Here is a 287,231-nt window from a genome sequence, read left to right as displayed (position 1 = left end):
GTTTACTGTCAAACTACCCATAAAACAAATGGAATTACACAGGTATTTAAAACAATACCTGACATGAAATCAGACTAAACTTTTCCTGTTTTAGGTTAATGAGGATTACCAAAATTATTTCTATTTGCAAAAGGGCAGATTATGTTTTGAGGCAATTTTTCATTACATTCTTAAACGTTACATTTATGGTACATATAGTAAGTTACAAGTATGCCTTTAAATAATTGAGGAAAACGTAGATATTTATTAGGAAGCTTCTGATAGGTTTATTGACAACATTTGAGTTAATTGAAGACACACCTGAACTACAGTACGCACACAAAAAAACACTGCTTCTTTTTGTAACATCATGGGAAAGTCCGGTTCATCCTTGGATTAAATTTCCAGATGCCTGAATGTGCCACATTTTACATGCAAGATGGGTTCTATGTCCTAGAGATAAACACTTTGGTCCGAAAATGTGCATATCAACCCAAGTACAAAAGAAAAAGACCTTAAAACAATACTAGCTGAAGCTAATCAGAGTGTGTCATTATCCACAGTGAAATGAGTACTGTACTGACATGGGCTGATGTTTATACAATTCCAATGAAGTTGGGACCTTGTGTTAAAGATAAATAAAAACAGAATACAATGATTTGCAAATTATGTTAAACCTATATTTAATCGAATACGCTACAAAGACAAGATACTTAATGTTCAAACTGATCAACTTTATTGTTTTTAGCAAATAATCATTAACTTAGAATTTTATGGCTGCAATACGTTACAAAAAAGCTGGGACAGGGTTATGTTTAGCACTGTGTTACATCACCTTTTCTTTTAACAACATTCAATAAACGTTTTGGAACTGAGGACACTAATTGTTAACGCTATGTAGGTGGAATTGTTTCCATTCTTGCTTGATGTACAGCTACAGCTGTTCAACAGTCTGGGGTCACCGTTGTCGTATTTTACGCTTCATAATGCACCAAACATTTTCAATAGGAGACACGTCTGGACTGCAGGCAGCCCAGTCTAGTACCCGCACTCGTTTACTACGAAGCCACGCTGTTGTAACACGTGCAGAATGTGGTTTGGCATCGTCTTGCTGAAATAAGCAGGGGCATCCATGAAAAAGACGTTGCTTGGATGGCAGCATATGTTTCTTCAAAACCTGTATGTACCTTCACAGATGTGTAAGTTACCCATGCCATTGGCACTAACACAGCCCCATACCATCACAGATGCTGGCTTTTGAACTTTACGTCCATAACAGTCCGGATGGTTCTTTTCCTCTTTGGCACGGAGGACACGACGTTTCCAAAAACAATTTGAAATGTGGACTCGTCGGACCACAGAACACTTTTCCACTTTTCATCAGTCCATCTTAGATGAGCTCGGGCCCAGAGAAGCCGGCGGCGTTTCTGGGTGTCGTTGATAAATGGCTTTTGCTTTGCATAGTAGAGTAAGTTGCACTTACGGATGTCACGCTGAACTGTATTTACTGACATTGTTTTTCTGAAGTGTTCCTGAGCCCATCTGGCGATATCCTTTACACATTGATGTCGGTTTTTGATGCAGTGCTGCCTGAAGGATCGAAGGTCACGGGCATTCAACGTTGGTTTTCGGCCTTGCCGCTTACATGCAGTGATTTCTCCAGATTCTCAGAACCTTTTAATAATATTATGGACCGTAGATGAAATCCCTAAATTCCTTGCAATTGTATGTTGAGGAACATTGTCCTTAAACTGTTGACTATTTTCTCACGCACTTGTTCATAAAGAGGTGAACCTCGCCCCATCTTTGCTTGTGAATGACTGAGCAATTCAGTGTAGCTCCTTTTATACCCAATCATGACACCCACCTGTTCACACCTGTGGGATTTTCCAAACAGGTGTTTGATGAGCATTCCTCAACTTTCTCAGTCTTTTTTGCCACCTGTCCCAGCTTTTTTGGAACGTGTTCCAGCCATAAAATTCTAACGATTATTTGCTAAAAACAATAAAGTTTTATATGTTTGAACATTAAATATCTTGTCTTTGTATTGTCCATCCATCCATTTTCTGAGCCGCTTCTCCTCACTAGGGTCGCGGCCCTGCTAGAGCTTATCCCAGCTGTCATCGGGCAGGAGGCGGGGTACACCCTGAACTGGTGGCCAGCCAATCGCAGGGCACATACAAACAAACAACCATTCGAACACACATTCACACCTACGGGCAATTTAGAGTTGTCGATTAACCTATTATAGAGTGCTATTATTAACCTATTATAGAGTGCTATTATATTATGCTACTAATTAAAACTTGTTCCAAAACTATTTTAGGAGGAGAGGATGGAACAGATTAATGGTATTTGATATTTCAAGGGGGGAAATTAAGATTAATTAAGAAGAGTGTTTTGAGTTACAAGCGTGGTCACGGAACAAACTCATCTCAAAGCACCACTAAGCGCTTCCTCTTGGGAAAAGAAAAAAGTCCTGATAAACTCATATTCATCTATGAATATCAATAAATCCTCCCAGCCTTATTTGAAATCTGGATAAAAAAATAAAATAAAAAAAAAAAAAAACGTGTAAAGGCCATAATTGAAGTCACATTCTTAATAGCCATAATAGCGTAAAAAGAAGTTAACCAAAGACATTTAATGAACAGTCATCTCGTTTTAATATTCTTACTGTGAAAACATAAGTTAATCACTATAAATAAGAACAACCAAACACTACCTTAACATTGATAAGTGACGACATGCTTTGAACAGGTGTCTGTTTAGTTCATCTAACTTTCAGTGCCCTCAAAAATAAAAAAAACAACAAAAAAAGGCATTTAAGTATTGTGGTACTCTGCCTTTAGAAGCATCCACCCAAATTAAGAATAAATTATTTTTAATCATGTTTGCAAAACAAACATTTCCAAGCAAAGTCAGAAAAAATTTGACCTTCTCTAAACTTTTGAACGCTTGTCCAACTGTTCAATGTTTCAGTAGTTTTAGCACAATTTGAAAAGAAGCTAAACGGAAGAATTCACAGTTTTTTGTTGTTTTTTAAGGATGCCCATTTGTATGCCTTTCAGTGACTCTTCCAGTCTCTCTGTTGCAACCTACTGATTGTGACACTTAGCTCAGTGGCTACTTCCCTCTGAGAGCATCCTATTTGAAACCTCCCAATGGCGAGGTACTGTTGATCGAATGTTAGGTGTTATGGTCTCATGATCTCAGAATGTGAACAGCATGATGAAGAGGACTGTTTACCAATTATAATTGAAACAGGAAATGTATTGCTCCATTCATGTTGTGATGTTTGCTGTTCAGGTCCTTGTTAGAGAACAACAAGTCGTGCAAAAAGGACTGGAACATTAACCAGTTGGGCAGGTGTTGAGAAAGACAAATTAAGTTCACCTGTAAAAATTATTGTATTTTAGATTGATGCGGAAATTTAACTTGAAAGCCCAACATCCCGAACTTTTTGTGGCCTGTAAATTAACCTCAAAGCACACATATTAAGTTCCAAATAACGGGGGGAAAAAAGGAAATTAATTTCACTTGGCTTGCTTTGGTTTCTGCTTTCTTTTTTTCTTTGCCGGGTTCGAAACAATTTTTTTCACTTTGAGAGGTTGCAGCGTGCAGGATGCGGAAGACTCTGGGACTTGATCATCTGGCTCCAGTTTTCTTTTCTTGCCCGTCCTCTGTCCGCCCTCCTCCTCTTTAGTGCCAACGTTGTGTTGCAATTCGACACCAGGTGTTGCACCTTGTATCCAAGCAACGTCCAGCGAGGGCACCCTCGGTATGATGGCTTCCACTGCGTCAGTGAACGCCTCGCCGTTGTCGTCGTCGCTGCCACCTTGGCGACCGCTGTGCCTGAACCCAAGAGCCAGGACGCTCTTGAGGCCCAGCGGCTGGGCTACGGTGACGCTCAGCCGGGGCACCTGGCAGGCGGGCACACCTCTGCTGGCACTCAGCGCTATTAGGTGGTTGGTCATGTGCTTGGGTTTGACCGACTTACAAACCAGCACCAGCTTGAGTTGGTTCCTCTCCAGACCTTTTGTGACCTCGTTGATGCCCAAGGCGAGTTGTCGCCTCGCGGCCACATCCGTCCAACCACCTTTGGTCAAATCATTGACCTCATTCACGTCCGACAAAGACGAGGGAACTGGACCTCTTTTTTTCTTCCACGGCCGAAACACTTTCACCTCTTTCTTCTCAAGCCCCATTGAAATTAGTTTCTCATTTAAGGTTGTCAGGATAAAATTCATGTCTTTTTGAGGAAGCGGGCTCCAGTTCAGCGTGAACGGGGATGTAAACAAGGTCTTGACCCGAATGGGCTTTTTGACAGCCTTTTTGCTGACACTCTTCCTTGGGGTGTCCATCTGCTCCACTGGGGGAAAAAAAATCTCAATGGAATTAAAACAACAATGATGACACCTCAGGAAATAAGTCAAATGAACAACTGACTGACAGCAAAGAGCAAGTGTCCAATACAAAAATAATGTTATGAGTAACTCGATTCAGAAGTATAATTTACATAATATGTAACATACATGGTAGGCCAAAGGCAGTATATAGAATAATGGCAAATAATCTGAGTCAAGAACAAAGTAAGTGCTAACTATATAAATACTGGAGTTTTGAGCGAAGGAAGGAAGGATGCAAAATAAAAAGAGAGTCTGTTATAAGAAAAGAAGTGGGAAGGAAGGGAGGAGGAAAGGAAAGAACATAATGATGCATTAATTTAGAAAATAAAAACTGGTGTGATGGACGAAAGGTCAAAAGTAGGGAACTATGCCGGGAAAAACTGTAAATGTAATATTGTATTGACAAATTTACCGTACTGTTTGGCCGAACCTGTACAAAGTGTACAAGTGTTCTATCGTATCGTCACTATCGACTTAGCGAAAACCAAAAGCTCAACAGACAAAAATATTTTTAAATAACTTTACCTGAATGTCACCGCGCAAGTGTGTTCAATTTTTCTCTATATTTCCAATTTAGATAAACGTGAAATATATTTTCTTTCAAAACACACGCGCTTAACGCAGGACGTCGCCATTTTGTTCTTATTGGAAGAGCTTTATTTAAAAGGAAGTGGTAAACAGCGCCGACGTTCGTTAAGGGGACAGTACCGTACCGTATGGGCAATTTTATAAAATGAAATAATTATATTTTACTGAACATTTTCACAAACATTTTCTTTTTACGTGGGAAATTTTATTTTGTGACATGATATACATACGTCTATTAGTTTTGGAAACACTCCTACTTCCACTATATTCACCGTTATTACTTTATATTTGAAACTTTTTCCTGATACGATTAAAAAAAAAAACACAAAAAAAACTCTATTCTTCACCCCTAGAGAGTCGGGTGGTGTCTTACACGTTTTGTGTGGACTTTGGCCCAGACGTGACATGTTCTTAGTGTACCGTTCTCTGGTGTGCGCGTGCGCACAGGCCAGGACACCAATCAGCTTCTCTGTAGCAGACTAGTCCCGCCTCTTCGTTCAGGCCTTGTCGGAGCGACAGTGTGCGGTTGAACCGTTGTTTTTGCAATTACGGGCGCACCCACACGAGCGATACGCACATTTAAAAGAGGCACATCGGAGCCGCGGCCTTTTCTCCATCAAAATGACTTCTGTGGTAATACCTCACCGCATTTTCGTGTGCTTTCAACCAGTGTGCGATCATCAATGTTGACTGTGATCACGCGATCTCGCTCTGTCCGTCTTTCACTGACATGCTGTAATATTACTTCGCTTCACATTGGAAGAGAGGACTGGATGCTACAGCGATTCTCCTTTTGCTTTTACCTGTCCGTTTCGACCAATACCTATGGTGCAAGGTTGTTGAATCAGCGCTAAATTTGGGGAGAGAGTAGAAGAGGGTTCCCAACTTCGGACGGGGACCAAAAGAAAGGTTTCTTATTGATCATAGCAGTGAGCGAGGGGCTTTTTGATTTATTTTTATTGCAGTTCATCATGCACTTTGTGGGCTTAACGATTAGATCATGTGCAGTATACCGCAATACAGGGTGGGCCAAAAGTAGGCACAGTCTACACTTTTTTTATTTTTTTTTTCGATTTAATGCCATGACAAATAGGCAAATAATTGAGTCAAGAATAAAGAGTGGATTCTAAAGCAGTATTAGAGGGGCAGAAACTTAGTTTTAACAAAGGATGATAGGATGCAAAATATCAGAGAGGAATAAAAAGCGAGACTAAAGAGCGTATGGAATGAAGGAAGGAAAGCAGAAAGAAAGGAAGTTCAGGGGAAAGAAAGAAGAAGTCAAAAGCAGGTCTTAGGTGGAAGGAAGCCAGAAGGGAGGACAGGACAAAAGTAAGGAGGTCAGCTAGGAAAGAAGAAAAAAGAAGGTCTGAGGTGGAAGGAAGGGAGGAGATAAGGAAGGAATGAAGACAAAAAAAGGTATAAGATGGAAGGAGGTAAGTAAGGTAGGCGGTAAAGAAGGAAAGAAAATCCTGTGTAAGATAGAAGTAAAGAAGATCAACCAGGTTTAAACAATGGAAGGAAGGATGTATGGCTGTGTGAATAAAAAAAAAACAAGTGCGATGGAAGGAAGGTATGAAGAAGGGAAGGCAGAAGAGTAGATTTCTGCATCGGAAGGAAGGATGTAAGGATGCTTAAAAGTCTGAGGGAGGAAGACTCAATGGGGGAAAGCAGATGCACTGCTGAGATAGATAGGTCTGTTTATTTTCTACGTTTTGAGAAAATAAAAGAAGGAAGGAAGGAAAGGGGTCAAGAAGTAACTGTAAATGTAATAAAATCGGGGGGGGTGGGGGGGTAAACTGTATACCTTTTTGTCCCACCTTGTCCCAAATTTCTAATTTGAGGTGACAAAGTTTGGGAAACCCTTCTTTAGACATTTGTAATTATCCGTCCTGCCGTGTCCTAGTTGCTTTGTGGAGTAGAAGTAGGAACAAAAGCACCAGTCATGCATAAAAGCCGATTGTTTAGCCCATTGTGGTGTTCTAATAGGTTACTAAGTTCACAACACGTACGGTACTTTAAGTGCCTGTTACTTTGCCACTTTTCTTCGTGGTTAATAATCAATAATGATCTGTTGCTGTCATCACCTGCAGGCAGAGTTTGAGAAGGCGGCGGAAGATGTGAAGAACTTGAAGACGAGGCCGTCGGACCAGGAGTTGCTGGACCTCTACGGCCTATACAAGCAGGCAATTGTCGGAGATGTCGACACAGGTGCGACAAGTGACAATAACGGCGTCCGTAATTTCAAATTTCTCAGTTAAGGTGGTGCGATTTCACGTTTCCCAGATAGGCCGGGGTTGTTCGACATGAAGGGGAAAGCCAAGTGGGACGCGTGGAGCTCCAGGAAAGGTAGCACGAGAAGAAATCCAAATATTTCGAGGTCATAGACCACAACTTGATGTTTTTTCATGTGTCGTTTGTATTCCCGTGTTCTTTCAGGAATGTCGAAGGACGACGCCATGTCCGCCTACATCGCGCTTGCTAAGGAGCTCATCAGCAAACTAGGTTAATGGCGGGAATGCTAACATGCTGTACTAAATAAAGGACTAAAGTGAGGCTGCTATCATGAACAATAACCCGTTGTAATGATGCAAATGTTTAGCTTCTCTACATTCAAAAATCTTTGTGAATGTGAAGCATATGCAAGTTACTAGTCCACGTTTGCTTATGTGTAAATTTTAACCCGCTTAATGTGCAGTAATCTTCATGTCAACGGTTAATTGAATCCAAATTTTAATCCTTATTAGAACAGATAAAAACTGAAATACTACGAATTATATTAATTTTCATGCTTTGAAATAAAACTTCTGCACTGTATTATACTTTTTTGTGGGTCATTTTTAGCTGCATTTGTGATACACATCATTTTGACTCGTGATGTGACATGCTTTGAATCATAAGGTTTTCCTTTCCATAGCTAGCTATAGCGATAGGTGAGACATGATGTGGTGGTGTGCTTTGGATGAGATGTTTCTTTCCATAGATGACGCTGTATGATTTGGATTGTGTGTTTTTTTTGTTTTTTTTTACATAGACGATGTGATACAGGGTACAGAAAGTATTCAGACCCCCTTAAATTTCTTACTCTTTTTTATATTGTAGCCATTTGCTAAAATCATTTGTTCTTTTTTCCCCTCAAATGTACACACAGCACCCCATATTGACAGAAAAAAATGGAACTGATGACATTTTTGGAGATTTATTAAAAAAAAAAAAAGAAATATCACAGACAGAAGTATTCAAACCCTTTTCTCAGTATTTAGTAGAAGCACCCTTTTGAGCTAATACAGCCATGAGTCTTCTTTTTTTCACACCTGGATTTGGGTGATTTGACTTCTCCAGAGTGCTCAGGAATTCAGACTGGGCCAAAGGTTCACCTTCCAACAAGGCAATGACCCTAAGCACACAACTAAAATAACGAAGAGTGGCTTCAGAACAACTCCGTGACTGTTCTTGAATGACCCAGCCAGAGCCCTGACTTAAACCCAATTGAGCATCACTGGAGAGACCTGAAGATGGCTGTCCACCGTTCACATCCAACCTAACAGAACTGGAGAGGATCTGCAAGGAGGAATGGCAGATGATCCCCAAATCCATCCATCCATCCATTTTCTGAGCCGCTTCTCCTCACTAAGGTCGCGGGCGTGCCGGAGCCTATCCCAGCTATCATCCGGCACCTGATCCAGGTGTGAAAAATGTGTTGGATCATTCCCAAAAAGACTCATGGCTCTATTAGCTCAAAAGGGTGCTTCTACTAAATACTGAGCAAAGGGTCTGAATACTTCTTGCTGTGTGATATTTCAGTTTTTCTTTTTTAATAAATCTGCAAAAATGTCAACAATTCAATTTTTTCTGTCAATATGGGGTGCTGTGTGTACATTATGAGGGGGACAAAAAGAAAAATATTTTTGGGCAAATGAATGCAATATAAAAAAAGAGTGAAACATGTAAGGGGGTCTGAATACTTAGCGTACCCACTGTATGTTTTGGATGAGATGATTGTTTCTTTTGATAGGTAGATGATGTGGTGTGCTTTGGATGATGATGTCCAGAGCAGCCAGTCCAGAGCATATTTAAGATTTTAGCTTATTGTAGTTTGGGATTTTCCATTAAAGGTTTTTGTTTTAGTTTAGTGTTAGTTTTAATTTCGTTTTGAGTTTTCTTTATTAAGAGCAGGTTTGTTAGTTTTTATTTTCTCAAAAACACCATTTTAGTTTATTAGTTTCAGTATTAGTTTTATTTTTTTTATTTGGTGTATTTGTCAAGTGTGAGATTGTGATTTAAAAAAAGTATTGTGTAATAAAAACTCAAGAAAATACCATTTAAAAATATGTACGCTAAAAAGAATAAAGTTTTGAGTTTGAACATTAAATATCTTGTCTCTGTAGTGTATTCAATTAAATATAGGTTGAACATGATTTGCAAATCATTGTATTCTGTTTAACACAACGTCCCAACTTCATTGGAATTGGGGTTGTAGTAGCATACATGCATTATTTTTAGTATGCCAATCTTGTTCAAAATGTACTCTTAGCTTTGTTCTGCTTTTACACCTCCACTGTCGGACTAACGTATTACTGTAATTATCTTATGATTGTAGATAATATTGGTCACATCTTAACTCTATGTAAGTCCGAGAGAATTGGATTGATTTGATAAGAAAATGTGACCATAGTTTTTGAATGTGTCTTCAACTCTTCTTCCCCCACATGCCTAGTAAATGATTAATAGTTAATTGTATTAAAAGAATAACCGGAACACGCAATATTGCCCCATGTGACCGGTGGGGACTGTCCTCACTCTGCGAATGTAGGGCGAATGCCACTGAGCTGCGCATGCGCGGTGGCCTCTTCTCTTCCGGGCTGCTCGAGGGGCACTGGGTTAAAGGTGAACAGCGGGAGTACAAAAAACACTCATCCAAACGTTTGAGTTTTGTCTTACGAGGAGCCTGTCGACAAACGTTCTGAAGGTGAGCTGACCTTTACGTCCTACATACGAACCAACGTGGGAGATACATTTGCAAATCATGTGAACAAGTTAAGTCGAAGTCAAACAGAGTAAGCTATCGAGATAGACCTCAACTACTACACTTTGAATATAATGCAAATGCACTGTTAATGTCTACATGTCGTTTTTTTGTTTTTGTTTTTTTTTAAATTCGTAAGTGATTAAACAATTGACGCAGGTTTAAAACATTGCTGGTCCCTAACATGGTTAATAACACAATTCATTGTGTTGTTTTTGTATCCACTATCTTTCCATAAATCTTAATTTTAAAAGGAGTGTGTGTATATATATATATATATATATATATATGGCATGTTGTTGGTACGTATAAGTGATTTACCTACCTACCTGTCTGTCTGTCTTTTCTTTCAGTGTGACTCACTGAGCTAAAGTACTGTGTGTGTGTGTGTGTGTGTGTGTGTGTGTGTGTGTGTGTGTGTGTGTGTGTGTGTGTGTGTGTGTGTGTGTGTGTGTGTGTGTGTGTGTGTGTGTGTGTGTGTGTGTGTGTGTGTGTGTGTGTGTGTGTGTGTGTGTGTGTGTGTGTGTGTGTGTGTGTGTGTGTGTGTGTGTGTGTGTGTGTGTTACAGACACAATAGGAAAAAATGGCAAGCCATTTGCTAGAGCCACAGCATGAGAGGACCTTTCAGTACCAACGCAGCCTGCCTGCTCTGCCTGTCCCCACACTAGAGGGCAGCCTCTCCAAATACCTGGATGCAGGTGATGCTCTGCTTTAACTCAAGGACAAAGAAATCACATTTCTTACAATGTCTTGCTTGTGTTTCTGTGTCCTCCATCACTACAAGGCAATCTAATGAGTTCCATTACAAAAAGAAACTGCATTTACAAGGATAATCTAATATTTGGGTCCTCTCTTGTAGCACAAAAAGCAAACAAATATTGCATGCTGCAGTGCAGTTATACAACACTGAAAACTACAATCACAACTTAATATTGTTAGTTTTTGTTAGTTATTTATTTTAAAAAAATTACAAACCCGACATTTGACATTTCGAGGTTACGAACGGTGGGTGTAGTAAGACTATGTCGTGGCATGAACACGCAGCTTGCTTAGTCACTGTTATGCTTAATGTTTTTCATTTGATTGTTTTATACAGGGTGTTGCAAAAAGTGGGAATCTAATAATCTCAAATTTGATCAAGAATTATAAAAACTAACACAGTTTAATGGTAAACATAGATTCATGTGACTTCAATGTTTTACCTATTCTTTTTAAATTTTAAGGGAAGAAAGACAATTAAAAAGTCATTTTGTCTGTTAGAATATGACAAGTGGTCGCGAAACACGAAAAATAGGTGATTTAGTGATACAGTACACTTGTCACAGGTCTGGCTCGAACCACGTTACAGCAGTGAGTAACCAACTTTGAACAGCAAAATTGCAGGCCAGTTAATAAGTTTCTGGAGAGAAAATAAGACACGGCAACACAATACACCGTCTTAAACTGGAAATGAATTTGTACGTCACCGCTTACGTCACCTGAGAACGGGCCTATAACGTTAAAAGTATATTCATTCATTCATTTTCTGAGCCGCTTCTCCTCACTAGGGTCGCGGGCGTGCTGGAGCCTATCCCAGCTGTCATCGGGCAGGAGGCGGGGTACACCCTGAACTGGTTGCCAGCCAATCGCAGGGCACATAGAAACAAACAACCATTCGCACTCACAGTCATGCCTACGGGCAATTTAGAGTCTCCAATTCATGCATGTTTTTGGGATGTGGGAGGAAACCGGAGTGCCCGGAGAAAACCCACACAGGCACGGGGAGAACATGCAAACTCCACACAGGCGGGGGCCGGGGATTGAACCCGGGTCCTCAGAACTGTGAGGCTGACGCTCTAACCAGTCGTCCACCGTGCCGCTAAAAGTATATAGACTAATAAGATAACCTTTATTAGTCCCACAATAAGGACATTTACATTGTTTCAGCAGCAATAGTGGATACAGGAAATACAAAAAAGGCATGCAAGAGAAGAAATTTATTTTACATCAACGTCTACATGCATTTTTTTTCATACAAATATAAACTGTAATTTAGACTTTACTGCTGCATTAGTTTAGATTGGTGATAAGACTACGGTGCAGTCTGACTTTCAGATTGTCATAGTAGGAGTGGAACTGACGAAGAACCCCTGTAGATTGTGCAGTTCTGACTATTTAGTGTTTAGAATAATTTAAACATAGTTTTGGTGAGGATGTATGTTAATATTATGTGTTAATGTAAGCTTTATGTCAAATCTACATGCGCTTTCTCGCTCTGAATTTGCCTTTGTTTGCCATCAGTTCGTCCATTTTCAACTGACGAGGAGTTTCAAACGACGGTGGATATTGTGCGGATGTTTCAAGAGGGTCTTGGCAAAGAGCTGCACCAGAAACTACTCCAGAGAGCCAAGACCAGGAGGAACTGGGTTTGTTTTAGTTTCATTGATGATTTATTCATGCTGTGAAACTAACTGGTTACTGGTGAACTTAAAATAATTTGAATAACCCTAGCTGGAAGAATGGTGGTTAGACACTGCGTACCTGGAGGTGCGCATCCCCTCTCAGCTTCACGTGAACTTTGTTGGCCCGGCTCCCTATTTGGAGCACTGCTGGCCCCCAGGAGAAGGAACTCAACTGGAGAGGGCCAGCGTTAACATCTGGCACACGCTACAGTATTGGAACCTCATTTACAAGTAGGATAAAAGTACACATGCAAACAAGTCAATTTACAACATTATGCTACATGTTGTTGTTGGGGCTGTGTGTGGTTTTAGGGAGAAGATGGTCCCTCAGAAAGCTGGTAAGATGGTGTTGGATATGGACCAGTTTAGAAGGCTCTTCTGCACTTGCAAAGTACCCGGAGTTAAGAAGGACACCATCTACAACTATTTCAAGACCGGTACAGTACATCTCAAAATATATCTGTTAACCTAAGGTAACTTAAGTTCTAAGCTAAAGCACGATGAGGTAGAGGTTAGCACATCTGCGTAACAATTCTGAGGTTAGAGTTTCAAATCTGGGCCTACCTATGTTGAGTTTGCACGTTCTCCTTTTGTTTGTTCAGGTTTGCCTCAGGTTCCGTTTTTTGGTCTATTAGTTTCTTCAACTGGCTGGTGACCAGTCCAGGGTGTATCCCGTCTCTGGCCTAAATTCAGCTGGGATAGGCTCCAGTTCACCCACGTCCCTAACAAAGATAAACTGATATAGAAAATGGATGAATGGAAATGATCAGGGGCGGCACGGTGGATGACGACTGGTTAGCACATCTGCCTCACAGTTCTGAGGACTGGGGTTCAAATCGCGGCCTGAACCTGTGTGGAGTTTGCATGTTCTGCCCGTGCCCGTTTTCTTCGGGTGCTTCGGTTTCCTCCCACATCCCAAAAACATGCGTGGTAGTTTGATTGAAGGCTCTAAGTTGCCCGTAGGTGCGAATGTGAGTGCGAATGGTTGTTTGTTTGTGTGCCCTGCGATTGGCTGGCGACCAGTTCAGGGTGTACCCCGCCTTTCGCCCGAAGATCGCTAGGATAGGCTCCAGCATGCCCGCGACCCTAGTGAAGAAAAGCGGTACAGAAAATGGATGGAAAGGATCAGGTTTGATGATGTTTGTTTCACAGAGCGAGAGGGCCGCTGCCCGTCACACCTGGTGGTGATGTGTCACGGACGGATCTTCACGTTTGATGCGCTTTGTGACGGGGAAATCCTCACACCACCGGAACTCCTCAGGTAATAGGTACTCTCACTAAGAGTTTACACTTTAAATGGCATTACAGCATAAATGCCAAGTTTAAGCACAATCTCTTGTAATCTATTTTAATTCAGTAATCAGAATATAATGGATTTTGCATTATTAGACACAACAACCTGCATGTGAGCTGCAGGGGTGGGCGTCTTCACATTCTACTGTGACTTGTTGTAGTGTACATGGCTTTAAAAGGTGGGGCCTGGCCTGATGAGTAGAGTTGGCTGGCTGTTAACTATGCGTGTTGAGTCGCTAAGCGTGAGTTGTGCCCATCGATACCTTTTTGAAACACAGAGCTACTTCTTGAGTACTGATAAATGCAAAGCGCTATGATGTAAAGCAATACCATGACATGATTGCTTAGCTGTCCTTTATCTTGCCTGTGAACGTCTCTCATAAAATGCATTGAGCATGCATGCTGCTATTATGTGTGATATAAAGAAGCAGTGGAATATAATTTAAAATAATACTTCAGATGCACAATAGCAGATGTCAAAATGTTTGCTCGTTTGGGTTCACCTGTGCAGGCAGCTGAGCTATGTGAAAGAGCGCTGTGAGAGACAGCCAGCTGGCGATGGAGTTGCTGCTCTTACCTCTGATGAAAGGACTCGATGGGCAAAGGTTTGGAGACTTAAACATTAGGTACATCTGTTTTGATATACTGGGATCCAGAGTTTTAGCAAAGACCCTGCCTTAAAAAAGAGTGCTCAGTTTTGATTAACACTGTTCCAACATTTTCAGACCTCATTAAACTAGCTGATAGGGGCAAATATCAGAAACAGACAAACTACACCCACAATAATAAACTTATTTTTTAAAATTAATACCTCTCTGACAGTGTTTTACATTGACATTATTATATATGTCAAGTGCAAAAAGCAAGAGACAATTGGTTATAGTTTGATCACCATTTAGAGGTTGGTTACTTCATGCAGGATTACACAAAAACCCACCTAACCCAGTTAATTTAGGTGCAGAACTAAACCAAGGAATTGATAATCAGCTTTCAGTTCTACAGTCCACTTGCATTGGGGCCTAGTGGGCCTGTGACACATCAGGTCCAGGACATGGAGAAGTTCACACCCATATTGTGATTTGTGTTACCTGTGCGTTTTTATGAATCCCGCTTGAGTTTTGGCAGGAGACGCCCCACTGCAATATGATTGGCTGCTGCATCTGCCCCTGCTGCAATATGACTGGTTACTGTAGTTAGGTGGGAAACTCTCTATTGCGTCCAGGCGGGAAGGACAGTGTCTGACTTGAGTGATTTCAGTGTGCTGGAATTATGAGTTCCACTAACCCGAATCCGAATCTTAACCCTAAAATGCATTGCACGAAGCTTACACGAATGAGGACCCACGAGAGAGGTGAGCTACTTTTCGAGCGTCGGCCCTCGCCCTGCCTTTGGTTCCCCATTTCAACTGCCCAGTTGTCAGATGAAGCGTGAGGAATCATTTAGATAACTCAACCTAACTTACCCTAACCAACTAACCAGTTTGATTGTTTTTACAAATGTGATACATATCATCTCATTTCATCTGCGTAGCCAAAGATGTGTCCTGCCTGGATGCAGCAGCCTATCTTATTGCAGCTGCCCTTGTCCTGCCTAAAAGTCAAGTGGTATTCATAATAACGTTTCTTAACGCCACCTACAGTATAGGACTGGAATGGCACGACATGATTTTTACAGCCGCATAAACTGAAGATGTTACCCAACTGTATTGTATCCAAATGGTTGTGTAGGCCAGGGATCATCTCATTCGCATTGATCCCCACAATGAAAGCATCCTTGAGACCATCCAGAGCAGCCTCTTCCTTATATCTCTGGATGATGCCAAACCCTACTCATCTGCAGAGAATTACACAAATGTAAAGAACCCTATTTCTAAAACATGTCTTATTTGATTTAATGAGTTGAGTCTTGAAAAATAAATTGTGAATGCAGCTTGCAGTGGAAGCGCTTACTGGAGACCCCACCATTCGCTGGGGAGACAAATCCTACAACTCACTCGTGTTCGCCGACGGTACTTTTGGAGCCAATTGTGATGTGAGTTAAGTTTAAGAAGCTTATATGGGAAGATTAAAAAAAACAATGTAAACATTTGACGCGGTTTTGCAGCATGCACCATATGACGCGATGGTCCTGGTGTCCATGTGTTGGTATGTTGACCAGCAACTCAAAGCTACAGAGGGCAAGTGGAAGGTAGACGTGGAATTTTTCTTGATTTGCAAATACACCAAACACAAGATAACAATTTTCCGTTTCTTTTTAAATGTCCATTCAGGGCTCGGACAGAGTAAGACCCATGCCTTTACCTGAAGAGCTTGTTTTTACCGTGGACCAAAAGGTCCTCAGTGACATCAGCCACGCCAAACTCCAATATATAGAGACGGTGAGTCGGTATCAAATGAAGATAATATCTATCCATTGTCTGTACCTTTTATCCTCACAAGGTTTGTGGGTGAAGATAATATTAAAGTTGTAAATTATATGACATGGTAGTTAGAGTTGGGAATTGGAGAGTAACTTGTACAAAAACCTTATTTATTTTATCAGCAGTAGTATGTCAATAGTCAGCCAATACATGATGATAACCATGCAGTTGAAGAATGGGGAATTTCCTGATATATTAGAGAATACATGATCAAATTGAAATAAATAAATGTAAATCTGCACTTTTTCAGTCTAATGACAATTTGTCCATTATACATAAAGCGAACAACTTAACAGAAATAATGTAAATCACAATAATTAATATATGCTGCATGTAGGGTAAGTCAAATGTTTGTGGACTTCAGAACGTGTAACATAAGAGCAGGGTTTTCCAAACTTACGATTTAAGACTCTAATAATAAAAGTTGTTTTTCCTGGGACCCAAACTTTTGATTCCCTCTTGGTTTTATAAGCAGTGGCGTCCCTTGCTTGAGGGGCACCCTGGGTGACAATCTCACACATCCTTTTTTCGCTTACCTGATGGGGTGTGAGGGCGAGCCCCGAGCTGGTTCTTGGTTCTGGTTCCTAGTGCCCTGGCCTGGCGCGACCAGTACCGGGAACAGTGGCAGGCGACGCGTTTGACTTGTCAACAGTAACGCAGGTGTCCGAAGGCGAGCTCAGGGGGGAGCAGTCACCTCCCGTAGATTAGAAGGTCAAAAGCTCGCATGATATTTATTTTCAGTATGAGTACAGACCAGGAAAGGGGGGGCCTCACAACTTCTCTAACATTCAGCCCAGTTTTATCTTGATGTATTGTCAATTTATTAGAACTGAAATAAGTAGAAAACATCACAATTTGCAATGATCAATAACATCTCACTCAACGTTAATTAGGAACATTCTTGAAGACCCCTTAATGTCTCCACAAGGGGTTGCAAATTCGCCATACACCCAACGATTTATAGATCGCGATGCCAATAGAAAACCATTTGCATCTTTTTTTTTTTTTGTGTGTGTGGGGGGGTTATGTTGCTGAGGCATCGTTGCCATTTCCGGCCACACATAATTGCACATACCAGAAACTGTCACTGGCTGTAAGTCAGAATATCAAGGTTCATATTTAAATCAAACATGACAGAAGTCATTGTATGTGCAACTTGGACGTCAGGTCGGATGTTGGCGTATCCTATAGTACTGTCATTTCATGATGATATTTTGTCACACCTCTCATGTTAATATTTGCACCTTTGTGACTGTGCTGTCTCTGGCTTTCCAGGCACAGGACCTCCAGATTGTGTGTCACGCCTTCACAGGGTTTGGAAAATCAGAAATCAAAAAGAAGAATCTACACCCTGATACCTTTGTTCAGCTGGCCATGCAACTGAGCTACTGCCGCATGCACAAAAAGTAACCATCAACTAAAAATGTGCCTTTATCAGGGGTGGGCAAAGTATGGCTCGGTTCTTTAATCCAGCCCACCGGTTTTTCCTAAATTGGTCGGTTAAAATGTATTCATTTTTAGCCAATGTTTATTCATTTATATCATCAAATAGTTAATTGACTTGTATGAAATAAAATACAACACTATGAGTGGAATAAACATTAAGATAAATAATTGGTAGATTACTTCATTATATTTAGAAAATATTTGATTCTAATTACATTTATTTGCTCTCACCTCTCAGAGCAGGGAGTTGCTATGAAACAGCAATGACCCGCAGGTTCTACCACGGCAGGACCGAGACAATGCGGCCTTGCACGAGTGAGGCAGTCAGCTGGTGTAAAGCCATGATGGACCCCACCCGCGAGGTGAGGCTGTGTAGCTTGACACAGAAGCATTGTGACTGGTGAGGTTGGCCTGCTAAATCAATATTTTCTCATCAGATTCATGACAAGAGGAAAGCTATGCTTCAAGCCTTCAATAAACACAATAAGCTGATGACAGAAGGCCAAGAGGGCAATGGTTGGTGTGTAACTCATCGGCTTGAACTGTATAGTCCTCTCTCAGCGATTAACTATAACTGTGATGTTGTCACCAGGTTTTGACAGGCATCTTCTTGGACTCTATCTCCTTGCCAAGGAGGCGGGACATCCCACTCCAGCTCTTTACACCGATCCCCTCTACGCAAAGAGGTAAGGTTAAATATGATGCAGGTTCTGGTTTTAATTGAACACATTTGAAGAAATAAGTGATTTGTTTGTACTCGCAGTGGAGGTGGCGGGAACTTTGTGCTATCATCCAGTATGGTGGGATACACTTCAGTCATGGGGGCTGCTGCTCCTATGGTTCATCATGGCTATGGCTTCTTCTACCGCATCAACGATGACAGGTATCCTTACTGAACTAGCCACCAAACAGAACGAATCTCATCCACCCCCAGGGCCTTGCAACTGAGGAGCTTTTTAACCACCTCGGTGATCTCAACCCCAGAGATAGGAGAGCCCGCCTCAGAGACTCTGCTTCCTCATGGGAAGGCGTGTCGGTGGAATTGAAGAGGTCTTCGAAGTATTCTCCCCACCGACTCACAATATCCCGAGTCGAGATCAGCAGCGCCCCATCCCCACTATACACAGTGTTGATGGTGCACTGCTCCCCCATCCTGAGACGCCAGATGGTGGACCAGAATTTCCTCGAAGCCGTCCAAAATTCTTTTTCCATGGCCTCACCGAAATCCTCCCACGCCCGAGTTTTTGCTTCAGCGACCACCAAAGCTGCATTCCGCTTGGCCAGCGATAGGACTCCTTCTTCAGCTTGACGGCATCCCTCACCGTTGGTGTCCACCAACGGGTTCGGGGATTGCCGCCACCTCATGTATTCAATGCTTTTTCCATGTCATTTTTCCACACAACTTAATTGATGAGCTTATTTGTTCTACTTTCTTTGTATGTATGGATTACTTGCATTGTTCCCAACATCTGGTGAAATTTTCAAGTCAATAGCACCTTTGGAAGTATATTTAGTGAGGAAAAATGGTGGCGTGTTAAATACTTATTTCAGCTGCTGTAGATGGCCACAGTCTGGCACAAGTCTGTGTTGGGGGTCCAGTGTGCATTAAACAGTGAAAAAGTCTGCATGCATGCAGGAATTCATGCTACAAAGGAAAACTCATCAATTATTCAAATTCTTATCATGTACAACCAATGTACATGCTCCAATTAATCAAATCAATTATTGTACCAGTTAATTGTAAATACAGTACATACGCTGTATTATCAGCACCTGTGGATAAAGCCAATCTTTTTTTCCCTTGCAGGATCGTGATCGCCATCACAGCATGGAAATCTTACCGTCAGACAGATGCTGCAACGTTGTTCAACAACTTCTCCAACTCAATGCATGACATGTTTCACCTGGCGACCACATCTCAACTTTAAAAATTCACACCAAGAGACAGAGGAGCTTCCCATTAGGTGCCTCCCATTGATTCATCTGCTCTTTTTCCACAATGTGAATGCACAGTAGAGCGTTTGCTTTCAGCACCAATCAATGCAACTATTGAGAATGATTAATTTTTTTATGTGCAAGTTGTTTTTTTGTGTCAAGTCTCGCTTACCCCAGGCTCCCATGCACCTTTAGGCACGGTGGTAGTCCTGACCAGCTCTCCATTTAAGGGGTAAAAGCTCCCCGTTGTCCCTACGTATTACACAGTGGACCGTAACCGGCGACGGGAGCTTGCTTAAGCCGCTGGCGGCAGAGATTCACCTAGGTTCTCACAGCCATTTGTGAAGCGTCGGTCCCGCTTACGTTAGGCTGCACTTCAACAGAGTAACCTTGGCAGATGTTGGATGAAACTCTAACCACGCTTCTTTAAAGCTGCTCTCCCCCTTTAGACTTGTTACATTTGGAATGACCTAGTATAATTAGATGGTCTTGGTACAACAGTCAGGACCTGTTATTTAAATTCTAGCCGAAAAAAACTTTCAATATTTATAAGCTGTGTCGATAATGTTATGTCTGCTAACATGAATAACACTGCGCTTATTATTCTTAAAATAAAAAGAAGGGACATTTTTCCATAATCAGAAAAAGACACTTTAATGAATCGTATTCGGCAAGGGGAAAAGCATCAAATAATAAAATTCACAAAAAGGAGCTGTATATGAAACATCTACTCACTCATAAATGAGATCAAATATTTCAAGCCGATCCTCTGAGATGAAAACCAAAAGTCCAAAAACATCAGTTCAAGGAAAAAGTTGGTAACATTCTAAGTCTCTTTCAATTGTAAATGAAAACAGTCCAAAATGTGAAATTCCAAAACATTAAAATGAAATGCAAATAAAAATAGTAATATCTAATTCCAAATAGGAATATTCGATTGATCAAGTCGAGCATTCCTCCGACGAGCTTGTTCTTCAAAATTGTATTATTAGATAGGGGTTATGAGGAGAAAGGTCAAGGGCTCTTGTATCTGAGGCTATAGCATAACTGCTCTATTTGTCTTCATCTAATCTTAGCTAGAAAAAAACATTTGGCAATCTTTTTAGAAGCTGTCTCTAATCATCCTGCATCTTACACAAAGATAGATGGGAGAATAAGAACTTCCGTTGTACTTCAGATGCTGGCCGACGGCAAAGAGCGCTAAAAGCAGAGGTTTTTTACTTATAAAGGACTGCTGTCCTTAAGGGTCTGATTCACCCTCTTGGCTTATTTGGCCAAAAGGAGGATGTCAGAACCAGTTCACTCAATTTTAGGTCCTTTGTCAAAAATGTCACTTCTGAACTGCACTTTAACTGTTTATTCCAGTTTTACTTCCCCATTTTAGCGAGAACATTTTACCATCGCTTTACCATCACAGCGTTTCCCGTGTGTTACTATGGAGATAACTTGCAATAACTTATTAGCCAACACACTCTCCTGCTCTGCGGGGTAAAAACTCACATCTGATCAATCTTTTCTAAAATGGTCCATGTATGCATAACGTATTCATATATCGTCACCCATACAACATGACACAAAGTACTCAATATATAGCATTTCATTGTCAATTCCCACTTGTACAACCCCAATTCCAATGAAGTTGGGATGTTGTGTTAAACATGAATAAAAACAGAATACAATGATTTGCAAATCATGTTCGTCCTATATTTAATTGAATACACTACAAAGACAAGATATTTAATGTTCAAACTGATAAACTCTATTGTTTTTAGCAAATAATCATTAACTTATGGCTGCAATACGTTCCAAAAAAAGCTGGGACAGGGTCATGTTTACAACTGTGTTACATCACCTTTTCTTTTAACAACATTCAATAAACGTTTGGGAACTGAGGACACTAATTGTTGAAGCTTTGTAGGTGGAATTCTTTCCCATTCTTGCTTGATGTACAGCTTTAGCTGTTCAACAGTCTGGGGTCTCTGTTGTCTTATTTGAGCTAATTTCCTTGAATAGTGGCCAGAGGCCTTCATTTACTCAACTGCACAGAGTAACGGGCATTTATTAGAGGTAAGGCATTTACTGTATTACAGAATAGGACTTTATTCGTACAAATGCACTTTTATCACAACATGAAATCCAAGTTTAATCATAGTATGTGTAATATCATTTCCCCCCACAAATAATGCTACTTAAAATAGATTGTGTATTACTTGTACTGTATATTAAATATATATGATTGGATATTGTACCGTGGTATATTATTTTACTGATACAATCTGCAAAATTAGTATTATGGAAATGTATTTGTACAAATGGTTATGAATGAACAAATGAATGAAGTGAAACAATGCGACTGTTATGTTATTGTGGTAAACCTTTTACTGTGACACGTCGTGGTAGTAGAAGTCATGCATCCATTTCTTTGGTGGAAAAGAAAAGGTGTTTATTTGCGCTGCGGTGGATGACGCACACAGTGATTCATTTGAGTTGAGGCCATTATTTGAGGACGTTGGCTAAGTTTGATTTAAGTTAAGGAGGTACATAACCTTGAAACAAATAGTTTCCATTAACCCATGTTACTGCACATTAGTTAATGTGCAAAATATTGATCTGTTGGTCATCCTTATTTGGTCCAATCCTTTTCACACTTGGATCCTGTGGCTCCTCATCATGCGTTCATATGTCAATGAAACTTGGACTAAATGTTCATACAGTTTTAACATTAGTACTTTCTATGTCGAGACAATGTATGGATTGCCTCATTACCTATCTTTAACTGATGATTTGTGATGATTGATTTGTGAACAATAATAGAAGTAACCTGTGCACTAATCAAAGCATGAGTTGTCTGAATACCTTGGCTTCGTTCCACTGTCCAAAAACATGCATTTATATCAGTCCTGTGACTGACTTCTGAACAGTCCAATACATCCCCTCTCCGATGTCAGCATATAGTACAGTCACTGAATTACTCTCGATTATTTCCTCCCATAGCCCAACTGTTTAGTGACCAGCATGTGATAGACTCCCTTTTTGGCTAGCAGCTGCTGGTGCGTCCCTTGTTCAACCACCACCCCTCCCTGAAAGACAGCGATGCGGTCTGCGTTTTGGATGGTGGACAGACGGTGGGCTATAACAATACACGTCCTGCCCTGCCTCGCTTTGTCCAACGCCTCTTGCACCACCTGGATCAAGCACAAATTGTGAGGACAAAAGTCAATGTGGATGCACATCAGACAGCCAAATGTGGAGCAATTCCACATGAGAAGAAAAAGCCCACCTTCTCACTCTCAGTGTCGAGTGCAGACGTGGCCTCATCCAGAAGCAACAGTTTGGGGTTACGAAGGATGGCTCGAGCTATTGCTATTCGTTGTTTTTGACCACCAGACAGCTGGGTCCCCTTATCGCCTGCCTGAGTGTCGTACTTCTGCTCGAGTAAACGTCAGTCCGTGGAATATGAAGTAATTATTTTTTTCTGAATCTTTTTACTTGAAAGTTAAAAGATTTGAAAACTTTATCATAGTTCCCTTGATTATTAGAAATCTAATGACACGATTATCTAAACTGGCTAATTAAGGTGAGAATACATTGTGAGCTTTGATTTAAAAAAAAAAAAAGTTGTTTTATACAAAAATGTGATTACCTTTGGCAAGTTTTCTATGAAGCTGTGAATGTTGGCTGCTTCAGCAGCTGCCTTGATCTCCTCTATAGTTACAGTACGACTGTTGTCTCCATAGGCGATGTTTTCAGCCAAGCTGCAGTCAAAGAGCACAGGCTCCTGGGACACAATACCTATCTGAGACCTCAGCCAGTGGATGTTCAGCTCTTTCACGCTTACAGAATCAAACCTCTGGATGACAAAATCATAAAAATGTGACTGAATATATTGAAGCCAATTCTCCCAACCAAGACCGTGGAAAGCCTGAAGTAATTTGTTCCATATGACAAGGTAGGCTAAAATAACCCAGATCAACTGTCAAGTAAAGCTTCAAAGTCCAAACAATGCAGAGGTTATTTGAATGAAGTTTGAATTAAGCATTTGTCATCGGTGCAGCTCAAGAAATGGGTGTACGTAATTGTCTTCTCACCATGTTCCCTTCCTTGGTGTCATAGAACCTCTCCAGGAGCTGGATAGTGGTGCTTTTTCCACAGCCGCTGGTTCCTAATAGGGCCAGTGTCTCCCCTTTGCTCACCTTCAAATTCAGCCCTCTGAGGACGGGTACATCAGGGCGTGTCGGGTAATTAAATGTAACATCCTCCAAGTGCACATTCCCATCAAATTGGTCCTGGAGTTTTAAGGAAGGAGACACCTACTTTATTAATACTGTAGGCCTGTAAATGGCATTGGAGAATACTGGTTGGCAACCTTTTGCTGCTTACCAATGACTGTCCATCATGTGAGAGATTATCAATAGCAGGCTGTGTGTTCAGAAGCATCATGATGTGAGCAGCTGATATTTTGGCATTTGCATAGTTTGGAGCAAGGGAATGGGCCTCTCCAACAGATATTGAACCATATATAATTGACAGGATCACTCTGAAATATGAGGCCAGTTTACATATGATCAAAATATCAAAGATGAACCCATAAGGATTATGTGTACATGTCATTTTCATTTTCTTGTAATTACAGGAACTATCTAGAAGTACATAAGGAAAAGAGAATTTGATCGTGGTGGGGCACAATATTAATATTACACTGTGTGGTATCGCTATCTTAAGTGTGAATGCATCAGCATTAAATTGTCGCTTTCTGTTGAAAACCAAATACAAAATTCTCAATATCGTCTTCAGGTACATAGATATCGTGATCTGTCGTATGTGGCGTTCTTCCACAATGTTGATTAACTCACAATCATGCCAAGTTTTGGGAAAAGTGGAAATTGACTATAAAGGCAGGGGAAGCCTCCCAGCAGTGAGAGTTTTGGCCTGCAAACACTTTATATAGGTGGAAACAATAAAAATAAAAAGGGTTTATTTCCGCAGGGTTAATTGCTGATTTAAATTGCTAAGCATGCGAAGGTTTGGACTTAACTGATCATTTACTACGACTCCAGACTGTTGAAGTCCATAATTTTACTTACAGAAATAGTGCCTGAACGTCCATCCTGCCGTGCTCAATGAGCCAAGCTCCAAACAAGAAACATCCGGCATAACCAAAACAAAGCAAGGCTTGGGAGAAACCAAAGACAAAACCATGCACATGGGCCATTTCCTCTGAGTTTCTGCAGAGAGAGAGAGATGGGGGGGGTTAGTGAAAAGAACACTTAATAAAGAAGCGTTCTCAATATTTATGGCCAGGTGATTGAAGAGCCCACATACTTGTATAGAACTTCGAGGCTATTCTCATACAAAGATTCAAACTTGGGTTCACTAGTCAGAGATGCAACTGTACGGATATTCTCGATGGCGTCTGTAACAATCTGATGAGACACCATGGAAACATTGCATATTGTATACCACAGGGTCTTTGGCAGAAGGACCTACAACTAGGTCACTAACACATCTGATGGCAAATGCCTACCTTTCCAGCCTTCTCCAGCTCCTTCTTGACCTTTGCTGTTTTACCAGTCAGCATCTGAATCTTTAAAGCTCCAGCCACTGCCAAGATTGGCACTAACACCAGTATAAACAGGGTCAGCTCCCAGCCATACACAAAGGAGATAATTACACTGCTGCCCATATTGGATATAATCTTGACCAATGTGGCCAAACGTAGTCCGGTAACCTGAGCAGAGATGAAAGGTGATTACTAATGTGGTGAAAACATCACAGCGATAGAATGAAAGAGAGAGAGAAGTGAATTACCCCTTTTACTTCAGCAGAGTCTGACGCCAGCCTTGTTGTGAGTGCACCAACACTATTTTTGGGGTCATCAAACCAGCCAAGGTCCTAATAAGATACAATTAATAAAAAGGTAAAATAACTGTAAGTAACTCATTCGCCATAAAAAAAAATGAATGGAATTTAATAAAAAGGTGACGCTTTTGATTTACTGGGCAATCTACGTTCCCAAGCTTTGGGAAGTGACCCAAAAAGGAAATCACTAAGACAAGCAGTGGAAATAAACTTCCTCCATTGGTTCAGCCATTCGAGATAGAGAAAGGAGGCCGTTTGGGAGGAACTCAGAGTAGAGCCGCTGTTCCTCCACAGGAGGTTACATTTGATGCGGTTTGGACCTGTCCGACTGGGAGGAGGCCTCGTGGCAGACCTAGGACAGGCTGGAGGGACATATGTGTCACAGCTCGCCTGAGAATGCCTCAATGTCCTTCCAGCGGAGCGGAAGGAATTGGCCGCTAATAGAGAAGTCTGGCATCCTTGCAGAGACTGCTGCTCCTATGACCCAGATGGGGTTGAGTGTATGAAAATAGATTGATGGGTGGAATTTAATTACATTTAAAGCATCCAACATCCAAATGAAAATATTGTATTGTTTTAGCGACATGTTTGCGTGTGCTCTCATTGAAAGCTGTCACACACAATAGACATTCTGGAAGCGCTGTGGGACGCTTGGTCACTTTTAGGTGTCTCCTTAGTCCTGAGTAATTATTGTTCCACCTACCTGCCTCATCATAGCCTTGAAAGCTGCAAGTCTCAGTTTCATGGTCAGGATCTCTCCAGCTTTACCAAAACAAAAACCCTGAAAAAAGTGAAAGACACAAGAACAATTGGATAGTAACGCAAATACATGTGACTTCACTAAGCTGAATGTTTACACTGTTGTCTCAGAACGTGCCTTGGTGTCAGCAATGTTGAAAAGTGTCATCAGCAAATTGCAACACAGATACAGAGAGATTGGAAGAGTAACAGAAAAGCATAGACGTGGACATCTTTTGATCTGGCTTTACATCTCAGTTTGCACCTTTCCATGTGTAATTGGTACAGGTGCATCTCAATAAATTAGTTTGAAAACTTTAGGGCTCTGAAAAGAAATCGGCTAAGTTGACCACAAAATTTGGTTGATGCAAAAATTTCTGCCTTGAGGCACTTTAAAAAAAACCTAATAAATGCATATTTGCACCGACCGGAACCAATTTGCGCCACCCGGAACAATTTAGCCACTGTCCATGTTTACCACACGGACATTTGTTGCAGACGGACGCACCATTGGACCAGAGAAAAACATTGCCAAAAAAGACAGAGGAGCGTGTGTAAGTGATTTCTAAAAAACTTTTCAATTTATAATGTACATATAACATGATGTATGAGTGAGCTGAATGGCTAGTTAGCTTCTTCTTTTTTTTTTTTATTTACTTAAAATGGTAATTGCTAGTGCGCTAATGCTAATCGCGAATGGTACCCATTTAGCAAAGGCTGATTTTGTAGTCTAAAATTTATATTTATAATATACTTTCAGTACCAGCATATGCAATTTAAGTATAGAAGTCCATCCCTCATAAATTAGAATAAAATGCATATTAGTAGTTTAAAAAAAGTAAAACAAATAATTGGGTTGGCGTCGATTAATCGTGTATGCAACGAAATAACTATAGGATAGTTGATTCTAAAAAGATTCGATAATGACGGCCCGAGAAAACATGTATTTCTTTAGTTCAATTCAAAAACTCATATAGATTAACTACAAAGAGTATTTTTTTATTACGTGTCACAAGTTGATATAGACTGGACCCAAGAGCAGGCGGAGGCTGAGAGTTTGTGATGATAAGTTTATTGAAAAAAGGGGAATGGAGATGGTCCTTGAGATGTGCTGGCGGGTTATTGAGGCAGAGAACGTGTGGATTTTTAGCTTACAGTTTATGAAAACGCACATTTCACCATCTCCAATAAATTAAAAATGTTACATAAGAAACAATCAAAAATATTTTAATATGGATATTAAGTTGCAATTGGCCTTCTGAAAAGTATTTTCATGTGTTGAATGAATCTGTATAATTTACGAGTTTCACTTTTGGAATTGAAATGCTGGAATACAATTAACTCTCCTACACTATTCTAATTTATTGAGACGCACCTGTATGCACCCTTTGCTTATTATGTAGGTAATCTCTGGGTCCCTAAGGCTTGCTTTTCCATGGGAGCCACAATCCAAAAAACACACGTTAGGGTCAACCTTAGTCAGCCAGGGCCTGGAACAGGTTCCATCATTGGATCAAATTTATGATGTCCAGTGTTCTCGTCCTTGTATTGCTTGTTTTACTGAAACTGTAATTCATTTGAAGCTCATTAAGATAGTAAGGCAATTGCGATGGAACTTATTCTTGATTGTCCTAATATTATGCATAAATAGGTGTGAATGTCAAGTATGCCTACCTGTAGAAACACAGTGAAAAACACTACAAATCCAGCAGCAGCAAACATGAGGCAAAGGAATTCTGTTTTTTTTTTTTTCATCTCTTGATCAAGCTCAGTAAACAGCTGAAAGTTAGGAAGAGAGGGTTTGTTTATTCAGAGTTCTTAAAGACTCATTCCTGTTTTTGCATCCAAATACCAAGTACAGTACAGTAATGCTGCTTGACAGTAATTGTAACCTACACTGATGAACTCTGAAATGAGGACTGCGTACACAGGCTGAGATATTCCAGTGATTGCAGCAGAAATGATCCCCAACAAAATGTAAGGCCACTCAGAAAGGTTGAAACGCATCACTTTGAGAAACATAGAAGGTGGACCATTTTCAACCTGCAAACAAGGAAAGAGCGTTGAACCATGCTGCGCTTTCTTCTCTGCTATGTACAGTGGGTACGGAAAGTATTCAGACCCCCTTAAATTTTTCACTCTTTTTTATATTGCAGCCATTTGCTAAAATAATTTAAGTTCATTTTTTCCACATTAATGTACACACACCACCCCATATTGACAGGAAAAAAACAGAATTGTTGAAATTTTTGTAGATTTATTAAAAAAGAAAAATTGAAATATCACACAGCCATAAGTATTCAGACCCTTTGCTCAGTATTTAGTAGAAGCACCCTTTTGAGCTAATAAAGCCATGAGTCTTTTTGGAAATGATGCAACAAGTTTTTCACACCTGGATTTGGGGATCATCTGCCATTCCTCCTTGCAGATCCTCTCCAGTTCTGTCAGGTTGGATGGTGAACGTTGGTGGGCAGCCATTTTCAGGTCTTTCCAGAGATGCTCAATTGGGTTTAAGTCAGGGCTCTGGCTGGGCCATTCAAAAACAGTCACGGAGTTGTTCTGAAGCCACTCCTTTGGTATTTTAGCTGTGTGCTTGGGTCATTGTCTTTTTTGAAGGTGAACCTTCGGCCCAGACTGAGGTTCTGAGCACTTTGGAGAAGATTTTCGTCCAGGATATCCCTGTACTTGGCCGCATTCATCTTTTCTTCGATTGCAACCAGTGTCCCTGTCCCTGCAACTAAAAAATACACCCACAGCATGTTGCTGCCACCACCATGCTTCACTGTTGGGACTGTATTGGACAGGTGATGAGCAGTGCCTGGTTTTCTCTACACATGGCACTTAGAATTAAGGCCAACAATTTATAACTTGGTCTCATCAGACCAGAGAATTTTATGGTTGACTTTCTCCCATCTCCCGACTGTATCGCTGGAGCTCAGCCACAGTGGTCTTTGGATTCTTCTTTACCTCTCTCACCAAGGCTCTTCTCCCCCGATTGCTCAGTTTGGCCGGATGGCCAGCTCTAGGAAGGGATCTGATCGTCCCAAACGTCTTCCATTTCAGGATTATGGAGCCCAATGTGCTCTTAGGAATCTTAAGTACAGCAGATTTTTTTTTTGTAACCTTGGTCAGATCTGTGCCTTGCCACAATTCTGTCTCTGAGCTCTTCGGGCAGTTCCTTTGACCTCATGATTCTCATTTGCTCTGACATGCACTGTGAGCTATAAGGTCTTATATGGACAGGGGTGTGCCTTTCCTAATCAAGTCCAATCAGTATAATCAAACACAGCTGGACTCCAATGAAGGTTTAGAGCCATCTTAAGGATGATCAGAAGAAATGGACAGCACCCGAGTTAAAAATATGAGTGTCACAGCAAAGGGTCTGAATACTTATGGCTGTGTGATATTTCAGTTTTTCTTTTTTTATAAATATGCAAAAATTTCAACAATTCCATTGTTTTTCTGTCAATTGGGTGCTGTGTGTACATTAATGAGGAAAAAAATGAACTTAAGTGATTTTAACAAATGGCTGCAGTATAACAAAGAGTGAAAAATTTAAGGGGGTCTGAAAACTTTCCGTTATCCATTATCACCTCTTCTGTTTGGTCTTTGTCATCCACCAAATTTTCACTCTCTTTGTTTTGCTCTACACCAGCGGAGGAAGAACTTTTTGTAGACTTCCACCTATATGTGGAAGATTCAGAAGAAGTTTTGGCTGGTAAGCGTTTGTCATTATGCTCACAATTCTGCTGATCCTCATCCTTAGCTTTCTGAAACATCTGTATGATGGAGAAAACCACAAGGTTGATCATTCTGATTATAGATGAATGTCCCTCCAAATGTCGAGTCAAAGTTTTTTTCTTTTTTTAAATTCGAGTATTACCTGCATAGTAATGAGAGTATGATAGACACCCTTTTTTCCCATCAGTTGACTATGAGTCCCCAGCTCTACAACCTCTCCATGTTGGAAACCAGCAATCATATCGGCATTTCTGATAGTTGAGAGACGATGGGCCACAATTATGGTGGTACGACCCAGTCTGACCTGCACAAATGATAGAAAATTTTTTTGGGGTGTAAATTCTTCTTCTTTGTGGACATCTTCAATTAAAATTTGGATGGGTCTTGTTGTAAGGGACTTTTCAGGGCAAAGGTCCTGACATCAAAATGTAGTGATTTCCAAAGCTGACCCATCCATCCATTTTCTGTACCGCTTATTCTCACTATGGTGGCGGGTGTGCTGGAGCCTACCCCAGCTGACTTTGGGCGAGAGGCGGGGTACACTCTCTGAACTGGTTGCCAGCCAATTGCAGGTGTACATATACTGTAGACAACAATTCACACTCATATGCATGACAAAGGACAATTTTGTTTTCAATTTAGCTACCATGCATGTTTTTGGAATGTTGGGGGAAACCAGAGTACCCAGACAAAACCCACTCAGGCTTGGGGAGAACATGCAAACTTCGGAGCCTAGTTGTGAACCCGCAACCTCTGAATTGTAAGGCAGATGTGCAAATCAAGTACACCGTTCCGCCACGTAGCTAATCTGTCAAACAATATCAAAATGGCATTGCGCAGATTTCCGTTTTACAATATTTGTGGTTTTGAAAACACAATGTTTTGTTTTCCATGAAAAAATTAATATCTGGCTGTACCACAAATGAATATTTTGATCCTACTGATGGACAACAATGCATGAACATGGATAAATGTATTCCCCAAAACACAGAAATACACATTACTTTTTAAACACACAACTAATTTCTTAAAACATCCATTTTCTTCCGCTTATCCAAGGTCGGGTCGCGGGGGCAGTAGCTTTAGCAAGGAAGCCCAGAATTCCCTCTCCCCAGCCACTTATCCAGCTCCTCTGGGGGGACCCTGAGGTGTTCCCAGGCCAGCTGGGAGACATAGTGTCTCCAGCGTGTCCTGGGTCGTCCCCGGGGACTCCTCCCGGTGGGACATGCCCGGAACACCTCACCAGGGAGGCATCCAAGAGGCATCCTAATCAGATGCCCAAGCCACCTCATCTGGCTCCTCTCAATGTGGAGGAGCAGCAGCTCTACTCTGACCCTCTCCCGGATGACCAAGCTTCTCACCCTATCTCCAAGGGACACCCTGCGGAGGAAACACATTTCGGCCGCTTGTATCCGGGATCTTGGTCTTTCAGTCACGACCCACAGCTAGGGTAGCTATGGGGATATTTGGACTAGACACAGCCTACATCATATCAAAGCGATGGACCGCTATGTTGTATTGCTGAATTCCAGCAGTAAGGGGCGGCAAAAATCGCAGATTATAGCTTTAACAACTCATGTTTTGACAATTTTGGCTGATTCCTGGGCAACAGTGTTAGTCCCACTGCCAGAAACTGGTATATTTTTTCATGTAAAAGTGATTAATATTTGTGTGTTCATACCTTGTCGAGTGCAGCCTGCACAATAGTCTCACTCTCAGAATCAAGAGCAGATGTTGCTTCGTCCAGCAAAAGGATTTTGGGTTGACGGACGAGCGCCCGAGCAATTGCAATTCTCTGCTTCTGACCTCCACTCATCTGAGTCCCTCGGTCCCCAACCAGCGTCTCAAACTTCTGCTCAACAATAACAACCTCAAAATTGGCATGGAAAATGTTGTTCGTAAGTAGAAGTCCTGAATACAGTCATACATCGGGAAGGTTCATGATGAAGTCATAAGCGTTGGCCTCCTTGGCAGCTTGCTCTAATTCATGCTGTGTTACATTGGTTCGTCCACCTCGAATGTTTTCAGCGATGGTAGTAGCAAAAAGGACAGGCTCTTGACTCACCACGCCAATCATCCCTCGCAGGTAGCGGATATTGAGAGAACGGATGTCATGATCATCAATAGATATCTACAAATAGGAAAAGGAAAGGATTCTTTTCAAGTTTTCTTCACTGTTGCAATGGATTGATTTGATTCAACATGTGTCTATCTATTATGACTGAATATTATATTTTGAGTGAAAGGGTTTAGACGTGTACACACAGATCCCTCCTGAGGATCATAGAACCTCTGCAACAGCTGGACGGTGGTGCTTTTACCACAGCCACTGCTTCCCACTAAGGCGATGGTCTGTCCACTCTTCACACTCAGGGACATGTTGTTTAATACCTGCAAAAGATGAAAGTTATGGAAAGGAGTATGAATATGTAGCTGGGTTTATCTGTTAGATTAAGATATACTACTGCATGTCAGTGAGGATCTTACTTTGACTCCTGGCCTTGAGGGGTAGTTGAAGTGAATGTTCTTGAACTCTATGTTTCCATTGACTGAGTCAGGCTTGAAGCCACTTTCCGAAGAGCTGTCGATAGGTGGTTTCTGTAGAGTAAGAGATGGCTTCTCTTGAGCGCAGTTATGGATTGATGTTTGGTTACAGTGGATGAAATGAATTCTCATACAACCCCAATTCCAATGAAGTTGGGATGTTGTATTAAACATAAATAAAAACAGAATACAATGATTTGCAAGTCATGTTCGACCTATATTTAATTGAATACACTACAAAGACAAGATAGTTCATGTTCAAACTGATAAACTTTATTGTTTTTAGCAAATAATCATTAACTTAGAATTTTATGGCTGCAATACGTTACAAAAAAGCTGGGACAGGGTTATGTTTAGCACTGTGTTACATCACCTTTTCTTTTAACAACATTCAATAAACCTTTGGGAACTGAGGACACTAATTGTTGAAGCTTTGTAGGTGGAAATCTTTCGCATTCTTGCTTGATGTACAGCTTCAGTTGTTCAACAGTCCGGGGTCTCCGTTGTCGTATTTTACGCTTCATAATGCGCCACACATTTTCAATGGGAGACAGGTCTGGATTGCAGGAAGGCTAGTCTAGTACCCATACTCTTTTACTATGAAGCCACGCTGTTGTAACACATGCAGAATGTGGTTTGGGATTGTCTTGCTGAAATAAGCAGGGGCCTCAATGAAAAAGACATTGCTTGGATGGCAGCATATGTTTCTCCAAAACCTGTATGTACCTTTCAGCATTAATGGTGCCTTCACAGATGTGTAATTTACCCATACCATTGGCACTAACACAGCCTCATACCATCACAGATGCTGGCTTTTGAACTTTGCGTCCATAACAGTCCGGATGGTTCTTTTCCTCTTTGGCCCGGATGACACGATGTGCACAATTTCCCAAAACAATTTGAAATGCGGACTCGTTGGACCACAGAACACTTTTCCACTTTTCATCAGTCCATCTTAGATGAGCTCGGACCCAGAGAAGCCGGCGGCGTTTCTGGGTGTCGTTGATAAATGGCTTTTGCTTAGCATAGTCGAGTTTCAAGTTGCACTTACGGATGTAGCGTCAAACTGTATTTACTGACATTGGTTTTCTGAAGTGTTCCTGAGCCCATGTGGTGATATCTCCTTTAAACATTGATGTCAGTTTTTGATGCAGTGCCGCCTGAGGGATCGAAGGTCACGGGCATTCAATGTTGGTTTTCGGTCATGCAGTGATTTCTACAGATTCTCTGAAGCTTTTGATGATATTATGGACCGGAGATGATGAAATCCCTAAATTCCTTGCAATTGTATGTTGAGGAACATTGTCCTTAAACTGTACTATTTTCTCACGCACTTGTTCATAAAGAGGTGAACCTCGCCCCCATCTTTGCTTGTGAATGACTGAGCAATTAAATAAGCAGGGGCATCCATGAAAAGGACGTTTCTTGGATGGCAGCATGTTTCTTCAAAACCTGTATGTACCTTCACAGATGTGTAAGTTACCCATGCCATTGGCACTAACACAGCCCCATACCATCACAGATGCTGGCTTTTGAACTTTGCGTCCATAACATTCCGGAGGGTTCTTTGGCTCTTTTCCCCAGAGGACACGACGTACACAATTTCCAAAAACAATTTGAAATGCGGACTCGTCGGACCACAGAACACTTTTCCACTTTTCATCAGTCCATCTTAGATGAGCTCGGGCCCAGAGAAGCTGGTGGCGTTTCTTGGTGTTGTTGATAAATGGCTTTTGCTTTGCATAGTAGAGTTTCAAGTTGGACTTACGGATATAGCGCCGAACTGTATTTACTGACATTGGTTTTCTGAAGTGTTCCTGAGCCCATGTGGTGATATCCTTTACACGTTGATGTCGGTTTTTGATGCAGTGCCACCTGAGGGATCGAAGGTCACGGGCATTCAATGTTGGTTTTCGGTCATGCAGTGATTTCTACAGATTCTCTGAAGCTTTTGATGATATTATGGACCGTAGATGATGAAATCCCTAAATTCCTTGCAATTGTACGTTGAGGAACATTGTCCTGTTCGAATATTTTCTCACGCACTTGTTCACAAAGAGGTGAACCTCGCCCCATCTTTGCTTGTGAATGACTGAGCAATTCAGGGAAGCTCCTTTTATACCCAATCATGGCACCCACCTGTCCCCAATTAGCCTGTTCACCTGTGGGATGTTCCAAACAGGTGTTTGATGAGCATTCCTTAACTTTCTCAGTCTTTTTTGCCACCTGTCCCAGCTTTTTTGGAACGTGTTGCAGCCATAAAATTGAAAGTTAATGATTATTTGCGAAAAACAATAAAGTTGATGAGTTTGAACATTTAATATCTTGTCTTTGTATTGTATTCAATTAAATATAGGTCGAACATAATTTGCAAATCATTGTATTCTGTTTTTATTTATGTTTAACACAACATCCCAACTTCATTGGAATTGGCGTTGTAAAAATATAGAGATATAATATATAGGCAAACCATTTCTTTGTATATCCAGATCCAGGGACAAGTCTTATACTGTTCTTCCCTCCGTTTGTATTTTGATCAATGTATCTTTAGGTGAGTCAATTAATATGGAGGTAGCCGGAGTTTGCCTCCTGAGGGTAGGGAGGGCGCGGGGGGGGGGTTGTCAAGCAAATAGTGACGCTTCTTCCACAAAGTAAAATAAATCTCTCAAAAGTTTATAAACTAATTTCATGCACTAAATCAATGCCCTTACCAATCACTAAATGGGAAGAACACCTTTCCATGTCCGCTGACCGTAACTACTGGATACAGATATGTAACAATACGTTTAGAATGACAAAAGAATAAATACATTTACAGCTTATACAATATATAGTGCTCCATAGAACACGCTTTACTCAGTACACTATGCATAAAATTGGCTTCTCTCCCGCTGATATATGCGCGCAATACACCCCTCCGCCTTGCCTGCCCCCCTGGATTTTAATGCATCACACACACTCATCCCCATGTGTCTTTTAATGCACCACATACATCCATCTCTGGGGGATGGTGTGTCTTGGGTGGAGGGGATTTGGCTGTTAGGATGCAGTGCCTGGCAGCCCCCCCTAACCCCGGCTCAATGGCCTCTCCAGATTTTAATGCACCACACCGCTTGGTGGGGTGGGGGTCACTAATACACAGGGTAGGGCCAATGACTGCCAGTTGGGGACCTGGCAGTCATAGTAACAAGGGGGGAGGTGGGTTCTCACTGAGCTTCATGGCAGTGCTCCTGAGGCCGGGCCCCCTGGGCTGGATGACTGCTTGGCGTTGGGGCTCCCCTCTCATGCCCTGTGGCTGCAAGTGAATTGACCCGCCCTTATCGTGTGCCCCGATCCACCCTCCTTTCCAACAAACAAGGGATACCCTCCCGCCCTCGGACTGGGCGGGGACTGGCTGCATCGTGGGCCCTGCAGGTTGGGGGTGGGTGGCGTCTCGCTCTCCTGAGGGTGGAGGGGGGTGGCTTAGCGTGTGGGTTGGTGTGCGGGGCTTGGCTGGTGGGGTGGCATTGGGTCCCTGCGGCCTCCTCCCGGTGGCCTGTTGTCGGGGTGCCTCGATGGGGCCAGCGGCCCCCCCTGGGTCCCTCGGTGTGGGACGTGTCCCATCTGCTCGGGTAGACTCCTGGGCCCGATCCCACCTCTCGATTGATTGGGTGGGGTCCTCATCCTCTGCGGTGCAGCCACAGCAATTACGGGACACTTCTGTCAGTCATTGTGCATGCGAAACGGTGTCAATTCACTTGCATGCACACACCCCTGGGATTTTTTTGCTGGGTTTGGGGCCACTGACTTATTGCGACAAATAACTCTTGAATATGCGAATTGTTTGGGTATCCCCTCACTCACACTCACCTCCTAGAGACTTTTATAATTTACATAGTCACTCTTCAGTTGTACAGCCGGGTTCACGACCCTTGTCCTGCATGCTTCTTCTCTTGTCCTGTCCTTCCCTCACAGGGTGTAGCACTACTTCCCCATACAACACTCACACTTAATGTTTCATTAATTCATTCATCTTCCGTTATGCTTATCCTCACTAGAGTCGCGGGCGTGCTGGAGCCTATCCCAGCTATCTTCGGGCGAGAAGCAGGGTGCACCCTGAACTGGTCGCCAGCCAATCGCGGGGCACATATAAACAAACAACCATTCACACTCACATTCACACCTAAGGGCAATTTAGAATCTTCAATTAACCTACCATGCATGCTTTTGGGATGTGGGAGGAAACTGGAGTACCCGGAGAAAACCCACAAAGGCACGGGGAGAACATGCAAACTCCACACAGGCGGGGCCGGGATTTGAACCCCGGTCCTCAGAACTGTGAGGCGGATGTACTACCAGTCGTCCACCTTCCCTAATGTTTCATTGTTCTCGATATATAATGATTTACTTTTCTCATCTTGGTTACAATTAGTCCTTTGTCTTATGTCTTTGTTTCTCACTCCCCTCTAGAAACGTTGATCTGTTCGACTGATCAATTCTGATTCTCAATAAATATAAATTATAATACTAAGAAACCACAGCGGCAGCTTAAAAGCTCTAGTGTGACACAGTAAAGCTGTTCCGGCATAAATGGGAAATAGATCCTCCATTCTGCTTGACCTAACAGCCAAACAGGACAAAAAAAAAAAAAGATGAATATGAATATGGAGGGAGAAAATGTATTCTCCTTACTCTGTCAATGATGGTGTACAATTGGTGTGCTGCTCCTTGGGCAATGACAAAGGCCTCGAGGTTAGGTGAAGTTTGCCCCAAGGCGAATGTTCCAGCGAGCAAAGTGAATAAAACCTTAAGACAAAAAACATTGTTAGATTCAAATTTCTATCTCGAATGTTTTGTATAGGGGGAATAAAATTCACATTTTACATTTGAAAAACAACAAAAATCTGAACAATCAAAAAATATTTAGCGGTATTGAAATGCACTTCTGATCCTCAGAATCAGAATCAGAATCATCTTTATTTGCCAAGTATGTCCAAACACACAAGGAATTTGTCTCCGGTAGTTGGAGCCGCTCTAGTACAACAGACAGTCAATTTACAGAACACTTTGGAGACAGAGACATTGACAAAAAACAATTGTGCAAAAAGATGCAGAGTCCTCTAGCACTTAGAGCACTTCGAATGACTAATATTGCAATAGACCGGTGCAATGACCATTGTGCAAGGGGCGCTGAGACTTCAAGGAGTGTATGCGGTTTAAAGTGACGAGTAGTGCGATAATCTGGGACAATGTTGGTTGTGCAAATGTTACAGATACTCCTCAAACAGTGTGCAATGGAGCAGATGCTACTCTGGCAAGAGTGGCAAGTATATGCAAATAGTGCAGCATGGCGAGACAACTACAGTGAGTGCACGAGTAATACATAATTGGCCCCACAGAAATGTGACAACGAAGTCAAAAAATTGCCAGCATGTTGTAATGGAATTGTAGGTCAGGTGTTTAAGAAGTTGATCGCAAGAGGGAAGAAGCTGTTGGAATGTCTACTACTTCTAGTTTGCATTGATCGGTAGCGCCTACCTGAGGGAAGGAGCTGGAAGAGCTGGTGACCTGGGTGCGGAGGGTCCGAGAGGATTTTGCACGCCCTTGTCTTAGTTCTGGCAGCGTGCAAGTCCTCAATTGTGGGTAGGGGGGTACCGACAATCCTTTCAGCAGTTTTGATTGTCCGTTGCAGTCGGAGTTTGTCCTTTTTTGTAGCAGCACCGAACCAGACTGTGATGGAAGAACACAGGACTGATTCGATGACCGCTGTGTAGAACTGTCTCAGCAGCTCCGGTGGCAGGCCGTGCTTTCTCAGAAGCCGCAGGAAGTACATCCTCTGCTGGGCCTTTTTGAGGACGGAGTTGATGTTAGTCGCCCACTTCAGGTCCTGAGAGATTGTAATTCCCAGGAAGGTCTCGACGGTTGACACAAGGCAGCTGGACAACGTGAGGGGCAGCTGTGGCGAAGGATGCCTCCTGAAGTCCACGATCATCTCTACAGTCTTGAGCTCCAGGTTGTGTCGGCCGCACCACAGCTCCAGCCGCTCCACTTCCTGTCGATATGCAGACTCGTCACCGTCCTTGATGAGGCCGATGACAGTGGTGTCATCTGCAAACTTCAGGAGTTTGACAGTCGGGTTCGCTGAGGTGCAGTCGTTCGTGTAGAGAGAGAAGAGCAGCGGAGAGAGGACACAACCTTGGGGCGCCCCAGTGCTGATGCTGCGTGTGGATGAGATGGTCTCCCCCAGCCTCACCTGCTGTGTCCTGCCCGTCAGAAAGCTGTAAATCCACTGGCAGATGGCAGGTGAGACGCTGAGCTGGAGAAGCTTGGATGAAAGGAGTTCAGGGATGATAGTGTTGAACGCTGAGCTGAAGTCCACGAACAGGATCCTCGCGTAGGTCCCTGCACTGTCGAGGTGTTCTAGGATGAAGTGCAGTCCCATGTTGACTGCATCATCCGCAGACCTGTTCGCTTGGTAGGCAAACTGCAGGGGGTCCAGCAGGGGACCTGTGACACTCTTGAGGTGGTCCAGCACGAGACGTTCAAAGGACTTCATGACCACAGATGTCAAAGCAACAGGCCTGTAGTCATTCAGACCCGAGATTGCAGGTTTCTTGGGGACTGGAATGATGGTGGAGCGTTTCAAACAGGATGGAACTTCGCACAGTTCCAGAGATCTATTGAAGATCTGAGTGAAGATTGGAGCGAGCTGGTCCGGGCAGACTTTGAGGCAGGATGGGGACACATGGTCCGGGCCTGCCGCTTTGTTAATCTTTTGTTGGTTGAAGATGCGTCTCACATCCTGTTCATGAATGGTTAACGCAGAAGTCAGAGCTGTGATTGTGGTCGCGGGTGCGGCCGGGTGGGTGTGTGGTGTGAAACTCTCCTTTTCAAATCTGCAGTAGAAGGTATTCAAGTCGTTGGCTAGTGTGCTATTGTTCTCAGCTTGGGGGGATCGTCGCTTGTAATTAGTCAGCGATTAGAATGCATGCCAGACTGATTTAGAGTCGTTTGCGCTAAACTGTTTTTCCAACTTTGCTGCATAGTTTCTTTTTGCAATGTTAATTTCTTTAGTAAGCTGGTTTCTAGCTCGATTATACAGGGCCCTGTCCCCGCTCTGATATGCGTCCTCCTTAGCTTGGCGAAGCTGCTTAAGTTTAGCAGTGAACCACGGCTTGTTGTTGTTGAATGTGCGAAAAGATTTTGTTGGTACACAAACCTCTTCACAGAAACTGATATAGGATGTGACAGTGTCCATATATTCATCCAGGCTGCCAGCTGAATTTTCAAAGGCACTCCAGTCTGTGCAGTCTAAACAGCTTTGAAGTTCCATCTTGGCTTCATTTGTCCACTTTTTCACTGTTTTCACTGTAGGCTTCGCGCATTTAAGTTCTTGCCTGTACGTCGGTATTAAGTGAATTAAGCAGTGATCAGACGAGCCCAGGGGTGCACGAGGAATAGCGCGGTATGCGTTTTTTACCATAGTGTAGCAGTGGTCTAAAGTATTATTTTCCCTGGTAGGACAGTCGATGTGCTGCTTGTATTTAGGGAGTTCGTGGTAGAGTTTAGCTTTGTTAAAGTCCCCGAGAATAATGAGGGGTGAGTCCGGGTGTTTTTTTTCAATTTCGTTGACTTGTTCGGCAAGCGTTAGCAGTGCGGCGTTCGTGTTAGCTTGAGGCGGGATGTACGCGCCAGCCAGTATGAATGATGCGAACTCACGTGGCGAGTAGAATGGTTTACAGTTTAAAAATAGCGACTCCAAATGCGGGCTGCAGTGTGTGCTGAGCACCGTACACCATTTTTATCATTTTTCGTTGATATAGAGGCATATCCCGCCGCCCTTTGTTTTCCCCGATGATTCCATGTCGCGGTCCGCTCGATGAATGTGGAAACCGGGAAGCATAATGGTGCCATCGGGTACAGCGTCCCAAAGGCAGGTCTCCGTGAAGCACATGGCCGCGGAACATCCGAAGTCTTTACTGGTCTTTAACAGAAGATGAAGCTCGTCCATTTTGTTGGGTAGGGAGCGTACATTTGCGAGGTGGATCGACGGGAACGCTAATCTGTGTCCTCTCTTGCGGAGTTTCACCTGAATGCCGGCCCGTTTACCTCTGTGGCGCCGCTTCCGTCTCCATGCGGCGAAAACCGCGGACGCCGCTCCGGTAAGTAACTCGGGGAAAAAACTGAGCGGATTTGCGAACGTTGGTGACAGAAAGTCCGGAGTAGCCTCCTTGATGGTTAGCAGTCTCCCCTTGTGTAAGTGAGTCGTGTAAGGTCTCCAAAGACCTGCTCCATGAATTGCAATTAATTGCCATGAAATTCCCAAAATCTGGAAATCAACTTTTGTACTTGCTCTGCTTAAAGCTGGTGGTCCCTTATAAGTAAAACACTACAGGTCATTGTGTCCTGGCAACATTTCTGGAATAATTAGTGACCAATCTGGCATATGCACAACTGTTTTCTGGATTCGGCAAAACGAGTAAAAGCACTTTCTCCTCACTTGGGTGAATGGCAAAGGGGACAATGCCATAGCACCCACGGGAACATTAAACTTCCACGTCCACGCCATGTCGTCAATCCTAGTTATGCTCGTTAGGGTAGCATAAACATTATGTTAGCTATCCCGTTTTCTGCGTTGGTCACGTGACGTTCAGCATATAGCGGATTAAAAGCGTTCTAAAATAAAAATTTCAGTTGAACAAATTTCAGTCGGATTTTAGAAAGATAGTAGAAAGTTATTTTACTAATTACTTGGTTTTAAAAGTAACTAAGTTAGGTTACAAGTCACTTTATTAGTTACATTCAGCAGCTGCAGACAACACCGTCTCAACATAACAGGACAACCATGTGGTGATATCCTTTACACATTGATGTCGGTTTTTGATGCAGTGCCACCTGAGGGAACGAAGGTCACGGACATTCAATGTTGGTTTTCGGCCTTGTCGCTTACACCTTTTGACGATACTATGGACCGTAGATGATGAAATTCCTAAATTCCTTGCAATTGTACCTTGAGGAACATTGTCCTTAAACTGTTCGACTATTTTCTCACACACCTGTTCACAAAGAGGTGAACCTCGCCCCATCTTTGCTTGTGAATGACTGAGCAATTCAGGGAAGCTCCTTTTATACCCAATCATGGCACCCACCTGTTCCTAATTAGCTTGTTCACCTCTGGGATGTTCCAAACAGGCGTTTGATGAGCATTCTTCAACTTTCTCAGTCTTTTTTGCCACCTGTCCCAGGTTTTTTGGAACGTGTTGCAGCCATAAAATTCTGAATTAATGATTATTTGCTAAAAACAATCAAGTTTTGTCAGTTTGAACATTAAATATCTTGTCTTTGTAGTGTATTCAAATAAATGTAGGTTCAACATGATTTTCAAATCATTGTATTCTGTTTTTATTTGTTTAACACAACGTCCCGACTTCATTGGAATTGGGGTTGTAGTTACGAGAGAGCGATATTACACAAATTTGTAATTTCTATAACGTCAGGTTCTAGCCTTAGATTTACTCATGTTTTCAATTTTCTCCACAGCAAATGAGGTTAACATTAAATAATTCACCTTTTGCTTCCTTCTAACCCTTCTAAGTTCTTCTAGATAAGATTATTATTGTCTAGCTGTGATTATGCATTACTAATAAAAAAAAAAGAAGGGTGTAATCGTTACACATGCCAAAGTAATTACTTGTTCAAATCGGTTACTTAATTACAGCATAAGCAGCGGTAACAACCGCAGCAGGGTTTGGGTGTGGTGTTCGTAGTACTTGGATAATCTCTGACTTGTTTGAAATTTTGGCCGGGCACATTTTTAGGTCTCAAAAAAGAGGACGTCTGCTCACCCGACATCAGCGTGTTAAGCTAATGCTTACTTTATTTCAAGCTAGCTAACTATAACATGTTCTTTACGCAAAACGATATTTAAAAAATATGTTGACATAACGTTAACTTTATATGTTGACTTCTTTTCCTCCTCGGCTTTTCTTCTTTTGCGGAACTGTGCACCCGAGGGCTTAGCTGTCCTTTTCATGATGGAAAAATATTGTAACTAAAATCACCTGTCCTGTTGTGACTGATCGCTTGTTCGCTGACCTGAGATCCGCACCCACGTCATGTGACGTGACTTGCCAAGTGACAAACATAGTTACTTTAGTTTATTTTGTAATTCTATTTGTTATTTTCAAGACAAAAACATAAAGGGGTGCCAGTGGGTGTCACTAATTATTTTATGATTTTATTAAAATATTTTTCCCCGAGGAGGAGGGCGCTGAAGTGCGCCCCTCCAGCAGATAGCGCCCTGCTGTCAATTGAAACTACGGTGTGCCATGGTCATGCTGTATCTCCTCAAAAAATGGTGCGACCAAATCATGTGCTGGTGCGACCAACTGAACAAGTTGATGCAACTGAAAAAGTTGGTCGCACCAGTGCTACTAGTGCAAAACTTAGTGTAGAACCCTGCACACTCCTAAACCTTGTGGAAAGCCTTTTCAGAAGAATTAAACCTGTTATAGTGGTAAAGGGTAGAAGGGTGTCATATTAAATCATATTGATTAAGAAGGGGATGTCACTTCAAGTCATATTTGAGTCAAGGCAGGTGAGCCAATACTTTTGGCAATACAGTGTATATCATGCTTTCAATGTGAAATTATCTTCCGGAATGGATACTGAAGTTAATCGTCGCCAGTGAGACATTGTACCATCTTTTTAGGCCAATGTCACAGTCCTCGACTGCTGCTTTACGGTTGTTACAGAATATTTTTAGCACAGGTCACTGAGACTGGTTTTAAATGCAAATAAAGCTGAACTGTATTTCCACATAAATGTAAAATACCAGGAAATATTCAGCCATTAACAGCCACCCAAGTAATTCTATGGTGTTAGTCCCGAATTATATTTACCTCAGATTTATGTTTTCTTTGGAACTTTGTCTTCAAGCTCACATTGCCTGGTTGTAGTCACCTGACTCATCTTTGTGATTTGTATACCAAGGCTGAGTGGCCTTCTTTGAGTATCCTAAGGTAGACACTTGATGTCACTGATGTGTAAAGCTTTTCTTGGTTTGGTTCTGTCTTCCTTACGCTCTATTCCCTACATACCTAAGAATTGATGGCCTTACATTCTTATCACATTTACCACTTGTTTTTGGATCGAATTGGATAATTGTTGCTACCCCTTTGCTTGAAATACATTACAAACTGAACTGGAACAATCAGAACTCATCTCTCACTTCAAGCCTTTCATTCTACCTTTATCACCAGACATTGAAAATAATTTGAACAGTGCCTTTGTTTTTAATTGTCTCTGATCTCAAGTATTGCACTTACAAAATTGCCACACCGTTTGGGTGTCCTAAATAATTGTTGAATTTATTGTTGAGACGTCATCTGGTTATATAAAGGTTGGATAAAACATATAAATCAAATTAGGTGATAATGTCTCTACTCACTGTGAGTACAGTTCCAAGGGTGTATTCTTTATCTTCACTCAGAATGCGTGTACTCCCATACCAGAAGGCCAGAGCATAAGACAGGTACATCAGCATAAAGGTAAAGCCCATGATCAAGTTTGAACTTATCAACCTCTCTACTCCCATTTTCTTTGCGGCCTCCAAACTCTTACGATATCTGTGAAGTAATGTATACACCAAAGAATTTGCATTGGTTTAATGACAACAAATGTAAAGATCCAGTTCCTGTGGCATAAAATATGTCATTAGGTACACCAGCACAATCTAATGAGCTATAATGCAAGAGATGTACTGTATTAACTATCCAGCCACTACAAAGATTTTAGCATAAAAAATCCTGCACAAACCTCTCGAGCTCTTTTTGCTGACCATTGAAGGCAAACACGGTCCTGATGGCAGAAAGCACCTCCTCTGCCACTGCACCCGCTTTGGCATAAGCAGCCTGTTCTTTAGAAGTGTATGACGTCACTACCTAAGGAGCGAGACATATAAGCTTTGCAATAAGAGGCTTGTTTTCGGCATAAAAGTTGGACTGGGTGGATGAAGTTTACCCTAGTAAAAAGTGCTGCTGAAAGGCCTAGCAAGGGGCAGATGGCCAAGATGACCAGAGCGAGTTTCCATCCTATACTGAAACCGATGATGATGGATAAGATGAACGTGGAAACGGACTGGATTAGCATCCCCATCTTGTCTCCTATACCCTCTTGGATCTTACAGATATCACTGTCCATGCAAATGAAAATGTCCATCAATTGTCTTCACAACACATTTGTGTCAAATGTACTTTGTTAGTTTCTAAAGAAAATGAGACGTTAATGTTACTTCGGTTTCATAAAGGAGAGGAGTGACAGACAACACATTATATGGCAGTGGGTACGGAAAGTATTCACACCCCCGTAAACTTTTCACTCTTTTTTTTATATTGCAGCTATTTGCTAAAATCATTTAAGTTCCTTTTTTCCCCTCATTAATGTACACACAGCAACCCATATTGACAGAAAAAAAACAGAATTGTTGAAATTTTTGCAGATTTATTAAAAAAGAAAAACTGAAATATCACACAGCCATAAGTATTCAGACCCTTTGCTCAGTATTTAGTAGAAGCACCCTTTTGAGCGAATACAGCCATGAGTCTTTTTGGGAATGATGCAACAGGTTTTTCACACCTGAATTTGGGGATCCTCTGCAATTCCTCCTGGCAGATCCTCTCCAGTTCTGTCAGGTTGGATGGTGAACGTTGGTGGACAGCCATTTTCAGGTCTTTCCAGAGATGCTCAATTGGGTTTAAGTCAGGGCTCTGGCTGGGCCATTCAAGAACAGTCACAGAGTTGTTTTGAAGCCACTCCTTCGTTATTTTAACTCTGTGCTTAGGGTCATTGTCTTGTTGGAAGGTGAACCTTTGGCCCAGTCTGAGGTCCTGAGCACTCTGGGGAAGGTTTTCGTCCAGGATATCCCTGTATTTGGCCGCATTCATCTTTCCTTCGATTGCAACCAGTCATCCTGTCCCTGCAGTTGAAAAACACCTCCACAACATGATGCTGCCACCACCATGCTTCACTGTTGGACTGTTTTGGACAGGTGATGAGCAGTGCCTGGTTTTCTCCACACATACCGCTTAGTATTAAGGCCAAACATTTTGTGTCTTAGTCTCATCAGACCAGATAATCTTATATCTCACCATCTTGGAGTCCTTCAGGTGTTTTTTTTTTAGCAAACTCCATGCGGGCTTTCATGTGTCTTGCACTGAGGAGAGGCTTCCGTCTGGCCACTCTGCCATAAAGCCCCGACTGGTGGAGTGCTGCAGTGATGGTTGACTTTCTAGAACTTTCTCCCATCTCCCGACTGTATCTCTGGAGCTCAGTCACGGTGATCTTTGGGTTCTTCTTTATCTCTCTCACCAAGGCTCTTGTCCTCCGATTGCTCAGTTTTGCCGGACAGCCAGCTCAAGGAAGTGTTCTGGTCGTTCCAAACGTCTTCCATTTCAGGATTATGGAGGCCACTGTGCTCTTAGGAACCTTAAGTGCAGCAGAATTTTTTTTGTAACCTTGGCCAGATCTGTGCCTTGCCACAATTCTGTCTCTGAGCTCTTCAGGCAGTTCCTTTGACCTCATGATTCTCATTTGCTCTGACATGCACTGTGAGCTGTAAGGTCTTATCTAGACAGGTGTGTGGCTTTCCTAATCAAGTCCAATGAGTATAATCAAACACAGCTGGACTCCAATGAAGGTGTAGAATCATTTCAAGGATGATCAGAAGAAATGGACAGCACCTGAGTTAAATATATGAGTGTCACAGCAAAGGGTCTGACTACTTATGGCTGTGTGATATTTCAGTTTTTCTTTTTTTATAAATATGCAAAAATTTCAACAATTCCATTGTTTTTCTGTCAATATGGGGTGCTGTGTGTACGTTGAGGACAAAATGAACTTAAATTATTTTAGCAACTGGCTGCAATATAACAAAGAGTGAACATTTTAAGGCGGTCTGAATACTTTCCGTACCCACTGTACACACACACATACACACACACACACACACACATTCGTAATATTTTGTTTCCTTTTAGTCTATGCCCTTGGTACAACACAAGTTGTATGGGACATGTACAGTATAGACACCCTGCAGAGCTGCCATCAAATCAGACGGGAACTTCCAGTGCCTCAGTTGTTAACTGGAGATCCTCTGTGTAGGCAGGGAAGACAGCCTCCACCAGGTAGTGAAAATGCCACTGTTTTGTTGAAATCCTTTACCCAGCTAAAGAGAAACAAACAGCTTGTCACATAGACACACACTTTAAGGGTGGTGTTGCAAGGGTCCTGTTCTGATGGAAATAGAGTAGGAAATAAGCCCCTGGGTTAAAATAAAACATGGAGTCGTAGGGGCAGCACGGTGGACGACTGGTTAGAGCGTCAGCCTCAAAGTTCTGAGGAGCGGGGTTCAATCCCCAGTCCCGCCTGTGTGGAGTTTGCATGTTCTCCCCGTGGCCGGTTTCCTCCCACATCCCAAAAACATGCATTAATTGGGGACTCTAAATTGCCCGTAGGTGTGAATGGGAGTGCGAATGTTGTTTGTTTGTATGTGCCCTGCGATTGGCTGGCAACCAGTTCAGGGTGTACCCCGCCTCCTGCCCGATGATAGATGGGATAGGCTCCAGCACGCCTGCGACCCTAATGAGGAGAAGCGGCTCAGAAAATGGATGGATGGAGCCGTAGGCCAATATATCTTAATACTGTAGATCTGAATGATTTTATCCAGTAGCTCCTGAAGAAATGCTGAAATTTCTCCAGTAGAGCACCAAAAGGTGAAGAATATTGCGGTCTGATCACCATCTTTCAAATGTTTTCCAAGTGTAAAGCTGTTGATTGGTGGATGGATGTTGTAGCCACAATTGTGGCTGAGGGTGACACACCACCCCCCCTTGCCTAGACCCAACTAGAAGACTAGTATGACCACGACTTTGCTAGCTACCGAGGAATTACCAGGATCGAGGTTAGGTCTTGACGGCAAACACTCTTGAAAATGTCTGGTCTAATCTCTAATGTATACTGAAGCACACCTGCATCCATCCCCAAAATTGCATTGTGCTCAGTTATGGAAAGGAACAATCAGAGAAACCCTGCTGAATCAACATACTTGCTCCCCCGGAAAGAAGCTTCCACCTTCCTAGTCTGTATGTCGTCTGAATGGGGGATATTTTGGTCTCAGTTGGAGGTGCTTTGTTTTGAAATGGACGATGTCATTTATGTGCTACTCACTCAACGAGACGAGTGTTGAGTGTTGCTGTCTCGTTGACATCAAACCAGCCGATGTTCTGTCGCATGATACTGTGGAAAAAATGCGTGCGAATGCGTTTGATCTGCCGCCCGGCAGCCAGTGCAAAGAAAGCAGCCTGTATGTAGGCAGCCACCATCAATATCGCACCGATGATGCTGTAGTAGATGGCAAAACTGGTATGGAAGAAACAAAATTGATCAAATGTGTCTCACTGAGTGTAAATTAAGTAACAACTCCGTCTTACCTAGTAATGTTTTCCTGCAAGGTGTTGTTCGGAATTATGGTGGTGGAATCTGAAAATAGGATAAAGTGTTATGTTCTCCATTGTCATGTTAGATACGTAGCTAATTGTTACCGTCTCTATGAACTCACTGGCATGGCTGGTGTTGATTTTAGACATTCTTGAGTACAGTACAAAGGTGTCCGCCACATTCCCAAATATTACACACATAAGGGGGAACGTTAGCCCATGGACCATCGACATCACTGTCCCGAAGACGATCAGTACAACGTCTAAGCCATCTGCAAACCTAAACTGTGCTCATGTAAAAAACAGGAGAAAGAAAATGCTCAATGTTGTTAGAAAGCTGTGGCTTGAGATAGCAGATGGATAGAGACAGAAAACGTACCAGTCCAATGGGGCCAACCTTCGGTATCTTTGCCTTTTTGACTTTATTCTTTTCATTTTTCAGTTCACTGAGTCAAATATGAAAACATCATTGTAACTGCTCTCTTTTTCTTTCCTTGAGTTAGTAGTGTTTCATTATGATAATGTTTGATATGAAAACCCACTAAACCGGTTTGTTGAAGAGTTATAGAATATTACCTTAAATAAAGTTCTGTCGAGTCCTTTTGCAGCGTGTCTGTTTCGTCCATGCCTGGGTCTTGTCAAAGGAAGACGGAGGTCAAAATCCTTTTGTTCCACAACAAGAAATTTTTAATGGTCCTGTATGAAAATCAAACCATATCAGTCAGTTCGATAGAAACATTATAGACTTTAATTACTTGTGCTGGGATCACTTATAACAACACAGGTTATACTAACATATCAACTCACAGGTTCTTACAAGTGTTTAGACACTAAAAAAGAATCCCACCGCACCACTCGACAGTAGCACTGCCTTGCTCATTTTTCCACATCCTGTCCATTTTCTGTCCTCTCGTATCTGGTTCTCTTGGTTAGTTATTGCATGTCCTCACCGGGGTCCCCCCTTCAATCTGCCCACCCCCCAATCTACAAGTAACTGTTGTAATGTTACTTGTGTTTAAATATCTAGACTGTCTCACTATTGTTCTGCTGTGGTTCTCAGCCCTAGTCCCCTTGTCCACACTGTCCCCCTGTCTGTCCCCTAAATCACTTTTCTCTCCAGCTGCATTTTCAATTAACATCCATCCATCCATCCATTTTCTGAGCCGCTTTTCCTCACTAGGGTCGCGGGTGTGCTGGAGCCTACAATTAACATCAGATTAATTAAAAAAATATAATAAAATTAAGCAGAGGGAGTATTTCAAACTCCCCTGTTGCACAAGCAAAACTGTTCCAGCACAAAGGCATACAGATCTACCATTCTGCAAGGCCATGCAGCCGAACAGGACAGGTTTAAAAAAACAAAACAAAACAAAACAAAACAAAAGCATATCAGTCAGTGTAATTACCACTCAGTAATTACGGAGAAGACAAAACAGAATCCTACCTGAGAGCTTCTGAGCTGTCGTCGTTCCACACCCTCATTAGCGCTTCAATGTTTGGCAGTTTGGATCATGTACGCGCGCGCACACACACATCCACACCACCAAATGCCCAAATTGGTGTTCGGATGCAGTTTAATTTTGTACTGTACCTTCTGTCATATAGTAGAAGAGCATTTAATTGTTCTGCCTGTCAATATACGTTGCTGCGATAGATAGCTACATACATTTGTAGTAAAAAAAAAAAAATATATATATATATAATCTTCTCAATTCAACCTAAACTAATCTTATAAAGCACTGAAAAAAAACACAGCTGGGACAAAGTTCTGTACACAGATTTCAATCAAACATAAGATACAAAACAATTTAAACATAAAACAGTCAAAACAATAAAACAGGTGCAGTCTCAATGCAGTTGAATCCCAAAGGATGAAAATGGGTTTTAAGACGAGTTATAATATTAGACAGTGGGGGGGGGGGGCTTGTAGGCAGAGGTGGGTGGAGTAGCCAAATAATTGTACTCAAGTAAGAGTACTGTTACGTTAGAATAATATGACTCAAGTAAAAGTAAAACGTAGTCATCCAAATATTTACTTGAGTAAGAAAGTACTCAATGAAAAAATTACTCAAGTAAAGCGTAACATGTGAGTAGCTTCAGATTATTATTATTTTTTAATCAGAGCATGACCATCAAATAAAATTTTAAAAATAATAATATATGGGAGACGACACACACCTGCCACCATTTAAATTTTTAACTGCCCAAAAACCAACAACACATGCATTGGGCCCTACTGAAACATTATTTTCTTTATTCACTGAAATGACTTGATGAAGAAGCTGTTTGCTAACCAGACTTATGGATTGTGTGTGCATGTGCGACACCATAGGGATAGTGCTAATTTTGCCATATCCACCGCCAAAACAACAATAAAAACAGCTGCAACTTACCGCAAGGTGTTTTCTCAAGTTAGAAGTGGGCAGTCACAATTTAAGAGCTGCATGACAAAGTTGTTGTTTTCTGGAGTCTGTAAAGTAGCTAATAATGAGTCATTTTGGCTATGTGGGTGGTCATGTGACTGCCTTGTGTCGTCTGATTGGTGAATTGGAGTCAAATGACATTAGTGAGCGTGGTGAGCGTGCATACAGGCCATGGAGGCGGAGTAGATTACTCACCTGCTAATTCCAGGTCTTTTTGAAGCTCTCCACAGGTGTTCCTTGGCTCTTGGACAACTCTTCTGATTATTCTTTGGACTCCTCTGTCAGAAATCTTGCATGGATCACTTGATTGAGGCAAATTTATGGTGGTACGATTGGCTTTCCACTTACGTATTATGGCCCCAACTGTACTCACTGGAGCGTTCAGAAGTTTAAATATGCGCCTGTAACCAGTGCCATCGTTATGTTTTGCAGCAATTACTTTCCGATGGTCTTGAGACACCTCTCTGCTATCAGTGGTTAAGTGTTGTGAACATACAAATGTGTTAAAATTTGTCAGGGTTGTCAATAACAACTCCTTGGGGTGTCAAATTTAGAAGACATTTATTTTCCCTTTAGAGGGACTTTTAATCTCTTCCAGGATTGGTCTTTACCTCCCTTCACTGGACTCCCACTAGGGTAACATAGGGGTGAACAAAGTGATAACTCAAGGTAACGTGATATTAATGTTTTATTATGGTATAAGTCACTGATTGTGTAACGGCTCACTGGCTTGACAGGGTTCGATTCATACACAGTGACGGTATGAATGTAAGTGACTCTCCGTCGTGTGTGTTTTTATGTCTCAAAAGTATTTTTTTGTCAAAATGGTTGTCTATTGTCGTACTCGAGCAGCTCCAACTACTAGAGACAAATTCCTTGTGTACTTTTGACATTCATACTATTTGACATAATAAGGATTCTGATTCTGACATGGAGCAAAATTGGCCTTTGTTAATAATGATCTAGCGAGCGGGTAACACACCAGCAAAGAGTCAAATATTCATGTTAACTGGGAGGGCTGGCAGCGAATGAGTTTAACCTTTGGCTGCTCCACTACTTGCCGTTAGGTGTTACTTTGTACTTTGAATAAACCAACAACCTTTGAATAAACCAACAACCTGGAATGAAGTGTTATGAGTTGATGAATAGCAATAAGGGAGTATCTGAACTAAGTCCAATGAATGCACGCTGGTTAAAATCTGGTGACCCTGTTTGCCTTTAAGAAATTATAAATTCTGCCGAACCTGATGTCAAATATTAAGGCAATGGTTTTATAACATCACAAGCTTTGTGTAGACATATACTGTATAGTAGTATTACTTTGCTATCAAACAGTAAAAGTGGAGCGAAATAATAAAGAGGAAACTTGTGGCTAACCTTGCCGTTGCTCCTTGTTTGGGTTCTTAAGTCGACTTCAATACAGTATTTTAAAACATTAAACGTACACCACACAGTGATGACAAAAAATATAAAATTGAAATTCCTGATACTGTATTCATCTAATAACTTTAAAATTATGAGATAAAACTATGTTGTTGTATAAGGAATTAAATTGTATGCTTCAAGGGGATTTTTTAAGAATTTGTTAAAACTGTCAGGATGAACCTGACAATAGTAAAATTCTCCCTCTCTGGCCCCATCATGTACCTCAAATTAGATTTTTAAGATTATTATTTTTTAGTTTAGTTAATTACATATTTGATGTCATGCACCAGAGTTGCCCATTCCACATGTCCGTTTCTACTTTTACTTGAGTATTTATGTGAAGAGGGATCGATGCTTTTACTCCGTTTCAATGACCGACATGCCGTTCGCTACTTTTCATTCTTACGTGTGCGCGTCTGTTTTTAGACTCCATCTTCGACTTCCGCATAGGGCGCCCGTTGCGCCAATGAAACGGGATCACTAATGTCATTTGACTCAAATTCACCAATCAGACGACACAAGGCAGTCACATGACCGCGCACATAGCCTTCGCGAGCCAATTTAAATGACTCATTTTGAAAAAAAGAAGAAAAAAAAACAGCCACACGACTGTTTATTTTACACTCCAAAAAAACAACAGCTTTATCCTGCAGCTCTTAAATTGTGACTGCCCAAACTTGGATGTTTCAGCCCACTTCTAACTTGAGAAAACAACTTGCGATAAGTTGCAAATGTTTCTATTGCTGTTTTGGCAGTGGATATGGAAAAATTAGCTCTATCCCTACGGTGTCGTACATGCACACGCACACGATCAATAAGTCTGTTCAGCAAACAGCTTCTTCAAGTCATTTACGTGAATAAAGCAAATAATGTTTCTGTAGCGCCCAATGTATGTAAGTTAAGAATTGAAATGGTTATAGGTGTGTGTCGTCTCCCATATATTATTTTTTATTTTATTTTATTTGATGTTCATGCTCTGATTAAAAAATAAATAAATAAATCAGGTTACTCACAAGTTACTCTGTACTTGAGTAGTTTTTTCATTGAGTACTTCTTACTCTTATTCAAGTAAATATTTGGATGACTACGTTTTACCTTTACTTGAGTCATATTATTCTAAATTAACAGTACTCTTACTTGAGTACAATATTTGGCTACTCTACCCACCTCTCCAAAGGTTATTCTACCAGCATAACAGCCGTGTCTGCTGATTACATCTGGTTTCAACAGTGTGTCGAGGCTTTAATTGCTGAAAAGGTGGACCACCAAAGAACTGAGCAAAAGCTGTGACACTTGTGTACATAAAATTTCAAACCGAGCTTTTTCGCAGTTATTATGGGGTGTTATGTGTAGAAATTGGTCTACAAAGTAGACCCGAGTGTGTAATTGACATCATGTTACTCACTCTATGAGATGAGTGCTGAGTGTTCCTGTTTCATTGACATCACACCAGCCGAGGTCTTGTCGCATAACACTGTGAAAAAAAAAAAAACTCGTGCGGATGCCTTTGACCTGTTGTCCCACTGACAGCGAAAAGAAAGCAACTTCGAAAAAGGCAGCCATTCATATGATGGAATAGTAGATGGCAAAGCTGAAATGGGGAAAATAATTCAAATGTGTCTGATTGAGTTGAATCGACATCTCGGTCTAACCCGCTCATTTCCTCCTCTAAGGTGATGTTATGAATTATGACAGTGGAATCTGAAAATTAATTACCGGTAGTTTGAAAAAAAATCAAGTACGACAGATGTTGGATTCCAGTGACAACGGCCTTTGTCTCTTGTTCTGTGGACTTTAGGAAGAGACTTTGTAGGTGTAGCCTAGACAGAGAGGATGTCCAGTTGGTAACCTGAGGAACTCTTCTCAGCAATTTAGGTGGGTTGCTGAAGCACCAATCAAAAACTGCTGCCCAGCACACTTTTCACCACACTTCTATTCTAAATGTAATTTTTATTTAATTTACTATGCTTTTTGTGCTCCTGCAAGGGGAAATTCGATTTGCAGTACACTCTGCTGTATATATGTCGGAGCTATTGGGCGCACAGATCGTGAGCTGAGATTTGAGGGGGTGCAGTGCCTTGCACAAGGGCAACCTGACAGCAGTCAAGTTTCAGACTAGCAATACTAACACCAGAAGTACTGTGACACTCGGTTCCAAAGCCCTAGTCTATATGGATTAGCTACTTCCCAAAAATGGGGGTTGAATAATTTTGAGTGCAACAGTACAACTCATCTGAATAATGAAAATCTAGCAATGAATTCTTCCTCGGGACATTCAGCTCAATAAAGTTAAGTAATATCAGAAGATGAATAGTTTTTAAGAATCACCGCTGGGAATATTCAGCTTTTTTCCAAGACCACTGGAACGTCACTGGAACACGTGAAAGGCAGCAGCAATTTGTCAGTTTCCGATAGAAATACATTTCTGCATCCACAATTTATTCAGGTTTGTACCAACATTTAATAAATTATTTGATACATTAACATTGTTTGGCAGAGGTAATTGCATTCCATTCACAATATATTTTTACACAAATACAGTAAGTAGTGCGGCACGGTGACCGACTGGTTCGAGCGTCTGTCCCACAGTTCTGAGGACCGGGGTTCAATCCCCGGCCCCGCCTGTATGGAGTTTGCATGTTCTCCCCGTGCCTGTGTGGGGTTTCCTCCCACATCCCAAAAACATGCATGGTAGGTTAATTGACAACTCTAAATTGCCCGTAGGTGTGAATGTGTGTGCGAATGGTTGTTTGTTTGTATGTGCCCTGCGATTGGTTGGCAACCAGTTCAGGGTGTACCCCGCCTCCTGCCCGATGATAGCTGGGATAGGCTCCACCACGCCCGCGACCCTAGTGAGGAGAAGCGGCTCAGAAAATGGATGGAAGGATGGACAGTAAGTCGCACTTTCTGTGACTATAATCCATGCAATGCAGATTTATTCTGGCCACATTCGAGATGAGCTACATGTGAAAGAGCACTGTGAGGTAGGTTCTGTTAACAAAGGTAAGGCTGGTCTGTCCGCAGATGTAAGGACTTTTGAGGATAATAATGGGTAAATGCCATTTTAATGTATACAATGGTGTAAAATATAAAATAAAATATATTTTTTCCTGCTAGTAATACATTGTTACATATCATATTTGGCTAGTAGGTTTGAATTATGTTAAATCTCTTGAAATTGTCATGCACTGCAGCACTAATCCCCTCAAATGCACCTTACAGACTTCCCTTTCCTCACTTCAGTCAGTCAGTCAGTCAGTAAATCAGCCAAACTTAATCAGATTTCAGTTATTGCTTCCTATTTTTGAGTGTTTTGTGTTTGTTAATCTGTCAGTTATCTATATCCATCCATCCATCCATTTTCCAAACCGCTTGTCCTCAGTTGTCTTTATTTTTTCCCTAATGGAATCACTCCCTGATTCAGTTATACAATATACAGTATTTTGTACCTGAGAAAACATTTGATATCCCACAAAACCCAGCAAAACAGGGAGCGTATGTCACTACAATCTAGATCACTGGTGTGCTGCAGGAAATGATCCAATTTCACTTAATTGGTCTGAAATTATTATTTCCTACAAATAATGTATTTCTGATAATCTAATCTGATAATAACAACCACAGTTCAGCTACATTATAATTCCGTCCATAGCTCAGAAAGAAAGATCAGAAATCTTAAGTGCAGGGTGAGTGCCAGTCATGTGGTTAATACACTATCAAAACATATTTTTATTTTGCTTGTTTGATAGTTAAGGCCATTCTATTTTCTTAGCATGGTATTTTGTAAAAATTATTTATTGAACTTGAAACATTTTCCTAAAAACTAGACTAAACCATTTTTTGAGTTTTCATTGACTAAAACTATTATATATAGAAATGACTAAAATGTGACTAAAACTAATAAGAAATTTTTCACCCTAAGTAAATTTGTGCCTAAATTCAGACAATATTGTCATTATTTCCGTATTTATGCTTTTCTGACAATTTTGTTTGGTGATGGTATCATGTGCCTTGGCTCAATAAAGGTTGGGAAACACTGACCTTATTTAGACAAACTGAACTGAAAATTTCCTACTTGCACATCTGTGTTTGGGTGTCTTCGAGTCAACACACCAACAGTCGCGTGCGTTCAAACAAACAAACAGCCACTCTTCATTGAAAATGGTGACCTGTGAAAATAACTCAATAAAAGAGTCTTCTCATTCACTACCACAGCCCAACTGTTTAGTGACCAGCATGTGATAGACTCCCTTTTTGGCTAGCAGCTGCTGGTGCGTCCCTTGTTCAACCACCACCCCTCCCTGAAAGACAGCAATGCGGTCTGCGTTTTGGATGGTGGACAGACGGTGCGCTACAACGATACACGTCCTGCCCTGCCTAGCTTTGTCCAACGCCTCCTGCACCACCTGGATCAAGCACAAATTGGGAGGACAAATTTCAATGTGGATGCACATCAGACAGCCAAATGTGGAGCAATTCCACATGAGAAGAAAAAAAACTCACCTTCTCACTCTCAGTGTCGAGTGCAGACGTGGCCTCATCCAGAAGCAACAGTTTGGGGTTACGAAGGATGGCTCGGGCTATGGCTATTCGTTGTTTCTGACCACCAGACAGCTGGGTCCCCTTATCGCCTGCCATAGTGTCGTACTTCTGCTCGAATAAACACACGTACAAAGTCAGTACATTGAACATTACACATTGCCACTTTAAGATATTTTCAGTGACTAGGCTGTGTTCACGGAAAATGATGTGATGTTTCTTATAAATTCTTTCCTCATTGGAATTGACAGCAGAAATCTCATGACAGACGTGAGAATGAGCTTTGATCAAAAATAATTATTACCTGATACAAAAATTTGACTACCTTTGGCAAATGTTCTATAAAGCTGTGAATGTTGGCTGCTTCAGCAGCTGCCTTAATCTCCTCTATAGTTACAGTACGACTGTTGTCTCCATAGGCGATGTTTTTGGCCAAGCTGCAGTCAAAGAGCACAGGCTCCTGGGACACAATACCTATCTGAGACCTCAGCCAGCAGATGTTCAGCTCTTTCACATTCTTGGAATCAATCATCTGGAAGACAGATAACAAAAATACAACTCATGTCATCATTGAAGTTAGATGTCAAGAAAGGTTAGTAGTCCAAGTTTTGAGCAAGATGACGAAAACCCAGGCAAATCATTTGGACCAAGTCACTAGATAGGCCAAAGTACATAATCAATCAAATCAAAATAATTTGGTTCAAGTCTAAAGCTCAACCCAAAAAGTTTGGACCAAGTCTCAAGAATGTTTTAGAAAAGAAGCAGGGTATTTTGTTCAAGTTCATGTTGATTTAAACTTAAAACACAAAGACACAAGACACATTTAGCAAATGCTTAGGTCTCATCAGTTCTGTGAAGAGCACATAAATTGGCTAACAAATAAGGTGTAATTCACTGACAATGTAGTGGGACACCCGCCAGGCTTCCGTGCAAGCAGGCTGAGTTCAGTTCCCACTCAGTGACAGTGTGAATGTGATTGTGAGCGGTTGTCCATCTCTATATGAGCCCTGTGATTGACTGGCGACCAGTACAGTCTGCCTTTCGCCTAAAGTCAGCTGGGATACCTGCGACCCTGAACAGGACAAGCGTTATAGAAAATGGATGGATTGATGAACAAATGTGTGATTGTCTTCTCACCAGGTTCCCTTGCGTGGTGTCATAGAACCTCTCCAGAAGCTGGATGGTGGTGCTTTTTCCACAGCCACTGCTTCCTACTAGGGCCAGTGTCTCTCCTTTGCTCACCTTCAGATTCAGCCCTCGGAGGACGGGTACATCAGGGCATGAGGGGTAGTTAAACTCAACTCCCTCAAAGTACACATGACCATCAAATTGGTCCTGGATTTTTTTAGGAAGGAGACAGACAGTACGTCATCAATACTGTAAGCCTGTAAATGACATTGGAGCGTACTGGTTGGCAACTTCTGGGATTACCAATGACTGGCCTTCATGTGAGAGATTGTCAATAGCAGGCTGTGCGTTCAGAAGCATCATGATGTGAGCAGCTGACATTTTCGCGTTTGCATAGTTTGGAGTGAAGGAATTGGCTTCTCCAACAGCCATAGAACCATACAGAATTGCCATAACCACCCTGAGAAAGAAAACCGATTTACATATGACCACTGTTGTACTTGGACGAGTTCAATGAACGAAAGTTCATGAACTACTTCATATTTTGGGCGAACGTAACCTGAATTTAGTTAGTTTCTGCCTGATGAACGTTACTGATAATGTGCTCATTCTGGCGTCTGTGAACTGTTTTTGAACGAAAGTTCATTTTCATTCAAGAGTGGCAGATTTTGCTAGGGACTTCCAGGACAAAACCGGTCTGAACACACTATACGAGCCTTCATATGTCGGGGGTTAAACGCCGTATTTGGCAACCGATTCGGTGCAGCCGCCATACATGTTTACATGAGCGAGGTGCATTCAGGGACACTCCGTAAATGGGAGAGAATGTGTTCTTTGTTAGAAACATTATTTTTTGTATCAGTGTTTTTTTTAGGTAAAACACTTTACGGTCACACTATCACAATATGGAATTTGTTTTGTACTATAAGACTAGATAAAATATTTTATGAATATTGTCAGCCAGAGCTGCAAGGAATGTAAAGTTATCAATGTCCTTTCCCCATTGTTCATGTCATACTGTGTTGCATGTTTTTGTTTGTACATTAAGGGCAAAAGTCCTGTTTTTTGTTTCAATTCCTCATTTAAAAAAAACAAAAAAAAAAACATTCATGCAACATGTTTTTCCTCATGTTTTTGTGATTGTAGGGTAAAAGCTGCAACTGGCTACTAGTGTGGACTGAATGGGTGGCAACAATGAGGAAATGAAATGCCCGCATTTTGAGGGTAATAGTCCATCAGCAACATATTAAAAAAAAAAGAACACTGAACCAATTTGTTTTTGGACCGGTGAACTTTTAGAATTATAAACTACGAACTGAACTAGTTCATTTTGGAAACGGTGAATTGAATTTTGAACTAGCGCACGTAGAAAATGAACTTCCCCAACACTGCATACAGTATGACTGACTACTCCAGAATCCATAAATAATAATAATGTGAAGTTGTAGAGGTTATGTTTAAATGTAATGCTCCATTAAATCTTTATAAAGAAGAAATATTACTTACAGAAATACTCCTTCAACATCCATTCGTCCTTGCTCAACAAGCCAAGCTCCAAACCAGAAACATATGGCATAAGTAAAGTAGATCATGGCTTGGGAGAAAGAGAAGGCAAAACCCTGCACATGGGCCTTTTTCTGGGCATTTCTATAGAGACACACAGAACCATCAAAAGTAGCACGATGAGAAGCATTTCATCCATTTAGGGTAGGATTGAGCATCAAGAATCGAGAACCGATTGGAACCGGGACTAACGTTCCGGTTCTCCTGGAATCGTTCAAATTAAAAAACTTTGGTTCCCAGTTTCGATGCCTAGTCCACAGACCCCGATAATTGCAGCCAGCGCTAATTCCATGGATTCTTGATCCCGTTTATCCTTATCAAGTTTCTTTACAATGTCGGTCTCGCCGTCCTCCCTCTGGACTATATGTCCCTCCGTGACACCGATGTACCGCATACTTATTAATGTAAAAACTTGATAGCATACATTGAATTTAAATGTGTAGAAAGACCGCACAGATAAAATACAAATATAAAATCAGCAGAATTCCGCGTATCTACTGACTTTGCACAGTCCTGCTTCAAAATAAAAGGCTAAAAGCTTAAAACAGGAAGTCAAGTTAACACTTGCACATATAAACCATTTGATGCGATAAAACAGTCCCAAATAACTATTTAAACAATGTTATATTTAACTTTTAGCTGAAACATTAATTAATGATTAAGTCAATTGGGTTAATTCCGCACACATTGTCTTTTAGTTTGCTATTGATACTGGTTATAAAGAACCCCGAGTCAAATGTTCATTTTAGTCTATGCTGCGGGCTGCTAAGAAAATGGATATTCATAATTTGGACACCCTTTATTTAAACAATGCAAACCTTTTTTGACCCAGCCCCCTAAAAGAATCGGAATCGAGAATCATTTGGAACCGGAATCGAAATGAGGGACCGGAATCGCTCAAATTCAAACTATGCCCAACCATAATTTAGGGAGAGGTGATGGAGGCCCTCACATACCTGTAGGGAACTTCCAGGTTATTGTGATACAAAGACTCAAACTTGGGTTCCCTGGTCAGAGATGCAACTGTACGGATATTTTCGATGGCTTCTGTAACAATCTAAAAAGTTGCACCATGAAAACATCACACTGTACTATGGGGTATTTTGGTAGAGTGAGGGCAAAAGTAGTCACATCATATGGCCAATTCCCACCTGTCCAGCCTTCTCCAACTCCTTCTTGTCCTTGGCAGCTTGCCCAGCTAGCAACTCCATCTCCACAGTTCCAGCCACTGCAAGGATTGGTACCAAGACCAGTACGAGCAGGGTCAGCTCCCAGCCATTCACAAAGGCAAGAATCACACCAGTGCCTAAATTGGTAATATTCTGCACCATGGTAGCCAGACGTAGTCCCGTTACCTGAGCAGAGGTGAAACGTTTTGTGGAAAAAGAACATTTTGTGTGTGTGTGTGTGTGTGTGAGCGAGAGACTCAAAGATGCATTACCCCTTGCACTTGAGCAGCATCTGAAGCCAGCCTTGTTGTGAGCATTCCTACGCTGTTTTTATGGTCATCAAACCAGGCGAGATCCTAGAAGAAAACCAATTAATTCCTTTTCCAATGAAGAAATATTGTCCTGACAAGAAATGCCACTCTCAGTAAACTGTTTGCTGTAAAGACTGTCTCCTGAAAAATTGCAATTCCACTTACCTGCCGCATCAAAGCCTTGAAAGCTGCCAGTCTCAGTTTCAACGTCAGGATCTCTCCAGATTTTCCAAAACAGTAACCCTGTAAAAAGTGACAGACACGAAAAAAAAAAATCACAATTTGACATTGACATGAATACTTGTGACTGACTCAGGAGCGTGGTCCTTGGTTTTACAAAGTTCACTAAGACTATATGCCTTCCCTTTGCATCAATTGTCATAGTAATGCTTTAGTGAACTAGGAATGCACCGATACCTTCCGGGCAGGTGGCGTAGGAGCCATGTCAGCCGTGTGGAGATATAGTAATGTCTCCTTTATCGCAGGGGTTACTTTCCAGAACACCCCCGCAATTGTCGAAATCCGCGACGTAGTGGCCAAGTATTGTATTATTCATAAACAAGTTAAGGTTTCATGCATGCAGATATTATTTTTGTCCACCTGGCGTCACTATCCACGCATTCTACATCTTAGTAACTATGAACAAGCGCATGCCTTTAAAAGGCGGGTCTGCTCCATTGAACTTATACGGTTGTGCACAGGCGATTTCCTGTCTATACCATTATCCACTGTGATTTACAGAGACAGTCCCACTAAGGCTACCGGCATGTGTGTTAAGAATATACTTTTGTTTATTGTATTCTGTCACCGTTTGTTTAATAAAGCAATTTTAAGAGCACCAACAGGTGTTTCCATCCCCATTCTAACTATATCACCTGTTATGGATTACAATTAATTTTAACAGCCTGTGTTAGGTGCCACAAAGTATGCTTTCCAGCATCCTTTGCATCTCTCTTTGTAAATACTCTTAGTAAATCAAGCTAAACGTTACTCTTTACTTGCATTTGTTCCTGCCCATATTGTTATGAGTGCGAGCCATTGCTATACGTCGGGCGAGGTTGATGTGTGTGCATTTTATTTCATGAAACCTTGACTATCGGTTGTGTGATAAAGAGTGGCCTTCTGGTCATGTTCGCTGCATTACCAGGTAATTAGTGGCTTACCAACTGTGTAATTTGCTGTTGCTCATTCAAACTTAAAGCCTAAGTTGTCCTTGTGCAACTCAATAACACCACTCTATATTCAATTAGCCATTGATGATTACTTTACTGCAATGTACTGAACCCACAATAAGTGAACTGCTATATAGCAGGGGACGACTCCCTTTAAGGGTGGGGGATCCAATTGTTCATGTTATTCCTTTGTGGCTCTTTAGGAACAACAAGATAAATTTGAGAGTAAAACACACACGGTTGGGGCGCCATCGGGGTGGCCGACTGCCGTGGCCACCCCGAAGCGCTGCTCCTGCTGTGCTTGGAAGCACAAAGTAGAATTGCTTGAGGTGTAGGTGTGGCGAGAGGAGAACATGTCACCATTGTGCTTTGACTGCACAGACTGGTCAGTTTTTCATGAATCATCAAACAGCCTTGACCAACTGGCAGACGAAGTGTAAATCACATCAGGGTGTCACTGTCAATAATAGGTTCTGAGTGTGCTTCGGGACATTGGATGCCGTTAGAGGTTATAAACATCAAGAAAGAAACATGCCTGGAGTGTCATGTCATACCTCGGGTGTGGGCAGTAGTGGCCTTAGGAGAATACAGTAAATGCCTGCTATTTGCATTGGATAAGTAGCCCTGCTGCTGCTACTAAAAAACAAGTAATGGAGCCTCAATTACCCCTGACGTTTTTGTATTTGCCTCCTGGTATATTAATAGGCTAAACTATGGACATAGCACAAAATATGGTCTCAAAACAATTTAATATCATTTTAAACTCCTTTTACACAATTACGCTTACAAATAAATGGCAGATTATTAGATGTAGAAGAAATGTGTCTTAGGTCTGCGTGTACGTACACGTGGTGAAGATGCTCCGTAACTTCCACTAACAACCGAGGCTAAACTTTGCTCCTCCCCAACAATCAAAGCTTGTCTTAGTCGAGATGTACTGTATCACTTCAACCAGCTTCCTTGACATTTTCCTACAGTGTTTAGGCAGGGCTTTGGCAGCATCTTGACCACAGTTGGCATCTATCTGTCAGTTAAGAGTCTTTTGAGAACGTGTACTGAGAATGGTGTGCTTGTTTACGTTTAGGAACTTACTGTATTGTGTTGGCATGTCAAGTCTGCACTAAGTTGCTGACTTAATCTAATATTTAAGTTATTGTTTCATGTTGGTGACATCATTCTGTAACTTGTGTGGCGTGCATGACCACGGTTAAGCTAATGCTTTTTTTATACTGTGGATAAGTGATATTCCTGCCACTTGGCAGCTGCTGAAAGTAACTAAAAAGTGACTAGTTACTTTTCAACTCAAGCAATCAGTAAAGTAACAAAGTTACTTTTTCAAGGTAACTGTGGCGACACTGGTTAGGATATTGGCAGTTGGTACAATGTGAGTGCAAATGGTTGTCCATTTGCCCTGCGGATGACAGGTGTATTGGTCAGGGAGCACCCACATTGTCCTCAACCGAAGTTAGATGGGGATTTGCAGTGTAGAAAACAGGTGGATGGATTGAATTCATGGTAAGCATGTATCACATCCTTGTTTTATTGAATTTGTTCTTACGTCATTCCAGCCCTCTTGCCCACGCCAGTCAAATAAGACTCTTGCGGCTTGTTAATTAGGCTGCTACTAGGGTAATCAAGGCCGCAAGCTCAGTTTCAGAACTATTTACTGAAAGTGAGTGATAAATAACTAATTTATTCTTAACTGTCCTGAACAATTGTAAAATCAATATTTGTGAATGTGGGTATGCATACCTGGAGAAACATGGTGAAAAAGATTACAATTCCAATAGTTGCAAACATCATGCAAAGGAATTCTGTTTCTTTTCTGATAATCTCTTCATCAGCCTCAGCCATCACCTGAAAGTTTGTAAGAGAGCGCTGATTATCTTATTCAGAATTTTGCTTCCAGCAAAACCTGTGGTCCAAGTGGACAATAGTCATGACCTACAGCAATGAACTTTGAGAGGATGACTGCGAACAGGGGATGTAATAATCCATTGATGGCAGCAAAGATGATCCCCGTCAAAATGTAAGGCCACTCAGGAAGGTTGAAATGCATAATTTTGAGTAATGACACAGGGGGAACATTTTCATCCTGCAGAAAGTAGAAGAGAAATTCAGACTCATGCGTTACTTTATTCTTTGCTAAGAATATGAAAAACATTCAAGTAAACAAATTTCACCTCCTCCGTCTTGTCTTTGGCATCAATCAATGTTTCTCTCTCTTTTTGGTTTCCCTCCAAATGAGCAGAGAAAGAACCTTTTGTAGACTTACTCCTTCTGAAGGAAGAATCATTAAATGTTTTGGCTATTCGGCTCTTTTCATTCTGCTCACTATTCCACTGCTCCTCGGCTTTCTGGAAGGTCTACAAGATGGAGATGAGGAAACCACAATATATATTGTTCTGATAAAAGGTGAATGTCCCCCAAATGTTATGTGAAAGTGCTTTTTATGCCCGTGTTACCTGCATGGTGACAAGGGTATGATACACACCCTGTTTTTCCATCAGTTGGCTATGAGTGCCCAACTCTACAACTTCTCCATTTTGGAAGCCAGCGATGATATCAGCGTTTCTGATAGTTGAGAGGCGATGGGCCACAATTACGGTGGTACGACCCAGTCTGACCTGTACAAACGACAAAACAAAACCGTCAATTAAAAGATCAAGAGGACAAAGAACTTTGTAAAAGTAATTTCAGAGAAAGCTCCTGCTGGTACAAATTTACTTCACACTTTTCTCCCATTCGTTCCAAATGAATGAAGGTCTGCGTTTGTACCTCATCAAGTGCAGCCTGCACAAAAGTTTCACTTTCAGCATCAAGCGCAGATGTTGCTTCATCCAGCAGAAGGATTTTGGGGTTACGGACTAGTGCCCGGGCAATTGCAATTCTCTGCTTCTGACCTCCACTCATCTGAGTCCCTCGGTCCCCGACCAGCGTCTCAAACTTCTGTTCAACAACGACGACAATCTCATTATTTGTCGAAATTTGTTTGTGAGTACAGTAGAAGTCCTGAATAGAGTCATACATCAGGAAAGTTCATGATGAAGTCGTAAGCATGGGCCTCCTTGGCAGCTTGCTCTATTTCCTGCTGCGTCACGTCAGTTCGGCCGTATCGGATGTTCTCAGATATGGTGGTGGCAAAAAGGACGGGCTCTTGACTCACCATGCCAATCATCTTTCGCAGGTGGCAGATATTGAGCGAACGGATGTCATGATCATCAATAGATACCTACATATAGGGATACAAAGGTATTCTTTTTGAATGTCCTTGGTTGTTGTGAAAGGATGAACAAGGTTTGGATTATCTTTAACAAGATTCGTCAATCTTATGTTCCTTTGATTGTAACAGAACTGTTCTTTATCTATTCATCCATCCATTTTCTACAGCACTTGTCCTCATTAAAGTCCTGGGTGAGCTGAAGTCTATCCCTGCTGACTTTGAGCAAGACTTGGCATACACCCTGGATAGGTTGCAAGCTAATTCCGGGGCACTCACACCTATGGACAGTTTAGAGTCCTCAATCAAGCCGACATGTATGTTTTTGGAATGTGGGAGGAAGCTGGAGTGCCAGGAGAAAACACACCCACCTCCGTTGAAGGTATTCCCAGCATATCCAACTGGCCCCGGGGTAGACCTAGGACACGCTCTGTGAGCCCCTGGTAGAATTATTCGAGGTGACCAGATCCAGGGAAGTCTGGCCTTCCCTGTTCTGACTGCTGCACCCGCAACACAGATCCGGATAGGCAGAAGAAAAGGGATGGAGTAAACCGTTTTTACAAGTATGCACATACAGATCCCTCCTGAGGATCGTAGAACCTCTGCAAAAGCTGAATGGTGGTGCTTTTACCGCAGCCACTGCTTCCCACTAAAGCGATGGTCTGTCCACTCTTAATGCTTAGGGACATGTTGTTTAATACCTGCAAATGACAATGTGTCAATCATGCAAAGTTTGGATAAGTAGTTTGGTTTATCTGTTAGATGAAGTTAAAGTGCATGTCTTACTTTGACCTCTGGCCTTGAGGGGTACTTAAAGTGGATCTTCTTGAACTCTATGTTTCCTGTGATGACATCAAGCTTGAAGCCGTTCTCTGAGTAGCTGTCGATACTGGGTTTCTGTAAAGTGAAATTTTTCGTTTGAGCTCACTTGTGTTTTAAAATTTGGTCACAGTGGGACAAAGGAAAATATATCATAACATGCTAGACGTTTTTAGTTTTGCCTTTATTGGGCAAGGGCTAAGAAACAAACTATCATTGAGGAGACTGGGACTAGTTGTTAGTTTAAAACCTGAGACAGGAGACCCGAGCAAGGCATCCAAACTACCACCTTCCAGGTGAAATAATTATTTTTTAAAGTACTGTATTCTGATTGGTGCCTTCAGTTTGTCAGTTGTTGCATAGTGGAGCACCAGTACAGAACTGTACACATTCATCAAAACTAGAGTGACAACACATCAGCAGAAAAACAAACAGTTCTCTCTGAATGTAGAAAGAGAAAATATAACTCTCCTTACAGTGTCAATGATGCGGTACACGTGGTGTGCAGCTCCTAGGGCACTGGAAAAGGACTGGATGTTTGGTGAGGTCTGGCCAAGTGCAATTGCTCCAAAAATCAAAGCAAATAAAACCTTAACACAAATACATTGTCGTTAGCGAGCTACTGTATTGTAATAAAATTCATGACTTTTTTTTTTTTTTTTTTAAATGTCTGCTCACTGTGAGTACAGTTCCAGTAGTGTACTCCTTACTCCGAACGAGCGTACTCCCATACCAGAAGGCCAGAGCATAAGACAGGAAGATCATCATGAAGGTGAAACCCATAGCGGTGTTCGAACTTATCGCCTTCTTTATTCCCATGTTCTTAGCCTCCTCCAGGTTCTTATGATACCTGTGAGGCAATGCATAAACCAAAGAATTAAGTAGTGCATCCAGATGGCTAAAGAATCCTTTGACTTGGGCTAATACAATCTCACTGGATATACAGTAGATATGAAAAGTCTAAACACCTAGTAACCAATATATGGTTATAATCTCCCTTATAACCATGACTATAGTTGTAGATGAATGTATATTTCCACCTTCACTAAAGTTGGATACAACATTTTGCACAAACCTTTGGATCTCTCTCTGCTGACCACTGAAGGCAAAAACAGTCCTGATGGCAGAAAGCACCTCCTCTGCCACTGCGCCGGCTTTGGCATAAGCAGCCTGTTCTTTAGCGGTGAATGATGTCACCACCTAGGGAGAGACGCAGAGTATCAGCCAAGTAAGAGGAGGGTTGTTTTCAAGATGAACACAAGGTGGACAAAGAGCAAGTTTACCTTACTGAAAATGGCAGCTGATAGGCCCAGCAAGGGGCAGACGGCCAGGATGACCAGAGCGAGCTTCCATCCTATGCTTAAGCCAACAACCAAAGATGCAATGAAGGTGGAAAGCGACTGGATCAACATCCCCATTTTGTCTCCAATACCCTCTTGTATTTTATAGACATCACTGCTTGGACAAACAAGAATGACCGTCAATTATTGTAAAGTCAATATAACATCTGCCACTATGTAGAACTGCCTTTTTCTATAGGCCCTGTGGAGCAGAGCATGGACTCTGCTTCAACTACATTTGAGTCACAGACTGATAAAATAGCCATGAAACAACACTTTCATACACCAGCATACGTGTTGAAGCTCGAAGTCATCTTACATGGCTTAGGTCACATATGCACATCTGACCAGTTTATATCATCCTACATGGTAACTTTAAAAACTTCAATTAAAAGATACATTTTCTATAGTATGTCCCCTTTAAGCTGAAAGGATTTTGTAAATGTTACTCACTCAACAAGGCGAGTGTTGAGTGTTCCTGTCTCATTGACATCAAACCAGCCGATGTCCTGTCGCATGATACTGTGGAAAAAACACTTGCGGATGCGTGTGACCTGCCGTACAGCAGCCAGTGTAAAAAAAGCAACCTGCATGTAGGCGGCCACCAGCACCAAGACCCCTGTGATGGCGAAGTAAATAGAAAAGCTGGAAAGGAAAAACAAATTGTCAAATGTGTCCCAGTGAATGTAAATTGACTTCTTGGTTTTACCTGGCCATGTCATCCTGTAAGGTGCTGTTGGTGAAAACTGAAAATAGAGACAATAAAGTGTCATATTCTTCATCAGTAAAGTCAGGTTACAATTTGTCATTGTCTCTGTCAACTCACGAAGGTGGCGGGTATTGTTTTTGGACATTGCTGAGTACTGTATAAATCTGTCTGCCATATGACCAAAGACAACACACATGAGGGGGAACACCAGCCCATGGGCCACCGACATCACTGTCCCGAGGAAGATTAGTAAAAGGTCCAAGCCATCTGCAAACCTGAACTGTGCTCATGTCACAAAACAGGAATTGTCATCATACAGTAAGTCTTCAAAGTCATTAGAAAGCACAACACTGTAATGTAGACAACATACCAGCTCAATGGGGCCAACTGTGACATTTTTTCCCTCTGTTTCCTTCTTCTTTGTGCTTCCTGATGTATTGTACTCACTGTGACAAAAATGAAGACGTTTTTGATTAATTCATTGTACGGTGCTTGAATATGAAAATCTACTGAACTAGTTTGTTGAAGAGATGCAGAATATCACCTTAAGTAAATATTTGTGTTGTGATCGGGGAGGTTGTTTTGCAACTTGTCTGTTTCATCCATGTCTGGGGTCTGCCAGAGGGGAGACAGAGGGTGTGGTACTCTGGTTCACAAGATTTCTTTTAAAAAACAAATCAAACAAACAATAGTCCTTTCTGATAATGAAGCCATTCCAAAGGATTCACAGCTGACCACTTAATAATGGTAAAGGTACAAAACAGACCCCTATCTTGTCCCCTCTTTGAAATGTATATTCCAGTCTTTCAGTTATGAGCTTTTACAAAAATGTAATTTACTATTTAGAAATTGAATGATTGAGAGTCATTTGCAGAATCAAATGTATTTATTTATATAGGACTTTTCATACATGCAAATGCAACACAAAGTGCTTTGCAGAAATTGAAACTGACAAGTATACAATAAAAGAAGTATGCCCACCAATCCCACGCCCACATGTAAGCGCAAAATACACCCGCATGAACACGCCAAACCCGTACGCACACAGCACACATTGTTTAATAGCGTGTATACATGGCAAGGCACTGAGGAGCCAGGCGAGGAAAGACAGCTTGTGGGAGCCAGCCACACCGAGAGGTGCCGCCACCCCCATTCACAGAGGATGCCGCTGCAAAGACCATGACCCGGGAAGACTGGAATGGCCTCCCCACATTGTGCGGCGCCCCCATGTCCCCCAGGCCACGGGGAAACTGGAGAATGGCATCCCTGTGGCCAGATAACTCATACAGAAACGAAATAAATACTTAAGAAATCAGTGAAAAGCTCGAGTAAATAAGTGAGTCTTGAGCCTCCTTTTAAAAGCATCAACAGCCGTGACTCTGACTCGAGCAGCAAGTGAAGGTGACTGCAAGAGAAGGTCTGGAAAAAACAGCGCCAGGAAACTACTAATTGCCCGCGACCGTAGTGAGGTGAAGCGGAACGGAAGTTGAATGAATGAATGAACGGAACCCAGTGAAGTACAGTAGTGCACTTAAACATTTCTTCATCTGCCATCCACGTGTTGTTGTCCATTCAGCCAGTAGATGGCAGTGTAAGACATGTATAACGTGTCTTACTGCGCATGCGTCCTCTGACACCAGTCTCATTCAATTCAGATTTTCTTGTATACGTTGATTTGTTTATTTTTAAAACGTTCACCCAACGCACAGCCTTGTCTCTATTACTGTCCTAAACGGCTTCAGGTTTGTAGGTGAATTTTCAACTTTAAGCAAGTTTATCGCGCTTCTGAACTTTCTGCTCGACGCCATACCTGTCCTTATTAATGAAAGGGCTAGGCTCCATATTTGATACTTTCGGTGCTAATGAGGCTCTGAATTTATTCATATCTTTAAAAGCAAGCCCATTTGCTGAGAGCCAACGTCACCAGCGAGCCTTCCTGGGGTTTGAATCACAATGTTACAATTTCGTCTAAATGGAACAAACGGAACGGGTTAATTGTTTTATCCCCGTTTTGTTTCTTGTCAAACTGGATTATTACTCCGATGTGACGTCATGCACTCTTTAGTGGAATTTTGAATGAGGAGGATAAGAAGTGAAGCAAATGCATGGACTTGTTGCTACTATGAGTTCTTACGTGGAGGAGGCAGCGATTCCAAAGCTTGCTGGCACGATAGATACAGTTGCTGCCTTTTTTTTTTTTTTTTTTTTTTTAAAAGGGATGTTAATGTAATTTGGACATCATCTGCTAATCGAGTGGAATGACTGTGGATTTGACTACATTTTATACGTTGGTCGTGTGAAAAAAATGTGACGGCGCTTGAGGCAGGACGATGCATACTTTTTGTTTTTGCAAACACAAGAGCCTTCCTGCCATGCATGCCTTCCTAAATTACTGTTTTCGAACACGACTTCACACCGCCCAACGATCAACAGAACAAACTCCAGTGTTAACCAAGTATTTGATTTATAAAACAAACAAAAACAAACACACAGCCATGCAGGAAGCTGAAAAAAAAAAGCCAGCAACAGTCGCCATTGCATTTAAACTTCCGTTAAACGTGATATAGAAACGAATACATGAGCAAAATTCACTTTTGGCAATACTCCTCAGGCAACACGTCAGACCCTACTGACCCCATTGCACAATTCACCGCACAATAACCAATTTGAACGATCAAAAGTGTCATTTTTCATTGCCATACCTGCATTGCGCAGCAGTGTTCCAACCGGAGCCAGCGCTGCCCTCCGTTATGATGCGCCTCCCACTGGCTGAAAAACATACATTTCATTCTAACTGGTTACACGAGGCGTGTAAAACACATTGGAGTTCAGGGGCCACATAAAGCCTTTCTTACCGTACCAGACATAATAAATTCGTTTTTCCCTTTGTTTGAATGCAAAACAACTTAAATACATTAGGAAAATCTTTTTTTTTTAGTTTTTTTTAATTATTATTTTATAAAATGGTGGTCACTTGTGAGCACAACTGCCTCACAATTCTGAGGACCTGGGTTCAAATCCAGCCTCGCCTCTGTGGAGTTTGCATGTTCTCCCCGTCTTCGGGTTTTCTCCGGTTTCCTCCCAACATCCCAAAAACATGCATGGTAGGTTGATTGAAGACTCTAAATTGCCCATAGGTGTGAACGGTTGCTTGCTGTTATGGGCCCTGCGTTTGGCTGGCAACCAGTTCAGGGTGTACGCCCCAAGTCACCTGGGATAGGCTCCGGCACGCCCGCGACCCTAGTGAGGACAAGCAGTATGGAAAATGGATGGCTGGCATTTTACAAAACAACCTCAGATTCTATTTTGAATATTTTGCTTCAGTTTGTCATGTACAATGTGTGCATAATAACTGATCACAGTGATTGTATTTTTAAGGCACATAACGTTAAATCACAGGATTTTGGAACGGAAAAATATAGTTAGCGATGTCCCGATCCAACTTTTTCACTTCAGAGCCGATATCGACTTTTGGCCGATACCGATATCGGTCCGATAGCGGCAATAATCATACATACTTATTGTAATATGGAATGTAAGAAAAGGCTTGATCAAGTGATAATACTCAAACAGAGAACAATAATTAGCAACAGCAGGTCGGCTGGTGACCAGTTCACGGTGTACCCCGCCTCTTACCCAGAGTCAGCTGGGATAGGCTCCAGCACGCGTGCGACCCTAGTGAGGATAAGCGATATGGGAAATTGAATGAAAGTAGTAGTAGTGCTGGATGAGGCTGTGGTCAACCTAGTCATTAAAGACACACAGCCATTTACAGTTGTGTGGAAAATGTGGGAGCTCATTTGTTGTTCCTTATCTCTCCACTAGAAAGGTGTAAGCGACAACAAGAGCAAGTCTATTCATAAGTAACTGCATTAACTTAATATGTAACTTCTCCTTGTCATGCATTAATGGCGATGGGCAATAAAACAGCCAAGGAAAATACCAAAAAGGAGGTTCAGGAGGGGTTTGCTTTTGGTTGCTTGACTGAAGATGTGATATCATTTTCATTGATGGACATGACAAACTGAGGACAATGTTTTTTGGACTCGAGTATTCCCCCACACACTGTGCGTACTGATAAGGGTGAAATGCCTTGACTGATGCTGTGGCTACATGTGCTAGGGATTTACAGATCAGACACTACCACACTCTAATCGTGGACTTAATTTGCTTGTGCACAAATGAAATAACTTGATGAGGTGCCTGCCTTGTGTGACATGGGCCCATGTACAGAAAATCCGGAAAAACAGTACTGTAACACAATTTCGCACAAGCACTGCAGTTAAAGAGAATGGATGGACCTCAGTTGCAGATGGGAAGACAGGGCCTGAAGCTAACAACTAATGTAATTGGATGACATTGCAACATCACATTCATCATGCTAGAACAGGTCTTTAAGCAGAGAGCCAGTGGCACCAGACTTGGCGAGACTGAGAACAGACATAACTTCATGTAGACCTCTCATGAATATGAGACGATAGAGGAGAATTTGCCAGTATTATGCCCATTTGACCAGGCAATGGTAGTATCCAAAGTCATACACATTATGCATCATGTGCAGTACAGGTGGAGCATCTGACTAATGATGCGGCAAGACGGCACAGATATGGTGAAGAATGAGTCTCTTAATGACAATGGCCTGTTGGGCCCAAGGTTAAAACATGGGTTCTTCACTGTCAGCAAGGCACGGGAGACAGTGTGGCGGTTAAAGACGGCATTCAAGGATCACTGGAGTTGTTTGACTCCTTAGAGACCGATAGTTACCTGCATCTCTGGTAGTTTTTTTTATTATCATTCTGTAATTTGCTGTTGACAGATTACTACTAAAATATTACTGTTACCGGTAAATTTAAATGCTATTCTATTGTGAGAAATTAAAAGTATATTTTGTGATTATTATTATTTTTTTTTCTCTCCTACTGACAGAATGAATCCCCCTCCCCCCACCATCTATGATGCTACTGTTTTTGACCATTTGGCCAGTAGAAGGCAGTCCAAAAATGAATTGTGTGGACATTGTTTTAATGTGCATGCGTTTATGTCCTCCAGCTCGCCAACAATCATTGCTTTCTTCCATTCATTTTATGCAGGTAGTGTAAATGTTTTTGTACTACTGGGTACGACTACTGTATTGCTCATAGGTGTGTGTGTGTATTTATTTGCAACTCAACTTCATTTAAGCTCTTTAAAAACAACCAAAGCTGAAACTAAGTGCTGTACACATAAAAATTAAACAGGTGTAAAACAATTAGAACAAGTTCAAAACAATGAAACACTAAAACAGGTGCAGTCTCATGCAGAGTGGAAAGCCAAAGAGTAAAAATGGGGTTTAAGATTCTAAGTTTAAGTTTGAAAAATTGTCTGTTTAAACTGGGATAGACTCAAGTGCTTTACTCGTAGTTTTTGATAGATCGCAGCAAACAAAAGAATGGTTGACTTCTACTTGCAGTACTGTATGTGCATGTTGTTAATGTTGACTCTGGCGGCTCCTGGCTAGTAGTGACAACCACCACACCGCACAACATCCATCCATGTACTCTCCTACTAATTCTGTGTGAATATTTTAGTTAGGCAAAGTCAACTGTTAGGCAAAGTCAACTGTGAGTTACCAATCAGCAAAGCCAGCATCCCCTACCCTGCGGCTAACCCAGTATGACAGTGTTCGGTTTTCTTTAGCCTTGCTGTGTTTGCATAGACCACCAGTGTGAACTGAATAAAAATCTTTAATCAAATACATTGGAATTACATTTTACTTGTACAAAGAAATGCCCAACTTTATGCATTCATATTCAATAAAACTTCCAATCTATCTTATGAGATACTATGTAAAAAATCAAAATCTTATCAATCTATTGCGTTACTTCAGTAGTATATGTGCAGTGACAGATGCGATACAGCGTGTTGTTAATGTTAGTTCTCTGAAGTACTTTGTGCCCACAACATAAACAAACAAAATACATACAAGGCTGGCAGTACATTATTTAAAACAATGTAAAAGGTAGAAAAAAAACAATTTTAATACATTCTTTGGAGAACTATTTAAACCTACCCACTTTAATTTAATGTTTGAATATTATAAATGAGGCGCAAGGAAACATGTAGGCAACATGTGTGATACTGAGCATAATAAATGTGTGGTGGGCCAAAGGACTCATGGAGATACTGAGGTAGTACATTCAATCACTCACTACTTCACTAAAAGAAGAATACTAAATTTGTATTAGTAGATGTGAAAAAAGTGATTCACTCATTCCCTCCCATGGCCCATCTGAGTGGTGACCAGCATGTGATAGACTCCCTTTTTGGCTAGCAGCTGCTGGTGCGTCCCTTGTTCAACCACCACCCCTCCCTGAAAGACAGCGATGCGGTCTGCGTTTTGGATGGTGGACAGACGGTGGGCTACAATGATACACGTCCTGCCCTGGCTAGCTTTGTCCAACGCCTCTTGCACTACCTGGATCAAGCACAAATTGGGAGGACAAAATTCAATGTGGATGTACATCAGACAGCCAAATGTGGAGCAATTCCCCATGAGAAGAAAAAAAACTCACCTTCTCACTCTCAGTGTCGAGTGCAGACGTGGCCTCATCCAGAAGCAACAGTTTGGGGTTACGAAGGATGGCTCGGGCTATGGCTATTCGTTGTTTCTGACCACCAGACAGCTGGGTCCCCTTATCGCCTGCTTGAGTGTCGTACTTCTGCTCCAGCAAACAAAGTCAAAGTCAGTCCATAGCACACTGCAATTTACCAAAATCATTAGGCTATATGTTTCAAGGCATTGGATACCTTTCTTTTGCCTCATTATTAAAATTTCACACAAATCTAATGACAATATTTTCTAAATGGTTTGATTAAGACAAGATGACAGTGTGAGTTTCGATCAGGAAAACAGCTGCTTGATATGAATGTCTTCACCTTCGGCAACTTTTCTATGAAGCTGTGAATATTGGCTTTCTCCGCAGCAGCCTTAATCTCTTCTATTGTTACAGGACGGCTGTTGTCTCCGTAGGCAATATTTTCGGCCAAGCTGCAGTCAAAGAGCACAGGCTCCTGGGACACAATACCTATCTGAGACCTCAGCCAGTGGATATTCAGCTCTTTCACACTCTTGGAATCAATCACCTGGAAGACAAAAATCACAAAGGTGAGAATCAAGTCATTGAGGTGAAGTCTCGAACAAAACTGAAATGATGTGGTCCAGGTTTGGAGCAAGACAACCAAGACCCGTGCAAGCCTAAAGTAATTTGGAGCTTACTGAAGATTTGATTTGGGAAATTTTGGCCTACCTTGTAATTTGATGAGTAGATATATCGCCTTTAATAAAGCATCTATCAAATTACAAGTTAGGCCAAAACATCCCGATCAAATCTAAAATGTCAAAGTACAAAGTCTTAAGAAAAAGGAGCTGTTATTTGGTCAAAGAAGTGCAATGTCCTAATCATTATTTATTTGCTCTATAGAGGTTATGAGCAAGGCCATCGCAATTTGGTCAGTCTCAATCAAGGCCCAAACAGAACGAAAGGTGAAGTCATAGTTTCTTACCCATCTTAGGCAAACCGAGGCTGTTTGGACCAAGCAAAAAGAAACTAATTTTAACTAAGTCTCACATTAGGCCAGTCGTTTGTTTCAAATGCCAATACATAACTTTCAAGCAAGAAGCACATTATTTGGGCAAAATTTAAACTGCAAAGATTCAAGTCCACAGTTCTGTAAAGTGGTGACATAAATTGGAGCAAGCAAATCTGAGCGCTTCGAAATCTTGTTCCCACAAAGGCCTTGAAATCAGGACTGAGCTTGCAAGTGATATGTACAATGTTTTGTCTCTCCGCAGCAACGGTAATTCTATCAGAATGAACTCAAACAGCCATCGAGTAAATTTTGTGGTCCAAGGTCTTATCAGCGGAGTGCAGTTAAGCAGCTATAAAAACACTAACCCTTAGCTCACAGAGAGTAGGTGAAGAGGCAGGATCGAATTGCGTGTGTGTCTTCTCACCACGTTCCCTTGCGTGGTGTCATAGAACCTCTCCAGAAGCTGGATGGTGGTGCTTTTTCCACAGCCGCTGCTTCCTACTAGGGCCAGTGTCTCTCCTTTGCTCACCTTCAGATTCAGTCCTCGGAGGACGGGTACATCAGGGCGTGAGGGATAGTTAAACTTAACATCCTCGAAGCGCACATTGCCATCAAATTGGTCCTGGAGATTGAAGTACGGAGACAGAGGGGAAGGGAATGGTCAATCAATATGTCTGTGAACAAAAACAGTAAGCATATAGGATTTTGTGTTGCATACCAGTGACTCTCCATCCTCTGACAGATTATCAATAGCAGGCTCTGTGTTCAAAAGCATAATCAGGTGTGCAGCGGAGATTTTGGCCTTTGCATAGTTTGGAGTGAAGGAATTGGCTTCTCCGAGTGCCATAGCGCCATACAGAACTGCCGAAATAACTCTGGGAGAGATAATATTAGATTCAATGTTGATTTATTTTGATTCGTAAGCACCTACACAATCTAAAGAGAGCCGATACAAGAGCAGTATTAAAAAATGTTACAAATATAATAAAGCTGAGTTTTGATCGACACTTTAAACTTTTTACCTTTTTAAAAGCAGAATTTTTCAGACAGCTCTTGTTACATCTCAGACTGTGTAAGTGGTCATACTGTTGAGGCTCGACGGTGTGTGTTTATTTCTAATGATAGAAATATTGTTTAGTTTCTACATAAGATCAATGCGATGAACTTTGAACTCTGTGCAAAAGTTGGAATAAGAAAGGAGGAGCACAGTTCTTGGGTGTGACCATAAAGCCGATGTTTTAGAACCTGATCACGTTCACTTGTGGTAAATGATTAAAATATATAGACCGCTCATAAATATCTTTTGGGATTTTGTCTGCTTTATCGTTAAGCACAAACCACGTGAATGTTGGACTTATCTACGGTGAACCCAGTAAAAGACTCACAGGTATACTCCCTCAACATCCATTCGCCTTTGGTCAATGAGCCAAGCTCCAAAGCGGAAACATCCTGCATAAGCAAAGTAGATCATGGCCTGGGAAAATGCAAAGGTAAAACCATATACATGGGCCTTTTTCTGGGAATTTCTGCAAAGAGAGAAACATAACCGTTAACAAGACCAAGATCTCTGAATTAAAAGTCAATTATTTTTTTAACATTGGATCAAAGGTTTCTTGTACTTGTATGGAACGTTGAGGTTTTCATGATATAGAGACTCAAACTTGGCTTCTCTGGTCAGGGATGCAACAGTGCGAATATTCTCTATGGCTTCTGTAGCAATCTGGGGAGACAACATGAAATACCTCAGGGTCAGGCTTGGAGAGACTAAATGACTATCATATAATACTGAATATACATTTTTGGCAATACATTCTAAATTTTAGTAATGCGCGACTACTAATACCAGGTATCAGTATCGAGTCGATACCGTCCTTATTTCACCCGTGAAGGCAGCTGATACCAGTCAGTAATATTAAAGGCAAAAAATAAAATTAAAAAAATCTGACATTAAGTCCTTTGCACCAGTAGTTGGCGCTACACTTGAGACATCAGCGAATCATCATGTCCATCAGAAAGAAAGGTCTTTGTTCAAATTTATCAGGCATTGTGTAAATTGAAATGTTACCTATCAAAAGTACTGGTGGTATCGGTACTCTGTATCAGTCAGAACTCAAGAGTGAATACTCGTACTGGCCTCGGCACTGAAAAAAACCTGGTATCGAACATCTGTTCTAAATGTATAGGCATGAGTACTGGTTGATCCCCCTTCCAACTTGAACTTCAGCTTCCATTCTTCAGGGAAGACATTTTACAAGATTTTGTAGTGTGGCTTTCGAATTCTGATCGTTTGTCTAGTCAAGACACCAATGTTGTATATTTGACATTGCGCAAAGCCTTCCACATAGGTTGGAGGAACAGAATTGTCTAAAACGCCTTGGTAGGAAAATAATCTACCCAGAAAAAGAACCCTATAACAGCATCCATTCTCCCCTAAAGATGGGCACAATCCAGCCAGCCATTTGATTGATTGGTGTATTTTTTTGACTCTTTAACCACACTGCCAAGTGCCAGATAGATGATTCGTCACTTACTTCCACTTCTTTCTATTCCTGTGGTGATGGGCTTTCCATCACCACATCGAGAAAGTTCTTTAGAGCAACAACTGATTCAGTAATGTGTGGCCCGAAACTTGCATTGATCCAGTGTAAGTCGACAAGCTACTCTGCACCAAATTCCCACCTTTCCAGCCTTCTCGAGCTCCTTCTTGTCCTGAGCAGCTTGCCCACCTAGCAACTGCATTTGCACAGCTCCAGCCACTGCCATGACAGGAACCACCGACAATATGAGCAGGGTCAGCTCCCAGCCGTACACAAAGGAAAGAATCAGACCGGTACCCATGTTGGCCACATTCTGGACCAATGTGGCCAGACGTACTCCCGTAGCCTAAGCAGAGGGGAAAGGTGATTCCCAATATGGTAAAATATGTTTGCATTCCTGAGTGAGAGAATGACTTACTCCTTGTACTTGAGCAGCATCTGTGGCCAGCCTTGTTGTGAGTGCTCCAACACTGTTTTTGTGGTCATCAAACCAGCCGAGGTCCTAAAGTAAGCAAGTTTCTGTTTAGATCCAATGTTATTGTTTTGAGTTTGAGGAAACTGACTACAATCCAGTTTTTTTTTTCTATTTTCCCCTGACATCTCCACTTTTTTGAGCAAAAAAAAAAAAAAAAAGAAAAAATTAGTTTTTTGAAATGCAGGTGGGATTTCATGACTTGTGTGTGCATTTTTCCGCTGTATTTTGACTTGTTCCAGTTTGATGTCACTCAGTATGCCTACATGTAACATCGTAACCTGATCTGCAGCGACCAAATACTGAAGGCACATATTTACTCAGTCAGATTAGTAACAAAACCTTTAGATAAAATTGAACGATAACGAATTGTTCCACTTACTTGTCTCATCATGGCCTTGAAAGCTGCAAGTCTCAGTTTCATAGTCAGGATCTCTCCAGATTTGCCAAAGCAGAAACCCTGTAAAAGGTGACAGACACAAGAACATTGATATCACTGCAGTTAAATATGAACTCTCATTGAGAAACTTTAAGGTGAATGACATTCTGGTCTCTTGACACTATTAATTTTTCTTTACACAATTGGCAAATACTGTCACAATGGAACACGCATGTGTGTGATGCATACCTGTAGAAACATGGTGAAAAAAGATACAGCTCCAATAGCAACAAACATAAGGGAGAAATATAAAGATTTCTGTTGAACAACATTTAAATCAGGCTCAGCAAACACCTGAAAGTTGGAAAGATAAGACCGATTAACTTCCTTAAAAAACTCCCATTTTAAAACATCACTTTCCAACAATTTACCACCAAAATAAAGATTCAAAAAAATAAAAAAAAATCCTACAGTGATGATCTTGGAGAAGATGACAGCAAATAGAGGCTGCATCGCGCCATTAATTGAAGCACAGATGGTTCCAACGAGAATGTAAGGCCACTCAGGAAGGTTGAAATGCATGACTTTGAAAAACGACACCGGGGGAACTTTTTCATCCTGCAGTAAATAAGGAAAAAGAGCTGAATCATGCATCCGCTTTATTCTTTGCCTAGGAGACTCAGATGTATCAAGCACCAGTCTTACCTCCTCCGTTGTATCATTGCCATCACCCAACTTTTCTTTGTCTTCTTTTTTGCCCTCTGAACCAACAAATGAAGAAGGTTTTGTAGACCTCCTCCTAAATAAAGGTGAGTCAGAGATACTTTTGTCTACTGGGCTCATTTCAACCTGCTCGTCATCCTTCTCCTCATCGCTGGTTTTCTGAAATGTCTGCAGAATGGAGATGAGCGTAAACTGATTGTTTTGATCCTAGATTGTCTCCTGTGTGTTTTGTGCTAGTGTTACCTGCATAGTGACTAGTGTATGGTAAACACCCTGTTTTTCCATCAGTTGGCTATGAGTCCCCAGCTCGACAACTGCTCCATTTTGGAAGCCAGCAATGATATCAGCGTTTCTGATAGTTGAAAGACGATGAGCCACAATTAAGGTGGTACGACCCAGTCTGACCTGCATAAATGACAGAAAGGTTTGATGTTAGAAAGAGAAGTTTATGTAAGGTAATGCATCAACTTCAGTCTATCTCCATCCTGGAGTTCTGAGCTTTATTCTGATACTAGCATTGAATCAATCGCAACTCGACTGTTCTGCTTGTCTTACAAGATGTTTCGCCTCTCATCCGAGCAGGCTTCATCATTTCATGTAACAAAGCTTAGTTAGGATGCACTTGCCAGTGTTGTGTAGAAAACACCAATTTTTGCTCCAACTTAGAGGCATACCCCACACCACATATGGAATTATTACTTTGGAATGCAAAAAAAGGGGAGGAAACTCCCTTATTGACATTCCATTCAGTTGTAAAGTGGTCGTGGAGTTACCTAACGGTCAAGGAGGCCGCGCTGTTTGCTGGAGGCAGAATTATTGAGTTTCTTTGGAATGGACGAAAGGACGGCATTGTATGTAGTCCTTTCGTCCAGTTGTGATCGATTCAATGCCATGAGAATGAAATGACCTGAATGAATGAGATTATTCACAGACATTTATGCTGATACGATCATGATAATGCAAACTGGGTCGGAAGGACAACTATGCCAGCGGGTGAAGCCTAGATTTTCTCTACTACTCTGATTCTCTCAGGTTTAGGAGCTCCATTATTCCAATCTCTAAGTGTGAGCTGGGCCACCCTGTTTAAGAAACTCGTATTGGCGTCCTTTGTGTTGTGTGACTGAAAGCCTGTGGCCATAGGCGAGGCTGTGAATGTAGATCAATCAGTGTATTTAGAGCTTCACTGTCTAGGCGCAGCTCTCCTCACTGTGTCAGTCCAGTACCGCATCACTGCAGATGCTGCACATATCCAGTTATCGATATGCGCAGGAATGTTCGCTTGTGAAAAGACCCTGAGATACTTAAACTCTTCCACGGAAAGTCGGACTTCACTACGGGCCCAAAGGGCACAATCAGCCCTGTTCCAACTGAGGACCATGACCTCCTTTGGAGGTGCTGATTGTCATTCCCGCTGCAAACCGGCTGAGTAAATCCTGAAGGTCACAGAGACATCGGCAGAAATGAGTATATTAGAACCAGAACAGCAATTGCACATCACAGGGCTGACTTTGCAACACTTTCCCAGAAAAGGGTAGACATTCTAAACCGACCCATGTGCAGATGAATGGTTTTCAAAAGGAAGTTAGGACCAGCAGTTGTTGCAAATTCTTTTTTAGAAAGGCATCGCCAACTACTTGCATGCATATTAGAGCGTTTTTCAGGTCTTTATAAATGCAGATCATTATAACATTGCTGGCAAGTAATGTACCCTTTATCAACCCTGCTAGTACAAACCCAAGCAATGTTACACTGTGTGAGTTTGTACCTTGTCGAGTGCAGCCTGCACAATAGTCTCACTCTCAGCATCAAGAGCAGACGTTGCTTCATCCAGCAGAAGGATTTTGGGGTTACGGACTAGTGCCCGAGCAATTGCAATTCTCTGCTTCTGACCTCCACTCAACTGAGTCCCTCGGTCCCCGACCAGCGTCTCAAACTTCTGCTCAAAAACAACAATATCATAACTGGCAAGTGGCAGACAAAGTTGTTTGTAATGTAGAAGTTCTGAATAGAGTCATACATCAGGAAGGTTCATGATGAAGTCGTAAGCGTTTGCCTCTTTGGCAGCTTGCTCTATCTCCTGTTGCGTCACATCAGTTCGGCCGTATCGGATGTTCTCCGATATGGTGGTGGCAAAAAGGACGGGCTCTTGACTCACCACGCCAATCATCTTTCGCAAGTAGCAAATGTTGAGAGAACGGATGTCATGACCATCAACAGATACCTACAAAGAGGGAAACAAGAGGATTCTTAAATGTTTTTGACTGTGGTGAAAGAATAAAGGAGGCGTGGATGCTTTTGTGATTCAACACTATTGTATGTGTACTGTATGTCTAAATGACTGAATTTATCTTTTGAGTGAAATGGGTACATACAGATCCTGCCTGAGGATCGTAGAACCTCTGCAACAGCTGGATAGTGGTGCTTTTACCACAGCCACTGCTTCCCACTAAGGCGATGGTCTGTCCACTCTTCACACTCAGGGACATGTGGTTTAATACCTGCAAATGATGGCAATTATGGAAAGGAGTATGAATATGTAGCTGTGTTTATCTGTTAGATTAAGTTAAACTACAGTATGTCAGTCAGGATCTTACTTTGACTTCTGGCCTTGAGGGGTAGTTAAAGTGGATGTTCTTGAACTCCAAGTTCCCAGTAATTGAGTCAGGCTTGAAGCCGCTCTCCGAATAGCTGTCGATCCTTGGTTTCTGTAGAGTAAATTGCTTCATTGACAGTCATGCTCAAAAATATTGTCACACCTGGAGTGCCAATATTTTTAGCTGTGATTGTTTTTTTGTTTTTTTAAACCTGTCCTGTTCAACTGCATGGCCTCGCAGAGTGGTGAATCTGTATGCCTTTGTGCAACAGGGGAATTTCAAATACTCCCTCTGCTCAATTTGTAATATATTTTTTAAATTAATTTGATGTTTATTGGAAATGGCGTCCAGCAGGCGCCCCAACAAACCAGGGGGATGCCACCGACCACCCAGGACCCAGGGAGGTCCCGAGATTGATTGAATAAAAAGACACATGCTTTTTTTTTTTCTTGGCAGTCTGACATGAAATCCGACTAAACCTTTCCTGGGATTACCAAAATTATTTATATTTTCTAAATTCCAGAATCGGGGCAAATTATATATATTTTTTAGACAAATACATAGAATAGACAATACAGTCATGCTCAAAAACAATGGAGTATATGACTGGATGCCTTTTGAGCTCAGTTGTGGTTGGAAGTCTGGTCACAGCGGGTCCAAAGGACTGATGCTTATCAAAGGCTAAACAGACAATGTGAGGAAGACTGTCTGCTCTGCAGGTTGGACAGAGAGTTTTGAACAAAGATCATGTTTATTTATACAGCTAGCCGCTTTGCTTGGAATACGTCCACACAAACAAGCTCATTGTTGTCAGAGGTTGTTTTAAATTTCTTAGCACAGATTAAAGAAGATACCGTACGATTATCAAAATGAATCGTCCACTTTAAGGTGACTTAATTTGTAACTGGTAAGAGTCTGAAGCTAGCAAGTATTTGGCATGTGTTGTAAATTAAGTAGTTTAACCCAAGCAAGTCACATTGCTGAATGCTGATTATGTAAATTTGGGTTAATACTGTATGTTGAAGTCAGATGACACCTCAATTTAGTCATTGTAGATCACACTAATATGCACTCAAACAGTGGGTGCTCCAATTAGAGCAAATTCCAGCCTCTCGTTCAAGGCTCTAGGTTGTAGGCTGTAGCAAAGCTGCAACCTGGAGCGCCAGAATACACTTGATTCACATTCACTAATATAAACTGACAGAAAAAAAAATGTGGTGCCTCTGAATGTGAAAAAAGGAGAAAGTAGATTTCCTTACATTATCAATAATGCTGTACACTTTGTGTGCAGCTCCTCGGGCACTGGAAAAGGACTGGACGTTAGGTGAGGTCTGCCCCAAGGCGAACGCTCCAATGATCACAGCGAAAAAAACCTTAAGACACAAACATTTATTGTTAGCTTGAAACTTCTATTTGGTTTGCGCATGTTTGATAGTTGAGGTCTTCATGCCTCTACTCACCGTAAGTACAATCCCAATGGTGTACTCTCTACTCAAAATGAGCGTGCTTCCGTACCAGAAGGCCAGAGCATAAGATAGGTAGATCAATAAGAAGGTGGAGCCCATTGCAATGTTTGAGCTTATTGCCTTCTTTATTCCCAGATTCTTGGCGTCTTCCAAGTTCTTATGATACCTGCGAGATAGCGCATAGACAAAACAAATGTGGAAATCCAGGTGATTATTGAATCCTATTGCATAGACAAAAACGAGAAAATATCTCGTAAAAAACAAAAAAAATCTGGTTGGTAGGTTTCAGAGGATCCTAATACTCTCCTTTTCCCTGAGTACAGGATTTGCATCAGTGTTTTGCTACAGTATTACAGCCTTCCTTCCACGTTGATTGCATATATTTTGTGAAGCACATTAGACGCCATTCTCCTATATAACATGAACTTGCACAAGTCTACTACACCTGTAACCCATTGTACTAAAACCATAAGCTCCACACCTCTACAAATTTATGACATTATATGAACGTAGATGTTTGCACAAACCTCCCGATTTCTCTCTGTTGACCACTGAATGCAAACACAGTCCTGATGGCAGAAAGCACCTCCTCTGCCACAGCACCTGCTTTGGCATAAGCAGTTTGTTCTCTAGAAGTGAATGAGGCTAGCACCTAAAGAGAGACCTACAGTATGAGCTCAGCGATAAGAGGCTTGCTTTTCAAGTTGAAAGCTGGACAGGGTTGACAAAAGGCAAGCTTACCTTACTGAAAACTCCGGCCATGACAACTAGCAAGGGGCTGATGGCCAGGATGACGAGAGTGAGCTTCCATCCTTTGCTTAAACCAATGACGACGGATGTGATGAAGGTGCTGCAGGACTGGATCAACATAGCCACCTTGTCTCCAATGCCCTCTTGGATTTTATAGACATCACTGTCCATGCAGATACAAATGTCAATCAATTACACTGGGTTATAAAACAAATATTTGCGTATATTGTCTTTTTTTTTCCAACTAAATTTAGGACAATTGCATCACTGAATATGAAAATGACATCCATTTCTCAGGTTTTTATGACAAGTTGTTACCAGTTTATTAAAACTCATTCACTGCCATTGACGGCTGTTGAATTCAAATATCCATGTTGACATGGAGGCCTGGCAGTGAATGCTCATTCACTGTCAGGCCTCCATGTCAACATGGATATTTGAATTCAACAGCCGTCAATGGCAGTGAATGAGTTTTAATCAGTTTACAAACTTTGCTTACTGTCAATTGTATAGTTGACACTGATAAAAGTAAGTCAATGTAAATTTAATGTTATGTCATCATTGTTCAAAATTCAATGCATGAACCTCTGTTTATTCGAACCCCATAAGCGAAAATACCTGCACATGTAAATAAAAACATGTGGCCATAATTCAAAAGGTTGACCTGATTGAGCAAAACCAATGTGATATTTAGATTCAGGAGATCGAAATTGTCCTGAGTCAGCCCCCAAAAATATTTTTTTGTTGACCAGTGTTATCTAACACTGCAAAAATGGCATCAGTGCTATTTCAGAGTTGCTTAGTAAATTAACCTACTAAACTTAAGAGTAAGCAAAATTACAAAATATGTATACTTTTCTGCCATGACATTGCATCATCGACTTAGGACAAATGGACACCTGCCATTTTCCCCTCGAAAGAAACATACAGTACATCCATCCATTTTCTGAGCCGCTTCTCCTCACTAGGGTCGCGGGCGTGCTGGCGCCTATCCCAGCTATCATCGGGCAGGAGGCGGGGTACACCCTGAACTGGTTGCCAGCCAATCACAAGGCACATATAAACAAACAACCATTCGCACTCACATTCACACCTACGGGCAATTTAGAGTCTTCAATTAACCTACCATGCATGTTTTTGGGATGTGGGAGGAAACCGGAGTGCCCGGAGAAAACCCACGCAGGCACGGAGAGAACATGCAAACTCCACACAGGCGGGGCCGGGGATTGAACCCCGGGACCTCAGAACTGTGAGGCAGACGCTCTAACCAGTCGGTCACCGTGCCGCCACATACAGTACATAAGTGGAATTATCTCAGTTCATAGTCAATATTGTTCACAATTGTGCATTAAAGAGTTTAACAGCTGAGCCCATTTGAACTCTGATGATAAGAAATATTGGAACTCATTATTATTGTGAGGGTATACCTAATGAAGAGGCCAGTGAGTGCATGTTACTAACTCTGTAAGACGAGTGTTGAGCTCTCCAGTCTCATTGACATCAAACCAGCCGATGTCCTGTCGCATGATACTGTGGAAGAAACACTTACGGATGCGCTTAACCTGTCGTCCAGCTGACAAGGTAAAGAAAGCAACCTGCATGTAGGCAGCCACCAGCACAATGGCCCCTAGGATGGAGTAGTAGATGGCAAAGCTGGAATGGGATTACTAGGATCAGAAAAGCCTACTTTGCCAGCTGTATCTTATCAGGTTTCATCTTACGCTTACCTGGTCATGTCTGCCTGCATGGTGCTGTTTGGAAAAGTGATGTCTGAAAATATAAAACAAAATGTTGTAATAGTCTATTATTTCAGTCAGGTATCTATGACCGTTTCTGTGAACTCACTAGGGTTGCTGGTGTTGAGGTAACCAAGTGCAGCATTCGATACAAGGCTGTCCGTCATATCCCCAAACACAACTAACATAAGAGGCATTACTACCCCGTGGATCATCGACATCAGGGTCCCGAAGAAGAGCAGCGCAATGTCTTTGGCATCTGCGAACCTGAACTGTGCACACAGGAAAATGAGGAGATTGCTTTAAGAAGGCAGAGCTTGCAATTGTCAAATGACTCGCACCAATCTTTTTCAAACCATTTCAAGACATATGAGGAGCTGTAAAAGAACAATAGAGTGGTGCCTTGAGACAAGAGTGACTGACAGATTTTTTTGAGATACGAGCTGTTGTTGGGCTGATTTTTTTGCTTTGACTTGAAAACGCAAACTTGGGATACAAGTGCTGTGGCAGCGAACTCAACTCACTTCACAATAGTAGCATTTTGCCAAATAATGAACATTCATCCATCTTCTGAACCATTTATCCTCACTCGGGCCGCGGGTATACTGGCGTGTATCTCAGCTGACTTCGGGCGAGAAGCGGGGTACAATTCTTTAAAAGAAGAGGCTTAAAGCTGTTTAGTGCCATTTATGTATTTATTGAAGTTTACTGTAAAACTAAACATTAAACAAAGTGAATTACACATTTTGTATTTAAAGCCATAGCTATGCATAGGTAGATACGACACGCCCCTTTTGAGCTGCATGCTTACGGCGACGCTAAGCTATGAGGGTCAAAGTCGACAGCTCATGTGTGTGGACGGAAAGAAAACAAAAAGACGGTACGTTGTGCTGCATATGGTTGTGTACAACGCAGTTCAATTACGAAAAGAAAACTGGGAGTATGCTTGCACAGGTGAAAATATTTTTGGGGCTTTTTTTCAAAATGTTATGTATTGATAGCACACGCTTTGGTGTTGACAAAAAAGTAAACCTCATGAAAATCGGTTGAGAACTGAGCAAGTTACGACAATTTCAATGTCCATGGACTGACTGTGATGGGAACCTCGACCTCTCCAACATGGCCGCCACGAAGGAAGGCCGGTTAGCCGGACTCGAACAGTGCGCTGGCGTATCTAGTCTTCATATCTATGTTTAAAACTACCACATAGCTTAGACTTTCAGTCCGCTAGCTTAATGCTAACGCTAAATAACATCTATGCTGTGGTGTTATAACCTTTTAAGCAACGGATTGAACACAAACGGTGGAGAAACACATGTAGGCACAGAATATAACAGTATTTATGGTCATACATTTTATTCGTTATCCTCTGCGAAGAGTGACTAATATTAGTGCCGTACTGATGAGGTCAGAGGCGTTAAGGCATCTTAATGAAAAGTATATAGCTGTCTGTCTTATACTGCGCCAAGGTTGGCACACCTTAAAGAGTAGCACAATGGCCATTCAAATGGTGCAGTGTGACAAAAACTGTTTAATTCTTTTAAATTCTAGTTACTTATAGCATTACTGCATGGATTTATAAATTTCAGTAGTGTATTATGGAATGCTATTTTTCAACATTAAAATATACATTACAACAATTGTTGTGTTTGTGGGTAAGTCTGGAACAGATTAACTGCATTTCCATTCACCTCAATGGGACACGATGATTTGAGATACACATGTTTTGAGTTACGAGCATGGTCACGGAATGAATACGACTTGTATCTCAAGGCACCACTGTAATTGTATACAGAGACAGAGAACTTACCAGTTCAATGGCACCAACCATGGGTAACTTTTCTTTTTTTTCTTTCTTCTTTTTACCTTTGCCCCCCTCATCTTTGTGATCACTATCGGTCAAATGGGAAACCATCAGTCTAATTGCTTTCCAGTTGTTTAAAATGTAAACTAATTTAACTGTTTTTATTCGAACAAAGAGTATTACTTCAAATAAATATCTTTTAGGTTCTTCTCCAAGTTGTCCTTCTCATCCATGTCTGGCTCCTGTCAGAGGAAGACAGTGAACAATTTGCTCGTCGCACACGAAATTAGTCCGTTGGGGAAATTAACCCATAACCATGACAAAAGTGTTAAACACTGTCATACCTCGCTGTTCTTTCCAAGCTCCATTGTTTGACAGGGTTGATGGTCGCACAGAGAAACCCACTCCTTCTCCGCTGTTGTTCTCCTCTCACACCCTTGATAAGCACTCTAATGTTTGACAGTGATGACAGTCTCACACACGCACAGACACAGACCTCGGCCAACAGATGACCACCCCTTCCACGCCCCTTTTTCCTTCCTCTTTCCAGCCCTCTCACGTGGCTGTAATGGTTGTGCATGAGAATAACCACATTGCTCGGCTGCTCTCTGGAAATTAAAAATATCCCAGCAGATTTCACAGATCATCATTGTTGTTTTTAATGCAATGTCAAATGGTAACAGCTGTGTTTATTTGGCATCATGATTAAAAAAAGATATCACCTTTTTACACAATGACCACATTTTCTCTAAAGTCCCTGTAAATTGAAAATGTCTTCTAAATTTGACATACCACAGAGATAAGTGTTGTTAATAACCCTGCCAAATTTGAATAATAATAATAATAATAAAAATAAAGTCTACAAAATGAGGCTTCAAAATGGAGAAAAATCAAGCCATTCTCTCCACTCTCAAACGTTGCAAATTAGCTTAAACTATGTCCCGCTCAGCGGCACGGTGGCCGACTGGTTAGAGCCTCAGCCTCACAGTTCTGAGGACCTGGGTTCAATCCCCGGCCCCGCCTGTGTGGAGTTTGCATGTTCTCCCCGTGCCTGCGTGGGTTTTCTCCGGGTACTCCGGTTTCTTCCCACACCCCAAAAACATGCATGAATTGGAGACTCTAAATTGCCCGTAGGCATGACTGTGAGTGCGAATGGTTGTTTGTTCCTATGTGCCCTGCGATTGGCTGGCAACCAGTTCAGGGTGTACCCCGCCTCCTGCCCGATGACAGCTGGGATAGGCTCCAGCACGCCCGCGACCCTAGTGAGGAGAAGCGGCTCAGAAAATGGATGGATGGATGTCCCGCTCAACTGTCAATCAAATACCAGTACAACGACCTAGAAAAATGGATGCTACTTCTTCTAGCAACTTTCCCATGCCTAAACATAGCTACATGTTGGAGCCACGAAAATATATCCGCCTAAAGCTTCTGGTGGCTAGAATATATCCCTCCGGGTCATCACTGGTCTTTTCCACACCGTGACAACGATGCGCTCTAAAGCAGCCACACCAGCCCAAAAGCCAGGTCCACACTCTGGCTGTTAAGTTGGACTTTCTTCCCTCCTTCTTTTCCCCTTGTGGTGCTTCTGCCTTTCTCGACGTGACATGTATGCACTCGCGGCCGAAAACGAGGCGCGCTAAAGTGGCCACACCAGTGCAGAGACCTGGTTGACGCGCTGGCTGTTTAGTCTGACATTTTTCCCTCACCCACATCTTTTGCCCTCCGGGTAATGCCACCTTTCTCATCGTGACAGAACGAGGTGCTGTGAAGCGGCCACGCCAGTGGACTATCTGAAGGGAAGATGCATTTTCAGGTGAAGAGTAGCGCTTTCCCGATTCAACGTTTGTACTTCCGATCCGGTACCGATATTGCAGCCTTGAGTTTTAGCTGATACCGATATTGGTCCAATCCGATATCAGCAATAATCATACATACTTTACTTATTTTGTACAACCCCAATTCCAATGAAGTTGGGACGTTGTGTTAAACATAAATAAAAACAGAATACAATGATTTGCAAATCATGCTCAACCTATATTTAATTGGATACACTACAAAGACAAGATATTTAATGTTCAAACTGACAAACTTTATTTTTTTTGGCACATAATCATTAACTTAGAATTTTATGGCTGCAAAATGTTCCAAAAGCTGGGACAGATGGCAAAAAAGAGTGTGAAAGTTGAGGAATGCTCATCAAACACCTGTTTAGAACATCCCACAGGTGAACGGGCTAATTGGGAACAGGTGGGTGCCATGATTGGGTATAAAAGGAGCTTCCCTGAATTACTCAGTCATTCACAAGCAAAGAAGGGGCGACGTTCACCTCTTTGTGAACAAGTGCGTGATAAAATAGTCGAACAGTTTAAGGACAATATTCCTCAACGTACAATTGCAAGGAATTTAGGGATTTCCTTCTCTCCGGTCCATAATATCATCAAAAGGTTCAGAGAATCTGGAGAAATCAGTGCATGTAAGCGGCAAGGCCGAAAACCAACATTGAATGCCCGTGACCTTCGATCCCTCAGGTGGCACTGCATCAAAAACCGACATCAATGTGTAAAGGATATCACCACGTGGGCTCAGGAACACTTCAGAAAACCAATGTCAGTAAATACAGTTCGGCGCTACATCCGTAAGTGCAACTTGAAACTCTACTATGCAAAGCAAAAGCCATTTATCAACAACGCCCAGAAACGCCACCGGCTTCTCTGGGCCCGAGCTCAACTAAGATGGACTGATGCAAAGTGGAAAAGTGTTCTGTGGTCCGACGAGTCCACATTTCAAATTGTTTTTGGAAATTGTAGACGTCATGTCCTCCGGGCCAAAGAGGAAAAGAACTGTTATGGACGCAAAGTTCAAAAGCCAGCATCTGTGATGGTATGGGGCTGTGTTAGTGCCAATGGCATTGGTAAATTACACATCTGTGAAGGCACCATTAATACTGAAAGGTACATACAGGTTTTGGAGAAACATATGTTGCCATCCAAGCAACGTCTTTTTCATGGACGCCCCTGCTTATTTCAGCAAGACAATGCCAAACCACATTCTGCATGTGTTACAACAGCGTGGCTTCGTAGTAAAAGAGTGCGAGTACTAGACTGGCCTGCCTGCAGTCCAGACCTGTCTCCCATTAAAAAAGTGTGGCGCATTATGGAGCGTAAAATACGACAACGGAGACCCCGGACTGAAGCTGTACATCAACCAAGTATGGGAAAGAATTCCACCTACAAAGCTTCAACAATTAGTGTCCTCAGTTCCCAAACGTTTATTGAATGTTGTTAAAAGAAAAGGTGATGTAACACAGTGGTAAACATGAACCTGTCCCAGCTTTTTGGAACGTGTTGCAGCCATAAAATTCTAAAACAATAAAGTTTATCAGTTTTAACATTCAATATCTTGTCTTTGTAGTGTATCCAATTAAATATAGGTTGAGCATGATTTGCAAATCATTGTATTCTGTTTTTATTTGTTTAACACAATGTCCCAACTTCATTTGAATAGGTTCAGGGTGTACACCGCCTCTTGCCCGATGATAGCTGGGATAGGTTCCAGCACGCCCGCGATCCTTGTGAGGAGAAGCGGCTCAGAAAATGGATGGATTGATGAATGGGAGGAAACCGTAGTGCCCGGGGAAAACCCAACCAGGCACGGGGAGAACATGCAAACTCCACCCAGGAGGGGCCAGGGATTGAACCTCGGTCCTCAGAACTGTGAGGCAGACGCTCTAACCAGTCGTCCACCGTGCCGCCCGGTTTCCTCCCACATCCCAACAACATGCGCGGTAGGTTGATTGAGGACTAAATTGCCCGTATGAATGTGTGAATGTGAGTGTGAATGGTTGTTTGTTTCTATGTGCCCTGCGATTGGCTGGCGACCGGTTCAGGGTGTACCCCCCTTCCACCCGAAGATAGCTGGGATAGGCTCCAGCAGCCCGCGACCCTAGTGAGGATAAGCGGTAAAGAAAATGGATGGATATTTCATTCCTACATCCATGTCCTGTCCTGGTGGCTATTTTAATGGCTCAGTGTTACATCAGCAGAAACAATAAAGCCCAAATGATTACACATCATAAAGTCCAGAGGTAGATATGGAACAATAGATATACAATGGAGGGGCGTGTGGTGTCTCACAAGGGATGTGTGTGCCTCTCAATTTGTTATATCATACTATAAAAGTTTAGAATCTCCACATGATCAGTTTGCACGTATTTAAACCTTTGACATCTCAACTCCTTACCAGCAAGAGTGATGGAGAGGGAGATACTTGTTTTGTTTTGTAAAATACCATTAAGTGTGAATGTTTTTTTGTGTGTGTCTAAAACAGTATGTGCCCTGCAAATCGCCAAGCATTCACTCCAGGGTGTACCACGCCTCTCACCCAAAGTCAGCTGGGATAGGCTGCAGCACAACGTATACTGTCGAAAACAGTACAGTAATCCCTCGTTTATCGCGGGGGTTAGGTTCTGGTCTTTCAAATAAAAATGTGAGATGCGAGTAAGGAAGCTGAAGCTTCTGCCCCACCCTTTGCTTGTGTTCATTCTTTTTAACTTGTGGAGAGTGACCAATAAACATGTTCATTCATTCAAAGAGTAAAATAACTAAATTGCAGGCTACATCAGTAGAACGCCATTAACCGTAGGTTTGTTGAAAAAAAATAAAAAATAATAATTCTGTGTTAGTAGCACATGTTTTGACATTGACAATAAAGTAAATCTCATGACAATTGGTTAATAAATGGCCAAGTTAAGATTTATTTTAGTTTTAAAATCTGAAGTCAAGGGTAACAGTTTGTTTAACTATTATTCAAGTTACCGGTTAAAGGTGTTTGTTATCAAACATGGTTGCAAGATTTCAACATTATTATTTATTAAATATTTTAATTTTAAACTTTGGCACAGATTTGAGCAAGACTCAGGGAAGTTGATGCACATGATTTGCTTTTTCATAAAATGATGTGGCGGGCCGCATTTGGCCCGCGGGCCATGAGTTCGACACCTGTGCCTTAAATGAAGCGGTCATTTGTACGCTTGACTTCCTCAGTCATTATTTCTGAAGATATCAGAAATCACTTCAGACGGATGAAGTGAAGAAGCTACTCTTCCAACAGGTGGCGCAATACTTACACGTGCAGCTCAATACATCAGCAGCTCCGGAGTCATTTGAGGACACGAGCCACAATAATAACAAAAAACCACTCAAGACTAGGCCCGGAATAGACCGTAGATACAAGGGTGCCAATTGCAATGGTAAAAAAAAAAAAAAAAGGCGCATATGTATCTCATTTTGGAGGCCAAGTATTTATGTCCTTAGGTTTTCCGTGAACGATTTTCTCTTCACAAAAATGTGACGAGGAAAAATCTGCAATCATTGAAATTGCATCCACAAACGCGGAAGACATGATAGTTACACACTCATTGTGTTTACTGGGTAAAATCTCAGTTTACCCTACGGAACTTTGATGTTGCAAGTCCTAACCGGAAATGGCGTCGTTCCACCAAGAGTGTATCTTGATACTACTTCCGGGCCGAGCCCCCTTCCATCCATGCCGTGTGACGTAGGGGAACAAGAGACCACTAGCACAGTGACTCTCACCGGGAGAGAAGCAGACGGCTCGGCGTTGTGCGCACGGCCTCCGGCAGGCAGGCTGGCCTCGAGCCGGAGATGGCGTCCCTCGGCGCGGGGCTGCACTTCAGCCGCAAGCGGGCAATGGGGAGGAGCACGGCGGTGGAGAGGAGGAACCTGCTCACCGTGTGCCGGTAGGTAGCCAACATGACCATCCTCCTCCTCCTCATCATCACCGCCGCCACCACATCATCATCATCATGCTAAAATCAAAACAGCACACGAGCTTGACACACACCTGCATCTACCATCATCACACCTAATGTGATTTTTTTTGTGGCAGATGTCTCATTCAATGCGTTGTTTTGAAATAAAGTGACCTCTTCTGTTGTGAAGGCACAGTGTCCTAGTGATTAGCATGTCTTGCCTGACAGTTCAGAGGGTCAGCGTTTTCTTCCGATGTTTGTGTTGTGTTTCTCGGGATACTTTTGGCATTTTTTTCCCCCATAGGTGTGAATGGTTGTCTGTATGTGTCCTGGCATTGACTGGTGACCAGTCCCACGTCACACAAAGTCAGCTGGGATATGGAATGGAAATATTTCAGCCACATTGTAACATTCTTGACTGTAAGTATAAAGAGAGATTAAAAAAAAAAAAAAAAAAAAAAGTTAAAACAAAAATAAAGCAAAACTGCTCACCCTTTTACCCTTTTGAAGATGCATAACAGTCACCTAATGGAAAGTTTCTAAAGGAAACGACATATTACATGCAAGTAGGCGCTTAAGGTTTTGACTCATGTATCGGTCGGTGGTCTCAATGGAAACTAGATGACATTTGTGAGTGTGTTTTTGTGCATTGCAAACTCTGCTGCTAGGCAGCGGAAGCGAGAGAGAGGGAAGAGATCATCTAGTTGATGTAAAAGGTCTACAAACAACTTGTGCACACACACACACACACATATGCAACACTGCGTAGTCCATTGACCCTCACTCTTACCTAATTAGGTGCAATCTGATTAGACAGAGCCAGCTTATTGCAACTGGGAAGGAAAGACAACAGCTGTGTTATTGAGACAAAAGCCACCTTTTATCCATTTTCTATAGCGCTGTTCCTCATTAGCACCGCAGGTGAGCTGGAGCTTATCCCGGCTGACTTTGGGGGAGAGGCGGGGTACAACCTGGGCTGTTCGCCAGCAAATCACTGAACACATGTAGACAAACAAACTTTTACATTCACACCTCCTGTATGGACAATAATAGTCTTCAATGAACCTAACATGCATGTTTTTGGAATGGAAGCTGGAGTGAAAGCCAACATTTCCAAGTCTAAATCTCCATTCACATGTTTTGTGTGTGACCAGATAAAATCTCTGATTACTGATGTCTTGTTAATGCTCCACTCACTTTGCCTCCAGGTTTTCAGTGAAGACTCTCCTGGACCGCTCCTGTTTCGAGAGCATGGACGACTCATCTGCAGAGTTGGTCAACTTTGTGTCTATCTTGGAGCATATCCTCAACCATCGACTGAAAGGTTTAAAAAAATAACAACACACCAAAAAAAAACATAAGGTGAAAAGCAGGATCACATTTTTACAAACATCCACTCCTGTGTGTTTGTTTCTCTCTCAGGTCAGACAATGTGGTTTGGCTACGAGAGTCCTCGGAGTTTCTGGGATTTCATCAAAGCCGCCTGTGGTAAAGTCCCTCATAATTGCATCCGAAGCATCGAGTGTATGGAGAATGTGCGGTCATCCAAAGCTAAGGTGAGACTCAACTTCGAGCCAAAAGGGCCCATAATGAGGCATTTTTAGCCTACTTTGCATTATCCTCTTAGAAGCAAATAAAGAGAGGTCAGCCAGGAAAGATTGGCTAAGGACACAACCCAGTTTTACCCGATAGGACAAAAACAAACAATAGATGCAACACTATGGTGTTAGACCTCGTGCGTGTGGTCTCTTAGGACTTAAGGTTGGAAATGATTGTTAAAAAAATGTTCTTATTTATGATACCATTTTATGTACTTAGAAGCGTGAAACCCAACCTTTTCAATGTGTACCTCGAGTAACACAATACAAATTAGTTTATTAATCCCGTGGCTTTGCTATCAGCCCATATAGCAGATGATTGAGTATTTGGGATGTCAGCAGATTCTTCACTTATCAACATTTGTTGTCATCCTTCCATCCATTTTCTGAGCCGCTTCTCCTCACTAGGGTCGCGGGCGTGCTGGAGCCTATCCCAGCTGTCATCGGGCAGGAGGCGGGGTACACCCTGAACTGGTTGCCAGCCAATCGCAGGGCACATACAAACAAACAAACAAACAACCATTCGCACTCACATTCACACCTACGGGCAATTGAGAGTCTCCAATTAATGCATCTTTCTGGGATGTGGGAGGAAACCGGAGTGTCCGGAGAAAACCCACGCAGGCACGGGGAAAACATGCAAACTCCACACAGGCGGGGCCGGGGATTGAACCCGGGTCCTCAGAACTGTGAGGCTGACGCTCTAACCAGTCGCCCACCGTGCCGCCATTTGTTGTCATATTAGGGATATAAAAGTGGAAATGAGAGGGGAAGTATTAAAAACAAAGAAGGGAGATATGATATATAAAGTCTTGTGACTGACAACTGTCTTTTGAACACAATGGTCATCACATGAGAAGTAAAACTGTGAGTCAAGTATGACATTTCCAAGGAGTATTAGGGCCACACTGAGAAAACAAAATAAAGCAACAAAATGTTTTTTAACAGTCATCCCCCTTCATACATGCTGTTTATTGTTTGTGAATTCACCTATTCGCAGTGTTAACTTTAACTTGGGTTTTTAATGGAAATTATGGATAGTCTGCTGCATTTGCATATACCCTTTTTTTTTTTCTAAATCAAATAATCTGTAAACCATTTTGCCAAAGGACACACCCTCATTGCGTCAGTATGCCCATCTTGACGCAGGTCGGTCTGCCAAATTCGCAAACACGCCAGCGAGCCTTTCACTTGCACGAAAACCAACATATGCCACCATTTTCAACAGAGCATTGTGCAGTTTATGAAAATAGAGCCCTTAGACTTTTTTTCTTGTTAATCATGTAACATTGTTTTTTCTTGTAACATTATAACTTTATTCTCGTAATGTTTATGGCTTTATTCTTTTAACATTACAAATTGCTTGTAACGTTACAATTTGTTCTCATTTTATTACTAGTTTTGTGACATTACATATTTAATACTTTTTTTGTAATATTACAACTTTATTCTCATAACATTGACTTTTCTCCTAATATTACAACTTTATTAATCACCGCTTCCTTAGATTCATATAATTCCTTTCAAGAAACCCAAAGACTCTTATTCTGGAAACATCTTCTTTTCTCGCAGTATAATATAACGCTCCTCACATTAACATAACTTTTCTTCTCATTTTTTTAAGTCACTAGTTCTAATATTCCTTCATATAAATGAAATTATGTAAGTGATCGGATTCTGTTCCGATATGCAATAAATAGAGAGTAATGTGATTCATGGGGCCTGGAAATTATACCGACAAAAAGTTACCTTTGCTGTTCTAACCTAATTTTTGAGCTCTTCGGCAAAAGATTTTGAGAAGCAATTGCCAGGAATAAAATAATCATCTGCCACAATCTTTTTTTCTTGCCTCACCAGGGTCGAGCTTGGATCAGAGTGGTTCTCATGGAGAAGAGATTGTCTGAATACATCTCGTCCGCTCTCAGGGACCTTAGAACTACCAGGTTTGAGTGTGTAACTTGCGCACTCACAGCCCACAATTATACACGCTTCAAGCCTTATAAAAAAATCAGCCTGAACCAATATTGACACTGTCAGAAAGGTGTTCATTTAACAATATGTTTTTAGATTTTGTCTATAGTTTGCAGGAGGGTGGAACTAAGCCTCTAAGTATTATTGTTTTTATAGCAACATCATTTTTTGTTCAGCTCTTGTATTGGATCTCATTTAATTGTGCAAGTCCTAATGTTGCGAGCAGTAGGTGTTGCACATACAGTGAGTACGGAAAGTTTTTAGACCCCCTAAAAACTTTCACTCTTTGTTATATTGCAGCCATTTGTTAAAATCATTTAAGTTCATTTTTTCCCTCATTAATGTAAACACAGCACCCCATATTGACAGAAAAAAACCTAATTGTTGAAATTATTGGTGATTTATTAAAAAAGAAAAACTGACATATCACACAGCCATAGGTATTCAGACCCTTTGCTGTGACACTCATATTTAACTCGGGTGTTGTCCATCCTTAAAATGGTTCTACACCTTCATTGGAGTCCAGCTGTGTTTTATTATACTAATTGGACTTGATTAGGAAAGCCACACCCCTGTCTATATAAAACCTTACAGCTCACAGTGCTTGTCAGAGCGAATGAGAATCATGAGGTCAAAGCTCAGAGACAGAATTGTGGCAAGGCACAGATCTGGCCAAGGTTACAAAAAAAATTATGCTGCACTTAAGGTTCCTAAGAGCACAGTGGCCTCCATAATCCTGAAATGGAAGACGTTTGGGATGATCAGAACCCTTCCTAGAGCTGGCCGTCCGGCCAAACTGAGCAATTGGGGGCAATGAGCCTTGGTGAGAGAGGTAAAGAAGAACCCAAACATCACTGTGGCTGAGCTCCAGAGATGCAGTCGGGAGATGGGAAAAAGTTCTAGAAAGTCAACCATCACTGCAGACCACCAGTCGGAGCTTTATGGCAGAGTGGCCTGACGGAAGCCTCTCCTCAGTGCAAGCAAGACGCATGAAAGCCCGCATGGATTTTGCTAAACAAATACCTGAAGGACTCCAAGATGGTGAGAAATAAGATTCTCTGGTCTGATGAGACCAAGATAGAAATTGTTGGCCTTAATTCTAAGTGGCATTTGTGGAGAAAACCAGGCATTGCTCATCACCTGTCCAATACAGTCCCAACAGTGAAGCATGGTGGTGGCAGCATCATGCTGTGGGTGTGTTTTTCAGCTGCAGGGACAGGGAGACTGCTTGCAATCAAAGAAAAGATGAATGCGGCCAAGTACAGGGATATCCTAGACGAAAACCTTCTCCAGAGTGCTCAGAACCTCAGACGGGGCTGAAGGTTCACCTTCAAAAAAGACAATGACCCTCAGCACACAGCTAAAATACCGAAGGAGTGGCTTCAGAACAACTCTGTGACTGTTTTTGAATGGCCCAGACAGAGCCCTGACTAAAACCCAATTCAACATCTCTGGAAGACCTGAAATTGGCTTCCTACCAACATTCACCATCCAACCTGACAGAATTGGGGAGGAATTGCAAGGAGGAATGACAGAGGATCCCCAAATCAAGGTGTGAAAAACTTGTTGCATCATTCCAAAAAAGACTCATGGCTGTATTAGCTCAAATGGGTGCTTCTACTAAATACTGAGCTAAGGGTCTGAATACTTATGGCTGTGTGATATTTCAGTTTTTCTTTTTTAATAAATCTGTAAAAATTCTGTTTTTTTTCTGTCAATATGGGGTGCTGTGTGTACATTAATGTGGAAAAAATGAACTTAAATTATTTTAGCAAATGGCTGCAATATAAAAAAGAGTGAACATTTTAAGGGGGTCTGAATACTTTCCGTACCCACTGTAGTTCAAAAAGGTCTTAGCAATCACCCAAGTTTGTGCTGTTAGAAATGAGCAGCGATAATGTGTGATTGCAGGAAGTTTTATGAGGATGGGGCGATCATGCTGGGAGAGGAGGCGGGGCTTCTGTCCGACACACTCATTGGACTCAACACCATTGACTTCAGGTACTGATGCTGTTCTGCTTTGTTTCTTGAGACCCACTGTCAAATAGATTAGGTTAGAGGCACAGGAGTCAGGTGTAATGTTGCGCAACCAGTGTTGGGTGAACACACCTCCCGATTTAAAACATCTTGACCAATTTTGAAAATGTGAGATACCCTTCACATGATGAGGGGAAAAAATCGTTGTGTGCTTACTTCTCTTGCAGTGTGTGGTGTATTGAGATGACTAACCACGTCCAGTCAAGTGAAATTTATTAACATAGCCCTTAGTCACAAAAGAGTGGTAAGAGAAGTGGCAATAAAACAGGCCAGGGAGGTGCACTAGATCATCATTATGGGTTATGACGTAACCCACACTCATCCTGTCTTGTCTCTGTATAGCTTCTGTCTGAAAGGCGAGGGTCTAGATGTCGGCGGCCCCTCGGTCATCGACTATACGCCTTACTTGAAGTTCACTCAGAGGTACGTGAGATGGCCGCTGCGCGCAGTGTTGCCGCATGTGTGCTGACCCCGCAGCGGACATCACTCCCCCATTGCAGCGCAGACAGCATCAGCAGCGATGAGGAGGAATTGCGCACCCTGGGTAGCAGCGGAAGCGAAAGCAGCACCCCAGACAAGATGGCCACGGCCGCCTCCATCTTCACCGAGCAGAGCAACTTGGTCAGCAAGTGCAAGCGCTTTGAGCAGAAATATCGCATGGCGCTGGAGCAGAAGGTGTGTTCGAGCATAGATAAGAGTAACACATGAAAGGTGTATCCAGCGTGATATTTTATTACGAGGGGTAACAATAGGAACAACGACACTTTTTCAAAATGTTGTTTTTTCAAGGTTTCGAGTGCAGTGTTCTTCACCAAAAATCTGCTAATAATGAACACTTCCACAAAAGGTTTCATAATTGCTGGCAAAGCACTACTTTTGTGTAAATGAAGCTGCGTAATTTACTTCAACATAGTTCCTTGACAAGAGATCACCTGATCTTGCGTTGGCCTACGCACAAAAACTGCAATTAATGGAGGATAGAAAAAAGCAGGAAATAGGCAAATTCCGAAAAGCACAACACTCGTCACATATTACGAGACCAACTGAAACCTACATGAGCATATGAGGGAAGCAAGGAAATAACTCGAACAATTTATTTTTGCAAAAAAAAAAACTTCTCAGTTATGACCCTATTCTTGTAAATATTTTTGTCAAATCCTCTTATTACAAATTTTTGTTAGTATTACAGATGTATCCCTGTGAATTTAGGATTTTTGTTCTTGTAATATTGCGGCTATTTTCTCATAAAAATGTAAAACAAATGTTCTTGATGTTTTTACAACTAATCTTATATCATAATTTTTTCACATTACAAATGTATTCTTATAACATTACTACTTTTTCCTTTTTAATTTTACAGCGTTATTCTTTTAAAATGACAACTGTTTTCCTCATATTACAAATGTGTTCTCAAACAGGTTTTTATGCACAGTAAAGTCTTATAACAGCTTTTTTCCTCATAAAAATTTAAAACGTTCATGTGCCGGTCCAACGGTTCTTGTAAAATTCATTACTTTGTCGTTATGTTGTAATTTTTTCTCGTAAAATTACAAATTTCTCTGCTGTTTATGATTTGATTCTTGTACAGCTACCACAGTTACAGTGTCACAGCTTTATTTTTGTAAAACTAAGATTTTCCTGGTGTTATTATTATCATCATAGAAAGGGTATTTGATACCATTTATTGCAAAATCAAAAATGTATTGTCCCTTCCTCTCTCATTTGACAGCAGCGGGCATATAAAACCTAATTGTCTTGTTTTCATATTCAGGCTTACCTGGAGGAGCTGGTGCGTCTGCGCGAGTCGCAGCTGGCGAAGGCGTCGTCGCATCACAAAGCTCTTGAGCAGAGCCTGGTGGACATGCACTTGGCTCACTCGCTAGAGAAAGAACAGCTAGAGTTTATCATTTTGGAACTGCAGGATCAACTGTGAGTTTGTGGGCTTTGTGTGTGTGCGTACCTGTGTCTGTCCACGTCTCCATGATCAAACTATTGAATTAGCGAAAAACCGTCTTGCTCTTGTGTCACAACTAATTCAATGTAGGTTCCCAAATGCCTCAATTGAAGCTGTGTCACGACTCTGGAGCTGAAGCGCCATTCTCTCACTCTGATTAAATCCAAATGAATTCACATTCATTGTAATGTAACAGGACTCAAGGCCAGACGAGTGCAAGCCAAAGACTGATAAGGCTTAACCCACTCAATGTATGAGAATAATTATACAGGATTAATGTATTTGTAGACGGTGACTTAAAATTCTATTAGCTGTGTTATAAGAGTGATGAAGACGCCCGCACAGTTCTGCAACCATACACACTTTTCCACACCATGCCTATGTTGGCCATTATTTTGGTCTTTCGTGTATGTACAACTGCAATGTACTAGTAGGTGTTTCTAATTATGAGAGGGGCAAAATACTGTATTACATATGACACACACTGCAGTTGTAGCTCACTGCTACCGCAATAATGAACAATCACGGTGTCAGTTAAACTTCTCCTTTGGTGAATGAGTTGTGTCACATGTGTTCAGGACAGTGTTGAAGAACAATGACTTGCGGTCGCGACAGGAGTTGACAGCCCACCTGACCAATCAGTGGCCGTCTCCTGACACTTTGGACGCCAATGCCGTTGCCTTGGACGCGCTGTTGTACAGGAAGAGCCCTGGACAGTGGGAGGAGTATGTTGAGATTTTTGTTGTACTGTATTATGGTTGGACCACACAGAATTTGACCATGCGATTTCTTGGTACGGTTCGTATCCGGCTCCGGACTTCCTGTGTCCCTTAGGTGTGAATGTGAAAGGTTGTTTGTCGATATGTGCCCTGCAATTGGCTGGGCGACCGGTCCAGGCTGTACCCTGCCTCTCACCCAAAGTCAGATGGGATAGGGTCCAGCATACCCATGACCCTAATGAGGATAAACTGTATAGAAAATGGACAGATGAGCTAATGTAAAATTTAATATTGCTGTTAAGTAAGGCAATAATTGAATATCATAACTTTACAATACATTATAAAGATAAATTAATGACTGTAAACTAAAGTACTCACTGTTTCTCAAAGTAATGACAGAGATTTGATTTGGACAATTTAATCCTGGTCATTAGCTGACCATTAGCTGGTCAGTAGCCGTTATGCTTTCATCTGTATTCTACCTATTAAAGCGGTCTCCCACAGTCTAAAAAATACAAATTATAAGCATTGTTGTAACACTCCACTCCAAAAAAGGTGCTTTTCCTGGAGTAACAGGATAGGTCAGCACAAGGCTATGAGTGCGTGACAAATGACTGAAACCTCATAAGTCACGCCTTCTGTCTCTGATTGGTTGTTGTTCCTCGGTCACGGTGGTTTCTCTTATATATCAAATTATAGGCACAAGATGTGGCCAGAGACGGCTTCGCCCCCCCCCCCCCCAAAAGATCATATCATGTTCTATTGACAAGTCACAATGATTGTTTTAACAAATATGACAAAAAAAAAAAAAAAATTTAAATTGCAGTCTTACCCTTTAAAGTGGCAGGCATCTACGAAGGGTTAGCAGTTTCCTTGTTGTTGTTGTATCATGTAGTCTTTAAGTTTCTTGATACTTGTGAGTAATTTAAGAGTTCCCTGGTCTGATTCAAAAGGTTCAAATGCAGTTTTGTGGGGGCAGTTCTGTCGCATGCTGATACCGCGTACGGCTTTCGTCACTACGATGACCGAGGCAGTGCTTGGGCATGAAATGTAGTGAACACCTACTCATTGTAGCTAACTTAGCGACTTTTATGACAATTCTAGTCTGTTATTTAAAAAAAAAAAAAAAAAGCACAACTTTTTTGTATGGTGTTATTGGAGACTCATGGATGCTCTGAGACTCCAAGAACAAAAGATGATCACCCCTCTGTGTCCACTCTCCAAATGAATGGCGTGTGCATGAAGCCATCACTGGCTAATTTAACTATAGGAGTAAGACCCCACAGTAAGTCAATTTTATTTATGTATCACTTCTCTCAGAGGACTCACAAACTGCTTTACATGGTTAAAATACTGTCACAAACATTCAGTTAATAACACAAATCAAGTTTTACTCGAATGCCTGCCTAAAGAAATTTTTTAATTGCTTTTTAAAAAGTAATTTACAGTATATGGAAGAAAGTTGGATAGGATTCTAGGAGCATAGGAGTCACATTGCCCAATCATGGGTGGAGGAACTCACTGTGCGGGTAGTTATGTAAATTAGCCTCATTGTTACCCAACAGTGGGGGCAGAAGTGCAGAATAACTCACTCACAGACACTTTTTGAATGTGTCAATTAGCAGAAAACTAAAGATTTACTCATTTGTTAAATTTCATACTTAATGGGCGTGCAGGCATTCCAGACACCAGTGAACCTACACAGTTTGTCATTTGTGAATTTCCTCATCCCTATTTCTTGGGAACCTATCACCTGTTGTTTGCTGAAAGACACACGTATTTGCTTTATGTTGTGCTCAGGCCCAAGCCATCTCTAATATATAACTATTGGTTTGGCACCATCTGGTGGCATCTTGGTGCCAAATCGCTATTGTATGTTGAAATGCCTTGTCTCGTAGAAACAGTGCTTTTGCCGCCATCTTGTGGCATCGATGGGCAGCCTGTTTGGGTAGGCGACAATTACAGATTTTCGCTCGGTCCCTTTGCTGTTCAAGCAATTCGTCATATTATCTCCCTTTTAAAACAATACCTCTATATTAAGTATCTTTACATAACTCTAAAAAGATAAAACATTTATTGAAATTATAACAACTGTGAAGTTAACCAGCGTCACAAAACGAATTTTGTTCCACTTTGAAAAAGCATATTTGATCCAAAATGCATAACTTTTCTGCACTGCATCCACCGAAGGTGACAGAGCAGTTTTTATGTCAGTGGGCTTCAACCAGTTTTTACTTGTAGAGACAGTACATTGTTGTCTCCCACCGTTATGGCAGAGAAGAGAGATTAATGTTGATAAATGTTTGGCATTTTCATGTGATTGTATTTTCTCAGTGACTGATGCATTTTCCAATCTTTTGTTTGTTCTGTAGCAAGAGCCTTCACAATCTGCCTACGGACATGAGCCTATCACAGATGTCCCTCGAACCATCACACACGCTAACGCTGGAAGCCAAACCACACTGGCCCCACCAAGGTACAAATAGCCTTAGGCCCTAAGTTGTCAAATACTGATGACATCACAAATGATACCTTAACTCAATTGAAAAAGGAAGTGTATAGTGAATTTTGGGACACCTTGCACATTTAATAAAGAGCAACTCTGGTCAATATGATGTATTTTATTTAAATCATTTTTCTTTTGTCATGCTATTAGATAAATATTGATTCTGAACAGCTCCAGATGATTTACGTGGCACAGTTGCGTGCTGTTACATTGCATTTTTGTTTAGCATTGATGCTTTCTCTAAATGCAATGTTATAGTGGTGGTGATAAGAGGTGGATTAAGTCACCACTGAAGGCCCAGGTAATACAATGCACGGACCGCCACAGGTTTTGACCTTATCTTTTTTTGCCATGCAGGAAAAGAGCAGACGCCGTCTCTCCGAGGACTGTGCGGGTCTCTCACCTCGGTCAACAGTTTCAGGTCTCTGGCCAGTCTGAGGTCCAACGAGTGTCTAGCCAGTCCTGCCGCTGAGGTCAGCAGCCCGGGCTTCACCCCCACATAAGATCCCACAGCACAACTCAACCAGCCATATTCTCAGAGTACTATTATGTTGTTCTTCGTTGTAATGTACATTCTTAGTGCACTTACACTGAGAAGTTTCAGCATGCTGTTGGAATGAGCGCACTCAGCGAAGCATTCTCTGACATGATGTACAGTAACTTTAACTGGAATGCTTTGTATTGAAAGACATGTATCATGTGCCAACACTGGAAGAGTTGGTCTCCTCAATGTCACTAATTGTTTCTGGAGAATCATCATGGGCCCTTCTCTCATTTATTAGGATATTTTAGATTTTAACATCTTTAGTTCTCAAGTATTTTTGTGCCTTTGTTTTCAGTGTCGTACACAATGCTGTATTTTGTTCTCAGGTCATGACCACTATGATTGATACTCTCTAGCCTCAGTTTAATCAGATGTTTTCCCTTTAATTATTTCGATTCCAATGCAGTAATTTACTTTGCCTTGTGGTGACTGTGATACAACTGAAGTCAACTGTACTCTTCGCTTTAAATTTGTGAAAACATACATTTGCGCGCCTGCACACAGACACACAAACACAGTTTTATGGCATAAGTCAAATGTTTTAAGAAAATATAAGTACTCATAAATGGATTTTAACATATAGTGAACCACAGCATATTGGCACTTCAACATTCACATAATTCTTTTGGAACCTATCCTGCTCTTTGCACAAAAATTTATCTATTTGCTGTTTTGTTTTGGTGCTCAGGCTACAACAATAAAGTGTTACTTTGGAGCCATCTTGTGGAGTGGTTTTGCTGTTAGGATTATTACATTGGAAGTTTTTTCATCTGCTTTTGAGATGTGGTAGTTTGTTAGTGGTCCTTGAATGTACCCACGGGCACAGTAAAAAGTGAAACTGAAATCCTGTTCTGCTTCTCTCGCACAGCTACTAATAGCCCATGTAATCTACTTTAGTGTTACAATTTGCCTATATTCCCTAACATTTATTACTGTACGTAAATGCCACGCGGTGAGTTTAATGATTTACTAACGTTTGTGTAAAGTTTGTGCATATTTGTTTACGAATATGTAATGTAAAGTCAGTTTGTACCTGACTTTTTATATATACACCTAGACTTTTTATATATACACCTAGAGTATAATGTATATGAATAGCTTCCTATTTTATTATTATTAAGTCAAATCTGGACTGAGAATTAGGGGTAGGACCTAAAAAGTTATTTTTTTAATTTCTTCCTACGCCTAGTGAACATAAACACATCTGTGTTGAAGTTGTTTGTGCTAGCATGTTATTTAGGCTAGTATAATAGCTAATACTATTGATGAGCCTCGTGGTGTTTTTGTGTCATTCAACTACTGAATGCAGTCATTTATGGATCATTGGTTTATGATTGTAGATATGCTAGAAGCATGTTGATGCTTTATGATCCTCGGTTTTAAGTGCTTTGCTGCCATTTTGTGGCATCTATACGTAATTACAACCCTGTTTTATGGAGGGGTGTCAATTATTCACAGATTTTAGCTGTTCATGGCAGGAATTCGTCCCCTCATTGTATTTCAAATTGTACAAACAGGAGCATGTCATCATCCATCCATTTTCTGAGCCGCTTCTCCTCACTAGGGTCGCGGGCGTGCTGGAGCCTATCCCAGCTGTCATCGGGCAGGAGGCGGGGTACACCCTGAACTGGTTGCCAGCCAATCGCAGGGCACATTGAAACAAACAACCATTCACACTCACAGTCATGCCTACGGGCAATTTAGAGTCTCCAATTAATGCATGTTTTTGGGATGTGGGAGGAAACCGGAGTGCCCGGAGAAAACCCACGCAGGCACGGGGAGAACATGCAAACTCCACACAAGGGGGGCCGGGGATTGAACCCGGGTCCTCAGAACTGTGAGGCTGACGTTCTAACCAGTCGTCCACCGTGCCGCCGCATGTCATCATGGAATATTAATTTATAATAACTATAATAATGTACTTTTAATCATCTCTCAGCTCTGCTTTTTTAAGCCTAGTGTTGGAGGGTGCCGACTCGTAATTTTTCAGGTGTTTCTGGTGTGCAGAGGTCAAAGTACTCGATCCTGGTTGTGCTTGCGAAAAAACTTCTTTCCCAACTCATAGGAGCTGATCATGATGGCGCAGGCCGGCGCCACTTTGCTCACCCGAGGGAGGAAACCTGGCCAGGACACAAGCGGGTCAGAAGAGAAGACGGCATTTTGAATGACAAAGTGTTGGCCAGATGTGATGCAAACCTGCAAACAAGCCTTTGATGCCGTGCTGTGTCACGATCTTCTTCATTACACTAACAGTGGAGGATGCCTTGTGTGATACTGACAACACAAAAACAACTCTGAGTGAAATCAGGAAATATTTCCAATACAAAAGAAAAACATTATATTTACGCCATAATTACAATTCATCGCTTGCAGCTCCCCAAGTTCCACCTGCCTTCTTGTTTTGACCACATCAAATGGCAACGTTATGATGGATGCAATCTGAAAGGAAATACCAAAAATATACAGGTGAGCTCAAGATATTACAATATTGTACAAAAGGCTTTCATTAGTTGTAAGTTATAATCATCGAAATTATTGAACAAATTGCCAGTACATGATAAAGTATTCCACTATGTGAAGTGAATTTAAATGTAGTTTCCAGTTAAGTAGCACTGCACTCTCTGGATTATCGAAGCAAATACACTAGAAAGAGCTCTCACTATAATGCAGTACAGGTACTAATAGGACAAGCACAATAAGTATTGTTAAATTAATACCTTTCTGTCAGTGTCAAAACTGAATATTATGACACTTGTAAAGGCAGATTTTTTTTTGGCATCCTGATGGAGTTTGGTGTGACAAATGAGTGAAGGTCATCTGCACATTCCTGGTTCACTACACTCACTGTGCCAGATGTGGCGCCGGACACGAAGGTCATGGCAAAGGTGGGCTCTCTGGTGCCGTAGCGTTGGCACAGCCACATCTTGCCTCTTTCGTAGTTGTACCAGTACATTGCAGAGAAGGGCACATCCCGGAGTAACGTGGGTCCCAGACCTCGCCACAGCGACACCCAGCCATCCACCTCCACAGCCGTGCGCACGCAGGTTCTCAGCTGCCTGTACGACAGTTTCTCGGACTGCAGCTTGGTGCGCAGAAGCTCAATTGGGCTGATCACCGAGGCCGCGCCCACTGGCCGACATAGAGAAAGCATTTAGAGGAGTGCAAAATAAATACAGTGGAACTGCTGAAATCCAATGCATTATAGCTTACTAGCTACCAAAAAGCCCAAATTCACCATCTAAAGAAATTTGAATATTACATAAGAAACAACCACAATAATTATTAATTAGACATAAGGAATGAACTGGCCCTCTGAAAAGTGTTTTCCTATGTGTTTAACGACGCTACATAATGGGTTTCACTTCTTGAGTTGAACTACTGAAATGAACTTTTCAAGCTGCACCTGTGAAGTGTGAAGGTTTAAGTTTAAGTTTGTATATAAAATGACCGATGTAATTTTTGTTAATTTTTTAAATTATTATTATTTTATTTATTTATTTTTTTACAAGTGGATGGCTCCTTTAAGTTTAGGTTTTCTTTTTTTATATGCCTCTTTCAAAAGGTGCCAACAGGTGGTCTATAAAACGAGATTTTAAGAAACTAAAAGGTCACACTGTCTCAGATTATGCTTTTAAATTAAAAACTAGAGGGGAGCTAAAATACAAAAAACCCAGGGAAGCAGGCTAAAGGACCATTACAGAATGATCTTAACATTGTTATTGTTGTAAATTCTGTTATTGTTAAGCATCCCTGGGTCCCTTGAAAGGCTCTACATAAATCTAAGTTGTTATTATTCAAAGTGTTAAATCACACCTCTAGCAACAGCTCCCGACACCATAGGGGCGAACTGCTCGTGTTCGCCCATTGTTACCCTTAGTCGTGCACGAAGCTGGTCATAACTTGTGAAGTAGATGACAGTTGCTGGCACGGCCATCACACTGGAGCGGACACAAAATTGCACAAACATAAATCTCCCAATAGGCTGAGTGCTGCATGACGCTGAGAATAAAAGCGGTTCACACTCACAGGGTTGGAGGGAGACCGCTCCATAAGGACCTGACTCCTTCATTACGTACAATGTTGACGAACGCGTCCTGCCGCAGCACATAAGATTAGTACAATCCGATTCTGACCTTTATGTGCCACGATACGATTTGTATTTACCGCTGTGCCATTGAAGTGTCCAGGCGCTTTATACCAAGCCTTGTTGCCATTCATACACACACAAATATGGTCCATAAGGCCGTTGCAGTAGACAAAGCATTTTCCTAAAAAAAACGCACATCAGGGTAATGTTAAAAAAACAATAAAAACAGTTGTTTTGCATGATGTAATTTACCTTTAGGGAAAGGATTTTTCTGTGCTTGAAGTCTGATCTTCACAACATCTAAGGGTGTCACTGGGAAGAGACGAGTGTAAATGTAAGTAACATTCATCAATCCATGTCCTACAGCGCTTGTCTTTAGTAGGGTCCTGTGTGAGCTGGAACCTATCCCAGTGAATTTGGGCAAGAGGTGGGCTACACCCTGGACTGGTTGCCAGCCAATCGCAGGGCTCTTACAGACAAACAACCATTCACACTTCCGTTCACACCTATGGAAAATTTAGTCTTTTATGGACCTAAGAAGCATGTTTTTGGAATGTGAGAGTAAAACAAATTACTCAGAGAAAACCCATGCGAGAACAGGGGAAGCAACAAACACCACATCAGAACCTCGACATTCGAACCCCAAAACTCCAAAAGGTGAGGCAGACATGCAACTGTAACCTCACTGTGCTGTCAATGAGATAAACAGCTATTTTTATTTAAATTATCCATCCATTCATCCATCCATCCATTTTCTGAGCCGCTTATCCTCGCGGGTGTGCTGGAGCCTATCCCAGCTACCCCCCCACCCCCGCTAATTGTTCCTCGGATTTTACTTTTTCCATACCACAGCCCTAATTACTAATACTTCAGTTTAATTTTGTGAATGCCTGAAAAAAAAAAAAAAAGTTTTCAATACAGGCGGCACGTTGGACGACTAGTTAGTGCGTCAGCCTCACAGTTCTGAGGACCCGGGTTCAATCCCCAGCCCCGCCTGTGTGAAGTTTGCATGTTCTCCCCGTGCCTGCGTGGGTTTTCTCCGGGCACTCCGGTTTCCTCCCACATCCCAAAAACATGCATTAATTGGAGACTCTAAATTGCCCGTAGGTGTGAATGTGAGTTCGCATGGTTGTTTGTTTGTATGTGCCCTGCGATTGGCTGGCAAGCAGTTCAGGGTGTACCCCGCCTCCTGCCCGATGACAGCTGGGATAGGCTCCAGCACGCCCGCGACCTTAGTGAGGAGAAGCGGCTCAGAAAATGGATGGATGGATGGATGTTTTCAATACAGGTTAGTGTTTCAAAATAGGGTTTCTCGCCTGAGTTTGGATTTCAAGTTAGAGTTTCTATCTTGGGTTGGGTTTGTAGTAAGAGATCCAAATCATATTTTCCAACTAGAGTGAAGGTTTGAAAATTGGGCTGTGGTTTGTCCATATAATGTCCACATAACTCGACGTTCAAAGGTAACTAAAGATGAATGCAATTCAATGAGTCTCAAGTAAACAAAGTAGTAATCGTTAGTAGCAAAGACAAGACATCGTACAGTGTTTTAAAAGGAGTATACAGAAGCCTTTAAATGGCCCGAACGCCCCATGACTGCCTCACCAAACAGAGAAGTGAGCAACGCTCCTGAGCAGGACGCCGCCATCTGTTGAATTGGAGTAATGCCGTTATCTTTGGCCGGAGCGGAGCGATGTTGACCGCTCATGTTTCCTTGAACACACAAGGAATTACATTTAAGATTAACGTACCGGTATTTCATAACTCGTAAGACAACCTCAGACGCTCGTGAGGATGCTGCTTATTTAGAAATAGTGATAGTAGAATGTGGCTAACTCAAGCTTCTAACAAGACGTTCCTACCTGCCAAAACACATTCGCATCGACGAATCCTTGTTTGCATTAAAATAACATTCCAACATGTAAACAGGGCTGTCCTACGAGCCCCCCCCCCCAAAAAAAAAACAAAAAACAAAAAGAGATTTAGACGAAACACGTGTTTACCCCACTGGTTCACTCCATAACATTACACAATGAAACGTTTCATAACATTAGTTTCGGTTTCGTACATTCACCAAAGTGAAAGTAAACCGTTTCACACAACGCATTATTACAGACATGTTAATCATACAGAAACTGACAACAAACCTTGCTAGTCGGCATGTCTTTGATGAATAAAGATATTTAAATGTTTTACTTCTTTTTCATGCGGTGTCGAAACAGTAAATGAGAACACCATCACTAATATACCTATTTCTGTTGTCGCAAATGTCGATCGCGACGGAAATCCGCAACTTTGTTTACTTTGGAGGCAAGGCGTAAAAACAGGGAGACTAACCTCACCATCGTAATTTATCGGGAAGAAGAAAAGACAATAAAGAACGAGATGCTAAGAATACGTTAGTAAAACTTCAACATAGCCATTTGAAAGTGAAAGTATGAGGCCCGTGTTTTGAGTTCTCCGTCGTGGCAACTTGCTTGTCGTTTCCACTACATTGCGGGAATTGAAAGTTCTGTCAAACGTCGACGTTAAGACTTTCGAACAGAGATGACCCAAACAATTACAAATGTCAATTACGGGTGCCACTCGACATAAAATATTTTAATGCTGAAGTTAAGTCTCTTAATTTAAGTGTATCTTGAAACGCAGAAGCGACCCGACCGACCTAGCCCCGTCGTAACGGTGAGTCAATTACCGTCAGAGGGCAACATTTCCCCCTTCGAATGGTCAAATAAGATTTGAGTGTTTACACTGCTAGTTTGTAAATATTCCCATTTTGTTTACAAGCACACCCAGCGGTCACATGAGGACTTGGGCTCAGTATGTCGACACACAGAGGGCGAACATTTGCTACTTGTTCCCTGAAGGAGAATAAAATGAAGACAAAAGGCACGCAGAGGCAAGCTGGAGTCGTCTGGAAAGGTACTATTTTTTAAATTATGGTCATAATTTCTCATCACATTGGTTGAATAGGTTGACAAAATACAGGTTCTGTGGGGTTGAAATACTTGAAAGCTCGCCTTTCTTCACCTTGCAACTGTGTTGTCTTTTTAGGAAAAGCTGGCAAAAATGGTGAGAAGAAGTCGGTAGTGAAGTCCCGTCAAGCACTGCTCAAGCCTTTTGCTGGGAAAGTCTTCTATCTCGACCTGCCGTCCAACAGAACAGCAGAGTCGTTGGAGAAAGATATAATAGACCTCGGAGGGGTGGGTCCTTAAGCAAGACGTGCCCTGCCTTGCAGCATAACTCAGCAAGACGTGCCTGCCTTGCAGCGTAACTCGTAAAAACACGTTTTACCATAGCATCTAATGAGATTACACAGTTAATTGAACTTGCCCTCTTTTTATTTCTGTTCTCTTAAACAATGCTTCATAGGACTTTTAATATTACAGATGACTTTGCTTGAGGCATCCATTGTAGAATTGCATGCGAAAGCCGTAAGTAAGTCAAGCTATGAATGAAAGTAGTGTTTTTATTCAGGGGGTCCTTGGTTTACAAAAGTTCCGTTCCTATGGTGGCGATGTGATCAGATTTGTATGTAAGTCGGAATGTGTCCCACTCTGTCACTAACCCAGGCTAAGTGATAATTACAGTAACACTTCTAGGCAATAAATCAAAATTTTTGAATTTTGAAATTGAATTTAAAAAAAAAAAAAAACAGGTACGACAATGACTAAGCATGCCCTTTTTTGTATCCTTACACCGCTGCAAAAACTAGTTCGTTGCAAAGTAGAATCTGTAAACTCGAAATGTAAAAAAAAAACAAAAAACTCATGGGCTTGTAAGTATCATACCCTGGACAGATTAAATGGGTGTCTTCTTACTGGAAAGGATTCAGGAAACTAACAGAAGTCTGAATTAAGTCAGGCCAAGATATACATTTTGAAAAAAGTAATTCATATTTTCACAGGAGTACCATGTTCCAAATTATTATTACTCTTTCCAAATGCCAGCGTATGTTCATCCATTCATCCATCCATCCATTTCTATTGCGCTTGTCCTCATTAGGGTCGTGGGTGAGCTGGAACCTATCCCATGACACTTTATGCGAGAGGCTGGGTACATCCTGAACTGGTCACCAGTCAATCGCAGTGCACATATGGACAAACAAGCATTCATACTCACAATTACACCTATGGACAATTTAGAGCTTTCAAGTAACCTAACATGATGTTTTTGGAATATGGGAGGAAGCCAATGGACCCCCAGCAATCTCAGGCAAGCACAGGGAGAACATGCAAACTCCACACACGAAGGCTGGAGGCAGGATTTGAACTGCAGTTGCCTATGAAAAACTCTTGTAGGTTTTGATTACAAAACAATTCAATGAAAAACAGTAAGTATGGCTGTAACTGAGCGTGCCTTCTTGTGCTGCATGACGTATTATTACACCGCGTACCGTTTGTGAGGTGGAAATGGCGTATCTTTAAAGACCCTCTGTATACATATTTGTGTTGTCCATTTGAATAAATAAGTGCCACACCTCAAATTTACACCTTTTTCTCCCCTTGGGAAATAAAATAACACTTGTGCCACTAGTATGTCATGATTGACATTTCCTCTAACATTTTAATATTTTCTTTTGTTGTCCCAGAGTGTTGAGAAGTTCTTCAGCAAAGATATCAAGTATCTTGTATCCAACAAGAGGGAAACTAAATATGTGCAATGCCTCAGGCAAGACTCTCTACTCACCAGCCCGCAACCTGGACAGAGTTCACCTTGCCCTCGCTCAAATACACTCCAGAAGGACTGCGGTAGCGGCAACATGAAGAGAACGTCACAGGTTCAACCAGACACGGTGAGCTCGCTTGGATTGCTTCATTTGTGCTGTTACAATTTTTACTTAACTCGTTCTTCAGTTTAGCTCGCTTTGTTGCCCTTCATTTTTTTCTTTTGGTTTTTGCTTTGCAGTGCGTCACAAGTCGTGGGAAGTCTTTAGTAGAAAAGGCGGTGAAAAAAAAGGTTTCTTTGCCCTCCGCATTTATAACATATGTAAAGAGTCATGTTATTTATTTTGCTGATAAAATCTCTGTTTTTAGGACATTTTGCAGATAAACAAGATTCTATCAAAGGCTATGGAGTGGGGTGTGAAAATCTTTTACATTGACGGTGTGTACATATTATAGCTCATATGTAAATGTATATGTTGTATCAGTTATGCAGTGGAACCTTGAAAGTGATGTTTTATAATGCAGGTTGGCTTACAAGTTGTTTTAATCTAAAAACAATTGCAATGTTTTTATTCATATTTTAAGTTAACCACTATAATCAAACTAAAATAAATGAAAAAATGCTCACTATTTGAAGAAGCCTGACAGTAATGGAAAGGGAACAGGAAGGCGTTTGCAGAACAATAGTAGCACCTAGTAATGTTTTATAGGTATTGTTGGAATCATTAAAGCCTTTTGACAATTTATTGTATTGCTCATATTGTATTGACGTAGCAGCCAGACCCGTTCCTGTGTCGAAGTAAGTTCAATTTCTTGTTCTATTTGAGACATATTTTTCTCCAAACATTTTTGTTGAACTCCAAATTGTACCACTTTTGGCCCGTTTGACTTTGGAGCTTCCACGGTATCATTGTGCTGTGCATGAGCTAATGTTCAGTTTGCGCTGCATGTGCAGATGTGTTGGTGTATATCGAGAAGAAAAAAAAGACCATTGCAGGCCAGCGTCCAATCCCTACTGCAACCAAAACAACTGTAAGTTCACACATTCAACACTTCAATATCCATATAAACATTCACATATTTGATATTTTACTATTTTTTTCCCCATGTACTGTAGGTCAAAGACTCATCCACAGCAAAGCTCACTTGTCGGAAAGCCAAAGGTGAATGACTTGTGCAGTAGCTGTACTATTTTGTGCAATCATTTGACGTGTGTATATGTCCTAACAGTTAGTTTTTCCGCAGGAGGGCAGATCCGTAAACCTTTCATCAAGATTGAAGATTCAAGCAGGTTAGAGAGAGTAAAATTTACCATTTAAAAATGCACATTTTGAAAGTGTTGACATTTTTTATCCTCAGACATTACTGTCCGATATACCTCACCATGACAAACATGCCCGAGTTGAACCTAAAGACGCTTGCTCCTCATAGTCCCTTCTTAGTTGATGATAAATACCCTGCTGGTGACAAACAGCAAGGGAAGAGGTATGGCAGCTTTTTTTACTTATTAAATAAGGATGATACACAATGTAAATACCAGTCCTTTACCAAACATTCCTGTATTTGTTTTAATTCCTACAATGGAGACATTGAAATTCAGTTTGAAAAAAACATAGGTAGTGTGGCTAAAATGAAATCTCAGATATTTTTTTCCACCAAAATCTGATTTTTCCAATTATTAACTTAGATCAACTTTCATACAAATAATAGAAAGAAATGTTTTGTTTTTGTCCCCTGATAATGTGAAAATAAGTGTGTCCTTTTGGGAAAAAATGTCCCTTTTGTCAAAACATGTATGTAAACACAATCCTAAATATCTATCCATCCATCCATCCATTCTCTACCGCTTATCCGGGTCGGGTCGCGGGGGCAGTAGCTTCAGCAGGGACGCCCAGACTTCCCTCTCCCCAGCCACTTCATCCAGCTCTTCCGGGGGGATCCCGAGGCGTTCCCAGGCCAGCCGAATGATGTAGTCTCTCCAGCGTGTCCTGGGTCGTCCCCGGGGTCTCCTCCCGGTGGGACATGCCCGGAACACCTCACCAGGGAGGCGTCCGGGAGGCATCCGAATCAGATGCCCCAGCCACCTCATCTGGCTCCTCTCAATGCGGAGGAGCAGCGGCTCTACTCTGAGATCCTCCCGGATGACCGAGCTTCTCACCCTATCTCTAAGGGAGAGCCCGGACACCCTGCGGAGGAAACTCATTTCGGCCGCTTGTATCCGGGATCTTGTTCTTTCGGTCACGACCCACAGCTCATGACCATAGGTGAGGGTAGGAACGAAGATCGACCGGTAAATTGAGAGCTTCGCCTTTCGGCTTAGCTCTTTCTTTACCACAACGGACCGATACAAAGTCCCCATCACTGCAGACGCTGCACCCATCCGCCTGTCGATCTCCCGTTCCATTCTTCCCTCACTCGTGAACAAGACCCCAAGATACATGAATTCCTCCACTTGGGGCAGGATCTCATCCCCGACCTGGAGATGGCATGCCACCCTTTTCCGACTGAGGACCATGGTCTCAGATTTGGAGGTGCTGATTCTCATCCCAGCCGCTTCACACTCGGCTGCGAACTGCTCCAATGAGAGTTGGAGGTCACGGCTTGATGAAGCCAACAGAACCACATCATCTGCAAAAAGCAGAGCTGCAATACTGAGGCCACCAAACCGGACTCCCTCTACGCCTCGGCTGCGCCTAGAAATTTTGTCCATAAAAGTTATGAACAGAATCGGCGACAAAGGGCAGCCTTGGCGGAGTCCAACCCTCACCGGGAACGAGTCCGACTTACTGCCGGATATGTGGACCAAACTCTGACTCCGGTCGTACAGGGACCGAACAGCCCGTATCAGGGGGTTCGGTACCCCATACTCCCGAAACACTCTCCACAGGACTCCCCGAGGGACACGGTCAAACGCCTTCTCCAAGTCCACAAAACACATGTAGACTGGTTGGGCGAACTCCCATGCACCCTCGAGGACCCTGCCGAGGGTGTAGAGCTGGTCCACTGTTCCACGGCCAGGACGAAAACCACACTGCTCCTCCTGAATCTGAGATTCGACTTCCCGACGGACCCTCCTCTCCAGCACCCCTGAATAGACCTTACCAGGGAGGCTGAGCAGTGTGATCCCCCTGTAGTTGGAACACACCCTCCGGTCCCCCTTCTTAAAAAGGGGGACCACCACCCCAATCTGCCAATCCAGAGGCACTGTCCCCGATGTCCACGCGATGTTGCAGAGGCGTGTCAACCAGGACAGCCCCACAACATCCAGAGCCTTTAGGAACTCCGGGCGAATCTCATCCACCCCCGGGGCCTTGCCACCGAGGAGCTTTTTAACTACCTCGGTGACCTCAAACCCAGAGATAGGAGAGCCCGCCTCAGAGAACCCACACTCTGCTTCCCCATGGGAAGGCGTGTCGGTGGAATTGAGGAGGTCCCCACCGACTCACAACGTCCCGAGTCGAGGTCAGCAGCGCCCCATCCCCACTATACACAGTGTTGGTGGTGCACTGCTTTCCTCTCCTGAGACGTCGGATGGTGGACCAGAATTTCCTCGAAGCCGTCCGGAAGTCTTTCTCCATGGCCTCACCGAACTCCTCCCATGCCCGGGTTTTTGCTTCCGCGACCACCAGAGCTGCATTCCGCTTGGCCAGCCGGTACCCATCAGCTGCCTCAGGAGTCCCACAGGCCAAAAAGGCCCGATAGGACTCCTTCTTCAGCTTGACGGCATCCCTCACCGGTGGTGTCCACCAACAGGTTCGGGGATTGCCGCCACGACAGGCACCGACCACTTTACGGCCACAGCTCCGGTCGGCCGCCTCAGCAATGGAGGCGCGGAACATGGTCCACACGGACTCGATGTCCCCCGCCTCCCCCGGAACATGAGCAAAGTTCTGTCGGAGGTGGGAGTTGAAACTCCTTCTGACAGGGGATTCTGTCCTCCCAATCGCGCCCTTCCAGGTCTCACTGTCATTGCCCACGTGCGCATTGAAGTCCCCCAACAGAACAATGGAGTCCCCAGCGGAAGCGCTCTCCAGCACCCCCTCCAAGGACTCCAAAAAGGGTGGGTACTCTGAACTGCTGTTTGGTGCATAGGCACAAACAACAGTCAGGACCTGTCCCCCCACCCGAAGGCGGAGGGAGGCAACCCTCTCATCCACCGGGGTGAACCCCAACGTACAATCCTAAATAAATTAACATTTTAAATGTTCAATAATTTAACATCATAAAATGAGGCATCAAATTGCATGGCTTGGTTGGTCCATGTCTTGTCGATGAGAGACCGCACCCGCTGCAGCTCTCTCACGGTCTTTTCTCACTTAGCATTGTGCAGGTGAGGCAAGGCGACCTTAGCATAATATTAGCGGCTTGGAAGCGAATACCTTGGGTGAAAAGTTCCCAACATGCTGATAAGTGACTGCTTTTCCAACATATAAGTGGGCGCCATGTGTTTGGCAGTGTTCAGCGCGATTGCCTCTGTGATTGCTTTCCACTGGGCTCCTTTCTTGTCATATGGACAACAATTTGAAAACGATTCCGCTCATGTTTTCTGTTTCTTAGCGGGACTTAAATTCGCTGGTCACTAGATAGGTTGGAAAAGTCGCAGAGTTGGAAACATTGACGGCTTTTGTCCAATGGCTTCTCACTGTCCGCAGCCATGTTTGTTGGGGGAAATAAAATATAATCGATTTATCGCCAACCACTAATGGTTGGTATGATTTATCCTCTAAAGTGTCAAAGCCCCAGCTTGTGAAGGACAAGCTGCTGGTCGAAGGAAGACCAAAGACAAGAAACGAAGCGGCTACTGCGAGTGCTGTTTGGCAAGATATGAAAACCTAATGACAGTAAGTCTATATTTTTGTCACCACTCTCAGATTTTTAACAGCATCAACACTGGAACCTCTGAGATCAATCACAACTGGTTCAGATTAGAATTTGTTCAAATATTCTAAATAACATATTGACAGTCTTAACTGTTATACAGGTGTAAAAAAGTTTTTAAGGCAACAACATAAGTCAACACATGGACAAAATTGTTGGTACCATTCTGTTAAATAATAAAAAAAAAAACAAGGGTCACTCAACTAACGTAAAAGTAACGAAACTTGATATTGCTAGAAATACATTTTGATCAGCCAAAACGCTTCTGGGAGAATGTAATTTGGACTCTGTCCGAAGTCACATCTGCCCTATGTTTTGTTGAGGCGAAATTGAAACATAAAGAAAAACACTACCTACCGTAAAACACAGATGAAGCTCTATGATCTGGGGCTGCTTCGTGCATCGGGCACATCGTGTGTGGAATCTGTGCAGAGTACAAAGAAACCATAAGACTATCAAGGCATTCTGCAGTGCATGAAAGGTGTTGGCCAGTGTCAGGAAGCTTGGTCTCAGACAGCAGGTCATGGGTTCTCTCAACAGGAGAAAGACCGAAACCTCACAGCTAACACCCAAGAATGGCCAAGAACAAAACATTGCACTTTTCTGAATAACCCTGATCCAAGTGCTATTGAACACCCGTGGAAGGAACTGACAAATACATAGTCTGGAGAAAGACCCCTTCAAACCTGAGACATCTGGAGCTGTTTGCATTCAAGGGTTGGACCAAAATACCTGTTGACAGGTACAAAGGTCTCAGTGAGAGTTACACAAATCGCTTGATTGCAGTGATTGACTCAAAAGGTTGTGCAACTTGATATCAGTTTGAAGGTACCATCATTTTTGTGCATGCTGGTTTCATGAGTTTTGAAAAATAATTCTGGTAGACCACAAAAATAGAGGAACGCATGATTTTTAAACCCACACAGTCAAAAAGTGTGGTAAAACCATGTAATGTGAGGATGGTATCAATTGATACCGTTCATGGGTTCTGGCTTACTTTAAAGAACCATTCATGAGGTGTCCACCCTTCATCAAACCAAATCAAGATTAGACTGGAGAGGCCGTATTTCTTTCACTTTCATTCTGACAGGTCACTTTATTTTCCTGTAGTTGTTTTTAATGTTAACATGCCTAAGTTCACATTTATTAATAGTGAAACAAACCCATCTTTTCGTATTCAGACCTTGCTGAACTGTCATTGCTTTTTGACCTTCTCAGGTCAATATAATTGTTCAATATAATTTTTAAAATTGTCTTTGGCCAGTTTGTGTATTTCCTGGTAATATTTCACGTTATTAGATTATGCAGATAATGTGTAAATTACATAATGAAATTGAATCCTTCCGAGCATCAGTTTGATTTCAAATCCCTGTGTCTAACACTTACTTTAATTTCCCTAACATTTACTCAAAACTACACTGGTAATGTCAATTGGTACTTTATTTAATCCAGCACCTGCAAAGTGAACGTCACCAGGCTTTCTCAAAGAGTGATGCTTATCAAGTGGTGAACCAACTGGTTTCAACTCTACACTCCAGCTTCATCCATTTCAACACTTTTATTAAAAGGTATAATTCCTGAAATATTTTTCAATTCATTTGATACTGTTGCTGAAGAGTAAAAACCTATTCACACTTTTTACAGTCTTCTACTAATTGATTTATTTATTTTTGTTCCCGTCAGGCCAAAGTGCAGCGTTTCATCTGTTCAACTTGACATTGGACCATTTGAAGGAAGTAATCTCAGAGCCACAGAGATTGTTAAAAAGGAACAGCACCAGCCTGCTGACTGCCCTACGGAAACTTTTTCTTTTCAAGTTACTTCAGGCCCTCAGTCTGCTCCCCTGCTTCACAGTGAGAGCAGGACTTGTCTGACTGTCTCACACAGGTCGAAGTTTAGACCTATCTCACTTAAACTGCCGTCCAGACTCAACTTATTGACGTCCTCCCCTCAAAAAGCTGCTCAGGATACTGCACCCTCTAGCGGTGAAAGCACGGCCCAAAGCCACCTATTCATTCCTCAGGTCAACCTTGATGTGCAAGTACCTCACACACAGACACACAGTGATCAGGAGCCACGGTACGAGTTATACGATGGAAGCCCCAGTGTTGTCACAAATCAACAAGAGACTGACAAGAACAAGGAGCCACCCAGGAAAGCTGGTGGAAACATCTCAGAGGCAGATGGAGAGTGTCTTTCTTCACTGAGCTGCTTTCCATCCAAGACCGTGAGGAGGAAGGTCAGCGCTTATAAACGCCAAAGATGGAAACTATAGACGCTACATGTGAAGAGCATGTAACACAGAATGTGAACCTCGATGCCACATGATGTAGAATATGTAACACAAAACGACGCTTGTGACAAATTCTCTACAAACGCTCTGCCAACTTTTTCACTCAACTGATAAAATGGATGTGGAATTCTGACAGATTTGATTACTGGATGGAAGCAACGTATGACAAAGCACGACAAAATTACAGACAGTTTGCATGACACCAGGGAATAATCATGCATACAATTTAATAGTCCTCTTTTTTTTTCTGTAGAGCAAGGGTAGGGAACCTACTGCCCGTGAGCAATTTAATGCATGCAACGCTAAACAAACACAACCTCAGAAGAACTGTTATAAAAAGTTCAAAAACACTTAAGCCACAAATGCTCAGCATGTATAGCTTTTTCATGAATGGAGCTTGGCCCTCAGAGAAGTGCAATGGCCCATTGTATGCAAAAAAATTGTCAATAATCTGACAAAAAATGAGCATCACATTTCATATTCTTTAGCAATAACTTGGAAATAATGTAGTATGGATAAGGGTAGGTGTTGGTTAAAATGGATGAAAACAGAAATATTGATGTGACTGAAATTTGAACACATTAAAGCGTAAAATATTGTCTTATTTCCCCAGTAAAAAAAAAGATTTAAACAATCAATATGTCTGGGGAAAGAAGCTGTAGATGGACATGCGATTCTTAATAAACATGCACATGAAAATTCCCCCATGTGCTGTGATTTATGGCGCCCCTGCAGATGACTGCGTGTGCTCCTTGCGGGGTCTTATCAGCCAGGGCCGCGGAGGTGCTTCGGTTCTGATGTCTGTGGGAAGGGCAGCTTCCCTCCACGCCTCATGCTCAGTCATGTTTATGTATGAGTCGTTTCTGCAGTGATCCGCTGGATATTGATGTGTTTTAGGAGGTGTCCCCTGTCCTGCGCCCCCCACCCCCACCCCTCCATTACTCTCCTCCCCTACCCACCTCGCCCCCCACTCCTCGCCGCTGAAGAACCGCCGTGTCTCGGTGCGCTCAGACGCGGTCGGCGTTCAGTCTCGTCCGGACCCCAGATGGCCTCCGATCACAGGAACTGCACGAAGCCCACCAGCAACCCCGGCTCCATCGTCCCCTAGCGAAGCCCGTCGTGGATTACCGCATTGTTTTGCCATTCCCATCCAGAGACGTCGCGATGAAGATGATGATGATGATGATGATGCGCGCACCATGGTGGATTTCCCTTTTGTGCGTCTGTGGTTTGATGCACGTCGGTCACCAGAGCAACCCCCATTCCCAGAATGGTAATCCATCATAATATTATTATTAGTATCACGATTTAAGTAGCGTTTATTTAGTTATATTCTACCCTATACCATTGCTGCTCTACGTTCTTACAGGGAATTGGCAAATGAAAGCAATGGGCATTTTCATATGGGGGTGGATGTGTCTTTTTGTCCTCAACAATAATAAAATGGGTGGTCTCCCCTCCCCGGTGCAGGTGACGCTTCGTCGAACGTCAATACGCCTCGTAAGGGAGGCGGCACGTTGGGCAAGAAGAAGCAGGACACGGTGCCCGTCCGCCTGCTCTACAGCAGACACAACCATAGCATGATCGGCCACCATGAGCTCAGCACACGTGTCATAGGCAGCCCCGAATCCACACAGGTACACACCGCGCTTCGGTTTTTGGAGTAGTGGTGGTGGTGGCGGCGGAAGTTTGTTTATAGGTTTGCATCTCCCTGGAGTCCTCTGGTTGGGAAGAAACACGGGAGAAAAATATCAACAAAACATCTGGATGAAGCAACGTGATGCTCATCAGTACTTGCAGGCAAAACACAAATCTACATTTTCATGTTTAGATTTTTAAGAGGACGAATAACAATAAAAACAAACAAAATCATCAGTCATATCGTCATTACTAATACATTATAACACACACACACATATATATATATATATATTTTAGATTTTCAGATTTTTCTGTTCCTCAAATTATGCATAGCTGATATAAACGCTGACCATTGGGTCTTAACACGAAAGCATCAGCCGAAAAAACAGCAACAACAACAACATTATGTACTTCCACATGCATTCAAATGCCACAAGTTGCTATTGTACCCCTGCTCCACTAGGGGTCACAACACTTGGACAAATAAATACATAAGGCATCCTGTGTATGGTATACTGTATCAGTGTCATTCATTTAAGAGTTGAAGAAGGTACAGTTGACGATGTTTTTCTTCTCGCCGTCATAATGAATGCATGCATTGTCCTAACCGGCTGACTCTATTATGTGTTGTTGATTTTCACACTGAAATGGAAGGACTAATAACACATTTCTTAAATAAAAAAACGAACAAAATAGACTGAGAATTCTGAGCTGTTAAATTATATTAGCAAAGATATATCGGAACTAATATGAACTACTTTGACACCCCTTCGCTGTCTTGTTTTAAAGCATGAATATCTCACCGCTTGTCTTGACTCGCACACTTACTTGCTCAACTGGCAAAGCTGCTGAATAAACCATGTAATTGGCTAAGTCGTATCACGTGGGAGGACTTAGAATGCACATGATTGATTGGTCTCTGCATTTGCTGTGTGCACACATTTACCACAGTAATAACTTAGAGTATGCTAATATCATAAAAAGCTAATAATAGGCCTTTGTGCATTAAAACAAAAACAAAAAAGTCCAGGTCCGGATCCTGACTGGAGTCAGCATGTGACTGTAGAGTTTCTAGTAACCAGTGTGATGCAGTCACCATCATTATGGCTGTAACTGATTGAATCTCGTGATACACTATGTCTCATTGGTCTATTTCAAACGAAACAAATCACTTAGCATTATCCACACATGGCATGTGTAATTTAATGTGTGTGGGGCCTGATGTGAAACATTTATGTTTCATATATATCACATATTAGTTTTATATAACCTTTGCATGTTTTATTGTTCCATAGCTTTTAGACAGCGCAGTACTGTGCGCAGGACAGTTATGACGACTCCCTGGGTTTCTGTTACTTTCTCATTCTCTGCATGCACCCATTCCCATAAAGCTAAGTTTGAGTGCAGCTGGACGAAGCGAATTGTGTCAGAATGTTGTGGAAATGAGAGGGGTGTATTTCTTTATTTTCCTGTCTCTCCCACTTCTCTATAACAAAGGTGATTTTTTTTTTCTTTGCATGCGCTTACCCTGCGCTTGCAGGGGTAACAACTCGTGACGACTTGCACCTTTTCCTCTCTTTGCAAAGATTTTTCTTTCTTGTAATAAAAACCCACAAAGACAAGATTGCTTCCTTACTTATTTTGTCAGAAAAAGATTTGCCAAAACAGGCTCAGAGAGTGTAGTGGGCTACAGATGGTAGCAGTTGTTAAGCTAAGATACCCTTTGTGTCTCACACCTCAGACAAGATCGCAGTAGGCATCTGCCAAATAGAAACCCAAACTTACCAAATAAATCATGTATTCCTGGAGCATTGACCGTGTGTATACTTTATTTAAAATAATGAAAGAGAACTGAATTTACAACAACAAATGTCCATCAAAAAACTATTTGCCAAGAAATTGTGTGTCTGAGCCTTTTACACGGAACCCCCAAAAAAGGGGGATATTGTGCGTACACAACATGGCACAATCACATAATTAGATGAAGTCAGTACTAACGTGGTGCAACGTATAAAATAGTGGTCGGACAGAAACAATTGCTTTTTTAACACAACAGGGCTGGAGAAATTAGTGTCAGGTGTTACATTTATAGTCTTGGTTTTTTCTTCTTCTTGTGTTTTTAATTTGACCTATACCTTGATTTTATTGTTTGATTGTACGTTGTATGTGTGTGCTTTGAAAGGTGCCATGAAATAACATTCATTATTATTATTATTATGACACATATTCACAGGTATCTCCTCCCGGCGCTGTTACGAAAGGCGAAACATTGCCTGGTGGACTTGGTCAAGCTATTTCGCGTGGATTCCATTTATGCAGAAATTGACGAGAAAATAGATTAGTGATGGTAGTAGATGTTCACAAAGCCTTAGGAGAGTTGCCAGTCATCTGCGACGTCACATGAATAGAGTTTGATCACTTATTAGCTGTTTTTAGTGCCACAAGTCTAAAAACAAACCTGTCCAGTGGTTTTGAAAGGATGTCAAGCATGCAGCATGTTATTTATAGACTCACTGGGCTATTTTTAAATCAAAGATGCAAACATCAACACTGCCAGCGGAGGAGTAGCACAAAGTGTTGTGTTTGGTGTAAAAACAAAGCTCTCAAATGAAACTAGCCTGTGTGGCTATTTGCCAACTGTATGTGTCTGCACTTGGACAATGTGGAATGGAAAGTCATCTCTGGCGTAACTCGCAAATCAAGGAGGGAAGAGTTAGTAGATTACACAGCACACAATCACCGCTATCTCCTCACATCAGGCGTTTCATATTGCAGATTAGATTAGATGATATACATATACATACAGTATACATTTTACCCGCTCATATATACATTGAGTAGAGCAGCCAAGCTTACAAACAATAGAGGCTGTGCTCCTTGGGGAGCATGTGCTATAAGGTCACCCTTGGGTGAGCAGAGGGGTACCTCCTCAAACGAAGACCGTCGCCTCCCCCACGTTGTGGTCATGTAGCATCCACGTTGTAATGAAGGTAGCGCGCTCCACGAGGGTGGAAGGAGGGGGAGGGGTCCGCCAGAATGACTGTCGGCGGGCTCTCATTGACCCTGAGGGGTGTGGAATGAATGAATGAATCAAGCCGCGTGCACCATCTGTGTCCAACCCTCAATAGGAATGAGTATCCAGCTCGAGTCAAATCAATCATAGTCATGCAACCACAGTAATGCATGTCTGTGTTATACACCAATGACTGTATAGTCTGAAGAATGTATATTCAAGCCTAAAATTAATCATATCCTGGTGACATTATTAGAGAAGAGATGTTAGTATGATGTAAGCAGACTCATTTAAAGCAGAAAAAACGTGGTGTCCGAGTACTTTTGTCCAGGGAGTGTTTCAGTGTCATAATAGTAAGAGATGGCCAGTTGTTATGATAAATGATCGACCAGAAGTGTTGCTTCTGGGAAGCCATGTTACTGGTATTATTTTTAGTTTGGAAGGTTTCTTCTTCCTCTTTCAGTTCCCCTGATTAGACTCTCAGCTGGCTTGAGCAATTTATAAGGACTTAAATTTGTATCTTCTGTGACTGGTGTCATGCATTTGAGTCCATTTGTTTTTCCCATTTCCATTTGCCACTTTTGTTCGTTATTTCCTTCGAAACGATACGATTGTAAAAAAAAAAAAAAAAAAAATGATTGTAAAAAAAAAAAAAAAAAAGACTTGCTTAATTTACTTCAAATTCAATATCTTTCATAAGAATGACATTACATTGTTGAGCCGATACAGCCAGTTTTCAGAATTTTGTTTGATTTTACTAAAAAACACAGTAATTAGTAGAAGACTGACATGATTAGAATAGAAAAGAATAGAGTAGAAGGCCTTTTATTGTTACTAGACACACATACAATGCGATATACACACACAAACACACACAGCAGCTGAAATAAGTAATTAATACGTCACCATTTTTCTCACTAAATACATTTCCGAAGGTGCTATTGACATGAAAATTTCACCAGATGTTGGTAACAACCCAGGTAATTCATACATACAAGGAAAGTAGAACAAATAAGATCAGAAATTAAGTTATATATACAGTGGGTACAGAAATTATTCAGACTGCCTTAAAATGTTCAGTCTTTGTTATATTGCAGCCATTTGCTAAAATCATTTAAATTCATTCTTCCCCCCATTAATGTACATACAGCACCCCATATTGATGGAAAAAAAACGGAATTGTTGAACTTTTTGCAGATTTATTAAAAAAGAAAAACTGAAATATCACACAGCCATAAGTATTCAGACCCTTTGCTCAGTATTTAGTAGAAGCACCCTTTTGGGCAAATACAGCCATGAGTCTTTTTGGGCATGATGGATTTGGGGATCCTCCCCCATTCCTCCTTGCAGATCCTCTCCAGTTCTGTCAGGTTGGATGGTGAACGTTGGTGGGCAGCCATTTTCAGGTCTCTCCAGAGATGCTCAGTTGGGTTTAAGTCAGGGCTCTGGCTGGGCCATTCAAGAACAGTCACTGAGTTGTTCTGAAGCCACTCCTTCGTTATCTTAGCTGTGTGCTTAGGGTCATTGTCTTGTTGGAAGGTGAACCTTCGGCCCAGTTTGAGGTTCTGAGCACTCTGGAGAAGGTTTTTGTCCAGGATATCCCTGTACTTGGCCACATTCATCTTTCCTTCGATTGCAACCAGTTGACCTGTCACTGCAGTTGAAAAACACACCCACAGCATGATGCTGCCACAACCATGCTTCACTGTTGGACTGTATTGGACAGGTGATGAGCAGTGCCTGGTTTTCTCCACACATAGTGCTTTGAATTCAGGCCAAAACGTTCTATCTTGGTCTCATCAGACCAGAGAATCTTATTTCTCACCATCTTGGAGTCCTTCAGGTGTTCTTTAGCACTGAGAAAAGGCTTCCGTCGGGCCACTCTGCCATAAAGCCCCAACTGGTGGAGGGCTGCAGTGATGGTTAACTTTCTAGAACGTTCTCCCATCTCCGGACTACATCTCTGGAGCTCAGCCACAGTGATCTTTGGGTTCTTCTATACCTCTCTCACCAATTTCTCAGTGTGGCCTGACAGCCAACTCTGGGAAGGGTTCTGGCCGTCTTCCATTTCAGGATTATGGAGGCCACAGGGCTCTTAGGAACCTTAAGTGCATCAGATTTTTTTTTTTGTAACCTTGGCCAGATCTGTGCCTTGCCACAATTCTGTCTCTGAGGTCTTCAGGCAGTTCCTTTGACCTCATGAGTTGCATTTGCTCTGACATGCACTGTGAGCTGTAAGGTCTTATATAGACAGGTGTGTGGCTTTCCGAATCAAGTCCAATCAGTATAATCAAACACAGCTGGACTCCAATGAAGGTTTAGAACCATCTTAAGGATGATCTGAAGAAATGGAGAGCACCCGAGTTAAATATGAGTGTCACAGCAAAGGGTCTGAATACTTATGGCTGTGTGATATTTCATCCATCCATCCATCCATTTTCTGAGCCGCTTCTCCTCACTAGGGTCGCGGGCGTGCTGGAGCCTATCCAGCTAACATCAGGGCAGGAGGCAGGGTACACCCTGACCCAGTTGCCAGCCAATCGCAGGGCACATACAAACAAACAACCATTCACACTCACATTCACACCTATGGGCAATTTAGAGTCATCAATTAACCTACCATGCGTGTTTTTGGGATGTGGGAGGAAACCGGAGTGCCCGCAGAAAACCCACGCAAGCACGGGGAGAACATGCAAACTCCACACAGGTGAGGCCGGGGATTGAACCCCGCTCCTCAGAATTGTGAGGCAGACGCTCTAACCAGTCGTCCACCATGATATTTCAGTTTTTCTTTTTTAATAAATCTGCAAAAATTTCAACAATTCTGTTTGTTCTCTGTCAATATGGGGTGCTGTGTGTACATTAATGAGGAAAAAAAAATTTCGCAAATGGCTGCAATATAACAAAGAGTGAAACATTTAAGGGGGTCTGAAAACTTTCCGTACCCACTGTGTATATATAAATTCTCCTGACATTATGTTGGTCTTGTGTGTGTGGCTACAACATGGCTCAAAACCATCGCATTTCCATAATTTTCAACACCAGCAACAACGTAGATGAGCTGATGTCTCAATGAACATGGATGTCCTAATAAGGAGTCATTTTGTCGCTGGCGACAGCCTGCGGTCATCCATCCATGTCGATTTGTCCAATGCATGCAGGTCATTACGTGCTTTCCGATATATGAATATGCTAATAGCTTTAACTGATCTGTCCTTTCTTACGTCCTCTTTCAGGTGAACCATGTGGCCCAGGCCAGCTTTCAAGTGGAGGCTTTTGGCAGGAAGTTCACCTTGGACGTGGAGCTCAATCAGTGAGTTGTTCTTGCTGTCTGCACTTAGATGCTGCTGTAAATCCTCTCTTGCTTCCTTGTCCAGCTTGTCCTGCTCTGTGCAACCAAAAGTGTCAAGTCAGTCATTTGTTAATGCAATTCCTTTTAGCATTCACTCAAGAGTCAAATATGTGATGCTGGTGCTTATTTAGCTACTAGAGAGTCATTTTCTGGTGCCTCTATAGTATCTACAGGATGTACAGTTTGTGCATGTGTGTGGGTACGTACAGTATGTTTGTTATGGGAGAGATTCAGAGGCTCCATCATTATAGTACATGATTTACGGTAAAGGCTTAAGTGCTGCGCTGTCAGACACTAATATTGATCACCACTAATAGAAAGTGAGCAACTCACTTTCCGCTTTCCCTCTTTACTCTTGACTTCCCTCTCTCATTCTCTCACATCCCTCTCTTGTACACAAAGCATGATACACTCGCTCAGCTCCTCAGAAGAGGTTATGTTTTCCTCACTGACTGTTTGTTAAGCCTCTATTGCAGAGAGATCCCATATTCAGTGCCATTACCACAGAGATTCAGATAATTAAATAATTAGCGTCAGTGTCTGGTGTGATGTGTAAAATATTTTTGGGCCAGCGACAATTGCACAACAGGGCCAGGAGAAGTGAGTCTCAGTGTTAAAGTCCCCCACAACATATACTGTAATTTCTTTTGTATAATGCATTTTCACAACTGATGACTGAACAACAACCATCATTCATTTCTTTATGGTTAATTTTTCTTTAATGATCATGCTTTTCTGAAATGCTTGACAGTTAAATTTGAATCCCATTAAAATACATTTAAATGCGTTTCACCTGGCCCTTCATGTTTTTTTTTAAAGAATTGTACCCATCTTACAAATTCTGCCTGGGTAATCAAAGATATATGAACACAACTGTGTGTTTTCTCATTTACTAATAAAAGTAAGGCTAAGAATTTCAAAATAAGAGCACGTAAATAAAAATAATTACATTCAAATAAAGTGCTTAACTTCAGAATATTTCTTTGAAAAAACTAACAAAATACAGATAACATGATTTTTTTAAATAACTCTAATTCTAATAATTTAATAATTCTTTGAAAAAACTAACAAAATACAGATAATACTTACTGTTTTGGCCACGTCTGTCTCATAATTCTGAGGACCGGGGTTCAGATCCCGGCCCCGCCTGTGTGGAGTTTGCATGTTCTCCCCGTGCTTGCGTGGGTTTTCTTCGGGCACTCCGGTTTCCTCCCACATCCCAAAAACATCCGTGATAGGTTGATTGAAGACTCTAAATTGCCCGTAGGTGTGAATGTGTGTGGGAATGGTTGTTTATCCATATGTGCCCAGGGATTGGCTGGCGACCAGTTCAGGGTGTAGCCCGCCTCTCGCCCGGAAATGACTGGGATAAGCTCCAGCACGCCCGCGACCCTAGTGAGGATAAGCGGAACGGAAGATGAATGACTTACTGTTTTGAACATATGGATAGAAGCAAAATCATGCATTGTAAAAATGCATTATACATGGGTAGAAGGGTTTTCCAGAATTTTGAGGTCAACTTTGGGGGTGCATATTATACATGGGTGCACATTACACATGAGAAATTACAGTATTCTTGTTTTGTTTCTAAATACATGAAATATGTTTGAATATAAGTGCTGAAAACATGTGCAAAGACGTAGAACAATATAATACTGAATTGTCTGTCTAATGTCTTTTAAAGGAGACATATTTTGCCAAGCCAGCTTTTTCTATTATTTGGTATGTAATATTGTCTCTATGGTGCCTCAGTAAACATGTGAAATATAAATTAAAATCGTCCACACATTCCTGAGTTCCAGACGTTTTTCTGCAGAGAGGCCTGAAATCAGGTCATCCGAATTTCACAAGCTTATCTATGTCACTAACGAAGATCTCCGCCTGCTGAGCCAGTGCTGTCGACATAAGAAACACGTTTGGTGGTAGGTGTCAGAGGGGTCTTTTCTGGACACTTGTATGACAAAAGCAAGGTGTTTTCTGAAATGAAATTGACACTTTTATACTAAGTCCATGTTAGAGAGTCACTCTATGGAGGTTTAAATAGGGCAAAACCCTAATGTAAAAATTCAAGCTTGTGTAAGAGGTGTTGGTATTGCAATGCAATGTTCAATTTGATGCTAATCCTAGTGGAGGTTTCTCTAACGTCTGTCTGTAGTCTGGTATTAGAAGAAAACTAAAAGTAAAAAGGTGTTGTTGTTTTTGTCTTATCCAATTCATACATACAATATCCACTGGAAGTCACCATGAAATAAGCATTAAAAGCAGAAGGACAAGTGTCCAAGTTTTGTCCAAGTTGAATTTCATGATAAGTGTTATGGTAGTTGGAGATGATGGCCAGTCGTCATGTGGATTCTGTTAAGCCATTTTTAGCACGAATGCTGGATTTATTTTCGTAGGTTTCAATCTTTCATTTTTGTGAATGAAGGCCTTTGGTTTGGGTCTTCTGTGAGTGGTGTGGTGCATTTGAGTCCATTTGTTTGTGCTGTTTGACAAGAAATAGCACAAAGTAAAAATGGAGACTGCTATCAGTTTGTCACTTGTGGTCAAGGCAACTTATGTTATGTTAACATTTTACATTAGCTTAGAGGTTAATCTCTTTATGTGATTGTTAATGTTAAAAAATGAGATAAGATGCAACATTTATTACACCTCCTCAATTGTCATTAAAAGTAAATGTTTAAAGTGTTTTATTGTAGATGTTACACGGGTTATCATCTACCTAAACTTGTATGTAAATGTGCATTGTACAGTTAATGAATGTTTGAGATGTCAACAGTTTGTGCACATAACAGATTGTCTTGGACTTTGGAGGTTCTACTGTATCTGCTTTGTATACAGTAAATCCCGCAGCTCATTGTGTGATACAGTGTTTTGTGTTTGTTTTGTTGGCACGTTTAAAATCAAAGTATGAACTTGCAGACACAAATATACACACGCTGTTCATGAGTGCAGAGTTTGATGACATGGTGAGCATCCTTCTCTAGCATAATCCTCTGCGCTCACAATATCATCTTGAAAGGAAGCACACAAGTGGAAATCCCATTTCAAGATGACCGGAGAAGGGAATTAGCCTCCGACCAGTCACTCTGTGCCACTTTAATGTGTTTGGCCGTGAATACCAATAGACTCAGCAGCCAGCCAAATGCGCTGCACCGTGGAACCAAAGTTGTAACAAAGAACGGAACTCTTGCTTCTTCCATTAGTTTTGTGTTGGCCTCTTCTTATTCCTCATGTCATTTTCAGACATCATAAAATCGCTTTCATTTCATAAATCATTAATTAATCATAAACAATAAAAACAAATGACCTGCATAATATTTCCACTTCATTCCTGCATTGTTGTTATTGGTCGTATCTTCAAGATGTGTACATTTTTGTTGTAAACAAATTGGTTAACAAGCAGCACCGTGGGGTAGTGATTAGCATGTCTGCCTCAATCTTGGCGACAGCCTTCCAGTGTGGCGTTTGCGTGTTCTTCTTGTGCTTGTGATGGTTTTCTCCAGTGCTCCGGCTTCTTCCTACTTTCCAAAAACATGCATGTTACGTTCATTGAAGACTCCAAATCACAGATGTAAATCTCAAGGCTTGGGGGTCAGATCCTGCCTACCACATCACTTTATGTGGGCCACTAAAGCAAGTCATCTATGTCTCATTCATGTTTTTGCTCAAATCTGTACCAAATGTTCACATTTTCTTCACTTTTAACAATTGAGCAATAATTGAACGAACTATTTTATTTGACTTCATACAAGCAAATCAATCGCCATTCGGTGAAATTCGTCGCTTTGAACCCAAAATTTAATTGATTCAATTCATTTAAGTGAATCGCACAGATCCGATGAGTTTTTCCTGGACGGGGGCGGGCCGCGGTCACTGTCGCTGTCGTTACTCCTTGAACGTTGGCAGCTAGGTCCATTCCACACATCCACCCTCCACACATAGATGTAATTTCTGAATATTACTCCGTGGCGGACTAATATGCAAAAGCGCATCGGCCTGAGCTTCCGCCTGTGCGCTCGGGACCTGCTTTGGCGTCACAGGAGTTGATGACACCAGAAAAAACACTTACGCCGCTTCAGCTGTTAAGAAGTAACGGTACTTTTACTCCGTTTCAATGATCAAAATGTCGCTCGCTACTTTTATTTATCAATTATTGCTTATTTATCAACTATTTCATGCGCAAGACTTGGACTTCCGCATTGGGCGCTGTTTGCGCCAATCCAGTTTAAGCCCTACTGACGTTTAAATCTAGTTCACCAATCAAATGATTGCGAAGCAAACGTAACATTGGCGACAAGAGCTGATCCGTTAGTACATCTTATATTTATTAGGAAACGCGCCTACAATTATCTAATTAGTTTACGGATCTTAATGTTAAATGCATTAAGCGACGGAGCGATGTTAGGGGTTATGTCACAACACAGAATGAACTAACTTCAAATTCAGAAATGGCCCCAAAAAAAAACAAAAATACTTTACTTAATAATTTCATTTGAGATTAGCCTTTGAAGTTGGTTATCGTGAAAAATTACGTGAAACAGACAGTGATTTTAGTCAATTATTTTTCCATAATGAGAGGGCTTACAGGCATCAGGTGCAGGTAGAGATGGGCCTGTCTCAAGTTGGAGGACAAAACAAAAAAGCAAAAAATGAGGCAAATTGAATTTTAATCTCAACATGTACTTGAGGGGCGTAAATGTAAATGTTTTTCTGATTGAAGTCTTCCAGATTGCTTAATTTATGTTAAGTGTGACTAAACACGGTCCTGTAAATCACTAATCCTTGCCTCCGTGATGGCGAATAAACCAGATTATTATGATTGTTGAATAATGCACAGACAACAACTGTGTGCTAACAAGACCTTTATTCATCATAGAAGTTGGGTTAGGACACAACACGCACCAAAACACCATTGTGTCGCAACTGTGGCAACACTTGTCAGAATATGGCATATGCCCGGCGTATACTAATTGTGCGTAAATATCTAACCAATAATGATTGGGTTTAGTGACACTAGTACACAGTCATAGCCATGAATGTAATTGTACTAGTAAAATACAATTGTACAAATAATTTAATGTAACACACACACATGTATGTATATATATATATATATATATATATATATATATATACATACATACACAATAAACAGGAGGAGGAAACCAATACATGTTTGTAGTTCTGAGTTGTCTAGAATGAATAATATACTACATAGAGTCATTGAGCTAACATATATAGTGGGTTATGGAAGTATGTGCTAAAGGAATGGTTCTATATAGTATGTGGTGGCACAGTTTGAAGTAGTGCACCAGTGCTGTTTTGGCTCAGAGGTTGTGATTGTGATTGACACCATCCTTGTGTGTCCCACTTCTAGTCCCACTTTCTCATCCCTCATGAGGGACACTTTTCGACTTTCGCTGCCTGAATGTGTTCCACTCACACACTCCTTCAAGAACTGATTCTCTGGTTCAAAGCCAGGAAGGATGTTTTGTTTTTAAAACAGAAAACTGTTGTTTTTTGTTCACCAGAGTGCGCTGCAGCAGCGCTGAATTGGTCATGTTTTCTTTTTTTTTGTGCCCGTCAGTGAAAACATCTCTCATTCATTCTTGTTGAAAGTGTACGCCAGTGTGTTTCTTTGTGTCACTGTATGGACGAGTGGTGTCACAATACCAAAATTCTGACTTCGATAATATACATGCATAAAGTACCCCAATACCGGTCCTGAAATGATACCAGAGCAAAATTCCAAAACATCAGTAAAAGCAGTGGAATGAAAACTGACAAAACAACTTCATGTACTTTTGTATTTATTTTTATTAATGCAAAACATTACCCCATTCTTAACATTAGTCGTTTAAAAAAAAAAAAAATTCATTACCATATATATATTATGACAAATGAGTATTTGTATGTATATACGATTGTACATCTATATACAGTATATGTATGATATATACAGTCATGGGAAAAAAATATTCGACCACCCTTGTTTCTGCAATTTCTTGTTCATTATAATATATGGCACCACTAAAGACATTTTTGCTGAAGAATACAAAAGCTTAATTGTATTATTAAACATAATTTGGGTTATTATCAAGGAAACCATGGAAAATGGCTAGAGCTAGATATCAGCTCCTATATTATATAAAACTCTTTAGTTATTTTCATTGTCATCATTGTATTTGTCCAAACAAAGGTACCTTTAGTGGCACCTGGCATTAGAAATGAACAAGAAACTGAAGAAATACTTTTTCCCACGACTATATTATTGATTACTATTTCTATATTTATACACACTTATACTTAATACTGCTTTGAAGCTTTTTATTCAAGCTTTTACTGCGCAGTATTCTTGTATTTGACTGCATTTCATTTTTTCCTAGTGTAAACAATACATTACGACTCAGTGCAGTGCTGTTTTTCATTGAGTATGCAGCCACGACACTCAAAAAGTGGACTTTTTTGCTCCACTTTGTTAATAAGTGGCTTTTCCTTGGATTTTTATTCTTCTCGAATTCCCCGATTTCCGGAGTGGTCTCCGAAGATGAGTGTAGCCTGTATCTGATTTGGGGCGCTCCGAGCAGCGCTTTAGAGCGGCGTGCACCCATCATAAGTCGTCCCATGCTATCGATGCAATCGATCTCCTGCTGCTCACGCTGACTCTCGTGCGCATCGAAGGCTGAAGGCTTCTTTATACTTGGCGCGGGCGGCGACCGCGCTGACGTCACTGCGGCCATCCCGCGGCCAGTTTGCCTTTATACTCAAGTATAAGTTTTGAAAATGTACTGCAGTTCTCCTCCAAGTCGGGGGTGTCGCTACGGCTGGTATTGGCTAGGACGCCACAGGGTGGAGTTTCCTCTGCATTCTGTGGCTGTTTCCGGTAGCTGTTTTTACTTTCCTTTCCGTAACAAGGAACAAAGCAACAACAATGGCGACCGTGGAACAGAGTCTGCTAGAACAAATGGACCTAGATGACCAGATGATACATTTAATTATGCATTGTAGCGACACCTCCGACTCGGAGGTGAACTGCAGTACATTTTCAAAACCGCGCGTGGGTTGCGCTCGAGTATAAAGGCAAACTACGCGCGGGATGGCCGCAGTGACGTCAGCGCGGTCGCCGTCCGCGCGAGTATAAAGTAGCCTAGGGGTCACAGTGTGCCACTGTCATTGTCGTCTTTGTCTGGGTCCTACTTCTTCATCTCAGCGGCTCGCTGCACCATTTGCATTCATTGGACAAAAGCGAGCAGAAGAGCTGCGCACAGTATTGGGGGTTGATCCTTTTTTTTCTTAATCACCCTCAACCAAACATGCACACATCTCCTCCCTCCATTCATCGCTATAGCCCTGCACCCCGCCCCACCTGCTCATGGTGAATAATAAATAAGATTAAAGAGGAGTGTGCACATGTCGGCTTATTTTGGGAAGAAAACACTGATGCGCTGTGCTGTTACATACTGTACGTCTGTCTGGTAAACACAAGCTCATATAAAACCATTGTAATAATATAGAAAACCATATAGTAATCATTAGGAAAAAACAGAATGAGTGGTTGGACCAGGGTTATAATTTTATAAGATATAATTATCTTCATTTGTATCCTAATCCACACACCAGAAGAGAATTTGGGGGATTTGATTTGAAAATTATACTTTAAAAAAATCAAATGTAGGAACAAGATACAGCAGCAACAACTAAGATCAATTAATAGATAATATAACAATGAAGAGCATCTTTTATAGAAAGCAAATTATTCCTACCTATTACTGTATTGTTTATATATATATTATTAGTGTTTATATATATATGATTATTAGTCCAAATATAAATGCATACCCTAATCATTTCCATTCATTTAAGGTTATTTGGGTCATAGTTGAACCATTGACCCTAATGAAACTGCAGTGTTGGTGCTTTTCAAGCATGATAATGTTGGATACTCACTTTTAGTAACAAACATGATGAATGCAACTTGAGTGTTGTGGTGTAAACTGACTAGAGAGTGGCCAAACTGCCATTGTAGCATTTGACAAGCCGAAGCTGACTTCCCTGCACCTCCAGTTTTTACTACAAAATGCACAATCAATAATAATTCAATGGACACAGGAATCATTGCATTATCATGGAAGATAACCACAATCCCACCATGATGAGTTGTTGAAAGGATTCAAACTATTTGGGCCTTCAAGTGCTCGACTGAGTTGCAGGGGTGGAAATTAAACCTCAGAGGAACTTTTATAAAAACTTTGAACCCACAAATGCTCATACCATATATGGTAATAATAAACCTTTGTTCCAATGTTGCATCATATTTTTCCACACACTTATTGTGGCCCGCAGAGGACTTAAATGGCCCCTGATTGGAAAAAAATATTCCCTACCCTAATAACAAATCTGAAGTGGGGCCAAGTTGGATTGTCGTATTCGTGTTACATCATCTCTTCAGTGTTACGAAACAGGAACAAGAAGACTTGCGTCCCTCCCGTGTGCAGTGTTGACGCTGACAGGCGCTCAGTGTGTTCTTAGTCCTACTAATGTCACGTTAGCTTTCCTGCACGCAGGCATGCTCTTTATGCTAATGCCGTGGGATCCCTCTAATCCAACTCGGTGCATTTGCAAAAAAGGAGAGGCAAACATCCCATGGCTTGGTAGTTCGATGAATGCATGTTGTGTATACGTGTCGGTGTGCCTGTGGCTAAATTTGTGTGTGGATGAATACCGTTGCGCACATCAATAACATGCGAACCTTGAAAAGTAGCAGCTGCAATGTTGTTTATCATCTTGTTGGGCCTCATGCAGAAGTGGCACATTGTGTTGTCCTAATAAAACAACAACAAGGATAGACGGAAATAATGTGACAGGCAAAAAGTAGTGAATCTTAAAAAGAGGGTCAAAATTAAGACAAAGGAATTGAAATTATCAATTTTTTCCTTTGATTTAATTCCACACACTCTTCTTGCTGACTTAAATGGACTTTTAGATTATTATCGTCTCTACAAGCGCAATCAATTGCACAATTTTCTTCCCAAATTGAACACCGTCCATTTTGTGACTTCCAAGTTGTTCTCATTTCAAAACTACAGTATTTTCACATAGGAAAAATGGAAAGTGAATTAAAGCGGAGTATTCGCAATAAAAAAAAACAACAAAAAACTCTTAACACAAAATAAATTTTCATTGCTAGTCTATGTCATTTTTCACACTGGGAAAAAAAAATCTTAAACTAACATTCCAGTTAAGTTTAACGTTAAACTTAGTTTTTTTACACATCTCGTTGAGATCATTTGAGCGAGAATTGGACTACAAAATGTCAAATCTTTGGGAGCATAATGTACAATGAGATATTTTACTACCCTAACTGGCGTCGCTGTGGTAAAGGCTCTTCTAGGATATGGACCTACATGTGAATGCTTCACGTTGGCTGCCTCGGAGCGTAAAAGATGCTGATGTAGGGCCGACAATCGTGCGCTTGTACCTAATTGAACGTGTGACCTTCCACATCCATATGTGTGTGATTTAAGTCCGTTCCCAGATCATGTACCACACACACTACTTGCTTTATGACACTGATACAAGCCAACGGCGCTCTTCCCCTTATTTGTAACGCCATCCTTGTCTCTCCTCCTCTGCTGCCTGCTCAGTAATTTATTGAAAGCAGGCGTGATCTGATTTAGTGAGGACGCAATGTGAAACACACAAATGTGTGTGACGGGGATTAGGAGTTGAGAGTGACAGAATATAAGAGGACTGGAAAAAAATGGTAAGAATAGCACCCTCTCGTCTCGTTGCTGTGTGGGTGGAGACGAGCAGATGGGGAAATATCGAGTGGACACCGTGTTGATATATTTATATGCTTGGGGGAGGTAGCTACTTGAAAGGAGTGCCTTGTAACAGATAAAACTGCCCTCATCCATACCATACCCATCTCCTGCCTTCTTCCTCATAGCTGTAGCTGAGGTTGCATGTAGTCTAATCACACACACACACACACGCACAGTTTTACGATCATATCAAAATCTTTCTAATAGCTTTATTTCCGTCCAACTCTTTTATGTTTTTTAGTCTCTCTTTTTTTGTGTCCTGTTCAGTTGTTAGGTCAAGCAGAAAGGAGGATCTGTATCCTTTTTATGCCAGAACAGTTTGACTGTGTCACAGTGGACTTTGTAAGCTGCCGCTGTGGTTTCTTAGTACAAGGTTCCTAGAGGGGAGTGAGAAAATAAGACAACAAAAGACAAAGTTATTCGTTAGTCATAAGTTATTCGTCGCAATGAGTGAGTGACCCAGCAAATAAGTTGGCTGATGTTGGCAACGCATACTTTCTATTGGATTAAGATGTCGGAATTGGGCTGGGCACTCATAACGTTCATCTTGTTGATCTGGAAGCAAGATGCTGCTTGTTTTGCTGGGGTGTTTGGGGTCGTTGTCTTGTTAAATCAACCATGTTAAGATCTCGTAAAATATTCGGATTATTATTCTGAATATTAACGTTTTTAAAAACATTTGTCTTAATTTATGAAAATAAAAGATTTTGAACTTTACTCACTTTTGTAACATCAAGCTGTTATTCCAGATGTATGTTAACATTAGCAGGAAGCAAAGTGTTTTGCTCAATGAGGGAAATGGAAAGTGGCTTGCGGTGGTGTAGTGGTTGACATAGCTGGCTATCCCGCTGGTGCCACGGGATCGATTCCCTCTTAATACCTCAGTCACAATCCCTTTAATTGACAGATGCTGAGTCCATGGTGAGGTCAGCTGGGATGACCTTAACCTATTCTCTTATTTAGCCACCTCCCTCTTTGTCCAGCCTCTGCCGAGCTGTCTCACTCAGTTTTCATGATAAGTAAAAACAAAGATTTCACCACCAATGCACGCAGATGTGCATGTTCTAGTCAGACACTGCATAATGCAACAGTGAGCTCCATGCGCTCCTTTCTGCGTGTTGTGTGCTACAGCAGTGTTCCCCAACACGGAGCCTTTCCACGCGAAGCCATATTTTGACAGACGGGCATACAAAAACATAAAATACATTGCTTAAAAATCACCATTATAATGAATGGAGTTGATGGAGAATATCCTGTTGCACTAAAGCTGCATTGTAAGTCGGACTGCTGCTATTGTCTTTTAAATGTTCTTGGATGTTGTAGGCTCTTTTTCTTTCTCATCATTTGGCCTTTTCCTCCTTCAGAAGAAGCTCTCCAAAGAAATGTTTTTGCTGGCTTATGGGCTTTTTTATTTTTGTATTTTTATTATTTTATTTTTTTTACTGCAGTATCACGTGACAGAGACAAGTGGTTTGACATTTGTACAGAAGCACAGGTGGATGCAACTGATTTTCAAAAAACTTCTTCCAAACTGAATGATTTTTTTTGGTCTCTCTATGAAGCCCGGTAGGAAAGGTCACACAGACTGGTACCGCTGCGGACAGCTATACCACAATACATAATGGATGCCAAGAAAAGCTCCTCAAGTCAACATTTGGGGGTTGCCATCAGTTCTCTTTGCTTGTGTAGAAAGAGGCGTCATCGTAGCGAGACATTCCTGATAAGTGATTGGCGAGTGAATGAAAACCTTTTATGAGGCCTCGGTGCGGGGTGGGGGGTGTTAAGGTGAGAGCAGCTGCAGCAATCCCCAAAGAGAAAACCTCCTCCTCTCTCCTCATCCACCACCTTTCCAACGTAACACCACCCCTCACCCTGTCCTTCGTCAGCACTCCACTCTTCATTATGGCCGCTTGACACAGCACGTTCTCTACTTTTGTGTACCTCCCGCTGTCCTTCTTATATCACCCTGAATGGTGAATCCATCCATGGAAGCGAAGTCGACAGTGTATGGATGTCTTTGTTTTTGGGATGATTAGACTTCAGCCTTTGTGGAACAAATGAAAGACTGGTAGCTCCACTCTTGCGCCAGTATCGCCACACACTCACATCAACATTAGTTCTGCCAAACTTGCCTTTTTTGTGCTGTTTCATCCATGCGGTGCCCGGCGACACAGAGTGTGAGAGGAATTGTAAGCGGCGTACACTCCTAACGGTAATTTTGTCGAATTTGAGCATTTTCCGTCGCGCCAAATCAAAGTCAGAAATGGCTTGATTGTTGGATGCTTCTAAACGATTGTCCTGTGGTGTGGGGTGTGTGAATAGTGATTTTCCCATCACAATTTGCTGGGAAAATGGTCAGGCCCAACTATTGTAAATGTAAACCCCGTTCAATATTGATGAATCCTTATGTGTGCGGTCAACACCGATAGACCAAGCCACGGAACGATAACCAGTTACGAAGAGACCTGAAGCTTGCGCTCTTGCCGGACACAAATAGAGAAGCAACTCGTCGTGTTGATTGCTTGTATAACGTGCCTCACAGGTCAACCCACCACAAGAAAAATAACAAGGAGAAGGATTTATAATGGCAATGTACAGGTATATCGGGGGAAAAAAAAGAAAAAAGGATGACATACTGGTTGCGTTCTTTAAAGGAAGGATGATGCCAGTCTGCTTTTTACTGCTTCATTTTCTTCCCGAAGAGCTTCTTAATAAAATGGAATAAGTCTTGTGAGTGCAGCGTTTCCATTTGACTTTTTGCCCGTTCGGAGCATGAGTTGTCTGGCTGACATTCAAGGGGAAGCGAGAGCAAGCGAGAGAAGGATGTGACGTAAATGCCTCGTGTGTCTGCTTATGAATGGTTTGTCAGCTTGAGTGTCAGAGCGTCTGGTCGGAAAGCCTCTGATTGACAAGCACGCCAACACAAGGCGTTGCTGCGGCGACTGAGCCGAGGAAAACGTCTTCTGGCAGAGCGGAGGATAAGTAGACTGTTGAAAAGGTCGTGAATGCAGAGCATGAGAGTACAAAACACAAACCTACGTGAAAGGCACTCTACTAGACACAATATTAGGTGCAGCTGCAAAGTCTAATGAGATCCAATACATACAGCAAATAAAGTGCTTTCACAAAGATAATAATGCTCAGTTTGGATTTGCACTGTCAGAGAGGTACTCATTTAACAATATGTTTTGTACTGTGGTTGGAGTTTGCAGTGGTGTACAACTCCTTTGCATCAGAGAGAGAACTGTCTTCCATACTAGTCTGTCAAGGAAGCTAAATAATATAAAGGAAAAATATGAAACAATGTTACCAATATATTACCGTTTATGTCAAGTGAACGTGGGGTTTTGAAACTAAATCAAAATGACTAATATGGAGAAATGTAGCAAACTGGCAAGAATGGTGGTAAAGTGAGCCAAACAAACGAGTCAAGCAGCTCCCTGGACACACACAACGCAGAGGCGCAAAGGCTAATCGTCGTCTCCACAAAACCACTACGTTATTCTCTTTAATACTGCGTAAGGGAATCATTTACAACATACACCAAGATGCCACACTTGAATTGATCTGAGAGGCTGTTTTGGTGCTGCTCTTTTGGTCAACAACAGAGTTCAAATGGGCTCAGCTGTTAATTCTCTGTGATTAATAGAGATAATTACACTTAGTACTGTTTTTTTTTTTTTTCCCCCCCTGATGGGGAAGAGGGATGCGTCTATTTGAGGTAGCCATTTCTTATTATTTTCTTAAGTCCGCTGCACAGCAAGCGGCGTGGCCGAAACTGACTGAACTGTCGTGCAGTGTGTGGGCTTCATGTGTGGCCGACTGTTGCTTCTAATACCACAGCAAGCATCGAGAGCTGAGGCACAACTACGAGGGAAGACGGTGTTTGTGTGTGTTTATTTTTGTCATTATTAGCCTGGAATCCGCAAATGTTATTGATGATGAATGCGTGGTTTATGTCGCCCGTATGGTATCGACTTTGCATTGTTGGAACCCCAGATGACCTCTGGTTTTACCAATGAAAACTCGTCAATTGCGTGAAACGATCAGACAGACGAAGGTGAAGGCGATCGTATAACAACGTCCTTACATCTCTCCCTCCAAAGGTCGCCTCATTTAATAGGAAGAGTGTCCCTAACGAGCTTTTTTGCGAAAAGATGTGAACAACGGATTTCACCAACCACATCGGGCAACAAAAGCAACCTATTGTTGGCAACCCCCAAGGAACACACCCACCGAGCAAAGAATAGGGAGACTCCAAACCTAATGTTTTCCAAGTGAAGAAGCCTTTTGGATTAATGGTGAAACGTCTTCAACAAACAAGAACAGTCCAGTTGCCTTGATTCAACCTTTGCGGATTCCTTTTGCTGATGATGTGCACAATCTTTGACAGCTCTTTAGTCTTGTCCATGGTGGTATCGAGATTAGTGGGTAAAAAATGTATTCTTATGAAGGGTTGAGATCAGGAGTATTAGTAAGTGGTTGACTGTTCATAGCAGTGTGCCTCATGGGCAGTGGCACCAGCCAAGTTGTAGGAGCCAGAATTCAAATATTGTAAATTTCACTCAATAAAATACACATTTTGTAACTTTTAGTTTTTGCATCTTTTACGCATTTTTGACTGATCTATTCAATCAATAAACAACCAGAATAATTCGAGACTATTCATTTGTGAGTAAACTTTCGCATTCAGCAGGGGATCAAATAATTATCCCCCCCCCCCCCATAAGGCTACAAGGTACTTTTATTGTCAATTCTTCAATATGCGTAACACATACAGAGGATTGAAATTACGGTACTCAAGGGCCCGCGGTGCTCCAAAACACAGTACAAATAATAACAAATAAACTATACAGGATGCTCTCTATGGTCCCTCTGTAGAACGAGGACATGATGGGGGTCGGGGCTCGGGCAGTAGAGACGCTGGTGAGCTTTCTTGGCCAGTGGTGAGGTCAGTCAGTATTGTATTCATGTTTATTATAAATCAGCATGTAAACATGAGGAGAGGCGTGTGTGTATTAGGGGGGCTGTGTGTCTATTTGGGGGGCCTGGTGTCAAGCCTCTGAGTTTGAACAAGGGCTTGAGTTTTTGCATCTCTGTCTAATAAATCATTTAAATCCTCTAAGAATTACAGCTGAAATGTGTTATCAGGCCACCTCCATCAGAGGCTGCGGTTCCGATGCCGCTTCAGTAGGCCCCCTCGCTCGCTCTCGGCCCCGCCCCCCCCTCGCTGGGCTGGCTCAGCGTGGATAAAGATCACAAGCTGTGAATCTTAAACACACATCCCAGCTGAACAAAGGCTAACAGCGCGCCTTTGACCCGCAGAGCATGTCTTCATCACAGGAGTGTATGCACGTTAGTTTGGTCCCGTCATCGTCCGTGTTTAATGTGTTGTTGGTTGTCTGAGGTGAGCAATGATGTGCAATCGGAGGCTGACAAGTGAGCTCCGTGGCTCTTATTACATAGTTGTGATGGCGCAGGGTTTTTCCCAGAAGGACCTTGGAGCAGTGCATGATGGGATATTGGTAAGAGCCCTGAGGTCTGCGTTGACACCCCCCTCTCGTTAACATTGGCTGCCTCTTTATTCCCCCCATGATGGCCATTCCTCCATCTTTCCATTTTATCTCTCTGCTTTTATTACCCGGCACACTGAAGCAGCCATTAGTCTTACTGAGGAGTCTATTTCCTGTGTGGGTCTGCACGCTGTTGTGAGGAAGAAAAGTAGTGATGCACCTTACTTCTGCTACCTTTTGCCTAATGGGGGAGAGCGCAGCTTGTTCTATGCTTTGTCGGACTCCGTTTTGATCATCTTTGCTACGGAAACAACTTTGTTTAAAGAGGACATCTTGATATCTTTGTCAAATGTCTCTCAAGTGTTACAAGTGAACTTCACCATCAGCATCTAAACGATTAACTCCACAAGTGTGTTTTGCTTTTTCTTTGGCTTCTTTTGGGGTTGATGGGGGCGGGGTGGTGGTGGTGGGGTTGTTGTGATGCCAACTAGGGCTGGATAATTCATCAAATTTATTGCTCAGGATGCTTTTCTTTTAAATCTGTTATTTTAGCAGCTTCCGTAATTCAAAGTAAAATGTTAGAAAAGGAGGAAGTTCGTTTTTGGATGCCCTTATTTTTGGTACATGCCACCGGAAGTACGGAAGTGGAGAGTGGAAGGTGGCCACTCAGCTCCACTTAGCAGAGACCGGCAAGAGATGTGTGATTTGCTGGAAGCCGTAGCCTGTACTGTGCAGTACTGCATTTTTAGGAATACAGCAATGTTTAAAGATGTTTGTAAGTGTATGAAATGCTATATATGAGAAAAATATGTGATAAAGTGACAATATATGATTGCGGCCAATGTTAGTTTATACTAGACTAATGCATATTATTAATAAATGTGAGGCAAAAATGACCATTCTGCTTAGAGGAACAAGGCTAATTCTCAGGTCGGTCATTGTCTTCTGGTTCTGGTGGCTTAAACATATCGGGATGTGTCGGCATAAGAAAGTTGCTAGACGGTGTGTCAAATTTAGAAGACATATTTACTTTCACTTTACAGGTCATTAAGGTAATATTTTGTTTCTTAGTGTCATACACGTCTAAAAAGAACTCGATGATAAAACTAAAACAAAGTAAAAACTACTTGGAACAGGAACATGAAGAGAGTTTGCAGAGGGATACTGTCACCTAGTGGTGTTTTATAGCGTTTGCTGGAATTAATCGGTCTTTTATAGTGAATTGTATTGCTCGCACTGTCTTGAGCAGCCAGACCCTTTTCTATGTCGTAATTAGTTCCATTTCTGGTTCTATGGTGATAATCCTACTTTTCCTCTCCGATCATGGGTAGCCGTCTGTGGCGTTACCACAAAAAGTCCAAACAAAAATTCTTTAGATGCTCACTGAGCTCTCCCTCATGATTTTCAAGTTTTGTGTGACTTTTTTTTTTTTCCTCCAAAAATTAAGTTGACCTCAAAATTGTACAACTTCTGACTTTGGATGTCAATTGAGCTGTTCTGTGTCCATTTAAAACACTAGTTTACAAGGCCATTTTATTCCAATAATAATTTTTACTTTGATTTTTGGCTGTTGGTTTTTATACTTTGCTTCTGCAGCATATTGCAGCGCATTTAACTGCCTCAGATATTGTACAAATGTGCTTCATAGCCATACGTATTTGTCTTAAGTTTTGCAAGCAGTGTGTGAGTATCTCCTTTGGGATACTTACTGTTGAGAAAGCCCCCCCCTCCACACACACACACACACACGGACACTGGTTTCACAGTCCTCCTCTTACTAACCCTCTCAGTTTATTTCCTCTTCTGCCAGTGTTCCCGTTTCTTGCTGCAACCTCTATTCGTCCTTCAGTGCAATACTAAACTCACACACACACACACACACACGTCGTCTCAAAGGCACTAATTGTTTGCGGTCTGGAAATAGCCTCGTCCCTCTTCGCCAGTCATAATTAACCAAACCTATGCTTTGAAAGGCTCAGACAGAATACAATCCTTCCATAAACATAAAATATAACAACACATGCACGACGGAGTGATACTTGAATGAAAATTACACATTTTCTGACCTTTTACCCCCCACCCCCTCTTGTCTTCTCTCATCCAGTGATCTGCTGTCTTCAGAGTACGTGGAAAAGCATTTGTCAGAGAAACGGAAGACAGTCGTCACCGCTGTAAGATTCTACAAATCATTCTTCTTCTATGCTATTGTAACTCAAAATGTGTGTTGTTGTCATATCTCAAGGGGCCGTTGTACTAGTTCTCAAAATGCATATTTTCCTAATTTGCATGCAGTGAAGCTGCATGTTCTTCTCTCTCTCTGGGCCCTTTAATGTCTCTTCTCATGTTGGATGAGAGTAGAATTTGAGTATCTGTGGCATAAAACATTGACTAACATGAGGTTAAAAGTGATCATCCCAAACAATCTGACCGTCTGTTAAAGCAGTGTTCCCCAACCTTCTTTGCACCGTGGACCCGTTAGGAGTCGGCATTTTTCTCACGGACCCATCTATCTTATTTGCATTTGACAGACATTGGGAGTTTCTTCACTATATGCCCACTATAGAGGTCATTGTAACATAACTGTGTGCTCCTGATGTTGCCAAGACTGATATCAGAGCCCTTCCTGGTCCTGTGATGCATTGCTAGCACAAACGTCAACATAAAATGACACTTCTAAGTAGGGATGCATCGCTATAAGTGCCCATATTGTACATCTGTACTCATACTTGTAAAAATGATAAGACGACACTGATACCACATCACTAGCCGGACATAATGTATACCTTCCGCATAGGAGTCCTGTCGGCAGTGTGAAGATACTTTCAGGTAAACACAGATGACAACACTTTTAGCTGACTGCAAATTATGCTGTGCAAAATAGATGAACTTCATCTGGGCAGCAACGGAGACGGCCGCCCCGCGAGAAGTAGCTTTATGTTACCATTTTATGCTGTCTAGGGAATACAGTGGTAACCTTATTCTACAGAATAATGTGGTAAATGTCATAATATACTAGAATACTTTTTTTCTCCAAGGAAACATTTTTTAATCCTATGAGAATCATTTCACAATTTTATATTTTCGAGAATACATTTGTAATCCTACAAAAAAGTTTCTCAGAATTGTATAACCTTTTCTGTTATTTGATTTCAGTTTACTCCTTTGTAAAGAGGCTCAGAATCATCTTTATTTTGCCAAGTATGTCAAAAACACACAAGGAATTTGTCTCCGGTAGTTGGAGCCGCTCTAGTATGACAACAGATAGTCAATTGACAGAGAACACTTTTGAGACATAAAGACATTGAGAAAAACAGTCACTGAGCAATAAAAGGTTGCTAGTAATCTGGTAACGCCAGAACAATTTATTTTTAATTTTATTTATAATTCTTTTTTACAATTGTGCAAAAAGATGCAGAGTCCTCTCACAATTAGAACAGTTTGAAATGGCTAATAAATGTATGCAGTTTAAAGTGACTAGTCGTGCGATAATCTGGGACAATGTCGATTGTGCAAATGTTGCAGATGCTACTCAGGCACATGAGTGGCCAGTATTGGTCAACAACAGATATGCAAATAGTGCAGAGTGGCGAGACTACTACAGTGAGTGCACGAGTAATGGATAATTGGCCCGACAGAAATGTGACAACAAACTCAAGACAAAAAATTGGCATTATGTTGCAATGGAGTTGTAAGTTAACTGTTTAAGAAGTTAATGGCAAGAGGGAAGAAGCTGTTGGAATGTCTGCTTGTTTTAGTTTGCATTGTTCGGTAGCGCCTACCTGAGGGAAGGAACCTCCAACCTCCACTATGGCCAAGACGAAAGAGCTGTCAAAGGACACCAGAAACAAAATTGTAGACCTGCAGCAGGCTGGAAAGACTGAATCTGCAATAGCTAAGCAGCTTGGTGTGAAGAAATCAACAATGGGAGCAATTATTAGAAAATGGAAGACTTATAAGACCACTGATAATCTCCCTCGATCTGGGGCTCCACGCAAGATCTCACCCCGTGGGGTCAAAATGATCACAAGAACGGTGAGCAAAAATCCCAGAACAACATGGGGGGACCAAGTGAATGACCTGCAGAGAGTTGGGACCAAAGTAACAAAAGCTACCATCAGTAACACACTATGCCGCCAGGGACTCAAATCTTGCAGTGCTAGACGTCTCCCCCTGCTTAAGCCAGTACATGTCCAGGCCCGTCTGAAGTTTGCTAGAGAGCATTTGGATGATCCAGAAGAGGATGTGGAGAATGTCATATGGTGAGATGAAACCAAAAGTTTTTAGTAAAAAGTCTTGTCGCGTTTGGAGGAGAAAGAATGCTCAGTTGAATCCAAAGAACACCATACCTACGGTGAAGCATGGGGGTGGAAACATCATGCTTTGAGGCCCCGTGTAAAGGAAAGAATGAATGGGGCCATGTATCGTGAGATTTTTGAGTGAAAACCTCCTTCCATCAGCAAGGCCATTGAAGATGAAACATGGCTGGGTCTTACAGCATGACTATGATCCCAAACACACCGCCCGGGCAATGATGGAGTGGCTTCGTAAGAAGCAGTTCAAGGTCCTGGAGTGGCCTCGCCAGTCTCCAGATCTCAACCCCATAGAAAATCTTTGGATTCTTTTGAAAGTCTGTGTTGCCCAGCGACAGCTCCCAAGCATCATTGCTCGAGAGGAGATCTGCATGGAGGAATGGGCCAAAATACCAGCAACAGTGTGTGAAAACCTTGTGAGGACTTACAAAGAACGTTTGAGCTGTCATTGCCAACAAAGGGTGTATAACAAAGTATTGAGATGAACTTTTGTTATTGACCAAATACTTATTTTCCACCATAATTTGCTAATAAATTCTTTAAAAATCAGAGAGATTTTATGGATTTCTTTCTCATTTTGTCTCTCATCGGTGAGGTATACCTATGTTGAAAATTACAGGCCTCTCTCATCTTTTCAGGTGGGAGAACTTGCACAATTGGTGGCTGCCTAAATACTTTTTTTGCCCCACTGTATTTTGTAAGGGTTAATTTTATTTGGCTCCAAATAAGCACAAGTCCAGAAAGTATGGCTCCTCTCTGTTAAGTGTGTCATGACCCTGCGATAGAGCCAGCATGTACATTATTAACCCTTGCCCTTCCTAAAGGGAACGGGGCCATAATCAATTGTACTTAATTACCCCCGTGTTTACCCTGCAGCTACACGTCAAAGCAAAGAAAAGGTCATATTTGACATTTTGTCGTCACTGTCTCCAGGAAGCCGCACTACACAACACAACATTTTCCATGTCCTGCCTAAGTAGTCTCAAGATGGAAGAAAATGAACTTAGTCGGTCAAAGAATGCACGTGGTTAGTATGATTGAAGGAGTGCAGCATCCTTGCACAGCTGCATAGTCACTGTCCACTGTTGGGGAACGTGGTGTTGGACACAAAGTTTTGTGTCCTAGGGTGTCCAGCATGCTTTTAACGCCGTAAACCAGGCGGGCGTATTGCAGTGTGGAGTGTCGCTATGCGCTGCATCATGGCGGTAATCGATCCTGGTAAAAGCTGAGTTTCCTTGCGGAGTCCGGCTTCCTGCCTTCCTAATGGTTGTTCGGCAGCGAGGAAGCAACTAGGAAAAGATGGCTCCGCAGAGCACTTAGACCACATACACTTACTACTTCTTTGCAAAATGAATGTGTGTACTTGTTGGGAGCAAGGCGAGGTGCGCACGTACAGAGAGCTTGTAAGTAAACAGAAAGAAGATGTGCAGAAGTTGCGATGGAAAAGAGCAGTGACACACTTATACTGTTCACACATTCATGATACATATGAAACAGTGGCGGCGCGTACGTTTGGTACCTGGGCCTTCAGTGGAGATTTACACGATTTAATCCACCTCCTACCACCACTATGACGTCGCAATTATAGAAACCATCACTGCTACACAAATGCCCATAACGACAGCACATAACTGTGCTACATGCTGTACATAATCTGGAGAAGTTCATTCATCTAACATGGAAAAAAAACAAACATTAAAAAATATAAATAAGATGCATCATAATCACCAAAGATGCTGATTATTAAATATACAGTATGAATGTGCAGATAGCTACAGACGTTTTTCTAGTCGCACTTTGACCAACCAGTGAGAGGACGGGAAAATGGTGACATCATCGAGGGCCTGCGCTCTCGCCCTGTGAGGATACATTTCAAATTGATACAATTTCACGAAAGTATTAAACTCTTCTGATAGTGCTTAGGCCAGCATAGAAGGCATTGCTGGCCCTGACCCCTCACCACTGATATGAGACATTTTAGGATTTGAGCAAATGTATAATCTTGTGTGTGTGCGCGTGTGTGTGTGTGTGTTTGTGTTGACAGGGAGGAGAGCACTGCTACTACCAGGGGAAAGTCAGAGACATTCCTCACTCCTTCGCAGCTCTGTCGACTTGTCATGGCCTACAGTAAGTAAATAGAATGTGTTTATGTGTTTATATACAGTTGCTATGCAACGTATTCAGACCCCCTTAAATCTTTCGCTCTTTCTTATATTGCAGCTATTTGCTAAAATCATTTAAATTCATCTTTTTGTCCTCATTAAATGTACAGAAAGCACCCCATGTTGACAGAAAATAACGGAATTGTTCAATTTTTTGCAGATTTATTAAAAAAGAAAAACTGACATATCACACAGCCATAGGTATTCAGACCCTTTGCTGTGACACTCATATTTAACTCGGGTGCTGTCCATTTCTTCTGATCGTCCTTGAGATGATTCTACACCTTCATTGGAGTCCAGCTGTGTTTGATTATACTGATTGGACTTGATTAGGAAATCCACACACCTGTCTATATAAGACCTTACAGCTCACAGTGCATGTCGGAGCAAATGAGACTCATGAGGTTAAAGGAACTGCCTGAAGAGCTCAGAGACAGAATTGTGGCAAGGCACACATCTGGCCAAGGTTACAAAACAAAATTCTGCTCCACTTAAGGTTCCTAAGAGCACAGTGGCCTCCATAATCCTGAAATGGAAGACGTAGTCAGGGTTAGGGTTAGGGTTAACCCCGAACTGAGATAATTGCAGTAGAGTGTCTGTTTTTATTTCTGTTGGGAAAAGGGAGGCGTCTTCCGTCTAATTGGGACGCAGCATCTTAATAGAGGAATGACCATTATTAGCGGGACACTGTAAATGAATAATAAGACCACACGTCGTCGACAGTTGCACCAACATATTTTTCGCTTGTTTTTGGAGGTGTTGGAATAAACACTTGAGGCTGGTGTTGTGCTTTCAATGAGACCTGGATGAGTGTATGAATAAACGAAAATATCCACATTCATGGTGTGATTCATTACAAGTGTGAGGGTTTTCCATCTTGAAAGCTGCATGTTAATTTATGTTTGGATGTCATATCTGGACAGTTTCATATTGAATTCTCTCTGAGTAGAAAGAATAAGTTAGTGCACATGATATCCGTGTTTTCACCTATGCATGTCATGATAACAGAGTAATATAAACTGCATTTCTGTTAAGCAAATTACAACATAATTTACATCCATGCATACATTTTTGACATTTTAGGATATTCTGAATTTTCAACTATTCATTGGAGCGTCAACTCATCAATGCAGGGAAGAAAAAACTTCAAATTATAGCGTTTGCGAAGGCTGAGCAAGCCTAATTAAGCTTAGGCTTTTAACAACATTTGCATTATTCAATGAAGTTGCCACCCTAGCAAATTATATATTGGATTTGATTAGATCTTTTTTTTATTATTTCTGTGCATTGCCATCGAATTGCTGTGCCAAGTTAACAGGTTAAAGTAAAAATATGGTTAGCACATCTGCACAGTACTGAGGACCCGAGTTCAAATCCGGCCTCGCCTGTGTGGAGTTTTGCTTTTCCGCCCCATGCCTGCGTGGGGTTTCTCCGGATACTCCGGTTTCCTCCCACCTCCCAAAAACTTGCATTAATTGAAGACTCTAAATTGTCCGTAGGTATGAACGTGAGTGCGAATGGTTGTTTGTTTCTATGTGCCCTGTGATTGGCTGGCGACCAGTTCAGGGTGTACACCGCCTCTCGCCCAAAGATAGCTGCATAGGCTCCAGGACGCCCGTGACCCTAGCGAGGATAAGCGGTACGGAAAATGGATCGATGGAAGTAAAAATATGTAACTTTTATGGCAGTGACTATGCCATTGGAAGAGAAGTGCGCGTGTGTGTCCCTGCATGCATGGGCTACACTGCAGTGTCAGACATTGCAGAGAGAGTACTTCCCATAAGCTGCGTCAGGTATTGACCATAATATACTGTACATCCTGCTCTCTCCCCTCTTTGTTGTATGCTCTCACGCACACACTCACGCACGCACACACACATTAACAGAAATTTAAGCCTACACTGCAATAATAGCTCTCAACTATATATAGACAGATAATGCTCCCATCTTAAGCCATCATGTCAGATGAAGATCGTTCACCATCAGCTCATATTCCTTTTCAGAATGCCAATACGCATAACACACACATACACAGATACTGCATAAATATGTCTATTTTCTTACTGTATATACATTTTGTACTAGCTACAAGAACAATAAAAATGCACAAAGGCAACCTTAAGAAGGAATTAAAGACATCATTCTCAAATTGTAAAGGAAAACAATCAATGTCTCATCTTTTTTCCAAATGTATGACATGTCAGAGCAAGGGGGTAGCTGGGCTACGTTTTATACTGTTTCACTGGCTCAAATGTGAACCAGAGCTACGAATACAGTTTTATTAGAGCTAATCACATGCACAACTGCGAGTGGTTGTGCCAGTCGCTGCCAGACAGTTTTGGCAGTGACTCAAAAGCTGTGTTCCCATAAGTTTTCTGCATCACTTTATGCGATTGACGTTGCTTCTGTATTGTCCTTTAAAGATCCTCATAAAGTTTTCAATTTGAGTTTCCTAATTTAAGGCTTTAATTAGCTTTTAAATATGACGCTTAATCTTTACATCCACTGTGCAAATGTCTTTAAAATACCATTAAAAATAATACATTATTTTAATAAGAAATAATAGCATTACATTAAATTAAGAATACGAAAGGTGGATTTAGGTAGTCTGACATAAATGCTGAAAGCTACAATTACTGTAAAACTTGATTCATTGTTCTTTTATAGAGTATATCAAAAATAATATGGCAAAATGTCTTTAAGTATCGTGATATAATGTTGAGCCCATATCACTCACTCCTAATGGTCACATTAAGTGATTTCTTAAATTTGAACAAAGTGACTTTAATAAGGTTCTTAAATTTGCCCTCTTTAATCATGTTTGATATCGTGATAATGAGCAGTTGCACAGTTTTTTTTTTTGTAAATAAAAAAACAATAAAAATGAAAAAAAAACATCCCACATTGAAAATAGTGACTTGTGTGAGTATGTGCGATTTATTTCCCAATAAAAGATGAGAAGTATAAGAAAAAGGGATGGTAAATATTCTTTAAAATACCGACACACCAAAATTTTAGTCTCTACCAAAACCTTTGGCTCCGTTTAGGATGAATGAATTTTCATATGGATAATTAACTACATATTAGATTGTTTTTAGTTCTTGTTGCTACACATTGAGGATTAACAGGCAGCCAGAAAAGAGACAAATTGTCTATATGACTTCACTCTTCCTGACTTTGGAACTTGACACAGCCAATCTCCTAAAAGCTTCAGATAAAGTTCATTAACGGACATGGCGTAGTCACTTCAGGTGCTCGTGCTTACGCAAAGACCTCACAGCTGCTCAGTCAGAAATTGATCTAGGACTTATTAGAAGGAGTGCTCCTTTCAATGACGCGGGTGAACATGTACCACAGCATAGGTCAATTATTTGAGGGCGGTCAAGTGTTTGACATCTGTGACTTTCTGAGTGATTGAAAGCCAACAATGTTATCTTAAAGGTGGGGTGTCTAAACTTTTTCTCCTTAAGGACGCATACAGAAAAAAACGCAGGATCACAGGCCGCTTTGATATTCTTCAACTTTATTATAATCAAAACCACAGAAAACAATGCAATGGAAGTGAAGTTAAATTCAGTAATTACATATGTAAAGAAAAAAAACAACCTGGTATCATCTTTCCATTATAGTTGGCAACCAGTTTCAAATATTGTGGTGGCCCTTGGTCCTGGTTTCCACAAGGTATGCCCTTGCTGAAGATTAAAAAAAAAAAAAAAAAAGATGCACTAAGCAGTAACCTATCTCCAAATTCAGAACCAAAAGTGTATGTACCTGTATATGTATTCGGACTCAATGTTCCCCAGCTTTCTTGGGACATGGGTGAAGTTCTGTCGGAGGTGGGAGTTGAAATTTCTTCTGAAAAAGGATTCTGTCAGACATTCCCAGGAGACCCTCACAAGACATTTGGGCCTGCCAGGTCGGACTGGTACCAGAGCCCAAGCCGCGTGTGGAGGTGAGCCCGACTATATCTAGTCGGAACTTCTCAACCTCACACACCAACTCGGGCTCTGGGAGAGGTGACATTCCACGTCCCTAGAGCCAGCTTCTGTAGCCAGGGATGGGCTCGCTAAGGTCCTCGCCTTCGGCCACCGCCCAGCTCACATTGCATCCGACCCCTAAAGCTCCTCCCACAGGTGGTGAGCCCATGGGAAGGGGGACCCACGTTAGCCTTTCGGGCTGTGCCCGGCCAGGCCCCATGGGTGCAGGCCCGGCCACCAGGCGCCCGCCTTCGAGCCCCACCTCAAAGCCTAGCTCCAGAGGGGGGGGGGAAGGGAAACCCATTTCCATTTATTGTCATCATAGGGATTTTTGGAGCCGTGCTTTGTCTGGTCCCTCACCTCGGACCTGTTTGCCATGGGTGACCATGCCAGGGGCATAAAGCCCCAGACAACTTAGCTCCTAGGATCATTGGGACACACAAACCCCTCCACCACGATAAGGTGATGGCTCAAGGAGGTGTGTGTGTGTGTGTGTGTGTATATATATATATATATATATATATATATATATATATATATATATATATATACACACACATACACAATGTATATACACTGTATATTGAAAAAATTATGTCTATTTACATGTATATTGAAGGACACAGAGTGATATAAAAAGTCTACTCCCCCCTGTTCGAATGCCAGGTTTGTGTGATATTAAAAAATTAGACCAACACAAATCACTTCAAAACTGCTCAGAATTAACCAATCACATTCAAACTTGTGTGAAATGGGAGTCAGCACACACCTACCACCGAACTGCCCCTGACTAACCAAAAATACATTTTGCTGTTCTAGTAGGCTTTTCATGACTTTTTTTCTAGCATTACCATGAAGGTTTTGTGCTTTCTCCGTCTGCTATTTTGAACTGTTCATAATTCCCTCCATGTTGTCTAAGGCCAAAGTTGTTCCATAGTACTTCCTATTCATTGTATTAAGGAGATGTTATGCTGTTAGAAATGCATATTGGCCAAGCTCCCACACTTTTTCATAACTTAACTGCAAGCAGACAATGTACATGCAGACAGCTAAATATGGGAGCATGCTAACAGGGTGGTGAATGATAGCATTTTATCAGCACATGGTGAACCGTCATTTAGCAACATGATTCAGTTAGCAAGATGACTGTGTACTGTTTAACAAGTATATTTCAAATTTCAGAAACTTTTTTAAGTATATCAATTGATATTTCACTGGGACAGTGACAACATCAAATTACCGGTACACTTATAATATGATAAAATTACGAAACATAGGTTTAAATATTTATTCTGCGACAATCAAGCATTTAAGCTTCCACTGAAGAAAGGGAAAATGCTGGTCGTAATGTCACTGAAAGCATCAGAGGGTTTCCGAAAGGGGGCGTTACCCCGTAATGACAAGGTGGCCAACAATTTCAGGTACACATGCAAAATGTTCAATATGATTATGAAAATTGAATATATAATAATTCAAGTTTATTTTTCCGGATGTTTATTTTTCAATCTATTTTTCTATAATGGCTTCCATAGCACCTCCCAGATGACCTGCACTTCTTGCACTAACATGGCTGCGAACAGAGAAGAGCAAGTTTACAAAAGCAGTCAATGTATAATTTTGAAGTATAATTTCCACATACTGTGAGTCACAAAACTTTCATAACTGTTGTTTAATTTCCTTTTCAGAATACAAGGCAGATCACTAAAAACATGACAAATTCCACAAATGTCCCACAGGCTGGACTATAGAAACAAATCTCTTCAAAAATGTCCTAATTAGCTGTTTATATCCCTTGAATTGATGAATAAAACCATAGCTATTTGTGCTCACGTGCTCTCCTTTCACTCTCTTTTAGTGGGATGTTTTTCGATGGCAATCACACGTATCTGATCGAACCTGGAGGAGAGGGCGGCGGTAACCACGTAAGTGTTGTTGTCTATTCACACCCGCGTTGATGAATAATCTGCCCTGGGATGGGGGATTGAAGGGGATTACGGGATTGAAACGGGGGTCAGCTATTGTCCGGAGAGGATCACGAGACAAAAGTAATTTACACACACCCGTACATAAGGTATTGACAATCTTCCAGCAAACTCTCAGGACAAAGCAATCTTCTCACTTACAAAGAAGCCTTTCACTAATTGGATAAAAACAATTAAAGGCATTATGGTCGAAAGGAGAGGACGGATCTGTGATTGCCTCGAGACGCCCTGAGACTTTTTGCACGTGTGCGTCTTCATGTCCGCTCTAATTAAAATGTCCAGGAGATGTGTGTTTCTTTCCGTTAATCAGCAAAGAGCAGACGAGATAAAAGAGGTACAGGACTTGGGCTCATGCTTATGTCCTTACTTGACATAAATGATAGATTTGCAATAATGGCTGTGCCGCAAAACGCTGAAGCTCAGAGGAGAAAGGCCGCAAATGAAAAATGTTGGCGATAAAAATTAGATGTACAAATTAGACTCTCTGTCCGTATAGAATTTAATGCAGAAAAAGAGAGGTTGTTCCTTAGCCTTCCTTGTTCTCCGCTCGCCAATATTTGCTGGAGGCACTGAATTATTCGAGAGATCAGAAAGTGAGTTTAAATTTTCTCTAGCGATATGGTGTATACTGTCTCTTAGAACTTGTGGTTCTTTTTACTCACACGGGCAAACATTTGAGGACATCCTTTTTGTTGGATCACATTAACTGCATGTCTGCTTTGTTGTCACGGTTCATGTACAGTACATCTGATCCGCTATATTTGGGCAAAGAGTTATATCCAATATCCATTGTCATTATTAATATCCATTCAATCATTTTCCATACCACTTATCCTCACTTGGGTCAAGGGCGTGCTGGAGTCTATCCCAGCTGACTGTGGGAGAAAAGAGGGGTAAACCCTGAACTTGTCACCAGCCAATCGCAGGGCACATATAAAGAAACTACCAGTCACACTCACATTCACACCTACGGGCAATTTAGAGTTGCCAATTAACCTACCATGCCTGTTTTTGGGGATGTGGGAGGAAACCGGAGTGCCCGGAGAAAACCCATGTAGGCACGGGGAGAACATGAAAACTGGCCGGATTTGAAACCGGGTCCTCAGAACTGTGAGGCAGATGTGCTAACCAGTCGTACACCATTCCACCCTGTCATTATTAATATTATAATCATAATTCATTGTATTATAATCAATTATATCATAAAAATATGTCAAATCTGTAATTTTACTAAACTTGTTTGAATTTTATTATCTATAATATATTAATTAACCAATTATTTATAATAATAATAAATAAAAAACATTTAATTTTAGGGAAAAAGTGCAAAAATATTACAACAAATATTACAATAAATATAATTCTTGATCATTTAAATACTCGGTGGGCCGGATTAAGGAATGGAGGGGTGATATATGGCCCTCGGGCTATACTTTGCTCACAGCTGGGTTAGGCCTTTTTGGAATAATATTAAACAATGTTACTGCTACTATTACAATTCATGTCAAGTGAAAGTGGAGTTTAAAACAAGGTAAAACTTGTTATTTTAGACAGGAATACAAAGAAATGGCAAGAATCGAGGCAGACTTGCAGGAACAAAATACCGTATTTCACGACCATAAGGCCCACTTAAAAGTCTTAAATTTTCTCCAAAATGGACGGGGCACCTTATAATGCGGCGCGCCTTATGTGTGCACCGAGTTCCAAAATCTGTAAATGTTGTTGTGTGACTTTGATGAGCGCTCCGCTTGACTGACTGGGAGCATTTCCTGCCGACATGCTGCTTATGTAGAGGAAAAGCGGACGTGACTGAGGACAGCATGCAGACGTTAAAGGGGGAAGGGTGCGCGTGACAGAAGACACTAAAGGCACGCCCCCAATACGGCTATATTGGCTAAGGACCCCAGAAAATGGCACCTACGAAGAGACACGCTTATGAAGCACAGTTTAAACTACAAGCTATCAGTTACGCGGAGGAACATGGGAATCGAGCAACCGTGAGACAATTCAAGATCAACGACTCCATGGTTCGCAAGTGGATGCCTGGGCTAAGGTATCTGCTTTGACTGACTCTGACAATGACGAGAGGGAACCCGGCTTGTTTGTTGGGGAACTTGCCCAGCTGTTCATTCCGGATACAGAAGATGAGGACTTTGATGGATTTGTGGATGAGGATTGATAAAAAAAAAAATAACATGAGTACATTGTTAAATACTTCAATAAAGTACAACCGAACTCAGTTTTGCTCCCGCTGCCTTTTTAAAAACATACGCTAGCATGCATGCTAACGTATGTGTTAGCGTGCATGCATGCTACCGTATGTTTTAAGCTAGCGTATGTTTTACCATGCCTGCGCCCAATAATGCGGTGCGCCTTATGTGTTAAATACAGAAATAGACCCCGTAACTGAGGCTGCGCCTTTTAATACGGTGCGCCTTATGGTCGTGAAAATACGGTATGTGGCATAGGTCTCTAGAACATAAACATGGCCGCACACAACATTGTGAAGTGATCATGTCATGTAATTTACTGGAATTCTTGTTACATAACGTAAGATCATATTTAATACATGTAGTAAATTGCCACACTTTAATTAATCCAAGAGACTGTTTATGTGCTTTGGTCGGTGCTGCTGTTTTGGTTAGCAACAGAGCTCAAATAGGCTCAGCAGTTAACACTTTAATCTCTGTTGAATGTGTGTGGAACATAAATTAAGATAATTACAGCAATTTCCCCTGATTACTTGAGGGAGGGAGGCATGATGACGCACCAGGCAAGTAATTGGGGCATAGCGTCTATTAGAGGGCTGGACACTACATGAGAAAATACTGCATTTTATATGGGATTGTGCAACGCTTGCTATAATACAAGAAGGACACGTGTGTGACTTTCGGCTCGGCCCGTCTGCGGTCGCCACAGCGAGTCACTTGCATGATGTGTTTGGCACCGTTGTTCTGCCTTATGGCCTTCCTGACGTAACCCACTCGTTTTTTTTTTTATCGACCGGAACTTGCTAGGTATTGAAGGACTTGCCGGGAATCAAACCCGCACATTATGCATCAAAGGAAAAGGCATGTACCACTACACTACCAGACATGGAGGACACATAAAAGGTTCAAGGACAACTGTAAAAGATGTCCATGTAAAATTACAATGTAGTCTCGAACATTAATTACCAATCGTAGCGCGTCACATTGGTGTGTTGTGTGAGATAATCAGGTGTGGCGTGAGGTTAAATTTCACTTTAGTGGTCCTAAAATTATTATTTATTACAAACAATGTATGTTTGTTCGGTTATTAATGCCGGTGACATACAGTATAATATAACTGTGAGCCAGATGTGCTAGCCAGTTGCCCACCGTGCCGCCACAGGCGGAACAAATAGGGACAATAGCCTGCAGATCCACTTGTTGCCATTTATATGCTTTTTTTCTGTTTTGTGGTGTGGCGTGAGATTTTCCCAAAATAAAATATGTGCCTTGGCTCAATAACGGTTGGGAAACACAGCTCATGAAAAAGTCACTGATAGTGTAGTGGTGCGCTCGCTGACTTGGATGCAGGCAGCGTGGGTTGTGTTCAGCGATGGTGTGAATGTGACTGTCTCTCGCCCACAGTCAGCTGGGATAGGCTCCAGCTCATCCGTGGCCATAATAAAGACAGGTACTATAGAAAATGGATGTGAAGATATGTCATATCGTGTAAATGTCTTAGGTAGATTTGTTGTGTTGGAAAAGCTATGCTGCTTTATAAAAGTGAGCGTACAGACCTCCACCCAAAAAACAAAAAAAAGTCAGTGTTGTATTAGTGGTTGTTTGTCCATCTGTTTGTTAGTTGGCAGGTTTGTTCCTGGTTCATGGAGGATGATGAACAGATGGGAGGTACCATTAGAATTACGGAGGGTGCACTGACACCCTCGTGACTCAAATAGTCAATAAATTAAAGTAACATTTCCTCAGAGGTTTGATTTGTTTTTAGAGTTACACGGTTGCTCTCTCGGGCCATAGTCACCACACACCCGCTCTAAAAGCTTCTGAGCTCTGTTCTGTTCATGTTGTTAAAAGTCACACATCACTATCTGTCAGTATCGTCTGCGACTGTGGGAGCTGTGAGGCGGTGATGCGCCACCAGCTTGACGGTTGTGATGTACTTTAAAGTCAAAGTAAAAATCACGAGAGGAAGAGGCGTGTCGGCCATATGGTAGATCCATCTGCAATTACCCCCCCCCCCCCCCCCCCCCACCCTGCCGTCGCAGCAGAAACATTAGTCCAAAAAGCTGCTGGCGTTACATTATATGTTGAATTTTCCGGTGTCTAACGTCAACATGCTTGCGCAACATTCAAGCACATTAGTCAGCAGTTAAGCATAAGGTGCACATTGCCAGGTGTTCCCATGAGTGTTCACATAGTGTGATGGTGCACACTTTGAGGGAAGATGCTGAAGAGGCTGATGGCGTGCACAAGCACAAAATAGCATATTGTTCTTATTTTTTCCACAACTCTGCATGCTTAGCTGCTCCTTGGAGAACATTTGAGCAAACACTTGCAGCTGGTCAGTTGGAATAGCCAAAATGATGAGAATGGTAAACACAAAACGTTTCTCTTCAGGTTTCTGTGGTATCTGTTTCTGTGATCCGCTTAATTCACTGCATGTGAGTATTTGACATGCACCAGATGGATTTTTGGTTTAGGAAATAATCAATCCGGCGGCACGGTGACCGACTGGTTAGCACATCTGCATCACAGTTCTGAGGACCCGTGTTCAAATCCGGCCTCGCCTGAGTGGAGTTGGCTTGTTCTCCCCGTGCCTGCGTGGGTTTTCTCCGGGTACTTCGGTTTCCTCCAACATCCCAAAAACATGCATAGTAGGTTAATTGAAGACTCTGAATTGCCCGTATGTGTGAATGTGAGTGTGAATGGCTGTATGTTTAATTGGCTGGCGACCAGTTCAGGGTGTACCCCGCCTCTCGCCCGAAGATAGCTGGGATAGGCTCCAGCACGCCCACGACCCTAGTGAGGATAAGCGGTATGGAAAATGGATGGATGGATAATCCATCCATCCATTTCCTTATTAGGGTCATGAGTGGTGAGCAGGAGTCTATGCCAAGTGACTTTGGGCAAGAAGCAAGAGCCAACCTGGTCGCCAGCCAATCGCTGGGCACATATATACGAACAACCATACACACCTAAGGACAACTTTGCGTCTTCAACTATGCGACATAACGTTAAGCAGCCCTAAATTTACACTGAGCTTTTCCGTTTTTCTGTATGGCTCTGAAGCTGAATGCCTGCGAAACAGATTTGAAAAAAAAAACAAAAAAAACTTCAATACACATAGAACACAATGTTGTATATTTTCATCTAAAATACCTGGAAATATTTCACGATTAGAACATGTATATTCTATCTCTAAACGGGGTTGTTTATTACAATATTGATGACATATAATGTAACCTCAATATTAGGAAGGGTATTGACTTTTATATCTGTAAATGTTTACTATGATCCAAAAATGCATTTGAATAAAGGCCCCCCCCCCCAAACAGTAGAAAAACCTTTCCCATCTGCACTTGAGTAATTAAACGCCCAGCCCACTATTTGCAGAAACACAGTATTACAATTTGATTCTTTTTGTCTTGTGAGTATACAGTCAATAATGGCTTGTAATGTTGAAACATACATTTAAATGTTTGTTCAACGATGATGTTTTTTTTGTTTTTTTTTAAGATTTAGCTCGGAATGTTGTAAAAAGTGAGCTGATATTCACTTTACTTGCTAAAGCACATGTGAGATGACATGAGTGTGGATTAAGGAGGCTGGATGTGGGGGATGGAGACTTGTTTCATTTGCTGATGATATGGTGGATTTGTGTGTGTGTGTGTGTGTCTGTGTGTGGAGAGGGGTTGGCAGGTTGTGACAAGGGGGTGCTTGCTTAAAGTGCCAAGAGGATTTTTTTGTGTGTGTGATTGAATAATAAGCTTGAGGGGAGGGGGTGTCTCCTGTACTCCAGCTCATTCGCACACGCAGAGGCAACGTTGCATTATATTCATGAGCCAGCCAGCCACCAGTCTGCATCTTCAGTGAGATGCCGTCTCCCGTGGCAACCCAAGCTCCGCCCGCCATATCTTTGTAGCCAAACAACATATGAAAGCCATCTGTGTTTAGAACCTTAATCCCCGTCCATTGCACACACCCCGCAGAGTCTGGAGGCTGCGTATGTATTTCTCATTGGCCAAGACAAAGAAGAAGACTGTGGTCAGTCAGCAGTAATGCATTGTGTTGTGCATGTGCTGCACTTTTATTTGCACAAAGCTCTTATTAATTATTGGCCACTGAAGTCCGCTAACATTTAAAAAGAGTTGATATCAAAGAGGCACACTGCAGCGCTTTATGCTGCCGGCTGCTTCATTTAACATGCTCACATCACTTCAAAGATGAGACTAAACACCAGGGAGCTAAAAGCTGCATTTTAAATAAGAGCCTAATCACCTGATGTTCCCCTCCCTTGAGACTGTGTACACGGAGATTAATTCTTATCAGATCATAGAGCGGGCCAAACATCAGGGACTTCATTATTGTCAGCTCATGAGGGCAAAATAATGTTTGATTGACAGTCATGCACACTCACTGGACAGTTCATTAGGGACGCCTGAACAGTCCAATCCATTCCAAGATAATGATGCTCTGTTCACTTTTGATTGACACTGTCAGTCGTTATTGTCGTGGTGCAAACTACACTGCATCGTATTGCAAGGCAGTTCTTAACCACGGCAAACGCACAAGCCCAATAACAAAAATGTTGAGAGCTCTTTTGGATTGTGCAGGTGTACCTAATGTTGTTGCGAGAGAGAGTGCACAATTAAAATGTCTTCCAAATTTGAAACACCAGAGTGTTGTCAAACAACCCTGCCGAATTTGAATTATTAAAAAAATATATAATATAAATATAGTATATAAATATAATATAAATATAGTATATAAAATGAGGCTTGAAATCAAGCATATTCTCTCCACTCTCAGACCTTCATAACTACGTTTGAACACCGACGTTTGAATATATCCGCCTCCAGTGGCTGGAATATGTCCCACCGGCTCATCACAGGGCTCTAAAGCGGTCACGCCAGCTGACTACACGAAGGGAAGATGCATTTTTGTGATGTAGCCATATCTAGCTAGCTAACCGCATATCACAATTGCACTAGATAACCGCTGATGCTAACAAAGGCGCTAAAGTTCTTATATAGTGGGGCAGGGTCGAATCACGGTGGACTTCAAAGTGCATCACAGGGGTGCTGTTTTAGCCACGCCCATCCATCCATTTTCCGTACCATTTATCCTCACTAGGGTCGCGGGTGTGCTGGCGCCAATCTTGGCTAACGCTGGACGAGAGCTGGTTACACCCTGAACTGCCAATCACACATAGACAAACAACCATTCACACTCGCACCCACAGGCAATTTCGAGTTTTCAATTAACCTATGTTTTTGGGATGTGGGAGGAAAGCGGAGTGCCCGGAGAAAACCCACGCAGAACATATGCAAACTCCACACAGGCGAGGCCGGATTTGAACCCGGGTCCTCAGAACTGCGAGCCAGATGTTGTCGTCCATTCCGCTTTCCACGCCCCAAAACTAAAAAATAATTAATAAAAAAACTGTAATAAAATCGACGTTTAACAGTCGCCACAATTGAGTACTACATAGTTGTCTGTGCATGTGTTCAGCATTTATCTTCAAACATATATAACCTTTTTTAGTCCCAAAATGGGGAAATCTAAAAAAAAAATAGAATAACTTGGCGGCACGGTGGCCGACTGGTTAGAGCGTCAGCCTCACAGTTCTGAGGTGCGGGGTTCAATCCCCGTCCCCGCCTGTGTGGAGTTTGCATGTTCTCCCTGTGCCTGCGTGGGTTTTCTCCGGGCACTCCGGTTTCCTCCCACATCCCAAAAACATGCATTAATTGGAGACTCTGAATTCCCCGTAGGCATGACTGTGAGTGCGAATGGTTGTTTGTTTCGATGTGTTTGTCAAACTCAAGGTGTAGCCCCCCCAAAAAATAATGGTCTACTTCACGTTTTTTGCTAAATGGATTTGTTCTTTATTTTAGTAGTTCTGTACTAAAATTGCAATTTTTGTATACTTTTAACAGATACAAGCATTTTGCCCCCACCAAATCACTTTTGAACATTAATTAAACAATAGTTGTTACTGTCCTTAAATATTTTCTTGCCAGAATTTTTATGACTTCTGATTTCAAATTCACTGCGATTGGCTGGCAACCAGTTCAGGGTGTACCCCGCCTCCTGCCCGATGACAGCTGGGATAGGCTCCAGCACGCCCGCGACCCTAGTGAGGAGAAGCGGCTCAGAAAATGGATGGATGGAATAGAATAACTTACTTAGAAACAAATCTCAAAATTTACTTTGTAGGGTCTTTGTCTAAAAGTGTGATTTGAGACAACCTCTGCAGTTTATAATTCACTCTACAAATTAGATTGTATGTGTGTAATGAAGGCACAGAGATGACAATCACAAGTACATTGTGTTTAATAGGAAAAAAGTGAGGATAGAAAAACATTTTTGTTTCATTGACTTCAATCACAAAATAAAATGACAGACACATTTGTCAATAAAAATGCTATACTGTGCTCATCATGAAAAGAAAAACAAAATCTGTTCAGGAATGTTTAAAACTTCATAAAGCTCTACTGATGCTTTTTCCTACCACATTTTAAGTAGAAACATATACTTCCATAAAGTATCACTGTACATAGTGTCATTTTATTATTGATGTGCAGATTAGCATACATACAGTAACACACGAGAACACAAAAAAACTAACAGTTAAAAGCATTGTAAACTGGCACAGTATGTACTACTCAACATTAGTACGCACAATTAGTGTATTGCTCTTCCACATCACATGAACAGTGATTCATGCTACACAAAAGATAGTATTTTAGTAGTGATGATGAGCACCTTCACCCTGAAGTCAATTTGTGACTCTTCAAGATTCAATGTAACAGCAGAACAGTTGGCATCCAGTGTTAAGGCTTCCAAAGGTAAATGTACACGCATGGAACCATGACATCTTGTCAATCTACAGTGGAACCTCAAATCAAACACCTATTCTGTAAAAATCTTTACATAACATTTACTTATACTATCCTGTTATAAAAGCTTAAAAGTTAATTATAGTATTATAACACTAAAATAAAGAAGACACATAACAGACAAAGGAAGCCCACAGGTAGTGAAGTGGTGCATGCTGGTGGTGCCTTTCATGCAGACAGCGTAGGTTCGACTCCCTGCCAGTCCCAAAAAATGTACGGGTTGTATCAGGGAGGGTATCGAACAAATCATGCGAGTGACTCACTGTGGCGACAAGCCAAAAGTTGCAACAACAACAGAGAGAGTGCCAGAGTCGGTCTTACAGGTACTGCTGAATTAGTAAACCAAAAGTAACGCAAGCTTGGGGAATTAATCCATTTGATGTTACGTAAACTTAAGTCTCTTGAAATCTGCTGATAGCTCGCATGGAGTCATGTGATGGTGGTTTCAAACTCAACTAAAAATGTGTTGCATATAGTGGTGCCTTGACATACGAGTTTAATTAGTTCCGTGACCATGCTCGAAACTCAAAACACTTGTATCTCAAATCATCTTTTGTCAGTGTAATGAATGTAAATGCCATTAATGCGTTTCAAGCCTTGTGCTCCTTTTGGTGTGTGTACTGACCACCACCATTATACAATCATCCAGACAAAGACTATCACAGCTCAGTGACTCAGTAAGCTGCAGTAATAGTCGTCTTTTTTTCCCCACGGAGGATAAAGAAAATATCCATCCATCCATTTTCTGTTCCACTTATCCTCACTATGCCAATGTAATTGTGATATTGTCTGTCTACAGTGTTGTTCCACTGTTTGTGCTCAAATATCCGTTGCTTAAAGTGTTATAGCATCACGTCGAGTCTGGCGATTTAAGCTTGTGGACGTTGAAAGTAGTGTGGTTGTTTGAAATTTTTTTTTTTTTTTTTACAGTAAAAAGTGTCAATACACAGCTTGAAGCCTTTTTTTGAATAATATTTCACTATATACCAAACTGCTTGTTGTGAATTAAGTTGACTAAAGTCAAAGCAAAAATAATCAGCCTTGCGATGACTTGTAGCTCGAAAAACTCTGTGGAGTCACTCGTACGTGAAGGCATCACTGTATTCTCAAAATTAAAAAAAAATAAAAACATAAAAAAAAAAAATGGTTGAACTCAAATTGTTACCACTTTTGGGGTGTTTGACTTTAAAGGTTCCACTGTACCAGGAAACCAATAAATATTTGGCATCCAGTGTAGTTAGTTTGTAGGCACTCAGTCATGGCTAGTGACTGTATTTTAGTATTGTTCCAAGACATACACAGCTGTGTTCCCTGCAACTTTCTGTTAATTTTCCTTCATATCATAAAATAAGTCCAGAACTCTTCACAGGTGCTCACTTCTGTGATCAGCAATTTAGTCAGGCTCATAAAATAAGTAATAATATTAATTTAAGCTGACCCTCTTCGAGAGTAATAACATTAATGTGAACTGGAAAGACATTTCTTACTGTGTCACCACTGGAATGTCAATCTCGATGGCAGACATCCGTGAGCGGGTGGAGTAGCGGTGGCCGGCGTAGCTGGGCGCGTAACTGTGTGAGGGTGCGTAGCTTTGGGAGGGTGCGTAGGTCTGCGAGGGTGCGTAGCTGTAGGCCTGGGTCCCACCCGCCTCTGAGCCGTAACCATCAGGGGCAGAAATCTGAGACATGTACACTTGTGGTGGGGCAGGGGCAGCCACGCTTTGAATGTAGCCTTGCGCGGGCACGTATTGCTGTGTGTCAATCACCGTGGGAGGATAGGACTGAGGCGGCATGGGCTGAGGAGCATAAACCGGCGACGGCGGGAAACCGTTGGCCGTGAGCGGCTGGGTGGACGCAGAGGTGGACATAGAGGGAAGGGGCAACCAGAATGGCGAGGGCAGCTTCTTACACATGCAGTACCACATGAACATGAGCAGGGCGGCCAGCATCAGCCCCCCGGAGCAGCCTATGGACACGTACGGAGCAAACCCGTCCGAGAAAATGTTGTCGTATCTCTTGTTCAGCCCCTTGGTACCGAACAGGAACCACACAGAGGGTGCGATAGCGATGGCGCCGCCCAGGAAGAGAAACGCGCCTGCCACCAAGTGACAGCCGGCACTGTTCACCAAGAAGCGGATGCTCTTAATGTCCGGTTCAGGCTTGTCGGAGCAGCAGCAGGTTTTACACATGCCGGCCATGCACAGCAGCAAGGCCAGAGAGCCAAAGGCCAGTCCCGCAGGTACGCAGAACTGCAGCAACCTCAGGTCCAGCTGGTCCACTTTGGAGTACCACTGCAAACATGACACCATTGACGCCAACTTAGAACTTTGGTTGCTGGACTTACTACCCTCGCAACCTTTCCCCCAAAATGCACCAAGCAACAAATGTGGATACTTTTAAAATTCATTTGGACACTTTCAGGAACTTTTCAAAAGTGACTCAAACTGGTGATACTATATGCTAATGCACTTACTCCGTGGAGATGAAAATCAAGCCACTCTTGAAAAAGGTATTTAACCTTTGTTTTAAAGACATACACATGTATTTCTCTGGTGGCTTTTTGCTAAATTCACTTGACACGTTAAAATAGTTCAACCACCAAGATAGGGCTGTAGCTACCGAAGACTTTTAGAATTGTATTCTAGTTATTATCCAATCGAGTAATCAGATGGAAATTGATTTTACATTGTTAAACAATGTGAATGTGAGGTACAGGTATTATTTTGTCCACTCAGAGTCGCTAGCCTCATGTTCTACTGTAGTATCTGTGACTTTGAGTGTGTATGGCTTTAAAAGTTGCCTTTAAGCGATTCAAAGTGCAGAGGCGGCTGTGTCTATTCTAACCACTTGCAAGGGCATCACAATACATTCCAACTAGTGAACATAGGCTATATTAAATTAGCTATCATCAACATGTTACCTTGTGTCGGCGACCATAGATGTGCCGTTGTGAAACACATTGCACTTCATCTTCCTTGTTAAGTCTGAAATGACCCCAAACTTTGCACATTCTCTGGCTTATACAGACTTTTTTTCCTGGCTCGCCGCCATCGTGCCAACTTATTTCTACGCAGATTGGTTTGTGCGACCACAGTAACATTAGTCCAACTGGAAAAATTATCCCAGGGGAAGCCTCGAGACAGTGATTTTGATTCTACCTTTTTTATGATTGCATGATTTAAGTTATTTGATTAATCGTTTTATATATATATATATATATATAATTTCTTGTTTATATTACATTTTGCAGATGAAAATGTGATGATAAACAACTTTCAAATCATGTTTTGCTGAACTGGCCAGTTAATTTGACCAATCCCAAAGTGTTTGTCAAACTCAAGGTGTAGCCCCCCCAAAAAATAATGGTCTACTTCACGTTTTTTGCTGAATGGATTTGTTCTTTATTTTAGTAGTTCTGTACTAAAATTGCAATTTTTGTATACTTTTAACAGATACAAGCATTTTGCCCCCACCAAATCACTTTTGAACATTAATTAAACAATAGTTGTTACTGTCCTTAAATATTTTCTTGCCAGAATTTTTATGACTTCTGATTTCAAATTCACTGCGATTGGCTGGCAACCAGTTCAGGGTGTACCCCGCCTCCTGCCCGATGACAGCTGGGATAGGCTCCAGCACGCCCGCGACCCTTGTGAGGAGAAGCGGCTCAGAAAATGGATGGATGGATTTCAAATTCAATTTGTTTTTGATAGCTATATATAAATACAATCAAATGCAGGGAAAATTGTGTAATATCCTGTTTTTGTGACTTTCGGCTCATCCCACCAGGGTTGCCACATAGTCACTCGCATTTGGCACATTTATTCAATTATTTATTTACTTACACACACCACACGTCCTTCCTGACGCAACACATCCGGACTTGGGACCAGCATGTACAGTGGCTTGGCAAGCCAAACCGTGCCAAGATCTGCACTATACTACCTCAGTCCGTGTACATGTAATATAACATGACATTTATATGCTTTTTACAGTCAAGTTATATATAGGCCCTTTGAGGGAAATCATCACTACGATGTGGCCCGTGATGAAAATGTGTTTGACAACGGCCATGGTGTAATTTACACATTGTATGCCTACTACATAATTACATCATCATGCACCACTTAGTAGCAAATAGACCCGCCTTTGGCAACAAGGCATGAAACAGATGGTGATAGGACATCTACAGTGGATGATGTGAAAAAAATGACTATTTCAACACTGTAGTGAGAGACTACAGACAGAATCCCGCAGGTGTACCTCGGCATCATAGTAATAACATCCCGAATAGCCGTCTTGCTTGACACACTTGGTCCACAGCCCGTCGTACACGCTGACGTTCTTGGCGTTGCGATTGAAGGTGACAAGTCGGGTCACGCGCCACTGAGGGACTAACGCTGCCACGGCCAACCCGGCCACAGACACGAAGGCGATGATGAAGGCAAAGGCATTTGTGGCATGAATGTCCCGGCAAGACATTGTGGTTGGTCTTGAGAGGTATTGCAGCCAAGGAAAAATGACCTATTGAAAAAAATTGTTACACATAATTAGCAACATTTTGGATTGAATACACCCCTCCCCCCCCTACTTGTAAAGTGGAACCTCAATTTCACGGATATCGGAGGTAACAAGTAACAGACCGTCTGGACAGTACATGTCTCCAAAAATAGTTTCCAGTTTTCACTTAAACCGGCGTTGACGAAGTATATTAGTTCCAGAATTGGCCGTTGTTGTTTAATGGCGTTGTTTTGCAATATAAGCAAAGACTGGGACATACATATTTCTGGGTCACAGATATACAATATGACTAGATCCACTCAACACACATGCCTGTGCCTACGTGGTGGCCATGTTGAATGTGGCAACATTCAACAATGCATTGATGTGGCGGCCATGACGGCAGGAGTCTATCTATTGCCGGATAGAAGTCTGCTCAGAAAGAGAGCAGCGTGGTGGCGTTTATTTAAAAAACAAACATATATATATTTTTTTTAACTTTAAGAGATGTCTCTGGAGCAGTCCTGCAGTCTGGAACATGCTATTTCTGGTATGGTAACAGTTTTTTTTTGTCAAGCTGGTGGTCTATTGCATCTAATTAACGGATCTGGAAATAGGGCGCACACTAAATCCCAGAGGCTCATGAAAGCGACACGTTACAACATGATGACAACTGATTGTAACCATGACCAAGCACACCAGCATTGTAAGTTGGGATCAAATTGAAAGCTTTTCAAACATTTAAGCTTTTTTATATTCATTTACTATTTTAAATGCTTTGTACTGTACTGGACATTTTAGGCCACGAAAAAAAGTACAAAAGAAATGTTTTGTACTGCACAGTAATATGACCACGAAAAAAAGTGCTTCAATATAACGGCCAATTGGCTGTAACGGATGACCCGACCCCCCCACCCCTATTAGTCCATTAAATCGTGGTTCCACTGCATATGATTCTGCTCATGTTGTTTATTTCTTTGTCACCTTTTTGAAAAATATTTGATAAGGTGGTCACAGCAGTTAAAAACAAAAACTGGATTCCACTTTTGTAAAACACTCTAATGCCAGCCACATTGTTAATGGAAACAAACTCCATTGCCTAGCCCTACATCACCTGATGATGTGATAGCAACACTCTAATGAAGTAACTCCACAGGCTGACCTAACTTTGTGCCCCCCTCTTGTATTCCTATTCACTGCAGTTAAGTTGACCTAATATCCAATGCTCCTGAGACAATGCTCTCATTTCATTAGCAAACAGTAACAAGGACTCTGAGGCGGAGGCTGCTGGGAAAGTCCTCCAAGACCAACTGAACAATACACAACAGAATACGCTTAGAACTATATAGGTCTGTTATTTTACTTTCACAGCAAGCAGCAGTGGCTGAGTGGGGGGAAAAAAAGTTGCTCTTTATTTTCAACGGGTACATTTCAATGAATTAGAACAGTGGCAAAAGCTTAATTTAGTGAGGTACTTCAATTCAAAACTCTTATTATAGAGATGTACTACACACACACAGAGTGAAATGTTTCATGATTTAAAAAAAATATATATTTACGTATAATTTTGATGACCAAATTCACCATCTCTAGAAAGTAGAATAATATGTAACAAACAATCAAGAAACAATGAAAATAATTTTAAATGTACAAATTCGGCACCAATTTGCCCTCAGAAAAATATTTTCCCAAGTGTTTAATGAATCTGCCGTATTACATGCATGGCGAGCGGACGACTACGTCAAGTTGTATTTAAACTGTATTCATTTGCAATACGAACCGCTTATTGTATGACTAAATCAATGACCTCAATGTAAAGACGTGCTTATCTCGAATTTCACGCTCGCGTCCGTTTGCTAACTCGCTAGCACCGCTGCAACCTGTTGAGTGCTGAACTCTTGTTTGACATCTGTGATGCTAAACACGGTCACGCTCGAAAATAAGGTGCGTCAGAACAACTCTGGCAAATACCTTGTTTTCCAGCAGCCGGGCGGTGTTTATGTCTTTGGTCGCGGCATCTCCTTTTAACAATAAGGCAGATCAGAGCGTGCCGTTGAAGTACAGTAGCTAGCATTAGCATTAGCATTAGCGACGTAAACAGGATGTCGCCTCTGAAGACTTGGGAGGGGTTTTCCCACCCCGCTGTCTCGCAGGCGGTTAACAACGACTTTATAGAGGGGGCCCGCCACGGAAGGCACGCTCAGTTACAGCCGTTTGTTTGTCTGTTTTAGATGTATGGCCTATAAATGTTTCATACAAATATTTGCTGCAATGATGACATTTGTGACTGTTGGATTAGTAGTTGTTTGTTAGATGGCAAGCTAGTACTTTGGTTTCCAGTGGTTTAAAGTAACGAAGTACAACCACTCCAATATGTGTACTGTACTTTGGTATTTATTTTTTGACTACTTTTTACTCCCTCCATTTGAAAACAGATATCGGTGCTTCCAGCTCCTTACTTCGTCAAAAGAGGCTCATTATTTTTTTTAAACATATAAAAAACAGAAATAGAAAGAGGTAAAGTCAACCATGGTATCTGTGAGAAACCTACAGAGGGCGGGCAGAAAAAAAAGGGGCAACGGCAACATGGAAGAACATGGAAGAATGTGAACCAGGGCACATTAACAACTGTAATGCAACAGATTCAGAGAGGCAAAATATTCCCTCGATATGGCCTTTTTGAAGAAAATTGTTTGATTATGTCAGCTTCAAGAATGCTTCATGTGCTGTGTCTTGTCTCAGTCTAAAAGCCACAACGCTTCTGGTGTTCAAAAAGTATATGTACAGTATTCCGAAAAGAACATAACTCTGCTAGTTGCTAAGGTGTTTTCCCCCCCCCGTTATCATTAGATAATTTGGTCAGAACAGATGAATGGTCCCATTATTATTCTGGAGGTGGATCAATACCAGTGATTTAAATAGTCAATTAGTGGATTGAACCGCAAATGCAAATCCTTTGTAATTAGGTTATTGCTAATAAGATGTATATTGGTATAATGCAGTGTTTCCCAACATTTATTGAGCCAACGCACTCATTTTAAATTGGAAAAATCTCACGGCACCCCATCAAACAAAAACGTTAATAATAAAAAAAAAAAAAAAAGTGTAAATACACAGATGTATACTCACTCAGTGTGAAATTTGGGTCTGGATAATTTCCTTCAGCATCCCTGATCTGCCATAACACACTAGTGGGTTGCAGACGGGTAATACAAAATGACAAGCGGTCCTTTACAACAGTACTGACATTCTGAGGTTACGATCATCGTGCAATGATCTAGTGTGGCCAGTACTGTAAAAATACGTCGTCACACGGCACAGCAAGGCACACTCAGTTGCCGCCGTACTTACTGTTTTTCATTTGATGGGTTCATATTTATGGCCGAGATGTGTTCTTCACGCAAATATTTACTGTAATAATAACTTCACGACTGCTTTTAGATAGGTTAGCGCTAGACTACGGCGTGTTCTGGCTTGTGTACAAATTCATTGCCAGCAATGAAATCCCTGTGATACAAAAATACATTTATGAATATGAAATATTTCGCTGTATGCCCCCTTTTTTTTTTTTTTACCACGACAGTTTTCAATTATTATTCCACCTCATCAACTAGCACTTTATTTTAATGGTGTGCACTACATATTGATATGTGCTATTTTGATTTGAATGTTCAACTTTTCTATTACTAATTGTATTAATGTTGCCTTAGTTTCACACCCATGTTTAATGTATACAGTTCAGGCATTCATTTGATGGCTAAAGCTTCAATTCAAACCATACAGTAGCTAACACAGACACTACAATACGTAGACTTTAGCTGCTGTGTATTCAAGAACATTGGCACAGACTTGGCATAAACAGAGATCAGTCTTTCTCCTAATTGACTCACTTTTAAGTTGTTAAATTGATTCAGGGCCAGGCGAGTCCTGCAAAAAGAGTATTTAGAAAAAGCCAGTAAATGGTCACCTTCTCTCTAAACCAGTTTATGGTTGTCATTAAATGTACTATTTCCAGGCTGTTCCTCTTCATGCTTGCAATTACCACTCTAGTGGTTAGCATGTCTTCCTCACAGTTCTGAGGGTTGGGGTTCGAACTCCGGCTTAGGCCTTCCTTGGTGGAGTTTGCATGGTTTCCCTGAGCTTGCATGTTTTTTGGGGGTTTTTTTGCGGGTACTCCATCGTTCTCCCACATTCCAAAGTCATGCACATTAGGTTTGTTGAAAACTGTAAATTCTCCGAAGGTTTGACTGTAATAGTGAGTGGTTGTTTGTCTGTATGTGAACTGCCATTGGGTGGCGATCAGTCCTGGGTGTACGTCGCCTCTTGCTGAAGTCAGCTGGGTTAGGCTCCAGCTCAATGGATGTCCAGCATGCATAGATGAACAATGACAACCGCATCAATAATTGTTGTGATTTTCTGTCCTTCAGGGCGATGTCCACTTGATGTACAAATCTGGAGGACCGGTTGAACTTCATGACTTGACTTTGAGCGGTAAAATTCAGTGCTGTCAAATTTGTTTTCAAAATAATTGTTTTTAAAGTTCAATACTAGTAACAATAACCTCTTAGGTAACCGTCCTGAGCCACCCTTTCCCAGTCCTCCATTTCCTGGCTCAAGAGTTGTTCGCAGGAGAAAGAAGAGACAGGTATGCAATACATAGGCCAATTATGCTAAATGGTCAGAGTCTCACTGATGTGTTGTTTTTTGTTCACTAACTAAAAGTAAATAGAGAGCATAGTTTCCTCCCTCTCAACAGCCCTTCACATTCCTCCTCTTTCTCTCCATGAAATATTTACGTTGTGCATCATCATCATCAACATTTCTCTGTTGCCCTGAGAGCTGCTCTCATCTGTTTTTCGGGAGGAGAACAAACTTTATGTTGCCAAGCAAAGTTTATCATTAGTGACTTGATATGGTGTTACCAGGCGTCACGTGACAGATAAATTATTATTATTTTTATTATTCATTTGATGAACGTGTGATTCTTTTCAGGCTCCATACATGTCCCGAAGTGTGGAAGATGAGATCAAATACATTGAGTTGATGGTCATCAATGACCATCTAATGGTAAGTTATATGTACATATTACAAAAACGTGGTCTGATTTGCTCCTTTTTTTTTGTTTTCCCCATAAGTTTTTTTTAAACATTTTTTTAGTAAACCCTAGCAAACATCACTGTCGAGTGAAAAGCATCTGCGGTGGGAAGTCTAACAAAAGCTATTCCATGATGCTGGCTGACTTCAATGTTGTTACAATTTCAAGACAGTTTTTCCCACAGGAAACAATGGAAAGTGGAATAATTTGTTGGAGGCTCAAACTGTCACCATCATAAAACGTTTATTAACTCAACACATAATGTTTTAATTATTATTCTAATGAGAATTTAAAAAGTGAGTTATACTGTAACTAAAATAAAGTACTCACCCTTTGAAGACGCATGATTGACAAATAATGGAGAGGGAGCATGAAGGTGTTTGCACAGTGATACTGTAATGTAGTGTATTTACGTTGCAATCTGTTTGGTAAAAATTCAATTGTTCATATTGCAGTCAGCAGCCAAACACTTCCCCATGTGGTAGTTAGTTCAGTTTCTTGTATTCTGGTTATGACCACCCTTTTTTCTTTGCAAAACACAATAATAACCAAAGAAAATGCACACTTGAGAGTTATTGCTGTTGATGTTGATGAGCTGAAGTATTGTGAGATTTGCATGTGGCATGACGCATGATGATGGTTTGTATAAGCTTCGCGGCATATTTCTTTCCACATATTTTTGGTTGAACTCCAAGTTCTACATATTTAGGGACATTTGATGTAATTTGGAGTTTAATAATAAAAAAAGCAATAAAAAAAGAATCTTAAAATTTGGGTATACTGTACAATACACATTCACTGTTTTCGGTGTAATGTTGACGATATTACTTTTTTGTTTTTACTGGACATTAAAATGTGTAATTAAGCATTAATGAAACATTTGAAAGTCTTTTACAAATGAAAACAATAGCCAACTGCTGATAATATAATACATTTACATTCAAATATTTTCAAATGAATTTGCTCAAGATGCTGTTTTCCACAAATATGTGTATCGCTTCTCGTTCTCTCTCTCCAGTACAAGAAGCATCGCCTCTCCGTTGGCCACACCAATAACTATGCTAAGTCAGTGGTCAATATGGCTGACATGGTAAGAAACGTATCGATCGTCCTCTCTGAAAGCTCGCCACAAGCACTTCCTGCTATCAGCGTTGAGCTCTCATCATACTGATTTCTCATTTAAACAACCCCATTCTCGTAATTGTAAACAGCCATTAACCGGCCACTCATGAGTACTCCACTTGAGGAGGCTGTGGTGGCATGAATGTCACTGTTGGATCATTCATTTGTGCGCTTTTCTATCGAAATGGGGTCGCGACTGTAAGTCGATCGCCTCGCGAAGCTCCGGCGGAAAAGGTCAAGCTTTTTTCTCGCGCCCTTGAAAAAGATCATATGAAGCAGATCGTCTTCGGAAAGTTCTCATTGATTTCCATGTGCGAGTTGAATTTCCCCTTTTCCCGAAGCGGCTGCAGTGAGGAGGCCACAATCATAGCGTTACAAGTCAACTGCTAAAACTGCAGTAATGAACGGTGGGCCATGTATAGCCCACGCAAGCATTTGATCTGGCCTACTATGCGGTTCTTAAAAACAAATGAAACCTCAGCTGAACTGTTATAAAAAGACATCTTCATACGTCATCATATTTGGGCCCTAGGAGGATATTATACAGTCCTGCTCACCATTATTGGCACCCATCGAGTTCAAGTACTAAATGTGGAACAACATTTTTCTACAGATAACTTGTTTGATACAAAATAACAAATGATAAACAATATTTTATGAACAGATGAAGCAAAAATAGAGCTTTTTGGCAATGCACTCAAACAGTATTATTGCAGACGGCACAAAGAAGCCCATCCATCCATTTTCTTCACCGCTTATCCTCACTCGGGTCGCGGGTTGCTGGAGCCTATCCCAGCTATCTTCAGGCGGGAGGCGGGGTACACCCTGAACCGGTCGCCAACCAATTGCAGGGTACATAGAAATAAACAACCATTCGCACTCGGCGCAGTGAAGCCTTTAAGGAAAAGAACACCCTGCCAACAGTCAAGCATGGTGGACTGGGCTGCTTGTTACATCTGGTACTGGAGGCCTTGACTGTGTCACAGGTATCATAAAATGAGAAATGTTTCAAGAGATTTTAGAGCGAAATGTCTTACCCAGTGTAAGAAAACTTGGTTTGAGGCAAAGATCGTGGGTCCTCCAGCAAGACAAAGACCTAAAGCACACATCCAAAAGCACACAGGAATGTTTGAAAAGGAAAAAATTAACCGTTTTAAAAAGGCCAGCAATGAGTCCTGATCTCAATCCAATTGAAAAGAAGCCTGCAACTGTTCTTCCCATGGGCTCACCACCTGTGGGAGGCGCCATAGGGGTCGGTGCAGTGCGAGTTGGGCAGTGGCCGAAGGCGGGGACCTTGGCGAGCCCATCCCCGGCTACAGAAGCTGGCTCTAGGGACGTGGAATGTCACCTCTCTGGCAGGGAAGGAGCCCGAGCTGGTGTGTGAGCTCGAGAAGTTCCGACTAGATATAGTCGGACTCGCCTCCACACACAGCTTGGGCTCTGGTACCAGTCCTCTCGAGAGGGGTTGGAATCTCTTCCACTGTGGAGTTGCCCATGGTGAGAGGCGCCGAGCAGGTATGGGTATACTTATTGGCCCCCCGGCTCGGCGCCTGTACGTTGGGGTTCAGCCCGGTGGACGAGAGGGTAGCCTTCCTCCGCCTTCGGGTGGGGGGACGGGTCCTGACTGTTGTTTGTGCATATGCACCAAACAGCAGTTCAGAGTACCCACCCTTTTTGGAGTCCTTGGAGGGGGTGCTAGAGAGCGCTCCTGCAGGGGACTCCATCGTTCTGCTGGGGGACTTCAATGCTCACGTGGGCAATGACAGTGAGACCTGGAAGGGTGTGATTGGGAGGAACGCCCCCCCCCCCAATCAGAACCCGAGCGGTGTTCTGTTATTGGACTTTTGTGCTTATCACGGATTGTCCATAACAAACACCATGTTCAAGCATAAGGGTGTCCACACGTGCACTTGGCAACAGGACACCCTAGGTCGCAGTTCGATGATCGACTTTGTGGTCGTGTCATCGGATTTGCGGCCGCATGTCTTGGACACTCAGGTGAAGAGAGGGCGGAGCTGTCAACTGATCACCACCTTGTGGTGAGTCGGCTCCGATGGTGGGGCAAGATGCCGGTCCGACGTGGCAGGCCCAAACGTATTGTGAGGGTTTGCTGGGAACGTCTTGCAGAATCCCGTCAGAAGGAGTTTCAACTCCCACCTCCGACAGAACTTTGCTCACGTTCCGGGGGAGGCAGGGGACATCGAGTCCGAGTGGACCATGTTCTGCGCCTCCACTGTTGAGGCGGCCGACCGGAGCTGTGGCCGTAAGGTGGTCGGTGCCTGTCGTGGCGGAAATCCCCGAACACCGACTGGATACTGCATGGGTGGATTGGTGGTCACCAACAGGGGGATGCCGTCAAGCTGAAGGAGGAGTCCTATCGGGCCTTTTTGGCCTGTGGGACTCCTGAGACAGCTGCTGGGTACCGGCTGGCCAAGCGGAATGCAGCTTTGGTGGTCGCTGAGGCAAAAACCCGGGCGTGGAGGAGTTCGGTGAGGCCATAGAGAAAGACTTCCGGAAGGCTTCGAGGAAATTCTGGTCCACCATCCGGCGTCTCGGGAGCGGGAAGCAGTGCACCACCAACACTGTGTATAGTGGGGATGGGCCACTGCTGAACTCGACTCGGGACATTGTGAGTCGGTGGGGAGAATACTTCGAAGACCTCCTCAATTCCACTGACACGCCTTCCCATGAGGAAGCAGAGTCTGGGTTCTCTGTGGCGGACTCCCCTATCTCTGGGGTTAAGGTCAAAGAGGTGGTTAAAAAGCTCCTCGGTGGCAAGGCCCCGGGGGTGGATGAGATTCGCCCGGAGTTCCTAAAGGCTCTGGATGTTGTGGGGCTGTCCTGGTTGACACGCCTCTGCAACATCGCGTGGACATCGGGGACAGTGCCTCTGGATTGGCAGACTGGGGTGGTGGTCCCCCTTTTTAAGGAGGGGGAACGGAGGGTGTTTTCCAACTACAGTGGGATCACACTCCTCAGCCTCCCAGATAAGGTCCATTCAGGGGTGCTGGAGAGGCGGGTCCGTTGGGAAGTCGAATCTCAGATCCAGGAGGAGCAGTGTGGTTTTCCTCCTGGCCGTGGAACAGTGGACCAGCTCCACACCCTCGGCAGGGTCCTCGAGGGTGCATGGGAGTTTACCCAACCAGTCTCCATGTGTTTTGTGGACTTGGAGAAGGCGTTCTACCGTGTCCCTCGAGAAGTCCTGTGGGGGGTGCTTCGGGAGTATGGGGTACCGAACCCCATGATACGGGCTGTTCGGTCCCTGTACGACCGGAGTCAGAGTTTGGTCCGCATATCCGGCAGTAAGTCGGACTCGTTCCCGGTGAGGGTTGGACTCCGCCAAGGCTGCCCTTTGTCACTTATTTTGTTCGCAACTTTTATGGACAGAATTTCAAGGTGCAGCCGAGGCGTAGAGGGGGTCCGGTTTGGTGGCCTCAGTATTGCATCTCTGGTTTTTGCAGATGATGTGGTTCTGTTGGCTTATTCAAACCGTGATCTCCAACTCTCACTGGAACAGTTCGCAGCTGAGTGTGAACCTGCTGGTATGAGAATCAGGACCTCCAAATCTGACACCATGGTCCTCAGTCGGAAAAGGGTGGTGTGCCCTCTCTAGGTCGGGGATGAGATCCTGCCCCAAGTGGAGGAGTTCAAGTATCTTGGGGTCTTATTCACGAGTGAGGGAAGAATGTAACGGGGAGATCGACAGGCGGATCGGTGCAGCGTCTGGAGATGAGGACTTTGTATCGGTCCGTTGTGGAAAAGAAGGAGCTAAGCCGAAAGGCGAAGCACTCAATTTACGAGCTGTGGGTCGTGACCATAGGTGAGGGTAGGAACGTAGATCGACCTGTAAGCGGCCGAAATGAGTTTCCTCCGCAGGGTGTATCTCCCTTAGAGATAGGGTGAGAAGCTCGGTCATCCGGAAGGATCTCAGAGTAGAGTTGCTGCTCCTCCACATCGAGAGGAGCCAGATGAGGTGGCTGGGGCATCTGATTCGGATGCCTCCCGGACGCCTCCCTGGTGATGTTTTCCGCGCACGTCCCACCGGGAGGAGACCCCGGGGACGAACCAGGACATGCTGGAGAGACTACATCCTTCGGCTGGCCTGGGAACGCCTCGGGATCCCCCCGGAAGAGCTGGATGAAATGGCTGGGAGAGCGAAGTCTGGTTGTCCCTGCTAAAGCTCCTAACCCCGCAACCCGACCTCGGCTAAGCGGTAGAAAATGGATGGATGGATGGATGGAAGCATCTTAACATCATTGTATTGTATTGTTTGAATCATTCAGTATCGTGGTTTCTATAAGGGTCCTCCAGGGCACAAACTAAATAATAAACCTCATTGACATTTTTAAAATGTATCCTCATCATCTCACTCTGATTTCCCCAGATTTTCAAGGAACAGCTAAATACCCGCATTGTGCTGGTCGCCATGGAAACGTGGTCCGCTGACAACAAATTCAGCATCGACGACGACCCCATGGTTACCCTGAGGGAGTTCATGAAGTACCGCAAAGATTTCATCAAGGAGCGATGCGACTCTGTGCACCTCTTTTCGTTAGTGCCATTTTTATTATCAAATAGACAGCATTTGAACAATGACATATTTTACATGTCCACAAATGGGTTTAAATGTGCACTGTTACACAACGTTGTTTTATGTAACCCCAAAATATGTCAGTTTCCTACTAGTTTCAATTCCTATGAGTACTCTTTGTACAAATTCCTACCAAATTCTGAAAACTGGCTTTATCGGCTGTGGCGTCAGTAGTTTGGGAGATCTCTTATATTTGAGGTAAATTTACTGTGAGGTGTTTATGATAAGCCTGTATACACCACTATCATGGATTCGAGCACTTATGCTCCACTGAACACAACATATTAATATGACTGAAAACAATATATTTTGCCACAATAATGATTAAGGTTCGGGCATATTATTTTAGTCATAAACACTAAATTAAACACATTTTAAAAAGCTACTTTTTATGTAACCCCAGAAATATGTCTGTTTTCTACTAATTACGGTGTAGTTTTTGTACAAAATCCTACTAAATTCTGAAAACTGTCTCTATTGGCTCTACATTCTTCATTCTTAGGGGTAATAACGTGTGTAAATATTGACTTAAGTCCAGTTTTAATTATTTTCCTTGATACATCACCACAATGGATTTGAAATCAAAATAAATTGAAGATGTGATTAAAGGGTAGACAAATTTTAATTAAGGAGGTTGCCATTTAACCGCCATTTAATGTACAGTACTTAACTGCCATTGTTTAATGACTTTGATGGTATTTATCTTCAACGTTTCCCCTGTCAGAGGGAACCGTTTTCACAGCAGCTGGGGCGGTGCTTCCTACATGGGAGGCGTTTGCTCTCTCACCAAAGGGGGAGGTGTCAATGAGGTAACCTTTGAACTATGTGCTTCTGATTGGGATGTTCATTATTTCTCTGTCTGCCATAATGTGGGCGGGATTTATGACGATCATCTCTGGCCAGACTGAGCCAATATTTTTGTTGTTGTGTATTTGTTTCTCTTTATCAGTATGGAAAAACAGATGAGATGGCCATAACTCTGGCTCAGTCCCTGGGGCAGAACATTGGCATTTTCTCTGACAAGAAGAGGATCCTTAATGGTATATTGTTCTACTTAAATCCATCATTTACCCTTCTAATATATATTACATATTTGCAACCACAATATTCTCACTGACTGACATTTTTTTTTCTTATGTGAGATATGCTTTTTCTGTTCTGTCACGCTCACTAATAATCACATCATCACTTGGATTATTTTGATGATTGAACACAAGGATTTTAGATGACATTAATACTTCTAATTGTGTTGGTTTTTATTTCTACAGGAGAGTGCAAGTGTGATGATCGTTGGTCAGGCTGCATCATGGATGATGTTGGGTAAGTAAACATTTTCTTGAAGACATGAAATGAAAGTTTAAAAAAAAAAAACACCATAATATCTCAATGGTAGCAAGTCGTTTGTGCACATTAGCATTGCCGCAATTAGAGAACCCGACAGTAGGTGTCAGCCCACGGCTATTCTCTGTAGTCTAGCTGCTTGTTAGCACAGTAGCCTATTGCACTTTTTAATAATGTATTGTATAGTGTTCTTTCATTATGCCATTGGGAAAAATAATGTAACTTTGTGTGCCATTGTCATTCTGTGTTGTGTGTTTATGTAAATACTCCCTCTCAAATATTTCTTGTATTCCCCCTCTATCCCAAATGGGACAGCAGGTGAGCAGAACTTGGCTAGAACGGTGCTTGTGCTCTTCTGACCCACGGCCTTGGCAAAACGGTTGTCAGCCATCACAACCAAACGTCTCCGTTTGTTCAAATGATGTGAACGAATACAGTCTGATGTACCTTTTGTCTACACTGACTGTACTTGGCTTCATCATATTGAACAATAAATCTCATCTATGTTATTCTATTCTACACCAAATGGACACTTCATTAGGGACACCTAATCTTATACGAGACGCAGTATAAATGTTCTGCCTACAAAACAAGGTACAGCTCAGTTGTAAATGATGCTGTCACAAAGGTATTTATTCTACAATATGCTTGTTATTGTGTAGTGTAGTAGAACCACACTGCATCAAATTACAAAACACAGCTTTAGCAATGAACAATATTGTTAAATGAATACCTCTCTAGCAGTGTCAATCAAAACTGATCATTATTAAGGGCAGATTTGTACCAGATCTCATTAGTTAGTACAGGTGTTCCTAATGTTGTGTGGCCTGTTTTGTATTCTCCTTTGGCTACGGTCAGCGGCCAGTCAGCTTAGCTTTAATTTGTTTTATGTATTTCCTCAAATAGTGCCTGTCCCGCTATAACAGATACCATGCCCCAATTAGTCACTGGCCGTGTCATCCACTTAAAGCCTTCCTCAAGTAAAGGCCTCCATTTTCCATCAAAAAAACAGGTAGTAACTGTGGTTATTGTAGTTGTTGCTAACCGAAACAGTAGCACCTATAATGGCACATAAGCAGTCTCTCAGATGATGACATTCTCTCAGGTGGCGACATTCCGCTCGTTGTAAATGACTTCCCTGTGATGATCCTGTAGGCTCTGACATGGGATCACGCCACAACATTGCGTGCGTCTCATTAGTTCTGCCCAGTCTGCGTTGGTTCTAGTTATTCTTAGTCACAGTCCTTTTTATTTTGTACTCCCATACATTGTAATACAGTGGTGTCTTGAGATACTAGTTTAGTTCAGTGACCACGCTCATAACTCAAACTGACTCAGTAAGCTGTAGTAACATTAGTCATTTTTCGCAAAGGATAAAGAATACAGGCCTGTGAGTATTGTTATAATGTCTGTCTATGTGTTGCTCCGCCGTTTGTGTTCCAACAGCCATTGCCCAATACGTTTAGAACACAGCAACTCGGATGCAATTTGATAGCCCATCTATGTCATTTTGCATTGTTTGTTAGCATTGAACTAAATCGACTGCTTGTAGACAAAGCAATGTGGTTGTTTTAAATACCCTTTGTTTTATGTTTAGTTTGACAGTAAACTTCAACTGGGAGCGGCAATAAACAGCTTGAAGCCTCTTTTTGGAATTGTTTGCTATTTACTAAACTGCTGCTTGTGGAGTGAGTTGACTTCACTGCCACCACACAGTGCTTGTAGCTAAAATATTTGCTCAGAAGTCAAAGGGAAAACAAATCGGCTGACCGACACCTCATATCTCGAAAAACCTGTAAGTTAGGTCAGTTGTATCTTAAGGCACCACTATGTACTGTATTTATAATATTGTTTAATTTCCCCCCTGTAATCTGCTCCTCACCATCTGCAGTTGAGCCACTATTTGCGGGAATACAGTACTTTCCAAAATAGCTTCACATTGGTCTTTTCATCAATTTCCATCTCTCGTCTCATCCATGTGTATTCGATTGATACTGTCTGCAATGTCAGTCTCATCAGAAATGACCCAACTTGTACCTCTGACACTCTCTGTCCACGTCCCTCTTGATTGGGTTCCCATCAATACAGTTCAATACAACTGCTCGCAATGCTATCATGTGAAGAGGTCACGTGACAGAGGATTCTGTCATCTGTCTTCCTTCCGCTCTCTCGCGCTCTCTCAAATCAACTCAGTGGTATTTCAGACACTTCAATGTTTTCAATGAGCGACCCCAGACATGCCCATTGACGCCAGCTTTTTTTTTTTACTCCATAGCGCCTGCATGTCTGAAATGCCTAACTCCACTGTGTTCTATTTTCACAGGTTTATCAATAATGCGTTTGTGTGTGTGTGTGTGTGTGTGTGTGTGTGAGAGAGAGAGAGAGAGAGAGAAATTGAGATTGTTGCAATCGGAGGAAGCAATGCAAGATATTATAGTGCGCTTAGACCATTAATATCTTTTCCAAAACCATCTCTGACAGTCTGTCTCTCTCACTGGTTAAAGTATTGACGAGCTATTCTATAGTGGTTGTACATTAGATGAAAGCAAATGTGATAAAGTACTTGAGATGTCCTGGTGTTGCAGACTTCTCTTGATGCCATTCTTCTGAGTATTGAGAACCGCATAACCTGGATGGGGTTATGGAAGGGCAGTACAATAACTGCTCAAATGACATTATTTCACATCCATGAAGGTTAAATTCTCTGACAAACTAAGACATGCATTATGGGCTCAATGGAGTATAGTGCCAAACTTCACTCGTTCTGTTCCTAGTTCTGTAATAAACTCTACCGATGAGATATACCGATAGAAAGGATTCCCTCTCAATTGTGAGTATTCCTGTGACAAATGATGACATTTACGGAATGGCCCCCGTATGCTGTGGTTGTGCTGAACAGCTTCTACCTGCCCAAGAGGTTCTCCGACTGCAACGTGGAGGAATACTACAACTTCCTAAACAGTGGTGGAGGAACCTGTCTGTTCAACAAGCCCCTCAAAGTATGTCTTCTACACAGTTCAGTACTTCTTTCCCCACTCAGATTCACACAATAGGATGAAACTACTCCTTTTAGATGTAGATTAAAATCCTAGATGTAATGGTTTCAACCTTGGAGGTCTTTTTAAAAAAAAAAAATTCTGGTCATCCTTCAGCTGCTGGACCCTCCTGAATGTGGTAATGGCTTTGTGGATCCAGGGGAGGAGTGCGACTGTGGCAGCCCGGTGGTGAGTTGGTATTAATAAGACTCTAAAGGGTTCACTTTTGTAATCACTTATGTGTTATGTGTTGGCCTAATTACCCAGCAACAATATCATACAGTATCAGACTTCATAGTCTAATGAGGCATGATACATGATTAAAGTTTGCCCACAGACTTGTCTGATCAAATGTTGAAAAAGCAAATGTTACATGAAATAACCATTTGAATGTATCAGCAATCAAAAAAGCGGGTCTCGTCTAACAGGAGTGTGCAAAAGAGGGAGAGAACTGCTGTAAAAAGTGCACCCTGACTCAAGGCTCTAAATGTAGCAACGGACTCTGCTGCAACAACTGCCAGGTTGGAAAAAAGTCACTCCAGCCCCTTCTTTCTGAAGTAACCCATCGCACGTCACGATGTCATCCTTATGCTCTCACAGATGGAATTCTTGGGGGTCGTGTGCCGGGATTCAGTGAACGACTGTGACATCCCGGAAAACTGCACAGGAAACTCCAGCCAGGTGAGCTCAGCCAAAATACTCAACTAAGTCACTGATCTTCATGATGTCTTGTTTTTACAGTGTCCACCAAATGTGCATAAGATGGATGGCTACACGTGTGAAAAAGACCAAGTGAGACCTTCCTATCAATTCTCAACAGTTTCAAATATTTATCCAAACACTCGTCACACACTTGACATGTTATTTTTCCTCTTTAGGGGCGCTGTTTTAATGGGCGATGCAAAACCAAAGACAAGCAGTGCAAGTACATTTGGGGAGAGAGTAAGTCTAACGGGATTCAAACCTGTGACCTTTTAGCACTCGAGCACAGTCTCCAGCACGACACGTGCCTGGTACATGAGGCGTACGCTCTATCTGTGACTTTGTGTCATGTGGTTTACCCTCCAGAGGCCACGGCGGCTGACAAGTTCTGTTACGAGAAGCTCAACATTGAGGGCACAGAGAAGGGCAACTGTGGGAAGGACAGAGACACCTGGATCCAATGTAGCAAGCAGTAAGTCTGTCTTTTCTGTGCGTGTGAGACTTGCCTGCGCATCTCCACTGACCTCCTACTTCCACCTCCGCGTTTCAGGGACGTTCACTGCGGTTACCTGCTGTGCTCCAACATCTCACCTGCCCCACGACTGGGAGAACTACAGGGAGGCCTCACCTCCTTCTCAGTGGCGAGACACAGCGCCTCTCTGGACTGCAGGTGCTTAGTCATTGCTAACCACATAGCTAGAACACAAAACCAGACCTAACCGCAAAATTGACTGTGCGCGTGTCAGTGGGGCTCACGTTTTGATTGATGGAGACACCGACCTTGGCTACGTGGAGGATGGCACGGCCTGTGGGACAGAGCGCATCTGTTTCAACCACAAATGTCTCCCCATCCAGCAGTTCAACTTCAGCACCTGCCCCGGGACCACAGACAAAAGCATCTGTTCGGGACACGGGGTACAAAGCACCCACACATGCAGGCATCATCAACTATTCACAGTGGCGGGCTGTACATTTGGTACCTGGGCCCTTCAGGTGGGTTTTACCCGCTGTATGGTGGCAGCAAACTAAACTCAACTCACTTCACAACAAGCAGCAGTTTGACACAGTGAACAATTCTTCAATAAAGAGACTTCAAGGTTCCCAGTTGAAGTTTACTGTCAAACTAAACGTGAAACAAAGACAATTACACGTCGTTTATTTATAACAACCACATAACTTTGCCTTGAAAAAGTCTAACATAAAGTTGAGTTTAATGCTAAAAAAAACAACACAAAACGCCATAGATGGGCTAATGAATAGCACCGCTGTCGCGATATTATAACCATTTATGCAAAGGATATTTAAACACAAACTGTGGAGCAACACATGTAGACAGATAAAATAACAATACTCACAGGCATGTATTCTTCATCCTCTGTGAAGAAAGGCTAATATTACTTGAATTTATTGAGGAGCTGTGACCTTCTCCGTGTATATCTGTATGTCTTTATTATACTGCCGCAGGTGCGTCAAAAACTGACTTTCGCACCGATGGCCCTAGGTGAATGAACAGTGTACTCGCGGTTATTCAGAGATGCACACTAAACACCGCAGTGATGTACAGATCCAATGGTCAACTCACAATGCATTGCGTGCTTAACATCGCAGGTACAGTATATATTACTGCGTAACGCCGTTCTTGATGTGGAAATAAACAAGCAACAGCAATAATAAACTAGTAATAATATAAGAGAGTGTAGCGATGGTGAAGCTGCGCACGGCATTTTTATTTCATGAAACCCTGACTGTGGATTGTATGATAAACAATGGCATCTTGGCCATGTTCACTGTATTGCAAGTTTCCCGGTAGCTTACCACCTGTGCATCTTTAATACTTCTTCTTGGGCAAGCTAAGAGAGCCAGCCTCTGTTGGGCCACTGTGACTCATCACAGCAATAATAGAAACGCACAGTAATTTTAATCTGATTGTTTGTGGAGAAATAGTGACGACCCACTACTGACTACAATCATGCTACACCAAATCCATCAAATGGCTGTAACTGGAGTTGGGGAGAACATTATGAGACCATGAATATTTTATTTGGGTTCAGGTGTGCAGCAATGAGCTGAAGTGTGTGTGTTACCTGGGCTGGGCCGGAGAGGACTGTAACTCCACGTCAACTCTCAGCTATCTTGTGGTGGGACCCACAGCCTCCGTTTCAGGTAGCGACCGCCCTTTGTTCCCATGTATTCTGTACTCGCTTTCTTTCATCCACATTGGACTTTTATTTACTCCTTCTCAAACAAAACACCGCCATTCCTAATATGTTGCTGTGTTTGACTATTTCATTTTTTCCTTAATTGTTCATCGCCATTCATTCTTTATGTTTGTTTTTTTTTTTTTCACACCCATTCTTTGTCAACAGGCCAAAGTCTTTGACGGAGTGACTTGAGGTTAGATTTGAGTTCCTTTTGTACTTCCTGATTTTTCCTCCTCCCACCATCCCAACTCCAGCTTTATTGAACGAACGTGTGAAGTTTTAGGTGTCAACCCTGAATGGGAACCTGACAACTCCCTTAAAAATTGAAAGAAAGAAAAGATAGCAGTGGTTAAACCCAAGTCCCTCTTTTTCTCCGCTGACACTCTCCTTGCTATGTGCGTGTGTGTGTTATGCGCGTCTTCCAAATGCATGAAACTGTAAACACAATAAACACAAACGTATCTCCCTCATCCTGTGGGTCAGGCATAACCAGTACCAACATCATCATCAGTGCCATCGTTGGCTCAATCCTCTTCCTCGTTCTCATACTGGCTGTGACGGCCTGGTGCTACAAGTAAGTGACTATACACCATGACACTGTACTCTTTTAGTCTTGTACACTCAACAGCCACTTCTTTAGGTACACCTACACAATCTAATGCAAAATAGAGAACTGTGTCCCAAAAAGAACCTTCATAAGTATAATAATGCCTAGTTTAACAGTCAGAGAGGCATACAGTACATTTAATGTCAATTATTGTGGTTATAGTTCGCAGTGGTGTATAATTGCGCTCCCAATTAAAGTTGAAACTGTTGCAGTGGAATTTCCAATGTTGTTAAATGCCTTTCATACACCATTTGTCCTGACTCATAATATGAAGGATTCTCAATTTGTGTTATGGGTACTGCTAACATATGCGAAAGAATCACTGCCTAAGTACAGTTCTGTTGTACTGAACTTTTAACTTTAAAAATGCATTTAACCTTTAAGATTTCAAGCATTTATTGAGGTACAATTTGTATTTTACTTTTACTGTTCTATTTTTATTGAAGTATTTTTTTTGGAGCCACTGCATTAGATTGTGCAGGTGCAGCTAATGTTGACCACTACTTGTTTGTGTTGCCATGTAATTGGAAGGGCAATATTAGGCTTTGAGCTATGATAACAATAAACATGGACATGATGCAACATATTTGGCAGCAGATGTGTTCCAATATTGAGTAATGGCGTGCCTCCTCACAGGAGCTACAAGCAGAGACGCTACGTGGAGTCTGAGGTTCACCGAAGATTCTGCCGGTTTGTTGACTCACAATATTTGACATCATATATGCTTGACTGTGACTGCAGCACATCCCTTTTAGTTACATATGTCAATTGTAAACAAAAGTTGCATTTCAGAAAATAAACAAATAACATCAACTAAATGATGTTGGTAACAGGACTCTGCCGAGATTTTAACTCCCTACCTCAGCCATAGTTGAAAAATCATCAAATATACAGAAAAATTAATCAGTGAACTTACTTTTAGCCTTTTCATAGCCTGCAGAGGATCTGAATGGTGCAACGTCCTGTGGAGCATGTGACTTGTGAGATATTACACATTTTTTTGGAGGGGCTAATGTGTTAGGCTAAGGCCCGCTGCACTGCAACAGAAACTGTGTGTGTGTTTTTTAAAAATAATTACATTAATATATTTCATGGTGAAGTCTAATTTTAGGAAGTCGGGACAGGCAACAAATGCGATTTTCTTTCCTGTGTTCAAAATAGTTTAAATTTGTCTTTTAAATTGTATTGTAGATCAATCTGCAGGACACTTTGCTTGATTTAAAAAATATATATATATTTGACAGTTTTATTGTGCATTTATACATTTTGTTTCCTGGGCATGCAAATAGCACCGATTCCATTGAATGGCCCAGCTGTAAATATATCAGTCGAATTTTCGTACACATGGACTACTACGCGAAGTCCTTGGCTAACCAAAACACCAGCACCTACCAATACAGGAATAATCTACCTGCACAGCTTTTTTGTAAATTCCGTGCACATTATGAAAGATGATCTTAGCCTATCTCTGTATTTCTACAGAATAGTCATTTTTATTTAGTTTTAAAGTCCGTTGTCACTTCACATAGATTGTAATTTGCCAGTAACATTGTTTATTATTCCAAATAAAGTTCTCCCCAATCTGACTAATTAAACCACTATTTGCAGATATACAGTCATACTGTATACAGTAAGTAAGGATACACATTTTTTAATGATTATTTTTGCAAGTCAGATTTGATGTCAATTGTTTATCATGGTGTTTGAATTTGTTGCAGCAAGACCACACCGATCAGTGCTTAATTATATGACAAAGGCTTGACTTTTCTTTCCCCAGCTGGAAAATGTGAAATGATCTCCGAGGCAGGTTGGAGGGGCAAATACATGAAAGGAAAAATATTCAGTCTGTGTGCGTGTACACATACAGTACATCAAGATGAATAGCGTCTCTTGCATGCACAGGCAAATGCCGCCAGGCGACTACGTGACGAAGCCGAGCGACGCCGACTCCTTTTACAGCGACATGCCGCCCGGTGTGAGCACCAACTCGGGCTGCAGCTCCAAGAAGAGGTCAGCGTGTCTGTCGCACCTTCAGATTTGCACCCTGTCCTTCACTCCCTCCATCCCATCCATCACTCAGAACATCTCACTGTTTGGCTTCAGGTGCGCCATCTCCTCATCCTTCATTCATTCACTCACTCTTACTGTATGCGTGTCAATGTGTGTAAACAGTATCATGGGCGCCTTCAGTGGCTGGCAGGTCAGTCACTCCATTTATCATATGTCTATTTATCATATCATGCGTTAGCAGTGTCAGACCTTTCTTTGAGTACAGTGAAACCTCTTGGCTTGTGTTTCCCAACCTGTCTCGAGCCAAAGCACATACTTTATTTCACAGCACACCACCAAACACAAACGTCACAAAAATTATATCTCGTAATGAAATAATGATGATCTTGTTTCGAATTACTCACAGATTGACTTAGTGTGAAATGTGGGCAAAGCTATTATTCTGTTGTATGAAAGGCAACAGGGGAATACACAGGTTAATTGTACCTTCTGCCATCTAGTGGAAGAGCATGAACTTGTTCTGCCTGTCACCATATATCGCCAGCATAGATAGATAAGCAAAGGATTTTGGGGGGACCAATTCAGTGAAATTAGATAATTTGTTAGTTTTCCTGCGAGATTTTTCTCATGTAAAACATGTGCCTTGGCTCAATAAATGTTGGGAAACACTAGGCTAGTTACATACACATTCGGGTTACGTCGCCACCATAGGAGAGGAACTCCATCCCTTCAACAGGCAATGTTTCAAGTTACAATTGAACATTTGTATCAGTTACAGCATACAAGTGTTACTGCTTGTGCCTGGGAGGCTAGCCTCTTCACATAAAGGCGAAACTTGCAAAAGCTGACATTTCAATGTGCACTGCATTCTTCTTGAATTATTCATGAACTTCGCTTTGGCCCTGAGCAGCCAGGACGGACACTTTTGCCTCTGAAGTTTTTCCCGAAAATGTTGGCCCAATTCCGAATTGTATGATTTCACGGGCAATTTTAACATCTTAACATTGAGCTCTCAGTGTATCTTGTCACTTTTGCCTATTACAACGTTTCAATCTGCTGCTCATTTAGTCTCCACGTCTGCCACAAAAATGTAAGGATCTTTCGCAACTTATGTACCAATTACATAAAATCAATGGCATCCTTCTGTACGTGCATGTGTGCAGATCTAATGGCCTGTCCCACTCGTGGAGCGAGAGAATCCCAGATGCCAAACACATCTCAGACATCTGTGAGAACGGGCGACCGAGGAGCAACTCGTGGCAAGGTAATGCCCTACAAATGCTGCAGACGAACGTCTCTCTCATACAATTCATGACTTTTGCCTTCGTCTCTCGCCAGGAAACATGAGTGGACACCGTAAGAAAGTGAAAGGAAAGAAGTTCCGTGCTCGCTCGAACTCCACAGAGTAAGTTCCCAGTGATGGGCAGCGGTGAGCTCTAATAATCTTGTTGTGTGGGAAAAGGGACTCAAAAATAAATAAATAAATAAACAAACAAATCAGGGGTGGGCAAAGTATGGCCCGCGGCCCACCGACTTTTTACATTAAATAGTCCTGTAATATTTGTTGCATTCAGTCTTCATTTTTCCCCCTTATGTTATTTTTTGTTCATTTAGTTCAGTACATGATTTATTAATTAATTGATTGCTAATGACGCCAGAACAATATTTGTAAATAAACAAATTTACATTATACATGTAAAAAAAAAAATGCATTTTAATAATTAATTAGAGTTAAATTATAAAAAATAGATTATTCTTGTATTATTAGTCGTGCTCAAAAATAGATTTGAGCACAACTATAATAAGATACATTATGCTTTTTTTTCCTTGACTGTTCTTGACTGACATGAATTCAGACTAAAGGTTTCCTGTTTTAGGTCAATTAGGATGACCAAAATTATTTATATTTGCTAAGTGCCAGAATAGTGAGAGAAGGATTTTTTTTAGACAAATATAAATAATTGACAATACAGTCATGCAAGTGTATGTGTTTGTTTATTTAGTTACCTATTTCTATCTCATCAAATGGCCTGGCCCCTCTGTCTATTTTAAAAATCAAGTGTGGCCCTTGAGCACAAATGTTTGCCCACCCCATTCTAATTGCTTACTTTGATTTCGTACTATGAAACAAAACAATAAGCAACAAAAATATATATATTTTTTTTTTTACAAAATCAGTATAATGAAATACTGTATTATATTTGTGGGGGCAACAAAGTAAATAAAATGAGTGAAAAATGTTGGACAAGTGTTATAGTTATATGATTTTATAGTGTTATAGTATCTGGGAATATTTTAAGCCTAATACACTCACATGCAACAATATTAGGTACACCTGCACAATCCAACAACATAAATAGTAAGGCTGGCTTTTGAACGATACCTTAATTTCACAATATTGTGGGAGCAGTTTTGTAGTGGTTGTCATGCTTCAAGGTAGACGCAAGGAAGGAAAACTGAGGTTCCACTGTATATTGGATTTGTGAGATGGTGTAGGTGCACCTAATGAAGTGTCCTGCGAGTGCGCTTTGTCTCAGGATTTGTCATTTACCGAATGCCTGCGAATGCACCGTGAGGACAACCGTGTGCACGGGCTGTTTGGCATCACAAGGAGCGTGCATCTCTTTGCATTGCAAGCATGCCACTGACAAAGGAATGATGTAATGATGTAGCCGAGACTTGGAATGCACAACGCAGGGTGGTGTGTGTGTGTGTGTGTGTATAGTAAATGTGTGACTTTTCCATGGAGTTCATCCACTGTCCAGTTGCATCATGCTGTCTGTTCAGGATGTCTCTGCTCTGCTCTCCTAAAATGTCTCCTCTTCCTCTCCTCCCTCCATCACTGGCTCCTTTTCTATCCTTTCATTCTTTCAATCCCTCTCCTCTCCTTGTTGGTGTCTATCCCCCCCACCCCACCCCACCCCACCCACAGGTATTTAACCCCTCACGACAAAGCAGACTATTATGATGTAACTAAATGGGTAGAAGATGTGAATAAAAACACACAAGGACCGTACCTTAGGTATTATCTCAGACTGTGTCCTGCTTGTCTAGAACCCCTCATCCTCCTCCTCCCCTCACTTTCATTTGTGGCTTGGCCAAGCAAATTGAAATGATTAAATCAAAAAATTAGTCCCAGTTCGGGATTGCTGCTAAGTATAAAGAATGTTGTTTTTTTTTTGTCTGGCTCTTGTCGCTTTTTTCTGTTGAACCAAAATGTCTATGTGGAATAAGATCGTTACTGTACATTTTCTCTTCAGTCCCTTTCATGTCCTCTTGCGTCTGCATGTTAATCGTTGTGGTGTCAAGTGGGTGTGTGTGTCAGCCCAGGGTGTGACAGTCTGACCGTCACTGTGCCCCCCCACCCCCTCCCACCCACTTTGACCAACACCAGGTCGCCACTCTGAACGCTGTGCCCACCACCAATTGTTTCCATAACAACCGAGGAGAGATGGTGAAGGGTGGCGGGGGTTCTCATCCATTGTGATTTTGCATGTCAAATATTATTTCTTAAATGGTGGTGCAGGAACCTCGAAAGCATGATGTGGATTTTTCCATGATATTAAGAGAATCTTTTTCCAGTTATTTAATATATGGTGTGGTGGCATTAAATGCATTCCCCAAAAATGATTTGCTTGACAATACAGTGTTTCAAATACTGTATGTAAGTAGACCAGTACCCAATGATAGATACGATAGCGAGCTAGACAATTGATATTTATTTTATATATTTTTATTTATGTAAGCATTTCATAGGTTTTTGCCACAGCTTCCCTCAACGAACATCATCGCTAATTACCCAAATTAGTTTTTCGATATTTCCGTAACGGACAATAAACCAGTATGTAGACGCTCTTTGATGTCCCTGTAAGATGAAAAAAAAATATGTATTGTAAATATGACACACCAAAGAGAAGAGTGTTTTTAACAATCCTGCCAAATTTGAGAATAGCCTTTGTCTCCGCGCTCAAACGCTGTGTGTTCTGGATGGACGCCGGTTAACGAGCCCACTCGCGGCTTATACATACTAACCTAGCCGCTAGTAGCAGGCCACTTGGCAGTGGAGCCGTCCGACTCGGCGTCGGCTCGCTGCGTGCGCTCCACGTGGGTCACCACAACAAAGACACTGTAGGCCAAATAATACTTCAGGGAAGCTACATTTTTCGCATTGTAGGCAGAGCTTGATGGTTAACGGTAAGATGTAGTTGTACTAGAAAAAGGCCAAGTTATTCTAAGTAACTTGCAATTTCGGAAAATAGTCATAGATGGCGCTCGTTAGTTATATAGTGGGAGGGGTTCATGCCATTTTTTGAATTAAATATGTTTAACTATGTAAGACAATGAAGACCGTATCAGCCCCATCCCGTCTCTCCTCCACTGTGCTGACGTGTTGTCAGGCTCAAGTTCTTTGTGGCTCCTTGACTTGTTAGTGCATCTCCGTCGGCGGCTGCGCTTGCTCTTTTCCCAGCATTGACCTCACACTCAGCATTCCTCACATTGGATCACCCACTTTAAGAAGAATGTTGCTGCGAGCTAAAAATAATAAAAAAGTAAAAAATTCAAGTGTCAAGTAAGATGTGAGGGAACACGAGTGCAGCCACACTGCTGGGAACTGGCATGCTCTGCCGGCACAAGCTGATGATGATGATGATGATGATTGATTTAGTGTATGCGTGCTTCTGCCGACAAGCCAAAGCAGCATTGGGGGCAACCTTCAACATATTGATTTATCCTTAATTGTTTTTTTATGTTTGAATTGATGTCCTCTACTCTTTTGCCTGCAGAACCCTTTCCCCCGCCAAGTCTCCCACTTCCTCTACAGGATCCATTGCATCTAGCAGGAGATACCCTTACCCCATGCCTCCTCTGCCCGACGACCAGAGGAAAGCAAACAGGCAGAGTGCCAGGGTCAGTTGATCTGTCCGGCCGTCTGTCTGTCTGTCTGTGTACCTACCTACCTATCACCAAACAAATGGAAAAGATAATCCAAGCAAACATAAAATACTGTTTTTAAAGGTGATCATCTGTCGCTACTGTCTCTCTCTATTTCTCCATCTCTCTCTATCACTCTTTTCTCCAACCATCCATCTTTCTCGCTCTCTCTCTCTCTCTCTTGCTCTCTCTCTGTATATATATAACTTATAGAATTTACTATGACAGAAAGTGTCTGGCTGCTCAGTACAATACGAACAATACAATGAATTAAATATTGATTACTGTATTTTCACGACCATAGGGTGCACCGCATTAAAAGGCGCAGTCTCAGTTACGGGGTCTATTTCTGTATTTAACACGTACATAAGGCGCACCGCATTATTGGGCGCAGGCATGGTAAAACATACGCTAGCTTAAAACATATGGTAGAATGCATGCACGCTAAAACAATGTTTTTAAAAAGGCAGCGGGAGCAAAACTGAGTTCGGTTGTACTTTATTGACGTATTTAACAATGTACTCACGTTATTTTTGGATCAATCCTCATCCACAAATCCATTAAATTCCTCATCTTCTGTATCCAAAATGAACAGCTGGGCAAGTTCTCCATCAAACACGGCAGGTTCCCTCTCATCATTGTCGGAGTCAGTCTCGTTGCCGTGCGGCTCCTCAGAAACGATGCCGGCTTTTATGAAAGCTCGAACAACAGTGCAAGCATCCACAATCCATTCACAAATTGTGGCGTAACTCGCCCGGCGCTGCCTCATAGTCTTAGCCAAACTGTGTTCGCCATCTGTCATCCATCGCTCCCACGCCGCTCGCAACTTCACTTTGAACGCCCTGTTTACTCCAGCGCTGGAGTTCCTTCGTCAAGCCTCCCGGAATGAGTTATTGCACTCAGTCGAATGGTGACTGTAGAGACGCTTCTCCCAGCTGTTCTTTGCTCATTAATCCATTGGATTATAGGCCACCTTGCCTTGTTTCCACGGAAACTCAGCTTCGTCTTCTTGACTTGGCGAAGGTCGTTTTCCTGCTTCCTCCACTTGCGAACCATGGATCCGTTGATCTTGAATTCTCTCGCAGCTGCTCGATTCCCTTGTTCCTCCAGGTAACTGATAGCTTGCAGTTTAAACTGTGCTTCGTAAGCGCGTCTCTTCCTAGGTGCCATTTCCGGGGGTCCTTAGCCAAACCGATGTTGTTTTGCACAATGCACATACAGGCGCTATATACCTACTGGGGGCATGTCTTTAGCCTCCTCTGTCACGCACACCCTTCCCCCTTGAACGTCCGCATGCTGTCCTCAGCCACATCAACCTTTCCCTCTATTTAAGTAGCGTGTCGGCAGGAAATGCTCCCAGTCAGTCAAGCGGAGCGCTCATCACACAAATTTATAGATTTTGGAACTCGGTGCACACATAAGATGCGCCGCATTATAAGGCACCCCGCCCATTTTGGAGAAAATTTAAGAGTTTTAAGTGCGCCTTATGGTCATGAAAATACGATACATAAACAAATTGCTGACACTTAATTGCAGCAACACCCACAAGATGCCACTAAGTGACAGTATGCCTCTATACGCTCCTTATTTTAATCTTCTCTTGTTCTCTGTGCAGCTGTGGGAGACATCGATATAAGAGCAGAGAAAAACACACATCACTTCACGGGATGAAAACATACGCACACACACAACAAGGAAACAAAATAAACTCTGAACGTAGACCGGGATGAGCGACAAGCATCTCGTCATTCAAGATGCCGGATGAACCACGGGCGGCGCAGAACTGGAACTACTCCCACCCATGCCAAACCTTGAGCCATCCTATCCAAACACCCCTTGTGGTCCACACGTCCATGCTGCATCAGTGGATCAAGTGCAGCATTTGTGGGTACAAAGACTAAATGCATGAAGCAGCGCCAAAGGACCATTTTGGACACAACGCATGCGAGGGGACATGCATTTTCATGTCTCTCTCTCTCTCTCTCTCTGTCGCTTTCACTCTCTTTCTATTATAACTAACAATATTGCATCATCACTCATAAAAAGGGAAAATGAACGCACACCCTCTTTCTCCACCTCCTCCTCCTCACTATATGTTGTATACATATGTAAAGTAAATTGTACTAATTTGTAATTACTGTAAGACCACTAAAAGATTCAATGTCCATTCACAACAGAATGTACAAACATATTTGGCCCATTGCGGAAAGGGGGGACATTTAGACCCAAACCCAAAGTTCTCAAACTTTTTGGGTCCAGGGGAGAACTTTTTTAAAGGACCCCCTCATAATGCCAATCCTAATCCTAATGGCAATTAAACGTGTACATGCCATGTGTACCTCTTATTGCCATGTATGTATCTATATACAGTAGGTACGGAAAGTATTCAGACCCCCTTACATTTTTTCACTCTTTGTTATATTGCAGCCATTTGCTAAAATCACATTTCATTTTTTTCCCTCAATGTACACACAGAACCCCATATTGACAGAAAAAAATGGAATTGTTGAAATTTTTGCAGATTTATTAAAAAAGAAAAACTGAAATATCACACAGCCATAAGTATTCAGACCCTTTGCTGCGACACTCATATATTTAACTCGGGTGCTGTCCATTTCTTCTGCTCATCCTTGAGCTGGTTCTACACCTTCATTGGAGTCAAGCTGTGTTTGATTATACTGATTGGACTTGATTAGGAAAGCCACACACCAGTCTAAGTAAGACCTTACAGGGCACAGTGCATGTCTGAGCAAATGCAACTCATGAGGTCAAAGGAACTGCCTGAAGAGCTCAGAGACAGAATTGTGGCAAGGCACAGATCTGGCCAAGCTTACAGAAAGATTTCTGCTGCACTTAAGGTTCCGAAGAGCACAGTGGCCTCCATAATCCTTAAATAGAAGACGTTTGGGACAACCAGAACCCTCCCTAGAATTGGCCATCCGGCCAAACTGAGCAATCGGTGGAAAGGAGCCTTGGTGAGAAAGATAAAGAAGAACCCAAAGATCACCGTGACTGAGCTCCGGAGATGCAGTCGGGAGATGGGAGAAAGTCCTAGAAAGTCAACCATCACTGCAGCCCTCCACCAGTCTAGGCTTTATGTCAGAGTGCCCCGACGGAAGCCTCTCCTCGGTGGACGACACATGAAGGCCCGCATGGAGTTTGCTAAAAAAAACACCTGAAGGACTCCAAGATGGTGAGAAATAAGATTCTAGATAGAACTTTTTGGCCTTAATTCTAAGCAGTATGTGTGGAGAAAACCAGGCACTTCTCATCACCTGTCCAATGCAGTCCCAACAGTGAAGCATGGTGGCGGCAGCGTCATGCTGTGGGGGTGTTTTTCAGCTGCAGGGACAGGGAGACTGGTTGCAATCGAAGGAAAGATGAATGCAGACAAGTACAGGGATATCCTGGACGAAAACCTTCTCCAGAGTGCTCAGGACCTCAGACTGGGCCGAAGGTTCACCTTCCAACAAGACAATGACCCTAAGCATACAGCTAAAATAACGAAGGAGTGCCTTCAGAACAACTCTGTGACTGTTCTTGAATGGCCCAGCCAGAGCCCTGACTTAAACTCAATTGAGCATCACTGGAGAGACCTGAAGATGGCTGCCCACCAATGTTCACCATCCAACCTGACAGAACTGGAGAGGATCTGCAAGGAGGAATGGCAGATGATCCCCAAATCCAGGTATGAAAAACTTGTTGCATCATTCCCCAAAAGACTCATGGCTGTATTAGCTCAAAAGGATGCTTCTACTAAATACGGAGCAAAGGGTCTGAATACTTATGGCTGTATGGCTATTTCAGTTTATCTTTTTTAATAAATCTGCATAAATTTCAACAATTCTGTTTTGTTCTGTCAATAAGAGGTGCTGTGTGTAGATTAATGAGGAAAAAAATGAACTTAAATAATTTTAGCAAATGGCTGCAATATAACAAAGAGTGAAACATTTAAGGGGGTCTGAATACTTTCCGTACCCACTGTATGTACTTTTTAAAAATGATACAAGATACTAATTTATTGTAAATTATTTTGTGGTCCCAAAGCTACGGCTCACCAACCCCCAGTTTGAGAAGCACTGCTTTACCCGCCCTTAAAAGCCTTCTTCAGTCCCATTCCGCCATGCGTTTGTTGTACCTCTCACTCATTGTCTTACATCATTTTTTAGGTCGACCCCTTGCCCGAGAGCACCTCCCCTTTCACAATGAGACCAGATAAACTGCTTGGTCTGAGTATAAAGTGGGCTACACGTCCCCATTTTTAACATCGTAACCCATTTTTGCGTTCGACTGTCACACACACACACACAGTCCCTTCCAAAAGCATTGGAACGGCAAGGTAAATTCCTTTGTTTAGGTTTCAGATGAAAAGATGAATATGAGACAAAAGTTCAGAATTCCAGCTTTCATTTCATGGTATTTACATCTCGATATGTTAAACAATTCAGGACAGAGCACATTTTGCTTGAAGCCACCCACTTTTCAAGTGAGCAAATGTATTGGAACAGACGATTGAATTAACTCAAAGTGAATAACATTTAATATTTGGTGTCATAACCCTTACTTGCAATAACTGCATCAAGCCTGCGACCCATTGACTTCACCAGACTGTTGCATTCTTCATTTGAAATGCTTTTCCAGGCCTTTGGTGCAGCCTCTTCCAGTTCTTGTTTGTTTTGGGGGGTTTCTCCCTTCAGTCTCCTCTTCAGGAGGTAAAATGAATGCTCTATTGGTTTAAGGTTTGGTGATTGACTTGGCCAATCTAAGACCTTCCACCTTTTCCCCACTGATGAAGTCCTTTGTTGTGTTGGTAGTGTTTATTGGGTCATTGTCTTGTTGCATGATGAAGCTGGCAATTTAAAGAAAAATGGATACAAACTAATCGGGACAAGCTTCATCATGCAACAAGACAATGAACCAAAACACACTGCCAGCACAAAAAAGGACTTCATCAGGGGGAAAAAGTGGAAGGTCTTAGACTGGCCAAGTCAATCACTGGACCTTAACCCAATTGAGCATGCATTTTATCTCCTGCAAAGGAGACTGACGGGAGAAACCCCCAGAAACAAACAAGAACTGACCGGAAAAACATTTCAAATGAAGAATCTAACAGTCTGGTGAAGCCAATGGGTCGCAGGCTTGACGCAGTTATTTCAAGGTAGGGTTATTCCACCAAATGTTATTCACTTTGAGTTAATTTAGTAATCATGTCTGTTCCAATACTTACGCTTACTTGAAAAGTGATTGGCTTCAAACAAAAGGTGCTCTGTCCCAAGTTGTTTAACACATCTAGATGTAAATACCATGAAATAAAGCTGGAATTCAGATCTTTTGTCTCATATTCATCGTTTGATCTGAAACCCAAATGTCTTAAGTATACAACAAAAACAAAGGAACTGACCATGCCGTTCCAATACATTTGGAGGGGACTGTATGCATATATATATAAGTGACAACAAATTAGTGGCGCTACTATAATGATGTTTTTCCATCCAGTAATTTATCAACAGCGAGTGAAAAGCCAGCAAATGACCGTAAAGTTGGACCGTGTTGGAAGGTGGAAAACCCAAGTCAGAGTGGGAGCAGTCATACATGCCGAGAAGTGGTCACAAGGTTAAAATGTATGTATGTAAATGTAATTTGTGTTACTGAGTTTGTAACAGTTGTATTTGTTGACTTACATGATATCACACAATTTAACATCTTAACCGATTTTTTAAATGTGAGAGACCTCAAATATGACAAAGAGAAATGCGGAACACACACAATAGCTCCCCTGAAAATCACAAGTCTCCTCAATCGATGTCTGTCGTAGTACTGAGACTGACTGAGGCAACAGGGTGCCAAATACAAAAGAGTAGTACTACAAGCAGAAATAAAAGAAGCAAGGCTAACTGTTAGCTTATGTGGTCACTACAATGCACTTGCAAACGCTTGTCATTTTGTATTGTAGTGAGTACAAACACTTAACACATATATTGACCACACATGAGGATTTGTCATTGTAAATATTGAACAGGTTTAACATTGACAAAGATCACGGAGGAAAAGTCACTCTTAAGACAAACCAAACCACAGGATAATCACTCAGGTTAACCTTTCAGAAACATCTGATAATAAGGCCTTAGCGGGAAAATGCTCAAATTTGCCATTGCCAATATGTGTGTACCCCGATTAAGTCTTAAGATGTGACAGGAAGTGTGGGGAACCTTTCTCCCAAATATTTCTGTGTAGATTGTCTGTCATCCAGTTCATGGTAATCCGCAAAGGATGAATCAAGCCAATGGACAGTTGTTGTTTGTTCAAGACGTTTCACCTTTAATCCAAAAGGCTTCTTCAGTTCTAAACTTTCATTGTAAATTCCCTCTATTCATGCCTTGCTGGGTGTGTTCCTTGGGGGTGGTCAACTGCACCTTCACCCCAAGGACAAAATCCCAAGAAGCAAACCCAGCAATGTTGTTTACACAGAGCAGTGCAGTGAGGAGTGCAATGACCTCTACATTGGAGAGACTAAGCAGCCGCTGCACAGGCACATGGCACAGCATTGATGTGAAGCTGCTTCATTTGCATCTCAAGAAAAAGGGACATTCCTTCAAGGAAAATAAGATCCAAATTCTGGATTGGAAGGACCGTTGGTTTGAAAGAGGTGTAAATGGAGCCAGAAAAGCCGTCTCTATGCTTAGGTGGAGGCTTGAGGGGTCACCCATTGTCAGCCAATAACAATGTTCTGATGTCTCCCCCCAAAGATCACCTCATTCAACGGGAAGAGTGGCCCCAACGAGCTATTTTGCCGCAAGGGGAGTGAACGACTGATTGATACAGTAAAGTATGCACGATGGTGGTTTTATTAACCACACTGAAAAACAACAGCAACAACACCCTATTGTTGACCACCCCCAGGGAACACGCCCAACAAGGCATAAATGAGGAGACTCCACACCTAATATGTAGAACTGAAGAAGCCATTTAGATTAAAGCTGAACAGTCTTCAGCAAACAAGAACAGTCCAGTTGCCTTTGCAGACTTTTTCTCCTAAAGTCCACTAAGGGCCATACGAAATTTATTGGAAAATTATATCAAAGAATGATTGAAAATGATTGGCATTTGTGGGTTTGTTATTTCAATAACAGTTCCTCTGAGGTTTGTTTTGAGAATTGCATGGCGGGCCGGATGAAACACTCTTTGGCCCACAGGTTCCCCACCCCTGGACTGTGCTGTACAGAGCTTACGAGGGCCAACAGCATGACCGTTTCTACCAAGTTATTCCTCTACACAGAACATAACTGGAAACGAGCATGTCTAAGAAACACCTTTGTCTATTTTTGTTGTCTTTGACTCATTCACTGCCAGCCTTCCCAGTTAACATGGATATTTCACTTCTAAAGCCGTCAATGGTAGTGAATGTGTTAAAGGTCAACGATGATGTCCAAAAGGTAAAAAAATTGATTGGTTTGCTATTTTAAAGAGGAAATTTTAGGAAACAAAACAATTCATTCTTTGTACAGTTAATTGTGTCATTTTGTTTAGCACATTTGTAATTCATGTCTGTATTAGGCTTTAGCGTTAAGAATATGAATGGCACCCTACTGGATTAATATTTTGACCACTGTAGTATATTTTTGATTAAGTACCTTTGTATTTCTTGGCATTATGTACAGCAGCAGCAGTTCACTCAGTAATGAAGTGCTTTATTGTATTTACATGTTGATGACTTTGACATTTCTATTTGCGTTTATTGGTCCCGACGAGTCAGGCCCCTTAATGCTTGTTGTTGACCAGGATTGAGATTTGCCTTCATCAGACCTCTTCAGCAGCATCACAACCTTTTAATATTGTTAATAATGATGATAATAATAATGCATTGCATTCAGTGAGATGTGTTTGTCTTGATGTCATGGACAAAATTTACCATTATGAATTTGTCTGTTGTGACAGACACAAGCAGGACCAATGTGTCTGTCCTTTGAATGTATTCATGAATAATTCCAACTATCAACACTTTACATCATTTAAAAGGAAAACACATCATATAAACATACTTGTCTTTTGTTTTTAAATTATTACTATTGCCTGTATGCTGTACAGACTGATGATGCAAAAATCAAACCCCCTATTTTTTCCTCCTAATTACTCTGTATTGTAATATTTAATATAAAATAAATCTTTCAACAACACACTTGTCACTGACATTTATAAAGATCACTACTAAATGCCTTCATTTTTTTTCGACTTCAGCCTTTTATTCTATTAAAAACGAGTTAATTATGTAATGTAGTAAAACATCAGATGCTTTATTCTCCTAATTATTCTGTCTTGTAATATTTCATATCAACACACCGTTGACTGTGACAACCACAGGAACATACAGATATTTCAGAAAATAACATTACAATAACAAAATCGAATTCAAATTAGTCATTTATGCAGTGGACAAGTCTACACACTACTGTTCAAATGCCAGGTTTTTGTGATATGAAAATAAATTAGCCAAAGATAAGTCATTTCAAAAGAAATTATACCATTAACGTCCTCAATAACTTGGTCTACAACTAATCTTAAAAAAAGAAGAAAGACAAATGTGAGATGGGAACTAAAAATAAACACCCGATAATGTGGTTGCACAAGTGTGCACACTCTCTTATAACTAGGGATGTGGCTGTGTTCAGAACTATCCAATAACACACAAACTCATTAAATGGGAACCAGCACACGTCACCGAGTGGCTCTGATTAACACCAAATAAAGTTCCGCTGTTCCAGTACGCTTTTATTTTTAGTTCCCCTGTTGAAAATATATATTTTTTAATTGAGTTGCAGAAGTTATAGGTCACATACATGGTGGGAAAGCTTTTGAAATACATTTTCTTGGTCTTATTGTTTTATATTACAAAAACCTGGCATTTGAACAGTGTTGTGTAGACTTTATCTATCTACTGTAGGACTTCCTTTTTGCATTTATAAAATGGCCAGACAGTAAAGAATTTAATTTTTTTTTTTATTATACAAATTTGCAATCCCTCAGAGGAAATTACAATAACGAAAAAAAAATTCTCATCAACATAACATCGTAATATCTTCGAAATATTGAATAGATCTCATCCAAATAAATTTTCCAAGTAGAGCTGTACACCATGACAAACTACAACCATAAGCAGCATTATTACCTCTCTGACAGCTTCAACCATAATTACGGACTATCTTTGCAAAGCCTGAATGTTTTGATATAGCCCTTGTTTTTGATCTGCAAGTGTACCAAATCTTTAGCCCAGTTTCTCCTAGTGTTTGACTGGTCAGCCTTTTTTTTTTTTTTTTTTTAAAAACAGAGTATTACCTCTAAAATGACTCTTAATAATTATAACTCCCATAATTCTGTACAGTACATGCTGAATTCCATTGCCTAATGTTCACACGCTGTCCATGTTTGTGATGTGCGCCTATTGTGAGTGGTGCCTGAGGAGTTGCAGTCTTTGTTGACGGAGCGCCTCGGTGGCCTCGGAAGCTTCTTCCTCGAGCGACTCCCGGATGAACTCTTTCAAGCGGTCCACGCCGAGCCCGGTGGCGGCGGAGACGGGAAGCACGTGCCTGAATGCCATGTGACTTTTCGGTGTCATGTTTTCGGGCAACGTATGGCAGAAGTCTGCATCACACATAGGCAGTTTGTTACATCTGTTCAAGGAAGGGGAACACCATGAAGCCCCATTTATTGCAGGGGATACGTTGCAAACCCACTTGGAATAGGTGAACATCTGCGATACATAGTGAGACCATATAAAAACGTTTTTTTTTTACATAGTTTTAGTATTTCTTAGCGCCTGTTCGCACTCTCTTGCTCGCAGTTCTGCAAAAAAGAGGTAACGCGTGCTTGTTTGCTTTAGGTTGTTTGCTACTCCCAGTTGAACTGTAAAACTGACATTAAAAAAAAAATAGAATTAAACATTGTACTTACTGTATATTGAAACACCAAAATATTTAACCAAACCATAGAGTTTCGTCTACCGAAAGTCCATTAGTTTAATGCTAACACATATTGTAAAACACCATAGTCGGGCTAACGGAAATTAGCGTGGACGTTTTGGTAATTTTAAACCTTCAAACAACTGCGACATTAAAACACACACCGAGCAGCAACACATACAAAGCATACAACGATACTGAGAAGCACAAATTTACAGTAGTTGGGGACGTTCTCTGCCTCTTCTTCTTCCTCTTAATTATGCTGCACCTCTTCTGGTAGAGCTCAGTGCTGTGGCACAAGGTGATACTACACCAAAGGCGTACAACTTGTAATTGGTACTTGCCCGTATACTGTAAAAATCCATACAAAACAATCGCTTAAAAATCCTCGAAGGGTGCGAAGGATCCGTAATATAGTGGGTGATATCACAGTTCACCCACCCCACTAAATCGCAGATTTTTTTGTGGAACATTTGTTTGTTGTCTATGGTGGGACGAAACTGCAGTTCCTTACGATTCTTTTTTCTGATGTTTTATAACATACTCACTTATTGTTAGCCACGCGTGTGGGAAAGGAGAGCCACAGTTGCTAACGTATTTTCAGCCTTTTAGCATTGTAAAACACCGCTGATATCGACCACAGCTCCTGCTCGGTCACTTCCACACAGGCTTGTTGACATCAGGCATCACACAGCACCCCAACACAGCCTCTTCAAGGCACACATCTGACATACCGACACTACGATGCAGCCAGCATTTTTGTTCATTTGTATGGTAGCAAATGTGTGTGTGTTCAAATACATTTACAATGTTTAAAAATTCAGTTTCAATAAGTTTAAATACGTGTGAGAAGGGTAAAATATATATATTTTTATATGGTTTCTCTATATTGCAGGTTTTCGCTTATTGCGGGTAGGTTTGGAACCTAATCTTCATGATGAATGAGGGTTCACTGGAGTCTAAAGTGCTTACCTTCTGGGTTGAGGATTTGCTTTTGCAGCTGTTGTAGTTTATGGTCAGCATCGGGCAGGTCCATCTTGTTGACCACCAGTAGAGCTGGTTTGCTCACAAGCTCCTCCTTGTACAACTCGAGCTCCTGGAGACCAGCGGAGAGACACTGGTCAGGGTTAACATCTAAGAGGAGAAGCCCAGTGAAGTGGTGAAGGCCTGACGAGAGTGACCTTGGTGAGCAGCTGCACAGCCTCAAAAGCAGACCTGAACGGCGTTTGACTTGCCAGCTGGAAGCCGCAAACGTCCACCTAAAAACAGAAACAGTAACCATCTTTTTAAGTAAAACTTAAAATGTTCACAAAAATGCGACAACAGTAAATGCATGGCTATAGACGACCACAAAATAACTTCTATCATTGCCGGTACAGTAAATAATGTTTTCACGATGGCGAGAATTTCCACTTTTTCCTATGGGAATACTTTTTTCAAATCTGAACAAACTAGAACATATGTTGCATCGTACAGGCTCCACGTCTTAATCTGGAAAGAAGTATTAATGTGACACAAACCACAAACAGCAGCTGCTTGGTTCTCTCCACATGCTTGAGGAACTTGTGTCCCATCCCTTTGTTCATGTGAGCGCCTTCAATCAGGCCAGGGAGGTCCGCTACAGAGATCTACACCAACCAGAAGCACTAATCAGCATTTGACGCAACTAGAAACATGAATGAACGACGATCATGAATTTTTCATACCTGCTTGTGGTCTTCGTACAATAATTTACCAATCTGGGGCTTCAACGTGGTGACTGCAAAAAAACAAAAAACAAAAAAAACATCACTTATAAAAACTGTGGATGTTTAGCTCTTAATATAAGTTACATTATGAACATTTTTAGGGGGGGGCCGTCAATTACGTGCATTTATTGCTGTAACTGAATCTGGACTTACAAGGGTAGCTGGCGATCTGAGGCGTTGCGTTAGACAAGACAGTCAGCAGAGACGACTTCCCCGCATTTGGGAACCTGACGAAAAGCAACATTCTTAAAAGCCACTTTGGAAGTCGATGAAATGTCAATGCGGTCTCTTGTGTCGTGCGCTCACCCCACCAGGCCCATGTCAGCGATGAGTTTGAGGTCCAGTCTGACCTGCCTCGACTGGCCTTTACTGGGCAGGAAGGTAGAGGAGAAGGAGCCTCCGTGTCCTCCTCTGGCCACCCGCACACGATCACCCTCTGCATTCAGCTCTCCTTATAGGGGACAATCACACAGTGAGGCTAATTGGACTACAGTGATCCACCGGATAGACGTGGTTCGGCATTTATGATGAATGTATTACGTGGCACCAACTGGTTGAATCTTGTTGTTGGTAATTAGTTTTCAATCACTGATAGTGTGTTTCTTCATCTGCGTTTTAGATGTCCTCTTTTTTTTTGTGGTCCTTGAATGCACCTCGAGCAAGGTCAAAATTTAAACAAAGTATGCTGAAAATACAGCGAATAGCTGAGATTTTCAGCAAATAACGGAGGATAGGTTCCAAAACAAAAATCAGTGAATATGTGATTTGGCAAAAGCCGAACCGCGAATATGTAGCGCTTCACTGTACTTAAATTACAGAAGACAATGGTAAACATTATATATTAAACATCATTACATTTATTGAAGTTATGAATGTTAAGATGTTACTCAAAACTCTGCCTGTGGCTGTATTGTTAATAAAGGTTTTATGACGGCAACAGAAGGAGGAGGAGGTCTGGAACAGATTATTTATATTGACATAGTTTTCTATGGGAAAAATTCTATATTAAAGGTCGACCAGCATCCCCAACTGTATGCGTCATATAAGAAAGCCAAAATAAGACAATGTTGTTAATATACTGTAAAATGAGGCAGCTTTTCACATACCGAGTATCCTGTCATCGTCAGTGGTGACTGTGACACCCACAGGAACCAAAATCTCTATGTTCTTCCCCCTCTCTCCTTTCAAGGAACGGACACTGTTGACAAACAAAAGTCCTTATAAGCCTAATAAAGACAGGAAACACACTCGCCATCCTCATTAAAACCTCCTACCTGCTGTTGGCTCCCACCTCGGCTACAAAGCGATTTTGAGGGTACTTGTCCTTGATTCCTTTCAGGGTCATGCTCTTTGTGGCAACCACCCAAACATCTCCACCGTTTCCTCCGTGGCCACCGAGGCGGGGCAAGCCCATGCCGCCAGCACCTCCGCGGACATACAGTCGGAGGTTATCCACAAAGTTTCCATACTGAAAATTTTTTTGAAAAACATGTCATGAAAAGCTACATTTTGCCATCCGCTCGGTCCAGTTGATAGTTATATTAGTATTATTGTTATTAATAAATTAAAAAAAGATTCTGATCACGACTTTTTTAATGTTATTAAGTCGGTTGTATCCCTATTTATGAGGAACCCTTGCTAAGGTACCTCTTTTATAACTACCATATCAATAATAGAATCGTGACACTATCACATCATTCTTTTTAAGCAACCAGATACCAACAGGTTTTCTGCCCTCTGGGATCCCTCACCCCAACACAGTGAAGCTGCACATTTTGATGTGGCCTTTTATTGTGGGCAGCCTAAGCCAAATTTGTGCATTATCATGCTGTCTAATCGAAGTGCTCACTAACACACATTTAGACAGATTTATGAATGATATTTGAGAGAAATCTGCCTTTTGTGTCCATATAAAAAGTCTTAGCTCATTAGGGGGGGGGTGGGGGGGGGGCTAAAAGTGTTGCATTTACATTTGTGTTGATCGTATTTCTGCATTTCTAAATTATGGGGGATGCACAAGATGACGCATTCAACGTCCATTGGACCGAAAACTCAAGGCTGCCAGTTTGGTAGCAAGTCAGTCACTGGCTAACAAACGCTGAACAGACAATTCTTGGCGATATTAGCAAGTACACCTTTGAGCGCTCAGTCATACTTACTTTACGGAAGCAAACTCTGCACAGTTGAACCATGTTTAAGAAGCGTTTAGCCGTATGCTAACCAGCGTGAGCGCCAAGGTAGCAAGGACGGCAAAGGGACACTCACTCTCCACGGACCCGGACGACGGGAGATGTGATCACGTGACAGTGTTAGCCTGCTAGCAAACGATGCCGCGTTTGGACATTAAATGAAAAACTATTACACTAATACGCGTGCTGGGGGATTCCAAATGGTTTAAAGTATACCGACGCACACTTTCAAGCCGAATTAGCCACACTAACTAATAGGTTTAATTTTTGTTTACTTGTTACGACGTAGCCACTCTCCCGAACACGTGACCACAGCATCGTCGCAATCCATGATCGGCCAGCCAATGTCGAACTGAAGCGTTCAAAGCCCCAAATAAACGTCGTAATTATGAAGCATCAACATTCCCCCCCCCCCCCCCCCCCAAATACTATACAGTATACGATTTATAAACACAACCTCGATAAACTACAGCAAGTACCACTTTTTAAAAAAATCTCTCCAAGCACCGCCATAATGACCAACATTAAAATACAGTTAATAAAAAAATGATTACTACGCTTTCATGACAATTTAAAAAAAAAAAAACCTAGATTACATTACAAATATTGCACATAAACTTTATTTTTAAATATTTACGACTTTTATTGAAACAGTTCTTGAAATTAATTGCAAATGAATTGTACAACACTTAAAGGTTAAATGCAACTGAACTGTACTTAAAAAGTCAAAAGTAAAAAATGTGCAGTACTGGATAAAAAAAAGAATAGGCCGTATGGCTTCAAACTTCATTATAATATACAAACCCAATTCCAATGAAGTTGGGACGTTGTGTTAAACATAAATAAAAACAGAATACAATGATTTGCAAATCATGTTCAACATATATTTAATTGAATACACTACAAAGACAAGATATTTAATGTTCAAACTGATAAACTTAATTGTTTTTAGCAAATAATCATTAACTTAGAATTTTATGGCTGCAACACGTTCCAAAAAAGCTGGGACAGGGTCATGTTTATCACTGTGTTACATCACTTTTTCTTTTAACATTCAATAAACGTTTGGGAACTGAGGACCCTAATTGTTGAAGCTTTGTAGGTGGAATTCTTTCCCATTCTTGCTTGATGTACAGCTTCAGCTGTTCAACAGTCCGGCGTCTCCGTTGTCATATTTTACGCTTCATAATGCGCCACACATTTTCAATGGAAGACAGGTCTGGACTGCAGGCAGGCCAGTCTAGTACCCGTACTCTTTTACTACGTAGCCAGGCTACGTAACACATGCGGAATGTGGTTTGGCATTGTCTTGCAGAAATAAGCAGGTGGCGCCCATGAAAAAGACGTTCCTTAGATGGCAGCATACGTTTCTCCAAAACCTGTATGCACCTTTCAGCATTAATGGTGCCTTCACAGATGTGCAAGTTACCCACCATGCCATTGGCACTAACACAGCCCCATACCATCACAAATGCTGGCTTTTGAACTTTGCGTCCATAACAGTCCGGATGGTTCTTTTCCTCTTTGGCCCGGAGGACACGACGTCCACAATTTCCCAAAACAATTTGAAATGCGGATATACTTTACACATTGTCGGTTTTTGATGCAGTGCCGCCTGAGGGATCGAAGGTCACGGGCATTCAATGTTGGTTTTCGGCCTTGCCGCTTACATGCAGTGATTTCTCCAGATTCTCTGAACCTTTTGATGATATTATGGACCATAGCTGATGAAATCCCTAAATTCCTTGCAATTTTACATTGAGGAACATTGTCCTTAAACTGTTCGACTATTTTCTCACACAGTTGTTCACAAAGAGGTGAACCTCGCCCCATCTTTGCTTGTGAATGACTGAGCAATTCAGGGAAGCTCCTTTTATACCCAATCATGGCACCCACCGGTTCCCAATTAGCCTGTTCACCTGTGGGATGTTCCAAACAGGTGTTTGATGAGCATTCCTCAACTTTCTCACTCTTTTTTGCCACCTGTCCCAGCTTTTTTGGAACGTGTTGCAGCCATAAAATTCTAAGTTAACGATTATTTGCTAAAAACGATAAAGCTCATCAGTTTGAACATTAAATATCTTGTCTTTGTAGTGTATACAATTAAATATAGGTTGAACATGATTTGCCAATCATTGTATTCTTTTTTTATTTATGTTTAACACAACGTCCCAACTTCATTGGAATTGGGGTTGTACATGTATTTCACGTTTTATTCGTACTTAATTCAGTGGTACTTTCGGGTTTACCACTAGTAGTACTCATACCACACATTGAGAATAACTGGGGAAAAAAATCTCTGAAGCACTCACGACTGATTTACGATGGTCTGACATAAATAACGGTTGGGGAAATTATCTAGACGAGGTACAGGTTTATTAAAGCGGTCTACTGTTTAAAAATTTGTGACATGGCCCAAATCAGATGTGTTGCTTTGGCCTGTGACGTGTTGGATGGGGGCGCGCCGGCTTTCTATGCACGGTTCCACGTGGAGTGTGCAGACAGGGGGCGGCGTGCACGCGGATGCCCAGATAGAGAGACGCGCTAACACTTGCCGGCGCAGAGCGAGATGCGCATGTGACGACGCGTTTTTTTTTTTTTTTTTTAATCTCACACGGGTATGTAGAAAATCAGGTCGATCCTCAGACGATCAGATGGAAGTGGGTGGACAGTGGCGTGTGCATATAGATCCTCCCACCAGCATCAGCGTATTTATACGGCAAAAGCGTCGCCGTCGGTCGTGATCGCAGGACACGGCGGGGAGGAAGAGACACCATCCACATCGCGGTAAGAGACACCGTTATTGAATGGGACTTTCCAACGTCCCCCCTTAGGCGTTTGACCTCATGGAATGATGGAGACATGGCTTAGCACTTGACATGCTATTGGACATTGCTAGACTGAAGTGGAAAGCAGGACGATGGACCAAAAGAAAAAACCCAACAACAACAAAATATGTCAGCATGTGATGTGGCATCTTTATTTGTCTTGTAATTTGTAGCATGTACAAAGATGAGGCCTGGGAATATTTTAATTTATTTCCAAATTCTATAAATCAACACTTGGAGGTGGAGTTGACATTGAACAGATGAATAGTCTAATAACACCACGTTCTACTAAAGTCTGAACCTCAAGTGATGCTTATTGTAGAATCACAAACAGTTACTCCATCGCATACTTACACTGAAGTACAGGCCATTACTGTCAGGGGAAATAATTGTGATGTTAGTATTTGTACCTATTGCGTCTAAAATGCTTAGGTATGGTCCCAATACGTAGAAGTGTTGTCTTGTCAAGTGTTTTTGAAGGACTACCTCTGTGGCACAATTATGTAATTTGTTGTACATGCTGTTAATGGCTGCCAATATGTTCAAAAAATAAAACATTTGCAGTTTCTTGCTGGCTGAGCAATATGTCAGTAGTATACTCTGGAAATAAATTTGACAGGTGTGTATATGTTTATTAGCCGCATAATCAAAACAAGAAAAAATGGGTGCAACTAATGTAAACAGAGCCTGTGGTTATTGACTGTAGTGATATTCGTTATGGTGATTGCTGTTGGTAAATGGTGACAAATATCTCACCAGTCACAAATAAATAAGGGTACAGTATTCTTTGAACATGACAGGCAATGTGCAATTTTATTGTCTTGAATGTCAACAAGCTGCAAACTATTGGCAGCCACTTTGTCTTACAGTGATCATATAGCATGATTCTAACCCTATCACTAACTTAACCATAACCTAAACCAATCCTAGCCCCAGTCAACTCCAACTCATTAAGTGCTTGAGGTTTTTGGTAATAATTTGGCGGCACTTTTCCACCATAGCTTTTTATGTTTTTGGGGGAGGGGGGCACCAGGTGTGAGAGAGCTAACCTAACTAGCTAATACTAGTCATACTAACGCTAATTCTAGTCAGAGTAATTCTTATCCTGGTTATACTAATCTTAACCCTGGTCATAATAACACAAGGACTGGTCATTGCAACCTTAATCCTAGTTCATACTAACACTAGCCCTAGTCATACTAACTCCAGCACTGATCAGTCATACTAACCCCATTCCATTTAGGGAAGTGCTTGAGGATTTTGGTCAACTAGACCAAAGGGGGACTGTTCTACTCGCGCCAGCATGTTTTACGGGAGACTGGTCATGAGCGTGTTCCTGTCATACTAACCCCTAACTCTATTCACACTAACCCCTAGCCCTATTCATACTAATAAATCCCTAATAGATTAAGGGACTTCCCTTCCTGATGGTTTTAGTAAGAAACTACGCCAAAGGGACACTGTTCTGCTCTAGCTGGCATGATGTTCAGAGGATGGTGTGGGAAGTCATGAGTGTGTTGTGGCAGAAGTGTCTCTGAGCGGAAGGACCTATGATGGTTGGGTCTGTCAGAGTGCCAGTACCACATTCTTATACTGTTGTTTTAATGGGTGGTAAAGACATAAACAAACCCAGTAGGATTAAAGCCCACTGGGGAGGAGTGATCAGGGGAGGATTTGCCGCCCGGTGGGCACACAATGGTGCTGTCGTGTAACAGACCAACACACACAAACATTCACTACACACAATAGTAATGTTTCATAACAAAGCCCAGCCTATATAAATCTGATTAGAACTGGCTTTTGTTTGGGAAGCGCCACTGGAGTTACAGAGATGGAAGCCTGGCCTCAGGCGGTGTTTGATAGGATAGGCTAGGGGGTGTGGTCACTCTGGCAGGAAGGGAAATGGGTGAGCATTTTATCTTGTGGCAGGGTGCTTCCATATAAGAGGGCGTGGGGGGTTAGGTCATGAGATAACAACAACGATAATATTGCTGTGAAGAAACAGAGACAAGGCGGCACGGTGGCCGACTGGTTAGAGTGTCAGCCTCACAGTTCTGATGACCCGGGTTCAATCCCCGGCCCCGCCTGTGTGGAGTTTGCACGTTCTCCCCGTGCCTGCGTGGGTTTTCTCCGGGCACTCCGGTTTCCTCCCACATCCCAAAAACATGCATTAATTGGAGACTCTAAATTGCCCGTAGGTGTGACTGGTTGTTTGTTTGTATGTGCCCTGCGATTGGCTGGCAACCAGTTCAGGGTGTACCCCGCCTCCTGCCCGATGACAGCTGGGATAGGCTCCAGCACGTCCGCGACCCTAGTGAGGAGAAGCGGCTCAGAAAATGGATGGATGGATGGATGGAAACAGAGACAACTACCCAGTTTAAATCTGTTTAAATAATAAATCACAGACAAAAAAAAAGCACCAAGCACAAACAAGGCTCTGCATTTAATAGAATATCAGATGGACAGCTACGGAAATGTCTGGAACTTTTCTGTGTTCCTTCACAGTGCCAGCTCTGGCCCAGGCTCCAACTATGCCTCTTCTGGAAGAGACCACTCAACAACAAGCGCACCCACCCATTCTTCCCGTCATCATCATAGGTAATCTATGTGCCACTAAAATAACATTTAGCAGACATTGTCATCATTTGAATAATTAAAATATGTAATGCACTAATTCAATAATTTCTCTTCTGTTCAGGCAATGGACCATCGGGTATTTGCCTGTCATACCTGCTAAGTGGCAACAAGCCCTATCTAGACCCGACAACGGTCCACCCAAACCCAATACTATACCGAAAACTGGAGGAGACCAAACACCAAGCCATTACTGAACAGGTACAAATGCACAGAAAAAAATAATCTGGTTGGATTGCAGGTTTGAATCTCTGTTAAACCCTTGTTTGTGCTGTTTGCATGGTCTCTCTGGTCTTGTGTGAGTTTTGTCCAGGTAGTCCAGCTTCCGCCCACAATCCAAAAACATGTACAGTGGTACCTTCACTTGTAGCAATTTATGCATTTTCCGAGTTACAAGCGGCTCATTTATTTATTTGTTCTTCCTTTGTGTCGCGAGCCAAAATTAGAGATCCAATATAGCTTCAGTTAGCCGCCACTAGATGGTGGCAGCGAACACCACAACATCCGTCCACAATCCCTCGCCTCACTCACAATTGGAGATGAGTAAACTAAGGTACGAGACCAACGACAGAATGAATTAAACTCTTAAGTGAAGTTACCACTGTATATTAATTGAATACTAAATTGCCCGCTGTGTGATTGTGAAAGGTTGTTCATTTTCGTTTTTGTTCAGTTGGGATCTAGTAAAAGTACAGCGGTATAAAACTAATGGCGAATCAATGAAAGAATGAAATTTCATACTCTATTCCATCCAATCCAGCAACTCTTTGTCTGCAGGACCTAGAATATTTGAGTGAAGGTCTTGAGGGGCGGTCAAGGAACCCCGTGGCTGTGCTGTTTGACACACTACTGCACCCAAACGCCGACTTTGGCTATGAGTACCCTCCTGTGCTTCAGTGGAGGAGGGACAAGCAGCAACACATCCCACATCTCGTTTTAGGGAGAGCAAGGCCTGGAGGAGCCTGGCATGTAAGTCCTATCATACTTTGGTTTCCTAGAAACTATGCTTTTGGTTTTCTTTTTTTTTTGACAAACCACCCCCTTTCCTCCTCAGGCAATGGAAGATTCCATGCTGACAATAAGTCTTGGCATCTGGATGGAGCTTCCTGGAATAAACTACAGAGACCTGATCAGCGGAAAACGAAGGTACTGAAAGAACATCATTAGTTTTGTTCTCTGCCGTCTTTGCCCATTGACACGTTCTTCTTTCAAGGGATGCCACCAATGACAGGGCCACCCCTGAGGAGATCTCATCCTATTACCGCAATTATGTGAATCTAAAAGGCCTCCAAAAGAATTTTGTCGACAACACCTCTGTGACCTCAGTCCAAAGACTCTGCAGGGACCACAAGATTGAGAATCTGGAAAATGGACATACTTGTCTTGGAGACGAAAGGGTGGATGATGGTGGAAATGAGAGCTTTGAGGGAAATGGAATAGAATGTGTTAGCGATGGGGGACTTGGGTCACTCTGGGAAGTAAGGGGATACCAACAAGTGCAGAACAACACTCACGCCCCCTTCTCTCTGTTTGCAGAGAATGTAGTTCTCGCCACTGGTGCATCTGATTCACCAATTCGATTAAATGTGGAGGGGGAGGACCTACCCTTTGTGTTCCACAGCGTCTCCGAACTGGGCTTGGCTATTAATCTGCAAAAGCTGGATACAAACTCAGATCCAATATTAATAGTCGGTGCCGGTTTAAGTGCCGCAGATGCAGTTCTGTGCGCTTGCAGCTGCAATGTTAGAGTGCTGCATGTCTTTCGAAAGAGCGTTGATGACCCTGACATCATCTTCAAACAGTTGCCAAAGACCTTGTACCCAGAGTACCACAAAGTGTACAATATGATGTGCTCCCAGACCTACACAAATATGGTTCCTTCATCTTCTTCAAACAGGGCTCAGACAATGTGTATTGCTTCTTCAGTTTGTGCCAAGATGTGCCCCAAGCCACAGTTGGCCAGAGCTAACATGGCCAATAACGCCAGCGTCAGCCTCTTTCCCAACTACACGAGTTTCCCCGGACACTGCGTGGTGTCCTTAGAGTCAGATAAGAAGTGCTTGCTGCAGGGGAACAATTCCCTGAAGGCATTTAAGATCTCCATGGCCCTGGTTTTGATTGGAACCAACCCCGATTTATTTTTCTTTAAGGGCCAGGGCCAGTATCTGGGTCAAGATCCCACAAAACCCATATCCTGCAAGCAGAACCCCATTGACATCCACCCGTACACCTTTGAGTGTACCAAGGAGCCTGGGCTGTTTGCCATGGGCCCACTGGTGGGAGACAATTTTGTCCGGTTTTTGAAAGGCGGTGCCTTAGGCATCGCCTCCTGCCTTCTGAAGAGACTCAAGAAGAAAGGGAAGCTGATTAGCAATGGAGGGAATACCTTAATTTGAAATGCTTGGTGGAAAAGAGTTAATACAGTGGAGGACATAATTATTTGATCTCACTGAGTTTGTAAGTTCACTCACTGACAAAGACATGAGCAGTCTATAATTTTAATGGTATGTTTATGTTAACAGTGAGAGACAGAATATTCATTCATTCATTTTCTGTACCGCTTATCCTCATGAGGGTCGCGGGCGTGCTGGAGCCTACCCCAGCTATCTTTGGGTGAGAGGCAGGGTACACACTGAACTGGTTGCCAGCCAATCGCAGGGCACATATAAACAAACAACCATTCACACTCACATTCACACCTACGGGCAATTTAGAGTCTTCAATCAACCTACCATGAATGTCTTTGGGATGTGGGAGGAAACCGGAGTACCCGGAGAAAACCCATGCAGGCACAGGGAGAACATGCAAATCTCCACACAGGTGAGCCCGGATTTGAACCCGTGGTCCTCAGAACTGTGAGGCAGATGTGGTATAAGCAGTCGTCCACTGTACCACCAGAGGCAGAATATGTAAAAGAAAATACAGAAAATCAAATTTAAAAAAAGACAAAAATGTATTTGCATTTCGTTGAGTTAAATAAGTATTTGATCTCCTACCAACTACAAAGAATTCTCACTTGCACAGACTAGTCCTCTAACTTTAAGAAACTAATCCTAATCTAAACTCGTTAGATGTATGAAAGACGCCTATCTCAACTTGTTACCTGGATTAAGACATCTGTCCACAGAATCAATCAATCAGACACTAACCACTCCATCATGGGCAAGACCAAAGAACTTTCTAAGGACATCAGGGACAAGATTGTAGACCTGCACAAGGTTGGAATGGGCTACAATACCATTGGGAAGAGGCTGGCTGAGAAGGAGACAACTGTTGGTGCAATAATTAGAAAATGGAATAAACATACAATGACTGTCAATCTCCCTCGGTCTGGGGCTCCTCGCAAGATTTCACCTCGCGGGATATCAATGATCATGAGAAAGGTTAGGCATAAACCTGGAACTACATGGGAGGAGCTTATTAATGATCTCAAGGCAGCTGGGACCACAGTCAGCAAGAAAAACATTGGTAACACACTACGCCGTATTTATCACGTGACCATTTTTCTCACTAATATACTTCCAAAGGTGCTGTTGATCTAAAGAATTCACCAGATGTTGGGAACAACCTAAGTAATCCATACATACAAAGAAAGCAGAACAAATAAGATCATAAATTAAATTGTGTGTAAAAATGTGAAATGACACAGGGAAAAAGTATTGAACACGAAGAAAGGGAGGTGCAAAAAGGCATGGAAAGCCAAGACAACACCTAAAATCAAACTGCAATCCAGGCCCTTGTCAGTGCAAATTAATATCAGCTGGTTCAGTCCTAATTGATGGCCTACAAAAAGTTCTCATTGCCAAAGTGTGAGTCAAGACATGACGGGTAAGAGCAGAGCGCTGTCTCAAGACCATCGCAAACTAATTGTTGCATAACATAACGATGGCATTGGTTACAGGCGCATATCTAAGCTTCTGAATGTTCCAGTGAGCACGGTAGAGTCATGATACGTAAGTGGAAAGCCAATCATACCACCATAAATATGCCTCGATCGGGTGCTCCTCGCAAGATTTCTGACAGAGGAGTACAAAGAATAATCAGAAGAGTTCTCCAAGAGCCAAGACCACCTGTGGAGAGCTTCAAAAAGACCTGGAATTAGCAGGTACTGTTGTCAGAAGGAAAACAGTGAGTAATGTACTCCGCCTCCATGGCCTGTATGCACGCTCACCATGCAAGACCCCATTGCTGGAAAAAAAAAGCATGGCAAAGCTCGTTTAAAGTTTGCTGAACATTTGGACAAGCCAGTTAAATACTGGGAGAATATAGTCTGGTCGGATGAGAGCAAAAGAATTGAAGACTGCTTGTGTGGAGGAATGGGCCAAAATCACACCAGAACAATGCTTGCAACTAGTTTCTCCTTATAGGAGGCATCTTGAAGCTGTCATTGCAAACAAAGGCTGTTATACAAAGTATTAGATAAATACCAGTTGGCGTGTTCAATACTTTTTCCCTGTGCCATTTCACATTATTACACACAATTTAATTTCTGAGCTTATTTGTTCTAGTTTCTTTGTATCTATGTATTACTTGAGTTGTTCCCAACATCTGGTGAAATTTTCATGTCAATAACACCTTTGGAAATATATTTAATGGTTACATTAAATATTTATTTCAGCCGCTGTATTTCCCTCAGTGAATTGCAAAATAATTTCAATCTTTTGTTTTGTGATTTTCTTTTTGATATTCTGTCCCTCCCTGTTCAAAAATTTGCCTAATCCTTACAACACCTTCCATTAAAATTATCGACCAGTCATCTCTTTGTCAGTAGGTAAACTAAATTTTCTCTACTGTATATCTTCATAATCATCACTACATTGTTCTTTCATCCACGCTAAGGCATTTTAGAACGATTTTTTTCCTAAACAACAGACGTTTGAATTTCTAGGAGTCTAAGCTACGATGTGCCAACATTTTCAATATGAAAAATTCTTTTTGGAAGCTCACAACTGAAGGAGATCGTACTTTCATCAGGGTTTTTTTCCTTGTTACATCTTTGAATCCATCTAACACTTTCTGTCATATCAAGCTACGAGGAGAGGAAAGGGTCTCAAAAAGTAGAATGTACTCAAGAGTACTGAAAGAGAAACATTTAGACCAGGCTGTGGTCTCAATTTTATTTCTGAAGTAAACAACACGAAACTAATATTGTAATGTTACAGATGACTCTAACCATCTTTTTTGTAGATAATTCTTCATTAGTTTAACTTGAACATCTGAATTCATTTCTGAACTCTTTTTTTAACTGGTGTGCAACTGACAGCATTTCTGTGCAAACCATTTTTCATTCAATGTACTTATGTAGTGTTATGTTTCTAATAGCTTCTAACAACTGAGTCGCCATTTAAATTTTTTTTGACATGTCAATAACTGGTTATTTTAAACAATACTGGGGGTTTGAATCATTTTGTACTATGTCAAACTATGGTCAAAACATATTAGAAAATCTTCATAAACGGAATATCACAAGAATTGAGTCCTAATCTCATAATAGATATAGAGAATAGTCATCATTTTCAGAAATTTCTTTTTAATATTACCAGAATAAAGATGGGATTTTGATGAGTGAAATTTAAATATTCCCACATGAACACTCATAATATTATAACTTCATTCTCCTAAAATGACAACTTCCTTCCTTATATAATCTAGTAAAATGCTGAGTCTCATTACTTTATTCTTGTATGATTAATATTTGTATTATTTTCAGTGTAGACCTAAACCTCATTTACAAACAACAGCATTACTAACTAGTTTTTCACGTTAAAGCTTCTCAATGCAAGTAAAAAAAAAATATATATATTTTTTTTACCTCCAAATTTAACAAATTAGGCAACAAATTGAAAATGACATATCCATGTATTGTAACTTTAATGCAATCTCAGGGCACTTTTCACACAGAACAGGTTGTATGGCGTTAGTACTGCTCAGTTATTCAAGTGCTACTCTTAATCTTAAAGCTACATGCAGCTAAAGCTTGCCATGAAAATAGGCGTTAAAAAGGCTATGGTGAGCAGTGACATAGCCATCTATTTTGCATTGATGCCATCTTCACAACATACTATCGACATAGGCCTACAACTCATGGTTTATTAATTATGCCGGGTCATATTGAGCCCCTTTTAATATGTTAGTCATGTTTGGGGTAATACATTAAAAAGTTACAACAGTTACATAATCTTTAGTAATCCTATAAATCTGGTGATCAGTAATGTATTCCTGCAGTTTTTTGTTTTTGACATCTGATGGACACACAAACACTGGCCACAAAATAAGGTACAACTAATGAGATCAAATACTAGCACGGTATCAAAACCTCAGCCTTTAAAAATATGATAATGCTCAGTTTTGACGAACAGATCATGTATTTGCTCATTACCGTCATTCATTCAGTTGTACCAAAGATTGTGACTGTTTAGTGTAAATGTGTCCTTTTCACCCGCTTAGGTTTATCAATGTGTTTTGTCAGGAAGACTACTTACCTGAAAAGCTTCAGGTATTAACCATCAATTAAGCTGTACCAACTATTTTTGAAGGGTTGTGAATGTTCTGAATTACTGTTTCCATACCAGTGTTATACTGAGCTGAAATAGGTTGCCACAGGGTGGATGTAGCTCAGCCTCCCATTGCCAACACCATGTTGTTATTCTTTAGACTTCAGTGAGAGTGAATCAACAGCGACTGCTGATTCAAGTTAAGTAGTGCACTTCATTTTGCCGAAAAATTTTCAAGACAAAATTCATCAACATCAAGTACACAGAATCGTCCAAATGTATAACCAATTAATACACCCATTTCTGGTGGAGAACATTGAACACAACACGAGACTCCATCGCCTCTCATCTGCTTGAGTGAGCTAAAGTAGGGAAATCATTTGGTCTTAACTGCACACGAAAAAGAAAAGCTGCTCTTGGCACGTAAACTTTTAATGCTTTCTTGTACAACTCCAGACTATGAAATGTTTTGTCTGTCATTTTTTATCATTGACAAATAAAAATAATTGAGTGAAAAACCTCAGAACGTGTTTGAAACCTTTACAATATTTGCAGTCGGTGGTGTCGTTAGGTCAGTGTAAAGTGGACTAATTTTAGTGGTTAACAAACATGGTAGCTATACCAACGTACATTTTTATTATCACTGGAGATGATCTGACCATTCTTGCTTCTTCATCTCTTCTTGGTTAATTTGGTGGGGTTGTACCTAAAGACACAAACAAACACACATCAAACAGTTGATGTCATCACTCCCTCGAGATGGGCTTTTAACATTCCTCACGGCTCATCCTTCAATGTGCTGGAAGGCATTTTGAACAAACAAAAAAACAGCCCAGAAGAAGTGCCATAAAAGATGAAAGTGTTTGCACAGCTTTAAGCAAACAGCCTTCCAATAAAGCACGTCTGGACACTTGCTTGTTTCAAGCTACCGAAATGCACTGGGCTGTTGTCTTAGCGGCATAGTCTATTCCCCTGCTCTGCATGACTGACTGAGTATGACTCAGTGATAAAACAGTTTAGCCTCAACATACACACACACACACACACAAAATCAATCTCAATCTCTTTTTGTGCTTTGTCAAAGAAAACACACCATCTTACATCACCCGTTACCTTGGAGACCACTGAGACGAAAGAACCCATAATTCCCCTTAATTATGTTGATTAGGATGAGTCCATGATTAGAACTGAGGATGTGCAGGCTGAAGCGTTTGCTGTAAACTGACAACACCGACAGGTACAAGAGAAAGCACATGGGAATGAAGTACGAGCACTTTTAAGTAGCCATACGCAATATAGCAAAAGTTACAAAGTGGAACACTTTAAAGTTTGTAAAATTTGAAGGTTGACCAAAATTTAGCGGGAAAACATGCATTAAATCAGGGTTTCAAATTTTATTTCAACTAAGCCAGTCTATTCTGAAGGTGATCTTTTAAGGTCAAACTGTTGCACATTGGGCCTTCAATAGGTTAATTCATTCATGTTCTACATTGCTTGTCATTATTTATTTGTTTGAGCTGGAATCTATCCCAGCTGACTGTCGGCAAGATACACCCTGGACTGGTTGCAGGCAATTGCAAGGCACATATAGTTATAGATATACACACTTATCAGAATCATCTTTGTTTTATTTTTTTACGGACAATTTGGAGCACCTGTGTCAAACTCAAGGCCTGGGGGCCAGATCCAGCCCACAATATCATTTCATGTGGCCCATGTAAGCAAATCATGGGCATCTACTTCGTCTTCTTATGGACCAAAATTTCAAATTGTCTTCACTTTCAATAACGTTGAGAAATGGCAAGCATTTTAAAATAAGTTCGGAGTGATACGGGCAGGCGTTTTGACCATTTTGACGGTGAAAATCAAGCAGATGTATGAAGACTGGGACAAAATATTAGCGAAAAAAATCTCAAAAACCGAATCAGAAATCCCCAGGTTCTACTTTATATGCAACGATATGATGAGGTGATTCTACATTTATTTGGTTCCACAGTCATAATGGCCCTCTGAGGGAAACCATAACTACAATGTGGCTAGGGACAAAACGGAGTTTAACACACCTGATTTAGAGCCTTCCATGAATCTAACATGAATGTTTTTGGGATATAAGAAGAAGAGAAAGCCCAAGCAAGCACGTACAAAACATGCAGACTACACACAGGAAGGCCAGAGCAGAGGTTTAAATCCCAAACCTCAGAACTGTGAGGCTGTTGAACTAGGACAGCCACTAGGCAAGCAAGCTGTCTGCTTTAAAAAAAAAGGTTTACGCGTTAAAATCCATCCGTTTCATTACCTAAACAGGTTATCTCCTTCACTCTCCTCCAGTCTGCTCTGCCGCTCGTCCTAAAAAAAAATGCACACCATGATTGGAAGTTCTGGAATGACGAACAGAGCGCAGGGGAATCTAACCTCCTCTGCATCTTTCAGCCATTCATCAAGTTCGGAGTTCTTGCCACGGTTGTGAGCCAGCAGGTCAGCCCCCCCGATGATGTGTGCAGAGTTCTCTGTCGCGGGCACTCGCATCTGTCGCATGCACACATCAAGGGAAAAGGATGTTTCCATTCCTAAGTAGCTGTTTACTGAAAATAATGAAAAATATATGTTTTGCAAGTGTCAATGTGTTCTGACCTTGCAAAAACGTTTAAAGTTCTTCACAAAGCCGTTGGTGTGCATCTGCTGTGGTTTAGTTTTGTGGAGCAAGTTCACCGTGAGGGATCTAAATTCCACCAAAATCAGCTTTTTAGGGAGGTCTTCATCCAGTTTTGTGTTCTGCAACAACACACAAACACCCTGGTTTAGATGCAAGAGCTTCTACAAGGTGCCTTCTTGACTGATCTGAATCTGTGGACAAACAGAAAATAAGACATGATGTACCCAGCGAATGGCTACATTCCGTTTACGACACAAATGGGAGCTTATAGCCTTATTACACAACATTAGCCAGACATTATACCGAGCTTCGAGGGCAATTTGAGTTCATATGTGATAAAAGTGAAGTTGGCTGAAGCAACAGGAAACATTTTTACATTACAGTGACTAAAAAAAAAAAAAAAAAAAAAGAGTGGGCAATGTATGGCTTGCATAACATGTACAGCCCGCTCTGTTCTTTAATCCTGCCCATACAGCATTTACAATATCACGATTCCTGTAATATTTGTTGCATTAATGTATCTATTTTTCTTTAAACTGTTTAATTAAAAAGCACATATTAGTTTTTTAAAAATATGTTAATTGACTTATTTTAAATAATACAAAATAATTTTAAATATAAAGGTACATTTATTTTTTTCTTTTATTTGATTACATAATGTTTTAAATCAACTGTAATGAAATGAGTTTGATTACTTCTGTTAACTTCTTTTTACACTGTATGAAGTCATTAACCACCACTCTCCAGTTCCCTTAAGGCCATGTATACGTATGTAGCGACTATACCCTATGGCACGGTTGTCAACGGCAACCCCCAAGAACTGATAAACCTTTGCATTCCTGCTTCCTGAATCTCAACCAGCCGGTTTGTTTTCACAAGACACAGGAAACCTGGTTAATATCATCTGAAGCCATAAAACTGGTTGCAAGTCTCCTCGTGACTTCCACAGCATGATTGGGGGAAGGAAGTGAGTGATGACTGTTGAACAATGGAGCATGGTGAGTAAAACATTGCAGTGATTACTAGAAAGTACAAATTGGTGCATAGTAGTTTGGGTTTAAGGGTTAGGGTTTTGTTGTATTTCTTCTATAGGGCAAAGTAAAATCCTTTTATACTTCTATGACTGTTACAAATGTTTAAATGTTGCCTACATTATCAATAATTAAAGGTTTGGTGATTGTGACAGTTTGGATCTTGCAGGAACACATTATTTGTACTTCCATTCTTGATTCTAAATTCAAACAAATCAAGAGATTGAACATCGTTGTGTAACGGACTGTGTGCAATGCAGAGGTTCCAATCTATCTGTATAAAAAAAGGTAGAATAACAAAAAGAAGCAAATAAAGTAATAAGGAATGAATGAAATAATCTAAAATCCCATATTAAATCAATACTTTTTCTCTAACTACACAGTTTTTAATGTGTGCTTTCAAGTGAACCCAGGGGAGGGTATGGAATCAGAATTTGGTGATTGAATCCCTTGAATCAGACTTGAATTAATGGATTTTCTCCCAAGTATTAAAAATGATTGCTCTACGAACAACTATTCATACATTATCCAAATACTTTTCAGCCCCTTGTACAGAGGTGCAAAATGGCTGTACTGTAATTCCAAAATGGTGAATGCCAAATTTTTGTGAAACCTTTTTAACGATGAAAGTCTACAATTCAATGATATCTTGATTGGTTTATTTCAAATCCAATGTAGTGGTGTAGAAAGGAAAATCATGATGTCACTGTCCAAATATTTCTGGATCTAACTATGTAAAGCACATACTAGCCCGCCCGACAAAACTTACTTGGGTCTCCTGTTTCATGTCAACAGGTTTCATGAGGTGAACCGCAGTCGCTTCTTGGGGCTGAACATCATCTCCTTTGAAGTGGCCTAACTCCTAAGAGAATACACAGGAGCATTCAATGAATTGTAACTGGAAGATGCAAGTGAATATTCAACTGAAAAGATGAAAAAATAATATTTTGGCTGGAGATCTCATCCTCACCTCTGTGGAGGACTCTCTGTTAGTTTCAACATGCTGACTTGTGCTGCCAGATGAAACTTTGCTACTCATTCTCTCTGCTGATGGGTGAAGTTTCTCAGTCGTTGGGGGGATAACTTTGTGGTCACTTTGGTGGCGCTGATATGGAAACAGCTCTTCTACTGGTGACCTTTGGCTCCTGGTGTCTTCATCATTTTCACAGGCTACTCGTTGCTTCTTACTCAAAGCCTCTTCATTTTTTGACATCCGTTCAGAACAATTGGCTCGCGCTTGTGGGGATTCGCTGACTGAAAAAGACTCGTCCAAGCAGTCCATATCCTCAGACATTATAGACTCCAGTTCGACCATATCTATTTCTTCTTCCAGTTCCTTCCTCTTTCGTTTCATGTGGGACGAAGCCGCCGCCCGACTGATGAAAAGATCATTTTCGGAGTCCATCGGCATCTGGGAAGGGGCCCCGGGGGCTTTGTCTGAACATGAGGGAGCGTCTACAGATGCCACAAAGGTGTCTGCCGCCTGAACGATGATGTCAGACTCAAGTACAGGACACTTTGGTTCTGACATGACGACAGAGAGCTCCTCGTCCAAAGGCCTTGAAGAAAAAGGCAAATGCAAAAGAGAGTTGTTTCAATTTTGCAAAAACAATAAAAATAATTTCAATAGTGGAACCTCAAAAGTCAAATGGCTCAAATGTACAATTTGGAGTCCAATGTCCTAACTAAAATCATCTTTACGCAGAAAAACATATTTACACCGCTCAAGCACATGTTGATGTACAAATTTAAGATTAAATTAAAGATTAAATTTGCCTCATTTTTATCCTTTTTTGTTTTGGCCTCCAACTTGAGCCAGTCCCATCTCCAACTGCAACTGATGCCTGCTTGAAGCTGTGCCACATGAATAGCATCATCCTCTTTAAGCACTCTCATTCTGGAAAATAACTGTCTAAAATCTGTCAGTTTCACTTCCTTATTCACTATTACCAATTTCAAAGGCTAATCCCAAATGCATCCTCTAGGAAATTATTAAGTACAATATTTTTCTGTTTTTATTGTTCATTTCTGAATTTGAAGTTAGTTCATTCTGTGTTGTGACATAATCCCTAACGTCGCTCCGTCGCTTAATACATTTAATATTAACATCCGTAAACTAATTAGATAATTAGTTCCTAATTAATACAAAATGTAGAAGCGGATCAACTCTTGTTGCCGATGTTACGTGTGCTTCACGGTTCCACTGGAACCACAACCAGGGCCACGACCCGCAGCACCTCAATGCGAAAATATAAAAGACCAGTGCAACAAATACGACACTGGCTAATCTGATGAGCAAAAATGTTGCTGAAAGAGTAGCATTAGAGGATGTCCGCTCCAGAGGTGGGTAGAGTAGCCAAATATTGTACTCAAGTAAGAGTACTGTTACTTGACAATAATGTGACTCAAGTAAAAGTAGTCCTTACCCTTACTTAAGGGTAAAAAGTACACAGTGAAATAATTACTCAAGTACTGAGTAAATAGTGAGCAACTTCAGATTTTTTTCAACCACAGCATGAACATCAATTAAAAAAAATTACAAAATAAAATGTGAATGTGCAAATTCTGATGTTGCAGTGTGTGTGTGTGTGTGTGTCAAAACATCTGCAATTTACTGCAGTGTTTCTAAAGTTATAAATGAGCTGATATATGCACATTTGGGCAGACAGTGCCAGACAAATACTAAAATACATGAAAGCTGTTGTTTTTGTTCATCTAAATGTAAACAAGAGTAGCGCACCGTTGCCTTCATGGTAACGATGACCTTCCCAACATGGCCACCACGTAGGCATGACAATCAGCCGGGCTGGGCTGGCTTATCTAGTGTTAATACCTATGCCCGGGAAGTCCAATAGAAGACATTGTGTGAGGTCATGTGACTTTCATGTGTCGTTTGATTGGTGAACTAGACTTAAACGTCACTAGCGCTTAAATTGGATTAGCGCAAACAGCGCCCAATGCGCAAGTCGAAGTCTTGCACACGAAATACTTGATAAATAAGCAATAATTGATCAATAAAAGTAGCGAGCGACATTTAGATCATTGTAACGGAGTAAAAGTGCTGTTACTTCTTAACAGCAGAAGCAGCGGAAGTGTTTTTTCTGGTCTCCTCAACTTCTGTGACAGGCAGAACCTCAGGCCAATGCACTCCCATATTAGTCCGCCGCAGAGTAATATTCACAATGACATTTGTGTGTGGATGGTGGATGTGTGGAATGGCTCTAGCTGCCAGTGTTCAAGAAGTACGAAACAGCCTATGACGTCAGCGACGGCGAAAAACTCATCGGATCGATACGATTCACGTAAATGGCCTATTTTGAGTTCAAAATGTCAAATTTCGCCGAAAGGTGACTGATTTGCATGTATGTATCTAAAAATAAATAAATAAAAAAGTAAGTTGATAACTACAATGTATTATACGCGGCATCTTGTGGATTTTAGTCATAGATTCCAAAACACAGGTGATCAAAGAAGAGCATACACATAGAAAACACAGGCTCTCATGGTTACCTTTTCTTGTTGACTGGTTTAAAAAAGCTGGTCATTCTTGCTTGTTTCTGTGGGGAAGCTTGTGGAGAGATATGTTGTTTCTGAGGAAATTTCTTCGGTTCGAATGTCTTCTTACCACCAGTGGACTTGACCAAAGGAGGCTGAAAAGTTGCTATGTTAACGTCCTGGCCTGAAAGTGCAAGAATATTGGCTTAAAAGAACATCATTTTTTTCATTAACACAGCCTTTTTCATTTTATTTAGCTTCAGTGATTCCTATTTGGCCTTTTCCCCCATCTCTGGTGTTATCTTTGTTTAATTGGCATTTTTGTGTTTTGTTATTTCCCTTTGTGATGTCATTTATCTTTGTCCTGTATTATTCAATATTTTAGCCTCTTCATCACAGCTGGGTCCAGTAGTTTCGGTCTAAGATTTTACTACAAGTAACCCTTTGGTAGTGGAAAGTGGCTAATATGCCACAAACTCAATATGCTAATAATGCATTCAATAAAAACGGGTGAGTAAAAGAGCACTTAAATGCCACTTAAAATTGGAATTCGGCCAAGTTGATCTGCCTTCATTTTACCATGCAGTAATAGTCTGACGTCACATATTAGATGCACTGAAAGAGATTAGAGGCACTGATCCACTTCATCCATTGCCCATACCGCTTTCAGGGTTGCGAGTGAGCTGGACCCTATCCTTGCTGACTTTGACCGAGAGGCAGGGTATACAAGATGCAGCCATTTGCAGGGCACACATACAAACCCTTGTGTAAAACGTAAATAAAAACAATACAATGATTTGCAAATCCTTTTCAACCTATATTCAATTGAATACACTACAAAGACAAGATACTAAATGTTCAAACTGATGAACGTTATTTATTTATTTTTTTAAAGCAAATATTCTCTCATAGGTGAATTGACAACTCTAAATTACCCGTAGGTGTGAATGTGAGTGCGAATGGTTGTTTGTTTGTATGCGCCCTGCGATTGGCTGGCAACCAGTTCAGGGTGTACCCTGCCTCCTGCCCGATGATGGGATTGGCTCCAGCACGCCCGCAACCCTAGTGAGGAGAAGCGGCTCAGAAAATGGATGGATAGATATTCTCTCATTTTGAATTTGATGCCTGTAAGACAGCTGAGAAAGTTGGGATAGGGGCATGTTTACCACTGTGTTACATCACCTTTCCTTTTAACTACACTCAATAAGAGTTTGGGAATTCTGGACAATAATTGTTGAAGCTTTGTAGGTGGAATTATTTCCCATTCTTGCTTGATGTACAACTTCAGTTGCTCAACAGTCCGGGATCTCCATTGTAATATTTTGTGCCACACATTTTGAATGGGAGACAGGTCTGGACTGCTGGCAGTTTAGTACTCACACTCTATGAAGCCATTCTGTTATAATATGTGCAGAATGTGGCTTGGCATTTGTCTTGCTGAAATGAGCAGGGAATTCCCTGAAAAAGACATTGCTTGAATGGCAGCATATGTTGCTCCAAAACCTGTATGTCTCTTTCAGCATTAATGGTGCCTTCACATATGCAAGTTACCCATGCCATGGGCACGAACACACCCCCATACCATCACTGATGCTGTTTTTTTTTTAACTTTGTGCTGATAAGAATCCGGATGGTCCTTTTCCATTTTGGCCCGGGGGATGCGATGGCCATAATTTCCCAAAACAATTTGGAATGTGGACTCATCACCCCATAGACACCACACATTTCCCCCAAAACTATCACGTTAAACAATTTTTTTATGCCTCTGAAATCATGAAAAATAAGGCCTGCCCTAATTTTTGCTTTTACATCAGTATTGTTGTTATTATTACAGTGGGTACGGAAAGTATTCAGACCCCCTTAAATTTTTCACTCTTTGTTATATTGCAGCCATTTGCTAAAATCATTTAAGTTCATTGTTATTCCTCATTAATGTACACACAGTACACCATATTGACAGGGGAGAAAAAAAAAAAACAGAATTGTTGAAATTTTTGCAGATTTATCAAAAAAGAAAAACTGAAATATCACACAGCCATAAGTATTCAGACCCTTTGCTGTGACACTCATGTTGAACTCTGGTGCTGTGCATTTCCTCTGATCCTCCTTGAGATGGTTCTACACCTTCATTGGAGTCCAGCTGTGTTTGATTATACTGATTGGACTTGATTAAGAAAGCCACACCCCTGTCTATATAAGACCTTACAGCTCAGCAGTGCATGTCAGAGCAAGTGAGAATTATGAGGTCAAAGGAACTGCTTGAAGAGCTCAGAGACAGAATTGTGGCAAGGCACAGATCTGGCCAAGGTTAAAAAAAAAAATTATTCTGATGCACTTAAGGTTCCTAAGAGCACAGTGGCCTCCATAATCCTTAAATGGAAGACATTTGGGACGACCAGAACCCTTCCTAGAGCTGGCCGTCCGGCCAAACTGAGCAATCGGGGGAGAAGAGCCTTGGTGAGAGAGGTAAAGAAGAACCCAAACATAACTGTGGCCGAGCTCCAGAGATGTAGTCAGGAGATGGGAGAAAGTTCCAGAAAGTCAACCATCACTGCAGCCCTCCACCAGTCGGGGCTTTATGGCAGTGGCCCGATGGAAGACTTTCCCCAGTGCAAGACACATGAAACCCTGCATGGAGCTTGCTAAAAAACACCTGAAGGACTCCAAGATGGGGAGAAATAAGATTCTCTGGTCTGATGAGACCACTTTTTGGCCTTAATTCTAAGCAGTATGTGTGGAGAAAAGCAGGCACTGCTCATCACCTGTCCAATACAGTCCAACAGTGAAGCATGGTGGTGGCAGCATCATGCTGTGGGTGTGTTTTTCAGTTGCAGGGACATGATGACTTGTTGCAATCGAAGGAAAGATGAATGCGGCCAAGTACAGGGATATCCTGGACGAAAACATTCTCCAGTGCTCAGGACACACTAAGCACACAGCTAAAATACCGAAGGAGTGGCTTCAAAAGAACTCTGTGACTGTTTTTGAATGGCCCAGCCAGAGCCCTGACTTAAACCCAATTGAGCATCTCTGGAAAACCTGAAAATGGCTGTTCACCAACGTTCACCATCCAACCTGACAGAATTGGAGATGATCTGCAAGGAGGAATGGCAGAGGATCCCAAAATCCAGGTGTGAAAACTTGATGCATCATTCCCCAAAAGACTCATGGCTGTATTAGTTCAAAGGGGTGCTTCTACTAAATGCTGAGGAAATGGTCTGAATGCTTATGGCTGTGTGATATTTCAGTTTTTCTTTTTTAATAAATCTGCAAGAATTTGAACAATTCCATTTTTTTATGTCAATATGGGGTGCTGTGTGAACATTAATGAGGGAAAAATGAACAAATGATTTTAGCAAATGGCTGCAATAAAACAAAGACTGAAAAATTTAAGGGTGTCTGAATACTTTCCGTACCCACTGTGTGTGTGCATATATATATATATATATATATATATATATTTTTTTTTTTAAGTGCAATGTTATTGTTAAAACTTGGCATCAACTAACATTGTCTTAGAATAATATTAAATATACTTTTTAGGAATAAAACCGCTGCCATTTTTGATGAACACTACCTATTTTTTTGAAGTGGTACTTGGTGTGAAAAGTTTGAGAACCACTGTTCCAGACAACCTGTTCTGCATGGAAAATGGCATGTCAACATATTGCTAAACAAAATCAATCAACATCATCAATGCTTTGCTTCCTTTGGGAATGACTTGCATTTGGACCTCATAAGCGTGAACTGCAATATCTCCAATTTCCTACTTTTCTCAAATGCTGCATTATCATCAACACACTCCATTTACCTGCCACTTTGGACTCAGGTTTCTTCCTCTTGGAATGTGTGCTTTCTGTTGTGCTGAACGACGAGCGAGGTGAATCTGCCACAATGCATTGAGTGTTCATCTTCTGGGTTGCGGCTTTAGGGCCATTAGTAAGAGCGGTCTTTTGATTCTGCCTTCTCTCCTGAGTCTCTCCCACCGCTGTAATCCCGCTTACCGTGCACCGCTCTGTACTGATAAATGAGGAAATGGAACTGGAATAAATCAGAGGGCAAAGCCTGGACAGTTTGAGCAGATGACTGGGTGTGCTTGTACATGTGTGACGTCTCTGTGTTGACTGCGTACGCTGTGATGTTTTGCGATGCTGCAGGTAAAACGGTTTCATCCACCACTACATGTTGGGAGAGAGATGCGCTGGGAATTCTTGACGTCGTCTTTGTCACTTAAATCCAAAAGAAAAGGTGAGATGTATTAAAAATAGGAACTTCAGGAAATACGTTCTCCCAATATGCAACATATTCTCTGCTACCTGTGGCTTTAATTAGACTGGAAGGGTTGCAGTATATGTCACGTGAGGTGTACATGGCAGCCAATCCAATTTCACACTCTGTGATGACTCGAAAGCCTTTCCTGTCTCACAGGAAGTGACAAAAGGCTCTTAAATATTCACAAATGACAACAAGATGAACTGTTGCCTTGTGGGGTTCCTACAAACCTTTGAACAATGTTTCTCACAGAATTATGCCACTCTGTGGTTGAAGCTGGAAGGGAAGGTTGGGAGTTGCCAGCAGTAAAATCCACCAAGCAGCTCTGTGGGGACTCCAGGAGGTCACGGGGGAGGGAGCCCTCCTCCAGGAGTCGGCTCGTGCCACCTCCGAAACTCACTGCTGCACCAAGACGCTTGAGCTGAAAACAACAAAGATGTCAGAGAGTTACACCGCTGCATAGTTAATACAGGAGACAATAGCAGTGATAAAGTACACTATGTGTAACTAGGGCTGGGTGATTAATCTATTTTATTGGATGATTTTTAAAAATATATATATTTCAACAGCTTCCGTAGTTTAAAGCGCACCCCCACCCCACTGATGTGCACTGCTTACACTAACAACATGGCTGCCAACATAGAGCAGGTAGTTTACAAAAGTCAGTGTTGCCAACTTAGCAACTTCTATGACGCCTCCAGCAACTATTTGTCAAAAAAGTAACTAGGAACTTTGATTTCCACTAAAAACTGACAATATGCGTGGAATAATTTTCACCATTGTTTCTCATATGACAAGAGCCTCGTGGAAAGCAATCATGGAGTCAATGGCGCTGACCATTGCTAAAACACATTTACACATTGCAAAAGCAGTGATTTATTAACATGTTAGAAACATGGTACAGGCTTCCAAGGCACAAATATTTTACCGCAGGCGACTTGCCTCACCTATACAACTTTACATGAGAAAAGAACATGAGAGAGTTAGAGAGGCTTTGACAACAGACGTGCACTAGCTGAGGCATGCAATTTGATGGCTCATTTTATGGTGTTAAATTGTTCAACATTTAAAATGTTACTATATTAAGTAGGCTTTTACACGATCAACATTTTTGGGGCCGATCACCAAGTTTAAAACTATCGAGAACCGATCCGATCACAAGATGGAGCAATGTGTCTATTTATATGACTTATTCATTTATTGTATATACTTGTGTACTGTATACTGAGTATCTTCAACGATTCTCTAGCATTTTAGATAAAAGTTAAACATCAGTGACCTCTAGTGGGCATTCAAGGATTGGCCACTGACACCCATCCATCCATTTTCTGAGCCGCTTCTCCTCACTAGGGTCGCGGGTGTGCTGGAGCCTATCCCAGCTGCCATCGGGCAGGAGGCGGGGTACACCCTGAACTGGTTGCCAGCCAATCGCAGGGCACATCGAAACAATCAACCATTCGCACTCACAGTCATGCCTACGGGCACTTTAGAGTCTCCAATTAATGCATGTTTTTGGGATGTGGGAGGAAACCGGAGTGGCCGGAGAAAACCCACGCAGGCACGGGGAGAACATGCAAACTCCACACAGGCGGGGCCGGGGATTGAACCCGGGTCCTCAGAACTGTGAGGCTGACGCTCTAACCAGTCGGCCACCGTGCCGCCCGGCCACTGACACGTTTTGGTCAATTCAACATTACAACATGACAGAAATAATGGGTGCTAACTTCCATCCATCCATCCATTTTCTGAGCCGCTTCTCCTTACTAGAGTCACGGTCGTGCTGGAGCCTATCCCAGCTATCATCGGGGAGGAGGCGGGGTACACCCTGAATTGGTTGCCAGCCAATCGCAGGGCACATATAAACAAACAACCATTCGCACTCACATGCACACCTACGGGCAATTTAGAGTTGTCAATTAACCTACCATGCATGTTTTGGGATGTGGGAGGAAACCGGAGGGCCCGGAGAAAACCCACACAGGCACCGGGAGAACATGCAAACACCCCACAGGCGGGGCCGGAGATTGAACCCCGATCCTCAGAACTGTGAGGCTGACGCTCTAACCAGTCGTTCACCGTGCCACGGGTGCTAACTTACTATAATCAAATGACTTTATTGCAATTAAATTACTTTAACAAATACTGTTATTGCTTCCATATCTGAACAAGTTGGTGGATGACCAGTTTCCCAGAACAACTTTCTTTGGATTCCACTGTATTTCCATTGACACCTCAAAGAGAGAGGATCCTGAGTTGCCACCTTTCAGAACACTGCACAGGCGAGTAAGTTTGCGGAGAAATTTCCCAGAAGATCGCAGGCCTGATGCTGCCGAGCAGCTGACATTTAGCAGATAAACATCAAGCTCAGGGAAACAAGCAACTTCATCTATAAATAGTTTTCTTCTATAGAACAGGCGCTTGTTTGGTAGGTAAATGATGTTTGCTTCTGCTATTCTGCTCCATTGTTGCATTTCACAATGGAACAGAGGGCATCTTTTGGGGCCTATAAAATGTCTACATACCCCTGTTCAAATGACAGGTTTTTGTCACATTAAGAAAAGAGAACGTGATAAATCATTTAAAACTTTTTCCAGTTAATGTGACCTATAACAAGGGATGCAGCTTTTGAATATTTTAGTACTTGTGTATCCTACTGAAAAATCTATCAAATAATAGAGTATTCAGATAAAATATATTTTTGCTTGGTTCAAGAGCAGTTATGAATACAAAAGAGAAAATGAACCATTTATTAATAATGAACGACCAATTGCCTTCCTTTTTATATAATCAAGTTTTTGTTTTTTGTGCATAGCAGCAAACTGTATTTTCTTGATGAGAAACATCAAGTGGCGCAATTCTAACACAAATATAAATACATTTCAGTTTAAACTTGGCATTTCTTGTAAGTAACAAAAACATAAGGCGTTAATTTACAAAAGTCATGAACAGCCTTTGTGCAACTTCACTTCAGCAGCTAGCATTTTAGCATGTAACATAGTACAGTAGTAGCTGTGCATTTATGACCTTAGTACCAGAAATTTTGGAAGTGTTCAAACTAAAATGAAGACTCCCCGAGAGGAAACAAATATTTCCTTAATTTGACTTCTCCAAGACCCTCCTCTGTTGGGGTAAATGATCCATTTTATTCTTAAATTCTCTGACGAACTTTGCCAAGTTTTCACCCACATGACTCAAAATGTAGATAGTGACAGACCAGATGATAGTGCACTGGCCATATGCCACACAGTGCCTGAGCAAAACTCAGAAGCACCCTGTATGAAGTAATGTTATGGTGGCAGGCATACTGTTGCCACCAGCGTAATAAACCAGTCACAAATGCGACGGTAGTCATAATTAACAGAGACCTGTGTCGTATTAATAAGGTACATTAACATTGATCTCACTGATTTGTGCAACGTTTAATTAAACATATCAAATGGGAGTCAGCACACACCTGCCACCATTTAAAGTGCCTCTGATTAACCCCAAATGAATTTAAGTTGTTCTTGTAGGCTTTTCCTGACATTTTTTTGGTTTCTAGCAGAATCCTGAAGATTTGTGCCAACACTGACTGGTATTTGAAATTGTTCATAATTCCCTCCACCTCAAACCTCAACTAAGGGACCAGTTCCAGCTGAAGGGAAACAGCTCCAAAGCATGAGCTGCCACCACCATTACTCACTGTAGGTATGGTTTTCTTTTGGTGATGAGTAGTGTTGCAATTACGTCAAAATACCTTCTGGATTCATGGCCAAAAAGTTTAACCTTGGTTTTACTGCCCCATAACAAAATCTCCCCAATATATAGGTATGTGGGAAATGTATTATGGGCCAATGAAATGTGACCATAATTATTTTAGCTGAATCCAAACAAACCTGCTTGCTTGTGAGGAAAATGAAGGTTGTTCCTGCAAAAAGCCACTTGCGCCTGAGATCTGGCTCCAGGTTCAGGTCCTCATTAATCAAGCTGGGCTCATCAATGTCAGGGATGAATCTTTAGAAATCAATAAGCTGTACATATGAGCTCATGTTTGGTTACAATTCAACACAGGGCACTGTGGTGGCAATTTACCTCTCAGCTTTCGGAGGGGGTAGCTTCTGCTGTGCCGCTGTGTTGAACTCTGTGAAGAACCCCGGCTTCACAATGGGACAGCAACACAGCAGAGCAGAAATCGTCTAATGGGGGTAAATTATTCAAAACATACACATGGGTAACGAGAAGCATGTTACACATACAGTTAAGCGTGGTCCTGACCTTGATGGTGACTTTAACAGAAGGCATGACCAGGTGAGTGCAGTCTTGAGTCCACAAGCTCACCAGCTTTCCTCCAAAAAGCTGCAGAGCCTGAGAGAGTGCAGCTTTGCCATCATTGTCCAAACAAGAAGAACACACCACTGGCTTCAGATGATCCACACTAGGCAAGAAAAAGAGAAAATGGTCAAATAAATGTTCTACAAAAATATAACTTCCAGTTGTGATCTCTCTTTTTTTTTTTTCTTACAGAAAAATAAAATGACAATCACATATTGAAAAACAAGCTTTGCTTTTCGGTGTCTTCCCCCTTCTGGTATTTGCTTTATTTCTCCTTACCAAATACCAAACTGGTTTAAAAGGTTTTTTTTCTTAGCAAGAAAGTTAAGTTCAATTTATGTTAAGTTATTAAATTATGTGTAATAATGTGAAATGACAGAGGGAAAAAGTATTGAACACGCCAACTGGTATTTATTTAATACTTTGTAAAAAAGCCTTTGTTTGCAATGACAGCTTCAAGACACCTCCTGTATGGAGAAACTAGTTGCATGCATTGCTCTGGTGTGATTTTGGTCCATTCCTCCACACAAGCAGTCTTCAAATCTTGAAGGTTCCGTGGGCTTCTTTTATGGACCTTGAGTTTCAGTTCTTTCCATAGATTTTCGATTGGCTTCAAGTCAGGTGATTGGCTGGGCCATTCTAGTAGCTGTATTTTTGTTCTTTGAAACCAATTGAGAGTTTCCTTGGCAGCATGTTTTGGATCATTATCCTCATGAAATGTCCACCCTCGTTTCATTTTCATCATCCTTGTAGATGGCAGCAGATTTTTGTCAAGAATGTCTCGGTACCTTTGCCCATTCATCCTTCCTTCAATAATGTGAAGTTTACCACTACCATTTGTTGAAAACCAGCTCCACACTATCATGTTCCCACCTCCGAACTTCACTGTTAGTATGTTGTTTTTAGAGGGGAATGTGCAGTGCCATTTCTCCTCCAAACGTTGTGTGCATTATGGCATCCAAACAGTTTAATTTTGCTTTCACCCGACCAGACTATAGTCTCCCAGTATTTAAGTGACTTGTCCAAATGGTGTTCAGCAAACTTTAAACGAGCTTTGCCATGCTTTTTTCCAGCAATGGGGTCTTGCGTGGTGAGCGTGCATACAGGCCATGGCGGTGGAGTGCATTACTCACTGTTTTCCTTCTGACAACAGTACCTTTTTGAAGCTCTCCACAGGTGGTCTTTGGATCTTGGACAAATCGTCTGATTACTCTTTGCACTCCTCTATCAGAAATCTTTCGAGGAGCACCTGATCGAGGCAAATTTATGGTGGTATGATTGGCTATCCACATACGTATTATGGCCCCAACCGTGCTCACTGGAACATTCAGAAGGTTAGATATGCGCCTGTAACTAATGCCATAATTATGTTTGGTGAAAATTAGTTTTGTGATGGTCTTGAGACAGCTCTCTACTCTTACCCATCATGAGATGTGTTTTGACTCACACCTTGGCAATGAGACATTTTTGTAGGCCATCAATTAGGACTGAACCATCTGATATTCATTTGCACTGACAAGGGGCTGGATTGCCGTTTGATTATTGATAGATTTTAGGTGTTATCTTGGCTTTCCATGTCTTTTTGCACCTCCCTTTGTGTGTTCAATACTTTTTCCCTATGTCATTTCACATTGTTACACACAATTACTGATCTTATTTGTTCTACTTTCTTTGTATGTATGGATTACTTGGGCTGCAACATCTGGCGAAAATTTCATGTCAATAGCACCTTTGGAAATATATTTAGTGAGAAAAATGGTGACATGTTAAATACATATTTCAGCCGCTGCGTGTGTGTGTGTATATATATAGATTATTTTTTTTCTCCTTAAAAGATAATGTGAAAATAATCCTCTTGGAAAAAACACCCTTTTGTCAAAACACATGTTAACATGATCCTTAGTAAATTAACATTTTAAATTACAAAAACAAATTAACATAATAAAATAAGCTGACAAACTGCATATGTCTGTTGTTGGCAAAATATGTGGTGCGTGCTGTTTCAGTACCTGAATTTGGATTGAAAGACCCCAAATGTAATGCTGTCCCCTGACTTCAGGGTGACTGCAGTGTTCTCTGCCAGGGGCTGGCTGTTTATGGTGGTACCGTACTTGGAGGTGTCCCTCAGGGTCAGAGTCTTGGCCAAAAATACACAAGAGATCATAACCATGAAATTTAACATCTAAAGAAATTACTGATTTCTCTGTTGAATTAACTCAAAGTTTTAAGAATACCTGGAAAATCTAAGGCAGTGTTTCCTATCTTTTACTGAGCCAAGGCACATATTTTATTTTAGAAACATTTCAAGGTACACCACTAAACATAAATGTCCCAAAAAGTATATACTCTATACGGAAATAATAAATTATGTCATGTCAATTTACTCAGAAATGTACTTCGTGTGAAATCTGCAACTGTTTAGTTGAATGAAGCAAATGCGCATTCAATGTGTATTTTATACTCCCGTGATCAAACTCAAGCGAGGGATGCGAGGCGAAGCGATCTTTCGCATCCGGTGGGAACGTAGCATAAGTCACAAACAGCGAGAAGAAATGGTGAGAGAACTGGAGTTAGACGATGGCTGTAGGCAACTAATGTAGAAGCTAACACCTCTTTTAGCAGACTCCGTGCACTTTGAACCGAAGGTGTCATGTGATTAAATCTACCTATCAGAATAAAGGCTGGAATTAGGGTTGGGCATTGAGAATTGTTTTATAGCATTTGGTTCCATCCCCTGCCCGATGATAGCTGGGATAGGCTCCAGCGCTCCCGCAACACTTGTAAGGATAAGCAGCTAAGATAATGGATGGATAGGTTCCATCCATTAAAAAAAACTAAAAAAAAAAAACTAAATAAAAAATAAAAAAATCACCAGTGCCGTGTGAAGTTACTTTTTGTGTCAAAATGTTGAGTTCCGGTACGTACCCTTCAAAATAAAAGGCGATATGCTTGAAACAGCAAGTTAAAACTTGCACATACAGTATAAACCATTTGACGTGATGAAACAGTTCCAAATAATGATTTTAACAATCCTATATTTAACTTTGAGCTGAAACCTTAATTAATGAATATTAAGTCAAGTGGGTTAGTTTCGGCGGTCGACTGGTTAGCACATCTGCCTCACAGTTCTGAGAACCGGGGTTCAATCCCTGGCCCAGCCTGTGTGGAGTTTGCATGTTCTCCCCGTGCCTGCGTGGGTTTTCTCCGGGCACTCCGGTTTCCTCCTACATCCCAAAAACATGCGTGGTAGGTTGATTGAAGAGTCCAAATTGCCCATAGGTGTGAATGTGTGCGCAAATGGTTGTTTGTTTATATGTGCAGTGTGATTGGCTGGCGACCAGTTCGGGATGTACCCCGCCTCTTGCCTGAAGATAGCAGGGAAAGGCTCCAGCACGCCCGTGACCCTTTTGAGGATAAAGCGGTACAGACAAAGGATGGATGGATGGCTGGGTTTGTCCACACACATTGCCCTTGAGATCATAGGTTTGATATTGATACTGGTTATAAAGAACCCCCAAATGTTCATTTAGTCTATGCTGAGGGCTGATAAGAAAATGGATGTTCATAATTTGGACACACTTTATTTAATTCATGCAAACGTTTTTATCCCAGACCCCTAAAAGAATTGTAATCGAGAATCGTTTGGAACCGGAATCAAAATAAAGAACCGGAATCGCTCAAATTCAAACGATGCCCAACCCCACCTGGAATTTAACAAGTAATCAATTACACAGAAAAAAACACTTGCAGAAGAAGGCGAAGCTGCACAAGCCATCTCACACAGAACATGCTGATATTCTAAGATTCGTTGTGATTCGAGTTTGAAAATTCTGATTTTGTGACCGCTTTTTCAGGCCCAATCAAATACCAATTTGAATCACCACTGATTCGTGCACAGCCCTATTTTAAACACATTGAAACTTATTAAAGCACACTTTTTAAACTTATTAAAACACTTTTCAAACACAGCTGCAACAATTAATGGACAACTAATCGATTATCAAATTTATCGAGAAATATTTTGATAATCAAGTAATCATTTAGAGACCTTGTTTAACCTTAAAAATTTCCAAATCCTGCTTTCACCAGCTCAACAGTAAATTGTCTCAAATTTTTGTAGTCCTCCATGAAAGCAGATTAGAAAGTTAGATTATCTTTGTGTTTAACCAAAATAAGACATTTGCAAACATCTGCTTTTACTTTGGAACACTATAGTCAACATTTTTGCCATTTTTTTGACAATTTATGGACCAAACCAGTAACTGAACCATAATCGATTTATGTTTGTGCACTTTCTAAACTGTCAATTTGAAATAATGTCCTGTTTATGAATAAAGGGATGGAAATTCAAATGTTTTTATAAAAGATTCATCTATTAATTGAAAAAAAAAATCAACAGATTAATTGATTATTAAAATAATCATTAGTTGCAGCCCTAAACAAGCATAAAATGTACAGAAAATACTGTAGGTGTTGTAGTGCCTGTATGTTGGATATGTGCCTTTAAGAGGTGGAACCTTGTGCAGTGACGTGACGTAGGTGAGTCTGCTTATGAGTGTCTGGGTGAGAGCAGTGACCAACGGCAGCTCCTGTGCTCATTGTGTTTGAGTGTTTTACAGTCCTCCCGATATTCAATAAATAGCTGAAAGGTGCACCGGTGACTGCGGCTCTCCTTTCCCACATGTGTTTGCATTACAGGAAGTAAGTATACAGTGGACCCCCGCAAATAGCAAAACATGTAGACAAATGCATTGGGGAAAAAAAAATAAAAAATCTATCCATCCATCCAACCTCCCCAAAATCATGAATAAGCAGAGATAAACCGCCATTAAGCGGTTTCAGGGTCAGTAGTCCCCCAGAAAGAAAAAAAAAAGAAGAAAACAAAGGAATATATATATATATATATATAGGTTATTTGTTTCTATGTGCCCTGCGATTGGTTGGCGACTGGTTCAGGGTGTACCCCGCCTCCCGCCTGAAGATAGCTGGGATAGGCTCCAGCAGCCCGTGACCCTAGTGAGGATAAGCGTTAAAGTACATGAATGGAAGGATGGATATATATATATAAATATATATATATATAGGCGGCACGGTGGCCGACTGGTTAGAGAGTCAGCCTCATAGTTCTGAGGACCAGGGTTCAATCCCCGGCCCTGCCTGTGTGGAGTTTGCATGTTCTCCCCGTGCCTGCGTGGGTTTTCTCCGGGCACTCCGGTTTCCTCCCATATCTCAAAAACATGCCTTAATTGGAGATTCTGGCAACCAGTTCAGGGTGTACCCCGCCTCCTGCCCGATGATGGCTGGGATAGGCTCCAGCACGCCCGCGACCCTAGTGAGGAGAAGCGGCTCAGAAAATGGATGGATGGATGGATGGATATATATATATTTTTTTAATTTAAAAAAAAATCCACAAATAGGTGAATCTTGGGGTCCCGAACCAGGAGTAAGTGGGGTCCAATGTACTGTAAAAATTTATTTTTTCAAAAATTGCTTAAAAATATCCCCAATACCAGGGGCGCGAACGATGAACCGCAATGTAACGAGGAACACTATATTCTGTTGTATGAATGGCAACAGGTGGATACTAGTGGTGCTCCGATCGATCGGCCACTGACGTGATAGGCTGTTTTCCGTAGAAAAAACATGATCGGTGCTAATCTATCAATGGCTTTCTTTGCTGATCACAAAAATCAATCACCTGCGGCTGGTACTTTGCAGCCTGCAGAGAATGTGTGCAGTGTAATGCAAGGCTGGGCAAGTAATCCAAAGTTGAGCGTGTTTTAAGATGTTTATTGACACCCCAGTTGGAGTTTACTGTAAAACTAAACGCACAACAAAAATAATTACCTTAATTTTATATTAAAATGCAAGATATCATTTTAGAAATCGCTAGCTTAAAACTGAATGGAAAACCCTATTGACGGTCTAGCTAATATTAGCATTTGATCACAGGAGGAATTTACCTTCAAATATTGAATATACACAAATGCTGTAGTAACACATTCAGACAGTTTATATAACAATACTCATGGGCATATATTCTTCCTAATCTGTGAAAAAAAAGAAAAAATGTAATTATAAGGTACTTTCTTCTTCTACACTTTTGTTATCTTACAGTAAACAAGTAGCTCCATGCATGCACTGCACCACACTGCCTCTAAGAGGCCAAGGCGTGCACAGCAGCAACAGCAGACAGTCACTAAGTGTATAAAAAGACACTTTTTTCCCCCTGACTGTGACATGAAATCAGACTAAACTTTTCCAGTTTTAGGTAAACTAGGAATACAAAAAAAATTTGTATTTTGTTAAATGCCAGAATAAAATCTAACTCATGGATGATCGGTATAGGAATCGGCAGCATAAAACCCTGATCAAAGCACCCCTAGTGGATACACAGGCCATCGAGTGGCAATTAATTGATATGCCAGTCACTCTACATTGCTGGAATAGATAGGTAAACAAAGCTACACTATTTGTAGGAAAGAAATAATAATTTTCCAAAGAATTATGTGAAATTGGAACATTTTGAATCCCTGATTTCAACAATTTGCAGCACAGTGGTTGGTAATCAGTCATCTAAAGCGATCCAATTCTACCTGACAACGACGTAGTCGTACTACCACCAGTGTAGATAACATGCCTCTTTCTTACCTGATCAGTAACAATGAGGTGGGCATGAACTCTGCTGATCGACTGGTCACTGGACAGCAGGATGTCACAGTTCTTGCGACCCACCACATATTCTTTATTGGAGAGGAGATAGTGGATCTCACCTGTGAGTCCAAAAAAAAAAAAAAGGCCATTTAATGACTTTTAAAATGTATACTCATATTCTGTGCGTCAGAAATGTATGACAATGACAAAATGCCTGACTCTCTCAAACTGTTTTAAAACAAGTTTAACATTAGTTCATGGGTTCACACAGCAAAGATATAAAAGTGGTACTCTACCCTCATGTTAATAATCTGACATTTATTGACTGAAATGCGCACCTACTGAAAAGGAAAGCTAATTTAGCGTATTTATTAAAGTTAATTTAGTTAACATGTCACAACGACAGAAACTGTTACCTCCGTGCTCCACTGGACTCAATATCCACATTTTGTTCTCAGACGCGTTTACTCCGTTCGATAAATCTAAATTATGATAAATAAAAACCACAGAAATCCGAGCTGTCGCCACGTCGCAGGGACTATGCCTTGCACGCGCGACTGCGTGACGTCAAAAGCATGCGTCTGCTTCTCCATCTTCTTCTTCTGCTGTTTTGGGTTTTTGTCTTATCTAAAAGCTTTTGGCGTTTTAGCGCCTTCATTGGCAAAAACAGCACATTATCAACTCGACCAAAGTAAAAAATAAATAAATAAATGTAAGGATATTCCATCCATCCATCCATTTTCTGAGCCACTTCTCCTCACTCGGGTCGCGGGCGTGCTGGAGCCTATCCCAGCTGTCATCGGGCAGGAGGCGGGGTACACCCTGAACTGGTTGCCAGCCAATCGCAGGGCACATACAAACAAACAACCATCCGCACTCACATTCACACCTACGGGCAATTTAGAGTCTCCAATTAATGCATGTTTTTGGGATGTGGGAGGAAACCGGAGTGCCCGGAGAAAGCCCATGCAGGCACGGGGAGAACATGCAAACTCCACACAGCCGGGGCCGGGGATTGAACCCAGGTCCTCAGAACTGTGAGGCTGACGCTCTAACCAGTCGGCCACCGTGCCGCCTGTAAGGATATTGAATAACCAAAACATTGGTACAAAAAATGTACTGTATTCAAGTCAGGCTAATTGCCTTGTGATGTTTTTACATTATTGGCACACATGGGTAAAGAGTATTCTGTTTATAATAATATAATAAATAATAAATAAAAATCCCATACACATAAAGACGGTCAATACATCATTGATATTTCATTTTAAATGTATCCTGCAGATGACAGCCTCATTAACAGAATACAACCACATTTAGACAATGTAACTAGTTGGAATGGAATATCCCGTGTAATACAATGGTGCCTTGAAATATGAGTGTAATTTGTTCCCTGACTACGCTCGTGACTCAAAACACTTGTATCGCACTCAAAAATCCCAACCAAAACATTTGTAATGTTTTTTAATAAGTAAAATGGCACTCTATAATATTTGATTGATAGCACATGAAGTAATAGCTAAATGAATTAGAATTTAAAGAATTAAACATTTTGTGTGTCGTGAATAATACATTGCGACTTCTGGTGTGTGAGACTTTGCCACCAGGGGGCAATAAAATACAGTTACAGCTGTGGCAAAAACCTTACATTGGGTGTTGGTGTCGTACATTTGTTAAGCGCTCTAAGACAGTAAATTGTAGTATAGAAAGTACAAAACATCAAGTTTAAAATATTGCACATATACAAGCTTCATATTGCACACTTACAAATAGGATATGGTATATGTTGTACACAAAAGTGTGTGTGTGTGTGTGTGTGTGTGTTTTCATGGTCCACTGAGATCAATGTGTTGAACAGTGTGACTGTCTGCAGGAAAGTAACGTTTATGACACATGTACAATATTTTAAATGTGCTTATAAAGTCACTTCAGGAATGCAGCCCTATGGGGGGCACAAGTCAGTGCAAACTGTAGGCCGGTCCCAAGCCCGGATAAATGCAGAGGGTTGCGTCAGGAAGGGCATCCGGCTTAAAACCTTGCCAAACAAATATGAGCGTTCATCCAAAGAATTCCATACCGGATCGGTCGTGGCCCGGGTTAACGCCACCGGCGGCGTCAACCTGCAGGGCGCTGTTGGAAATTCAGCTACTGTGGGTCGAAGTCGAAGTCAAAGAAGAAGAAGAAGAAGAGGTGGAAAGCGGGTTCTTCGGCAGAAAGAGAAGAGGAAAACACAGAGCCTAGAACTGAATGTGGGGACTTTGAATGTTGGGACTATGACAGGAAAATCTCGGGAGTTGGTTGACATGATGATTAGGAGAAAGGTTGATATATTGTGTGTCCAGGAGACCAGGTGGAAAGGCAGTAAGGCTAGAAGTTTAGGGGGAGGGTTTAAATTATTTTACCATGGTGTAGATGGGAAGAGAAATGGAGTCGCGGTTATTTTAAAAGAAGAGTTGGCTAAGAATGTCTTGGAGGTGAAAAGAGTATCAGATCGAGTGATGAGGCTGAAATTTGAAATTGAGGGTGTTATGTGTAATGTGATTAGTGGCTATGCCCCACAGGTAGGATGTGACCTAGAGGTGAAAGAGAAATTCTGGAAGGAGCTAGATGATGTAGTTCTGAGCATCCCAGACAGAGAGAGAGTCGTAATTGGTGCAGATTGTAATGGACATGTTGGTGAAGGTAATAAGGGTGATGAAGAAGTGATGGGTAACTACGGTATCCAGGAAAGGAACTTGGAGGGACAGATGGTGGTAGACTTTGCAACAAGGATGCAAATGGCTGTAGTGAACACTTTTTTCCAGAAGAGGCACAAACATAGGGTGACCTACAAGAGCGGAGGTAGAAGCACACAGGTGGATTACATCTTGTGCAGACGATGTAATCTGAAGGAGGTTACCAACTGTAAGGTAGTGGTAGGGGAGAGTGTGGCTAGACAGCATAGGATGGTGGTGTGTAAGATGACTCTGGTGGTGGGGAGGAAAATTAGGAAGACAAAGGCAGAGAAGAGAACCATGTGGTGGAAGCTGAGACAGGACGAGTGTTGTGCAGCTTTTCGGGAAGAGGTGATACAGGCTCTCGGTGGACGGGAAGAGCTTCCAGAAGACTGGACCACTGCAGCCAAGGTGATCAGAGAAGCAGGCAGGAGAGTACTTGGTGTATCTTCTGGCAGGAAAGGAGAGAAGGAGACTTGGTAGTGGAACCTCACAGTACAGGAAATCATACAAGGAAAACGGTTAGCTAAGAAGAAGTGGGACACTGAGAGGACCGAGGAGAGGCGAAAGGAATACATTGAGATGCGACACAGGGCAAAGGTAGAGGTGGCAAAGGCAAAACAAGAGGCATATGATGACATGTATGGCAGGTTGGACACTAAAGAAGGAGAAAAGGATCTATACAGGCTGGCCAGACAGAGGGATAGAGATGGGAAGGATGTGCAGTAGGTTAGGGTGATTAAGGATAGAGATGGAAATATGTTGACTGGTGCCAGCAGTGTGCTAGGTAGATGGAAAGAATACTTCGAGGAGTTGATGAATGAGGAAAATGATAGAGAAGGGAGAGTAGAAGAGGCAAGTGTGGTGGACCAGGAAGTGGCAATGATTAGTAAGGGGGAAGTTAGAAAGGCATTAAAGAGAATGAAAAATGGAAAGGCAGTTGGTCCTGATGACATTCCTGTGGAGGTATGGAAGCATCTAGGAGAGGTGGCTGTGGAGTTTTTGACCAGCTTGTTCAATAGAATTCTAGTGCGTGAGAAGATGCCTGAGGAATGGAGGGAAAGTGTACTGGTGCCCATTTTTAAGAACAAAGGTGATGTGCAGAGCTGTGGCAACTATAGAGGAATAAAGTTGATGAGCCACACAATGAAGTTATGGGAAAGAGTAGTGGAGGCTAGACTCAGGACAGAAGTGAGTATTTGCGAGCAACATTATGGTTTCATGCCTAGAAAGAGTACCACAGATGCATTATTTGCCTTGAGGATGTTGATGGAAAAGTACAGAGAAGGTCAGAAGGAGCTACATTGTGTCTTTGTAGATCTAGAGAAAGCCTATGACAGAGTACCCAGAGAGGAACTGTGGTACTGCATGCGGAAGTCTGGAGTGGCAGAGAAGTATGTTAGAATAATACAGGACATGTACGAGGGCAGCAGAACAGCGGTGAGGTGTGCTGTCGGTGTGACAGAAGAATTTAAGGTGGACGTGGGACTGCATCAGGGATCAGCCCTGAGCCCCTTCCTTTTTGCAGTGGTGATGGATAGGCTGACAGATGAGGTTAGACTGGAATCCCTGTGGACCATGATGTTTGCAGATGACATTGTGATCTGCAGTGAAAGCAGGGAGCAGCTGGAGGGACAGTTAGAAAGATGGAGGCATGCACTGGAAAGAAGAGGAATGAAGATTAGCCGAAGTAAAACAGAATATATGTGCATGAATGAGAGGGGTGGTGGGGGAAGAATGAGGCTACAGGGAGAAGAGATGGCAAGGGTAGAGGACTTTAAATACTTGGGGTCAACCGTCCAGAGCAATGGTGAGTGTGGTCAGGAAGTGAAGAAACGGGTCCAAGCAGGTTGGAACGGGTGGAGGAAGGTGTCAGTTGTGTTATGTGACAGAAGAGTCTCTGCTAGGATGAAGGGCAAAGTTTATAAAACAGTGGTGAGGCCAGCCATGATGTATGGATTAGAGACAGTGGCACTGAAGAGAAAACAGGAAGCAGAGCTGGAGGTGGCGGAAATGAAGATGTTGAGGTTCGCTCTCGGAGTGACCAGGTTGGATAAAATTAGAAATGAGCTCATCAGAGGGACAGCCAAGGTTCGATGTTTTGGAGACAAAGTTAGAGAGAGCAGACTTCAATGGTTTGGACACGTCCAGAGGAGAGAGAGTGAGTATATTGGTAGAAGGATGATGAGGATGGAGCTGCCAGGCAAGAGAGCTAGAGGAAGACCAAAGAGAAGGTTGATGGATGTTGTGAGGGAAGACATGATGGCAGTTGGTGTTCGAGAGGAGGATGCAGGAGATAGGCTCTCATGGAAAAGGATGACGCGCTGTGGCGACCCCTAACGGGACAAGCCGAAAGGAAAAGAAGAAGAAGATAAAGTCACTTCAGGCTGTAAAAGCCTTAAAAACACTTAGCTATGAAAGGTTGTGGCAGTGACAGTAAAAGGCTGAAATCATCATGCACTGACCTTTGGTGTTGAAGAAGCACTCCCCGCTGGTGTGAAGTGGAAATGAGGGCACACTGGCACTGAGGTGGACCACACAAGCCAAGAACATGCGTACTGTTGCCATCTCTGCAAAATACCCCAAGAAAGCACAACTGAATAGAAGCCTACACAAAAAACACACAAAATTAAATTAAATTACACGAGACCAATGTAGATTTTCTATGACTGGTTGAACTTTGGCCGTTAAGTGGCACTTCACATGAGTGTCTCATTTTGACATTTGGATATGTACTATGACAAAAAAGATCCTTTCTATTCTAAAAAGCAGGTGATGGGATGTTATGATTTTATGTTGAAACAGGGTCTGTTTGGGTTACTTTCATTAAAATGTGTTAAATAAATCACTTTTGTTGGCTTTTAGTCGTCTTTCTCTCCTCCATACACACGTCTCCTTGTCAATGCCCCACATGGTCTCACTTATCTATACCACCAGAGTGTCTTCATTACCTCTGTACTCATTTTCCCTTTCTGGTTACTATTTGTCCACCCCGCCTCCCGCAACCTGCTCATTAATGTTGCTGATGTTATGATTATGATGCTGCTTAACAAGAATTACCCCCATAGCATATGATGTGCACTCTTTCAGAGAACATTTGTCCCCGGGGGTCTCCTTTGGTGAAAATCACCAGGACGACAACATACAGGCAACTATTGTCACACAAAGGAGTTGCATGCGTGTGTGTGTGTGAGGGGGTGGAGGGGTGGCGGGGGGTTGGGCCATGCATATGATCCCTTGACCTCTGCCTATCGCCGTCAGTTTGGTCTTGTATTTCCGAATTGTGTTTTTCTTTAAAGCACTTCCGCCTCACTGTTCTGTGGTTCAGGATTCATATCTTGGCTGGGGCTTTCCTTCATGGCATTTGCAGGTTCTAAATTATTATTCCATTAAAACACTCATAATGTATTTTGTTATTGTTTTGGTTACACGGGAGAGGCTTTTTAAAGGCCCCCGGAACCTAGTTGTTGTTGTGTTTTAAACATGCAAGCAATGAGGTCTACTAGCCAGAGACTAAGCTGCACTGTTTGTTTCCAGACTAGGCATGTGGCTAGAGTGAGATGCAGTTACTGCACTTGTCTCATAACTAATATGTTCTGTGTGGGAACAATAACAATAATCACCTGATCACAATTGTCACTGGTTATTATAATATTTACTGCTAGTATTGAACAGAAGTCAAGGAAAAATTGCAGCCAGCTTTAGTAGGCCGCATAAAATGACCTGGAGGGCCAGATGTGGCCCGCGGGCCTTGAGTTTGACAAAGGCTCTAAATTGTCCATAGGTGTGAATGTGAGTGTGAATGGTTGTTTGTCTGTATGTGCCCTGTGATTGGCGACTAGTCCAGGGTGTCAAAATTGGCTGTATATGCGAATGCGTAACATGGAAGATGTTTCTATAAATTTCTCCCTTCTTCACTTTCACAGCGATTGGAATGTAGTGTAAATGTTGTTGTTTTTTCCCCCAATGTTTTAATTATAGCTGCCCTTCGATTGGCCGGTGATCAACCCAGGGTTTACCCCACCTCTGGCCCAAGTCAGGTTTGATAGGCTCCAACTCACCTGCGACCCTAAATAGGACAAGTGCTATAGAAAATAGATGGATAAAGATGCACAAACTTTGGAGATGCCCGCTTTTCATTGGACAGGGACGCAATACAAAATTTAGTGAGAAGACTGAAAAATGTAAAAGTCTTTAATTTGCAACATAAAGCTTGTTATTCATCACAGATGAATTTTCTATTCATTTCTATTCTAAAAAGCAGGTGATGGGATGTTATGATTTTATGTTGGAACAGGGTCTGTTTGGGTAAACCACATTGAGTCTTCAGATGAGAAGGACTCAAACACACATGCACACACACACACACCTACACTCACACATCAACAAACGTAATGTCTGTCTGCTTCAAGTAATTTAAAAGAAGTGATAATCTCCTCAATACAAATGAACGTTATGTCATGAAATGACCGTTATGTCTTGACTGGTATATCATCACTTTATTACACTCTGTTCTGCTCATGATCCAAAGTATACCACCTATCTAACTATAGATAGACAACTATACTCTAAAATACATCTCCACCAACTAGCCACAACCTTTTGACCATTTATACAATATAATAATATACAATACAAGAGCTGTATCTAAAAGGTTGTCTTTAGAAAATTAACAGTCCTCAGTTTTGGTTGATGCTGTGAGAGAGGTATTCATTTAGCAATATGAATTTGTCAAGAAATGTGGAAGGAGGAAGGAATAATGTAAAATATGTCATAATTTAAGTTTAAGTCAATTTTGGCAATGTGAATAGTTCCCAAGATGTCCCGAATGAATGGAATGGTTTGAATCAGTCAAGAAATGTCGAAATTGTAGGTAAATATGTAAAATATATATATATATATATGTTATTAAAATTTGTGAATTTTGGGAATGGGAATGAGCTGAACAATTTGTAGTTGGAATGGTCAAGAAGTGTGAGAAGGGAATATTGTGAAATTCCTCTTAATTTAGAATTTTGTTTTGAAAAGGCACGCCTGTCGACTGGTTAGAGCATCTGGTGACTGGCGACCAGTTCAGGGTGTACCCCGCCTCATGCCCGATGATAGCTGGGATAGGCTCCAGCACTCCCGCGACCCTTGTGAGCATGAGCGGCTCAGAAAATGGATGGATGGATGGATGGATGTTTTGAACATTTTGGGAATGGAAAAAGGGGCGGTGGCACGGTGGACGACTGGTTAGGACATCTACATCACAGTTCTGAGGATCCGCACTGTCACGCGGCACCTCATCACATCAGGAAGAAACGTGTATAAGAAGAGGAGATGGAAGACATTCAGAGGGACTCTATGGAGGACTTCTAATAAATCGCTTTTGGAAGCCGAAAGCAGACGTATTAGTGGACGTGAGGGACATAATTCAGGATTACCTTGCACACATACTTGTAGAATGCTCTCATACACACTAATGCAGGGCTCATTTTTGTCATGAGCCCCATTCTGGTTATGGCTTCCCTGAGAGTGCTGTTATGACTGTGAAAACATATAAATGTTTAATTGCCTCATCATATCATTAGTATACACAACAAATTGATGGATAACTAGTTTTTAATTCAGACGTCAAGGATAATAGTTTGTTCAAGTATTGTTCAATTTACTGTAAAAAGGGGCTTGGTAACAAAATTACAATTAGAAATTTTGGTACAGAGTTTAGCAAGAATCATGGAAGTTGACATGCATTATTTGCTTTCGTGGGCCACATAAAATGATGTGGCGGACCGTATCTGGCCCCCGGGCCTTGAGTTTGACACCTGTCCACCAATGACATGTTCACCCTCACACTACTAAATTTGAATTCACTAATATACATGCTCTCATACACATTATTGAAATACTCAGCTATTGAAATGAGTATTTCAGTGTATCATACAAATAGATTTCAGTATGATTTGTCAAAGGTTTTCAGTTGTGAGAGCATTTTAGTAGTATGTATGACAGCATGTAAGAGCTTTTTACTTGTGTATGTATATCCAAGAATTTCACTTGTGTGAACAGGCTTTTCAGTTGAAAAAGAGGCCCTTCCATTTTCCCGAACTAAAACACGCTTATTGAAAGTTCGTTCACCGGAGCTACGGTACTTTGTTCCACCAAACAATTGCTCTTTGAAGAGACATGTTTTAATTTGGAAAAAAACAGAAGGGCTTCCGTTTATAAAACATACAGAAATACGTGTTTTAGAAGTTTGTATGAGAGCATTTCACTCATGTAGGCCTATATGAGTGAAACAAATGTCAGTAGTTTGTGTGAGTCCATTTCAGTAGTGTGTATGAGAAATACATCCATCCATCCATCCATCATCCATCCATCATACATCCATCCATCCATCCATTTTCATACTGTTTATCCTCACTAGGGTAGCAGTAATCCTGAATTATGTCCCTGAATTAATTACAAAGAATACAATTAAAACATTTGAATGCATCATTATTTTATTATTTAAATAAGCTATTTTACATTTTGACAATTTTATTTTATTTTTTTTACCTCAACTTCAAATAACTGGTTCAAGTTGTACGTTTTAAAAATCAAATGTGCTACTCAGGTACACGTCCCTAAGCTTTATCAGCATACCTCTTTCAAAGCAATGTAGCATGATAAGCAGTGGCGGCTAGTTGATAGAGGGCGCTAGGGTGCCTCCTCACCACTGATGGTGATCACCACATAACTTTCCTTGAAGACAAATCATTAAATAAAATATTGTTATTAAAATAAAAATGTTTCCAAATAAATTTATATATATTTTTCGATGAAAAGGATAAATAGTATGTAATTAATGAGGAGTAAAGTTGTTTCATTCATCGATGTTGTCGGATTTCGTGACGTGCATTCCACCCAACTTGTATTTCCAGCTCCCTGAGATTTTTGTGATAATAAAGGCCTCAGGTCAGGTCAAATCTTTACTTATTGACTGGTTAAAAGTTTGACATGCGAAGTAGCCCCTCTTCAATGCAATAGATGGGACCTACATGGGCCACAACATTCCAGCAACCCTGAGCTGGCTGACGTCACGTCCCAGCTCTGGCTCTATGCACGCAGCGGGTTGGAAAAAAAAAACAACATGTAAATTTCCGGTAGAGTCAAGCTCGTCAAAGTTGACTCGCTGTATGCTAGAATAACAATTCATTTATTTATTTCAAGTTTTGCGTACCGTCGTACATTTGCAATTTTAAACTGACATTGCTTGCTAGCTTACGCTCATGCTAACTTGGTGTGATCGTGCTTACTTAGTACAGGCGAGTGAAGACGTCACTTGCGCTTGTTTAAGGTAACTACAAAACATTGTAAAACATTGTAATTATGACTAGTAAGATGTTAACATTGGCTTTTTCTGTGTGGGAAAGACAATGTCAATGTCATGACAATTTCTCTCTGTGTTTTAGTGCGAAAGCGATAATGTATCGGAAGCCAGCTCGTACTGTGCTTGTCAGACGACACTCTTCGGTAACTGTAAAAGTGGCGCTGGCCAGCATGCACAGTTTTATATATATACTGTATATTGCACCCCCCTTGAAGAAAACTCCACTAGCCGCCACTGATGATGAGGAAGAGTTTCCTAAGACTTTGGAAAGATAGAAGCAGAAATGTTCTTTTTTTATTTTCCTTTTTTTGGGGGGTCATGTCATTTTGTTTCAGTTTATCCTTTCACTGGTCATGTCACAGTACTTGAATGTGTGCTCAAATCGAGTCTTAGATTAGGGCCCAAGGAATGAAGTCATTTGTATGTTTATTTTTATTATTATTTGTTTGTAGTTTTCACAGTGTGTTATGTTCTAGTTGCGAGTAAAGATAAGCACCAGTTTGACATCTCTCCTATTCATCAGGCCAAAGGACGCGTGCTGTTGCTTCATTGAAATAAGACTTCTTCGCACATCGACCATCCCTGCGCTGTCATTTCTAACAGGCCCGACAGGCTGGCAGTCAAAACTTCAAAGTGCTGCTATAGCAGTGACAAAAGTGTTCATTGTTGATTAATGCTGTTTTCTTAGCAGGCGCCCATTTGCATGCCACCCAACTTGTATTTCCAGCTCCCTGAGGTTTTTATAAAAATAAAGAAGGCCTTGGCAGATTACTTCTTATCTGCTTATCTTGTGACAGTAGTTGTACATTACATTTGCATTTGAGTCTGCCGGTGAACAGCAGCTCATTTGTCACACACCACTGGCCCGATTTCCCAGCCAATGACCCCATAAGTATGGATTATTATACCATTTAACAAAATGAGCTGTTATACCGTATCATCGTATGGTAACCAAAAGTTCCTTCTATGTGAAATACATTCATTAAGAGATTAAAAATGGCAGCTGGATCCTATAACGCACTTGTAGGATGTCAAGCTTTGTTAATATAGACAATCTGTCCCTCCTGGCTCTCAGGCTTTATTCAGCACATGGATTAAGCTGGAAAATATCAGGAATTAAAAATAATAATGTGAATAAAAAGAGAATAAATGTTCTCAAGAGGCAGACGCAGTCACTTTATAGACTCAGGGTCCAAGCCAAGCCAAGCCAACTTAATCCGCCATCAATCCTTTTTCTGTCGCGCTTGTCCTCATTAGGGCTGTGGGTGAGCTGGAGCCTATTCCAGCTGAATTTGGGCAGGAGGCGGGGTACACCATGGATTGGGCGCCAGGCAATCAGGGCACATATAGACAAACAGGCATTTACTTGTGGGAGAAAAAAAATCCATGTAAGAACGAGGGCAAAACACAAAGTCCACACGGGAAAGCTGGGGCCGAGATTCAAACCCAGAACCTCTGAACTGTGAAGCAGAGAACCTAAGACCTATGGCACAAAAAACTTCATTTTGAGGAGTTTTGGCTTTGGTTCTCTAGGTTGGTGTTTTTTTTTTGTTTTTTTTTGCATTACGTTGCATTCAATTTGAAATACATTTTCACTCGGTGCCCATTTGTATGTTCACTGCAGTTAATCATGTTAACCAATACTCTGAGATATTGTGCTAACATGACTGTTTAACAAAATATTGGTTGTGATCAATTTAAGAGCAGTTAAAACAAAGTAAGTCAACTTTGACCAGGAACACCAATGTAAGGCGAGGGGGCGAAAACGACAGGAGGGTTTATATTACTTCGTATAGTTTACATCAGACATACTGTATTTATGCACATTTATCAAGAAAAACATACCTCAAAAAATTTTTTACTTTGTATTTTCCTTTTTTGGGTATTTTAATTTGGCTTGTTCAAAAGCACTTTGTTTTGAACCTTGATTAACATAGAAATCTTTAATTAGTCCTTCAAATAACTGTAGTTGAAATTGTGCCTTCTTTTAACACTTAAGATTTGACATCAATATTTGGGAGTGAATTATCATACATGCTATTCATTAGAACCTCAACATGAAGACATCTTTGTTTGTTCATCATTGGTTGAAAAAAAGTTATTTTCTCCTCTCTGCAGCATTAAGGCCATTATGTGATTTCACTTGGCAAACACTGAACCACGATTGTGTTTGCTCTCCGAACAGGATGTGAATTCACATAGCGAGAGAGAGACATCCACTGTGGAAAAAAAAAAAAAAGATGCCGTTAGCAAGCTGACTGTGTATTGTTTAACAAATATCCTGTATTTTGAATTTCTGAAACTAATATTTCACTATGACAGTGTGGATATGTTAAGTATGATAACATCCAACTTCGCACGTAAGATGATGAAAATGACAAAATAACAGGGTAACGATTTATTCTGCAACTGTCCATTGTTTCAGACTCCATTGAAGAAAGACAAAATGCTGGTCATAATGTCACTGAAAACATCAAAGGGTTTCTTAAAGCGGTAGTTTCTCCATAATGACCAGGTGGAAAGCAATTTCAGGGGCACATACAAAATGTCCACTATGATCACAAAAATAGAATATACATCGTAAAGAAAGACTCTATTACCAAATAACTTTTTTTTAGCCCAAAACCCATGGAAAAAAATGGACTTTAGTAGCATTTAACCACTTAGTCTATACACTGTAGTTGAGGCTTACCATAGTTTCATTATTCGGATCCATTTTCATGATGACTGTGTGATTCTGATGGCAAAGGCACTTCATAATGAGATCGACCCTAGACCCATTTGAGTTACACAAAAAGATGCAGTTTTCAGCCCGAAAAGCAAGGGCCTGAACTTACGGCTTCAATGTGGGAGCTGTTTATTTGCATGGATGTCAGTGCCAAACTCTGTAGGAATATGTCTGATATTTAGTTGACATGGTAAAGAACAAGAACAACCGAATATCAAACATATCACACAGCGCCCAGCTGATCAGTTTCAGAACTTCTGCTGCATGCTCTGGCGACCTAAAAAGGTAAGATAAATGACATAGAACATGAATAGAGATGAAATAATAACTCATTTGTAGCTAAATGCTGGGCAATGCCATAGATCTTTAAAAAAAACAACAACTAAGGATTCACTTTGCTTTAAGAAATGGATGTGAACATGCAAATTAATAATTCAGAATCTCTCTATGGTCTGCAAAAGAAAAAAAAAAAAAAGAAAATGCAAATATGACACTTACGGAAATTTCTCACTCAAACAAAGTAATAAAGTCGTATTCGACGAGCATTGACTGTTAAAAATGAGCGCATGTGAGCAATTCTTCAGAGGGAAAGCATTTATATACACTAGCCTGTGAGTTTTGGTAGGGGAGGGGGGTCACTCATGTCAGTGACACGCACATTCACACACATTTGGTGCTGCTTGTAATTACACATGTATTGATTTGATCCAGGCCTGCAGCCTTTCTTCCCCACATTAGCCTGATCAATACACATGATGTTCATCCCACTGTGAGTGCGCTTTTACACACACACGCACACACACACTAATGACTGCAGTTGCAGAATCAACAAACTTTCAGTTGTTGCCTGTAGGGAGGACGCACACAGGCTGAACTTTGGAAACGTGACTAGTATGCTATTTAATGGCCTAGAAGAATAATACGAAAAACATATAAAATAATCTGTAGCTACACATTTGTGTGTACTACTATTTGATTTCATTTAAAGATCACATTACAAAGCAACAAAAATAAATAATTCAAAATAAGATATGAATGTAAGAAAATTGTCATCATTCTGAATTTAAATTTTTTTTTAATATTATAATCTGATTTTCAGGCATTAGAAATCAAATGTTGATAAAAATGTTACCAGTTTTAAAATTAATATTTTATTGTATTACTTCTAGAGTTAATTGAGATATTTACTGATTATTGAGCTATTTTATCTTATATTTAGTTCAAATCATGTATTTAACAATTGGCAATGTGATAAAAATATAAAATAATAAAATTCAATTAAAAAAAATATTTATATTTCATTAAATGTAATTTAATATAGTATTTTTTCATACATTTCAACTGCCAACTCAATCACATTTAACTGGAAAAATTTAATATTTAAAATCCAAATATTTAATGATTTAATCCAAACCACTCATAGTATGTGACAATCAAACATGTAAAACATGTTTTAACCAGTGATGCATTTCAATACCAATAGGCGTGGGTCTTCCCTCATTTGCTTTACACATTTTCCCCATATTACATTTTGGGTGTTTTTCACATTTTTAAATGTATGACTATCCAGCCATACATTTTTCAAACCGCTTATCTTTAAATGAATGAGGAATTAGTAAAAACAAAAAATTGTAGCTGTTTCTTATACTGTGTCATTGATGGTGCAGTGGTACACTCGCCTGACTTTGGTGCAGCGTGGGTTCAGTTCCCACTCAGTGACGGAGTGAATGTGGGTGCAAATGGTTGCCTGTGTCTATATGTGCCCTGCGACTGATTGGCGTTCAGTTCAGGGTGGAGTCCGCCTTTCGCCCAAAGTCAGCTGGGACAGGCACCAGCGCCCTGCAGTATTGAGAATGGATGGATGTTTCTTACACTCTGGGAAAACATACTTTGCCCACCTGAAGATTTTGTTTAATGTTACATCTGATATTGAGCGGCATAATCAACCTGAAGTCAGTACAGGTAAAGCTTTATCACTCTCCAAAGCATCTGCTGAAATTTCTTTCGTGGATGCTGAGCTCCAGTGAAGCCCTGCAGATATTCTTTCCCTGGCTTTGCGCAAACGACTGCTTTAGAAGTTTGTTGTTTTCATCAGTGGTGGTAGGAGCAGGCCTTCCGCTGCGTGGTTCGTGAAGAAGAGATCCTGTTTAGAGAAACCTGCCACGGATAGTGTCAATTGTACAACACATTGGAGCAGTGTGATGACCAAAAAGCTTCTCAAATGTCTCACGTCTGTCTGAATGATACCTGAAATTAAATTGTAAAAAAAAAAAAAAAAAAAAAAAAAAAAAAAAAAAGTTTACAGTGACTTTCGGGACACCATAGGCCAGCTTTAGTCAACTTTATTTCATACAATGATGTAGTGAATACAGCACAGTTAATTTACATACAAAAAGACAATCACTGAGGAGAGGTAACCTCTGGTTGTCAAGGTGATAATATTATCACATTTTAGCAACCAATGCTCACATCACAGCATGGAAAGATCAACCACTTTGTCCTGTTAGTGACTTTGTATGGTTTTATTTTTCAAAAGAGAGAAGCAAGAGAAAGTAACTTGTAAAAGGTAAGACTACCGAAAGGACACAGATGGATTCAAACGAAACATAAAAACCTCATTTTATGATCAGCAACTCATGCTTACCAAGTCAGTCTGACTAATCCAGTCGACCCCAACCACCACCAACACCATTTCTCTGTTCTGCTCTTGTGTTGACCTTGTGGACCTATTGGGGCAGAATGACAGCCCTTTGATCGCCTAATTGTGAGCCTGGGGCCACTTTTTAATACACACACTCAAACAGATGTGATGAGTGCATTGCAGCACAAAGTCAAACATGATCAAAAGGTTAAATAACAAAAAGCCATGTGAAGTAAAATAGCTTTAAACATGTCTCATGCAACAATGTAACATTGAATCACTTTTCATCTGGTTTTGGTACATTTCAGACATTATCCTGTCACTGCCTCATCAAATTTCTAAAATACAAATACTATTTGCACATCCCAAGGCTCTTTTGAGCTGTGAGAAGGGAATGATTCAGATCACATAAGAGATGCTCTTTATTGTTGATGTTCAATGAAAAGCATGTATATACAAATTTGTTTTGTAAAATACTTTTTTTTCATGTTCTCATTTTTTAAACTTGTTTTTCTTAATACAAAAAAAAATTAAACGTGGATAAAACCAGATAAATATAATTTGTGGGATGTTTATTTCCAGACAAAAAAAACAAAAAAAACTTACACGTACACACACACACGCACATGCACACAGAGGCATAGTTAAAGATTTCACTATTTTTTTTCTTTTGTGGGCCATTATCTACAGTAAAATATTTAAGTTACATTAGTGAATCTCGTTAAAAGTTCATGATCATTTCCTCTTACATTGTATTTGATCGACTTCATGTTCATGTGCATGCAGTGTTCCTGATAACAAGTAATCCATGACCACAATGCAGATCCTGTACAATCTAAGCAATACACAAAGGAATTGCATGTGAGAAGGCAAACACCTGCTACCAGTCAGACAGGATGTGAAAAGGTACAGGATGTGATAAGGTACTTTTACCACCCGGATCATCAAGTTAAATCTGTTTTACTCAGACCATGTATGGAGAGATTAAATCATTTTGTTTGAATGATGCTGCTGATGATTGCGTAACTATAAACACAGAACATGCATCCAATAGAGGCAGATGTTCATAGACCATTTCATTTATTCCACAAAAATAAATAACATGTTGAAATTGAATAGCAATATCCAATATGGCAACTTCTGAAGTCGTGCAACATTAGTAGAAAATGATGCAAAAGTTGTCAGACTCCTTCTGTGTCAGGCCTATACACTTTGGATCTTCATGTTTAGAAGCCTCTGCTGCTCAGGTTCAGTCCTCAACCCTTGCTCCTTGTTTAGGAGCCTCTGCCTTTGGCTCCACTGGTTTAGGGGCCTCTACCTTCGGCTCCTCTGGTTTAGGGGCCTCTACCTTCGGCTCCTCTGGTTTAGGGGCCTCTACCTTCGGCTCCTCTGGTTTAGGGGCCTCTACCTTCGGCTCCTCTGGTTTAGGGGCCTCTACCTTCAGTTCTTCTGGTTGAGGCGCTTCTACCTTCAGTTCTTCTGGTTGAGGCGCCTCTACCTTGAGTTCTTCTGGTTTACTGTTACACAATTTACTGCAAGATAAAGAAAATGTTACTAGAGACTGTCATTTAAAGACCCTGTAGTGAATTCAAAGATTTGTTTCTAAATACATTATACATGCTTGAAGATTGTTGCTGAAAAAGTGTAAAGACTGAGAACTACAGTATAATACTCAATTGTGGAGATATACTGTACCATTAAATTGTTTTTTACCATTTCAGTCTCCTCGATTTTGTAGGTGTGGCTAAAGCGGTGCCTATTGACACACTTCGACTGAGGCACAAGTCCCCCTCCCCCACTAGATAATAACATGAGCACCTTTGTTCGCATCACCGGTTATCTAGCGCAATAGTGAGTTAGTTATAATTATGTGGCCCATTTCTGCCACTACAGTATACAGTACTTACTATTAGTAAGTACAGTACAATTGCTACGTGTGAATAGAATTTTCATTTAAGTGGCACCATTATTAAAATGTCATCTGTTGTCTCGGCTCTGTGATAAAGTTGTCTGCACTGTTTTTAAAATTGAGACCATAGCATATTAAACATAACCTTTACTCTAATGACAATTGTCAATTGTCCAGAGTAAGTGCTTCTAAATAAATAAACAAACCCGACTGAGAGATTTAATTAAAGTAGAGGACACAAGAGGAATGCAAACTTTGTTCCCATTACTTTTTTTTTTAAGGATGGCAACATTTTTGTCATGTATTATTCCCATAATTATTAATCTCTTTCATTCTCCATTAGCCCATTAGATACCCATTCAATTATATTTGACCAACAGAATACAGTCTTGGCTTTTGCTTACTGGTGTTGTCTTAAGAACCGTAGGAGTTACAAGGCTGTCACCACAAAGTACACAGCATAGTTTGTTCAGAAATAAAGTTGAGTTAAATTGAGTTTGAAATACAACTTTAAAACAATTCTGTGCAATCAATTAAATCAATCATAAATGAGGCGGGGGACATCAAGTCCGAGTGGACCATGTTCCCCGCCTCCATTGCTGAGGCGGCCGACCGGAGCTGTGGCCATAAGGTGGTCGGTGCCTGTCGTGGCGGCAATCCCCGAACCCGTTGGTGGACACCAACGGTGAGGGATGCCGACAAGCTGAAGAAGGAGTCCTATAGGCTTGTTTTGGCCTGTGGGACTCCTGAGGCAGCTGATGGGTACCGGCTGGGACAGCGGAATGCAGCTTTGGTGGTCGCTGAGGCAAAAACTCGGGTATGGGAGGAGTTCGATGAGGCCATGGAGAAAGACTTCCAGACAGCTTCGAGGAAATTCTGGTCCACCATCCGGCGTCTCAGGAGGGGGAAGCAGTGCACCATTAACACTGTGTATAGTGGGGATGGGGCCCTGCTGACCTCGACTCGGGACGTTGTGAGTCGGTGGGGAGAATACTTCGGAGACCTCCTCAATTCCACCAACACGCCTTCCCATGAGGAAGCAGAGTATGGGTTCTCTGAGGCGGGCTCTCCTATCTCTGGGGTTGAGGTCACCAAGGTGGTTAAAAAGCTCCTCGGTGGCAAGGCCCCGGGGGTGGATGAGTTTCGCCCGGAGTTCCTAAAGGCTCTGGATGTTGTGGTGCTGTCCTGGATGACACGCCTCTGCAACATCGCATGGACATCGGGGACAATGCCTCTGGATTGGCAGACTGGGGTGGTGGTCCCCCTTTTTAAGGAGGGGGAACGGAGGGTGTCTTCCAACTACAGGGGGATCACACACCTCAGCCTCCCTGGTAAGGTCTATTCAGGGGTGCTGGAGAGGAGGGTCCATCAGGAAGTCAAATTTCAGATCCAGGAGGAGCAGTGTGGTTTTTGTTCTGGCCGTGGAACAGTGGCCCTGCTCGACACCCTCAGGGTGTCCGGGCTCTCCCTTAGAGATAGGGCGAGAAGCTCGTCATCCGGGAGGATCTCAGAGTAGAGACGCTGCTCCTCCACATCAATAGGAGCCAGATGAGGTGGCTGGGGCATCTGATTCGGATGCCTCCCAGACGCCTCCCCGGTGAGGTGTTCCGGGCACGTCCCGCCGGGAGGAGACCCCGGGGACGACCCGTGACACGCTGGAGAGACTACGTCTTTCGGCTGGCCTGGGAACGCCTCGGGATGCCCCCGGGAAGAGCTGGATGAAGTGGCTGGGGAAAGGGAAGTCTGGGCGTCCCAGCTAAAGCTACTGCCCCCGTGACCCGACCTCGGATAAGTGGTAGAAAATCGATGGATGGATTATTATCCATCCATTTTCCATACCACTTATCCTTACTAGGGTCGCAGGAATCCTGGAGCCTATCCCAGCTGACTCTGGGCGAGAGGCGGGGTATACCCTGAACTGATCACCAGCCAATCACAGGTCACACATAAACAAACGACCAGTCACACTCACATTCACACCTATTCAAAATTTAGACTCTTTTCATGTTTTGGGATGTGGAGGAAAACCCACCCAGGCCCGGGTAGAACATGCAAACTCCACACAGGTGAGGCTGGATTTGAACCTGGGTCCTCAGAACTGTGAGGCAGATGTGCTAACCAGTCGGTCACTGTGTCGCTCCCCCCGCCTTTATTATTATTATTACTACTACTACAACTATTATTTTGTGAGGCAATGCCATGGAGTCTTTGACAAATAATCTCCGCTATGATCTTTCAGGATAAGACAGACACTTGGCGGTGCTAAATTAGTGCAGACAAAAAGAATAAGTTACCATTACAAACAAAATATACGTTACGCCCATTGACCGGGTACCAATCCGTTCAGAGACGATTAGTCGCCATTGTAACATGAGGCGGAATAATTATCATTCTCAGGATTGGGGATGTAAAATGCGTGCAGAAAGTCAAAACCATGCATACCTTGCAGAATCTGATCCTTTCTTCAAAAAGGCACACACTGCACTTGGCACCTGTAGTTCCTTTTTCAGTGATTCCAGTTTGTCAGTCCATGAGTTCTTCTCTTTACTCGTTTCACCTGCAAGTCACATGAGGAACTTTAGACCAACAATAACTGTTGCTGTTATGCATCAATGGCAGCGACAACTTATCAGAGCCATAAAGGGTCTGGATGGTGCCTGTGTGAAAGGGTATAGTGGAATGCTGGGACAAGGGTGTGAACACGTAATACTCACTTCTATACTGAAAGCAGTTGCTTTTAATGCTGGTACTTGCGCGTCATCGTGGGGGTGCTGTCTTGCATTGTGAGAATGCACACAGTTGTGGCAATATCCCGCCCGCACTGCTGTGTTTTTATGTAAAAGGCACTGGTAAATACGTAAATGCCGGTTCTAATTATACTGTACAGCTCTGATGCGGCTATTTTTCTGGATCGCTGTGTAAAAGAGTCTATACAAACACTGTACGTCATTGTATTTATTTTATACGATAACGTCCCCAGAGTGTTAATTAAAACATGCTTAATGATTACCTTGCACACAGTGTGGAAACCACGATCACCCTACAACTGAGCTCCTTAGGTCATTGGGACACACAAACCCCTCCCACCATCGTGACGACTCAAGGCTTTTACCAGTGTAACTGAACTTAATTTTACAACTTGGTGGTAATTGAGGTTTCCTCTGGCATCAAAAGGCTTTTGGGAAACTGTTGGAAAGTCCGCTCACCAGTGGACCTGTATCATTGGTCACTCTGCGTGGTAGCATGTCAAAACCCCTCCTCTGGGTATGACAGCAAACAGGAGCAGGATGAAAGAATCCACAAGGGCCAAGAGAGGCAGGAAAGGCTTCTTGTGGGGATGGCGAGGGTTGGGCATCGAGAATCGATTGGAACCGGGACTAACGTTCCGGTTCTCCCACAATCGTTCAAATTAAAACATTTTGGTTCGCAGTTTCGATGCCTGGAGTCTGCCGATCTCGAAGAAGAGTGTGGCGAAAACAAATGAAGAAGAACGTGCACAAAGACGTGCTTGTGCCCAACGGCGGTGGCGGTGAACAAAAGTGTGTCTTAACGTTGTTAAAATTAATGACCAGTCGCCTCAGTGCAACACTTGGAATAGGATTATATTGTGGAAAGGAGGCTTTAACAATGTGTAGGGTCAGACGCACTCTCTCCCGCTCAGAGCCTCAGTCTACACCGCGTGGAGCTTAAGTCAAATCAACCCTCATTCACTCGGGTTAGTGAAACAATAAAATAGTCTATGCCAACATTGATACAGCTAACAAGGTAAACGGTTGGTTTCACTTTTACAATGATGGTTTTCAGCGTTTATTTTAGTCTTCAAACCAACGTAAGAGCCGATGACAGACAAAAAAAAAAAAAAAAAAAAGCTTAACATTGAGCTCAAACGTCACTGTAGCAACTTTACATCAAAATGAATTGGTACAAAATTCATATAACGTTGTCTCACAGTATCACAAACACTAACCTTGTGCCTGGTTAAGGAAAGGAATCAACGTTTTACAGAGCATTTGGTTCCATCCATTAAAAAAATTAAATAAAATGAAATAAATCACCAGGGCTGTGTGAAGTTACTTTTCTTGACAAAATGCTGACTTCCGGTGTGTACCCTTCAAAATAAAAGGCTGCAAGCTTAAAACAGGAAGTCAAGTTAAAACTTGCACATATAAACAATCCCAAATAACGATTTTAACAATGCTATATTTATCTTTTAGCTGAAATATTGGGTTAGTTCCACACACATTGCCTTTTTGTTCATAGGTTTGGTATTGGGCGGTGGTCCAACGGGTTAGAGCGTCAGTCTCACAGTTCTGAGGACCAGGGTTCAATCCCCAGCCCCGCCTGTGTGGAGTTTGCAAAGAACCCTGAGTCAAATGTTCATTTTAATCTATGCTGCGAGCAGCTAAGAAAATGGATGTTCAAAATTTGGACACCCTTTATTTAAACCATGCAAACTTTTTTGACCCAGCTCCCTAAAAGAATCGGAATAGAGAATCATTTGGAACCGGAATTGGAATAAGAAATAGGAATCGGGGCCGGAATCGCTCAAATTCAAACGATGCCCAACTCTAGGGATGACCCCGTAGAAAGTTTAGAAAATTTTTAAGACTGCAGAGAAAGGTCCAGAACGCTACTGGTAGTGGTGGATGTTAGCAGCTGATCAGCTGCTCACAACTAGCCGCGTGAGGCATAGTAAGTGTCCAACTAAAGGTGTGTCGTTTGAGATACTGTATGTATTTAAACATTTAGAACATCTACAGTACATATCATTTTCATAAAAGTAATAAAATGGCAAATGGGAAAAATCGTAATTTGTATTTTTATGGTTAGGAAAGCGGTAACATACACTGGGAAATACTGTACATTGGGAAAATACAATTCATATATATATATATATATATATATATATATATATATACACACACACACACACACACACACACAGTGGGTACGGAAAGTATTCAGACCCCCTTAAATTTTTCACTCTTTGTTTTATTGCAGCGATTTGCTAAAATCATTTAAGTTCATTTTTCCCTCATTAATGTTCACACAGCACCCCATATTGACAGAAAAAAATGGAATTGTTGAAATTCTTTCAGATTTATTAAAAAAGAAAAACTGAAATATCACACAGCCATAAGTATTCAGACCATTTCCTCAGCATTTAGTAGAATCACCCCTTTGAGAGATTGCACTCTAAAAAACATAATTTACCTTTACCCCTTTAACATAATTTATAAACCACACATATTTACCATGCAGATCACTGAGTTCCGTCTCTAGTGCGGCCACACCGTCTTTCAGTGATTTCTGCAGTGAAGGAAAGAGGAAGTCATGAACATAATTCATTTAATCTTGATCTCTGGGAGACCAGCACACCCATGCACGGTCCACAGTAAAATTGTCTTGTCATTGTGATGATAAAGAATAAAAGGTGCATTGATAATATGTCAGAGTCACTGATGGTGTAGTGGTGCACTCGCCTGACTTTGGTGCGGGCATTGTGGGATCAGTTCCCACTCAGTGACGTTGTGAATGTGAATGGTTGTCCGTGTCTATATGTGCCCTGTGACTGACTGGCGACCAGTTCAGGGTGTAGTCCGCCTTTCGCCCGAAGTCAGCTGGGATAGGCTCCAGCGCCCCGCGACCCTAACCAGGATAAGCGGTGTTGACAATGGATAATATGTCAAATTCTGTTACTGTATTGTACTGCCAGGCTCGCTGTTAAATATACTGTATCACACACTTTCCCAAACTTGTCCAGTTTATAGTTGAAAACCGAAGTTTACATACACTATATAAAAAAAGACATACCCGTTTTTTTCAGTCAATCAGACTACATTTGTACTGTTTTAGGTTAATTAGGATTACCCAAATTATTTATATTTGCTAAATGGCAGAATAATGAAAGAATGATTTTTTTTAAGACAAATTTTCACGACTTTCTTCAAAGTCATAAGTTTACATACATTTCATTATTATTTGGTACCATTGCCTTTCAAATGTATGACTCGGGTCAAATGTTTTGTATATCCTTCCACAAGCTTCTCATGATTGTTGGCAGGAATTTTGGCCCATTCCGCCTGAAAGAACTCGTGTAACTGAGCCAAGTTTGTAGGCCGTCTTGGTCGCACATGCATTTTCAGATGTGCCCATAAATTCTCAATAGGAATGAGATAAGGGCTTTGCGATGGCCATTTCAAAACATTGATTCAAGAAGAAGTGTGTTTCAGGTGTGCCTTCAAATACAAAACCACGGGTTTGTCTCTAATTAACAAAATTGTTGTCAAAAAACCTCATCAGAAACTTCCAAAGACATGATAATCATCACCTGGGTTTTCCCAAAATGTTTAAAGGAATAGTAATCTTACTATACTGTATAGGTAAACTTCTGGCTTTGTAGAAAGTCATAAAAAATAAAAAATCCTTCTTTCATTATTCTGGCATTTAGCAAATATATGTAATTTTGTTCATGCTAATTGACCTACAACAAGAAAAGCTTATTCTGATTTCATGTTAGACAGTGAGAAAAAAAGCCTATATGTCTTTTTACACAGTGTATGTAAACATCTGGTTTCAACTGTATGTTGATGTTGTGCCAATACATTATGTTTTTTAGAGTCTCAGGGAGGAACCAAAATATCTAATTTGGGCTTTGAGCTGAAAGTGTTTGTTTTCAGCTATAGCACCATTTTAATACGATTTTGTAGTATGGTCACATGGTTCAATTTAACTCACCTATGAACCCATACAATCAAATGCATGCTATATTGTACATATCTGGAAGATGATGAAATCCTTACATTTTGAGAGACCTATTGTCACGGTTGCACTAAATGATGTTGATAGTAACTCATCTCAATTAAAAAAAACTTGTTTGTCTGTCACATAGTGCCAGAAAATTGTCTTTTTTTTACCAGGCATTTAATAGGTACACCACAGTTTTGATTTACACTGTCAGAGAGGTATTAACTCGACAGGTACCACTCAATAAATTTGTATATTGTGGAAAACCTTCCAGGAGTTCAATTCAAAAAGTGAAACTCATATTATGCAGATAAACTACACACTGAAATAATTAATCATTCACTTTTTATCATTTGGATGATCAAGCAGTGTCTCCTAACCTTCACTCGAGACAAGTCACAAATTTTACATCAGAAAAATCTCAGGGCACACCACTAGACGACAATGTCACAAAACGTATACACAGTATACAAGCTGAATAACGATGATCTTGTCTCAGTTTACTCACAAATTTACTCAGAGTGAAATCGGGGCATTTTTAGTTGAAGACAAAGCTATTATTCTATTGTATGAATTGTGACAGGTGGATAAACGGGTTTATTTTACCTTCTGCCATCTTGTGGATGAGCGTTTCATTTTCATTACAGTGGAACCTCGAATTACCGGACCCTAATTTTATGTATATCGTAAGTAACGGACCACCTGGACAGTATGTGTGTTCAAAAAATAGTTTCCATTGGAGAAACCAGCGTTGACAAAGTCTGATAGTTCCAGAATTGTCCGTTGTTGTTTACTGGCGTTGTGACGCAATATGGGCAGAGATGACATACAGTACATATTTCTGAGTCACAGATATACAATATGACTAGATCCAACCAACTGATGTGCCACCCCGTGCCTTAGTGGTGGCCATTTTGAATGTGGTGACATTCCTTCAAAGGCAACACATTCACATTTGGGGGCTATGTTTATTGTGGCACATTTCCAGGCCATGCATTGACGTGGCGGGCATGATGGCAGGAGTACCATCTATTGTCATCTAGAGCTGTGCAGAGAGAGAGAGGAGCATGGGGGCAGTGTTAACTTTAAGAGGAATAGGTGACCGGGGTGCGGAGGGTCCGAGAGGATTTTGCACGCCCTTGTCTTAGTTCTGGCAGCGTGCAAGTCCTCAAGGGTCGGTAGGGGGGTACCGACAATCCTTTCAGCAGTTTTGATTGTCCGTTGCAGTCGAAGTTTGTCCTTTTTTGTAGCAGCACCAAACCAGACTGTGATGGAAGAACCAGTCCTGTGACTGATTCGATGACCGCTGTGTAGAACTGTCTCAGCAGCTCCGGTGGCAGGCCGTGCTTTCTCAGAAGCCGCAGGAAGTACATCCTCTGCTGGGCCTTTTTGAGGACGGAGTTGATGTTGGTCGCCCACTTCAGGTCCTGAGAGATTGTAATTCCCAGGAACTTGAAGGTCTCGACGGTTGACACAAGGCAGCTGGACAACGTGAGGGGCAGCTGTGGCGAAGGATGCCTCCTGAAGAAAGCTGTAAATCCACTGGCAGATGGCAGGTAAGACGCTGAGCTGGAGAAGCTTGGATGAAAGGAGTTCAGGGATGATGGTGTTGAACGCTGAGCTGAAGTCCACGAAAAGGATCCTCGCGTAGGTCCCTGCACTGTCGAGGTGTTCTAGGATGAAGTGCAGTCCCATGTTGACTGCATCATCCGCAGATCTGTTTGCTTGGTAGGCAAACTGCAGGGGGTCCAGCAGGGGACCTGTGACACTCTTGAGGTGGTCCAGCACGAGACGTTCAAAGGACTTCATGACCACAGATGTCAAAGCGACAGGCCTGTAGTCATTCAGACCAGAGATTGCAGGTTTCTTGGGGACTGGAATGATGGTGGAGCGTTTGAAACAGGATGGAACTTTGCACATTTCCAGAGATCTATTGAAGATCTGAGTGAAGACTGGAGCGAGCTGGTCGGCGCAGACTTTGAGGCAGGATGGGGACACGTGGTCCGGGCCTGCCGCTTTGTTAATCTTTTGTTGTTTGAAGATGCGTCTGACATCCTGTTCATGGATGGTTAACGCAGAGGTCAGAGGTGTGATTGTGGTCGCGGGTGCGGCCGGGTGGGTGTGTGGTGTGAAACTGTCCTTTTCAAATCTGCAGTAGAAGGTATTCTGCGAAGCTGCTTAAGTTTAGCAGTGAACCACGGCTTGTTGTTGTTGAATGTGCGAAATGATTTTGTTGGTACACAAATCTCTTCACAGAAACTCATATAGGATGTGACAGTGTCCGTATATTCATCCAGGCTGCCAGCTGAATTTTCAAAGACACTCCAGTCTGTGCAATCTAAACAGCTTTGAAGTTCCATCTTGGCTTCATTGGTCCACTTTTTCACTGTTTTCACTGTAGGCTTTGCGCATTTAAGTTCTTGCCTGTACGTCGGTATTAAGTGAATTAAGCAGTGATCAGGCGAGCCCAGGGCTACACGAGGTATAGCACGGTATGCGTTTTTTACCGTAGTGTTGCAGTGGTCTAAAGTATTATTTTCCCTGGTAGGACAGTCGATGTGCTGCTTGTATTTAGGGAGTTCGTGGTTGAGATTAGCTTTGTTAAAGTCCCCGAGAATAATGAGGGGTGAGTCCGGGTGTTTTTTTTCAATTTCGTTGACTTGTTCGGCGAGCGTTAGCAGTGCGGCGTTCGTGTTAGCTTGAGGCGGGATGTAGACTTCAGCCAGTATGTACGATGCGAACTCACGTGGCGAGTAGAATGGTTTACAGTTTAAAAATAGCGACTCCAAATGCGACTGCAGTGTGTGCTGAGCTCCGTGACGTCCGTACACCATTTTTCGTTGATATAGAGGCATATCCCGCAGCTCTTTGTTTTCCCCGATGATTCCATGTCGCGGTCCGCTCGATGAATGTGAAAGCCGGGAAGCATGACGGCGCCATCGGGTACAGCGTCGCAAAGCCAGGTCTCCGTGAAGCACATGGCCGCGGAACGTCCGAAGTCTTTACTGGTCTTTAACAGAAGATGAAGCTCGTCCATTTTGTTGGGTAGGGAGCGTACATTCGCGAGGTGGATCGACGGGAACGCCAATCTGTGTCCTCTCTTGTGGAGTTTCACCTGAATGCCGGCCCGTTTTCCTCTGTGGCGCCGCTTCCGTCTCCATGGGCCGAAAACCACGGACGCCGCTCCGGTGAGTAACTCGGGGAAAAACTGAGCGGATTTGCGAAAGTTGGTGACAGAAAGTCCGGAGTAGCCTCCTTGATGGTTAGTAGGTCTCCCCTTGTGTAAGTGAGTCGTGTAAGGTCTCCAAAGACGGACGAAACACAAAAACAATACTAGAGAGCGGGTTACCGAGGCGACCACACTGGGAGGCGACCACACTGGTAGGCGCCATCTTGGTCACCAGCTCTTCCAGCTCCTTCCCTCAGGTAGGCGCTACCGATCAATGCAAACTAGAACTAGTAGACATTCCAACAGCTTCTTCCCTCTTGCAATCAACTTCTTAAACAGCTAACCTATAATTCCATTACAACAAGCTGGCAATTTTTTGACTTGAGTTCGTTGTCACATTTCTGTGGGGCCAATTATGTATTACTCGTGCACTCACTGTAGTTGTCTCGCCATGCTGCACTATTTGCATATACTGGCCACTCATGCCAGAGTAGCATCTGCTCCATTTGCACACTGATTGAGGAGTATCTGTAACATTTGCACAACCAACATTGTCCCAGATTATCGCACTACTCGTCAATTTAAATCGCATACACTCCTTGAAGTCGCAGCACCCTTTGCACAATGGTCATTTGTTAGATAAATTGTAGAAGTTATCATTTATTTGCTTAGCTTGCATTAGTATAATGGACAATTTTAGATGTCTCGCCTTCAAAAAGAAGACTCAGCATCATCCGATGGAAGGGCGCCTGGACCAAGGACGTGATCGGATGTGGTCGGGTCGTGACAGGTGTTGGTTCAATATTATGTGTTGTGTCTTATTACTTAGAACACTATGTCTGGAAAAAACCCTCTTGTAATCAAATATTTTGTGTTGTGTCTTATTGCTTAGAACATTATGATTTGTAAATCCCTCCTATTTCAAATAAAACCAGGAGCGAGGGGGGGGGATTGTTTAGAGCGTGTTGAGAGACTGTGATCTGAACAATCTCCCATACGCCCTCCTCATGAGAAAAAGAAACCAGCGTCTTCATTCCTTTTGTGTCTATTTTTTATAATGTTGGGTAAGATAAATCCAACATTAAATTGGTCCTTCGAGCCGGATGTCAACACACCCGAGGATTCCAGTTGTGGAGCCGACTTCCAGTTAAGAGACCGTGGCCACGGCAAGTAAGACCCTTTTACGGGACTGGTCTTCGTCCTCCTCAACTGGGATCTGAAGGTTGACGACAATCCACAGGATTGAAGACGAGTGGTGAGTTAAATTTTAAAAAATTTTTGGGGGAAAAAAGGATTAAAGAGTGAGTGAATTGCGCGACGAAGAAGTCTGCGGCAGAACAAACCTTGTGTAATACTAGTCACTGGCAAGTGGTCAAGATGGACAACGGAATCCGATAAAATCCGTGGGGACGGCGGGGTCCTGTACGTACTTAAATTCCGTATTTCTGTGTTTCTGTGTTTCCGTGTTTTCGTGTGTTTATAAAAACGTTATTAATATCGTGTGTATGTGTAAAAGTATGAATGTATAAGACGGGATTGTAAGTGACAACTGAGTTTGGAAGCAAAGGCAAGAATTCTCCGCCCCAATTAGGGTAGAAGCTTGAGAATTACCAAAACTCAGACATTTATTGTCACCCTGTCATTTTTGAATAAAGTCAGTATTTAGGTCACTCTAGGTGCAAATGAACTGACTTCCAAATTCACAAAAATGGGAATAAATAACAGTAAACCGGATCAAAAAATAGACCTAACGTGTAAAGATTGGAAATATGTTCAACTACAAAACCATTTCAAAATAGAAGATTTAAACACGTGGATAACCAAATACGGTTTCGCTGGCCAGCTAAATTCGCAAAAAATAGTTCAACTTCAAAACGAAATAAAGTGTCGACACAAAAATGATATATCACAAATACAAAAAGATGGATTTGACGACTTACTCTTCTGGTTAAACTGGACTAATGAGGATGTGAAAAAGGCCGTAGCCGGCATCACACCTTATCAACAACAGTTAAAAAATGCTTTACATGTGATTTCGAAAGAACACATTAACAGATGGGTAGATAAACATTGGATAAACCTAGCAACTGGCCCTCTGGAGGAATATGTTAATCATGCCCTCCACGCAGAAAGAGTGTTAGACAAAAAACAAAAAGAGAAGATAGATGTCTTCCTCGACGAAGAAGCAGAAATATACTATCAAGGCAGAGAGAGAGATAATTTTAGAGGACACGGCAGAGACCGTGGGAGAGTAAGATATGGTAGAAATCGAAATTATTATGATAATACCATCTGTTGGTGCTGTGGAAACAAAGGCCACATTGCACGTGAATGCCCTAAAAAAGAAAAAAAGAAAAATAAAAGAGAATACGGACAAACTACTGCATGACTAGGCCAGCCTGCTTCCCAACTCAACAAATCCTCTTGTGTAAACATTACAGAGAATGAGGAGGTGGATTTCAATTTACAGGACATTCTGAGTTTGGACACTGAAAAACCTGAAATAACCTTGTAGAATGCCCATTTTCGAAGTCCCGGAGTGGCCTGTGAATTTGTTGGGAAGAGACGGCTTATTCCAACTAGGACTTGTACTCAAATATGAATTAAACATAAATTAAAAAGAGAGGACCTTGATGTAACACTGGAAAACAGAGAAAGTACATTCTATTACACAATCGATATCCCAGACAAACCACAGTTAAACATGGGAAAGGCCCTGTTGTCTGCAGCCTTGCAGCTTATCAAAAAAAATAGAAGATAAAAAAGAATGTGATGAGCTGCAGTAATACAGAGAGCAGCATGCGTACCAATCCCACGCACATTGTTAAATTCATTAAGACCAGACGCTACTGTGTTTACAGTAGTAGACATAAGTAATGCATTCTTTACAGTACCAATAGAAAATAACAGTCAATTTTGGTTTGCATTCACATTTGAGAAAACAAAAATATATATATATACTTTTACTAGATTACCGCAAGGTTACTGTGAAAGTCTAACTAATTATTCACAAGTTATGACAACACGCATGTCTTCTGGCATCTACAGATGGAGAGACATGCAAGGATTCATTGACTTTACTGCATCATCTAACAGAAGAGGGACATAAAGTTAACAAAAAATAAATTGCAATGATTTAAAAGACAAGTTAAATATCTAGGCCATAATTTAAGTATAGGAGGAAAGACTATATTAGAAGACAGGAGAGCTATAGTCTTAAAAAATCCTAAACCACAGACGAAGAAACATATAATAATCATTTTTAGGTCTGACAAATTATTGTAGAGCATGGATTCCAAACTATGCAGAAATTGTTGCAACATTGTCAAAATTAATGTATAAAAACAACCTTAAAATGACATCACCTGTTTAATGGAGTACAGAGGCAGAAAAGGCCTTCTGTGACATTAAACAACATTTGGTGTCCAGTGCTGCGCTAGGCCTTCCAAATTTAATGATAAAACATTCATTCAAATGGTAGATTGTAAAAGCTATTGCATGACCTCCATACTTACACAACAATATGGTGATAAGATAAAACCAACAGCTTATTTTTCTGATAGCCAATATGAGTATTCCACAACAAGACCGTAATTATTGTGAAAAACAAAGTGCAAAACTACAAAATGAAATTTACATTAGCAAAGAAAAAAAAAAAAAAAAAAAGGGATGGTGGCACAGATAGATTGACACTTAAAAAATAGCAGAGGGAAACACGTGGGTTCATTTAATAAACTGTAAAAGAGTCATTTCAGCTGAGTACTCAAACAGGGAAGGTGAGCAAAAGTCTGATAACGGAGCGGGAGCAGATGTGTAGATTCTGAAAACGCTTGCTGGTCAGTGAAGAAAAAAGACACCAACCCTTTTAGTGAGAACTCAGCAGAAAGGCACACCCACGTTGGTTATGAGATTCGCTAAGTTGTTACGTAGCAACTTTGGCTACTATGATGTTGGTTTTGTTTTTGTGGTACATGGGACGTCCCACCCTCAATGATAAAACCCATTTTTAGGTAGAAAATCACCTACCAACTGGACCAATATGACAAACCCAATAATAAAAAAATTTGAATCATTAACTCGTGTCAAAAGGAGTACAGCTGATGATCAAAATTGTGGACATGGCCTCCAAACGCGGCAAAAAGGTTTAATATTTTGTGCCCCCCAAAATTAAGATGCTTTAATCCTAATTCCATATGCGGCTCTCACCAATGATGCTCAAGAGAATGGGCAGAATTGGGGATTTGGATATGACTGGTATGCAACTATAGGCTTTGGATGGGAACACCTCATTGGTGAAACAAGTTATGATTGGTCCAGTTGGTCAAAAAAAAAAAAAAAAAAAAAAAAACAGCAAAAGAACATAGAAAGAAGTTTAACCTAAGCAAAACGGCTTGTGTTATATTGTGTATTGTATATTGTGTACTGTGTTATAGGAACAGTGTTAAACCAAAAATGCCATTGAAAACTTCAAAGAAAGGTGGACAAATTTTAATTTAATTTTAACAACATAACTACTGATGATTGGTTCCTTGTAAATCATGGGATCCTATATATCCCGTAAAAGAAGCAGATAAACACAAACCGATGTTTTCTACTTTAGTAGCACCAAATAATTTCACTTGTATAAACATGATTAATAAAGGGAAAAAAAAATTAGGACCACTGAACGACACACAGTTAAAGTAATCTTAAAAGTCAAACCAAATTTTGTGCCAGTGTCACGGAGCGACATCTGGTGGTGGTGCGGAGATGATAGACTGTTTGATAGATTACCTAAAGATATATCTAGATTGTGCGCTATTATCACTTTGATATTGCATGTGTCAGTATACCCTATGCCTGTTCAAGATTTAATGGAAAGGGCACCAATGTTTTTGTCCAATCTAAAAACATATACAAAAAAGAGATTTGTCATGGCAGGGGCAAAATAATCCAACATACATCAACGCCAGGTGTTCCTCGTGGGGGTTCCTAATCAATACAAATTGGGTGACCAGGTTGCAGGAGGATTTGAGTCTTTCATATGCTGGTGGTGTACGATTAATAAAAATGTTGATGGGATAAACTACATCCACTTCAATGTACAGAGATTAGGAAATTGGACTCAGAGTGGGTTGAAAGCTGTGCACGAGCAGCTCAAGGACGTTCCAAAGACCGCATAGCTGTCGACATGCTCCTCGCAAGAGAGGGAGGTGTTTGCGGTATGTTTGGAGAACAAACAATACTGCTTCAGATGGCAGCTTGACCAGAGCCATCGATGGTCTGCGGACCCTCAATCAACACTCCTTGTGGGACAGCTCGAATGGACGTTTTTGGTAAATATAAAACCCTAATTACACCAATATTGATATCAATTGCTGTTTTTGCAGCCATTCTGACATTATGTGGATGTTGTTGTATCCCATGCATTCTGGCATTAATCAGTAAATTAATCACCACAGCCATAACCCCGATGGAGAAATCGTATGGAGCTGATGTATACTGTATGATGATAATGATGATTATGATAATAATGATGATTTTGCTTTACCTGATTTGTTACCTGATACAGATGATTACAATGTTTAAACTACAACATTCATATATGACAAGTTTACTCTGAGTGTAAATGTATTTGTTTCATAAAAATGATTCTACAGTTAAAAATCGAAATGAAGTGACTGTAAGATGATATGAGAATTTGTGCAAATACATGATAAACAGGAGGGAAATGTTAGATAAATTGTAGAAGTTATCATTTATTTGCTTAGCTTGCATTAGTATAATGGACAATTTTAGATGTCTCGCCTTCAAAAAGAAGACTCAGCATCATCCGATGGAAGGGCGCCTGGACCAAGGACGTGATCGGATGTGGTCGGGTTGTGACAGGTGTTGGTTCAATATTATGTGTTGTGTCTTATTACTTAGAACACTATGTCTGGAAAAAACCCTCTTATAATCAAATATTTTGTGTTGTGTCTTATTGCTTAGAACATTATGATTTGTAAATCCCTCCTATTTCAAATAAAAGCAGGAGCGAGGGGGGGGGATTGTTTAGAGCGTGTTGAGAGACTGTGATCTGAACAATCTCCCATACGCCCTCCTCATGAGAAAAAGAAACCAGCGTCTTCATTCCTTTTGTGTCTATTTTTTATAATGTTGGGTAAGATAAATCCAACATCATTGCACCGGACTATTGCAATATTAGTCATTCGAACTGCTCTAAGTGCTAGAGGACTCTGCATCTTTTTGCACAATTGTTTTTTGTCAATGTCTTTATGTCTCCAAAGTGTTCTGTAAATTGACTGTCTGTTGTACTAGAGCGGCTCCAACTACCGGAGACAAATTCCTTGTGTGTTTTGGACATACTTGGCAAATAAAGATGATTCTGATTCTGATGACACGTGGCGCAGTAGACGACTGGTTAGTGCGTCTGGCTCACAGTTCTGAGGACCCGTGTTCAAATCCGGCTTCGCCTGTGTGGAGTTTGCATTTTTTCCCCGTGCCTGCGTGGGTTTTCTCCGGGTACTCGGTTTCCTGTAGGTGTGAATGTGAGTGTGAATGGTTGTTTGTTTCTATGTGCTCTGCGATTGGCTGGCGACCAGTTCAGCGTGCACCCCGCCAATCGCCTGAAGATAGATGGGATAGGCTCCAGCACGCCCGCGACCCTAGTGAGGATAAGCGGTACGGAAAATGGATGAAACCTAAATCTTTAGAGTTTGAAACATGCTATTTTTGGTACAGTACCCTTTTTTTCATGCCGTTCGTCATAGCAACGGATTTGCAAATAGGAAGCCCACTAATTCCTCACAGCTCATTTAAGCGACCTGCCTTGACTGGCCTATGAGTATGTCTACAATGTCACCATCTAGCACACCAGTGTGGTAGGTTTGCATAAAATTAAAACTTTTAAAATATTTCCAAGCTTTTTAATAATTATTTACAATAACTTTGTACTGTATTAGGCGTTTTAGGCCACGAAAAAAAGTACAAAACAATAATTTTGTACTGTACAGTAATATGGGTGCATATGCTCACAAAAAAGTGCTCCAATATAATGGCCAATTGGCATTCATGGATACACCAAGATTTAAAAAAAAATCTCAACTTTTTCCACCATTAATGGGGTCCTGTATAAACTACATTAAATATTTTGTAAAACGATGTAAAAATAAAAAACTGAAACAATGTGGTTGCACAAGTGTGCACAACCTCTTCGGACTAAGGATGTGGCTGTGTGCAGATTTAATAAAAAACTTAACAGGGAGTCAGCTACTCATCATAAACTTAATAATTAAAGTAATTAAAGTGACGGATAAAAAACCAAGGCACTATCATCACTGTGCAATTTAAAAAAAAATACAGTCTTTTAAACTGGGACAGTCTTCACATATTTGCAGATTTAAATTTGATTTATAAAGTACTGCATGATTTGGCCCCAGCTCCTCTGGGTGAGTTCATCAGCCAAAGAAACAACTCTGAGCGTGTCACTCGAGGCTCTGTCAGAGGTGACTGTCTCATTCCTCTGCGCAGGAGCACTTTCAGTAAGTCAGCCTGGTCAGTGAGGAGCGCTGGTGAGTGGAACTCAGTACCTGAGGAGGTTAAACTGCTTACAACATACAAGGCCTTCACAAAAAAACTGAAAATGTGGCTAGTTAACGCCTATAGCTGCCAACACTAAAAGACAAGTATGTTATGTTGTCTTTTTGTTATGATCAAAAAAAGTATGGTTTTATTGTCTCTTAATAGTATAGTTTGATTATGTATCCTGTATTATATTGTCTTGTAGATGTATTTTACTGCTTTTTTACATCATGGCCAGGGGACTACAGATGAAAACTAGCCTTCTGGCTAATTCTGGCTTTTTTAACAATGTGTACTTCATGTGTTTTATGAAATTGCATTGTCCCCTTTCAAAAATAAACTGATAAACTAAACTTAGCCCAAATAAAGTTCAGCTGTTCAAGTAGTCTTTTCATGACATTTTGGTTTTTTTGGTTTCTCGCAGAAGCCTGAAAGTTTTGTGCTATCACAGACTGCGATTTGGAACTGTTCTTAACATACTCGTTTGGAATAAAGCCCAAAAAGTACAACCTTCGTTGGACCATGACACATTTTCCGCAGTGGAACTAGTTCGAAGTGCTTATCTGAGACCAATCATGTATTATAATGCTCTAGTAGTACATTATTGTTTCTCACCACAGCTCCTTGGCACTCTTCCACCTCTTTCTTGTTCTCCGAGGCTTTCTTTTCACACGACTCCGCATCTGTCTGCAGAGCTTCGCCCTCCTTTTCTCCGATGTCGATTTTATTCTCCAAGGAAATCTTCTCCGTTTGGTGCTCTACCAGCAAGTCGTTGGTCACCCGCAGTTTAATGCGCTCTAACTTGTTCCGTCTGTCCACTTTGTCGTGCTCTTGCTTGCGGCTTTTAATGACCACCACCAAGCCCACAGTCAACGCTATGGTCAGAGGCAGCAACAGTTGAAACTTCATCCTTTTCACCCGAGGCGTCTCGACTCTCGACATGTAGCAAAAAAAACAACAACAAAAAAAACCCCAAACGTTCTAAATAGTCGCCATAACACCGCTTAGCTAGCTTCCATGCGAGTTTCCGCTCAACAAGTTACCGGGTTCCTCTAATCGTATGTCAAAGTTACCACAAATGTATGAATTGAATAAATAAAACGCGACGACGGAGCACGGTAGTGAAGCTCACTAGCGGGCCGTTCAGGTCTGCTGTTAACACGCCCAGGACTGGCGTAAAACACGCCCTTCACCTGACTGTATACCTGCTCGCTGCTTATTAACCTTATCATTAAACTTATCATTTATATATATATATATTTGAAAAATCATAAAATAAATCAGTATCGAAAATGTACAGTAAAAAGATTTATACCATGAAAATAATTTAAATTAAAAAAAAATTTATTTTTCAAGCCATGATATTACTGTGAAGAGGGACATTTTCCCAAGGACCCCCTCATATTCCAAAAATTCCCCAAACTCATATTGCCAAAATCAGTGGTGGTGAAAAAACGACATTACCGACACACGCTATTTATAGAATTTGTCTATTTGTGTGTTTTTGTTTTCATCTGGAACCTATACCATAAGCTATTTGCTGGAAAAATTATCCATTTGTGGTTTTTGTGCTCTTTCTGTATGATGCACTAAGATAGCACAGGATGCCCTTGCTCGTGAGAAAGTACAAATTGGTGTCAAGGAAATGCAGTCATGGGCTAATTATTGTTTTCTTCAATTACTTAATCATTTTAATGCCTGGTACCACTAAAGGTATATTCCATGAAGAATACAATGGACACAACAAAAATGCAGCTGATTCCATAATACGTTGTCCTATTTGACATGCTTAATCTTAATTGCTATTGTAACTGGTAATTGGTTATCAAGAAAACCATGGAAAATGGGTAGATATCAGCTCTTAAATGAAACTTTTATGAGCTATTTTTGTTGTCGACGTCATTATATTTGTCCAAACAAATGTACCTTTAGTTGTACCACACATTATAAATGAACAAGACACTGAAGAAACAAGTGTGATTGAATATTTTCCATGACGCTATGTTAAAGTGATACAGCTTGACTGAGCGACTATCATCTTTGTTTGTCAGGGAGGACTTAAATTTAGTCTAAGTTTAGGGAAAGTCACAGTACATAGTCTTTGCCGCGTGAGCATGTACACATGTACTTCCGATGCATTACATTTTAAATAAAATTCATTCATTTTTAAAGGTGATGTTGTAAGATGATTTTTAAATTATAGTATAGTATAAATATATACAGTAAGTGTTTTGGTATCTTAGTTTGTTTTGTGGTTACAGATTAAACTATTAATGTACAGTAGGTAATTATAAAGACTTTGGGGAGGTGTAAATGATTTTAATTTTTTTTTTTTGCTGTGGGGTGTTTAGTGCACAAATGTTTTCTAAGGATATTTTTAACAATATATTTTCTTTATTGTTCTCAACTTCGATTAAAGTGGGTCGCGAGTTGCCAACAATAGGAAAATGTGGGTCCCAGGGTGACAACGGGTGAGAGGCGTTGGCTTAGAGAAGACAACGAAAATAAAATAAAATCTTATTTAATGGGCTTCCTGATTAAGTTCCTGGAGATAAATTACAACTAAAAATCAATTATGAAAAAAATGACATGAAGATATTTTTTCAAACTAGCTTACGCCACTGTCAGTCCTTCTTAAATATGACAACACACTTTCATTTACGATAGTTCAAACTGAACACAAATTGTGCCATTTCATTTGCAGGTTGTGAATTTTGAATTAACATAGGCCTACACTATATTTATGATGAGGTAAATTAAATTTCCCAATAGAAAATGACTAAGTGGGGAAAATGTTCTTGTTACCTGTGGATTAGTTTGGAAATTCACTCTATAACAACACGTGTGTCATGTTCTTTTCTAAGTCAAATCTTAGTGTATAAAACAACCATGTCAGTAGCTTCAATAAATACTATGCAAAGACAAGTTAAGGTGTGTTCTGATAGTGACCTACCAGAAAAACAAATGTCAATAACACACACATCCTCCCCGCCTACACAAAGTATTTTTACATACAAGAACATAGTCACGTTAAATGGGGGTCATTTTATTTATTCCGCACAAATGTTGAATATAAAAATCTATAGCTTCAGGTCCTTCTCAATAAAATGAAATAATAAATTATATTTCCCAATAGAAAATGAGTGGGGAAAATGTTGTTGTTACTTGTGGATTAGTTTGGAAATTCACTCCATAACAATACATGTGTCATGTTGTTTTCCAAGTCAAGTGTATCAACCAACCATGTCAGTATCTTGAATAAATAATACGCGATGACAAGTTAAGGTGTCTTCTTATAGTGAACTACCATAAAAAACAAGTGTCAATGCCACACACACCCTCCCCGCCTACATGAAGTATTTTTCCATCCAAGAACATGGACATATGTTAAATGGCTGTTATTTTATTTATTCTGCACAAAAGTTGAATATAAAAATCTATATCTCCAGGTCCATCTCAATAAATTATAATTTGGTGGATAAGTTCATTTCTATTAGTGCTTTAATTCAAAAAGTGAAACACACATACAAGGTGCTCCAAAAGTCACTATACACTTCCCTTTTTTCTCTTTCATTTCAGGTATTATTCAGACAGACAAGAGGCCACCAGCATTTCAAAGCACTTCATTTCAAAACCCTTTCCAACATACTGTAATTGTGCACTATAACATGTACAACTCAACTGGAGAAAGAAAATAAATCTTTTCACTAGGGGAAGTAAAATAAAAATAAAAACCCTGATAATGTGATGGCACAAGCGTGCAACTGCGCACACCCTCACATAAGTGAGGATATGGCTGTGTTCAGAATTAACCAATAGTACTCAAACATTAGACTTGCACTGTGGGCCAAATTAAATTTACATATTTTATTGCAGGCCCACACACAGCAGCGTTAAAATCAAAATGTCAAACCCAAGGCCCGGGGGCAAGATGCGGCCCGCCACATCATTTTATGTGGCCCGTGAAAGCAAATCATGCTGGTCAACTTCCGGGATTTTTGCTAAAATCTGTGCCCAAATTCCAAATTGTCATGATAATAAACAATAATATTGAGATATTGCATTTTTCTGTTACCAAACCCTTCTTCCAAAGTAACTTAAACAATACTTGAACAAACTATTATCCTTGTCTTCTGATTTCAAAACTAGTTATCCCTCAAGTTTGTCGTGTAATGGTAATAATATGATTTGGTGATTAAACATTTCACTGTTCTAACGGCCCTCTGAGGGAAATCATAAGTACAATGCGGCCCGAGACAAAAATGAGTTTGACAGCCGTGGTTTAAATGAACACTCAGACCATAGCAACTGGTTCCCTCGCTGAGTGTAAACCTTGTCAAAAGGTGTTGGTCGGTGCGTCGTTCACGCAATGAGGAAATAGGTGCTTTGACACGCCCATGTGAGCAAGTGGTTCCGCGAGTCCCGCTGACCTATACCCTCAGCGAGCGAGCTGCGTGATTTCAAACCCAAAATGAAGTTAGAGGTAGTTTTAGCCATCGTCAGCGTGGCTGTGATGCTCGTGATGATCCTCCAGACTGTGCGCCAGGAGCTGCAACTGCGCGATTTAAACACCCGTACGATGGAGGACCTTGCTGAGGGCAAGAGGGGAGAGAGAGTCATCACCTTAATGAAAAGTCAAATCAAGGAGCTGAAGACGAACCTGGCGTCCGTCGTGGGGAGGGTGGACGAGCTGAAGAAGCGCAAAGCAGCCGCTGAAATAGCAGTGCAGGGGCATAAAAAAGGTTTGCAGGCATGCGGCAATGAGAAGGCAAGAGCAACACGCACATACACGAACGCCCCGCGCGCACACAAATTAGCATTACAATGTTTTATGTGCGTGTGGCACATTTGGTGCTTTTCATTTCGAATGCCACCTCCAGCAGGTTCCACTGGATACACGCCATTTATTAGGTACACCTGCACAGTGTAATGCAAGAGCGAATGCAAAATTCAGCATTTACAAACATACTCTTTGCTTTTCATTGACAGCAGAGGAAATAATCTAATAACGTGTATCCAGTGTATTGGGCTATTAATGCACTGCATCACACTGCGAATGTGTCTGTTTTTGTTATTCAGCTACATCACGGGTGTCAAACTCAAGGCCGTGGGGCCAGATCCGGCCCGCCACATGATTTTATGTGGCCCGCAACGGCAAAATCATGGGTCAACTTTCAGGATTCTTGTTCAAATCTGTACCAAAATTTCAAATAGTCATATATCATAAATGATAACGTTGAGATATTGTAAGCATTTTTGTGTTACCAAACATCAATAATAGTTGAAAAACCCATTACCCTTGATTTCTGATTCCAAAACTAGTTCATACATTTCGTGTGTAAACATGATGAGGCGATTAAAGATTTTTATGGTTTCACAGTCATCGCGGCCCTCTGAGGGAAACCGTGTGGCCCGTGACAAAAATGAGTTTGACACCCCTGAGCTACATGATCGAGAGGTGTCTTGAGTTGATCTTAAAGGATTATTTTATTTATTTGGCATTCATCATTTATTTATTTCACAGTTTAAAGCAATTCCCAGGCATCTTAATAACATGTCTGTGACTTGTTTTTGTTAAAATACCCCAAAGCTCAAGAATAACAAGCATATTTCCAGAACCACCCGCAATAGGTGAAAATCCACGATATAGAGTTTACATAAGCTTTTTTCTGTTTGTTTCGTGCCTCCCACAAGCTTTCATTATTTCATTAAAACAAACTTCAACTTATTAAGACACATTTTGTAAATGTACTTGAACGCACACACAAAACACTACTTTATATATTGTAGTGTCTGTGCCTTTAAGAGGTAGGTGGTGTAGCGTGTGACGTCTGCAAGTCTGTGCGTGAGCTGTGGATGACAACAGCTCCTGCATGCGTGTGCTCATTGAATTTATGTGTTTTACTGTTCTCCCAGTGTTCAATAAAAAACAGATAAGTGCATCGGCAACTGTGGGTCTGCTTTCCCACGTGAGGCCATTACAGTAAGTAAGTACAGTGGAAGGTTGGTTTTCGCGTTTAATCAATTCCACTCTGACAAAAAACAAAACAAAACGGATCATAAGAAAACTCCAGCAATAGTTCCCATAAGAAATCATGTAAATCAAATTAATCTGTTCCAGACACCTGAAAAATAACATTTTATAAAAAAGAACTACAGTTTTACATACAGAGGTCAATGTGAAATAAATATAAATGACTAATTAATCGGACAATTAAATGAATCTTTAACGTAACTTTTAGCTTTTTTTGAAGACATTTGTTGGCATACCTAAAGCGGTGAGGAATAGGCAGGGAGGAGAGTTTATTGTTTCGAAGGGGTTACTTCCTTTGTCTTTTACTGACACGAGGACCATCTTTAGAGTCACTGGACCCCTGTCGCACAAAAATAAATCTGTTGTTGATATGGACATCCTGTACATCCTGGTGAGACTGGCGAGTTCTTTCTTGTAGTCTATCGTGTTTCTTGTCTTTTTTCAAAGGGTAGGCACTCAGAACTTTCTTTGGCCCCATGCTGGCTTATATAACAGTTACTCTCAATAAAAAAAAGCACCAAAAAAACTTAACGAAATGCTTCTGATGAACGTGCGGGGTGACAGTCACTCAATGAGAAACAATGGCAGACTGAGTCATGAGTGCATATGGCCTGGAACATGGCACATCAATTCCAGCTGAAGAGTGTCCGAGTCACGCGGGTTTGGTTCGAAAGCTGAGCGGATGTGCGAAAAGGACAAGATTTCGACAAAAATAAAGTAATCAAAGACCTAACTGTATGAAAACTTGAGCATATGAAAATGAAGGTTGCACTGTATACTTTAAAAACCATAACAAAACGGTAATAAAATCATGCAAACAATGAACCGCGATAGAGCGAGGGAGACACTGTACTTCCCCCCCCCCCCCCCCCCCCTTTTTTTTTTTTTTTTTTTTTTTTTTTTTTTTTTTATAAAGCCGAGCTGGACTCAACCTATTTTATGGCAGGCGTCCTCTCGCTAATGCAAATGAGCCACTGCTCGCCCCGCCCCCTCTACTGTGGGGTCAATGCCAAGTACAACTTTTATTGATCGGTGGTGGAGCTTGGTGATTGCCACAGGGCGAGCAGCTGATACTTGCGGAAGCTGCATCCCCAAGTCTGAAGACAGTAAAAGGATGGATTGCATTTTTACTCGTGAAGGCAGCACGTCATCACCAAGCTGCCAAATTGTCAATTAGTATGCAGATCCTTGCACATGATACATGCAGCAAAAACATACCAAGCAATTTTTTATGTCTGTATGCACATGCACTAGTTAGGTCTCTGGAATGTCTGCCCACCCACCATGTGTGAAATTAAACAAACAAGTAAATCTTTAGTTATCTGCCTAGTTCTGAAAATGTGTCTGCGAGCGACCCGTTCTGCCCTTTAGCTCCATTGTTACAAAACAGCAAGGCTATCATAACCACCTCCATACAGAGTTTCTCTGTCAATGGCATGATCATCTAGGCTGGGCAAAGTTTCAAAGCGAAAGAACCACTTTGACATGGCAGCCCAAGCACTATCATGCAAAGATAAAGATAAGCGGCGATGCAGTGTTTGCACAGATTGGCACTAGCTAAGAATGTCATCCCCATTACCTTCAGATAATAATGTTCTTATAATGTTTGGGCAAATTATTGATGGAGGGAGGGACTTTTGTCTTTGCTACACTAATAGACAGGTGTAATTTGGTGGGTTTGTGATGAAATGCTGCCTTCACAACTGATCAGTGTAATCTTTATGGTCACTCACTTTAAGTGTGTTTGTGGGTTACATTAGTCAGTAGTGGCTTCACAATAGGCAAGAGGCAGTATTGAGTTTTCTGGGGTTCACAGATTAGCGCTAGAATGATTGAAACCATTTACGTGATTGCTTTGTAAAGTTCGATGGTGGTGTGAGGGTGTGTTTGAATTTGACAAAAATGTTTTCATTGTCTTGGCCGCTTGATTGTTTTCCACACTCTGGGCTTTGCTTTTGCTACTAGAAGGAGATGGCCAAACAAGCTAAGGAAAGGCGGAATGAGAGCTGGCTCACGGCATGAGACAAAAAAAAATAATAATAAAGAAATATGCTGTAAAAATGTCATTCTTGATCCTTGGGATATTGATGAAAGCATGCCACAGACATTTTAAGATCTTGGAACTGTGTTAAATTGTATAATATGTGTCCTTATGGGGCGGCACGGTGAGCGAATGGTTAGAGCGTCTGCCTCACGGTTCTGAGGACCGGGGTTCAATCCCCGGCGCCGCCTGTGTGGAGTTTGCATGTTCTCCCCGTGCCTATGTGGGTTTTCTCCGGGCACTCCGGTTTCCTCCCACATCCCAAAAACATGCGTGTTAGGTTAATTGACAACTCTA

The 287,231-nt window shown here is 41.5% G+C and overlaps 15 protein-coding genes and 1 long non-coding RNA gene across 38 annotated transcripts; 6 read left to right on the top strand and 10 right to left on the bottom strand.

The window, feature by feature from the left end:
- Positions 1–242: 242 nt before the first annotated feature.
- Positions 243–5,068, bottom strand: rpp38 (ribonuclease P/MRP 38 subunit). The gene is made up of 2 exons (XM_061776857.1): positions 4,914–5,068; positions 243–4,351 (listed from the first exon to the last, which is right to left on the bottom strand). Exon 2 carries the CDS (start codon positions 4,341–4,343, stop codon positions 3,516–3,518), a length of 828 nt encoding a protein of 275 aa, XP_061632841.1. The 5' UTR covers positions 4,344–4,351; positions 4,914–5,068; the 3' UTR covers positions 243–3,515.
- Positions 5,069–5,447: 379 nt separating this feature from the next.
- LOC133479105 (acyl-CoA-binding domain-containing protein 7-like) lies at positions 5,448–21,774 on the top strand. Of its 5 annotated transcripts, XM_061775618.1 has the most exons (18): positions 5,448–5,609; positions 7,067–7,184; positions 7,260–7,322; positions 12,280–12,404; positions 12,490–12,671; positions 12,753–12,877; positions 13,593–13,701; positions 14,245–14,338; positions 15,461–15,586; positions 15,663–15,764; positions 15,837–15,920; positions 16,003–16,110; positions 17,428–17,558; positions 17,837–17,960; positions 18,036–18,114; positions 18,191–18,284; positions 18,362–18,481; positions 19,406–21,774. In XM_061775618.1, exons 1-18 carry the CDS (start codon positions 5,598–5,600, stop codon positions 19,524–19,526), a joined length of 1,917 nt encoding a protein of 638 aa, XP_061631602.1. In that variant the 5' UTR covers positions 5,448–5,597; the 3' UTR covers positions 19,527–21,774. The 5 variants fall into 5 exon arrangements, with proteins under 5 accessions (XP_061631602.1, XP_061631601.1, XP_061631599.1 ...); XM_061775615.1 differs by lacking the exons at positions 5,448–5,609; positions 7,067–7,184; positions 7,260–7,322 and adding exons at positions 9,798–9,942; positions 10,568–10,697; XM_061775613.1 differs by lacking the exons at positions 5,448–5,609; positions 7,067–7,184; positions 7,260–7,322 and adding exons at positions 9,800–9,942; positions 10,353–10,697.
- LOC133479106 (ATP-dependent translocase ABCB1-like) lies at positions 20,176–48,851 on the bottom strand. Its single transcript, XM_061775619.1, is given in 27 exon segments — positions 20,176–22,718; positions 22,814–22,960; positions 23,177–23,383; positions 23,622–23,819; positions 23,914–24,070; positions 24,618–24,758; positions 24,856–24,956; positions 25,058–25,261; positions 25,342–25,425; positions 26,096–26,173; positions 27,805–27,909; positions 28,027–28,173; positions 29,724–29,909; positions 30,014–30,175; positions 31,553–31,723; positions 31,799–32,002; positions 32,137–32,262; positions 32,359–32,469; positions 37,087–37,200; positions 43,844–44,021; positions 44,212–44,336; positions 44,416–44,587; positions 47,620–47,811; positions 47,883–47,941; positions 47,943–48,173; positions 48,268–48,334; positions 48,465–48,851. Coding segments are annotated over 27 exon segments (3,924 nt in total). The 5' UTR covers positions 48,515–48,851; the 3' UTR covers positions 20,176–22,511.
- On the top strand, positions 22,497–24,322 carry LOC133479107 (uncharacterized). The gene is made up of 2 exons (XR_009788838.1): positions 22,497–22,994; positions 23,271–24,322. It is a non-coding gene; the product is annotated as an uncharacterized LOC133479107 (long non-coding RNA).
- A 5,303-nt stretch (positions 48,852–54,154) lies between the features above and the next one.
- Positions 54,155–70,477, bottom strand: LOC133479668 (ATP-dependent translocase ABCB1-like). Of its 9 annotated transcripts, none has more exons than XM_061776925.1 (28): positions 70,409–70,477; positions 68,251–68,321; positions 68,077–68,152; positions 67,824–67,986; positions 67,707–67,743; positions 67,451–67,642; positions 66,941–67,112; positions 66,733–66,857; positions 66,336–66,507; positions 66,134–66,247; positions 65,625–65,735; positions 65,414–65,539; positions 64,647–64,850; positions 64,397–64,567; positions 64,084–64,245; positions 63,802–63,984; positions 63,567–63,713; positions 63,371–63,475; positions 60,612–60,689; positions 60,408–60,491; positions 60,118–60,321; positions 59,923–60,023; positions 58,910–59,050; positions 57,707–57,863; positions 57,413–57,610; positions 56,601–56,807; positions 56,240–56,386; positions 54,155–56,142 (listed from the first exon to the last, which is right to left on the bottom strand). In XM_061776925.1, the coding sequence occupies exons 1-28, from the start codon at positions 70,412–70,414 to the stop codon at positions 55,936–55,938; spliced, it is 3,861 nt and encodes a 1,286-aa protein (XP_061632909.1). In that variant the 5' UTR covers positions 70,415–70,477; the 3' UTR covers positions 54,155–55,935. The 9 variants fall into 9 exon arrangements, 8 of the variants coding, with proteins under 8 accessions (XP_061632909.1, XP_061632910.1, XP_061632911.1 ...); XM_061776926.1 differs by having other exon boundaries at positions 68,251–68,368; positions 70,409–70,448; XM_061776927.1 differs by lacking the exon at positions 65,414–65,539.
- Positions 70,478–73,411: 2,934 nt separating this feature from the next.
- LOC133479896 (ATP-dependent translocase ABCB1-like) lies at positions 73,412–88,628 on the bottom strand. 2 transcript variants are annotated; one of them, XM_061777423.1, is made up of 28 exons: positions 88,081–88,546; positions 87,920–87,978; positions 87,743–87,824; positions 86,042–86,204; positions 85,924–85,966; positions 85,658–85,849; positions 84,188–84,359; positions 83,974–84,098; positions 83,441–83,612; positions 83,240–83,353; positions 81,981–82,091; positions 81,759–81,884; positions 81,404–81,607; positions 81,152–81,322; positions 79,630–79,791; positions 79,369–79,554; positions 79,135–79,281; positions 78,913–79,017; positions 78,667–78,744; positions 78,231–78,314; positions 77,955–78,158; positions 76,895–76,995; positions 76,661–76,801; positions 75,994–76,150; positions 75,700–75,897; positions 74,622–74,828; positions 74,258–74,404; positions 73,412–74,160 (listed from the first exon to the last, which is right to left on the bottom strand). In XM_061777423.1, the coding sequence occupies exons 1-28, from the start codon at positions 88,102–88,104 to the stop codon at positions 73,954–73,956; spliced, it is 3,882 nt and encodes a 1,293-aa protein (XP_061633407.1). In that variant the 5' UTR covers positions 88,105–88,546; the 3' UTR covers positions 73,412–73,953. The 2 variants fall into 2 exon arrangements, with proteins under 2 accessions (XP_061633407.1, XP_061633408.1); XM_061777424.1 differs by lacking the exons at positions 73,412–74,160; positions 74,258–74,404; positions 74,622–74,828; ... (9 more) ...; positions 79,369–79,554; positions 79,630–79,791 and adding an exon at positions 79,803–80,819 and having other exon boundaries at positions 88,081–88,628.
- A 4,641-nt stretch (positions 88,629–93,269) lies between these two features.
- rundc3b (RUN domain containing 3b) lies at positions 93,270–105,554 on the top strand. Of its 2 annotated transcripts, XM_061777431.1 has the most exons (12): positions 93,296–93,494; positions 93,811–93,926; positions 94,715–94,830; positions 94,929–95,062; positions 96,962–97,047; positions 98,987–99,076; positions 99,455–99,535; positions 99,613–99,787; positions 100,884–101,041; positions 101,645–101,791; positions 104,158–104,261; positions 104,649–105,554. In XM_061777431.1, the coding sequence occupies exons 3-12, from the start codon at positions 94,758–94,760 to the stop codon at positions 104,792–104,794; spliced, it is 1,194 nt and encodes a 397-aa protein (XP_061633415.1). In that variant the 5' UTR covers positions 93,296–93,494; positions 93,811–93,926; positions 94,715–94,757; the 3' UTR covers positions 104,795–105,554. The 2 variants fall into 2 exon arrangements, with proteins under 2 accessions (XP_061633414.1, XP_061633415.1); XM_061777430.1 differs by lacking the exon at positions 93,811–93,926 and having other exon boundaries at positions 93,270–93,494.
- slc25a40 (solute carrier family 25 member 40) lies at positions 105,193–121,853 on the bottom strand. 2 transcript variants are annotated; one of them, XM_061777433.1, is made up of 10 exons: positions 121,717–121,853; positions 118,822–118,888; positions 109,175–109,234; positions 109,000–109,103; positions 108,862–108,929; positions 108,649–108,773; positions 107,681–107,964; positions 107,193–107,274; positions 107,032–107,109; positions 105,193–106,955 (listed from the first exon to the last, which is right to left on the bottom strand). In XM_061777433.1, the coding sequence occupies exons 2-10, from the start codon at positions 118,874–118,876 to the stop codon at positions 106,846–106,848; spliced, it is 966 nt and encodes a 321-aa protein (XP_061633417.1). In that variant the 5' UTR covers positions 118,877–118,888; positions 121,717–121,853; the 3' UTR covers positions 105,193–106,845. The 2 variants fall into 2 exon arrangements, with proteins under 2 accessions (XP_061633417.1, XP_061633416.1); XM_061777432.1 differs by lacking the exons at positions 118,822–118,888; positions 121,717–121,853 and adding exons at positions 110,525–110,632; positions 110,782–111,015.
- dbf4 (DBF4-CDC7 kinase regulatory subunit) lies at positions 111,155–121,459 on the top strand. Of its 2 annotated transcripts, XM_061777428.1 has the most exons (13): positions 111,155–111,601; positions 111,707–111,841; positions 111,974–112,122; positions 113,511–113,714; positions 113,828–113,878; positions 113,956–114,025; positions 114,542–114,618; positions 114,704–114,749; positions 114,832–114,877; positions 114,946–115,071; positions 118,316–118,427; positions 119,917–120,032; positions 120,148–121,459. In XM_061777428.1, the coding sequence occupies exons 2-13, from the start codon at positions 111,742–111,744 to the stop codon at positions 120,737–120,739; spliced, it is 1,689 nt and encodes a 562-aa protein (XP_061633412.1). In that variant the 5' UTR covers positions 111,155–111,601; positions 111,707–111,741; the 3' UTR covers positions 120,740–121,459. The 2 variants fall into 2 exon arrangements, with proteins under 2 accessions (XP_061633412.1, XP_061633413.1); XM_061777429.1 differs by lacking the exon at positions 111,155–111,601 and having other exon boundaries at positions 111,725–111,841; positions 111,974–111,991.
- Positions 121,854–121,897: 44 nt separating the features above from the next.
- Positions 121,898–200,726, top strand: adam22 (ADAM metallopeptidase domain 22). 2 transcript variants are annotated; one of them, XM_061777427.1, is made up of 31 exons: positions 121,898–122,030; positions 122,228–122,394; positions 128,648–128,724; positions 146,205–146,271; positions 150,455–150,537; positions 156,405–156,471; positions 174,564–174,627; positions 174,705–174,781; positions 175,129–175,203; positions 176,250–176,321; positions 180,738–180,904; positions 181,669–181,753; positions 181,894–181,984; positions 182,213–182,264; positions 185,185–185,284; positions 185,438–185,509; positions 185,749–185,841; positions 185,921–186,001; positions 186,062–186,112; positions 186,199–186,262; positions 186,389–186,494; positions 186,573–186,692; positions 186,769–186,937; positions 188,074–188,185; positions 188,707–188,797; positions 189,467–189,520; positions 190,733–190,840; positions 192,004–192,104; positions 192,179–192,245; positions 195,625–195,748; positions 197,388–200,726. In XM_061777427.1, the coding sequence occupies exons 1-31, from the start codon at positions 121,922–121,924 to the stop codon at positions 197,406–197,408; spliced, it is 2,787 nt and encodes a 928-aa protein (XP_061633411.1). In that variant the 5' UTR covers positions 121,898–121,921; the 3' UTR covers positions 197,409–200,726. The 2 variants fall into 2 exon arrangements, with proteins under 2 accessions (XP_061633411.1, XP_061633410.1); XM_061777426.1 differs by having other exon boundaries at positions 190,733–190,933.
- Positions 165,054–172,287, bottom strand: cldn12 (claudin 12). Its single transcript, XM_061777435.1, has 3 exons — positions 172,108–172,287; positions 169,900–170,160; positions 165,054–167,927 (listed from the first exon to the last, which is right to left on the bottom strand). The coding sequence occupies exons 2-3, from the start codon at positions 170,116–170,118 to the stop codon at positions 167,121–167,123; spliced, it is 1,026 nt and encodes a 341-aa protein (XP_061633419.1). The 5' UTR covers positions 170,119–170,160; positions 172,108–172,287; the 3' UTR covers positions 165,054–167,120.
- A 4,021-nt stretch (positions 200,727–204,747) lies between the features above and the next one.
- Positions 204,748–210,015, bottom strand: gtpbp10 (GTP-binding protein 10 (putative)). 3 transcript variants are annotated; one of them, XM_061777277.1, is made up of 10 exons: positions 209,938–210,015; positions 208,748–208,941; positions 208,580–208,671; positions 207,780–207,924; positions 207,627–207,700; positions 207,432–207,484; positions 207,246–207,353; positions 206,907–206,984; positions 206,698–206,821; positions 204,748–205,408 (listed from the first exon to the last, which is right to left on the bottom strand). In XM_061777277.1, exons 2-10 carry the CDS (start codon positions 208,885–208,887, stop codon positions 205,206–205,208), a joined length of 1,017 nt encoding a protein of 338 aa, XP_061633261.1. In that variant the 5' UTR covers positions 208,888–208,941; positions 209,938–210,015; the 3' UTR covers positions 204,748–205,205. The 3 variants fall into 3 exon arrangements, with proteins under 3 accessions (XP_061633261.1, XP_061633260.1, XP_061633262.1); XM_061777276.1 differs by having other exon boundaries at positions 209,633–209,995; XM_061777278.1 differs by having other exon boundaries at positions 205,238–205,437; positions 209,633–209,995.
- A 2,185-nt stretch (positions 210,016–212,200) lies between these two features.
- osgin2 (oxidative stress induced growth inhibitor family member 2) lies at positions 212,201–218,447 on the top strand. The gene is made up of 6 exons (XM_061776733.1): positions 212,201–212,449; positions 214,996–215,088; positions 215,189–215,325; positions 215,902–216,093; positions 216,179–216,270; positions 216,338–218,447. Exons 2-6 carry the CDS (start codon positions 215,022–215,024, stop codon positions 217,518–217,520), a joined length of 1,671 nt encoding a protein of 556 aa, XP_061632717.1. The 5' UTR covers positions 212,201–212,449; positions 214,996–215,021; the 3' UTR covers positions 217,521–218,447.
- Positions 218,448–220,964: 2,517 nt separating this feature from the next.
- On the bottom strand, positions 220,965–244,634 carry nbn (nibrin). Of its 4 annotated transcripts, none has more exons than XM_061776731.1 (17): positions 244,451–244,631; positions 244,033–244,153; positions 239,390–239,524; positions 237,324–237,483; positions 237,141–237,244; positions 236,945–237,062; positions 233,300–233,490; positions 233,114–233,214; positions 232,930–233,026; positions 232,609–232,817; positions 228,813–228,981; positions 226,273–226,861; positions 226,072–226,164; positions 224,250–224,390; positions 224,031–224,144; positions 223,915–223,964; positions 220,965–222,324 (listed from the first exon to the last, which is right to left on the bottom strand). In XM_061776731.1, the coding sequence occupies exons 1-17, from the start codon at positions 244,479–244,481 to the stop codon at positions 222,291–222,293; spliced, it is 2,457 nt and encodes an 818-aa protein (XP_061632715.1). In that variant the 5' UTR covers positions 244,482–244,631; the 3' UTR covers positions 220,965–222,290. The 4 variants fall into 4 exon arrangements, with proteins under 4 accessions (XP_061632715.1, XP_061632713.1, XP_061632714.1 ...); XM_061776729.1 differs by having other exon boundaries at positions 232,900–233,026; positions 244,451–244,630; XM_061776730.1 differs by having other exon boundaries at positions 232,900–233,026; positions 239,390–239,517; positions 244,032–244,153; positions 244,451–244,629.
- A 14,523-nt stretch (positions 244,635–259,157) lies between these two features.
- On the bottom strand, positions 259,158–280,030 carry zgc:174935 (uncharacterized protein LOC796019 homolog). The gene is made up of 4 exons (XM_061777158.1): positions 279,475–280,030; positions 266,636–266,690; positions 263,823–263,937; positions 259,158–261,003 (listed from the first exon to the last, which is right to left on the bottom strand). Exons 1-4 carry the CDS (start codon positions 279,799–279,801, stop codon positions 260,721–260,723), a joined length of 780 nt encoding a protein of 259 aa, XP_061633142.1. The 5' UTR covers positions 279,802–280,030; the 3' UTR covers positions 259,158–260,720.
- Positions 266,697–272,906, bottom strand: LOC133479775 (uncharacterized). The gene is made up of 2 exons (XM_061777157.1): positions 268,734–272,906; positions 266,697–267,029 (listed from the first exon to the last, which is right to left on the bottom strand). The coding sequence occupies exon 1, from the start codon at positions 270,045–270,047 to the stop codon at positions 269,163–269,165; it is 885 nt and encodes a 294-aa protein (XP_061633141.1). The 5' UTR covers positions 270,048–272,906; the 3' UTR covers positions 266,697–267,029; positions 268,734–269,162.
- Positions 280,031–287,231: the final 7,201 nt, after the last annotated feature.

Source organism: Phyllopteryx taeniolatus, chromosome 6 (assembly GCF_024500385.1).
Source record: "Phyllopteryx taeniolatus isolate TA_2022b chromosome 6, UOR_Ptae_1.2, whole genome shotgun sequence".
Classification (NCBI taxonomy): Eukaryota; Metazoa; Chordata; class Actinopteri; order Syngnathiformes; family Syngnathidae; genus Phyllopteryx; species Phyllopteryx taeniolatus.
This window is presented reverse-complemented; position numbering and strand designations above follow the sequence as displayed.

Coding starts and splice junctions, on each gene's coding strand:
- rpp38 (XM_061776857.1), bottom strand. CDS start 4,343: ATGGACACCCCAAGGAAGAGTGTCAGCAAAAAGGCTGTCAAAAAGCCC.
- LOC133479105 (XM_061775618.1), top strand. Junction 12,405..12,489: donor CCAAGACCAGGAGGAACTGG/GTTTGTTTTAGT, acceptor GAATAACCCTAG/CTGGAAGAATGGTGGTTAGA. Junction 15,921..16,002: donor CTACAGAGGGCAAGTGGAAG/GTAGACGTGGAA, acceptor ATGTCCATTCAG/GGCTCGGACAGAGTAAGACC.
- LOC133479668 (XM_061776925.1), bottom strand. Junction 66,858..66,940: donor CAGCTGCCATTTTCAGTAAG/GTAAACTTGCTC, acceptor GTCTCTCCCTAG/GTGGTGACATCATTCACCGC. Junction 56,143..56,239: donor TCGACACTGAGAGTGAGAAG/GTGAGTTTTTTT, acceptor TGCTTGATCCAG/GTGGTGCAGGAGGCGTTGGA.
- LOC133479896 (XM_061777423.1), bottom strand. CDS start 88,104: ATGGAGCTTGGAAAGAACAGCGAG. Junction 83,354..83,440: donor CCATTGGGATTGTACTTACG/GTGAGTAGAGGC, acceptor TTGTGTCTTAAG/GTTTTTTTCGCTGTGATCAT. Junction 75,898..75,993: donor CAGAGGATGGAGAGTCACTG/GTATGCAACACA, acceptor TTCAATCTCCAG/GACCAATTTGATGGCAATGT.
- rundc3b (XM_061777430.1), top strand. CDS start 93,400: ATGGCGTCCCTCGGCGCGGGGCTGCACTTCAGCCGCAAGCGGGCAATG. Junction 95,063..96,961: donor TGCGGTCATCCAAAGCTAAG/GTGAGACTCAAC, acceptor TTGCCTCACCAG/GGTCGAGCTTGGATCAGAGT. Junction 99,536..99,612: donor TACTTGAAGTTCACTCAGAG/GTACGTGAGATG, acceptor CCCCCATTGCAG/CGCAGACAGCATCAGCAGCG.
- slc25a40 (XM_061777432.1), bottom strand. CDS start 110,821: ATGCAAACAAGGATTCGTCGATGCGAATGTGTTTTGGCAG. Junction 110,633..110,781: donor ATGCGAATGTGTTTTGGCAG/GTAGGAACGTCT, acceptor TGTGTGTTCAAG/GAAACATGAGCGGTCAACAT. Junction 108,774..108,861: donor AGCGGTCTCCCTCCAACCCT/GTGAGTGTGAAC, acceptor TGTCCGCTCCAG/TGTGATGGCCGTGCCAGCAA.
- dbf4 (XM_061777428.1), top strand. CDS start 111,742: ATGTCGACACACAGAGGGCGAACATTTGCTACTTGTTCCCTGAAGGAG. Junction 111,842..111,973: donor AGCTGGAGTCGTCTGGAAAG/GTACTATTTTTT, acceptor TTGTCTTTTTAG/GAAAAGCTGGCAAAAATGGT. Junction 114,750..114,831: donor CACTTGTCGGAAAGCCAAAG/GTGAATGACTTG, acceptor GTTTTTCCGCAG/GAGGGCAGATCCGTAAACCT.
- adam22 (XM_061777426.1), top strand. CDS start 121,922: ATGAAGATGATGATGATGATGATGATGCGCGCACCATGGTGGATTTCC. Junction 180,905..181,668: donor GACTCTGTGCACCTCTTTTC/GTTAGTGCCATT, acceptor TTCCCCTGTCAG/AGGGAACCGTTTTCACAGCA. Junction 185,842..185,920: donor TCTGCTGCAACAACTGCCAG/GTTGGAAAAAAG, acceptor ATGCTCTCACAG/ATGGAATTCTTGGGGGTCGT.
- cldn12 (XM_061777435.1), bottom strand. CDS start 170,118: ATGTCTTGCCGGGACATTCATGCCACAAATGCCTTTGCCTTCATCATC. Junction 167,928..169,899: donor GTTATTACTATGATGCCGAG/GTACACCTGCGG, acceptor TCATGTTTGCAG/TGGTACTCCAAAGTGGACCA.
- gtpbp10 (XM_061777276.1), bottom strand. CDS start 209,665: ATGGTTCAACTGTGCAGAGTTTGCTTCCGTAAA. Junction 208,672..208,747: donor GAGGTGGGAGCCAACAGCAG/GTAGGAGGTTTT, acceptor GTTTGTCAACAG/TGTCCGTTCCTTGAAAGGAG. Junction 207,354..207,431: donor TGTACGAAGACCACAAGCAG/GTATGAAAAATT, acceptor TGGTTGGTGTAG/ATCTCTGTAGCGGACCTCCC.
- osgin2 (XM_061776733.1), top strand. CDS start 215,022: ATGCCTCTTCTGGAAGAGACCACTCAACAACAAGCGCACCCACCCATT. Junction 215,326..215,901: donor ACCAAGCCATTACTGAACAG/GTACAAATGCAC, acceptor CTTTGTCTGCAG/GACCTAGAATATTTGAGTGA. Junction 216,094..216,178: donor GGCCTGGAGGAGCCTGGCAT/GTAAGTCCTATC, acceptor TTTCCTCCTCAG/GCAATGGAAGATTCCATGCT.
- nbn (XM_061776729.1), bottom strand. CDS start 244,481: ATGTGGATATTGAGTCCAGTGGAGCACGGAG. Junction 237,484..239,389: donor GTCTTTCAATCCAAATTCAG/GTACTGAAACAG, acceptor TTTCTTGCCTAG/TGTGGATCATCTGAAGCCAG. Junction 237,245..237,323: donor CTGTTAAAGTCACCATCAAG/GTCAGGACCACG, acceptor TACCCCCATTAG/ACGATTTCTGCTCTGCTGTG.
- LOC133479775 (XM_061777157.1), bottom strand. CDS start 270,047: ATGTGCAAAGTTCCATCCTGTTTCAAACGCTCCACCATCATTCCAGTC.
- zgc:174935 (XM_061777158.1), bottom strand. CDS start 279,801: ATGTCGAGAGTCGAGACGCCTCGGGTGAAAAGGATGAAGTTTCAACTG. Junction 263,938..266,635: donor GGAACTCAGTGATCTGCATG/GTAAATATGTGT, acceptor TGTGACTTGCAG/GTGAAACGAGTAAAGAGAAG. Junction 261,004..263,822: donor AAAGGATCAGATTCTGCAAG/GTATGCATGGTT, acceptor TTTATCTTGCAG/TAAATTGTGTAACAGTAAAC.